This window comes from Gambusia affinis, linkage group LG14, assembly GCF_019740435.1.
Source record: "Gambusia affinis linkage group LG14, SWU_Gaff_1.0, whole genome shotgun sequence".
NCBI classification, from domain to species: Eukaryota; Metazoa; Chordata; class Actinopteri; order Cyprinodontiformes; family Poeciliidae; genus Gambusia; species Gambusia affinis.
Genome location: NC_057881.1, coordinates 5,334,090 through 5,577,882, shown reverse-complemented (window position 1 = coordinate 5,577,882; position 243,793 = coordinate 5,334,090). Strand labels below are relative to the sequence as shown.

The following is a 243,793-nucleotide window of genomic DNA, read 5'->3' as shown; positions in this document are numbered from 1 at the left end:
ACTAAACTCATGATAAAAAAAAATATTGTGAATTGTTTTAATTATAAATTTAAATTCAACATGTGGACAGATTTAGGTGGAAGAATTATTTTTTCAAAATACCCCCAGTAACATCAAAGGATGTCATTTTTAAGGCTGGTGTTGAATTTAAATTATTGATTAATTTCTTTCAGCAGATTTTCTTCTTTTCTACCTTCAGGCTTTCTAGTAAAGACAGGTTCTGATTCTAACAAAGAAAGTGCCTTGTGATGACACGTGTTGTGAATTGGAGCTAAATAGGTTGTATTGAACTCTTCTTAAAATCCTAAAAGTCAATTTTAGGCGATTTGTAGATGCTTTTCATCCCTTTTTTGAAGTAAATTTCTAAATATACCCTGGGGCGTTTGTTGTTGATGTTGTTTCATGGTTTTGATTTTTAACTTCCATTTGCAGAATACAGAGTGCAGATTTCCCTTTCTGATCTTCTTGCCTGAGCAGAATTTGTAACATCACAGCCAGTTTGGACCGGCTCTACTTGCTCTGAAATAAACAGATTTAAAGGTTTTTAACTCCATGTGTTGGTGTTTTTTTGTTTCCTGTACTGTTCCTATACCTTGCCTTTTGTTGCTATCAACCCTTTTCTCTTTCTGTATATACTTCCCAAAGGCTGTGGATTGCTTTTATATTTTGGATATAAGCCCGGTTTGTGTTTGTTGACACCAAAATCCATCTGAGAGGAAAATAAAGTTTGAATAACTGCCAGAACATCCTTAGAACGATCTGATTTTAAATTAAGTGGTTAAATCTAAAAACATAAAAAAATTCCACTTTGCATTAAGCCTTCATATTTGATAAACCCAGAATTCATTATAGGTAATTGTTTTATACTTTCTGGTATGTTTTTACATTATGGCACTAGGTTTTCATGTTTACCAAAAAAAAAAAAAAAAAAAGGGTGCAGCTGCACAGAATATGCATGATATAAACTAGGAGCACACTGCACGACAATCCAGACACAGAGGTCAAACAAACCCACAATCTGTGAAATCATAGTTTGTGTGAAATGCCAGTTTGTGGATCTTTTCTATTTTAACTAATTTACATTGACTGCTATGAAAAAGGCTTTGTATCATTCGGTGCAGAAGACGAACAAACTGAGTACACAACTGCTGCATCCATAGACTTTGAGTAAAGTAGCAGCCAGGTGCTGCCAGCTTGTATATGCGTCTCAGTAAATTAGAATATTATTGGCAAGATTATTTGTTTTAGTAACTCAATTCACTAAGTGAAGCACATTATATAGATTAATTACACACAAAGTGGTGTTTTAAGCCTTTCTTTATGATGCATTTCCTCTTTCAGCAAATAAAAGCATTTAATTTATTGAAAACAATTTTTAGCCAGACTAATAAAATATAAACTTCTTTAAAGGTTGTTAATCCTAAAAGGCACTTTCAACCTGCAAAAGAAGCCTTATTGAAACAGCATAGTCAATTTTACTGTCATGTTCATGTAAATCTTAGTCTTTTAGGGTTTGGTTGGTGAAAAACATCATTATTGATTAAAAAGTTTGATAAAAAGTGTTGTCATACCAGATAATTTATTTAGGCTTTCTTTCTTATTTCTTTATTGTGTTCTTTCTGTTTCTGTGTTTATCCATTTAGGTTCCCCAATTTGTAGCTGGATTTTATCTATTTCTTTCCCCCTCTATATTAAATATTGTAATTTCCTGTGCCCCTGTTTTTGTTCTCTTCCACAGCTGCTCCAAATGCCACTGATTAGCTCACCTGTATCCAAATTACGTTCTGTCAGTTTTCTGTCATCATCCTCCTTCACTGTGCTCTCTGAGTTCATGTCTGCATTTTTGTTCTTCTAAAACCTAAGAATATAGCAGCAAAATGAAAATGCACAGAAATAACTGATTAGCAGCAGGTCTAACCACTTTTATGAAAGCAAAAATAATTCGCGGTTTACATACCTGTTCAAAACAGATGAAAAATAAATGTTCAGCTTTTTTTTTTTTTGCTCTCTTGAAACATAGAAAATGAATTATGAAACTTCTAGAACATGGCTGAGATGTTCGTCTAGTTCTGCACAGCTTTGTAGTGCCACAGCAAATCAAAACATCCAAGCTAGCTGCCAAGCTAGAAAGGTCAACTTTAGTTGTATAACAATCTAAAATCCGATGTCAAGATATTTGACTGACAGCTAATCCCTTGGTGAAAATGTTTAATTAACGAGACAATAGTCCCAAACAGCTAATCCTGAGCAGAATGGTTGAAAAAGAAAAGAACCAAGGTTTTGGTCTAGCCAAAGTCAAAAAACATGTAGCAGAACCTTAAAAGAACTGCGTAGTAACAAAAGTTTACAAACCTTTAAAGAGCTGGTTAAATTATTCCACAGTGATGTAAGAGATCAATAAAGTGAAACAGTAAACAACTACTAACTAAAAAAATAAAAACAACACAGTCAAACGCATTTTCAATACAATGATTTTTTTAAAGTTTTTTTTTTTTTTTTATTCCAAATATGTTTCTATATATTGAACATCAGAGGGAGGAACCCCTCCTAGAGTCACCCCACACATCAATATTGATAATAATCATGATAACATCAGAATCATCAGAAGAGTATCCTTCTATCATCCCTGTTCTGGTGTGAACAGCTGAAATCTGCTGGTACAAATCTGAGGGAGGAAAACAAAAACAAAAACCCGAACATAGTCAAATGTGCAGCAGAACAATGTTCACACTTGCATAGCTGAGTTTGTGAGGACATGCGTTATCCCAATGACTTGAGCCCCATTCAGACCTGGATCTGAAACTTTCAACGCCTGAACTCACCTTGTTCTCACAAAGATAGCCAAGCACACAGTCTTACACACGCAAGCATGAACATACCTTAATGTTAGGTTTTCACCAACATTATCCACTTTTGCTGCTGCCTCGACATTACAGTTTATATGAAAAAGTAAAATAAAATCACAAAATGAATAAAAATGTACAGGCACTGCTCTTCAATACAATGTTTCATTTTTCTCTAATCACAGTTACACAACTGTAAGCCTTTACATGTGGAACTGCTATTCATAACCAACATGTTTATGATGATCCAGGGTCGGGGGAATATGATTATAAATGAATCTTCAAGAAAAATTTCCATTATATAAAAAAATAGAATAAAATTGCAAGTAACACTCCAATTGGACACAATGAAAATACAATCACAAATTTAGTGTGTTGTTTTGCTTCAGTTTGCCCACCAAGTTTACAGTCAAATGTGTTTCTGCATGTGTTTGTATGTAGGCATGTCCTTAGGTGTGTGTACAGTACAAAGTTTCCAAGCTCCTTTGAGCCAGAAAAACAGCCTAAAAACAGCATAAATGGAATAAACTGACCTAAAACAGATGGAACTGCACTGAGGTAGTTCTTCACTATCTGTATGTTCAGTAAATTTCTTTTTCAAGCATCTTTATCAGAGGTAAAAGGGTCCATATAGTCTTAATTAACACAACTATGGATTTTTCATTAGGTTTGCAAAATTTTCAGCAACATTAACAAATAAAATTCCCCAAAAATTACAGTGCATCCTCGGTGTTTGCTGGGATTTGGGACCAAACCTGCTTGGCAAAAGCTGAAGTTTGCAAGTACTTGAGATCCCTGCTAATAATGCTTATAATAATGCTTATAAATGCCTAATTTAATAGTTTAAACAACAAATACCTTACTACTATCATGATACTGGACAACTTAACATCCACGGTCTTCCTTATGGGAACAGCTGGAAAGGAAGATGACAGTCCTAGATTGTTGCTTTGCAAACACCAGCCAATGGCATGTCAAGTGTCAAGTATCATTGCAGCCGAGCTTTTCTTCTTCCCAAGCTGCCATTTCTTTTGAATTTCTTAGATATGCTCTACAAAAACTAAAACAATTCACATATCCTGCACCGTGAATAGACAGCATTCCAAGTACTGAAAGCACACAACAATTCAGTGTTTTTTTATAATTGAACATCATTTGAAAGATCACAGTTTTCAGTGTTTTAATTTTCTTCATCCATAAAACAAACAAAAAAATATGGCATTAGAAATTTAAATTGTAACAAAGCTGCATTGGCTTGGTCACATCTACACCTTAAAACATTTACTAAGCTGACCAATATGAATTGGTAAGTTTAGTAACACGAACATTTCATGTGCAGTCAAACAAAAAGCACTCAATAAGACCAGAGGATCAAATTGCGGTCCTTGAGGGCATCCGAGTCATTGCTGTAAGTTTAGTGGTTTTATCTTGATTGATATGTGCAAAAACACACCTTGACAAACCTGTACAGGCATGCATTGCAAAACTGCATTGCATGCCAAGTACATAATTAAACTGTTTCTTCCTTAACAGTGATACTCAGTGAAAGATAAACTACAAGCAGTTCCCATTTCTGTCATGTGACCCGTTCCACACTTTGTGTTCAGATGCATCTCCATTTAGCTGTTAGATCTGACAACGTTCAAAGAACAAGTCCAAGTTTAAGAAGCAGAAGGACTTGCTCTGTAAGGTTTGTCTGCACAAGAATTACTGAAATTACACAAAAATGTTTTATGAGCTGAGTTACCAAGTCATAACCAGAGAGAGGAAACATACAAGAGTTATCCTACAGTAAAAGAAAGACAAATAGAAAATATTATAGCATCTAAATTCTCATTGGTGAGACACAGTTACACCATGAATCTAATGCATTTCATTGGACTTTTAAGCTGTCGGGTGATATACCGATAACTATCGGTTTTTGCCAATATACCAATCTTAAATGACTTGGATCAGTATTAGGGGATAAAAATCTCAATTGGTACAACTTTCATTATTCTATCTTCTGATTATCATCTGGAATAATATTCCAATTTTAATGCACTTGAATAATATATTTTGTATTCCAATTGTGGCCACTTAATCATCCTTATTAAAAAAATTGATAAGTCGAAGTTGATGGTTGAAGGTTTTGTATTTAAGAGGAACAGTCGAGTTAGCTTTAAGCTATGGCTAACGTCGTGGAAATAACCCTGCTATTAACCTAATTAAGCAGCTTGGTGTCACATAAAATTATATAAAACAGATATTTTTCAGCTGGATGAAAGATAATTTTCTAAGATAAGATCTGGAGATGTTTCCCCGTTTGGCTGCTTACTGGAACATCTTGAAATTAGTTTTCCATTCCTGTTAGCCTCACTTAGCCTAGCATGCTAAGAGAGAGTTTCAAACTGCTAACTTGACTCAGTATAAATTTTATACATCTGAATTTTACATTAACCTAATGTGTACAAAAATATATGTTAAAGTGACATCTTGAGGTGTATTTTAAATTCACCTGCTCATCCATTTTGTGACATCAATGTCATTTGATAATAGAAATAGCCTTATATGCTAAATTAAAAACTACAAACTAAAAGGCCTTTGCACAAGTCTACACATATTATATTATCTTAATCCACCATCTAACAAATTTGAAAGTGCCAAAAGTTAGCAAACGTTGTCCCAAGGGTTTAATTAACCAAACCTTTGTGGAAATTTTACAATACAAGGCAGAATAGAAATGCTATGTTGTCAAGGCGGTTTTGTTGTCGTTTACAGTAGAAAAATAAGTAAAAAGCTGGTCCATCCAACCAAGCATAAAGAAGGCTTCAGCTGAAAAAACGTTTGTGACCACTTCACGATTGATTCATGCATGCTGCTGATAATACTGGATCAGCACATCTAAAAGAAGACCACACACTTCTGGAAACAGTTACATGTTCTTTATATCTGAATGGTTGATGCACATCAATTTTTTTGATTTAATTTTAGACAATAACATTCATGTGCATGATTACTCTGCTGACATAAACTGAAGAACTGAGACGTGGAGTGCAAAGGCCTTAAGTGATGTTCTTCTCCCCAAACAATGCTAAAAATAATACTTTTTTAAACCTAAAAACGTTGCTATGCAACTGGTTGTCACATCTTGAAGTTATGTAACATGACATCTCAAAGATTTCAAACTTTTTTTCTTTGTTTTTTGTTGTTTTCTTTAGAAAAATAATGAACTCTTGTTGCTTCTCAGCCCTTTACCTTCAGATGCCTCACAGTGCATTTTTCTGACTTGATACATTTTCTATGTAACAGAAGAACTACCTCAGCACAGTTTTGAACACTTTAGGCAAGTAATTACTTTTTTGTTTATTTGCTCTGTGGATCACAGCACCAGCCAGCAGGAATCTTTACAAACAGCAAAACAGTGTGGGGAAAAAAAAGCTACATCCTCCTTCCATAAACGTCCAAAAGAGTGACAGAAGACCATGTTTACTGTACAACTGCTCTGCTACCACTTGTCTGCGGGAAGGTCTCTTCTTACACAAACACCTACTTCAGTATTCAAATGGAAAAAAAAGAAAAAAAAAGAAAACAAAAACAACCGTGACCTCTACCTGTCTGTGTCTCAAAGTCATCTATTCTTGCAGTGGGAGGATTTGCCGAGGTAAGAGATGGTGGACTGAATCTGAAGTTGTTCGCTGATTCTCTGTTTGCCTATTCGTGCAACTGCTTTAAGTTGCAAATTCCAGAGTTCAATTTATTTAATCCTCTCCGCTGCCTGGTTAGAGGGCTTAGAATCAATCATCACTCAGTAAAGGTCTGTAGTACGAACTAAGCCAAAGGCTCCACTTTGAGGGATCCACCCTACAAATGGGTCCAAATAGTTTCTTCTCTCCTCTTCCTCAGGAGTTTGGACAGGTACAGCTGTGTTGCTAGGGCCAAAGGAAAAGTTTCAATGTTTTAAAATGTATCTTTTGAGTCTTTACTCAATGTTTTTAAGCACAATTGTGTCCCCCAAGTAAGTCTGTTGGTGGGTATGTTGGTCCTTTGGCAGGCATCGGCCTGGGTGGAGGTGCGGGTCTGTTTTTCCCCCGTAGTGGGCTTGCTGTTCCCCCATCACTGTCGGCTCTGTCTGTTGAGATTGGGGGAGGAGGAGGAGGGAGGCGGGGTAATGACATAGATCCATGGTGGTAGTGGAGGTGGTGGTGGGGATTATGGCGATGGTGATGTCCTGACATCGCCAGCGAAGGAGGGATACGGGAGCAGGACGAGGCAGAGGAGGAGGACGAAGGTGGAGGAGGTGGGGGAGGGGTGAGTGTGGCTGGCCGCAGACTTTGGATCCGCCGGCACTCCTGGCAGATGCGGACATGACTGCAGCTCTGCATGAAGCTGCGTGGCGGGGCGGGCGGAGCCTCAAAGGCTGGCATAGGGGGAGGTGGAGGAGGGTTACTAGAGGCAGAGTTGGCGCCTAATGGATCGTCCAAGAGCCTCTGTGGCCCTGGGCCCAAATCAGGTCCTGTCGCCATACCTGCCCCCAGCCCAGCCAAACCCCCAGTCAGTGGCCCAGTGCCACTGTAGAGTTTCCCATTGCTGAGTCGCATCTCTCGGACAAGCCGAATTGGCCTAGGACCTGCTAGAGCTAGTCGGGAGGGATGACGCAGAACTCCACTCCCAGCACTGCTCAGGGGGCGGCGCCGACGGGCCCGGGAACTTTTCTTACAAGAAACTGCATTTCGAAACTCTGTCAACATCTCCTGACAAACAGAGACCTGAGAGACAAAAGGAAGATAAGAAAATATGAAAAAACGAGAAGAAACCCTAAGAAACAGCAGGATGAACATCTTTTTTCTGATTGCCACAGAACAATAAATAAATCTTAAACATTCTAGCTCCATCTGCACAGTATCTTCTTTTTTCTTGAATTGACTATGGCCTAAAAATTTACTTTTACATTCAAAACATCATGGAGACAGAACTCATATTATTGATACAATTAAGAAAGTCATAATTTTTATTTCTAAAATGTTATTACAAGAACAAAACATAAGTATTCAATTAGAAACTAATTTGTGATGTAGCAACATCCTCAGTCTGTGTTCTGGATATATACAAACTCAGAAGTTTTTTCTTTGTTTGTTTGTTGTTTTTTTAAAAAGAGCATATTTAAACGTAGAAAAAGCAAGAAAGCAACATTAACAGTATTTTTATCAGTGTATGTCTGTGTGCAGCTTCCTCTGAATCCACATCCAACCAGTGCTACCTCTGCACTCTACAGTAAAAACATCCAGAGGAGAGAGTCAAATCAATAACAGATAAATACAAGAGAATAGAAGCCAAAACAACAAACCCTGTCTGCAGAGGACAAACAAGCCACTGACAGCAGAATATAAATATGACTTTGTCTCAATTCATGTTTTGGATTTTTCTTGTTATATTTTTGGGTCCCTTTTCTTTATTCAAAACCTTAAAATATAACTGTACTCTGTTTCTATGGCTACTAAAGTACGCTAATGTTACCCTCCAAGTTGTGCAATTGTGAGTTGCATGGAGACATAAAAAAATACTGAATATCTTCTAGTGGTCAGATTTTGAAAATGAATTACAGGCATTTTTTGTAATTAAATTGCTTTAACTAAAATGATGGCTAGGAAAGTGAAGAGTTAAACATGTTAAACGATGTAACTAATCATCTTTCTCTTCTGGTCAGGCAGAGAGCTGACTGTGGAAGTGAATAAAAACATGGTTGTCCTGAGTGTCACGGCTCAGGTAGGCACAGCTTGGCTCTAACTTCCCAGTTAATTTTATTCTAAGGATTTGTTTGAGCATATGCAAATAGTAAAGGTACAACTTCAATTAAAAGGCAGCTTGTTGCGCTGCCATTTACATAGACTCTTACATTACCTACGTAATAAAATTCAGGTATTATGCAGCCCTTGCAATAGTACATTCATGAAATAATTTTAAAATTTTATTTGAAGAAAAGCAAAAGACAAATCTATGGAACACATTTCATTTGTTTGGAAATGCAGAGCTGCATGATATTAGCAGTGACTGTGATAATATTAATAAAGATTGCACTGATAATATCAGCTGTGATATGTATGCTTAGTTTTTCCCATCTTATCTGTGCCTCCATCACTCTTCTGTTACATGTGAAATTCATGTCTGTTACACTTGGAATATATTAGCCAACAATTATTGCACTCCAAACAGTCCTTTGTGATATTGATACCACAGATTTGCAATGAGGATATATTAACTGTATATTGTGAAGCCTTACTGTTGAACATACAACATCATTAATGTCTCTGAGTTTTCTTTTTTTTTAAAGGCAGCATGGTGAGATGTATGGTTGATTTGTGTTAAGGAACACCTCATTGTGATGTGGTTTGGTCCCAATCATTTTGACCATGTAATTAAGCTACATTTGAGTCCAACATGACACGACTTCTTGTCTGCCATTGCTCACCTGACCCCAGATCTAACTGATCTAACGGACTCTGTATTGGCAGAAGCTTGTTCTCATCAGACTAGGATAAGGATTGGTGACAAAAGGTCCTAATCCTGACAGTTACTCTTTATTCTTTAACGGAAACAATTACTTTATTTTCTCATACCTTCCTTGCTGCAAGAGTGTAGCTTGTATCTTTTTTTTTTTTTACCCATGTGCTTCTGTGTTTGTGACTGTGGAAATGGTCATAGAATATATTATTTAGAAGTGGAGTTTGAGTCTGTAGTAAAAGAATGGCTGTTTGTGAACAAAGGCTGCCATTTCCAGTTCGATGTTCTTTTTAAATACAATGCGGCCTGACTCAGAATGAGGGCAGACATGTTTATGCTTTTCTTTCAGTGCAAGAGAACAGAAGTTTATCAGTGCTCCCCAGCTTTGCTCTCTGTTGACCTGACTTGAATCTTCCTGTTCACTTCCAAAGCTGCAAACGTATGACGTTTTGACCATTTTCATTTGATTTAACATCCTTGTTTGCACAAAACAGCCCTAAATATTTACTAAACCTTAAATTCACTGAAAAGACCACAAATGAAATAAAGACTTCAGACCTCTTTGATGTTTTTATAACCCTTTTATTAGAAGCCAAATGACAAATTCACATCACAAATTTATAGATAGTTTTTCTTTGCAAAGTTATGAAGTGTTTATGTGGCTATGGTGCAGACACTGTGCTCAAAGCTCAGGAATGGTGCAGTAGGAGGAAAATGCAAGAGGAAGAGGAGGATGCAGTTTTACCTCGCCTGTCTCAGCAGTGCGGCGAGTTGACCACACAAACTCCATGATGGCCACAAACACAGCTACGATCAGGCCACAAATCAGAACTACAAAGATCCCGCCAATATTCTCCATGCCGAGACCTGAAAAACACAAAAACAAGGGGATCACTATGAATAATTTGTTTTATTTTGTTTTTTGATCAGATGAAGGTGACCCAAACTAAACCACATTAAAACAGAAGGTTTGGAAAGGTCAACTTCATGAGCCACACTCAGGTCTAATTATTACCTGATTTGTACAATCAAAAAATGAAATAAAATAAGTAAAAGAATAAATAAATAAAAAAAAATCTCAAAAACACAACTTTTGATCCATAGGAATCCAAGAACAGCTGAGAAACAAGGTGGTTGATTATTCAATGTTTTGTGACTTCATCAAAACACAGTAAGAGCCGTTATGCAAAATATAAGAAGCGATGGTAACAGTCCACAATAAGTACAGTGGTACATTGAGAACTCATTCATTAGGTCACAAAAAAATCAAAAACAACAACTACAAAACTTCAGGCGATTTTTCAATACCTTAAACTCAAGCACATTTAGGTGATATAATGACTGACAGCACACCAGTATAAATGAATGTCAAAAGAATTACAATGAAAGCTTTGGAGAGGCCTAGTTAAAGCCCAGACTTCTGTTTGATTGAGATGCTGTGTCATGCTCTTTAAACCGCCATATTTGCTGTAAAACGCTGCAGTGCTGCTGAATATGAACAACTCTGTAATACCGCTCTAACCATGTCAATCACACATTGGTGGTAGTTGTTGGCACCAAGAATTAAACAAACAGTTATAAGTTTAGTGGTCAATCGCTGTTCACAGAGGGCCCAGTAGTTCTGGGTAGCTTTTCTCTTCAGAATATGAACATCCTGTGGGATGTGTGACTCTCTCGTATGGATAACAAGCCAGTGTTTAAATGTTGTGAGGTCCTGTTTCTGAATGTAGTTCATGTCAAGAACTGAGTGGAAAACTCAGGAGAGAAGCTGCCAGAGGAGATTTTACAGTATGAAGGCTGCTTTATGTTCCTCTTTTTTCTCTGCTTTCTCCTCAGTGATTCAAGTTTGGCGTCTTTAATCCCTCTACAAAAAGAAGGGATTGTACTGCTCTTCTTTGCTGGAAGCAGTCTTTTTGGGAGTCTGGTTAGTCCTGCTAGAAATGTATTGTGGTATTTCTCCCTTTATGCCTTTGTTGTCCATGTTTTTCCCTTTGCACAGTTCTAGTTCGCCAAAAGCGTGTTAAAAAAAGGAAATAACTGAATATTTCTCATTAGACTTTATCTTCACTACTACTAACACACCTAAATATTCAGTGAATAACTAATCAGATTTTGAAGTCCTGCAGTATCTTATCTCGTGTGCTCAGATTTAATTAAGGTTTTCTTTTTATGTGCAGTAAGACTGGCTTTTGTGGAACTGTCAGCAGCATTTTTGGCTGCTCAACTTGACTATGGGGGTGGATTCTGTCCTTAGATGCCCTCCTTTGCCTACTGCAGGTGATGGATGTTAGAATCAGCACCTCTCAATTTATGAATGAATCTGTGACAGCAGTAAAAAGCATTTCAAAGACAGACTGTGGCATCCTAAATGGGTCAAGAAGTGAAATTGCAGTTCTTTCTTCCCAGCGACTAGAAGACTATAAACTAGCGCTGCTACCCAGAAAACAAAGTCCTGCAATTGCCCAGTATGATAACAGCAACTGCGGGCAATTCTTTACTGAAATTGTTCGGCTGACTTCAAAACCACAAACGAAAAGTGCATTAAAAAAAAAAAAAAAACCTTCAAAGAAACCACTTCTTAGAAACTCATTCTACTATTTTCCCAAGTTCACATCCTTGAGCCTCTCACTGAAGCTCTCCAGATTGTCAGAAAATATGATCTTTTTCTTGTTGCAGGATTTACCTGCCAGCTGTTTTCTTTCTTTGTGAGCACAGAAGGGGGGAAACACACACATTCAGCTTCCTGCGTGATCATCAACAAAGCGACTTCTGATCATTCATAATGGACTTTTAATGGATTAATTTTGTCAGACTTCACACATATATAAAAAAACAAGCTTCCATCTCTTCCAAGGTCAATGCTTAATTTAAACAGACCTCAGTTAAAACCAATTTCACTATAACATCAATTTCTTAATTAATTCAGAATGAATTGGCTAAATAATGCCACTGTGACTTGCCCTTTTTTCCATAAAAGGGAAACATTTGAGTCTACTTACAGTACAAACCAGAACTATTGTGTCCACACTGCACAGCAAATCTAGGTGAAAACACACACTTGGATTATTATCAGGATCTCATTGTTTTCCTGTTTTGGAAATAAAGAAAGCTGCACAAACAGATGACAAAGAGCTACTGATCGATTCAGCGGCTGGTCTCATGATTCCATTAAGATTGGCTGCTGAAGCCTTAATCAGAGGGAAAAAGTCAATGAAGACGAACAATGTTGTCTTGTTGCAGCGAGATGTGCCAGAAGTAAATATTAGTTTATTGAGATGCTGGGGGAATATTTGAGTCTGTAAAATCGATAAATGACAAACAACAAGCAAGATGTAAATGAATAAAATAGCAGGCAGTAATTCTTTTTAATACTGTGCTTCATCTCAGGAAAAATACAACAAAGACAGGGTGAAAAATTAAAGAAACAGATCCTATCACACCTTTTGTTCCAAAAACATGACTGTCAGGTTAATTGGTCTTTCTAAATTCTCCCTAGGTGTGGGTGTGTGTGTGAATGGTTGTTTGTCCTGTTTGTCTCTGTGTTGCCCTGCGACAGACTGGCGACCTGTCCAGGGTGAACCCGCCTCTCGCCTGAAACGTTAGCTGGAGAGGAACCAGCAACCTTCCCGACCCCATTAGGGACAAGGGTGTTAGAAAATGGATGGATGGATGGAAAAGACCTTAAAATAATCTTACAAATGCATTTTTCTTTTTAGCTTCTTAAAAAGTTCCTATCTTAATTTGAGTTCATTTATATAAGAGGGAAAATAGACCAAAAGGAACAAATTGTTTTTTTTTTCTTTTTTAACACATTTCTCACTGAAAATTTTTTTGACACACCTAACAATTACTATAAAAGAAACATGTGAATTTCCTATGAATGGCTATGAATAGAAATCCATCTCAGCTGAGGAGCTTACAAACCACAAACTGAGGGGAAAACACTGCTAGGGCAAATTAAAGGCTTTTAACCCAGTGAGCATGGCTTTTTTTTTTATTTTAAACAACATCTAAACCAAACAGACTTGCTCTCAAACCTTGCTATAAATGTTGTTGAATCCCCCTCTTTCATCTCCGCACCGTCTCCATCTGTTTGAGATGCATTTAACTGTCAAACATATCTGAAACTCCTAGAATTCCCCCAGAAAACCTCTGCACGAACACACAGTCACATTTCTTTCCAGAACATCTGGTGATATCCATCTTCCTGCAAAGTGTTGACTCCAGTGTAACTGGGTTACATTCTGACCACTTAAAACGCTAATTGTTCCACATTTTTAATGACTGCACCATCTGTCACGGCAGAGTGTCTCTGCTTTATTCGAGTTTGGGACTGCACCTTGAATCATGTTGCCTGGCTGGTTTCATCTTGCGTATAAAAGACTAATCCATTGATCTGTCAATCAATGACAGCTTTGATAACACAGCAAAGTACAAGTGTGACTGCAGTGGAATTAATCAATCAGTCAACAGACGACAAATGAACAGGAATTTTTGATTATCAGTGTCATTTAAAAAAATTGGAGTGGCATTTCAAGTAATTTAGAATGGCACGTTTGAAATGATTTCTTGTTTGGATGCAAAATGTGTAGGCCTTTTATTAAAGTTAAGATGACAGTGAATGAATTGCATTTCTATTCATATAGTCACATTAAGCTGACACTGAACTGTTTATCCATCCAAACTACAGCTGTTGTAATTTAGCACCGAGTTCAAATGGACAGTGGGTAATAATACTAGCATTGTGGATACAAAGGTAACGGTCTGCTGACCCAACCTTTGGCTCGGTGGTCCTCCTCTTTAGGACACTGGCCTCCCTCCCACCAGCGCCTCTTCAGAATCTCCAGCCTGTTGCTCTCCTGCAGCTGCAGAATCCCCAGCGTGATCTCATCTCGGTAAGGAGAGCCTGCAGGCGAAGGAAAGCAGAGGAATACATGATTACTTCGAAATTACTCCGAAGCAAATTCTGGGATATTTTAAGATAATTCAGGAGAAGTCCAGTGGCTCCTATAGTGAAACAAACTATTTCTATTTAGGAGTACTGCAGACCAAAAACTAACAGCAAGTATTTATTCTCTTTTCGTCACAGAATGCAGCCTTTTTCAGAACTCTTTGTTCTTTTGATGTGGTAGATATTTTGCTAAATGCAAGCTCAAAACTGGTAAAAACACAAATGAAACATTTTCGCTGATGTTTTAAAGTTTGTGTTTGCATACTTCATGTTCCAAATGACTGAACTAAATATTAACATCTAAAAAAAAAAAATTTGTTTTGAGCACAAGATATTATTTGAGGCACACTTCACATCAGCAGCAGCAGTCTTCACTCTGGCACAGTAAAAAGAAATGTTCCCTCTGCATTAAAATTGAAACCCAGTTGGGCTACAAACAGCAAAATTTATATCGTTCCGACATACCATTCCTACACTCTGGGTTCCTTATAATGAGATGTCAGTGAGATATCACCATTTTCTTCAGCTGTACGGGGCACAGAGTAGCACAGCATGACCCCACTCTTGAGTATTGCTGTGGACTGCTGGTCAGCTAGCTGAAAGTGGACTACAACACTTTTCCTTCATTCCCAAGAGAGCCAAATTGATAATACTTAAGTTGCTCGATAGACAGAATGGCAAAGAAATGCAATAAAAAAAGAAAAGAAAACTGCTATATTCAGATGACGATGTTGGATTTTGGCTAAAGTCTATTTAATTCCACTGATAATAATATTTTAAATGGGATAACCAAGGTTTTATTTTAACAAGTCTAAGGTTCAATTAAATGATTTGTAAACAAAAGCAATAAGAACATACTTTAAATTTTTGTTGAGAATTCATGTCAGTATATGAAGTTATTGTAATTTTAGTTATCATCCTGAAAAATGAACAGGAAAAAAATAAACAAGGAAAAAAAACTAATTTTAAATAAAATGTTTAATTAGTAATATCTCAATTTGTCATCAGAACTCTTCCAGTTTTAAAAATATTAATTTGTGTCTCTCTTTTTTTTTTTTTTCTTCTCCGCTTGCCCAAGGGAAATATTGTTAATGAGGACCAAATGGCACTTATTCACTAACCAGAACAATAAAACTAAAATTCATAATCAGTCACAGAGATAGGTCTTGGATGGTGAAGAAAAAAAACTGGCACTAAACTGACAGGAGGAAATGTAAATTAAACTCTTTTAACGTAAAGCATACGTTTTTATTTTAGAGTCACCTGTTGTTCAGCACAGACCGTCACAAACTAACAAACAGAATGTGTGATTTGAAAGAAGATATTAATGAATCCACTTTTTGACATTTTTTAGATAAACTTGTGTATTTACTTTCTTTAAAATATCATTTTTCTTTAGGATCTAATATCGAGTTAGGCAACGTTTTAGAAGAATGACTGACTTCAGAAAATTTCAACATTCACAAAATTATTAAAATCCTTTCATCACTGAAACTGTTAACTATTCAAATCATCTACCATATGAGGTACAAAAGAGATACAGATTTAGTACTTCTAAAGGTGCCAAAATATTTTTTTCTCTGATTAAAAAAGGAGAACAAGAAACAAAGGGATTACTCTGCAGGAGGACAAAATAATCCTATCTGGAGTAAACCTTTCCAAGATTTTATAAAACCTGTGTAACATTTCTGAATAATATATTCTTTAATAATTTCTTTGCAAAAATAATTTCCCCATGAAAGGTCTTAGTTTTCCAATCTCTCCTAACATTACAAATTAACCAACTTATCCAGGTGGGATAACGGTAAATAAAACATTTACTTGAATACAGACTCACAGGATGTTGTGCAAAGTTGGGATTGTACAAGACATTTGAAATGTATCTTTTGTCTTTCAGACCTGAACAAGGCAGTCTTATTGAGATTTTTGAATCTGAAATCCTCTTAATACGTTTTGGTGCACTATGCACTCATGTGCATGTAAATATCTAGTCATTTTATTCTACTTCTCCAGCTGCCTCTTATTACCAACTTCATGATAAAGTGTCTAGAAAGTCTTCACCGTAGTTACACTGATTCTGATAATAATGAGAAACATTTAAAGATGAAATATGGGAACCCAAATGACTTTTCCTTTTAATTCTTAAGCCGATGGTAATTGCTTGCTGTCAGAGCAGTGAGCACGAGAGACGACATCCGTTGGGGGCTCACCAAAGATCGTGCTGCTTATATTTTCATTGCTTAAAACGTAGGTTGACTGACAGAGCAGTCTCCTGAAAATATGTAATTTTTTTTCTTCCTTTGTTGCTTTTCCTGCTGTTCTCTCTTCTCTGGCTGCATCTGTTCATACAGCAGGTATTCTATAACTTATGCATGTCTGTAGAGCAACACTTCTCATCAGGAACAAGTGTATGCCAGATGATGAGGTCAGGCCAGACTCTGGCAGGACTGACCAAAGTCTAATTGGAATCAGTATGGATTTAATTTGCCAAGAAGAACAGATGCACAAATAATCTGGCCTGATTAATGGCCAAAGCAGACATGACACTCTATGCCTCTGTAACAAGGTCTCCTTGCAATAAAACACACAATGCGGTTATAGAAAGCTAAACATGCTGTAATGTTGCAGAAACATCATAGTTACCATATTCAGCTGAAAATAATTGTAGTCCAAAAAGAAATACATCAATACTGATCTACTGAGAGAGATAGCAGAAGCTTTACATAAGTCATAAGCTTTCATTTGCCCATAAAAGTTGGTGTAAACTGCTTCTTCAACATTTTTCTGTCAGTTAACTATCAACATGACAGGGAAGGACCCTAATCTGGATGTTCTCATACTTTGTATCTGAATAATACTTTGTATCTCACTAAAACCAGGAAGATAGAGCACATAACACCAGTTTTAAAGTCCCTACACTGACTCCCTGTACCTCAAAGAATAGACTTTAAAATACTGTTGCTAGTTTATAAATCACTGAATGGTTTAGCACCACAATACATTAAAGATCTGCTGCTGTTGTATCAACCTTCCAGACCTCTCAGGTTCTGATTCTGGTTCTGCTCTGCATCCCCAGAACCAGAACCAAACGAGGAGAAGCAGCATTTAGCTTCTATGCACCACAAATCTGGAACAAACTTCCAGAAAACTTTAAAACAGCTGAAACACTGACTTTCTTTAAATCTCAACTAAAAACCCACCTGTTTAGATTTGTATTTGAAACGTAATCAATTACAAATTTATTGACGGAACCTGACTTGGTGTTGTGTTTTTATTGTTGATTCTATGTTACATTGTGTTTTTGTGTTTGATTTGACGTAAAGCACTTTGAAATGCCTTGCTGCTGAAATGTGCTATACAAATACAATTTGATTGATTGAATAATATCTTACCAATCACAGTCCACTCACCCAGCGGCATGCCGATGCCGTATCCCTTTGTGTCCAGCAGTCCTCCTATCTGCGTGAGGTTGCAGTTCAGGCTGCGGTAATACTCGTTCATGGTGCTCTCCATCAGGAAGGCGTACTTGGAATTGAGGACACGGGCGATACCTTCTTCTGTGCTCTTCACAAACACACTGGGCTGCTTGGACTTCATGTAGTTCCACATTCGCTGGTACGTCTGGTACCGCGAGTTCTGAAAGAGAAATTGCAAAGTGTTTTGGTGGATTATTGAATTAGTCACACAAGTCTGAATACTTTTTTTCTATGAAATTTCTCTCTTTGTTTCACCATGAAGAAGGTCATGGTGGACCCTCCATGTATGGTGCCATATTGGATGTTGGTTTGGTCTGCCAGGTCGTCGGGAGACTCGATCGGCACCTCCATTCTCTGTACGGTGAGAAACGCCGCCAGGTTGGCCGTGTAGGAAGAGATTATGATGAGAGTGAACGCCCACCTGAAGAATGGGAAAACAGAAGTTTAAACTTTTATTTACCCTGGTGCCTGCACCACACTCACGGTAACATCTCCCTGGTTTTATTTCCTCTCCCTGGTTTTATTAAGAGCAGAAGGAGGAAGGCAGTCTGGGGAGACAGATGGAAGGCACTGCAGGAAATGTCAGGAGTTTTAGGTAAAAATCATCAACCTAAACATGAACTTGCACTGCAGCAGAGATGAGCAGGATGCCTCTGCTGCACAGAAAATGAAAGCAAAGTTATGAAGAAATATATTAAAGACGGAGGCAAATTTCTGAAAGAAAAATGGAGGGAGTCGGAGGAAATAGAAGCAAGGCAAGTTCCACATGCAAATATTCCCAGAAATATATGTAAAAAAATGCTACACACCAACAGAATTAGAATAATTATACACATAGCAACTCTCACAATAATGTTTGGAAGAATTAATTAGTTTTTGTTCAACATGCATCTATTAATTTCAAAATAATACTGAACTTAAAACTGGGCTAATTTGCAACTATGAATCTGCCATTTGTGAGAATAAACATTTAAACAGAGGCTGGATTTCTGAATTATTGGTGGCTGCAGCTCAGATGAACAGCTGCATGACAATTCTCAGCACATATTCACTTTATATATTATTATTTGTGGCAGCAATATAAATGGCAAGATATAAAATATTAATCGGTAACCTTTTGAGCTGTTTTTCTGTGTTTTCCAGCTGGGACTATTAGGCTGACAGGCAGACGTGAGCGCGATCTAAATGGTTTTATCTTTTATATCTCAGAAAGAAAAAGCTAATAAGTCTTGAATTATTTGTGCCACCAATATACTGTGGAGGGATTTCTGAGAAAAGATTGCACTGATCTGTTGATATGATGAATTAAAGCTGCTGTGTATTCAACTCATTATTATTCCCTAAGTTTGGGTTGTCATCACTGGTAAGCTTTAGTTTGGCCTTAAGGTTTTTCACAGAGAACAAAGTTTTTTTCTTTGTAAGCCTCCTAAAAAATGATTTAAAATTTTTTCTCTTTCCACATGACATATACATGTTTGCTATAAACACAAAATAGACACATTTTTTGACAAATCTTTGCCAACTGGCATTACATAATCAACTGACTTTACCATATTATAGCTTTACACTATCAAAACTGAATTAAAATTTGTACAACGGGATATACTGAACCAATTTATCCAATTGGGACTCAACAGTTATGCGTCTCAAATCTCATGACAATAGCCACTAGAATCAAGCAACCTTGATCAATTAAGCAATCATTCATAATGTTAGTGCAGTTACTTCATTGTTCTATGTAGTTATTGGGTGCAGTTGGTGGTTTTTGTCACTGTGGAGAACAGGTTACATGTATTCATCTGGTTTGTGTATGATGACACAATGTGGTTTCTCTGTTCAGATGTTAGGACTGAATATTAACTAAACTAAATGAGAATTAAATACTATTTAATCTGTCATTATTATAATTTTAAAAATCGACAAATGAAAATGTTATTATTGGATTTTTTTTGGGCCCCAGACGACAAAAAAATTTTGCGCAACCTCAGCTACAGACTCCACTGCAGGTCAACTTCCAATAAAATTAAACAGTTTTTTTTTTTATTGATTTCTGTTATTTATAAATCCAGCACAAACGAGTTCCATACCATCTTAAGGTAAATGGACAAACATTTTAGGCTGTGAGAAAAGCAGCTTAATTAGAGTCAGACAGAAGGACGAGTTCAACCAAAGTCAACATCTGCAGAATTTAACCCTTTGAAGCACAAGGTGAAAGTAAATGAATGAAAGAGACAATACACTGAACAGCTGGGGAGAAACTCACACAGCAGGTCCAAAAGTTATTTCCTGGAACTCACAAAGTAAGCCTTTCCTGGAAACGTCAAAACCAGCTTATGGCCCTTTCGTCAGAACTAAACTGGAAGACTCATCTACCAAATGGCCCTCTCCTAATTAACTGCTTTTATAAGACAGTTTTGAAGGGTTAGGAAATTTACAAGCATCAGTTTTGTTTTTCTTTCCCTTTACAGCATGGACATGACTGAATTTCTCCATTGTTCCATCTCTTGTAACTGTTATGCAACGTGGACACGCCAGCCAACAAGCCACTCAGACATACAGAGACAGACCTCGTGATGTTGCAACTTGTGCCACGGCTATCATTAGCTTTTATGAGACTAAGTGCCAGACTAGGCAGAGTGCTGTCAGGAAAAATCCGTCGATGGACCCTCCAGCCCCTCCAGTATCGCTTTACCATCTGTCTAGCTGCCGCTACTGGGACAGAGGGAGGAGAGATATGAAAGTCAATGATACTCAGTCCAAAATGCCAATTACAAACTGAAACCAAATTTTTTAATTGACTGAAAACTCTGAAAAACAATTCTGCAATGTCCCTTAAAAATAACATAAACCCCAAAAGGCTTCTAAAAACATAAAATCAGAAAACCCACATCTAACATACTTTTCAAACAATTTGGAGAAAATGAAACAATTGTGCAGAAAAGGCAATGAATATTTTTCAGATTAAAAGTTTTAAAAGTGGAGACCAAAAAGGTTTCAAACACAAAAAAGTAAAACTAGCATCTGCATTATATCATCTACTGAGAGACCATTAGTAATCTGTCAGCAAATATTTTTGCTAAGTTTGGAATAGAAACTAGCTTAAATTAGAGAGAGGACAGAGGAGAGGAAGTAAAAACCTGAGGTGAAACTGACATCATCATTTTCACATTAGAGTCGATACCATCTGTTCACCTTCAGCTAATGTTGCTGAAGAGGAAGGAATGGGCAGATGGGAGGAGGGAGAAGGAAGAGCATTACAGAGATCTGCTCTGGCGCTTCTTCTTATCAGTTATCCTTCTTTCCTTGCTTTCTGGGGCAACTTTGTGTCTTTAATTCCTCCTTGACTCATGTTATAATGGTAATGACCACTAGGAGATGCTATTTATTGTCACCACATTGTTCCAGCACATCGACAAATATTACTGCAAATGTTAGACATTACTTAATATTTTTCTGGACTTTTACTCCCCGAAACAGTTATTTTTGATTTATTATGAGCCATTTTAAAATGACATTTTAGTGAGATTACATGATGGCATAATTTTGCCAGTTCACTTGATTCAAGGTGTTAGGCAGTCAAAGTGGTTTTCAGCTCCAGAGGACACAAAACAAACATGACAAATGCGCTCTGTGAAATAATTGCAAGCTGTTGCGACATGTTTGTGCATCAACCTTTCATGCCTGGAGAAAATACACATCTCTCAATATAACTTCCAAGACACAAAGAATACTTAATTTCTGCTTCCTATCCCATGTGTTGTGAGCATTTTACAAAAAAGGGAGAGCGTTACATTTCTGAAGTTGTGTGTTTTTCATGGTCAGAAGCTGGTGAGTAAAATTAATATTCTTCTGTGCCAAATGGATACTTGGACTCTTCAAATACTGATCTAATGACACTTATTATCCTGTACACCTCTAGAAAAGATGTGCAAACACCTTAAAAGACAATCTTTTATTGAGATTCATTTTTTAATGTGGTGGCTTAATCTCAGAATTATAAGTATGGACATTTGAGTGTTGGATAAATTATATACCTTATAAAATTAACATTTCCAAACTCAATGTGAAGAGTGGGTTCAGTTTCCATGGCAACTGTTCCTGCTTTGGAGATAAAGTGGAAAAATATTATTTTGTTCCTACCAACACAAATGTAAAGATATTGTGTTTGCTATACATTACAGAAACTTTAACTTGAAACTCTCCAACAGTTTTTTAGTTGGAAGAGAATGAAGAAGAAGTTAGGGAGGTTATGGAAAGAGAATTGGTCAAAGACCCCTCTTTGTTTGATTCAGTCTAGAAAAATGTTGAATGAAATACAAAGACAAAAAAAGTTTGTCCAATGAACAGTTTTTTTTTCTTAAAGTTAAAGCAGAAATTTTGGCCAATTTATTGCTACTGTAATTACACATTAACATATGAGACTAGATGTCAAAAATGCTTGCGGTGCAAAAAAGTGGGTGTGACTAATTAAAGGTTTCATTTTTGAAAAGCATAATTGTAAATGTGTCAGTAAAGTTGCCGAAAATTTAAAAAGCATAAAAGTGACATCTACCCCTCTTTTTTACGTCACTAAAATAAACTTCTTATTTTCCTTTTTGTTTTCAGACCAGATAGTGTTTGTGCTATTAAATGATTTAATCAGCAACGTGGAGATGTTTTGACAAATCAAATAAGTCAAAATGCCAATGCAGGTTTACTTATGTGTTAAATCAGCCAAAAATATTCTTAAATTTGAGTAGAGCGGACGACCCGTACAGAGGCTATACAGCCTTAATGCGTCCATCTGTTTGAGCCTCAACCGAGACTTTTGCTGTAAGTCCTCTCCAATTTGCTCTCTGGCCATTTCTTGTCTGGTGCCTGTCGAGAAAAGCTAATACTGCTACAAAAATATAACTTGCTCTTTTAGGTCAATAAGTTGCTGAAATGAATGTCAACTATAAACAACGTCGACAACAAAAAATGTTACTGTCTTGGTACCAACCAGACTCCGCTGACGCAGCGGGTGGACAGGGCCCGCGGCATAATCTCTGAGCCTTGCTGCATGAAGCCTCCAACTGGGAACCACAGACTGTTTCCCAGTGTGTACTGGTTCTCCAGGATGTCCCGCCGCTCCCGTAAACATGGGTGAGGGTTGTACCACTCATAAGGACTGAGCCTTAAAGAAAAAAGAGCAAATATGCAAAACTATGTTAAAAGGTATGAAATACTTTGTAAAAGGGATACAATGGTGATCAGATTAGACATTTTCTTCCACAAAGTTTATTGTCGAATAATAGGGTGACTGAAAAACATTCAAACCATAGAAAACAGAAACAAGATGTTGCTCTTTTGTAACACATTTTGAAATTAGACAAAGATATCAGAAAAAAAGACTGTATTAAACTTTTAAGGGTAGTCATAGAAATAGTCAAATATTTAAAATTTCAACCACAGATTGCTAATGCTAATATAGCAAGAAGTATTTTCTTCAGTTAAATTTTTATAAAAGCTTTATTTCTATGGTAAAAATCAGGGGTAACAAAATAATCACATAAGATTAATTGTTTGGTTAGACAAAATAAAAATCAACCAAAAAACAAAGTATATATCAGAAAAGAAGTTTTCATAAAATGGAAAAGGTTTTCCAGAGATACTAGAGACTATAAGCTCATAAACTGACGGTCACTTCTGACCCAAAACCTTTAGCGTTTTGATCAGAATTAATTCTTCCACCAGTTATAGTAAATTTTTGAGGCAGTGAAGCAGCAAAGCAGTAACTATAAGCATACTAAAACTCAGATTTGAATTTTAGTATGATGTATTTTTCTCTCTGCAGCCTACAGATTAATTTTTTTTTAGGAAGTCTGAGATCATTTCTGTTCTTTTGCCTTTCATCTCTCAAACGGATTCCATTTTCTGTTTTTATTGTTTAATTATGAGCTATCAACTGAAGGAAGTGAAGCCTTCATTGCTCTAGATGTTGCTCTGGGTCCTCTAGTGACCTCTTAGATAAGTTATTCACATGCTGTACAGTGAGTTTTGTTCTGCTGCCACTGGGAAAGTTCACCTCTGTTCCTTTCTGGCGGCTTCCTTGTAGTTCGCTGGATTCCTAAAGCTTTAGAAAGGGCTTTCCAACCCCTTCCAGAGGAATAGATATTTATATTTAACTTTGTATCTCTCTTTGTATGTATTATTTATTTCTTTTTCTGATGGGGGAATTTTAGATTGCTTCATATTGTGGTAATTTCTTCATTCTATAGGTCTGGTGCTGATCAGATGTGGTTGGTGGCAGTGAAGCAAAAAATTTGGTTTTGCATAGTTTTTTTTTTTTTACAATTTAACATGGGAACAATCAATTACTCAGACCAAGATGTTTTAGATATCCATTTCCAAAATAAATGTCATCATTATTACACTTATTATATAAATGCGCCATTAAAATTTGTTGGATAATTTGGAACATTTCAGTACGTCAAAAAAGGAGAAGCAGAAGGACGAATGCTGTTTCACAAAAGAGTAAAAAAAATGAAAAACTTGAAACGTCATTAAAAAGCTACCAAGCTGTCATCATATTCTTTGGCTAAATGAGTGCAATTGTAACATTTTTAGGCACTAAAAAATGAAAGCAAAATCTAATACCACTTTCCTAATCATTTCTTTTTCAGAGTGGAATGTGGTTCGATTTTTGATATTCAAGGTTATTTTTCTTGTTTCAGACTTCTTTTTGTGATTGTGATTAGCCATAAACCCTGGAGAACCCAGTAAGACAAGCCCATTGAAAAGTTCTGTACAAACTAAGAAACAGGCAAAACTCAAAAAGTGCAAAGTATCATGTTTTCTGAGGTGAAACTATTAGAAAGGTGTCATACCTGGCGGCGAGGAAGAGAACACAGCTGACAGCAAGGTAGGCCAGCAGCATGAAAAGCCAAACAGCAGGAGAAAACGGGTCGAGAAAGGAAAAGTAACCCGGTTTTCGAGCCTGAAAGAGAAACACAAAGAAACGCTCTGAGGATTGACAGCATTATTTTCCCTCTTGCTGCACAGTGGCACAGTTGGTAGAGCTGTTGCCTTGCAGCAAGAAGGTCCTGGGTTCGATTCCCGGCCGGGGATCTTTCTGCATGGAGTTTGCATGTTCTCCCTGTGCATGCGTGGGTTCTCTCCGGGTTCTCCGGCTTCCTCCCACAGTCCAAAAACATGACTGTCAGGTTAATTGGTTTCTCTAAATTCTCCCTAAGTGTGAGTGTGTGTGTGCATGGTTGTTTGTCTTGTAAGTCTTTGTGTTGCCCTGCGACAGACTGGCGACCTGTCCAGGGTGAACCCCGCCTCTCGCCCGGAACGCAGCTGGAGATAGGCACCAGCAACCCTCCTGACCCCATTAGGGAAGAAGGGTGTAAGAAAATGGATGGATGGATGGATTTTCCCTCTTACTTTACCTTCATGTGCTTAGCCTGAAAGAAAGCAGTGCAGGGGCTAAGACTCATAAAGTCGCTTTGTCTGACTGAAGGCCACCTTGATTATGACCAACCATCATTTAGAACAAAAACCAGCATAATAAAATTTTATCCTACTGGATGGGAGGGAAAAATGTAAAGGAAGGTTAAACCTATAATGAGATGTTTACGATTTGTTTCTACCTTAGGAATTTCTAAACTTTATCTTACTTATTTGATTAGATCAAAATAACTTGGAGACAGTGTAAGACAATGTCGCCCCTCGGATTCTATGAATAGGAGAGCAACAACAAAATGAGTGTTGATGAATTGGAAGCAGCAGTAAAAATTAACTCAGGCTGTTCAGCACCAGGGGGCAAGGGTGCTGATAAACATGGAGATGTCTTCACTAATGTGTGTGGCAGTCAAGAGCTTAGCCAATTAAAAAGATTACAATCTTTTAATGTGCTCATAAGCTTTGTAGACATATGCAGCATGTCTTGTGTTCCTAATGTGTATAAAGCAGATAATCTGCTGCCAGACACAAATGTATTGTATTGATTACTTTGCAAATCAAAAAGCTAATCTAACATTAAATTACTTGCTTTTGTTTGTTTGTTCCTTTTAGCTCAGAAACTTGCTCAAGAAATTATAGTGAGTTAATTGAAATGTTGCACATAGAAAAAAAGAGCATTTTTCCCCCTTTTTAAACAGTACACAAAAACTACGTATCCAAAATTTATTGTGAACATGGAAGAGTGGATTAAAAATTGAGAGATGGCATTTAATTTCATTAAAACATGACTTATAACTTTTAATTATTAAAAGTTAAACTTTATTTATTGCTGTAAATTGAATTCAAATTCTAGTTTATGCTGCTTTAATTAAATTGCAGGGTTTGAAATATAAAACATTTCCAACTGAAAAGCCACTCTTGATACTTAATTATTGAATACATATACATATAAGCTCAACAAAAGAGATATTCAATGTTTCCAATGTTATTTAGGTTATTCATCCAGGAGGTTGGTGCAATGTGCTGCTGTATCTCTGCAGCTTCCAAGCATTTCAGGAACCACTGATCATTCATACAGCATAGAAAAAAAACTTTTTTAGAAATGTGAACTGTGGATTCTGAGATTAGTACTGGAAACGTCTGTGCTGCTGCAACATGGCAACATGTTTTGATTGAGAGGCTATTTTAGGCTCGAACAGTTCTGGTTACAGGACAATAGTCTTTTCTAGCACTCCATCAGCATTTTGAAGCATAAATGTACCTCTAGTGGACCAAGAGCAGAAACTTTGCTGTCCATTTCTGTCACTTGTGCATCAAATTTATGGGCATACCAGAAACATGCAAATACAAAGGTTCCAGTTTGAGACTTTTGGACGTAAAAAAAGGGGGATAAAAAAAAGATGTAATCTGTGTGTGTGCTTCAAGAGTTTTTAAAACCTCTTGAAATAAAACCCAGAGGTTAAAATTGTGGGGGTTTTTTTATATTTCATTATCGTCTAATATTGCATATCCTGGCAGCAAAACTACAATATTATGACTACCAACAGGAATCTTTCTCAAGGTAGGAAACCAGACCTTACAATTATGTGGAGATTCTTTTCCCTGCTAAAAAATTTAAATGAAATAAAATAGAAATCTGATCCCACATATCAGTGGCATTCTACAGTAGCAGCCACAACAAGCAGGACAGCTGTGGGGCCTCCACTTCAAGAGCTTAAAGACTCCCAGCTGCCTGGCAGCCATATGAAATATCAGAAATCTGTTTGCAGCTGACAGACGTTGGCGTCGCCATCAATAGAAAAATAAAATTCTGAAATCAGCCCAGCAGTAAACCGCTGTTATTCTCCACCTCAGGGTGTGCTTTTCAGGGGAAGATTCCTTCAGCTTATCTGTGAGATGTGATATAAAGCCTTTAATGTCTCTGTCGAGCTTTAACTGTGTGAAGTCTGCTAAACGCTATCAACGAGTGTCAGTAAAGTCAGCACCAGTCCTAAAAAGCTCCAGGCTAAATAGTCTACAACAAGATTCAAGGCTCCAATTTCTCCCATTGTGTGTTGGTTGAGTAATCTAGGGCTTAGATATTGGCAAAAGAGGCAATGCTATCAAGTATAAAATAAATAAATAAATAAAAAAACTGTTGTTCAATAAACCTGATTCTAGTCCAGTAAAATTCTTCACTTCAAGTGTTACATGCTGGAACAAACACTTTGCAAATAAGAATATAGTAGAGCACTCTTTGTTATTGAGTTTATTCAAGACAGATTTGGTTATTTTTAAGCTTTAGTACATTTATTTATAATTTTCTAGAAGAGAAATATTTTATGTGAAGCACTGAATCCACAAGCAGCTTTATAGGCTGTTCTGTTACTTAATCTTTTAATTTGAACTCATAAAACAAAAACACATGCCTGATGACTTTTGTGATGTTATGATTACATAAGTAAATCATCACTTTTACAACATGCTGCATTCTGTAGTCCTCAAGTTTAGAACCAAGAAAAAACTCTTAAAGTCGTTTCAGCAGAAATCTTTTGTTGTGAAAAAATTAGAAGAAAGTTTCTGGTTGTGAGGATAAATCAGAGGTCTGTGGTTATTCAGAGTGACAGACGCACCGATTGGCAATTTAGCACTCTTCAGAACAATGTTGAGCGATGAAAACATATTAAGCACTGACAAATATCAAGCGGTGTCAGATATTTTCTGCGGTTTCAGAAATCATGCAGCATGACTGATGTTTTTTGCCCAGCTATGAGATTTTCTGCACTGTCTCTTGTTCCTCATCCTTCTCTCTCTTCTTGTAGCACCTGTTTTTAAAAATAGGCACATTAATGTGTAACTAGCTGCATACGTACTGTTGGACTGAAACCTTGAACAGGTTTATCTGAGATGATACTGCTGCATTCTGGCATCTTCCCTTACACAATACAGTTAGATTTGGTTACAGTTAGGATTTTATCATTTTGAGCTCACAATGTGTAACATGTTACAGATTTTTAGGAATTTGAAAATCACACAATGTGTGCAAGTATTAAGGCAAATAAGCAACAGGATAAAAAACAAGGATGTAGGAAGCTAAAGGAAAAGTAGCATTTGTTCTCACAACAAAATTATATTTATTCTGCAAATATTTATTTCAACAACTTTAACATTAATTTGGATGAAGGTAATAGTTTGATACACAGTATTGGATTTGTGGTGGAAAAACATGATTTAAACAATATTTTTGAAAATAGCTGAATGGTCTCTGTTTGTTGTTCTTGTTAACAGGTTAAATATGTAAAACAAAATAACTGTATTAAAAAATCTGAATAATGTAAATCAATCCAGTTCAAGTCTGCTAGTCTCTATCTTCTAATTTCTTTTACTTGAATCTAAAGTTTTAATGCTAATACCTAACAAATAAACAAACCTAAGGAAAACAAGTCTACATAAAAATCAAGATTGTATTTTAAGCAATCTCTGTTTCATTCAGGTTTGAAAAATTAAACTAAGTTAGATTTTGAATTAAAAAGAATCAAATCCATTTCAGATTACTTAAAATAAACTGTTCACTGGCCTCGACACAAATCAAACGCTCTCAATCTCACGCTAACTTTAGCAGCAATAGGTACTCACAGGGCTGACAGACGCTTTGAGTCTGTCACTCAAAATGTTTTGTCCCTGTGCAACCAACCTAATGCACATCAAATATATAAGACAGCTTGGACATGGTTTCCTAAGCAACAGAGGTGCTTGTCATTTTTCACACCTTTTATAATTCTTTATCACAGAGGAAAACTGTGTATTGGTTCCACAGCGTGTATAAAAAAAACTCTGTGCCGATGATTTAAAATGAAGTATGATTAAGCCCTTTTAATAGCGAGGCTCATCTAGCCTTTAGTTTATCATCAGTCCAAACAGCTGGGAAAGAAAATTCAACTTCTCAACTTTAGTAGACACTGAAAAATTGAAAACACAAAAAATCTTAATGGAATAGAGAAGGTTCAATAGGAATCTTGAGGTTACTATTGCCTTGTGGTCCATTAGCAGACGACCCTGCCAATATATGTGCCAAGATCAACATGGCCTGTCACCTCATCTACTCAGGGTTGTGCAGGCAGAAGGAGCAGCTTGGTGTTTAACAAAGTGAATTTATGGTTCAAATCTTCCAGTCCAGACTCATCCTGGAGGCAGGAGTTCCCGCCACGGATTGAGACGATGGATCTCTCACAGCACATCAGTGTGAGAACATAAATTGCCGCTGCAGGCCGTAACTGTGAGTAAAAACGTGCTCTCGGTCAACTTAATCTCTAAATAAACACTTAAGAAAATGCAGCTGGGACACTTCTGTGTGAGCTGGGCGTCGCTGTACACACATTAAGCAGCTGACTGATCACTGAGTCAATAAACTGATGCTGTCACTGTGGACTGGATCAAACATGGAGGACAGATGGTGGAGGTGCATACTAATGAGCTGCAGATGTACATTATCTGCAGACAGGGACCATGCAGCCATTATAATTCTTCCCGCAAGGAGACACAAGTGAATCTTTTAATGATAAGAGCAACTAAAAGAATGACTATCATCATTAATTGTTGCTGGAAAAGACTTGTGTTCTGAGCTTTAGTTTCCATTTCCCAGGTTCAAAAAATGCAACATTTTGAAAGGTAGACAATGTGATTTTCCACAGTTCCAAATGATTAAGGTTCTCTTTTATACTTTACACTAAGAAGGTGAAAAAAGGAGTTATCCTTTCCTTGAATATGACAAAAACTATTCAACATAGTTTTCAGTGATGATAATCTGGATTTCCTGTTTTCATTCAAAACATTGTTTGAATAATTGTTTTTAAAGTTGCATGTTTTCCCTATGCATCACTGGGTTTCTCCAAAAACTATGGTCTCTAAATTGTCCTAAGGTCTAAGTGTGCATGTGCATGGTTGCCTGTCCTCTGTGTCCATGTGTTTTCCTGTAATAGACTGGTGTGTGCTTAAGGTATTTTTTCATCTAAAAAATCTGGGTTCTCTAAACATTTTTCACCTTTTTTGTGCAGAACTTCCATTTTGAGGAACTTCCATTTTGAGGAAGTTCTGCATAAAAAGACTTCACTTGCTACCACTCTGTGGTTTTGCTCACATCTCTCCATTACCACACTGTGGAAAAGGGAGCAACGCAGTTATTACATTCTATGACGTTCAAATCAAATTAAGTTCATGAAGCAGGAAAGTAACTTTTTCTGCAAGATTTGTCTTTACACATTTAAATGTAACCTTATGGAGATATGCTATGAGAACTATTAGCAACTTATATTAAGATAAATGTCTTTATTATCCCACGGGGATAATCTTTTTCACATGCCATTACAATCCGTGGAAACCAATAACTTAGGCATCTCAGAAAAAGTGGAACATTACATACATACACATCAACATTAACATTTCCCACATAGACTCAGTCGCAGACATCTAAAATATAACATTCATCCCTCCATCTGTTTTTCTACCTCCCCATCTGAATAATATCACAAGAAAGACAGGGAAATGAATGATTGCCACAGGATGATAGTTGATAAAGTCAATGTGATGATAGCTGAGGGGACAAAACTTTTCTTAAAATGGTTGTTTTTTTTTCCAGCTCAGAGTTCTGAATCTGTGTCCAGATGGGAGTAAAGTGAAGAACCGGTTAAGAAGACGGTCAGGACTGTTTGCAATGTATGGTGAACATATTGTGTGATTTGTGTGAGTCAGACTTGGAGTGGGAAGGTGTAGAATCCTGGATGCAATGTGTGAGACTTGGATTATTATTTGTTTTTCTTGGTGGTGACAGTATCCTGAAGGAACAGGGAGAGCAGTAGAGTAGAATGGGTTGAACAGAGTAACAGAGTGATTTCAGTTTATGTGTAACTACAATCTATATTGTTGTGCATGTTTTTGTGTGAAGGTGATAACTAAAATTTAATTTTTTTGCATATTGTGAAGCTAAATATGTGAAAGTATTGATCTCTTTAACCTCTTCAACATTATGCAACATGTGAAAAAAGACACAATATTTGGATGAAGACAGAAACTTCATGTTTGACTAGATACAACTGTGATGAAACAAATGACCCATTGCCTAAGGGTTGTCAGAACATTCTTAAGTGAGTTAAGACTTTTTTGGAAACTTTGGTTGTGATGGCAAAAAAAAGATGGATTAAGAAAGCCCAACAGAAGAAACTGAGTAAAGATTGAGGTGCAATTCTGATAAAATGTAGGGCTTACTGTACCTTAAGGACATTGAGTTTTAAAACTTATATATAACATTTATTTTATGATGTTTAGTGATCAGATTGGGACTGATAAATCAGGAATGATGAAGTGATATTTAGAGCAATAATCATGACATCACAACTCAATTCTGAAGGCAAATAAAGGAAACATAAATGTGTCTTTGTATACCAGCTCTGTTTAAATTAACATCTTTTAAGATGCTTACCAGTATGCACATATGTAGAAAGCTGTTTAAACAAAAATAGTAAATGTTTTTTTTTTCAATCAGATTAAATCTTTCATTGTTCTAAACTCAATCATACGGTTGACTTTAATTAAGGAAATAATTAAGTTTATGTGAGAAATAATCAAAGAAAGATGATGATTTATTTGTTTTGATTGTTGATTCTATGTTGTATTGTGTTTTTGTGTCTGATATGATGTGAAGCACTTTGAAATGCCTTGCTGCTGAAATGTGTTATACAAATAAAATTTGATTTGATTTTGATTTGATGAACAAAGTTACCATATGTTGCAGATATAAATAAGGTATTGCACGATAGTTGTATAAACTCTCTATCCAGCACACTTTTAATGTGATTAGCCATAAACCCTTTTTCTGCATCTGCTTTTCAGTCCAATCCTTCTTTTCAAGGAACTCGGCATCTTGACCAGGGAGTGATTAGAGGAATCTTACATGACTTTTGATTATGGTCGTCTCAGAAAATCCCCCCTTTCAACCTTTTATGTTAAAGTCTCTAAGAAATAAGAAGACAGGAGCCCATCTACAAAGCAGCTTGCAGCTTTATTGTTTTGTATTGCATCAGCCTCTTCGGTAGAGACGCTTCAAAAAGAACCTTTTTCATTTTAGCACCTGGTTTTTGCTTGCTTTAGGCCTAAATTGAGCCAAGTGGCTTTTATTTATTTTTGCTTTTTGTTGTTTCATACTAAAAAAAAAAACAAAAAGAAAGACTTAATTTTATTTTAAAATATACTATGGATATTTTTTTCAGAATGTGGAGTGTAGAAAATCTGAGCTGATTGAATTCACTTTAGCTTAAAAAGGCATGCGCTTGAAAATGTAAGAATTTGTAGCACTTATGAAGTTCAAAAGCTTTCTGTAAAACTCGACTGTGGCTAGAATCAGACGAAGAGCACAAAACCCATCTCTAATGATTTGAGTGTTCCTTGGGGCACTGTGACCTCAGTAAATGTTAGAAGTTTGTGTGTTTCTTCATAGAGTTTGTTGAGGTTTAAATCCACACAGCCATTCTCTGTCTATAGCTTCTCCTTTAAAGTTCACAGAGAACCTGAGGCCTATTTCTACCAGTTTTGGGCACAGAAATTTAAATGAGCAAAATACAAAAGATAACCATATTGTTAATTCCAAATAAATCAGATTTTAATAACCTAATTTAAAAAGCTACTTTTAATGTGGCAGCTATAGTAACTGCAGTCTATGTTGTTACTGTTTTGGATCTGAAACACTAAAATCACGGTGTCCCTTTGTTTTAGTGTGAGCCAAGGCATTTTAAACAACAATTGATTCTCTAATTTAAGGGTTCTAGGGCACAATAAGAGGCTTAGAGCTGGAAGGAAGTGGATGCAAAATAAAGAGGGGGGATGAGCTTGTAGTGATTTAAAAGTAATCAATAAAATGTTTAATCAAAGGGGGAGCAGGCATAATTTAAGCAGGACTGGTGTGATGTATTCCCTCAGTGGAGTTGTTGGAGAGCTGATGCTGCATTTTGCTTCACCTGTAAATGAGAAACTGCTGCATTGTTTAGGTAAACACACACTGAGCCGCATTACTCCAGTTCATAAAAAGTTAAATATGCAAAATGCACGGACTGGCATGAATTTCTGACAGAATCGTCAACTTGAATTAAAATACCATAGTTTGACAGTATCTTAAAAAACGTATAGTACAAAATGTATAGTTTTATTGTTTTTATACAAAAATCATTTAGTCTTAATGTAGCTGATAATAATTACTAAGAAATATAAATGTCAACACATTTTTTGTCATTTTCATTTTTAATATACTTACCAAATCAATATATAAAAATACAAAATACACATTGTCTATTATTGCTGCTTGTTGTTTGCCAGATGTAGTTTTAAGACATTATAACCTTAAAATTGTTTTTCTTTGTAGTTTTGACAATAATAGATTTTTATTACAGAAAAACATTTTTTGAGAACTTTGTGTTCCTCCCAAAGTGTTTTCTTTTAATGCAGAATAATTAAACATCAATTCAACTTAATGAATGTTCTTCTGCTAATTATATTCATTAAGAAGGCAAACAAAGAACACATTTCTGTAAAGATTATTTTAGTCAGATTTTGCTCTCTTTTTTCTCATTATTTACTCAAGCACCAAATGTTTAGTCTTTTAAAGGAACTGCTGTCAATAAATTTATGCCATAAATGTTGAGTATTTTGTCTCTTTTTTTTTTAGAAACTAGTGAAAAAAATAACATCTAACAAGAGGTGAAAGTAAAAAGCATGTAACCATGAATATAGAATAAATATGACAATTTCCAAAAGTTGAACGGAAACGTAATAATGTTGCTACTTCCTTTAGGGGGGCAGTTTTTGTTGTGTAAAACATAAGTTTATTATGTTCTTTATAACACTGGAGCCAAACCCGTGAAATCAACAGCACGAATAAAGATAAAAGATTTAGCATTCACTGCAATCGTTTTATATCTGTCTTTAGTAAACATAAGTGATGACTGAAAAACAGAATAAAAAGGAAAATCCCAGAAGAAATTTCAAAAGAACTTTTTTTGTACATAAAAAGCATGCAGCATTTGAAAACTTCAGAACTGTCACAAATCCCATGTCTTGAATCTGCAGGTCTGTCAGACTCAGGAAATGGGGAAGCAGAAAATCCAGATTTTAGATTCCAGTCAGGAAGCCCAAGTCAACCATCCCCCATCAGAGGCTTAAAACTCACAATCCAAAGCAGGAGCTCTTGCCTCTATACCTTCCCTGCATAAAAAATAAATAAAAACATGCCCTCTATCTGTGTTTTCAGCTTTGCTTTCATCTGATCTGCCCCCCAAAAGCACCCCGCCTCTGCTTCGTCAGTGTTTGTAGTAATACTTTCTGTTGCTTTGTTGGAAACTCAGTTTGACTGTGTGACCTGAGCGGTCGAGCGACTGTCAGCGCCTGCAGCAGCACAGCTCGTGCTGAGAAGGAAGCCCCTGATGCAACTGCAGCTCTTTTTTTTTTTTTTACCTCTGAATTCATCAAATCAAACACACGGAGAGGTTGCAGACATAAAATGATATCAGGTGCAGACGCTCCACGCTCCAGCCTGTAGAACTTTAGTTAATGTTATTCTATTTCTTTACCAATCAATATCAGAAATCATATTTATGTTTCTAAAAAGTTATTTTTTTATCTATTAGATAAGGGAATAAAGAATGGAATCTGGAAACTCTAATAATTTTCCACTTTGGTTGATCTTTATTTAATTCCTAATTAGATTTGGGAAGTGATGACAGACAATCCTATGATTTCCAGACTAGAAAGCCTCAGATCAGGCTGTATGCTCAGGACTGTTTTCTTGTTGGAAGGATCAACATGTGGCCCATTGCTAACTGTTTTGAAGACTCTGTTTTTTAAAAATTGATTTCCAAGATTGTCTCTATTTACTGTCAGTTCTTCCTTCCTCTCATCAACTCTGGCCGCTTTCCCTTTCCCTGAAGAAAAAGCACATGAATGGCACAATTTTTCATGGTTGGCATATTCTGTTCAGTATATCAGCTTTGGACCTTCCTTCACATGTTGGTTGGGTTCTTTAACCCAACTAGATGAAAAAGAAAAATACTTCTTATTCCTTGCTTCCAACAAATGCTTTTTTTGTCACGCTTCCACAAAGGCCATATAAAAAGGGAAAACAAATCCTGTCATCTCCTATTTAAATTGTAAATCTTTTTTTATTATTATTATGCCAAATCATGAAAAAGTTCAAGGAGTAATAGTTCCTTTGCAAGGCACTGTATATGTACAAATGACCTTATTCAACATTAAGCTCCTCTGCTTCCTTGAGGTCCTCTTCTGCAGAAACACAGAACTCCTAGTCAGAAACAACCAACCAGAGCCAGGTGGAAGGTCTCAGCGCTGTCAATCATTCTTATGAAAAGATCTGAGATTCTTTCATGTTATTTGCCTCATACTAAACTGTCACAACATAGTGATAGTTTAAACAAACATGTAAAAATCATTTTATTTATAAAAGTTACCTACGGCAGCTTTAATCGAAACTGAAAATGTAAAGGCAAGCTCACCAGATGCACTTGGTAGAGGATGCTGATTCCCAGAGTCATGAATGGCTTGGAGAAATCAATTACCTTCTCCCTCTCTGAGGTGATGGTGAAGCCGGCGACGGCCAGGTCAGCTTTCTAAGGCAAGACACAAAACATACCAGATATGATTGTTTAGCATTTGCAACTTCCAGGTACTGAAAGAAGAAAGAAGGTACAGGAGAACGAAAATGGAAATGGATTCTCTTTTTTTGACTTGTGGTGCAGGTGCAAAAAAAATTGAAAAGTAAAATAGATAAAGAATCTCAAACATAAGGTAGAGAAAAATAGGAGAAGGTAGAGAAAAACAGGGATAGCAGAGAGTGTCACTGGAGGTCTCATAGAAAATAAGAAACAAAAGCCACACAACATAAAAGAAAGGAAGAAGAGTCAAGTGGGACAAGTAACTTCAAGGAAAGCTGATATTTGGGTAAAAAAGCAGGAGACACAATAATTGAACTGAAGAAAACAAAAAAACTAATTTCTTTAAAGTGATATACCACCAGAAATATTTAGTCCTTAAGTAAATAATGAGAGCAAAGAGAGCAAAAGCTAACAAACATCATCTTTATGGAAATGTTTTCTTTGTTTTCCTAATGAACATAATTAGCAGAATAACTTCCAGTAAATTGCATTCATGTGTAACTATTCTGCATTTCCAGAAAACACTTTGGGAGGAACATAAAGTTGTCAGAAACAATGTTTTCTGTTACAGTGTTCTAATAGCCTTTGCCTTGAGATACCAACATTTTCTTCCACTGCAGGGTTGATTGTGTAAAATAGTTTCATCTTTGCATCTTCAAAGAAAAAATTTCCAACAATGAATTTAGTTCATCTCTTACGAACACAAGAGGTCGTTATAAGGATCATTTGGCCATTGACATGGCAATACTATACTAATGGTAATTAATACTTTACAGTCTTGGCTGTAGTGATAATATGTTTTATTTCAGGCAGTCTGTCAGGTCACAGAATCTGAATAACAGAACAGTAATCATGGATCCTTAACATACAATTAGATTAAACAAAGTTTTCTGAAAACTTTCTACTGCTTATGAAAGGAAGAACCCAAGATCAGATGAAATTTGTCAGGATTTTTGTTCATGCAGAGATGTGTATTGGAAATCCATGATGTATTAGGACAATAATAAACAGAAAGACAAAATGGACTGACAGGAAACAACAGATCTGTCAATGGAGAAACTGGTGAAATAAGGGATATTTATGGTGGAGAGCTACACAGGTGAGTTAAAAAACAGATGAGAAACAGCTTTGAGAGACACAAGAAAAAGTGTAAACAAAAATAAACTCAATTTTCAAAATGTTTTCACCTCTTTTCCCTCAGAAAAGGTGAAAGGTTTCCCAAATTACAAACTGTGTTTTAAGCCATCTCTAATCAGGGCAATATACTTCAATTAAAGTTTGACTCATGTTTATATTGAATTATTTTGCTGGTTCCGTTTTGCATTTTCACAAACTCAAATAATGGTTCATAATTCTCAAACTGTCCTTTAAAGTACCTCTGTTCATCCTGGAATGATCCATCTTGTCTTAATTTTAGATGTTGTTCTCCAGCTGCCTTAAAACTGTGACAAATAATTTTCAAATTTAGTATCCACTGGAAGCTCGAGGCAACAATTTATGATCGATAACAGTCAGACACTTGCAGTACTACCACAGTGTCTATACATCATACATAGTTTTGTCTGCCAACCTGTCATTGCTTTTCCCCCTTACAAAATGCTGCCAGTTAAATGACTTCAAGATAGCGGAGGCTTCTTCAGGGTTTATGTAACCGAGTGTCCTCAGTCAGTCTGACAGGCGATGTTGTTTATCTGACTCTGTCATGACAACTACAAAATAACTGAATTAATGCAAAATAAGAGTCTTAAATATACATATGGGGTTCATAACAATAGCTTAAGCTACAATAACCTCTAATTCATGCTTTGCAAAACATATTTCAGTTTGTCAAGAAATATTGTGGGATTTTAATATTGCAAGAACCTGTCCCAATGGATCTCCTAAACATCTGACATTAAATAGGAAATGTCATAAATCTTAAAATTATTGGCTAGATTTTAAATGAACTGTTAATAGTAAATATTAACCAATTATGTATTTTTGGTTTTGTAGTTTCACAACAGATTTTGCATTAATTGAAAGCTGATCAGTGGCTTTTAGGCTAAGGGAAATTAAAGGGAAATTAAATGTTGATGAAACTCCTATAATCTAATCTTCAGAGTCATCATGGATAATGATGCTGTGGGCAGGAAGGATATCTGATAGCAGTCAGTCATGCAACATATCTGAAGAGGCCTCTGACTGAAGATTGCTGGTGTATCACAGTCTCATGATGGTCATTACATGCTAGCAGCTTAATTTCTAGTTAGCAGAGAAGGAATGTCACAGAAATGTGTCCTGGATCCATCAGTTCTTGGACATCACTGCAGATTCACTTCTTTTGTTTTTATCATCTCCCCTTAAATCTCTTTCTGGCTGAACAGCCAGAACTCCTGGAAGAGAGATGTTGAAGTCAGGGATCTGTTTTTCTCCCTTGATGATTGAGACAGTTCCTCTTTTCTCTCTGCTGTTTGGTCCTGCTCTGCATCCATGAAGCCTCTCTATGAGGTCATAGTTAAGGCACCACTTGAGATTTTGAGATGCTAATTAGCTGCTTCCAATTATAAAATATACATTTTGACCCCAGTTACACAGCATCATAGCAATAATCATAAAGTTAAAAAAATAAGGGGAAAAATTCTTCATATGCCACAGCTTGTAAAACAAGGGGGGATAATTATCTAAACATGCAATAGATACTTGAACCCCCCAAAAATTAACAACAGTTAATTTTTTCAAATCATTATGCATGTAATAGATCTACCCCAACATGCTGCCACCATGAGTGGTGCAATTCTGAAAGTGTCTTAGAAAAAGATTAAGAAAAGGAAACAACAACCTGGATGATCACCTCCTGCTTATTATGCCAGAAGCTTAGATTTATTCTGTAAAGACACTGATTGTCCAAACACAACTCTCACATTCATCAGACATAAATGGCCATCCGAGTCTGTATGGCCAATATGTTGCCTAATTTGAGGAATCATGCTGAGAGACGCATTGATTAATAAAAATTCTGTTCAGTTGAAGGTACCGCTCAACCGTTGTGTCATGACTGAATGAATCCAAATGGAGGCCGCCAGTGTTTCTGAAATCACTGCTTTGCTGCCAAGTGATGAAGGCAATTTTTAAACCAGGAGTTAAAGTTACTGTTGCCAGTCTTGAAGAAAAGTAAATTAATGCTTAAAAACTAACTTCAGTTACTCCATCATACAGCTTCAGTCAGTAAATTCATTTGCAGTCGCATTTCATTTCTTCAAACCCAATTTAATCAATGCAGGGCTCAAATTAACTTCTATCCTACTGATATTCAGAGATGATACACTGACTGTTGAATGTCCTGAATGCATTATGGGATTCAAAATAACGGTCGGCACCTTACTCCCAAACATTTAAACCACCTCTGCACAGATTCTGGAGCTTTTAATGAAATATTGATTTTCTTACTGTAGAGAAGTCAGTGTTTAAGGTGCTGCTGTCTCTGAATGTATTAGGAGTTAACAATGAATTGCTATTGTGCCGGTGTCATGGGACAATGAGAACCTTGGTCCCTAACAAGTGCCTTTTGTCCCGATTGCGTAAATAGTGGAACAGTAGGACAGAAGGTTACACCAGACACAAATGTAGACAAACTGATAACAAACTTGATCAGCATTGAAATAAAACACAAATTTCTAACTGGAGGGTGGACTCCGCCTGTCTGATTGACCCAAAATCAGTTCTATGAAGTGCCAGACTTTATTTGTTCTTTTCAGTTTTTACCTAAAAAAGAAATCTGAATTATGTGAGAGTACTGTGTGTGCTTGTCTAACGTCCCTTCTGAGTTCTAAAGTAAATTATTCACATTTTGTACGTGTGCTTAGTGCTGAATATGGATAAAGTCGTCATACAGAAGAATGAATTCATGAAAATGTTAACTGTGAAATATTACCTGGAGTTCTAATTCAGACTCTCTATTCTTCCTTGTTAAATATACAGAAACTAGCTCTCTTCATCATATTCTTGATCTCATTCTAATACAAAGAGTGGACTATTATTAATAACTTTTGAAGTGTGTGACCACGGAGACTGTGAGAGGAAATTTGAGTCTCGTATGCATCTGATCATGCAGATACAAAATTAAAAGCAGCAATTGTACTTTTTCCTTAGTTTCCATGAGCAACTTTATAGAGAACAGCTATCCCAACTTGCCCATTTTGGTTTATCATAGTGTTGACAACATTATAGCCTGAACAATAAATGATAATCAACTAAAAAAAGTATCATCAAGAGGAGGCCGGCCATTTGGTTTGACTTACAGTTCTGTACTTTAGGGCATAATGCAACCCACTATTAAAAGGATCTTAGCTAGATTAGAAAAATGTGATAATTTAAGAGAAGTTGAAGCTAGAACAACTTGTTAAATTCAAATAGTGGAAAAAGAGAGAAGAAAACAATCCCCAGGCTGTAGGCAGGCAGAGATTTCAGCATTTTCCTTAAGCCTATGCAGACTTAATTTTCTGCTTTAATTGACATTGGTTTATATTCTATAAAACAATATGACAATCTTTTCTTCATGTGCCTTGAGACAACATGTGTTGTAAATTGGTGCTATATAAATAAACTTAATTAAATTGAATTTTCACTGAGCTCTTATTGGAGCAAACTGAGGGCATTAAATGCTAAGTGAGATAGTAAACTTTCTTTATTTCACTCTGTAATATTAATTTTCCCAATTCACTCAACAAATATTTCATACTTTTGAAGTTGCTCTGCTCCATCCCTAAAACCATTCCTGTTTAGAGAAACCCATTGCTGTTGAACTTTCTCTGCTCACGGATCTCTGCAGTGAATTGTAAGAACACAACAAGCATGCCCTAAAGAAGGCAGGAATGTAAACACGTTGTTATTCTGCTGGCCTTAACATTTATCTGACCACCATTTTGTTCCACAAGAAAGTGCAAAAAAAAAACAACAAAACAAACAAAAACATTCTGCAGGTTTCAACCTTGCAGAAAAGTCAACATCAATGTGCAATATCAAAATATTTTTACAGGAGACATTACATCTGGTCATAGAGACATACTGTTGAGGAGGAATCAAATATTTTAGCACAGAGGTGAAAAAAAATATTGAGAGCAGTGTTTTTGAGTGAGAGGAGTTTAAACTGAGACTAAAAACAAAGAATCATTCTCTGTATTTGTCCTTTTTTTGGAAGTAAAAATATCTCTAATATGGAATCAAGAAATATTAAATGCTTCAACAATAAGAGTGTAGTTTCGGATTGGCTTAAACTACCATGTTCAATTTACTTAGCAAACATTAACCTTCTAATTAATCTTATATTCGTAAATAATGTTACATTTTTACTCTGCTAGCAAATAGAAGGTGTATTTATGACAATATTTATCAGTCAAGTTAAGGGATTACTCAATTATGTATTACATATTTTTATTCTATTATTAAGTCTTGATCGTCAAAAAATGTTTTCAATTTTATTGTAAAAATATGTTTGCAGCAGGTTATTTTACAGAACTAACTATTTATATATATATTTGCTTTCATATTTGGCACAAAAAGAATCGAAACACTTTTTGTGTTTACAGCTTCGGTTCCACTCACACCCCGGCTGATGAGACTGCAGTGAAATCTGTTGGAAAATTGGCTGGTCCATCTATTCAACTTTACATAATGCAAAAGCATGGGCCCTTTCTTCTTTCTGCCCTCAGTGGAGCGAGCACCAAAAATAATGAAGCTACTGCTGTCATGAAGTGGTAGTAGGAGAGGGACCCAAATGTAGACTAACACATGAGGCCAGAGCCAAGAAAAACAATGTTTTATTAAACAAATAGAAGAGCAGACACACATCCCGAACTCCAAAGTGAATCCCAAAAAAAATCAAGGTCCAGCACAGAAATAAGAGTGAGCAAAAAACAAGAATGACACAAATGTAGACGGAAACACTGATGACCTGCAATGCAAGCCAAGAAAACCAATGTGCATACAAAAACTCAGAAATATACTCTGAAGGGTCGGAGATAAAAGGTGTCTGAATGAAGATGAGCAGACTGGAGGCAGAGAACAGGTGGTGGAATAGACACAAAGGAAAACTATCAATAGTGACTGGCAGAGAGAAGCTATACAAAAAAATTACAGTTTCTACAGAGCAAACAAGAAACTAAATGCAGAGATGTAGATGGTAAAATGTCTTTTGAAGGTATTCAAGCTAGTTTAACCCTTTTATGTGGGCATAGACAACAGATGAATGGATGGATTTTCAAAGTTATTAAAAATCTGTAAAAGTATGCTGTGAATTTATATTCAGGTCTAAACTCTTTTGAGCCGTCATTTGCATGAATCACAGTTGTAATCCAGTTGGGGTAAGTCTTTATCATTTTTGCACCTCTGAAATATTTGCCTCTCCTTTGCAAAAAAGCTCAAGATCAGCAACCCTTGACAGAGGAGAATCTGTGAACATAAATTCCCAAGTCTTGCTACTGATATTCACTTCTATACGCCCATTATAACATGTAACGGCGTCTTCACAGGTCTGTCCAACAAATCAATTAAACAGCTGCAGCTGATCCAGAATGCTGCTGCTCGTGTTCTCACTAAAACCAGGAAGATAGAGCACATAACACCAGTTTTAAAGTCTCTCCACTGGCTCCCTGTAGCTCAAAGAATAGACTTTAAAATACTGTTGTTAGTTTATAAATCACTGAATGGTTTAGCACCACAATACATTAAAGATTTGCTGCTGTTGTATCAACCTTCCAGAACTCTCAGGTCTTCTGGTTCTGGTTCTGCTCTGCATCCCCAGAACCAGAACCAAACGAGGAGAAGCGGCATTTAGCATCTATGCACCAAAAATCTGGAACAAACTTCCAGAAAACTGTAAAACAGCTGAAACACTGACTTCCTTTAAATCTCAACTAAAAACCCACTTGTTTAGAGTTGTATTCGAAACGTAATCAATTGCAAATTTATTGATGTTGTGTTTTTATTGTTGATTCTATGTTGCATTGTACTTTGTGTTTGATTTGATGTAAAGCACTTTGAAATGCCTTGCTGCTGAAATGTGCTATACAAATAAAGTTTGATTGATTGATTGATACCTGAACTACAATAGCATGCCTTCAATCAAAACCTATGATTTATAAAGCCCATTCTAATGTGAATTCACCTGATAGGATGGAAGTTGATGATTAATTTTCAACACTGATGATCCAAACTATGCCACTATAATCCAAACTTTTTGTTTTGGTTACGGTGTAACCTCTAGATGTATTTTCTGTGGGACTGACCTGTTTTGCTCTTCCTACACCAGCTAAAACCAGTTTTTATGTCCTCACTGAAAAAATATATGCCCACAGAGAACAGGTGGTGAAACAAACAATGGAAGACTATCTATAGAAACTAGCAGAGAGAAACTATAACTAATAATAATAATAATAATAATAATAATAATAATAATAATAATAATAATAATAATAATAATAATAATAATAATAATAATAATAATCACAATCATAATCATAATCATACTAATAATAATAATAATAATAATAATAATAATAATGATATAGCTTCTACAGAGCAAACAAGGAATAAACCAAATCCTTAAAATACTGAACTGCACATAGAAAATTATCGGTTTTCGATGGCTTTCCTCTTGCCTCTCTGATAGCTCAGAATGCAACTGTGGTTTTAAAAGAATATATTTTTCTTTCAATTCATAATTATGCACAACTTTGAGTTGGTCTGTGACGGAAAATCCCAATGAGGTTGTAACATAATAAAATGAAAAATGTCTGAAGGAGGATGAATGCTTTTGCAAAGCACTGTAAAAGTAGCTACCAAAACTCATCAACAAGTCTATTATATATTTAAAGCAGACAGAGAGCAAGAGCTGCATAAGGGGTGAAGAAGAAGGATCTTTAATATTGCAATATTTAAACCATGATAGCTGGATATTTCATAAGGTCCCTTCTGAAGGGAAAAAAGCCTAATAGATCTTAAAGGTCAGCATTCAATTGGATAATGCACATTTTCCACATCTTGGCAAAACATTCCTTTAAATTTTACTTTCTTTCCTACTGGAGGACACAAAGAAATTCAATTTACTGTATTCCACTTTTATCAATTGGTAATATTGACTGGACACTGAGTGGGAGCTGAAAGTCATCCATAACACAGCCAGGGCATGAAGCTTTCTTCTGGTGACATAAACAGTTTAAAGTGGGTTCCTGAAAAACCCTCTTTTAAAATGCCCTTTTCAGGTCTGTTTTTCCACACCAAAACCGCTGCAATACACCCCAGTTTGGATTTAACCTTGATGGATGAAGACAGAAAGGTGAAATTAAAATTGAAAGATAATCTCATTAAGGTTCAAGTCAACTGAGACCCAGAGTGGAGCTATAGTGGAGTGTTTATCTGGACCCCAGACACCTCTCTGCTCTTTAATTAACACCTAATTGATTAACAAGCACACACTTCTTAAATGAATTTCTCCCACTTTCATCAGACTCCTCAGTCTTACAAACAAAAAAGTTTATAGGAGTGTGTTTCTGTGTTTAGGTTGGACAGTTGTCATGTTTTGTGCAGAGAGAGGGAGAGAAGAGAGAAATCACTCTTTAAGATGCAGTTTTGTGGCCACAAATTTTAAATAAAGGGATACCTGCTTGTGTGTCTGTGTTTGTCTGTTGGTGTGTGGTGTGGTGGGCGTGTGTCCGTGTGTGTGTGGGGGTTCAAACTGAGGAATCCCACAGTGTAATTGAAACAGCTCTGTATAATTAGTAAGGAAAAAAGGCAGTTGATTAGCCTTTTAATAGCTCGCCTGTGTTCCCCAGTTTCTCTTTCTGACACACACACACTCACACACACTCACGCAACCATCAGCCACAATCACCATTACCATCACCATTATGTGTTTGTGTGTGGCCCTGCTTCCAAACACAAGAGAACAATTTTTGGGACCGCTAACCCAGAGACTATTTTTGAGGCTTTTTACTAGACCCCACTAATTAAAGAAAAGTTAAAGCATCTTTTCAGGGTTAGAGTTAAAAGTACCACAGTGTTTTAGGGTGGGTTACAAGGTTTGGGGACGTTTTATGGCTTCCTCGTCACACCCCTTTCACAGAGCACTACCAGACTAGGCCTTCTTCTTTTTCTGCCTCAGTTAAGATATACTATAGGAGGATGTCAAGTTTCCTGTTTCATAAAACAGCTTTATCATAAACACATAACAGGCCCTTCTTTAAGATGGTTGTGGCTGGTAATAAATCACTAATCACATGCAAGTTAATAACAAAATCAAGAGCGAAAGGAGGTTTGGAGAGGAAGAGGGTTGGCATAGAGTGGTCTTCAGACATGCAAACATGGATTGGGTAAAACCTTTCCGATCTGAACAACGACTTTTCAGTTTTGTAATAATTGTCACTGATACACTTTGCTTAGGTTCAATGATCTTTACTCTCTCAGCATACTTCAATGTAACAAATTCTGTGAATAAAACACAACACTATGAAGACCCTGGTGTGTTTTTGTGTAATCGCTACATCACATGCTTGAACCACCAAGCTGGGTAACTGTATCATAGAGACTATGACGAATTCCTCTGGCAGCTCTGAGGCAACAGTCTGGCCACTGCCTTCTTGTGCAATTCTGCTTGAAAAAGATTCTTGCTTATAGCAAAGTTTAGGCTTTCTACCCATGACTTGGATCGTCTCTGGTAGATCTTCTACTGGGCTAATCAGCGAACACAAGGAGAAGTTGTGAATAATGATTTGAATTTTCTGTGATGTCTAAGAAATGTAGTCTGCTGATAGTTTTAGCAATGGCAGCAAAGGAAGAGAACAAAGCCATTCAGTCCTTATTGGCCACTTTTACAGCATCTGAATTAACATTAACAGCCGTCCAGTTTGGATCGGCACGCATCTCCTCACAGTTGGTACAGCGCAGTCAATTTCCGACAAGCTTCTTAGCGTCGAACTGGCTCATTACATATGACACGGGTAAATGTTAGTAATTGGGTTAAGCAAGTAGCATAGAACCAAGGAATTTATTTTACTGTCTATTGCCGTGTAAATTTGTATAAAACACTTTTGTTTTTAAATTTGTATAAAACGAAAACATTTTTTTTTACACAAAACATTTACACAAATTTTTTGTGTAAAATGTTCACACTCATGAACATTGTGTTTAGCGTTACTCAGCTTTACAAATATATGATTTTTTTTGTAATGTAAACACTGAGTGGAATGGTTCCCCTCTGCTCTGACTATGGGCGACGACGTATGGCAGAACAGGAAGTGAGATGGGTCACGCCACCACTCACTGCTTGCTCAGGATAGAGCAGGTCCCACACTCTCAAAGTAAACAAAGATAGACCCAATAAAAGTTGATTTTAGGGTTAGTTCAATTTTAAATATCAGTGAGAGGGTTTACTATTAAGTCATAAGAGAAACATAACTTTCTTTTATGGTTTTTAAATATATATTTGTATAAATATTGTATAAAAAGAAAACTGCAGGAATGTTGGCTGTTCATTTTGGCCGCTAACAGATGAGTGGTCTAATAGGTTCTGGTTCATTTGTTCCTTTACCTTTTTGAACTTTTGTACATTTTGTTATTTTGTGTTCAACATTTTAGGGTTCTGCTAGGACAAGGGGGTCAAACTCCAGTCCCCAAGGGCCACAACTTTTAGATGTGCCTCTGCTGCACCACAATTGAACAGAATAAATAAGGTCATTAAAAAGGCTCTGGAGAACTGATCTACACAAGGAGGAGGTAATAAAGCCATTTCATTCAAGCGTTTTATACCTGTGGCACATCTAAAAACTGCAGGACAGTGGCCCTTGAGGACTGGAGTTTGACACCTGTGTGCTTAAAGACATCAGTTTGTTCCCACCTTAAGGACATTTTGTCAGTTCGGCATATTGCAGCAAAGTTGTTCTGTTTTATTCATTTGAGCTTTGAGCTTCTGTCTGTGGTGAAGTGGAAATGTCAGCAGTTAAATCTAAGTTAGGAAACAGTCTATATTCTCAAACTGCTGTTTGCAGTTGCAAACTTTAATATTGCTAATAGATAACATGAGACACTAAAACTGTGTAACCATTTTGTCTTTGTTTCAAACTATTAACACTAATTTTCTACTGACTGTGCGCTCAAAGTGGCGTGACTCACATCTAACATAAATAATAAGTGACCAATTACATCAGAAAGGCTTGAAAAGAAAATATTTGCATCATGTTAATTCATAAAATAAAATTTTAACAGGTTACAACTAGTAACTGCAAGTGAAAAAAAAAAACAAAATCAAAAAAATTTATAAAAGGCTTTTATAAATATAAAATATTTAAAGCCTCTTCCAATATTTACTATTCAGAAAGCGATTTCCACATTTCAAAGCAAAATTTTGGCTCTTCTACTAAGTAATTCCTAATTTCCCATTGCTAAAATAAAATTCTAACTTTAAAGGGTTTTTCTAAACACACAGAAATACAAAACACTCTCACTGTCTTTTCTCCTTATCATTTTTACCTCCTCTTGCAGTTTTCATTGCAGACAATTCTCTAATCAGTGTTAATTAGACTTGACTTAAAGTGAACCACTTTCACTGAGAAAACAACTAACTTGGGAAATTGAGCTTCAGCTGAGCCACTTAATACGTCCTGAGCTTCCCTGTGACTGCTGATCAGAGCTGAGAGGCTTTCCAACACTCCACCGCTTGTATAATTGGCTGACGCTTGTGTTGCAGTTAAGAGTGCCATCACTGTCAGTAACTCAAAGCCCACGTCTTGCACCCTCACCCCTGCCTGTTGCCATAACAACTAATGCAGAGGCAACGTTAGAAAAATCAATTGGGGATGCTCGTGTTTTTGTGTACGTGGTGGCTTCGCCTGATTCAATTTGTTGCTTTTGAATGTGAAATGTTTTCGGCTTGGTCACACTTGAACTTGACGATGCTGTAAAGCAGTGGAGAATTTTCACTTTATGTTTTGCCAACTTCAAATCCAACATGTTGCAGATATGGGCTTTTCTCACAATATACGGAGGCACTTGTAACCAGCTTAAAACCATGGCTAACCTTTGTGCCTGCTTTTGGAAAGTATATATTATCGTGGTGTTATTTTCATTCATTATCATTCAAGGTGACCCTAAAGTATCCGCCAACAGAAATCCCAGGTGACAGTTTGTACTAGAAGAAGAGGAGTGAAGCATAGAAGGATTTAATAAAGGAAGTGAAAAAAGCAGCTGTCTAGGAGAATGTAGCAAACACAGAGGGGACAGGAGTGCCAAAGAGAATGAAGAGCCGATAGGGGATCCATCCAAAAGAATGACAGAGTCTGCATTAAAGAGAAGGTGGCTGAGGACAGAGAGAGCAGCGGCATGAATCCAAAAAGAATCAGCCTGTGAGTTTAGCAGCACCACAGATGACATTGGCAGGTCAAATAACTGATATTAAAGTGGAAGAGCTGGAGGCAACTTGCAAAGGACTCATAGATGCAGAAAATAAGGGGCTGGTTTTGTTGTTAATTTATTGGATTTTCATTTAAAAATTATAGAGCTGTTTTTCTGTTTCCACCATTTTCTTATTTTCCCTTTCAGAATTGCTTTTCAGCTCAGAGTTTAGAGTTCTATCATATTAAATTCTTTTTTGTGAACAAAATGTTTGTTGAAAACAAAAATATGCACCACTTTCAAAGAGGCCAAAGGCTCCAAATGAAGAAAATTTCTCACAAAATCAAAAGTGGCATTTTTAGTAAGTCTATTTATTCTCTACCATTTCATACTCACCCTGTTGATCAACTCCCCCACCATGCCGGTCCAGCTGCCATTAGGTTCAGGTGCTCCATATAACCCATCATCCACTAGTTTAATCTTGAAGGAGAACTTCAGGATGTCTGCCAGCTCCCTCAGCATGTCCACACAAAAACCTTCGTACTGATCATTTCCTTGGAAAACCTGATAATTGGACTTGCGCATTACATATGGGTTTTCCTATCAGAGCAAGAACAAAAACATTGGGCTGTTGGCTGAAACATATTAAAAGGAAGAGAAACAGCTGATGCACATTGTGTATGTTTAATAACACATTACCAGGATAGTGGTGACAATTAAGGACTTGTTAGCTAGTGTTTCTGAGGCATTGAGGTCCAAGGAAGTTGAGTTCATTGCCAATGTGTTGTTGGAATACCAAGTGCCAATCTGTGAGGAAGAAAGACAAATTAAGCAAAATCTATTCAAATGGCTGAATTCCCTCTCTCTGCAGAGGGATGGTAACAAGTCATTCATTAGATTCAGGATTGCAAGTAAGGATACACCTAAAACTGACCCCATTAAACTAAAATCTAATAAATAGAATATCAGAAAAATTAAAAGTGACAGGTTAATAAAAACAAAATACAATTGCAAGATCATATAAGTAAAATTATAAAAACATGAAGAATGTGGTGTGTATGCAAAACGCAGTAAATTATGATATGCCATAATAAGCATGATTCTTTAGAACCATATAATCTGACAACCTTTCTAAAAAATCAGACTTGCCTTGGTTAGGTTAAAGAGGTAAACGCTCAATAATTTGGGCTGGAAGTTTCTGCATTGCACAATTTGTTAGATAGAATGAGGAATCATTGTTTTAGAGTTGCATTTCGAAGGGCAATAATAAGTTGACCTCAACTCAAAAGCCTTCATTTTATTACTTGATTTACTTTCTAGTGGTCAAGTAGATTTGATCATAGTTGATTGCATCTGATTAGTCTAAAGATCTTGAGTGTAATTTCCACTCAGGGTTAATCAGGTCAGCTCAATACATTGTAAAAATTAAGATTGCAAAATAAGTCAGGCGCTCATTATTTCAAAGAGACATTTAACAGAAACTCACAGCAATCAGCCACTTAGCTTTCAGATTGTTTTAATATTATATTTCCAGTAAAGGGTGTTAGGAAAAATGGTCAAAAGGTCAAAACAAAATCAGTAAAACTAACAAACCGTCTTTTCCAGATATGTAATCTGTCTATGCGTTGAAAATATTGACAACCACGACCTCTAAACCTTTCAATGCAACAAGTTAAAGATCATGGACCACAGATAAGACCCACATTCACCAACAGATTTTTCATCTTTAAATAATTATTTCAGGATAGTAAGTAAGTTCGCACAAACTATATGGAAAGCTGAATGAATTAATGTATGAAAGAGCTGCTTATTAAACTCCTTGTTCTTTCGACATCTATTCTGGGATTCTTGTATAAGTGATGATCTTAGAAATGTTTACATTTCAAATTTAGTTTTAATAGGGAGATTTATTATTTATTACTCCTTTAAAATGAGTAAAGATAATATCAGGTTTATGTATTTAATGACTAAGCTCTCCACATTGTTCATATGTTATTGAATGAAAAGTAAGTGTTCTCTTACTTCTTTATGGCCTGCAGGGTGTTTCTCCAAGATCTTCAGAGTGTAGTTGGTCCTCTGTCCTTTACTGTTGAACTCAATGTGGCCTGTCAGACCGTCATATTCTACCTGATAAAATGAGAGAACACACAAAAACAAAGATAAATTACTGTTCAACAGCCTAATTTGTGAGTCTCTACTTTGTGAGCTGGAGAAATTTTATCTTAACTCAACAACCCCACTACACAAAATCTGTACCTGCTGTTACCATCTCTTTAAATACTTATTTATTTATTTATTTTTAACTTAAAAGGCAACAGTTAGGTCTGAAATGGTGAAAGTTGCAACACACTTTATTTCACATCGTCTGTGAGATTACTATGAACAATAAAGAAAATATCAGAGTAAGCTTCCTACTCTTTGTCCTTGTGTCTTGGTACGGTTTTGATATTGATTTTTAATGGACCTTTGAAATATTTATGTAGAAATAAACAGATTGAAATAGACTGTAAATTGAATTGAACCAGTTGTTCCGGTACCACACCATTTCAGCAGTTGTCATGATCTAACGCCATAATAGGAATTGAAATGTGGAAAAACAACAAATAATTCATGAAACTGGATCAATTGATTTGAATTTGTGTCAATTTCATCTGACACAAAATGTGTTGATTCATATGTTATTGAATGAAAAAAAAACACACAAACGTAATCACAAACTCCAAAACAAAAGCATATTGGAAACGGAAACTGAGAAACCTGACAGTACATCAGATCAGTGACAGAGCTGCTGGAATACATGCTCGCAGTAATGTGCAAATAAGTGTGAGACTTGTGTGATACACATGCAGCCAAGCATGCATTTTGTTCCTGAGTTTATGTGTGTTATGTGTTATGGAGTACACATTCAATGTGAATGGGTGTGTGTGTGTGCATGACTCAAGATGAATTACATCCCAAAAAAAGTGGAGCGAGAAAGACAGAGAGAGGGAGAGAGGTCCCCGGTTGCTGCCAAACACAGGGCAGAGATGATGAAGTGATGCACTGTGAGCTACAAAAACAATATGGAGGGAGAAGCATCATCAGTGGATGGAAAAAACAAGAACTGGCAGACAGATACAAACAAGGAAACAGGAAGATGAGAGTAAATCAAATGAATATTAAAAAGAACATTTATTTTGCTCTTAGTCATGTTGAAAACAAGCACATAATGCAGACTATTTTACAATACTAAGATTTATAAACATAATTTATGAGCCTCCTGAAGAAAAAGTCAAACTGAAATGCAACTTAATAGTTCCTGTTAGAAAAGAAGACGACTACAAAGACAGTGGAAAATGCAAAAATGAGTAACAGACATCAAAGCACACAGAAAATTCACAAAGCATCATTAAACTAATACAGGCATATGTAAAATAATCAAATCATGTTGTTGCATCTATCAGACATCTTTAACATTACGCCTATGAATGTAGGGAAAATGGCAGCTAATGGGTAGCTAATCAAAGTCTAAAGTAAATTATGAGTAGGATAAAATATTATGTGAATGATGTAGACTGATTTAAATACAGTTTCAAAGTGTTTCTTGATAATAACTCCAACTAATACCATAGTCTGGTTTTGCACAGCAGGATTCTCAACATGTAATTTCAATGTGCAAAACCATGTCCCAAAAGAATGAAGTGTCTCTACAAAGGCAACACTTTGCTACTTCAGTTTTTTTTTAATCAGCTCTAAACATTAATCTACCATGCTAAAATCTATTTTAAGACATTCTGGCAAAAGAAATTTGACTTTTTTGCATTCCAGCAAATATGGGAAAGTTCCACATTAAATTAGAAAGCGATGCTACATCACTGCTGATATACTATCTCAATTAAATATGAGTCCAATCAAAACTGTTCAACCAACTCAACTAACATATGAAAATGCTTTGATTTTACTATACCAGCTCTGGATGTAAATGTAGTGTTTTGGTCCTACTTGATGTTGTACTATCCCTTAAAATCCTAATAATGTGAGCTGAAAAGTGTAGCTCTAATTGGACAAAATGTGAAAAGTTCAAGGCATGTGAATCCATTTGCAAGGCATTGCATCTACTCATAAAATCATTGAAATAAAAACAAAAATACCCTAGAAATGATTCTTTTTGTTCTGCGTTCAGCTAAAGAGTTTATTAACATTTCCAGATTTATTTTACAGTTTTTGTTTACAGTATTTTATTTTAGTTTATCTTAGTACTTTTCCTGACAAATGCATGTGGTTGCTGAAGTCCTATGTTTCCTTGGTTCAAGCATATGAAATATGATTATATGAAGTAAATGTGTGTGTATGTGTTTACCATGCGTAGGTAGTTCATGAGGCTGGTCCCATGTTGCCAGATGAGGGGGGAGGTGCAGCTCAGTGGCTTCACGCCAATCTCCTGACTGCGGTTCAGCTCCCGCACGGCGCCCACCACCACGTGAACAGCATCAAACATCAGGGCGGATGACAGCTAGGCATGAAATAAATGAATACATAAGCATTTTTCCTTCCATCTATTTTGCTCCAAAAGGTGCTAGTTGCAGTCACAACAAATCTTTCTTGCTATCATTTTAATAACTGAATTCTGCAGAAAGTATTCAAAGAAGTCCATGCTCAAGGTTACAAAAACATAATGGATTTTACAAACAGTTAAATTGAAATCTAAGGGTTTGTTAATTTTTCGAAAAGTGTATGAAAAGCACATCGGCTGATGATGTTCTTACTAATAAATTAAAATAAATTATCATTGCATATCTGTTGACTGGGCATGAATGCATTTGAAGACGAAAAGAAAGTTATGCTGTCTACAATATCCCAGTTATACTGTCAGCAGAGCTTTGATGAGACAAATAAATACAAATATATACAAGTTATGAGTAAGAAGTTCATACAGAATGTTGTAAAGTTGCTGCAGCACACAATATACATATATACAGTTTCACAGAATCCTTCAAAAGACAATAAAATTGTTTGACATCAACAACATTTTATTTAACTGCACAAGTAAAGGTTTTAAAGTCTTCAAAGTAAGAAGGGAAGAAATGGACCAGAGACTTTAGCCCAATATTCCGTGGCATTTACTGTGATGATGATAAAAGCATTGAGAAAAATATATATTGCAAAATTCCTTGCTGTCTTATTTACCTATAAATCTTTTCACTATATTTGGAGATAAATAAACAAACCAGTTTCCAATAAGCTACTTTACTGCACTGTGTGCATTAAATAAGTCAGCAGTGCTCCAAAAAATACAAGTAAATGTAGCATTTCCTATGCTTTCATGAAAGTAGTAATGGAGAGAAAGACTTTGAAGTGTAAAAATAATCCCAACCACACTCAATAGAAGTTCAGTGGTACTATCACATTATGACACTTTTTTTTTTCTCCCAAAAGATGGTAAATGATGCCACATCACTTGCATGAAGAAAAACTTGTGACACTGAAAATTCTTTATTGGATAAACTCAAAAAAACAAACAACATATCATGAAGCAGAAAGCAATTACCTTAAAATCACTTTATGGCGCATTCATACTTGATTACATTATGTTTAATCATCCACTCAACCGGATAACCTGTGTAGTGACAATCCGTCATCTATCCTGGTTCAGTGGGGTCTGCCAGGACTTCCTGTGGAATTCTGTGCTGGAAGCCCACATGTTTTGTGGCTGTACTGATTTACAGGGCAAAGTCACCACTGTCTGTGTGCATTTTTGTCATGCAGATGACAGCGTTGCACATCAACGTCCCTCCACTGAGGTTGTAGAAAAAGATGCATTTTTCTTAATGGAATGCTGTATTTTGTATTTTTAATTTAGGCATCACTGGAAAAATGCAGATGTCTGCAGGCAGGCTGCATTCATGGAAAAAGCAAAAGTATGTTGAAACCATCTGAGGGTCAGATAAGATGGAGAGACAGAAAAACCAGTCCATAAATTAGGTGATATATAATGAAGTGGAATGACACAAGTAAAAAAGTAAATAGAAAAAGAGGCTTGAAATTACAACAAAAGCCCAAAAAACCCCAGCTGGAATCTATAAGTATTTGGAATATCCTTCCCCCTATTAGTACAAATTCATATTAGCAGGCCTAGTACTCACTTAAACCTATAATAATGTTTATTATCATCAAGGTGAAGCCCTGCATGACAGGAAGTCTCGTGAGACCTTTGCAACATTGTTGTTGCAAAACCTTCTGATGACGATGGATACATATATTTCTAAACTCAACACACAGCATTTCCAGAAAAACAGTAAACTGAACTCAACTGTAATGGCCTAAATGCATAATAACTGCGAAGACTCCTCTATTGAAAAAATAGAACATTGAAGCACATCTAAAATTATTTGCAAAGCATTTAGTCAAGCCAATTAAACATATTAATACATTATTATGTCTGATGAAGCTAAAATCAATGACATTCTACACACTGTGTTTTGAGCAGGGATGAACCTGAAAAACACCAACCCACATATGGAGGTGAAAACATCATTGGGTGAGGCTGTTTTCCAACACATGGTACTGACACACGTCATATAAATGAGACATTCCTTGGATCTGGATTGGTGGATTTTTTCAGCAAGACCTTGATTCCAACTACTCCAGCAAGGGAACTCTAAACTAGCTTTGGAGAAAGAAAAAAGATGTTTGAATGACTCAGTCAATCACCCAAGGTAACGCCAACTAATAACCAATATAAAGAGTTGAAGATCAAAGTTTATAGATGCGGCTCCCAAAACCTTTGAGGTTCTGAGGCAGTCTGAATAGATCAAAATTACTCCTGGGTGATGCAAGCAACTAGTCGGGATATTGTTGAGGAAGAAAAATACTGACTTGATCAATATTTAGTTTCTCTTCTTTTGCAGCAAACAGCAAAGATGGGCAGGCACTAGAAGCCTGAAGTGTGTGAAAAAAATCAGACCGTCAGTCAGAAAGCAATACTGAAGTCAACAAGCATTTTACCATAGAACAGCATAAAGAAGTGGCAACAAAGAAAAGAGTATTCACAAAATAGCTCAGAAGTTGTTCAAGGTGGGCTTCAAAACAAAACAAAGAAAATCCATGTATTGGCAGCTACAAAAATCACCGACAAAATAGCAGAGATATTTTAGCACAGAGACAAGAAAAACTTCAAACACAAAAGGGAAGCAGAAGAGTGAGGCAGAAAAGAAGATAAAAAGGATGGGAATAAGATCATCTGAGTAAAATGTTTGCAACTTTGTTGTGTCTTTCTTTTTTCGTATTTGGTTTAAGGTATAGCAATAACATATATATATATTGATTCATTCTAGTTATAAAGCTGTTTACGCAGTAATTTTAGAGCACAAATAACTACTTCAGTTTAAAACAAGAAGACACTGCTGGCTGTAGTGTTCTAGATCTCTGTTTCTCATTTGTTGAATTTTATCTATAGAGCCAAATGATTAGTGGCAATGTCACAGTTGTGAAGCTTTGGCTGAATTTGTGCAGAAAATAAGGAAAAGTTAAGCACACCTGCTTTCAGTTGCATTCAACTCATGGGACTGAATGATTCTATCGGAGTCTATTTGGTCAGTTGTCTTTCAGATTGACACTCTTAGAGAATCAGATAAATTGCAGAGAGGCAGGTATAATTTGTGAAAGCTTGATAAAAAAGACAGATGCTTGGAGATAGGGGTTTTGGCAAGGTAATAGATTCAGAGCTTAATGACATTAGCTAAGAATGGTTTGAAGTGAGAGACAGATAGATAAGGGAAAAAGAGAATGTGTGAAAAAATAATTGGCAGCTCTCACCGGTTTTTGTCTGGAACCACAGCTGTTTCTACAAGCTCAGATGTGCCACTTTGCAGTGAGATTACTCATCATATATCAGTCTCAAACTTTTAGAAGATGCCCTTTCTGCTCGTCAACATTCCTAATTAGCATTCAAATAGACTTAGTGCATTGCTTATTTCAACATAAGCATTATGTGTGAGATTTGTAGGACAAGATAGACTGGACGATGAAACAGAAGACCCAATTTATGAAATCAAATTAGTATATGAGACATCCAGAAGTACAGCACAGTTATAATGGAAGAGTTTCTATGTAAATGAGACATATTTTAATTTAAAGCCTTATAACTTTCTACCTTATGTTGTTGTTTCTTTATGGCTATTAATGTTAAAGAAAAAAGGAAATAGAGCACAAACATGGTTTGTTATGAACGTTTGGATCAGAATCAGGTTGCTGCAACAAGAAGAATAAAAAAAAGCTTGTATTTAGAAATTATCTATGTTGAATAACTGCAAAGTGAAATTCTCAAATATATAATTGTACTTGCACTGAAATAAAGATTAATATAATAACTGTTATTAATTTCAGGAGGACAGATATAACAACAGCCCATTAGGGACTATTTAAATAGTTTCAGGTTGATCAGTCTTTGATCATATTAAGTGCTACCATGTTCATCGTTGGTCTGGATGCAGCTGGAGGGTGAAGAATTTTCTGTGAATGTCTCTCACCGCAGGTCCTGGGTATGGGTTGATGTTGCACCCTTCTTTCCACGACAAGTTCAGGCTCCTGATGAAATCCAGGTAGAAAGGATGGGAAATGTTCAACATGGAGAAACCAACGATGTTGGACTGGTCACCCACCACATCATCTAGCTGGAGCAGAGGGAAATCCTTAAGGCCAGATGAAAAAGAAAGGGAGGAAGAAAAACAGTTTGTCAGCAATCTCTTAAAAATATATACAGCATGACATGCCAAAGCATTGAGCAATCTAGATAGCAGAACAGATTAAATTTAAAATACTTTTCAGATTATACATAAGAAAATAAAAACATGGAAATCAATGAAAGACCAGGATTGGATTTTCTTCAGGCTACACTACTTTGGATTCTGTTTTGAAACTCTGAGTTGGCTCCTAATGTAAAAGTGAAAGAGAGATGGACATCAAAAGCTGGGAAATTTCAAAGAAATTCAAATAGTCCTTGAAGGCAAGTTGATGTCACGCTGGGCTCTGCTGCTGAAACAAACCAGAATCAAAATGTTTGTTTTGCCCTCAAAGGGTTTATGTTACGTAACACATGCTGACACTGAAATATTTAGCCAGAGTTGTAGGGAGCAAAGAATGCAGGCGAGTGAACCAAACACATCTCCTGCTGATTTGTCACCTGATGACACACATCAGGTGACACAAGCTGTCAACACCATTGTATTACACTAAAATAAACTAACCCTGCTGTTTGATTTTTCTTTTTTTTAAAGTCAGACCAAATAGGGGGAAAATAACTCAAATAAGTCATTTCATTTCTTGCCCAGAAAACAATAACCAACAGTGGTTCTCTTACATCAAACTTAGCAGTTAGAAACATAATTACAACATAGGCATTTTTAAACTACTCTAATTAAATTACTTTGGCATTGCTAAGTCTCAAATCGTGCCAAATCTAAAAGCAGCAGATGGCATGTCAGCATATGCCACGTCTGGTTTGGTGGCATATGCTGATTCTACAGCAATGTGTGCCTGCCATTAGATGGTATGCTGCTGATTTGGATCACGTTAAATCAGCGGGTGATGCTGCATCTTGCTGTTGGTTAGCACATTTATTGATAATTCTGCCATGCTTTTATAGTTCTTTCAAATAAATTATACAACTAGACGTACACAAATAGATGATCTAAAACTCAATGTGATTCTATTAGGGCACTTTTCCCAAATGTTTCTTTATATGAAGAGTTTAATCATACTTTTGCATTTGTAGTTTTTTATAAAGCGAGTATAAATCTTCATACAAATGCTTAAGATAGCAGTTTCACTCTGGATAAGCAACTATACTGATTAATACCGAGAGATTTGTGCAACTTTAACTTTTGATAATGATTATTTCACAATTTGGCTTGATTCATATCATACATTGAGTAGAATTAACAACAACAGACACAATCTCAAAAGCCAGCCAACTAACTGTGTCACTTATGTGAATATAAGATTTGAACTATGTCACCACTGTTCAGGCATTTGATTTTTGGGTGTGTGCAAATCACCCTTATTAAACTCACAGCTCACTTTTTTGGCTAAATTTAGCTAAATGTACAAATATCTGGTCGGCAGTTGTTAGTATGAGCTAATGTTCAACAGCTAGACTGCTACTATCAGTTTTTGGCTGTGTCCGCTCTCTGGATTGTTTTGGCATTAAATGTCTAATTAGAAAAAAACAGAAGTCTATATATAAGTCTATATAAAAAACATAAAATACTTCAATTCATGAATTAATTTATTATGGAGATGCAGAGATTTTGAAGCTTTCTTTGCTGATCAGTACAAATATATCTATATATTACATTTATTGACTAAAATATTTGTCTTTTTCTTATCTGTTGTATTTTCATTGTTTCTTGTGGCTGAGAAACTGTTGCTGTCATTGTTGCCGTTGCTCTTGCCGGATGCCAAATCAATTTCAGCAGCAGCCAGGCCGGCTGTCAGACTGTCGCCCTGCCAGCTCTGACAAAGAGCAGTTGGCTGGCCGGGTTGCAGGGACCAGGCCAACACTGCTGAGGGAGAAAGCACTGCGACAGCATTCCAGAAGGACACCAGTGATGCATTGACTGCAGCATGCTTCATGCTAGATGTTCATTTAGAAAGAAGCTGGTCTTTAGGCTAGTCCATGCTGGTAACTAATGAGTTCAACTGTTTAAACATGTGAGCTCCCTATGGTGTTCAAGAGGCAATGACCTTCAGAAATCCTAAGGAATTTGATGGGTAAATTAATAATGGTAATAACTTTCTGATTATTTTACTTTGATATGCACACTTCTATGTTTTAAGTTCACCTCTATGCATTTATGTTATTAATGCACTTAAGAAGTAAGTTTTTTCTATGATGATGAGTCACTAGCTGCTGTGTGAGAAGTTCATCTGTAATCATGCTAGTGGTTAATGGATTCAGATTGTCTCCGACCTTCTTTTACAATTACATTTTCACGTATTGGAAGCATTTTCAGACACTGCACTGCAACAATAATAACTAATACCAACTGAGTTCCCCGGATGGTCTGCCCTTTACTAACAGGTTTGAATCTCATACATGCTAAAAACATCATTTCACAATTATTTTCAGTCAATATAAGCACTTAAATCTTTTGAGGAAATAAACATGAGAGTGTGAACATCTTCACATGTTTTGTCTACAGTAAATTGAGACTGGCAGACTCTAGTCAAACAGAATAGAAGTAGAAAGACACAATACTCAGCTGATGTTGCTCAACAATAGCTTCTAAGCTTGATGGTACCTATGTGAATTTTAGAAACTATTTCTTGGAATAATAATAAAACCAAACCTGGCCCATGTTCTATGAGATAATAAATTAATAATAACACAAAATTTGGCCAGTATCCTGACCAATCTGAAAAAGCGTATCTCACTCAGTTTTTTTCTTTTTTTGATAGTTTATAACATGTAGCTGGGGAGTTTCCCAAATACCTGCTGACTTCTCAACCCATAAACACTAACTGAAGAATCAACAGGTGACACTTGAACGAGAAGGGTAACACGTTGATAATATCTTAAAAGACTGTCGGTAAAATGAATATTGAACATATAACTGTTTTCTGTAGATATTGTCAGTGTTGCCATTGGCAACAATCCACCTCATACAGACATAGAAAGCAAAGTACACTGGTTCATAAACAAAGTCAAGGATAAACAACTGGAATTACAGGGAGTCAAACATTGAACAGACTTACAGAAACTTAGTACTATGTGTGAAAGGTACTTCAAGAAATCCACTGTATTAAGAAACTGATCACAAGAATTACTTAGATGTGATTTTTACAAATGTCTTAAAACAAATTAACCTTAAAGCCTTAAATCTTCTAAAGATCCAATCTTTGGGTTATTGATTCGTCTATGAACGTTTGGCTCGATGAGGACTCTGAAAGTCAACTCCTATTCAGTCCTAAGTTTGGAAAAAAACTGTAACCATCACTCTTAGTGCTTTGCAACAGGAAGACTTTGTAAAGCTCTCATTGTTTGGTTGATGTTATTATCAAACCAGCTAATATTGATTTACACATTATTCCAGGAATGACTTAGATTTTACCTGGATTCTCTGCTTTCTGTGGCTTTTACAGATAGTTCTTTTTTTTTTTTTTTTAGTTTTTGCATACCTTCATGTGGGGAGTAATTTGTTTTTTATGTGCGGAGTACTGGGGTTGTTGTCGGCAGCTGGTGTAAATTTTATGTCTAAATCCTTTAGCTGAGTAAACCCCTAGCAGGTTGTTAGTCCTCCACAGGGTAAACCACACACCCATGCATGCACACATCAACACCTAAGGACAATTTAAATGGCGAATTAAACTAACACATGTTTTTTCAACAGTGAGAAGTAACTAGAGAGGGCCTGGGCATACATGGGAAGGACATACAAGATTCACACAGAAAGGCTCTGCAGTTCTAAAAACTGCATGAACCCACAAACAGACAAATAATAATAAAAAAAAGAATCTCAAACCAAATTATTAACTGTACTGAGTCTGTTAACTTCAGGCAGTTTAAAATGAACCAGTATGTAGTTGACAATAAAAAAGACAGATTAAGCAATAATGATTCCTACAGACTAGAAAGCTGAGCAGAATCATCATGCCTAATTATTGAATCCCTTTTGTGTTGCATATGCTCCAAGAACATTAGGACTAATACTGAAATCGTGCTTTTCTTCACCAGTATTTTTACAGTCTGCAGAGCATGTTCAGTGCAAAGTTAAAGCTAGGTCACTGACACCGCTGCAGGTGAATGAAAATGCAAGAAAGAGGGGGCAGCGCTGAGATTGGGGGGTGGAATGACAAATTTGCCCTTGGTTTGTTAGAGCTGTGTGAAGGGCCCCGTTAAAGTCTCATGTCATGCAGTGTTTAGAGTCAAGGCAGAGATCGAGAAACATTATTATCCACGCAGGTTCTTTGTACAAGGGCACGACACCAAACAGGGGAATTATAATGATGACAAACAGTGGAAGGAGCAGCATGCATCTCTGATGAGAAGGGAGAGATGGAAAGAGGGAGGTTAGGGGGAAAGGGAGGAAACAGGAAAGCTTTGCTTAAGGATGTAACAAAAAAAAAATCTTGTGGAGGCTGCTTACACAGGAAAACACCAGATATTTTGCTAATGGTAGTATCTGGGAAAAAATGCTGTAGGGATATTGAGATAAAAAGAAATTTGCTGGAATAAATTAACAGGAAAGTATGAAGCCAAGAGGGAAAAGTACAGAGCAAATGATAGTAAAAGTAAAGAGTCCAATCAAATGTAGGGTGATTCATAAGAAGCCAAAAAATAAAAATACAAGAATGGAACACAATTTTTCAAGGTTTGAAGACGTATAGAAAAAGAGTGAGAAGAAGTGAAGGTGTGAAAAGAAAATGACATAAAATAAAACTATTAAATCAACAAAAAAATATTTATGGAGCACTTTTTACATCCAGCAGATCAGATGTACGAAAAAGTTCTTCACAGAGGTTAAAACAGAAGTACAGATGTTGAATGTCTAAAGACTTCAGGGTGGCAGTGGTTTAGGAGGGAGGAGTTCACAGATTTCTCTATTCATAATGTAGAGTGTATAAAATAGATAATAGGTTAAAAACTTTTTAAACGTTTCTCCCTCCTATGTGAACCACAAGGAAATTTGAAGCTGATTATTAAATAGCTGACTGGGTGAGTATATGAGTTGATAGAAAATGAATCAATTAATAAAACATGTAAACATATGCAACTCGGCCTCTGTGAAGTCTTTTTCTGTCCTGAGGCCAGTTTAAAAAAGGAGGATCTGAACGATACTAACATAAACAAAAGTGGCTGAAAGTGAATCAATATATGTGTTCCATTAACCTCTTACAGTGAAACTTTGATCTGATCACTGCATCCACCTCAACCAAACCTTTTTCTATTCCACGATCAAAAACAAATCAGTGTAACCACTAACCACGATAACCCTGCAGGGATAAATTGATACGGCCAGTCGACTGATGGATGTATAATCAGGTCAGGGATTACCTAAATATGTCTTTCCCATTTCCAAATTCCAAGTTTTGTCCATTGTTTTTCCAACAAGAATGATTAAAAAATTTTTAAAAAACAAAGAGATACAGGGAAGAACACTGAGAAAAAAAGTTTCTAAATATTGGGCAAGCAAAAAAAAAATCAAGAAGGTAATTACAAGGCAAAAGAAACAAGTATAAGGAAAAAAAAATACTACTGATATATGGCCAGAATGTGTAAGGAGCAGCAGGATGTAGATATGTTAGATGAAGATAAATAACCAATTGGAAATTCCTCTTGAATGATTTCGGATCAATAACTCTACATGGCAAAAGGCTCTTACCATGGTGGTGAGAATGTACTTGTAGAAGGCTGACATCATCCCCAGCTCATTAGCCTGCAACGCACAACGAGGAAAGAAGAAAGGTGAAGACGGATACCTCAATCCTAAATAAAAAAAACAGCTCAAACCACAACTGTTAAACAGTTTTATCATCAGGAAATCTCATTTATACATTATTTAAAGTCTCTAATGACTCGTTTCCAGATTTTTAAAAAAGTACAACGACCAGCAGGATGTTACATTAGAAGAAAAAGTTTAAAAGAAGGAAGCTAAACGAGTTCAGTGTGAGATTTTAGATTGAATTAAATGACACCAAGAAGACACTTTGATTTAACCTTTTCCAAATCTGGCAATAGACTGAGGACACAATTGATAATGCAGTCCAATCTTCTGTTTATTTTGCTACAGTTTTACACCTGTTATTTGACTGATGTCAGCACAAACTTCACAACGCAGATTTCACTACTTATTTCTAGACAAATCCACCAGTTGCCATATGACTGGTTTGATATGAGCCACAATTCATCTGCTTTGCTTAGATATTCTGATTATTAATTATGTTTGACATTTAAAGTGAAAAAGTGTGTTTTAGTACATGGTTGAAGAAAGATTTTTAATGATGTATAAGTTGTCACAATATACTCAAATCATGTTGCGCAGATGCTGTCAGAATTCAGTACTTTAAAAATAAATATTTACATAGTTTGCTGATGTACATGACATGCAGGGCACATCCTCACCTTCCTGAGAATATGATAAGATATAGAGGCATTAGCATCGATGATGATGGTAGCCACTTTGTCATCACGGATCTCCTTCAGTAAAGGGGTGGGATCCAGACTTTCATCCAGCATTCGCACCGACAGTGTCTCTCTGGAGATAAGAAAGTGGCGAACAAGCTCCTCTAATCGGAGCAGGCCTGCAGAACGAGAAAGAAAAGAGAGAAGCAAAAGTCTTTAAGAACAAAGTACAAATATGATAACTGCTCCTAAACATGGCTTTTAAAAGAATCTCTGTTTTTTTTTTTTTTGTAGAGTAACTCAGCAATAAGTTGACTCAACAAACAGGGCTATAAGTGTCAGACATTGTGAAGCTGAAAAAGTATGAGCCAGAAGAAACATTACATACATAAACAGTGTTCGATTGAACTCGTTTGCTTGTTAAATTATTACTCTGATTTGAGGAAGAGAAAAAAAAAACTGAAATTGATGGGATTCAGAATCATTAGAGTGACAAATAACTGTTGCTGCTTCATTGCCCTAAAAGAGGCAATAAACAGACTGGGATAAAGGTGATTAAGTAGAGAGGCCATTAATTTATTTCCTCAGAGAATGCATGTTGTCCCAGGTGCCCTAAAAGCTTTTGCTTCTTAGACACCTTTACATTTCAAACAATGTTAAACAGAAATAATATTTTTACAACAACTGGATTAAATGTACTTTTCTAATCTCCATAATTTGTTTATTATACATTAAAACTTATTCTCAAATGAAGCTTTATTAAGAAATACAGAAAACGCTAAAAAAATAAAAAAAAATCTTAGTTGATTAAAGAGCAATGGAAATTATGTATGCTTTTTTATCCTGTTCATGTTCACACTTAAATGGTCTGCTTAGCTCAACTGAAGATAGAACTTTTTTGATTTCTGTTTACTTAAATGTGTGAGTTCTTCAAAAAATTTAGACCGTTGGAAGTATTGACTGCTACCTACAAACATATTGAAAGATAAAGAAATCCTCCTGACATTCTCCAGAAAGTTTCTCTTTTTAACTTCAAATAACTTTCACCAAGCTTGTGAACTTAAAAACGGCACCCCAACAATCTCGAGAGAGGCGTAAATAAAAGATTAACACTCAATTATCTGCAGGAATACACAGGAAATTCTCTAATAAGCAAGTCAATTCCGCCCCTCACATATTTGGACACCAATTTTGTACCAACACATTTCTATCTTCACTCCAACATTTCTTTATTTTACACCTTATTACCAATAACTGTGATTCTAATGAAAATGATTATAATAATATAGTATCTCCTGCAGGTGTTATTTATCTGAGACACATAAGAAAACTGTATATTGCAGGAGATGATATAATATTTATGTTTTTTAAATCTAGCACAAAGTGTCCCCAAGGCAGCGGTGAATTGATGCATGGTAGGTAAAAACTGTCCCATGACAGATGTTGCCTATGGTAACTGAAGAGGCTCTATAAGCACATGGTGTGAAATGACAAATAGGCGTGATGACCATCACAATTTTTAGCAAAATGGATGAGGTGCCTTTATGGACGGTTTGTGCCCTAGAAATAAAAAGGGCAAAATGTTGTAAATTCGGGAACAGATAGTGACTGAATTCCAAGAGCGCAGAGAGAACGACAAATTACAAAATTAAAAGCTTATTACACTGAGATATCAAACAATAACGACATAAAGAAGACAGAAAGCATATATATATATAAATAAATATATATATATATATATATATATATATATATATATATATATATATGTATATATATATATATATATATATATATATGTATGTATATTCATGATCAGTATAAACAAGTGAATTCTGAACTCAAAGAATTGGATTCTAACTGTGATTGCAAAAAGAATAACAAATCCAGGAATCTAATGCATTTTGACTCTGGGAATCATAGTTTGGCTATTTAGTGACAGATGTTTGCATCAGTTCTTTGACATGCTTTTTTTCCTTTATACTACTCTGAAGCATTAAAACAGCTGGCCTTCTAAACTGGCAGTCAATTATGAAAACGTTAGGAAGCTTCCCGTTATTATAACATATGGCAGCCATTGTCATTAGACTCCCAAATCAGACATGGAATAGCTTTCAAAACATTTTTTTTTTTTTTTCTTTTTCATGTCTTTGAGTATTTGCTGTTTTACTAGTAAATAATTAACATGATTGTTTTTTGTTATTTTAAAGTTGTTTAAAGATATTTGAAGAAACTCTGGTAGGAACACATTTACAGGGAAAAGTAGATACACAGAACTAATAGGAAGCAGGAAAGAAGAAAGTATAAAAAATATACCAAATGTATGTCACATATTGGTAAACAATTTTTAAGTCCAAATTTTTATTCCAGAACCTTGCATTATGTTAACAAATTAACAAAAAGCCCTTAAGGTTTGTGGGGTGCTCTGAGTCAGAAGACAACATTGGTCCAAGCTGAGCCAAATCATGAAGTGGCTACATTATGTTGAAGGATGTGCTGCAACAAATCAAGTTCATATCTGCTCTGACTTTAAGGATTTGTGGACATATTCCAGCTGCCAGACAGGACAGGAAATCTCCAAAGGTCTTTCAGATTCACCGCCTCAGCAGGTAGGATCGGATTTGGCAAACCCTAAGCTCACAATGAACGTATCGTCTGGACACATCAGTGAACTCTACAGAGTTTGAAATAGCTACTGCTTTGAAAACCAAAAACCTTGATGGATGCAATGCACTTGCTCAGCACAAGCACCTAAATCCAGCACAGTGTCAATAAACAGACAGAAAGAAAATCAGAAAGGAATAAGAGTAACTAACCAGAAACTCAAATTCAACTTACAGTGTTACCAGTAAATCCACAACTGCATTAAATGATTTGTTTTGGCCATAAATTAAATGAGACTGAATTATAAGAAACAAATGAACTCACACTCTGCTTTAGCACAAATGAGGCTAGCTGTTGGGTAGCCAAAGGACTGCAGGATGGATCCGATGGCCAGGCTGAGGTCTTCGTTACTCGGGTAGAGAGTCACCGAGGCAAAGCGCAGGTATGGCAGTTTTGGGGTTTCTTCAGGGCCGATCTTCACATGAGGAATCTGAATCCAGACAGATGAAGACAAAGAAAGACAGTAGTACAGAGAAGCTGTGCAACTTTTGATCAAGCTGAAGACCTGAACACTGTGCAAGAGGAAGAAAAGACATAGAAGGGAGGAAAGCAAAAGCGGAAAAAACTAAAATTAAGGTCACAACAGGCAAAATCATATGTCATCACTTACAGGCAAGTCCGTCTTTATCCATTGTCAGAAAGGAAATCTGAACACCAAAGCCTAGGCTTTTTTAGAAAAAATAAACATTTGAAAAGTACTGCAGAACACATTTATTTTTTCTGCTATTTTGGTTTTGAAAAAAAGAAAATAAAAACAGAAACTTATTTTCACTTCTTTTTAAAGAAGCAACTCAAATGGCTTTAAACTTTATATTGCAAAACATCATTAATGTTTTCTTGTCTGTGTTTATCTGTAGGTGTGTGTATGTATTCTTGTTTTTAATTACTTCATAAACATTGGTACCAAATAAAGAACATCCATCTCAGAAGGAAATTTGCAAGTAGTTTGAGTGTCCTTCAAAAGCTAGAACCAAGAAAAAGAAAACTCAAAGACTACTGGTAAGATCATTTCTTCATAGACTACAATTTTAAATGACTTCTCTTATAGTATAAACACCAGAGCATGGCTGCTGTGACCTGAAGGTTTGTATAAAACTGAGAAATTAATGAGAGATTTAAAAGTGATTCACTTCAGTAATGAATGATGAATGTAGTGACAGGAGAAATGTCTGAACTTTAGCCTTGACTAACACCCACAGCAATTTAAAAGCTAAGCTGTAATTAACTCAACTGGGCTTTGCTCGGATCGGCAAAACATAATGTACAGAAGAAACTTAGAATCCGGTATTATGAGACATGTCAGGTACAGGGTTCAGGATAAGACGATGGCTAGAGGCTGAAAATAAAGAGTGAGATTGTAGCGATGTGGATTCACTGAAAGTGTGAACATGAGTTCAGTACTCAGTCAGAATGCTTTAGCATCTGCATGAGAGTGGATCTGGCAACATTTGCATTGAGACTGATAAGATTTCTTTCTCATAAGTCATTAAGCATTTAATCATTTTTAATTTTTTTACTGAACATTATTGGCAGTGACTTAAAACATACATACTATTTCAAAATTTTGAGTTGGCTATTTTGTTTTTAAATCAAATGTAATCTCTTTTATTCTAGTATGAGTGCAAAGTTTATTATTGTTATTAATAACACAGTAGATGAGAATAATGATAGTTTGCTGAAAATCAAATCTTGGTTTTTATAAAGGAGCCAAATGGGCTGCTAGAAATTAGGACAAAATGTCCACTTAACCACTTACCATGTGACCAAAGTAATTAAAACTCCTGATCATTTTATTTTTATTTTGCTATAAACCAAAAACTTTTGATCTGATTGAGATTGCAGTGATCAAGCTTTTGCAGCACTTGCATGTTTCCGTATTTTTATCGTTTATCTTTCGTGATGATATTCAAGATTGAAGGGCCTCCTTGCCATTACCCTAATATTTGAGTTTTCCTCACATTTACCCTGTCAGATACTAGTTAGAACTTTGAGAGGAATGTTAATATTATTTATAGTCAGAAGAAACATGCAAGCAGAAAATGCCTAGCTTTGAACTCTTCTATAACAATCATGCAATAAATTAACCAAAAGAAACACAGAGATGTATTTCATTTATGTGACTGAAGATTTCATCAGCTAGTTTGTTTAAAAATAATCAATTTTCTATTGGGGAAGAATGCCATAGTTGATTAACTCTTATACCACCAAGATCACATGCAGATGACCTGAGTGTATTCTGATTTCAGAGCTGTAGAATTATCAACACGTATGCAAGAAAAAAATGCTTTTGTCCAAGTAATTTTGAATTTAACTATGTTATTTGGTATTACTGTGGGTGTTGGATTGTAAAATAATAGTTTTATGGACAACAAAACAAAACCAATACCAAATCTTATCAGTGCTGACTTAATGAGGGTCAAAGGTGACCACAGAAACGTTGTTAGCCCAGTAAAGCATGGAGCGCTTTTCAGTCACAATTTAATTGCTTTTGATGAAACTATTAAAATATGTGAATGATAGCAGCCATTTTATCATAAAACACATTTTATGTGAGCAAAGACAACAGGAGGTAATCAAATGGAAAACAGGCAGTATCATAAACCTTGTGCTAATTTAGAAATTATGTCAGGACCAATATATTGCTGTGTTAATTTATACAAAACGTGATTAATGAACAAGAACTTGTTCATGTTGGAGTTCAGGCGGTGAACTACGAACATAAATTAATTCATTTTAACCTGTCTTAAGTGAGTTTGAAACTACCAAACACATAACTTTCCATGTAATGGATCAGGAGACATGCAGGTCTCTTTGTTATGGATGGTTTCCAAACACTTTCTGAAGAAATTAGAACCGACTTACTGACATTGAGAAACAATCTGTTTGGACTGATTGAGTTTCGGCTCTAAGTTGATAGGCCTGTGAAGTTTCATGCACTGACATAATCAGATGGCTTGAGGCTAGAGATGGCTCACCTCTTTCTCCCCACAGATGTGACTGATTGTCGACCCAGAGGCGGGACTGGAGGCAGGGCCGATCACTGAGACCACGCCCTTAGGCAGGATCTGGCACACTAATGGGGACAAAGGATGCAGAGACAGAGGTCAGTGTTAAATTAAAGTTAACTTGAATATCTTGAATAACTTGAATGTCATTTTTTGGCCATTCTAATTATAATTTTAAAAGGAATACAGACAAAAATATAAACTGTGGGTAAAATTTTACCATCTCCATTCTTATTATTGACACAATAAACCTACAAAAATAATGTATGTCTATTATCCCACTCTATTATGCCTACATTACTGCAATGTAGGTATTCGATACATTAATATAAACCTACATTAATGGTCACCTTTAATGTATGTATTCTTGTTTTTATGTATTTATTTATTTTATTGCAGTTTTGCCCCTGCTTCCAACATAAATTTCTCCTATGGGAGACAAATAAAATTATATTTGATCTTACCTACATTAATATACGTCTACATTAATGTAGACCCAGAAATGATTGACTTTGAATTCAAATGATTCAAAGTCAATCATTTGAATTTCTCTCTTAGACCACAACCTACTTCCTCTATTATTATTATTATTATTATTATTATTATTATTATTATTATTACTAGACACAGTTCTGATTACAGATGCTCTCAGTGAGTAATGTTATTTGGTGAATGGTGTGCTTTCTTAGAATAAAAATGGTATATTAATGTAAAGCTGTTCCTAAGCCAGACAAATAAATAATGTTGACATTTAATCTGAAAAGGGTTCAGTTATTTGCCACATGAGGTATCATAGGTATGTGATGTTTGTCTTACTCTACAGAGATAACATTTTACTTCTATATTTTTAAATCAATGTACCAACTTTACTATAGGTATGAAGTAAAGTTCCAAGGTAACATGGACAGCTGGAGAATTTTCAATATTCTGGTTTAATTAGCCAGGTTTCCCCTGCACTTGTTGTGTCGTTTTGGACTAGTCAGTGTGTGTTTATGTGCTCCACTCTGAAAGAAAACCTAACTGCCTGTCCTCTGGGAAGTCTCCTCTCATACCGCTGGCAGTTCATAATCAATAAACGTCATCAGCAGCTGCTCATTCAGAATGCTGCAAGCTTTGAGGTCGGCATGACCTCGCTTCACACCAACGTTCTACACCTTGAAACGGTGAAACATCGCCACGAGCCAGCCGTCCTTGTGTTCCTATGACTTGTTCTTTAATGTCCTGATTACCACCTGGAAAGAAAATTACTGCTCATCTGACGCAGTCAACATGGACAGTAAACTAGATTTAAACTAAAAATGTACTTTGTAAATCTAATTTAGTTCAAAGGAAGGTAAATTTCTCCAAGACAGATTTTTTTAATAATAATTTTATGTAGCATTCATAAATTTATATGGAAGCCTTAACAAAAATACTCTGCAAAAACACATTAGGATTTTTTAGCAATTTCTATGAATAAATCAGGCTAAGCTTCTCCTGTTTGTTAAGAAAGGATTATAAATTTTTGCTAAATGGTAAGCTATGGAGAGAAATATTTGGATGGTCTAACTTTTTTCAAATTCAGAAGTTTGTCCATTCAATAATTAGTATGTCTTTAAAAATATTTCTAAACATTTTTAATATTATGACTTTTTTATGTGTATGTTCAAAACATTAAAGTTAAATGAAGGACTTCTATGGACGGGCTTAAAGGCAACATTTTAAACATTGGTGTTATATCAAGGGAAAATCAAAAGAAATCAACGAAGAACTGTGGACCTAAACAATACTTGTAAACAATTACCAAACGTGCCAAGTTAACCCGGTTAAGAAATATACTGTAAGTATAAATGGCTTAGAAATGTCCCGCTATCATACTGTTCTGTGTCTTGTGTCGTGATGCAAAATGTGGAGGAAAATCCTTTTTGGAGACACGTCCTATAGTCTGGAGAATCCAAAATGTAAGTTTTTGTCTAAACGAACATTGTTACAGTAAAAAAGGGAGAAGTTGTAAGCCTCAGAGCAAAGTCTAAAGAAAACCTCTGTTCGTATAATATCTGTGTCAGGGCCCAGAACATCTATTTAGCCTTATATAACATTTCCCAACATCACTGGAGGCTTTCTTTCCCTTTCCCTGCACCTCCAGCCAAATTACTCTGTCAGTGTCTAATATTACAGCAGTCAGTTAATTAAATTCACTTCAGTTTATTTATGCAGCACCAGTTCACAATAAATAGCTTCAACCTGACATAACAACTGCTGTTAGTAGAGTATGTTTTATATCACGTTTGCCATTTCTCAATAAAAACAAAAGGATGATTACTTTCATTTAACTAATCTTTCTCAGTAAAATCAGTTGCATTAAACTTAGTCACATAAAATGGCCTTGAGTAAAACTTAAACAGGTTTAACATTAAGTATTCAGCTGTACTGAAGCATAGCTATTCTGCGATTTACAGCACCGGATAAATAATTTTTTCTATCAAACTAACTTTGATTTGTTAGATAAAAAAACAAACAAACAAAAAAAACAAATGGTTTTACATATTTGTACTCAATTGCCTTATGTAGCTTTCATGATATATTTACCTACAGTAACAAAATAACTCTGGCCTTTTTATCCACCATAATTCAGCCTTATTATAGAAAAGAACAATTTCAAGAAACAAGGATTAATGTGCAAGTCAAACTTCTGAAAGGAATCCAATTTTTTCATGACTCTTGAGAAATGGCTTTACATGTACGAATATGTCACCTGCAGTCAGAGGGAATGACGGGGCTTACTGGTGTCGGTGGTGTCGTACTGGGAATCCTTCTGTAGCTCGTAGACATCCACCTCTACCCTGGCCTGGGCAGAACCCTCCATCTGATTGTTAATGTTCTCCCTGGCCAGAGCCAGAGCCAGACGCTCACCACGACCACACACAGACTGGTCATCCAAAATGGCCGCTGAAGGAAGAAGACCAGAAGAAGCAGTGTTCATTAGCTGGGTGTCTGAGTTTGGGCACACAGTTAAAAAGGGCGGACTCAAAAGTGTGGGCTGAAAAGAGCTGGTGGGTGTGACAGAACCAATCTAATCAAAATTAATTTTTCAATATAGTTTCATATTCTGATTATTAATTGGACTTAACACCTTCAAGAAGATGTGGGGTATTTGATCTGTGTTAAAATATCTCATTACCTTTGAAAAGTACTTTTGTATAGACATTTGATGTGATTAAAGTGTGTAATTACACAGTTCTGTACTACCTTGTGTATCTTGGGCTTTAATAAAATCACATAAAATAATATTTCTTTCAAACAGAATCTACCTGAACTTAGCTGCTGAAATGCTCAACCACTCATCAGACCTCAAATATTATATTCAAAATATAATAAATCCTCCATATCTCAAACTTGTACATGTGAGGATTAAAGTGAAAAAAGAAAAAAAATGCTAGTTTTTATTGCCTGAAGCAGCAGAACTCAAGCCTTGAAACAAACAGGGATTTCAGTGATTAACTGGAGCTGGTGGTAGAGTCAGGTCTTAAGTCACATCCCATTTGTTTTTTTACAGTGCTATGTCAACCTGCCATCATAACTGTTTGTGTGGAGGATCGTAGAGCATGGAGACAGTTTAACTGCACACAGAATATTATAAAGCTGATTTTTCTGAAAACAGGTGTCTTATAAACACCAGTTTTTCTTTGTAATCAATTTAAAAAAAAAAACATTAAGGAGTGGGTTCTAAATCTCTTAAAATCCCAGTCAGCTGATTTGATCGCCACCAGGAGTGTTAAAATAAGTGGAACACATTTATACATTAAAAGAACACCAGTGTTTACTGGGAAGATGCTGCCTGTCACCACAACTCTCAACCCGTTCTCACTCCCAACTCGTCATATATTGACGCGTGGGACGTCCTTTCGCGTCAATATGTGACGCGAGGGGTTTTACCTTATGCCTTACCGTAATTTTTTCCCTAAACCTAACCAATTTGCGGGGTTTTGAAGTTTCGGCAGTGTTTGCGAGGACCCTTCGCATGAATAATCCATGTAAAACATAAAACAACCTTCCAAAATCGTCAAATTCACCAACATTTTACGGTGAAGGAACTCGTTTGTCGTTGACATATTGACGCGAAGGGGCTACCCTTCGCGTCAATATGTGACGCATGGTCAGACGGCGTCCCAACTCGTCAATATATGACGAGTCGGGTGTGAGAATGTGTTGCAACTCTTTAGGGTGAACTGATTTGAGCTCTGCTCATACCATTGTTAAGCTAACTTTGTATTAATGTTTGTATTTCTGTGTTTTTGCAGGTTTTATCTTAAACTAAACAGAAACAGCTACATCTTAAACGTGGAACTCTAAAGATTTAAATTGATTGTTCGTATCTATAAGCCCACTAGTAGCCCCTACTGAGAATGCTTCTTTCCTCTGGCCTAAGACAGAGTTAATGCAAAAAACAAAATGAAAAACAATAAAACAACAGCTTTTTATGATCAAAGTAAAAACTTTCAGGATAGAAATAAAAAGAGTTGGAGTATAGCAACCACTGACACAAGTTTATTACTAAGAAAAACCTAAGATCCCTGAGGTCTTCTCCTTTTTCTGAGGTTGATTCCAAGTGAAAGCTGGAATTTAGATGGACAGGTTAATCAAGAGGGTTTCATGTCAACCCTGCTATTAGTGAAATGACCATTACAAATACGAGTATTAATATCCCTGACATCACCAACATATTATTTTTGTTGGTACTCTTATTTCTTCTTAAGCAGTGTATATCTTATACTGTACAGGTCTTTGTAACAGATGAAATTATTTAGAGTCCTCCAAAAGCCAATATTCTCAATGAAGTGCCAACTTGGCTGTTACTATAGAAAACTGGCTAGTAGTGAATGAAATCAGAATTTGATTTAAAATGTATAATCGGTTGCATCCTCTTGATCTAAATATAGTACAGATTCAGTGGTGCAATATTGCAAGGAGCAATCAATTTGGATACTTCTGAAAAACAAGCTGTCTTTTCACAGGGTATAAATATTTATAATATTAAAACACTCCTGGATCCTATCAGAAAAGACAGCATCAGATTAAGCATGATGCCAAATCAAAAATAGAAGTAATACTGCTCTGTGAATCTGAACAAATAGCAGAGTAGAGTAAGAAACTATGTAAAGCTGCAGCGTGTAAAACCCACTCATCATCGTCAAGCTTCCTACTACTAGAAACAGTGAAGTAAGAAATACCCGCTGGCAGTGTACAGTAACACCTGCCATGTTTATTTTGGTTACACCCTCCCCACTGACTTGTCTGCTTTGCATGTTGAACTCGTGAGTGTGTGTTTCAGGAGTGGGCAGATGCAAAGGATGAGAGCACTCACAGATAGCAGATGGAAATGCTAAAAATGTGACCCGTTTTTTGACAACAAACCCGAAATGCAAAGAATTTTTTTTATTTATTTAAGCATGTAAAGTTGTGCAAATGACTTGGTTGTATCAGTTAAACAGAAAAACAAATTTCAAACAAAAGACTTTTAGAAATGTATTTATTTTTTCACAGGTCCAGCGGACATTAAGCTCCAACACCATGGAAGAGAGACCCACCAGAAAAACAACTAAAAGTCAAGCAGCTATGCTGCTGTATCTCAATAACAAGCAGGAAGTCTGCAGCTCAGGCATTTGTTCTGGATTTGATTTGTGTTTCTTGAATAATTAACGACTCTTGGAGTGAAACGGCAGGCAATTTATCTTGTCCTTCCTCTAAAGGACTGTTGTGGGTTTTTACCAGTTCAGGGAAATTCAAAGAAAGCCAGATGGTTCATGCTGAGTTTTCTCGTGCCTGGGAAAATTCCTTGAGTACAGAAAATAGACTTGGTATGAACTCCTTACTAATAATTTGTTTTTTGAGAACCTAATGAAACCTACATCCATAAGGAACAAAAGGACCCACAACCGTCAGCCAAAGTCAGCTTTAATTTTCAAATAATATAAATATCAGCAAAAGACACCACCAGTGAGCGCTTGAATGACAAAAATATACTGCCTTAACTCTTACAGTCTTAGAAAACAAACTCTGGCAGAATATGAGTCATCATCAAAAAACCTTTATTCTGGTCATGATAAATCATGAGCCAAAGCCTCGGCAATGGCAGTTCTGAAAACCACTTGACAAGACTCGGTGCCATAATTAGCTGCCTACTTGACTACCATGTGTAAAAATGTAATAAGTGACTCAAAACTTTCCTCTTCACCATCTACACTGCAAACTTCTCCATCGACTACCGAGGCTGTCATCTTCAGAAGTTCTTTGATAAATCAGTAATAAGTGATAAGTAAATTTCAGTTATACAGTAACTGAAATTTACTGTATAACTGTGGTTCTAGCAGGTCATTAATACACCGGGGCCCTAAAAGTGAATATTAAAATCTTAAAATGAATTCTAAAATTTACTGTCCAATCCAGGATGAGAAGCTAAGCCTGGAGTGACGTGTGATCTTCTGCCATGGTGGAAAGGGAAGCTGCCTCAGAGTACAGGCAATGGACTTTTCAGACGAGTGGCAGCAGAACTACCTCTTGATCAAAATGAGGAAAACAAAGAAACTGGTTCCACAGATCCAGACCCTTGCACACTAACACCAGTGAAGATCCAGGGTACTGACATTGAGATAGTGGACTCTTATTGCTACCTTGTTATTCAGCTGAACTATCAACGGGACTGAAGCAATATCACTGATTCTTTACAGGGCAGATCAGAGCAGACTACCTATTAGGAGGTTGAGCTCTCTTACAACCACAGTATATCATTTTGGCCTCCGCAGTCACTAAGAGACTAAGACAGCATATCTGCAATGTAGTGGGAAGAAAAATTTACATTATTTTTGTGCAGCTTGTAAATCTGCCATATCAATATGGACATAAATCTATGAAAAATGCTTCCTAACACCTCAGTGAATTATTGCTGCGGAAAATTATGGCAGTACTAAAATTCAAATCAATCAATAAATCAATCAAGTTTATTTCTATAGCACATTTCAGTAACAAAGCAGTTCAAAGTGCTTTATATCAGTGGTCCCCAACCTTTTTATTACAGCGGACCGGCCAAAGCCTTTCAGAATTTCCATGCGGACCGGGGGTAATGCCAGAGGATCGTCGAACGGTGCGCGCGTAGAGGATCGTCAACAGGGGGTGCATGCTGTGAGGATCGTCAACGGGGGGCGCAAGACTCAACCTCGCATCCACGATTTTCAAAATAAAAGCCTCCAGACTCAATACATAGAACGGACATATTTTATTAGTTCTTGCGCGTCCGGTACCAATTGGTCCACGGGACCGCACCGTCCATGCCCGTGGTTGGGGACCACTGCTTTATATCATAAAAACAGACGCACAGAGAAAATACAAAGATATAGAACACAGTCAGTAATTGTCAAGTGCAATCATTACACAGCAAATTGTTGATGTTTCATTTATAATGTTTCAAAAGCAACTCTAAACAGGCGGGATTTTAGACTTGATTTAAAAGGAACTCAGTGTTTTGGCTGTTTTATAATTTTCTAGAAGTTTAATCCAGATTTGTGGTGCATAGGGGAGATCCGACCTTATATTGGCGAGATGGACATATTAACATGCCTGGTGAGTGTTTGTTAAAGATTCTGCTTGATTTAAATGTTTAAAATGAAGCATAAATAAATACCACTAACCTGCCATCTCAAGCATAACTTTTTCCTGATATAATGGTATTCTTACAGAAATCTCAAACTGAGTTTTAAGACTTACTTTCCGACCGCAAGATATTCTTGAGGACATTTGTTAAAAACCAACAAGGAGCTCAACAGAAAAGTTCAGTACTTTTCTCAGAAAATCGCACACTTAGCAAAGGAAGAGAGAGTTTAAAAAAAGAAGAGCGTGAAGATGAATCGACAGATAAAAAATTCTCTTTAAGAAGTACAACAGTGTTGAGACACTATCTCTGTTTACACAGTACCCAATTCTTTCTTTGGTCACTGAGACCACATCCACATCAGCACTCAAACAACTGAAGAGATAACCTCAAAGTCTTTAAAATTCAATGAGTTATTAAAAAGGACTTTTTTTGTTTTTTAACTTTTCTGGCAAGTCATCACTATGTGACTGGAAATGGATTTATGTTCCTACAACATAAATACAAACACTGCAGCCAGTTAGAACTACTGGAGAGACAGACAAAGCAGAAAACAAGCAATCAGAGAAAGGTCAAGCACTTGAACTCTTTCCTTAAGGTTTTGGAGTGCAGTCAGTCTCCTGCCTCATTGTTTTTCAGTAATGTGAGAAGCACAGCCAGACCATCTTTATTTCTAGCTCAATGGTGCTCGTTAACAGGCTACCAGTGGGAGACGGAAGAAGCGCGAATAAAAAGTGTGGGAGAAGAGCAGTGCTGGACCATTATCATCCATTATAATGAAAGGTGTGCAGGGACTTCTCAATTCTTATGAATATGCTTTTCAGAAGATACATGTTTCTACCTAAGGTATTGTAATTGTGCAAGTATGGGAAGAAAGTAAAACAAAATAAGGCACAAAGTTTAGTTTGCCTTTAGAATTTAGGACATTTTGTGGAAAAAATGCTCTGACTTGTCTTTTCAGTGCATATTTCTATTGAAAAAGGTGCAAGAAACTGAAAGATTTAAACCTTCTGATAATCAGAATTTCTGTTGAATATGTAGTTTAAGTTACAGAGTTTAGTCATTCTAAATTTGCTGTCTGAACAAAACACTTCAACCTCAGGTTGTTAAAGAGTTGAAGATTTGCTTTAGGTTCTAGTGCTGTATATATGTTGTGATAAGTCCACACTAAGATGACCGAGCTGCACAAAATGTAGCAGATCATGAAAAAGAAGATGTCATCATACAAGCCAACTCTATGTTTTGGGCATTTGTGTCTATTTCAGCTGAATTTAAAATTCCCAGTTTCTTCTTAAGGTGCTTTCCCACAAGGATAGACTGGGGAACTCACAGTACTTCAGTTGGGCAAGTAGTGCCAAACAAATTCATGTAGAGTTTCTCTTTCTTTTTGGTTTGCAGCTAGATTGTTTGCTTCCTCACTTTTTAACTCAACTACATCAAGGTTTATTGGCAAGTGGACTGATATCCATTTTCAGAGGATCTAGATTTTGCTTATTTGGTATGTGCCAGAGTTCTGCTAAACTATCATACCTGTCCAATTGAAGCACACTCTTTTGGTAAATGATAAATAGTCCATTTAAGGGAGAGCAAACAGCTGAGGTGAAACACATAGTCTGAATAGTTTGGTCTGATTTTAACAATTTTGAACTTAAATTTTAAATAATCCATCTTAGCACTTAAGAAACAGGTCAAGTTTCCCTGTATAAAACATTTCAGCAACATGGCAGTTCAAAGTGCTTTAAACCATAAAAACCTAATTATGAAATAGCAATAAACATTACATTTTGTCAAATGACATAATCAAAATAATCATGCAAATATACATCAAATGTATTATTAACTTTTCAAGTTATGGATCAGAGACCACTCTAAGCAGGTTCGTTTTTAACCTTGATTTAAAAACTCAGTGTTTTGGCTATTTTGCATTTTTCTGGAAGTTTGTTCCAGATTAGCGGAGCATAGAAAGTGAATGTTGCTTGTCTAAGTTTGGTTCTGTTTCTGGGAATGAACCAAAAAACTTGAATAGTAGGGTTGGACATCGGTCCTTGAATCCTGGGACTGTTCTTCAGATGACATATGATATACAATATATACATACATATAAACATATATACACATCCAAGACAGCAGACAGCAGAACAAAACAATAAAAATGGGGACACGCAACTAAAACCTAGCATGAAAAACTAAGTGCAACATCAACCAGCAGTAAAAATGACAATGTTGCCAAGACGATGAACATATCATTTTGTTAGATGAATATGACCAAACGATGACTGGCAGATTTGTGTCCAAAAGCTACAAAATCTGATTAAATCCCCTTTGTTCATATATGGCACACACAGTATCAGTCTTGGAAAAATATCTTTTATTTGCCAAAGGATGAGAGTTATTGAAGCGGTCAGACTAAATGATAAATTCGGTATTTCCATCTCCCCAAAAACACTTTACTCTGACATGGGCAATTTCCCGTGTGATAAATCGCAGTCATTTTGTGGATACAGCACCAGCTCTACCAACATCAATGCATTTCCCCCTCCTATTCAGACCTCAAAAGATGAAAAACATAACTGTGTAAAAATATCAAACTTTTTTTTTTTTTTTTATGTTCTTGGAATTGGATGTATTTTTTTGCACTGTGCCAGTATTTCTTCAGTTACTAGGATTCCCCTATTGCTTCCATATCCCCATTTGTTGCACCTAGTGGTGAAAACGCTTACCCAACTTAGCAGGTCTTTTTGTATTTTCCATATATTTCCTTCTGAAAGCAATGCTTACACTCATCGAGGAGCAAAACAAGATTCCTCCAAATTCAATATGAACTAATGTTGTTTGAACTTCACTTCTTATCCTGTTGACAAAACATCTTCACTCCCTTCTTCCTCCCTGGTGGTACAGAAGCCTCATGTTGTTTTTATAAAACAAGACTGTTTAGATCAAGTCAAAGTGACAGACCCACAATTTACCCCGAGACATGATAAAATAACTCCTTTTATCAAGGCGAAAAGAGTGTTGCAGACTGATTTTATTTAACCCCTGGAGGCAGTGTACCTTCTCTAAAAATTGACTAGCAGGTTTTATTGTCACATCCTTCTACTGAGATTCATATTGTTGACAATACCTGTTATGAGAGTAGAAGTACGGACTCTGGAGGCTACAGTTAGCACGACAGATTCAACAAGGCAGGACAAAAAGATGAATTAAAACAACAGATTGCACCACTGGTCTGCAGTTAGGATTACAACGTTGCTGCAGTCCTCTGGCGGCCCGTGCCCTCTTGGAGGCAGACGGGATGGCTTTTCACTCATGTTTCTAAGAGTGTATCACCACAAGTTCATGTTTCTACAGATATATTGATTTTTTTTCCAGAAATGTGACACTGTAGTAGTTATTTTCCTTTAGGGAGTAAGCAAATAAGTTCTGTCTGTCCATTTCCCTTTATTCAAAATAAATTCTTATTCTGAATTTTATCTAGCTATGTGTAAGCCCTGCCATGCAGTCCTGGGACTTTGAGTAAAATCATTTCTTGTTCTCAGCAATGATTAATGTCTTTGGGGGCTTTGGAAAGAGTAACTAACTTATCTTACTCTGTTTATTTCTTCACTTACTATTGATTCCCTGTAGAGCTTACTATCGTGATCTTATTTTAATTCAGTATGTAATATACAGAGTAGAAAAAATACCAGATCTCTACCCACCAGTGCTGCTTTGGCTGTATTTACCCACAATGCACTGCATGTTAATTCCCTTCCTGCTTTTGAGGTGGTCTTCCATCCGCTTGGCATTCACATATACATTCAAATTGCACCAGAGTTCACTTTAATGACCTAGACTTTGATCACACATTCATATCTCCCTAAACAAACCGAACTTTCAGTCAGTCTGATTTAACTTAAGCGCATTTTCAAGAGTATCTAGGTTCCCAGAGCTGGTCAACACACATCCGAAAGGACTTGTAGCCGGTAATTGTGTGAAAATCCATTATTGAACATTATTAAAAACAATGTATGCCTTTATTTCTGCTTCAAAATCAATGTGCTACCTTGTGTTTCTGTGGCACATGAAATAGTGCTGAAATATATTTAAGTTTTGCAGTCGAGTTGCGTGAACTCTTTTGCAGGTCACTGTGGATATCCTGTCAGTAGGTTTATCTTTGTATATGGTGAATGCACTGTCTAAATCAACAGCTCAGTGACAACTGCAACTGTGATAATGGAGACTCCTGTTTCTCTGAATGCTAATTGGTACAGACACCTATTGATCTGTTAGCTGGTGCAGCAGCACGGTCGGAGACCTGCAACGTAAACACACAGTTCCACTAATTATAGGAACCGTCTCTGATTTAATCTGGGTCATTTCTCTACATGACAATGAAACTGTGCATCAGTGATTAATTAGTAGAAGGTGTTGTTGTTCATAGTGTGAGTCGGTTAATGTCTTTTAGTGGTTTGTTGGCACAAATTAGCTATAACATGGGGATTTGATGAAAACCCACAGGCTATTAAAAAATGTCAGAGTGGAGGAATTCAATCAGTGTGATCTTTGTATGGCATGGATGGTATTTTCAGTGTTTAGAGATACCTAAATATTAGAAATTTGTGGACTGTCATTTGTCATTTTGGAGTTTCTCAAAAAATTGGCTTTAACAATCATACTCAACTAACATGTACATTCATCAAAGGTTTATGTAAAGATGAAATTTCTAAAGATCAAATTACTAGATGTGTTCTGTAAATTGTTTTTCAATATCTTGCTGAAGTCTTTGTTTATTATCCTGAATCAAAGAAAAAGACTATACATGACCTAATTTAGTGGTCAACACCAGTGTTGGAGACAAGAACAATTCTTTTGAATCTAAGGCCGAGACCAAATGTTTGAATTAAAAAAATATTTTAGTTAATTGTCTTTTGTACAGCACAAAATGCAAAAAGTAATTGAAACACAACTACTGAATTACTGATTGCTAAGATTACTGGCAAGTATTTTTTCCCTAAAAGTAAGATGACTTTACTTCATTTGAACTTACTGTGTTGAAAGTCGGGCTCGTAGTTTGAAAACTATAAATACAGAAGACTTCATGGCAGCTGTAAAAAAGGAAAATAGTATAACCCAATTTTATACTACTAAGAATAAAATGTAAGGGTGATTTTAAACCAAATGACTATTTATTCACCTCTGTTCTGTCAGTTTTTACATGTCAGTAAGAATCAAAATATCAATTCCTAAATGTACCGTAAACAAATTTGATAATCACTTTTTTGCAAATGTTATTTTGGATATTTTTTTAATGAATTTGTCTAAAAGGGAAAGTGCAATGCTAAAAGCCCAGTTTAGAAAATTGTTTTATAGTGAAGCTGTGTGCTGACAACAATAGTCTGTCTTTTCTGTTGCAGTTCGATGAATCCTTTTGTGCTTGAGTGATTCATAGATTAGTGCTAAGAATCTTTACACACAAAACATCCTCTTCCAATAGCCAAATACTGGACTGAACAGTACTAAGGCCTCCAAATATACCCTCTAAAACTCTGTCAGACACCAAAGGGAACAATTGATCTAGACCACTTTAAATAATTACAGAAAGAGATTACAGAAAAGTCTGGATTTTTATCAGCAAAACAATATAATGGCAGACTCAAGATTTATGCATGATACTGCACATGAAAATATAAAAGCACCTAAAAGATATATAAAATCTGAAAATAATAAACATGTGCCTACTGCTATTTTTGTTAACGAAACCATTACCTAGCAACCAAGAAGGTCTTGGGAATATAAGTATGTCTCCTTGTTACTGCTTGATATTTGGTTACCTGCCACAACATCAGCTAAATCTGGCTTCCAGCATAAACCACAACAGGAGAGCTTCAATTACTGAAACACTTTGACACAGCCTTTTTTGATTTTCCACCCACTGAGTAATTAACCTTGAAATTTTGCTCAAAGCTCAGAGTATTGGAGTGCAACCAAAGTAATTTTTCTACACCTGATGAGAGAAATGCATTGTAAACAAAGGAGCAATACATAAACTCTGACAAAATTATTTTTTTTTAGTTTTGAGAGTGAAAAACGCAAATATCTTGTTTTATTAATGTATAGCTAAAAGCAATTTGCTACGTTTGTATCTGTTCTGAGATCAGATTCCTCTCACTGCCCACTGAAATAAACTCTACATCACATCCTGCATATCTGAGGCTCTTACTCTTATTTTAAGTCTAGTCACAGTTGTTCTTGCATCAGAATATAAATATGGTCTTCTGAAAGTAAAATTGCAGATAAATACAAAGACAAGAATAGAGAGAGACAGTGAACTGAGCTACATTAAACTCTATTAGATTACAGAATTATGACAAAGCCTACACAGATGTAATGCTGTGAAAAGCATTTGTTCCTTTGCAGATTTATTCAACTTTATAATTTTTGGTGGCATTTAACCTTCTTTAAACTAAAAAAAATGTTTTAACATTCTCATCTGTCCTTGAGATTGCTCAGATCAGAGCGACATTTTGTTTAACCAATTACTTGATTATACAGAGCTGCTGGTGATCATGTCTGGGAGTTGTCCAAAAAAAAAAAAAAGAAAAAAAAAAGTGGTCATTCATATTTGGTGCTTGATTAAACAAGGGCACATTTTCACCTGGGCTACGTTGATTGACACTGAAATCCAACTTCTCTGTGATATTATCTGTGAATGTTAGCTTTTGGTTTCCACTTCATTTTCTGAAGCTCATCTGAAGATGCCTGAAATTCCAGGAAAGAGAGCCATACCACACATATAACGTGTCAACTGAAGCAGAGCGAGTGTACAGCACTCAGCTTGTATTAAAGGAAGAGTGAAAGGTGAGCCGTGACAAACCACCGCGTGACCCGATTGCCATGGCAGCATGTATGTAAGTTCCCGACAGTCTTTGTAAAGCTCCTCCAGTTAAAAGCAAAAGGGATTTGAACATGAGGTCATCAAGGTTGGGATTAGAAGAGGTGAAAGATCTTATCAGAGAGCAGGAGTGCTGAATGTTTAAGTTCAATATTAAGGCTCTGCTTTTATGAAAGTTAATCTTCTACCATTGGATGATGTGAGGATGAGAAATAAAAGGTCATGACCCCAGAGATCGACTCTGGTCCTGGAATGGAGAAGGGAAGCATCATATTTGGTTCTGCTGGAATTTATTTCTTTTTGCAAATGATCCAACATGGACTGAAAACAAAATGTGAAGGGAGCAAGAAAAAGAAGCACTAATCTAGTGAGTGAAGAAGCCAAAGGGAGGCCATGAGGAATTTTTAAATACAGAAACAAAGCCGTGTTTGTGTGAGAGGAATCAAAATGGGAGGGATACACCAGTGGCAAAACAGAAAAACTGTGATGAGTAAAAGAGGGTAGAATAATCAGAGGTAATCCAGAGGACATGCATATTTTTAGCAGCAAAATGTATTTAAAAAGATGAGAGAAAAGCAAGACCGCAGCTATCAAATATTTTGATAATCAAATAATCCTAATGAATAGTCCCTTGATGAATTGAGTAATCTGACATACATATGCTCTGCCAGGCAATCTGAAATCTGTTCTCCCCCAATTTAGATCTGCAATAACTGCAGAGTGTCCCTTTTCCCCGATCAGTACATGCTGTCATTTCCCACCATTCAGCCAATTCTGTGCTTCTTTTAATAGAAAGTCGACCTGGAATTAAAACTAATGCAAATGTCTAAAAATGATGACTTGATACTGAGAATGCATCCAGAATTTGAATCTGGCTGTGTGATTTCACTTTATATCAGATTCTGTCCATCCATTTTCGAACACCCTTGTCCCTAGTGGGGTCCGGACAGGTGCTGGTGCCTATCTTCAGCGAATGTTTCAGGCGAGAGGCGGGGTCACCCTGGACAGGTCGGCAGTCTGTTGCAGGGCAACACAGAGACAGACAACCATTCACACACACACACACACTCACGCACGCACACTCACACCTAGGGAGAATTTAGAGAGACCAACTAACCTGACAGTCATGTTTTTGGACTGTTGGAGGAAGCCGGAGAATCCAGAGAGAACCCACCAAGCACAGGGAGAACATGTGTGTGTTCTCCCTCCTGGGTTCGATTCCCCCTGGGCCAGGAATCGAACCCAGGAGACTTCTTGCTGCAAGTGCTACCTACTGCACCACCTGCATCTGAAATCCCCTATTAACTGCTAGTACAACTTAGTATTCAATCCCACCTTTTAATTTGACAGAAAAACAACTTATCAAAATATAAACCCTAATTTCTTTCTTCAAACAGAAAGTAAGAATTTCTGTGTATAAATCTCGATACAGAATGATCAGTAAAGTTATGATATTTATGTAAAATTGTGATTGAATAATTGGCAGTGAGGAGAGTTTTGTTGAAAAGTTCCTCTTGCACAAAGACATTATTGAAACCAAACATTTGTTGCTGTACTCACCCATCCGGACAGCAGAGAGGGTGTTGGCCTGGCTGAAGAAGAGGGGTGCCATAGTCAGCAGCAGGACGACAACATAAATCGACAGCAGCAGTGCTGGCAGAGCCGGCATCTTCCACTGCTCCTCATGGAGAATGGTCTGCTGGCTGCCTGTACCGCCACCTTCAAGACAAATGGAAGCGCCATTACTACTGATTACTCATATATATCACATATGCTAGCACTGTGGCATGTCACGTATTATTTAAGCAGTGATGTCACCCACTTCATTTAGCAGAGTTGGTTATTAACAAGGATGTTTGCTGCTAGGAATCCGGTCAAAAACTTCACAAATAAATAAGTTAAATGTCAGATAATAATTATAAAATGGTAAAAAGGTGTAAAAAATTGTCAAAATGGAAAACACATAGTTGATAGTTGCTTTTTTGCACATAATAATACATAACAGTTTTTTTTCTCTATCTCACATTAAGTCAGATGAAGGTTTTTAGTTTTATCATTTCTCTTTGCTAAGTGCCAGGACAAAAAGTTGTTTGATAATTTTCTTCAAAAATAGGAGTTTAAATATATCTGTTTGACTTCTGGTAATATTTGATTTAAAAAATAATAACTTGGGTCAAATGTTTGGGTATCCTTCTATGGGATCCTCCATGTGATTTTCTGAAGTAATTGCCCATTTCTAATAGAATCTAAAAGAATCAGATTCGCACCAAATTTTTGTGGAGACTGAGATCCGAACTTTGCGATGGTCACTCCAAAATATTGACTTTATTTTTCTTAGGCCACTTTGTAACTAAGCTGACATTATGGTTAGTGTCATTTGGAGGACCTAGTTGTGCCTAAACATTAATTTCCCTGCTGATGTATTAAGATTTTGCTTCAACATTTCCAGGTAACGTTCCTCACGGTGCAATTTGTCAAAGCATAGCTGTTCTCTCTGCAGCAAAAGACAGTTACTTCATAATGCAGCCAATTCCCTTTTGAATTGAATTGGTGTTGTTATTAATAACACTTCTCATCTTTTTCTCTGTCAAGGTTTAATTTTCTCCATTGTGTAGCCATAATGATGCCACAAAAACAACTTTCAAATTCTGGGCCAAAGTATTATTATTTTGTTAGAAAGAAGCCTTTATTGACTGAATTGATCAAAGAGCAAGTCAAAGATTGCTGCCTCTTTTCTGCAGCAAAACATTTACAAAATTATACAAACAGAAAATCTCTAAACTTTCCACTTAATCTAATGTAAAAATGCTGAAAGATGCAAAATCACAAGAGCAAAACTACAACACTAGGCAACTAGATATTTATCCCAAGTGTTCAGTTTAAACCAACTGCAGCAAGACAGAGGAAATGCAGAAAATATCTTGAAAGATTTTCCATCTGAGTCCATTGAATGTATCAATGGTGCTGAAGAGAAATCCCACTGTTCTTCTTCCGTGGGAGCCACCAGGCACTGATTTTGTTGAAGTTCCAAACAGCTTTGCCTCCAAAATAAACCTAATGTTTTCCAACATCCACTGCAAGAATTTTCATAATTTCAAAGGAGGAATAAAAGAGATGAGTAGCTGAGGAAAATACAAATTTGAAGAGGAGCTAGGGAAGTTTTACAATCATGCAGAGACAGCTAGAAATTGAAAACAAAACTGGATGGTGGTCTAAGAGATGAAAATAGAGCAGACAGAGATGTGATGTGAGTGGTGACAGGAAATGAGAACTGACTGCAGGTAGGATAAAAAACACATAATGACAACAATTAATTAGGGTATTTCCTGTAGGAAACGCTATCATGTCAGCAGGCAAACAGAGCCAGTGGGACCCTGCTGATACAAAACTAGCACCACAGCTCGCTGCAGCAGCTCCGAGGCTAATCACAGGCACAGCTCTATTAGCTGTTTTCAATCCAATCTCATTTTACATTGGAGGCATTTAGCTGACACACATTCACAGCAATTTACATAGAGCGCACCAAGGCATTAGGCTTTAAAGCCTCACTTCATCAATTTCACAAGTGAAGATGGTGTGGGTCACAGCCGCCGCAATAAAGACCAAACTTATATTCTCAAAGACATAAGAGGTAATATTGTGGAAGAGAAAGTTAATGAACATAGCAAGTTTGATTTATGTTTAATATATGCAATAACACAGTGACGAAACACTTCACTGCACCTGAGCTTTCTGGAATATATCATACAGCAAACGTTCCTGCAGACATACTCTCAGGGAACCGCATATGACCTGCATGTACAGTGGTTTTAGTCTCTCATGCAAACTCCAAGACATGCCTACATTCCTGAATGCAACAAGAGTATTACATATTTGTTTTGCCAAAACATACTTATCTGTAACACAGTTGCTATAGCACAATCCTTTCTGTTTTCTAAATAAACCTCCCAAAGCTGCTATCACACTGTTTTTTATCTTTTTGTGTATGTTGGTGAATCTAAAAAAACACTTTTTAGGTGGTCTACAACAACTACTACCGGTAAGTGTTAAAAAAGTAAATGGCTGAATTGGGAAAATAGACCAAACTAAACTTGCCAATTTGTCATTCTTGGTCTGCACCACATAAGGCAAAGCGCTCAACAGACAAGAGTTTAATAAATATGGAAACATCCCGCACATTATCAAATGATTAGACCGAAAATGTTACTATCTATGCTGTGCAGATCCACATTAATTTAACACATGCTGAGACTCCAGCTATCTTCTTAGACACATTTCCGTCCTCTTTCTGTGTAAAAACACAAATTCTTAGCCCTTAAATTAAACAATTGAGTTGTGATTGAAGAGTAGTAACAAAACTACCCTTCTGTCCATTGCAGGCTCTTCATAATGGTTGATAAAAACAAGATTATTAGATGATAGTATTGAATCACATCAATTACAAAGAATACATGGGTCCTGTTTTGGCCCCCACGACTCACATTTTTCCTTCATTCAAGACAAAAAATGCTTTAGAAATCAAATGTTGCAGAGCAGTATATTTATCTCTATGCTAAACAGAACATATGACATATATATAAGGGAAACCAAAAAAATAAATAAAACAAGGTTCTAAATATTCCAGAAACCTAAATTATTATCACCGAAGTAGCATAAATGTTAAATCGTAAATTTAAATTTTCTGCTGCAGTAGTGAGTCACTCTTACTTCACTGTTCAATTATAATGCACTAGACTTTACAGCTCTTTTATAGAAGATAAATATGTATTCTGCTAAGTTGTAAAACTCTATTTTAAAGAACGACCAAAAATAATGTTTCTATGACAGAGATTTCAGCTGCAAGCTGCAGATTTATCCGATGTTTATACAACTGGATCTGGCTAAATATGGTAAATAATCTCCCTAATGTGTCTTCCCTAATCTTCATGTTTTTGTCTTTTTTCAAACCCAATTTGTTGTTGGGCATTTGTGATAGTTACAACAACATTTATGTGACAGGTTTGGTCATAATGCTTCCATGATCTGATCAAAAGCAGTTAGTGTAAAAGAAGAAAAAAAAAGGGAAAAAAGGGCTTTCACCCAACAAAAGAAGAGTTCTTCGAATTAAGCACCCCATCTGTTGGGTAATGGGCCTTAATGCTCACCTAAATATAGGATATTAGCTTTCTTTTCCTTCAGGGGATAAGAAGATTTTGTTTTGCAGCAATGGCATCATGAAGCGCAGTGTTGCTGACTCAAACCAGTATAATGACATGGTAATCCTCTCATTTAGCTGTTGACATGCAACACATTTCTTCCTCTGAAAACAGCAGAGAGGGAAGAGGGACGTTTGATCTTTGCACATGACATCAATCATTCTTAAAAAATAAACATCTGGAAATAAATATCTATCCATCCACCCAACCAGTGTTTATTGTTTCTTTTTTTTTTTTTTAAGAAAAATGACAGCTTTGTGATGCTCATAATAAAAGAAATTGAATGGAAAGAGAAACCAACATATAATGTACATATTTAAAAAATTTATGTTCCAGACACACAGCTAAAGCTTTTATCTTTGCATTTTTTTTCCCTTTTGCTTCTTTGAAGTATATCACCAATTCTTCACAATAATAGAAACAGTCACACACAGTACATTGATTATTTCACTGACATTTCTGTCTAGAACATACTGACTCACTGATCTTTTCTTACAGTCAAAGAGGTTAAAGTTATGACTACATAAATATTACGGAGTAAAGAGATGCAATTATATCGTAAAGTGGACTGAACCTCTGTTTGGATATATTCTGCACTGTCTTCACAGTGTAATTCCTGATTTTCTTGAAATGTGGAGTATCACTCTCAATGTGTTCAGCTATCTAAATTTAACTGTAGTTACGTTGCCACCATAACTTAAAATGTATAAAACACATATGCTCTGTATATATACTACAAATGTTATAGTATTGACTTAATAATACTATTACTCGATCTCATGCAGACGCTCTGTCAGCAATAACTATGATCCAGTCACCTCGGCATGCCAAATGCTTGAAGAGTCTCCACCTGACATCAGAGCGACTCACTTTCTGAACAACTGGAATAAATATTATTTGACTATCGGGGCTCTCATTGAAAGCTAATAAAGCACTGAATGGTTTTAGTCAGAATATGTTTAAGTAAGTAATCTTATTTTGAACATACCCTTTCTAGACTCAGTAAAATATTTCTCATTTTACATCCTTCATCCTAACTCAGACACATTATACAAAGCTGGGACACTAACTGGACGCTATGTGTGAATGGTAGTTTTCCAGAAATGTATTTTACTTATGAGACCCCAAAAGCTCAAATTAAATAAAAAAGTACTACCTTCCCACAAGTGTACTTTTCTGGCTATGATACAGTAAATACACTGGAACCTGAAAGGTTAATTTAAGTAAAAGCCCAAGGAAACTACACTGGTTCTTAGTGAAAGTTCCTGTTGTTGAAACATGCCTAAAGAAAGCCCAACCAGGAATCAACATACCAGAATCATCTTCTTCAACTATGGCAGTATTCAGTCAGAACTTGTTTGCATTGATTTGCAGTGACCCATCCCTCTAAAATGACAAGCGGGTACAAAACATGCCAGCAAAATGTCTCACACCACATAACAGCTGTCAGATTCCCTTATTAAGGGATTTGATGTTTCAGGCTTCCTCTTAATTTGTCACTCATCCTACTGTTGACATTTTGGCTTTCAAAAGAGAAAGGTTAAATTTGGACTGACAATGAAGTAAAATCCACAAAGTTGAATGATCTGAATCATAACTGGCTAAGTTTCAGACAGTTTGTTGCATCTCTGGATTAGATCAAGATCTGGAGACGATCACTTCAAGGTTAAAAAATATCTATTCCCTATTCTGTCACTCATCATACAGAACCTTATTTGCAAGTTTTAAGTGTGTTATACCTCCAGTTTGGTTACTAGTTGGAACAGCTTCTTGAAAAAGGTCTTATTCAGACCTAATGTAGGATTTGTAGTGATGAATCCAAGGTAATATTTGTTAGTGGCTAACAGATATTACTGAGGTTAGCCTCAGTAAGTTCTGTGTCTGCAAGACCAAACCAATAGGCTGTAAAATAATCTACCTTTAACATTTATGGATCGTGATCCAGAGCAGTAAGAACATTTTATCATATTTAATATTGTTATGTAACTTGGTTTATTCCCTTGTAACACTGTAAATATAAACAAATAAATAAGACAAGCAAACCCCATGAACTTTCTGACATTCTATACCTTACCTTCTATTCCTTTTTTACTTTGTTATTTGTACTTCTTTGCTAATTAACAAGAAATTACCCCTGGGTGGCACTACATAAATCCAAGTATATCATACCATACAGGCATTCATACTAATGAGTCAGAGGAATATGGTATGTAAAACAGATCTGGGTTTGAACTACAAATCCTGAGGAGTAATGACTCCTCTCCCTTCAGAAATACAGCTGGCTTTTGAGACTGTTTCTTAACTGTTGGTTGTGATTGAACTGCAGTATTTGATGCCCGATAGATAAGAATTAGTTTCAGCATCAGATGCACACGAGATAATCAAATTTATACCCATTCTGAATCAAACAAAAAGGTCAGTAACTCAAAATTAAATTACATTTGTGCAATCGGATAGCTGATTAGTGATCCAGGTGCAATTTGTGTTGACATTAAGTCTGTTCAGCCAAGATATTTTCAGGTTGTTTGTGTTATTAAAAAACAATCTAGTGCCATTTTCAAAGAGCGTGGTGGATGCAGTGAAGAAGCCACCTGATATTATACTGATTAGACACCCTAATCTTTTAGAGATTTATAGATCCCGCTTTCATTTAGAGTTTTATTGTGTTTTTCAAATCCACTCTTGCTGTTAATTTTAGTCTTAACAATACTAATTAACAGTTAGGTGTTTTGTTTTTTTTTTTACTTTTTATTCTTTTTTTAGAAGAATGTATTCTTCATAATGTAGTACTTCAGACATTAGTAAATTAGATCATATTAGATCATTTAGTATTTGCTATGTAATAACTACCAAGCCAGAAAAAGAGAATGCAATGTATCAAGGGACTATGGGTGTTTTTACACCTAATAGTCTAGTAAACTCGGTTGAAGACCAAAATTGCAATAGCAGCTGGAATGTTTTTGTGTTCACACTACAGTGTCAAATGAACCAAACCCTATGACCAACTTGTTTTCCCATTTGTCTGCGGTTGTACTGAACCAAGAATCATAAAAGAAAAGAACAAGAAAACCTCCAAACAAGACACTGACTGAACTTTCGTCCGCATGAAATATGAACGTCATATATAAAAGCAACATTCAACAATGACATCAGCGTAAGCTTTTCTCCTACAAATGCTAGACCAATTTTATTTAGGTTTTATTTACCCAGAATTCCCTATGCTTTAGTCCACTTCCTGCTTTTGGAGCAGTCTACAGTCTGCTTGGTATTATGTACTGGGACTACGCCAGAGTTCACGTTAATCACGAGGACCAGAAATCAAGCTCTGAATCTTTTTAGTTCTGATTCAGAGCTTGATTTCCCTAAATAGAGCTGGTGTGAATACACCGTATGCCACCTTTAGTTTTAGTACCATTTAGTACCATTTATATTTAGTGCCATTTAGTAGTGGTACTAAATGTTGTATATATCAAAAATAATGGTAAAAAACATTTTAACATCTCATAATAGCCATATATGATGCCTTGAAATTGTTCTCTGTCTCTTCAAGAAGCTGAAACACTTGCCGTTTAGCAAACTATCACAACAATGTTACTCCATGATGCTGTTTACAATCCTTCTGAGCATCATACTGAGAAATAGTTTGGTTGTGAGTCAGGAGCTCGGCTTGGGACTGAAGGCTTTGGGTAAATAGATGGCACATTGTATGAGCAGGCATTAAGGAACTCCTCAATGGCTGCCACAGAAGATTCAAGAATTTATAATACATGCATGAAAGATTCAAAGCAGCACATCATGTGTGTTTTGGATGTGGAGTGGCAATGTAAAAAGCTCAAAAAAGTATATTTTGCATAATATCCCCCTTTAAATACAACTGTCAAGACTGTCAGGTGAAGTAGGAGATTTCATATACATAATTCCATACATATGTGAAAAGAACTGTCTCCTTTACAGGAAAAATTTCTGGGTATAACTGTTATTGTCAAGATTTTTTGCTCTTTGCTGTAGGGGTTGTATGAATGAAAATGTTTTGATCTTTAAATTATCAGAATTTGCCAATATCAAAATTTTCTAAATTTGTTTAGATATTCACTATTTTTGCAAATATTAAATATATCTTGGAGACCAAAGAATAGCATTCGCTTATTTTAAATGTCTTTGCTAATGTTTATTTTTCAAAGCACAGAAAATCTCTGAATGTGATGGAGAAACAATGACAAACTGATGACTAGACAAAGACACACGTAAGCAGATGAGTGGAAGGGCCTGTGCAGCGGTGTGAAGGTGATGGATTGACCTCTGGATCTCCTTTGTCCCTGGGAGACTTGGACCGACCGGGTGAAATCTCCGGAGGCAAGCCAGCAGGGAAAACTACCAACTCCACTGTCAGCAAATATAGAGGAGTTGCAAAATGGAAGGATGTACGTGGGGAGAAATGGAGAGTAGAAATTAGAGTCGATTAGAGTGGGTGAGGCAAGGCTTATGTGAAGGTGTGCAGGAACTTAGCTGAGTGAGAAAGGAGGGAGAGGTGAAGACAAAATAGGAGCGGTGAGGGGAAGAAGCAGGAACAAAAATATATTTATCCATTTGTCTGACTCCTTTTGCCCCAATGGTGTCTTCTCATGGCATAAAGAAACTATATATAAAAAAAGGGATGAGCTCAACTATATTTTTAGAGCACACAGGCATAATTTATTTTACTAGAATCTGTTTTACACAAGTAAAAAACAAACTGTCCAACACTGTCTACTGGGTAATGTTTGATCAGCTTCTACCTGTCAGAAAATGAGTGCAGGTATTTATGTCTTCCAGCACTAATCATCATTAATGGGAATGCCACACCTAGAGGAAATGCAAATTTTCTCCCAAGGCACTCCAAATGTTTTGCATAGAATCTCTGAAACTGACAGCAACAAATCACAGGAAAAAAGAAACAACATTAATCAATTTCACCTGTACAGAAGACAGCTGGCAGCTCACTCTTACTCATGATGTGTGACGTTAACATCTGGGGCCCAGTCAAAAATAATGAATTACCCTATTCATCTTGAAAGTCCTACTTATCAGAAACTTTTTTCCCCCATCAGAGCCTGTAAGATAAAGTGATATGTCATCCCTGCATGCTGTTTTGGCGTACAACCTTTTACCTGGAAGGTAGTGGTACCAAGTGTATTTTCCCTTCTATACATTTGTTGGCTAAAATACTACCAAAGAAACCTCTTTAAATTTGAATTCAGACTGCACTACAATGTCAATAAGTAGCCAGGCATTGTGCATAATACGATGGCAGAGAGCTCCTGCTTGCGCGTCATAGAGTAAGAGTTACCCAGTTGTCGAGAGATATGATCTGGGCCACCACGCAGTACGGATTTCAGCTAGAGAGAAACACAACAACCCCAAATTGTCCCCAGGCTTAGATGTGCAGATTGCTGGGAGACTAAAGTATTTTTTAACATCTTAATTTGCTGTTTAAATTCTATACTCGTTAGATTAAAATCCCAAATTGTATTTCGTCTTGTGCAGCGATATGTGCGACTTTTAAAACTCTTGAAAGTCATGGCTGGTTGGCTTATGAATTTCAGTTTTCTTCCAATAAAACTCATTATGTCTATATGCAACAAAGTCTTAGAGTTTATTTTACTAGACGCGTAGTTTACTTTGTCTTTTCAGACGTACCTCACATGTTTCAATTATACTTCTGTCTTCGTCATAAGTGTCAGCTGTTGTACTCAGAGACAGTGTCGTCAGTCAAAATAATGACAAGTCGTTATTATTCTGGCTACTGCTAGCTGATCATTGGAGAATGTTGCTCCAGGTGGAGGATTTTGTAGTTTTTGTGCATGACGTCTTATTACTTAATTATTGAAAACAATGCTACAGAGAGCTGTTCTAGGTGCAAATCATGGTGTAAGATGTCATGCTGGATGGGATTTAGTGGTTTGCACACAAATTCCTTCAACTAGATTCTTTTTATGCTCTGCTATCACACTGAAACCAAGTTTTCCGAATTTGCTGTGATCCAGCCACGTGTTTGTAGAGAACAGGGATTGTATGCTCAAAAGTTCATACATAATCTAACACTCACAGTGTAATTAATCAGCTATCATAATGTCACAGTTCAAGATTATAACCAGGTTCATGCAAAAGAGCTGTGGCAGGATATTCAGGAAATGGTCCAAACCTGATTTGGGCTTCAGTCTCTCATGTTTTTGCAGAGAACAGAGGCTTACTCTGCTTTACTAAGGGATTAAATTCTTACTCAATTCTCTCTTCTGAGAGAGAAAAATGACTCAGACAACCAAATCTCAACTCTGCTGTGCTTTTGTGGAGAGCACATGCTTCAATGTCAAATGCTGACCTTCACCAAACAATGTATCGAGATTGAGAGAAAAAGATATTCGGGACGAATGACAGCAGAGACACAAAAAAAAGCCAAAATGAAAAGAGAAGTAGATTGATAGACAAAAGATAACAGGAGAGAAAATGCATCTCGAGCTGAAACAGTTATGTAGAAGAAGCCCATGATGTGGAGAAGATAAGACTTCTTCTCCTCATAAAAACAATGTAAAAATGGAAATTGGAGAACTTTGAACAGAATCTGTATCACTGCAACAACCGGTGTGTATGTGGCATAGTTTCTGCAGACTGTACAAGAGAGAAGAAAAGTAGGTTGAAGTGCATTGAATGTGTTGTCAGAAATCCTCTTCGAGAACTTCAGATTCAGGACACAAAACAAAAAGAATAAGAAGGATTTTGGTTATGAAAACTCATCTGCACACCTGGAGCAAGAATGTAAAGTAGCATGTAAATCTCTGCTAATCGTGTCTGTCTCAGGAGACACGATGCTCTCAGTGACACAGTTTTTTTTTAGATCAACAAAAACAGAAGGTGTTTGGTTTGCATTAATAATTGCTTTGACCTTCTGATATTTCTGTTCATTACAAATGATAGTTTTCTTTGATCTAAAAGTGTTTGTATTTTATTTTAAAAATTACACCTCTTTCTCATCCAGCATAAAAATCAGACATACGACTTGTCAGATTATTAAAAACATTTATGTAGAACGGGAGTTTGACTTTTTTCAAATTATTGACGACTGCTGGACTGCTCAGAAAAAAGAGAAAGACATTAAGGATTCTACTCAGTGTTATCTGATCATGTTAAGGATCACTGGAGCTTTTACTGACCAGGTTCTTTAGAAGCACAAAAAGCATTTTTCAATTGTGCCCAAACTATTATCTAGCAACTTTTGAATAAATACGTCCACATCTAACACATCTAAATCCTCTCATTAGCAGGACATTCAGTTATGTTGGAGGGGGAATTTTTCAAAAAGTTCCAAGAATGTAGTTGTCAAGGACAGGACAAGGGCAACCACAGACAACAGCAATATTTTGCCATCAGTTTTTGAAATTAGTAGCAGGTTGTGGTTTTGCCTTTCTAGTCATGAAAACCTGGTCAGTTCAATCAACCTGGGTGGAACAGCTGCAGACATACTGGTGATCTGGACACTCTCTCAAGGTCGGGGAGGTCAGTGATAAAGAGCTGATGGATGACTGAACAGGATAGTTAGAGTGGTATCAACCGACTCGACGGGACAAATCTACCTCCAGCTCCTTGTTGCAGACATGATTAATGACTTGAAGGTCGTTCTGACAGCCCTTGTTATAGACAGGAATGACAAACAGGAAAGGGTGAACCTGGTTCCCTAATTTGGGTAAAGGAACAGGAAGTTGAGGAGACCAATCATTGAGTGTCTCCATATCTGAAAGAGGAACTTGTGCTCCTTGACCACCTTGTCACTACAAGTACTAGAGGAGAAATATTTTTGACGCCCTTATTAGGAGCAAGAAACTGAGAAGGATCCTTAAGGAACAAATTTGTGCTTAACAGATAACCAAGATGAGAAGCAGGACATGAGGGAGACTTACCCTCCAGGGACACTCCATAAGTTTGGCAGGACAAGAGCTCATATAATAAGGCTGAGGCTTTGGAGATGTGGGATGAAGCTGAAAAGATCCTTAAATGAAGCAGGGGTTATGGAGGCAGTGGCTGAGTAAAGATGTCACTGATTGGACCCAAGAAGACAGGTGTGATATTTCCTGTCTGACAAGCAGAGAGATTGGTCGGACCTTCCTAGACAAAGCTGAGGTCAAACCCTCCGAGGCAAAGTCTAAGTTACATTCAATATCAAACAATTTGAGGAATTTCATTAAGGGCTCTTGACATGAAAAAGTGGATTTTCTTTTTCGCTTTTGGTGTTACTGTTGCTATGGCTTTAAAAAAATGACCTTGTTAAAAGAGTTTAACGGACGAGATAGCCACAGCTTTTCAATTCAAGAACGAAAAGAAATGAGAAATTAAATTCAGCAGAAAAAAACACAAACATTACTATGAGTCAAAGAGAATAATATATCAGCCTCTCGTTAATAAAAAAACATTGTTGAATTATTGGAAGCTTTCCAGCACTGCAGCAGAGGCAGAAGCAAAGAACAGACATGATGGGGGGAAAAAAGAGCGAGGTGGAGAAAATGAAATAAAGCTTGAGTGTGGAAAGGAAGAGCAGAGTGATGAACAGAAGGTTTGTCTCCTGTGGGATCGTTCACACCTACAAGGTTCAGTATCCTCTGTGACTTCAGCTCCTCTGCAGGCTAACACCAACAGAGAGGAGAAATCAACCTCTGGAGGAGTGTCTGCGGAGATGAAACACAGGAAATGCCAACAGGTCCCACACTGTGGAGGCGGAAGTCTGCCACCAAAATGAATTCAACCGTGGGTTCAAGTTTCTTTCTAGCTGTTAATTCGCCTAAAATTTGTTCATTCATGTTTAATAGCCATTTTCTTAACTTTAATATCCATAATTTTGTATCTCACAGTGCACAGATCAAATACAAATCCACAACTATTTGGTATTTGCCCTTTAGGAAATTTTAACCAAGTGGTATGTAATGAGTCAACTATATGAAATTATGTATGTTTGTGATCAGTCAAGACTGATGTTCTGCTTCTGGTCTTTATATTATTATATTGCTTCTTGACTGGTTCTAAAGACATTGGACCAATTCCAGGCCAACCCCATTCACCCTCCTCTAGCCCACTCTCAGTCCATTCACTTTGAGGGTCTGCCACATTAAGCTGCACTCTAAACCAATTAGCCCTAAGTGGGAGGGGGCTGGAAGGCCCTCCAAAGCCAAGTCTGCTTCTGTGCAGGCTCACCAAAAACACTCTTCAAAAGTGCACCAATTGTTTTGTGTCTGAAAAGGACCTTACTGCACACATTTCTGAATATAAATTCCACTCTGGTCATGGGACAGATCTGGCTCTTCTGCAGCTTATGTACAAAACGGGGATGTGAGAGGACAGGTAAAGACGGTAAAGGTTTTCAATTGTGTGGTGGGTTGACCTGCAGAGATCATCAACATTCAACAATGGCATATAGAATCATACAAAAATGCTCAACAAGATAGATGTTTTTTTTAGTTTCACACAAGTGAAAAATATATTCAAGTACAGCAGGAAAAACATTTAAACTCAATTTACTGAAAAGCCAACCAGAGTCTTATTTTTTTTACTGCCTACTGTGGATTTTTACTGTTTCATTTACTTGAAACTACAACAGAGTCCTGAGCTTAATGAACCAATCTTGCTACATAAGATTTTTTTCCTTATGTGAAGAAGAAGACAATAACTGTTTTTTATTTTTTTGTTGTTTGTACCTCTTTCGGCACACAAGCACGATGATTTCTCTCAATATTGACTACTGTTGTAGAGTAGACTGCAAAAATATGTCTGCAGTAACCCACGTAATACACATATAACAAATGTAAAGAAAATTAGTACATATAAAAGTTATGTGTGATAAAATTATATTAGACAGGAACTAAGTATCTGAGAAAACAAGAAATCATGAAATTGAGAAATCGTGAGAAATCCAGTGGAGGAGAAGGAGTAAAAAGTAAAAAGATATGTGCCACATACATTTCTGCTTATTTTTTAAGATGAATTTACTAAATACTTATTTCCTGTGCCACTATTTTTATTTTGGTACTATCTGATCAGTATTACATATTTTTCCTAGTGAACTGAATTATTTCCAGTGACATTTTAATTTATTGAATGATAAGACAGGCAATTAAGATGTGGGACATCCCAGTAAGACAAACTCACTAAACAATTAAGGATGTGCTTATGATCCTTTTGTAAGTCTCTTTTTATCATTTCTTCCATCATAAGATTAGATTAAGTCTGATTTTTGCAGAAGTGTAACTTGGAATACAGTGCATGTCATTACATTAAATAATGTTATAGTAAGATTGTCAATAAAAAAGGCAGTGATTCTGACTTAGGACAGAGACCATATTGCAAATCTTTGGATTTTAAACCAAGGATAATACTGTGAAAGAAAAAGTTCTCAAAAATCCTACCAATAAACTGTGAAGAACTTCTGCAAGTCTGTGCTCATAAGTCTGATGGCCACACCCTCTTGCCAATTAAGGTCGATAAAACACTGTTGCCTTGGCAGTGCCTGAAGTCTAGCACTTCCCTGCAGTCAGTGGAGATATACAACTCTTAAGATTAATTGGAGATCTGCAGATGACGCAATGAAAAAATACTAACCGGATAAAAAGCCAAGCTGAACAAGTGAACTAAAGAGAACTTCCTTTCACTATCTGAAGAAAAAGCAAAACTGGTAATTTTAAATTTTAAAACTCAGTTTTTGATATATTTTAAACATTCCAAGACTTTCTGTTTTGGAAAACACCAGAGGGTTTGTGAAAAGAAACCCTCCCTTGTGATTGGAGAGCCTGAGAATTCTGCTACAAAAACTCAAAGAAGAAGAGCTGTTATATTTTTATTAACAAAATATATAAAATATTTTCCGTAGTTTCTCAGATTTATCATTGATTCATTACACTGTGCCAGCTTTTATTCAAAGCTCGCTATGGCATTAGAATGCCAATTGTGTCCAGGCCGATTCACCAGCTTTCTCATAAATATTGATTTAACGTCATTTGAGCAATCCTACATTTCATAATAAATATTAAATTAATGTAAGGTTAAACAACAGACCCCATCAACATTCATCATCTTCTCTTTATCTGTCTCAATCTTGCCTCTGTCCCCATCTTTCGTTTTTACACAAGAAATAAAACAATGATTGACAGCAGGCTTTGTTTTGCCCTCCAATTTGTCTGACCCATGGCAACCTGTCGCCAGCAAGGGGCTAAGAGTCATGAAAAAAGGCCAGCAACTTGGGTAAAACGTTAATCAGGCTGTTGCTAAAATTAAAACATGGCTCTCTCCGTTGTCAGTGACAGGATCATTCCTGTCTCTTGGGGAGGTGTTAAATGCTGGTGGGCACCCGAATGGCCAAAACCTTCCCTTCTCTTCTGTCACTGTCACTCTACATCACAGTCTGAGCTTTTGTCTGTCTGCCTGTGAGGTCTGTTTTTGTTTTTTTGTTTTTTAATCTTCTGTATGCTGTTTTTATTAATGCGACCAGCTCTGTTTCACCACCTTACTTATTCCTTCCTTTTTTGTTTTATGAAATAGCAGCTGGAGGACAATGTTTCAGAGTACTGGAGGTGAATATAGTACAGGATGTACGTACTATGCATACATTGTAACGTTGGCTTGACGATGCATATGCACTTCCACTCTGCATATAGTTCCCTGTATTGTCTGCGCCTCCTTTATCCCTCTCCTCTAGCACAGTTTTGTTTCCTTGGCAACACATCTCCAACACTCTGTGGATGTGACTTGTGATCGACCCGTAGGGATGCAAAGCTTCCCAGTTAGGCAGTAAATGTAGATTTTTAGCTTGATCTCAGGGGCCTTCCAAGGCAAAGGTAAAGCATTTACCATAAAGACATTCTGCTAAACAATACAGATGATCAGGCATAAAATTATGACCTCTGAAAGGTGAAATGAGTTGTGGGGATTGTCTTTTCATTCTGGCACCTGTTAGTAGGTGGTAGGGAGTATATTTGAATGTAATTAACATTTTGCTTTTAAAGTTGATGTTGGAAGCATGAAAAATGTTGCAAAATAGTGTAAGAATTTCAGTAGGTTTGTAAGGGCATAACTGTGATGGCAAGAAAGTGGGTCAGAGCATCTCCAAAGCTGCTGCCCTTGTGGGATGTTTCTGGTCTGCAGTGGTCTGTATCTACAAAACGTAGCCCAAGGATGGAAAGGCAGTGAACTCATGAATGTATGTATCATGAATGTGGTTAATTTGGTCCACTTTAACAGATAAAGACGTAATCCCGGGTTCTAATAAATTGTCAGAATACAGCGCATTGCAGTTGGTTACTATAGACACAAACTCACCCCCACTATAATAAATTTAGAGACTTTTTTTTTTTGGAGGGGTGTTCATGAATCTAAAGAGCACAATCTGCTGACACCAGCTCTGAACAAATTTTACATGTTTTAACCATAATACCACACCCTTTAAATTTTCATCTTGAGTTACTGTGGAGTTGGTTCAGGCTTTCTTGGAACAAAAACACCACAGAAATCTGTTCTGCAAGCAAAATCTCTGATATCCAGAAGTCAGTGGGGAAACAAATAACCAGTCCAATGTATGGCAAAGCAATTTCTATTGACAGGTAACCTAACATGCATGTTTTATTATCCAGGCATCCAGAAATTTTAGGTATGTCTTTACCCAGGCGGCTGCATGTCTGTATGTCTTTACACATCTGCAGCTCCTAAACATTCTGTACTCTGTGCACTCACTCCTTGTCTGTAATCAGTCTGTAAGGCACTGAATGTCCCAAGCCTTAAATCTATTTCAGTTACTTGTCTAATATGAACTATATAATCCCATCAGGTCATCTGAGCCTTGTTCACTCAGTTCCCAGAACTGTAACTAAACAAGAGAGATGGCATTCAGGTTGTCCTTAGCTCTCGAACAAAACTCATAAAACCTGAGATGTGCCGAAACTGTTGGCTCCTTTAAACAGGACTGAAAACTTGGCTGTTTGCTGCAACATTTCCATAACAGTAAAACATTACTTCATCAGTTCATGTTTATTACATCAGATTATTATGTTTTTTGTAAAGTTGAAATTTCACTACTACTCTTAATGAACATTTCTTCACCTCCCTTGCTTTATATAGTCTCACGTAGCATGACTAGCTCCAGCCATGTTTCATGCATGTGTTTTATTTATATGCCTTTTTCCCGAGTTATTATCTTTATTTTCTTCTATTTACTCTTCCTTACAGCACCTTGGTCCTCTGGGGTTGTTTAATGTGCTTCATAATTTAAGCAGAATTTGTATAACAAAGACACAATATGAATACAAATACTGAAATTGAATATAGACCATGTGCTGTTCTCTGTCTGTTTTCATTTAAAAGATTTGATACTTCATCAAACAGTCAAGGATTGATTTACACATTTGTGTTTGGTACTGTTTGATGCATAATATTCCATTCCTTCCCCTATAAAGAACTCCTATGAAAACAAACAGACTCTTGTGTGTCAAATGAAAACATGCAGAGATTTGCTGAGCAAAGTGAGCTATATGACACTCTGACAACCTTGCATTTTCAAGTTGCTGTAGCATTAAATATTTACAGCCAGGGCTAATTAGAGGAGGTACATAGAGGAAAGCACACACACATATGCATTCACACATTCTCACAGCAAAAGAAAATCCTGCACTGATGCTTGCCCCGGCACTCACACAACAAGCCTTCCACTGAACCTCTGCTTTTTCTTAAAGCACACATATTCACTCCTTTTGAGTAGATGGAGATGGGAAACCCTCTTAATTAATGACACACACTTCTTCACTTCCCACTCAGACTGTGACTTATTCCTGTTTAATGAGACCTGCAGACAACTTCTGAACTTAACCTCTGTTGCTAAAATGGTTGATGAAAGGAGATAATAATGCATTATAATAAGCGCACACCTCAGTATGCAAAGGACTTGGGTTGGCCTTATTTCTGCTGGGGGGAAAATATAAAAGGTTTGCAGAACACACATTTATTCAGACTTGATTTGTCCTGGGGATATTTAAATCACTCAATATTTGACTTGAGTGCATTGGGATTCAGTTGAAAGGCAGCTGGATCATCCCAAGATTTAAGTGGTTTGGAAGGCCACAGCCACACGAGAGTCAGTCTTACCAGGTTTCAAGTTATTTCTGTTTAAGCCACTTGAGAACTTTCTTTTGAATAAATCAGCCTGTAAACGCACAGCTACAGGTGAGACAGCTTCTTTCATGCTCTCTAGCATTCTTTGGACAATAAAATGTAAAAAACAAAAGGTGATCTAAAGTGGGTATGTATATTTTCTTACTTGCACCTTACCTACCCCTATGTACACATGTGAACATGCCTGAATACATGTACATACATTACACATGCATTTATTTGGATAGCAATATCTGCTAATGCTGCATTTATATTGATTTCCTTATAGTATACACTAGAACAGCTGAAAATATTTATAAACTTTTTAACCCAATAAAATAAATTATACATTAATTTGTCAATTTGGGTTTGTGCAAATTTCTGTACATGTCGTGTACCATAAGAATGAGGCATCTCCTAAATGACAAAACAAAACAAGAAACAATACTTCAAATGTATCTTTTCATCTCACCGCAATGCATCTGAAATTTATTGTTTGTTTTTTTTCTTAACTATCTTATCCATTTATGTCTTACTTCATGTCGTGTTTCAGTGAGTAAATGTGAGTTTCCATATTTGTCTCTTTAAGCATATTTTTCAAACTCTGTCGCAGGCTAACTTCTTGAGTGAAGGTAATGTCACAACATAAGGTACCATTGATTTAAAGGAGATTTTGTTGGACCTGTTGCCTCTAAACATAAGACGTAATATTTTTAAAATACTTAGAATAAAAATGACTGTATAACAAAAAATAGCTTGTGATTCAGTGATGTAGAGCGGTTGCAAAAAATGTATCTGCGGAAGATATTTGTTGCCGACAGTAAGACATATAATCCAGTTACAGTTCTTTAGAAGTATATGTCCTGTTGGATATCTATTTGTTTGCCAGTAATTGTATTTGTAACTCAAACAGAGGTTGATTCTTATCCAAAACCTTAGAATGCATCAAACAGAACAAAAGTTATAATCCAGTAAAAAGCCAGCACATTTTCAGGGAAAAGAAAATGAGAAGTTTGAGAGAAGGTGTTAGTCCAAAATAGTGGTGCTAACATTAATGCTGGTAGACAGGGAAGGAGACTGAAAAAAATAGGCATGTCAATGGCGAGACGCTCTTCATTAATCACATATGTCAGTGAGGAGAAGGGCTGCAATTTTACTTGCCGGCATGGCAGTGGGTAAATCGTCACCAGAATCTCCAGCTCTGATGGAGATGTGCTGATTACTGCTCTCTGTTTGATTGTCACTTCTAAGTCCCAAGTATGCTGGTAATAAAGAGTCGAGGTTTTGTCAGCTAACAAATCTTTACTAACCCGTATTACATAAACCCCAACAGTCATAAACTGTAGAATTTTTAAATCCATGTGTAACGATTGATCAACGGCAATATATTTACCAAGGCAACTTGAATATCACATCAATTTGGTCAGAGGTTTCCTCCATAGGCTGTATGAGCGACATCTGGACATACAGCCTGAGATCATACACCTTTCACTGCCATATTGAGATAACCAGTTGCTCCAGCATGTCCTGGGACTCCTCCCAGTGAGATATGCCCTGAGCTTCTCGCCAGGGCAGCACAGGAGGCGTTCCAGCCAGATGCCTGAACCACCTCAACTGGGTTCTCCCGGAGTAGAGAAAAGGGGAATCCACTTTGAGCCCCTTTTGGATGACTGAACTTCTCACTATCTCTAAACAAGAGCCCTGCAGAGGAAGATCATTTTGGCCACTTATATCTGCAATCTCATTCTTTAGCTCCCCTAGAATCTTCCTGTAGTTCTTCACTAGATTGGCACATCCTCTTAAGTATGCAACTCCACTCACAGTGTAGTCTCCACTCTCATAAAAAGAGTCAACTATCCTCTTTTTGAGGTTCAGACAGACTTTTTTTTTTTTTGCACAACAAATTAGCTTCTTACCAAAGGCCTCAAAGTAGTCCAAGTGTTCAAGTGGCCCTGGAAATGCTAAACAGAGTTCTCCATTCAAGATTCAATGCTGACTGTTAACTTAAGTGTCACATAAAAGTGAATTGAATCTTCAGGTGTGGTTTTCAAGCTAACTGAATGGTAAAATCTAATATGGAAGCACACACAACAAAGGAAGGAATGTTTTTGGTCTCGTCATTTTTCTGTTTTTTATTACAATTCAACATATCAATACAATATAGTGATCAAATATTGTGGATATTTTGTTTTTGTTCTACCGGAACCAATACAAATGTGAACAGTTTTTATGATGATCATCTGAATGGAAATCTTAAGTTTTGTGTGTTTTCATTGGGGCGGGAATAATTCTGACCTTAGCTTTATGTACTCATTCCACATTAAGATGGCAGTGCTTCGGAGGTGATGGATGTGAATGACAAAATTTAGCTTCATTGATAAATTGTCTATATGAACTAAACACCAAGCAAAGAAAACTTGCAATCCTTGTAATGATTCATATTATCATTGATCCCAGGCACTTCAGGAAAGCAGGCAATACTCGGAACACTTATAAGACAGATGGTATTGGTAAAGGCTCTCAGCACCAACCAGCTGGTTAAATGCTTGTAGTATCTGTAAGAACAACAAACCATCCTTCATAGATATCGCTCCAGCCATGCTTTAAACTAACACTAGGAGTCTGATCCAAAGACGTTACAATGAGTACACGTATGCTGAAGTCAAATTAACAGGGCAAATCAAGCACTATTTTTTTCCTATGTGTACTTTTAATTATAGATGATTTTTTGATGTTACAACTACTGCCTGTTCCTTTCAATCAGCAATCATTTGAATGACATTGAGTTATTTCTTTTAATCATCGATTGCATTTAAATAACAAAATATATTTTGTACATTAGACTTGCATATCTCTGTTGAGCTACATCGGTAAACTTGAAAAGAAAAACAAGATGTGCATTTTCAATATAATCCATGTTTATGCTAAAAATAAATAGTTCTGTTTGCCAGTAGAAAATGTAGGTTAAATATTTGAGAAGGTAGAAAAAACAAAGTAGCACAGAAATGTACAGAAGTAGAAGATATCTGAAATAGAGCTATGCTATTTTAATATGATTGGAAATGAGGAAATAAAATAAATAAATAAATAAAAACTTTGCAAGATTTTTTTCACCAGATTCTCACTCGCTGTAATGAATTATCAAGTGTTCATGTCTTTGTAATCTCAGACTAAGTCAAAAAAGGAATATAAATAGATTTAAAATGTGTCAAATGTAAAATAAGTCAACCTAAATTTCAGCTAGAGTTGCAGGATAACTCTAGCTGAAGCTATCCTCTTACCACTGCGATCATAAGAGACTAAACAGAAAGTACCACAAGCTAGATCCTGAAAAACATGTTGGGCAAACTCTAAATAAAACTACTAATGTGGTTAAGGAAGAAGTATTAACCAGAAGAAGAAGCAAAAGTAATGCACACTGCATAGTGCTTGTATTAAACGCAACTGTTTTCTTCTTTAAGCATAAAGCTGTGAGCTAAAACCAGTCAGGAAAAAAAGTTGCCGTATTGAAGGAAAACTTCCATGTTAAAAAGAAACTTGCACTGCAGGCTCAGTGGAAAACACAATGGAGGAGAAAAAGGGCTGACTGGATATTATGGAGATTCGCTAAAAGTATGAAAGTGCACCACAGCCAGCGTAAAAAAACACATCTTTGAATCAGTTCTGCTCAGGTTGAATGTTTTCAGGCTGCGGCTCCATTTGCTCTTATTCAATGAGCACAATGTACCAATTGTTTGATTTCTAATAAAAAAACTACCTTTGTAATTACAATCTGTAACACTTATTTTTTTTAACTAAGTGACATTTTGGGTTCATGTTTGCTCTTTTACAGTTTTCTGTTTTGTCATGTTTTAATTTAGTTTTTTCTCCCCGTGTTCCCTGTGTATTTGGTAAGTCTTTAATTTTTGGACTTTACTTCTAATAGGTTAGTTTACAATTGTTAAGTTATTGCTTCATCTTTTCTTGAATTCTGAGTCTTTCTCATGTGTATTTATTTCTTTTTTATGTACGCCACCTCTCCCCCAATGCTTTATTTCACACTCCCACTCAGTTGTCCCAAAGTCAGCTAACCAGACTTTTACAAGACGTATTCGGACTGCTTAGTCCTTTGTATTTGACAAATTAACCTGCCCCTCATTTCATGGCCAACCTTTGTTTTCGCTTTATGCATCCAATTGTAAGTATGTTCGTCTTTTCTTATTAAAGTATTTCTATCATGTCCTGGCCTGCCTCGTGAGTGTAGTTAGATATTTTTTTTTGACCACGTCTTAAAATGTATTGTCTAAATTTACCATCCTTTTTCTTTTGACATTGTAGAATACTGTCCTCCAAGTTGCATTCTCATAAAAAAAGACACCAGTTATTTACTTCATCTAAATTTACGTTAAGAAACTCATTAGAAGGCTTAAACATTCCCGAAATTGCATACACCAGTGACATCAGGTCAGAGGAGGCAGGTGAGGCACGGCCTATGGGAGCATGTTCCTCCTGTATGTCGGCAATAAAATGGCTAAAAAACATTTAATATATGCACTGATTTTCCATAATTTAGCTTATGTATATAATGTACAGTGGTTTTGGTCATCAACTGTGAGTGTAACGTGTTTCGTGTGCTGGGGAGCGATCAGAAACGGCAGAGAACAGATTTGAGGTGAGGCAGGCAGTTCTCTTGCCTCATGGCAGGGGGCGCTCATGATCCCAGACATTGTGACTCCACAACTGCAGAGTAAGTGACAGTAACAGCGAGCTAGCCACACAGTAAAGTGCAGCGATATGTTTATATTTTCTCCTCTTACCACAGCAATCACTTATCAATAATCGCAGAATAAACATTAAGCCTAAAACCATACTACTGCAATAGACTGAATGTTCTGCTCTTTGTGTGTTTTCTCTTCTTATTTCGTTGTTGTCAGTTGCTATGGCAACGAGCCTGCTTGTAGCTGTGCTGATACAGAGAGCGAGAAAGAAGTGGTTTTGAGTTGTACTTCAACGGCTTCTCCCTTTGCTGTGGAGCACAGCACGAAATTAATAATATCTACATGTCCAAGTTTGATTGAGTTAACGGAATTATTGTACGGCGGCAGCGTGGCTATACATGGCATGTAGAAGAATTGTCTCCAGCGTTGTCCACACGCACAAAATGCAGGGGGTCTATATATTTGTAAATATGATTATGATTAAGTCAGTGCCTCACCAACTATGAACCGCGCCGCATGTCACTCACTTATGTAACAATATTGCTTAATGAACATGTTGAAAGTGAAACTGAAAAAAACTTTGATAATCTATTTTTAGCAGATTTTCTGTTATACTTAACTTTGTTATATCTTTTATTCACCAACGTTCTTTCCCGTGCTTTTCAAGCTTCTCTCTCGTGAATCATCTTGTAATAATACACCTGTATTACTCAGTGTCTCATATCTTTACATTCATCTTCCTTTGCTGAAGCTCCAGCATTAATAACTTTGGGATAAAATATTACTGCAGGTGAACTGGCAAATGTTAATGTAGACGCTGGGGGTGGGAGGATTAAAAAGCCCCAAATGCACACTCTCCTACTTATGCTTTTGAGATCCTAGCTTATGTTTTCTCCTGGTGTAATTATCCAAACCAGTCAGACATTATGCCATTAACTGCCAGCCCCTGTATCTACTACACATGCACATTCATCACTGAGATGTCAACCACCCACACACACTCGCACACACACCCACACTGACACATTTTTTGCATCACAATCAAAACAGCTGCAGGAGCCCAGTTTGGTTATAGAGTGTAAAAGTACATTTTATGTTCATCATCTATTTATAAACTCTTTATTTTGATCCTTCTGCTCCACATCTATTCCTCATCTAAATGCCACTGCACTGTGGTTTGTTGTTATAAAACAAACAATAAAGAGCCTCATACAAAAAAGTTAGGTTGAACTATTCCCGTACGCACGCACACAGAGCGAGGAGATGGTTGTGTGCCTCGTCATGCCATTCAAACATGGCTCATGAACAAATACCCAGAAGGATCATCATTAATGAAATTATGGGTACAACATGGGGCCAAAAGGTAATTTTGAAAAAGACATATTGACAAAGCATTTCTATCCCGAGGGCCTTATGACTTCAATGCCATGCCTAATGATGCAATGTGATGAAGGATTTTTAGAACATGAAACCATAATACGGGGATATGTCTTTGCCACATTCACATACAGTAACCACTCATTGGAAATGGATGGACGGTTTTGTCTGAAACCTCGAATGACCTAACCTTGAAGTGCACTATAAAACCATTGCTGTTCAAAATAGAAATGTGTGCTTGTAATAAAACTATAGAATGCAGAATATCATGCAACAAATGTGAGAAGCATTACAAAAAAAGAAGGCTGAGTCTCACCCACTGAATCCATTTGTGCAAATGATTTATTTTTCAGAGTGAAATGATTCTACTGCAATAAAGGATGCATTTTTATTTACATCCTTTATTTTTGGTTTGATTTGTGTAAATAATTATGTAAGTGTTATCTACCTGTTGAACAGAGCTCTTAATAATAGCTTTTTTTAACTTACAACTAAAAGTAGTAGAATGAGGTGAAGATGTCTGCTTGAGTCCGTTCCAATGAAAAAACAAAAACGTGAGAATGACTGTAAAAAGAAAAGGCTTCACTTGATCTTAATTAATCACTATATCAATAGGATTTTTTGTAGAGAAACAAATATTCCTGCTGAAGGAGGTTTAATAACTTCTGTAAGAACTAGTAAAATATTTACTCTTCAAACTTTGCTTTTCTTGCATTTGCTGATCTTACTGTCATTTTCGCTGTGCTATATAAAATATAGGTTTGTTAAAACATCCTCCCTCCTTTCTCTTTCTTCTTTCGTTGACCCAACAAAAAGACAGGAACTCCTTGAAAGAGCTATGCATAAATTATGTGTTTGCCTCCATGCTGCCTTCCTCTTGCAACCTGCTTAAGCTTACACTGTATGTGATCCTTTTTCGGTTAGCTCTACACGCTAGAGAATAACGAACCAGGTCCTTGATATGCTGCAGAAGCGATAGGGATCGTGGCAGGTGATCAAAGACTGATTCATCAAAAATAAAAGGGTTGATAGTTCAAAAAAGAGAAAAACAGATGGAGACAGATATCCTCTGGGAGACAATGAAGGATGTGAAGGAAAAAACTTCTATTACACTAAGCGGTTGAAAAAATGAGAAAGACGATATAGGGGCAAGTGAGAAAGATAGACTTCAAAATGTGTATACTGAGTGTGACTGAATTTTAATGTTCCTAAAAGTTTGCTTTCCTCTGGTGGCATGTTTAACCTGTCTAGAGTACAAAAGGACATTCTAAATTAAGCAAAACAAAGTTAGATTTTTAAGTGTGAGTGAGTTTGTTTTTTAACATTAAACTATTAAATATGAAAATCTTTGTGATATCTACTGCACACATTTAAACCTATGCTCAATACTTAGCATTTCCACTGAAAAAGCCTGCATGGCTTGAGTCTGTGGCACCCTACTCCCAAATTCTGACAATATATATTTGTTTGTCAATGTGAGACTTTCGGAACCAATTTATGGTGACATACACTGTGGAATAACTTCCTTGTTCCTTTATTTCCATTGTATTCCTACAGTAGCCAGTAATCAGCAAAGTGAACACACTGAATATCTGAAGTGCATTGCATGCGTCAGGTTAGGGTTCTGACAAGTGCATTTGTAGCAGTTGTTGGTTTACTGTGTTATTATGACAGCTCAACAACAAGTATGTGTTTTGGACAGACTTTTATTTTAAAGTAGCCTACTTTTGCATATATGTAACTGAATTTAAGTATGTTAAATCTGAGACTCTTTGACATTTCAGTGACATTCACTGTGAAGAGAGACGGTGCATCTCATACTCTGTGTGTCATGTGAGCTGCTCTGCCCGCTGTGCCCACATGCAGACATCCATCTATACTGGAAAGAGCTGTGCAGGGTTCAGCAGAAAGAGTCGTAATTGAATTTCACAATGTTTAAGAATAGTATTACGCTTTTAAAGTAAGACGCTTGGAGCGCAAGAGAACTACTTTTTCTTTCTGGTTTGTCCAGACATTATTAACTGGAACAGCTCTGAAGTATGCTACAAACCAAATGGTCAAAAAGTCTGATAAAACCGAGAAGAAATGCAATTATGTTAGAAGAAATAGAAATTGTTCCACAGAGGGAAATTTCAAGTATACCAGCAGTAAGGTTTAGGGCAGATGGAAGCATATCTATTTACACAGAGGTGACAGAGGTCTGTATAGCTGACAAAAAAATTCTGAAAGGGGAATCCCAGATAATCCTGATCTCTAGAGTATGACTTTTTTACAGCTACCAAAATGTTGCAGTCGCTATTTATTTACTTCTGGTGAAATCCATAGTTACAAATGAGTTCAGGAAATTAGTCAGACTTCAAACATCCATTCATTTCCAAATTAAAATAGCAGATCAATATCTGTATATTATTACAATTATTACTCATATAGAATATGTTTGTTTTAAATCAGTTCCTTTTTGTCTTATGACAAAGTAAAGTCGCTTAATTTATAACACATGGAGAATGATAGATGTATGTTTGTTCTGAAACTCAAAGCAGTGCCAAAAAGCTGCCACTTCATAATCTGGTTTACAATGATTACAATATAGTTAACTTTATTTATGAGAGTTATGTTATGTTGTAAAGTTATTTTGTCAAACTGCCTCCATCTAGGTTCAAAGGCACCATTAACATTTTTCGGGAGCCCTGTTGACATATGACATACAAAAAACACTTTTATGACAAAATGGGTTTAAATGAATAAATTCCTCGATAAATAAAAGTTGAGGAAGACACTAGCGTTGAGTTTTGAGTAAAGCCAGTATTGCAGTGGTAAATTGTCCTTCAGTGTGAAACTGAAGATAAGCATAGTTCAAACGAGATTACAGGAGCACAGGAAGCAGATTACAGGTGCAGGGGCAGTGAGGCAGACACAAAGCTGGATTACAGGAAGGTCTGAAACCTGAGCATAGACACAGATGCATGCACAGCAGGGAGAGCACAGAAAACAGCTCCTTATACTCCTGTACCATTTCACTTTCTGCTTTCTTTTGACTCATCTGATGCTTTTGCCGTCTCATTTATGTTTCTGTATGCTTTTTCTCCCCAAATTACACATTTTTTCTATGTTTTCTAGACTATCCTGATAAAAAACGGAACATATTCTTTTACAAGCATTTTTGTATGTTATCTCTGACCAGAGAAGCACAGCTGCAATTTTAAAATGCTCTTTTAAAATTCACTATTTCACAAAGTTCAAAGCGATAAACCAGGATTAGGCTTACAAGTCAGACTGGCCTTATAATAAATTCTGGCTGGCCTTATAAAAGATCTTTTATTTGTGCTTGGTACTGTTGTGCTTTGGAAACCAGCTGGGTTTGTGGATTTAACATGACAAGAAGTTGTCTTCTGATAATACTATTACAGGTATGGCAGGCATTATGTTGCTGCAGGACTGGATTGTTACTTGTCAAATGATTTCAGTCTCTAACTACACGTATGTCAATGATTTCAGATTAAAGTGGCATGAATTGTTCACTTTCTGAAATAACTGGTCTTTTGATTTGTAGTGGTGAATTCATTTTCATCAGTACAGACAGAGAGTCTGCACTGTACAATATGAGATTAATTCATGTTATTAATGCTCCAAATATTTGAGCAGCAGTGACATAGCTTTGTTTGTACCATGCAGTTTTTTTCCCTTGTCACAAATGTTTGTGGCAGTCTGGCTCATCTTGTCATCAAATTATGTATGTTATAGTGACAGACGCACAGACAAACAGTACTGGAATGTCGTTTACTTAAAGCTGTTCATCTTCTTAAGTTACAGTATAAAACGGTTCCAAAGCTAATGATGATAAAATGTAGCTGCAACATGAAGTGGTCACCTAAAAGGAATATAACACATGTTATTTTTTTCTTTTGTAATACTTTCACTGTGATTAAAAAAATAAATAAATAAATAAACATTCTAAATCTGTATATTAGCTGATTTTTTGACTGGATATCCTAAAATCCAACTACACCATCATAGAGCTACACAATCTGACATTAGAAATCCAGTGAGTTTTCTTTAAGCAGCATAGGTGGAGATGAAGGAAACTGTGTTTTCCCCTGAAGGATTAGACAGAAAACATATGTGCTCAGTGCAAAGAACACTTAATGAGGCAAACTGCTATGCTTGACACCGCTTGTACAGGCTTGTTGCCCTCCATGCTTCTAAAGGGTGCAGCACTTGACAAGTACTTGAGATCTTATTAAGATAAATTATATTTGTTCATATATATACACACACACACACACACGCACACACACGTGGTGTTGAATATATATAAAAACACCATAAAAACCTTCATAACACATATCACTACTTGCATAATATCACCTAAATAGCATTTAAAAGACAAAATCTAACTCAAAACACTGCAATTCACAAGACAAAGTCATTTCAGGACATGCCACATGAAAGGAACCCGATCCAGTGTCCCTTGAGCAAGCCCTTGGAATTGAACAAAAATCACAGACTAGGCTTCAGTCTACATACAATCCATCTAATTTCAGTCTACTGATGCACACATAGAATTGAATTCCCTGAAATTAAATACTATGTGCAGTTCTACAAATTCGACACTGGTTCTGTAGAGATGCAATCTTCACCTCACCTTTTGCCAAAGCAACAGATGTTAGCATTTGAGACACACTGGTATGTGAATATGATGGTAATATATGACTTCCTGAGGGAAAGTTGTGTTTGTGTTAGAGGCCGGCAAGACTTTTCTGTGGCGGGAAGGATCAGCAAATAGATGAGGGCTCAGCTGGTCTGACCGCTGGCACAGATCGGAGGGAGAATGAAAACACAAAGAGCAGATGGAAGGATTACAGAGGACGTGAAGGAGAGAGGAAGAAAAAGGTAGGGGAAGAAAATGGGCAGAAAAATGGTGATAAGGTAAACAATGAGAAGATTAAAAGATCACTGAATTGGAGACTTAAAAACATGAAATGCACCAAGACAGAAAGAAAGATGGGTAGATTCATCTTACATCGCTGCTTTAAGAATGTTGGCTGGTCTATGCTATTTCAGAAAAACAGCAAGCATTGTAAATACAGCACCAGGTCAAAAGTTTTATCCACCCTTTTGTCTGGTGGAGTATCAAGAAATGCTGTAGCGACTGGCGATCAATAGCATTACTCAGCTTTAAAAATGTGATTTATTTGGAATGTGGACACGGAGTGGATTAGGTATCCTCTTCTCTGAATCCTGGTAGAAGTATGGTGTTGAATGGATGACTGTGTGAGACTGGCTGCAGTGCTGAAGAAGCGGGAGAAGCTAATGGCGGCTAATGGCCGCTCTCACTCAGGGCAGACAGGCTGCCTACAGCCGAGCTGCAGAGTGATGTTGCCATGAAAGTCTCCAACAACACAATAAAACAGAAAAAAAATCACTGGGTTTATCACTAGTTGTTTTGAAAAAAAAAGTCACAAGAAGAACCTGAAAAATTCATAAATAGTGACAAAGTGGAAAAGTTGACAACAGTGTTTCTTTCGTCCTGCCCACACTTGGCTGTGTCTCTTGGCTCCGCCCACGTTTCTGCAATTTTTCCAAATTCTTCAGAGGCAGGTTTAGCTTTAAGAAAGTAAGTTGCACTGTAATTTTTTTATTTTATTTTTTTAATCATGATAAAATGACCAACAGTTTCCAGAGCCAGCCTGATGTTGAATGATGACATAAACTGAAGTTAACTTTGGAGCCCACTAGGTTTAACATCGCCAATTACCTCATTACTATGTTGCCTAAATTTTGCCTTCTATCTATAACACATTTCGAGCATAGAGAAGTAATAATAAATTAGATTAAACTCCACTCCTTCTTTCTGCAATGCATAAATGCTAATCACAGTGTCCTATACAGTACTCACCTCTGTTTTAAGACACTTAAATACATTCAAATGCAGAAATGTGCACTTTCATCTGCGGTAATGTCGGGCAATTTTTAACATGGAAACAAATAATGACAAGTCTCAGACCAGATGGCTTTTTTCTTTGCTGCAACCTTTTTCGAGGTATGAAGGTTTTCAGCTGCCTAAAAGTGTCTGTGTGGGTGTTTGTGTTTTAAGATGAGGACTTTAACCTTTCAGCAAGTCAGTTTGCCTTTGAAGTGAACCCGCTAGGTAGAAATGTGTTTTATATCAAAGTGTGAAGGCGAAAGGTTTTGTCTTTTACCAGGAAGAGTGTTCTGAAACCCTTAATGTCACAATTTCCCTCAATCTCCTTGTATTCCCTGCCTAGCTTGCTCCCCATCACTGAGGTCTCCTCAGTTTATTATTATTATTATTTTGTCCAGCATTTTTTATCATTTCAAAATGTTATGTTCTGAATACCCTGTTAGCCTGACTGTTTTTCCTTGGTCCCTCCACATTTTTTCTTATTTCTATCTTTTTTGTCACCCCTCTTCTACAACTTTCTCCTTGCCCTCTTCATTCACTATCTCTCCTCCCTGCGTGGTCAATTGACCCTGAGTAACGGAGAAGATGACAAAGTGTGAAAGGTTTCCTCAGGGCTTTAAGTGACAGCAGCAAGCAGAACAGTCCTCCAGATGGTGACTGCTCTTTGCTTTGCCTGAAGGTGGCAAACTGCTCAGACTGGACTGAGCAGAAAAGGATAAACAGAATAGAAGTGCTACACGTTTTGCAGTCAATATTTGGAGAATTCCCTAAAAATACAAAAACTTGAAACAAAGACAGGTTTTAAATTGTTTCATTCAGTAAAAAGTAAGCATGCCTGTTTCCATTAGACACCACTGGTTAAGTGAAGTTACTTTCCCTAAAACTGTTAAGCAGGAAATATCCAATGCCATATTTTTTTTCCCCACTACTAACAATTTGAAGATTTGTAAGATATATTTGTCTCCAAAATATTTGTTTCATGGAATATTATTTTGTCACAGGCAATAAGGTTGTGGTCTTAACTACGGAAGATTACAGGCAGACTGACAACACGGCACTTCTAATTTTCTGGGTAATGTGCCAGTCTGCTAGGTCTTCAAGTTCTAATAATATGAGTTGTTCCTCCCCTCAGGAGAATCTCTGTATCCTTTACATAGACTGCTCAATCTGCAGACTTTATCATCACTACTTTCTTCTGGAGTGATTATTGTGATTTATTAGAGTGATGTAATATTCTAATCTTCAAAGAAATTCACTTTTGTGTGTCTTTTAGCTTTCAGCAGAAAATTGTCAAGAATTTACAGATTTTTTTTTTTTTTGAAATATTAAGTTGTGTGTAATTAATCTGTACAATGTTTTTTTTTTTTTACTTTGTAAGATGAACTAGTGGAATAAATGAATGATTTTATACCCTAGTTTATTGAGATGTACATGTACATTGATGTTTGAGGTCAGTGTTCTAACCTCATTACTCTAGGGCACAGGTGTCAAACTCCAGTTCTCAGTGGCCTGTTTCCTGCAGTGTCCTATGTAATGGCATCTGAGTTAGGTTCAGTATTAGACATTGTTTTATTGGAAATTAAAACATTGCAGCTTTCTATCGCAACACTAGTTCTCCACAAGTAAAAAAGTAAAAACTAAATTGAAAAACTACAAAACACTAGAGAATAATTTAAATGCCTCCTTTTCTTCTAATGTAGCAATTAACACGTTTGATAAAATTCATGAATCAAGACTCACTTGAAGAGGCTAAAGACCAACAGAACACATTGGAAATCTTTAAGTTATTTACTACTAAACAGCTTGATCTTGTATACTGCAAATATAGCTGTATTTAGTGTCAGCTTTTCTCACTACAGTGGGACTGTGGACCTTAGGTGTTTTTATTCTTTTTTGTTTTTGTGTGTCTGATCTTTTTAAAGCTGCTGCTAAAAATGATGAATCCATCATCTGAAACATGCAGCTCTGCCTCTCAGAAAACAGCCACTGACAGAGTTGTGATTCATGGAGGAACGTTATTCAAGCCATTAGCCTGAGCACGCTCTCTCTCCCTTTCTCGCTCTCAGACATGCAGATACAGACTGAAATATAAATATACACACATACAAGCGCAGCATTGATTAACATACACAAGTTCAGAGGCATAAAAGAAGGTCATTGTTTAATACAAAAGAGAGGGATTCCTTGTTTAGCAAAATTATAAAGCAAAATTTGTAAAACTTGGAGAATAACTTAATAACAAAATCCAAACAATCAGGGCAAAATATAGGGAGATACTCAGAAAAAATGTGTACTTGGTAAATTTAAGTCACTGCAGGTTCCAAAACTCTAAAAAAATAAATAAAGGAAGAAAAAAGATAAGTAAATGTTTCACATTGTGAGGTTTTGAGGGGGAGAGTCTATCACAATCCCAAAAAGGCTTAAAAGAAATCTGACTTCCTACTATGTTTTTGGAAAATTCAAATGAAAAACAACTTGCGGTAACAATGCGGACATTGATCAAAGAAATCTGACTTCCTACTATGTTTTTGGAAAATTCAAATAGCTTCCATATTTCAACATTTACATTGATATACTGCAGTCAATATAAATGGAACCAACCATAACTGGTTTGTCATTTAAAGTCTCTTTTGTATTTGTAAAAATTATTTGCTAATCTATTCCTTACAACATTGGAGTATACGTTTAGGAGTGGCCAAAACATTTCGATTGAGGTCTGAAGGCAATTTAATAACTACTTTTGCACTGCAGCCTGAAGTGATCCAATTCAGATTTTTTGTCAAATTGGATTTTCTTGAATGTTTTTTCTTCTTTACATTGTGCTAACACCCACCTGTTAGTCATGAAAGTAGTGACTGTTATAATGTTCAAAGGATTTTTATTTCCCCCTGAAAATTGTTTATTTCTGAATAGTACTAATTCAATACTAATTGGATTGCTCATCATTTCCATCCTGCATTTTTACCACCAATTCATCAATATAAAACTGGGGATATGTTGATGTAAACCAAAAATCAAAATTCACCTATAAAAGCATTCTGAAAAAACCAAAAATTTAGATGTTTGTGTCATATTTTATAATTTGATTGTGAATATGTTTGTGTCAATCATATTGACACAAGATGATTGTGTTAAAATTCTTTTAAAGAATTTAAAAATTCTGTCCACTATTGCTGAGCAGTTAATATCATATCAAAAATGTTTTTTTGTGAAAATGCTGTTGGGCTGCCAAACAACAGGGTATAGAGATTTAGGCTCAAATAAGCAATACCATAAAATAAAAAAGAATTTTCTTCTAAATATTAAGAAGTAAAGGTATCTGATGATGTAGTGGGTATCTGGAAGCTCAGTGAAGTGAAGATAGACCAAATGAACCACATAGACCTGCCTTAAATCTTTTCCAATGAAGTCTTCAGGCATAAACCAGTGATGAAATTAATAATTTGAGTAATCACATTCAGGCTCTCCGCTTCACTGATCTTTTTGAAATTATTCCCAAGCCAATTATGTTATAGTCAAGAAATGCCTCTATGCGTAATTAACCAGTGATAAACAATCCAGTTAAGAAAAGGTTGTCAAAAAATCTCTATGAACTCATATTTTGTGAAAATTTATTACACTCCCAAAATGCAAGGGATGCAAAGACGCTGTCTTGTTTAATATTTCATCCAAGTCCTTTTTGTTTGCCTTTCGCCATAAATACAAATTTTCCAGTCATGTTATTTTCAAAGCACACAACAATGTTGCTTTCAATATTTTAGCCCATCTAGGTGCAAACAGGAATCATCACAGCAGGAGACCCACAAATAGGAAAGAAAGTCTCAAGATAGGAGATTTCAGTTTCCAGGACACCAGCAGATTACATTTTCAAGTAAGTCTCACAGAAGCTCCTACGATTATAAACACATCCATAGTTCTCCCTTGTATTTCTTATTTTTCTTTCTCTATCCTTATAAATTATTTTTTAACAGGAATTTCTGTTTGGTTTTATGAGAAATCAGATCAAGCCAACAGAACACCAACTGCCTGCATCCTTATATTTATCATTAATTTATTATCATGGCTGATCATCTTCAGTTAAAGCAGATTGAGTCTGATTGTCCTTTAGGGTCTATTGGATTCAATCTTTTGCCAACCTGGGTATTGTTATAATTGACTCATGACTCCCAGATTAAATGTCAGCAACAATACAAAGTCCTGATTCCAACATCACCCTCATTGTTTTGCCATTCCTTAGGCATCTATCCTGAAGACCCCCGAGTGCATCTTCCACCATCCGCCAGACTCTGATAAGTAGCGACAACCTTTTTTCACTCCACCCACACAAGAAACGCGAAACCAGAGGAGCAGAAAAGAGGCAGGAGATACTTAACGTCAATTCCTTCAAAGAACCCTACTGCCTTATCTTCCTCAGTTCAGTTATTGTCAAGTCCTCTTTTTCTTTGCACTTTTCCCTTTAGAAATATGCATTCTAGCTCAATACCAAAAGTTTAGGAAGACAGCAGTATAACAATTACCCAAAAGTACTACCACAAAGTTTTTGGTTCTTTATGCCACAGAGCCTAAAACTTCTTCTCTGCATTATCTCCAAATGCAATCCAGCCATCAGTTAATTTACAGTGAAATGTAACAGAAAAACAAATCAGCTGTATAGAGAATGGATCAATCAAAATCTAATGCTGTAAAAAAAAAACTCAGCAAGACAATGCCCTAAGAACTCTAAGCAACACACTTCCCCTTTACTCGCCTTCATTTGCAAACCTTCATGAAAGAAATGAGATTTCCCCCACAATGAGATTAAGTAAAGTCCATACACAGACTTCAGCTCTCAATCTGTTTATTTCATGCCTGAATAATACTTTTAATGAACTGAGGAATGTGAAATTGTTATGTTGCAAAGTTTGGAGTCAAGGAAAGGTCTAGGCATAAATAAATAAATTTTTCATAAAGTGTGACAGGTCATATGTAGCGCAGTGGGTGTAGGAGAAATTGGTCAGCAGACATGCAACTAATCTAAATGTCACACTACTGGAGTGTAAACCTGTTGGAACACCTGTTTTTGTCTGTGGGGATTCAAAAGAGTATTGACTATCATGAAAAGGTCACTATAACTAAAAATGAACTATTTTCACACATACAGAGCAATGATTTCATCACTGTGGAGATGTAGGGCATAATGCAAACACTATGCTGCTGTAATCATATGGTTTTGCTTAGACCTTATGAAATAAGTCCAAGTAAACCTGGCAAAGGTGAACTACACTTTCCAATTACCCCTCTTGAAAACAGATGTGCTAATTTTAACAAAAGCCACGCCTAGTAAATTGTTTTATCTTTTCTACGACCAACAGTCTCAACCAACAGTCTCAATCAGATATCAATTTGCTCAAATATCAATTGATCAAATTGATATTTGATCAATATCTTCATCAAATATCAAGAATATTTGATCTTGTACTTGAAACAAACCTCTTTGAACATCCACTGAAGAGCCAAGCAAAGAATTTGGCTTGATAAACCAGGAAAGCACTGAACAAAACTATGATAACTCCTTAAAGGTAGCAAGTGATGATGTACTGAGTTGTGCCAATATCTTTAAAATGGTCATTTACACTTGATGGCAATATAAAAGCAGAGTAAGAGAAAGAAATAACACCATTAATAAGATTTTTGAGAGGCATCACAAAAAGTACAAAAGAGTAATAACAGAATGTTCTGCTCAAATAATAAAATGCAGTCACTGACCATGACATTACAGCTTAAGCCAGATAGGTGATATGTCTCTCTTCAGTGTGCCAAGACCAGTGGATTACACAATTAAATACCTGTTTCCTATGTGTTTTTTTTTGTTTGTTTGTTTTTGGGGGTTTTTAAATCGGTCTAGATTGTGTTTGGGCATCTATAGTCAAATCTAAATTACACATTTCTTCTAAAATGAGACATTCTTCTGAATTCTGAAAATACAGTATGAAATTAATAAAACCTAAATTTGGAGTATTTTTTCAGTGATAGGACAAATGTAAATCGGACATGTAAGAAAAGCACAAAATGTGGAAATGTGAAACCTAGTCTTCTAAAGTTACACATACTTTAAGATGTGATGTGTGAAACCTTTATATGTGAAAAAATACAAAGAGTAACATAGCTTGATTGCATAACGTATTTGTAATGGCAATGTAATCCATCTATATCAAATAATAACACTTGATTAATATTAGTGATTTTCCAACAAGAACACACTACTGCTTTGTAGCCTCTGTGCCAGATCAACATTTAAAGAACTAATAACACAAATTTAACTTCCCTTCAAGGTCAATAAAGCACATTTGAATTAGAAATAAGAAAATGAAGTGGGGAAGGTTTGTCCCTTCCTTTTTTGTTTTGCTGCCTTGAAAACACACACATAGACATATATATGTATACCACCGTACATATGTATATGTGTAAATATAAGTATAGCACTGTATAATAGCACAAATAACTTAATACATAAGGTTAAAATTTTGTGGAGCAAATCCAAATATATAATAAATTTTTAAACTAATAGTGTCAACATATTTCCTGAAAACTGAAAAAAACAAAGCAACAAACATACAAGCATCCAACTGTAAACACACCGTCTCACCCACACACCCACACATACAGAGAGGAGATAATGACTAGCCACAGAGTAGCTACAGACTAGAGGCAATGACTACAGGCAAAGGCAATGTGAGAAATGACAAAAAATAAAAATAAAAAAACATAAAAAAAAAAGACACCATAAAATAAAAGAAAAATGTGTAGTGGTGTCACAGAACCAACATTAAGCAGGAACATTACTAAAATCAAGATTAATTCAACAAAAACATTCATTCAAGAAGGAAATGAACAAAATCAGATATGCATATCTGATTTAGATGTTCACTGACTTCACTGTACCCGTTTTAATTGACCTGCCAGTAGGAGGTTTACATATAAACAGACACACACACACACACACACACACACACACACACGCACGCATACATGCAGACAGACACACATGTGTAGGCATATTATTTCTATGAACATACTCAAACTATTTCTATGTATGGTGATGGGTAGCTCAAGTCGTTTTGGTTTTGATCTGCTCTCTTTTCTTTAACATGACCTTCACGCTAATTAGCTTTGGCGACAATATTTCCCAGAAGAAAACGCAGAATGTGTCTAAGCTCTCTGTGAATGGAGCGTGCAGAGGAGATCTGCAGCATAGCTCCAAAGTAGGGGCTCAAATGAGGGAAACAGCCTGGAACATCTTGGGAATCCACTTATGTATGATTTAAACCATGTGACCTCAGCCCTCTTATCTCAACAAGATTCCTCTCTGTTCTGCACAGGTCTGCCTTATTTTTTTCATTTTGCCTTAAACCGCCTATTTCCTCCTGGTGCTGGTAAGGCAAACCTATGAGTTAAGTAAATGATAAAAATAAAATCAATAAGATCTACTGATTGTGAAGCAACCTGGACTAAGAATTGCACTGTGACACATGATTGTTTGCAATCACAGGCCAGTATGATAGAAAATGCTTTTAGAAACATGCTGCTTCATGAATGTGAAGAGGAATTCCTTTGTTCGCTAAGGTAGTAGAACAGAGAAAACAAGTCAATATACTGAGGTAAAAGATTGGTGGCCCTGAAAAGCACAACAATGCATCATTCACTTTAATGGATTGCCTGCACATGTTCAAAATAAAGGTTTCAATCAATCAAATTCTACCAAAGGATTCTGGTCTGATTCCCACCTGGGCCCACAGTGCTGTGCCCTTATATTTAAAGGGTTATTTTTAGTTTTTCAATTTCAGCTCTTGCTTGGTTAACTTTATACAGCTCAAACAGCTGAAGTTTGGTTCATGCCAAAACCATATTTTTTGGGGATTCATAAACAGTGGATGTCAAGTCTCTAAATTAAAGTGGTGGTACTGCTGGGCTTGGGCTCCTGACCAAGGAAACAAAATTTTAATGCAATAATTGACTGTGTTGTGTTTTAATATAAATTTGAGTTATTACTTAAAGAACACACTACAGTAAGCAGCATAAAGTTTAAAAATCAGAAAATAAAAGGGAAGATTACAAACAGAAAATCATATAAAGAGTAGCATTTTGTCACAAACATGACAGTCATGATGTATTCTAAGTAAACTCTCACTGACATGCTTTTCTAGTACATTTTTAATCAGTTTATCTCTATTTTGGACAAATAAAATTTCTTCAACAAGGAAGAAAATTGCAAGCAGTTCAATTATTTAGCCATCAATTAATTAAAAATTATACAGTATGTTGAATGATGTCTTTTTCAAACATCACTAGAATGTTATGTGTCCCTATAAACCATTTTCTTTGAGAAGTGCAATCCACTGTTGTCCCATAAACAGTGTTCCCTACCCTGTTCATCATGGTACTGTTGAGGTTATTGTGTTGTGTGTACAGCGTTGGAGCAGACAGACATATAAAACTGTGATCGCCACTTTAGCTGTGCAATCTCTACAATTAGTCTCAGTTAGCTCACAGTATGACGTCTCTAAATATAAGACACATATTGTACTTGCTAAAACAAAATTCTTTTCAATAATGCACGTTGTGCACATGAACGTTTTGGCCATGAACCTTTCTTTTAACAACAACACCTTAAGTCAGTATTATACATTGCTAGTAAACACATAAAGTTGAATATAACATTTGCAAACATAATTTTAAAGCACAAGCAAAGTCAGCACCCAATTGTTTGTCTACACAAGCAAGTGAAATACGATGTAGGATTTGTTTGGAATAATGAATAACAAGAGGAAATTTTCAGGCTTGTGAATCAGTGGTATGTCTGAAGCATAATTCTGAAAATAACACCCTTCCTGTACCAAAGCATGCTGGTGGCTCTGCGAAGCTCTTTTATTGCTTTGCTTTCCGTAGCAGTGAACACAGGCATTTAGTGGAGGACACAATGTGTTAATAAAATTTAAAGAAATTCCTGGAGAAAATCTTTAACAAAAGTGAAGTTTGGTTGAATGTCATTTTTCAACTGTTTCAGAAGCCCCAGAAGATAGTTTCCATCTTAGTCACTTGACTTGAACTTTTTCAAACATCACTAGAGAGATTTGAAACAGGAAGTAGCAGATAATCTTTTGCCTATGAGGCTAAGATTCCTCAGATGCTGCCGGCAGCTGGTTTCTGGATAGGAAGAACATTTACACAAGGAAATCAAAGCAAAAGAGTCCTTCACAAAGTTACTGAAGATGGAGAAGTGGAATACTTATGGGATTGCACCCATTAAAAGTATCATTTTGTGTTATTTGAAGAAATCACTTTAAATAACAGTTGTGTTAGACTTTTAAATTGTTTTGGTGTGATTTATTGCCAACAGTTGTCATAAATCTAACTTGCAGTGGCGTTTATTAACTTTGGTAACTGATTACATCATGCATGCACGTGCATAACAAAAACAAAATGAAGTATCTAGGATGTAGAATTGTTTTTTACCTAGAATGGGAAATGGCTACAAATTGTTGCTTACAGCCCAATTTTAGTGTAAGTGTGCTATGTGAGTGCTTCAGTTTGTTTGTTTGAATTGAAAAGAAGAGTTTATTGAAAGTTTAGTGGTTATGCAATGACATTACAAAAGAAGATGTACATGTTAACTAAAGGTCGATCAGGTTTTAGCTTCATTCAGTGACTTGAGTGGAATTATGCAGCTGAGCACAAAGACAAACAAACAGACTCAGACCCACAACAGTCAATCTGCAGCCTGTTCTGTTTCTCACTGCCTCTGGTCCCAGACTCAGATTTCATCTTCACCAATCTTCTCTTTCTCTATTTCTGTCTCTTTCCCTCTCCTCTCTCTGTCACTGTCTCTTTCCTTTTTTCCCCTCCTCTCTCCCTCCTTTCTGCTCCCATGCTCCCCATTCTCTGTTGCCACGGCAGCAGTGCGAAGAAGAAGGAGGAGGGGGCAGTGCAGGAGCATTAGGTGGTGGTGGAGGGCAGAAAATGTCATTTCAGTCATGTTGATGAGAAACAGAGAGAATAAAAATGTGACACCCAGGTTGTTTGGGTTCTCATGTAGCTAATACACATTCTTGATTTGAAACTAAAAAAGAAAATCTAAACTGAAGCATCCAGATATCATGTGATTGGGATATAGCTGAAAATCAAAATATTGATATAACCTGTTGTATGCTCACAAATATGTGCTTTTTAGTTTTCAGCCTTTACCTAATCTAAACTTGTCAAGATTTTCTTACAGATTTTTTACCTTTATTCTGTTACTGGTCTTACTGAACACCTTAGATGTAAAAATGTTCTGTCTTTCCTGATATTTTAATGAGGGTGTTTATTGTTTTCTGGGTCCTAGTAACTTTAACGGTCATTAATAGTGTAAGAAACTACATCTAGACATACAGAGTTTACTGTTACAAACATTTGTGAAAGAATTCATTGAGCTTCTCTGAGACGCTGTACTGGGTTAAGATGCCAGCTGTGAAACAAATCCAGTTTGAAAATTTTCTCACTATTGAATATTCCATAATCAATTGCTACTGGTTTTATGAACGCTTCAGCGCTGTTAAAACTTATAAAATGGTGCAGAGGGTACCAAGTTTGTGCAGTCTGCAGCTACAGGCCTCCAAGCATCACGAGAACTTCAGGCTAGCTCAGCATTATAGAGATCTTCGTGAAAGTATTTTCCCTCGCTGAGCAGCTACAGTCAAACCTTAAATCACCAGATGCAAAGTGTCAACCGTTAATGATACAGCCACTGGACTTTAATCACTCCAGAAAACACATTTTCAATGCTATAATCCTAAATTAAAGGAAGTTACCACATTATGAATAAAAATGCAAGTCAGCTATTATGTTAAACAATAAAAAAAAAAAACATTTTGTAATCTGCTATTTCTCAATTTATTGTACAAAACTCAGTCATCTTTCAAATCAGACTGCGATAGATATTGTGTCTGGCAGTGTTGCAGTACTCGAGACCGGTCTTGGTCTTGAGACCATTTTTTGATGGTCTCTGTCTCGTCTCAGACTCGACCAGATTTGGTCTCGGTCTTGTTCACTGTATGCAAAACGCACTGATTAAAATAACGTGACTTACCAATTACGTGTTTCTGTTACTGTTAACCAAACAATAATGAACTGTGAAACATGCCAAATCATCAGTTTCTTGTATCATTACACTAATGTGGATTTAACATCAAACAAGAGCTGCAACTGACATGTTCAGAAAACAAAGAAGGTAATGGATGGTTGAAATCTACTAGAAATTCTAGAGAAAAATGATGAATCCTCCAAAAATAGATTTGTAGATTTACTCATTAAAGACTGTCAGTATGACGGCATATCTAGGATTCTCCAGAAACATCTGCAGGCTACAAACTGATAATAAGTTCAAACGGAGGGCAAAAAGAGCCGGAGGAACTCAACACAAGATCAGTGGTGTCAGTCAAATGGCTGCTTCATATTTTACAGACCTCTCATTTGAACATATAATGTTCCTTCATCTCAGCATTCAGGCAATATTGCTATCATTTTGCATTTATGCTGATCATCCTCCATGTGCTGAATATAATGTTTTCAACTTTAAAATGAGTGTTTTGTTAAAGTACTATTCTGTGAGAGTTGGGTATTAGAGAACCCAACAAGAATTACACACATAAAGAAAAGACACAGAAGAATATCAAGGAGAGACAGAAAGTCCTTAAGATACATGGTGAGGGATTCACATAAAGTAGATTTAAGGCAGATTAAGCTACAATTAACAGAGCTTGCAGAAACTCCCGGAATATAGCTTTGAGGTAGGAGATAATTTCTCATATGCAGAATGTTCTTTCAATGTGACCAACTGAAGATGACACTTAATAGTTTGGAAATGAAAAATGTTTGAATTCTTAGATCACTTTCTTTCATAGTGCTGTTAACCAGACTACACAGAGCACTGCTTAGGTTGATTAAAATTACCCCTTAGAGGTTTAATAAAAGAAGCAAATAAATATAAGCAGCTTAAAAGGTAGCTGTAATCCATCTTGTCTGAACTATAAAGGTAAAAACAAGATTGATGGTGATCCAAAAAATGCATCCAGCGCAGAGGCTGTACATTCTGCTAAAGAAAACCCCAACCTTTCTTTATGATGGTATATGGACACTTTAAACAACTCACTAAAGAGCTTATCTCCATAACTGCTTTGACCCGTAAAGGTTTAAATGAGACGTGTGATATTCAAACTTTTATTTAGACTCCTTATGTCACATTTAGTGTTCTACTCAGGGAGTCCTTTACATGCTATTCATACCTCAAACCTTTTTTTTAAAATAAATTAAACTTAACTCTGCACACAAACTGTATGTGATGTGACATAACAGAGTAGCACTTATTTTGTGTAAATTTGTATTTTTATGTATCGATGTATTTATTTTTAAATATCTGTCAGAATGCCATTTTAGAGAATGTAAACAAAAACAAATACATAATTAGATTTTAAATAGATGCTCTAATTAAGTTGAGTTATCTTTTCCAATGTTCTTGTGTCACTTCAGAAACAAACTTCTGGTTTGAATAAAAGATTTAAATCTAAATCTGCCAGAGGTATGATTAATATTTAGGACTTAACTTTATAATATAAGAGCACATCTTTCCTTATAGGATTTTGTCATTTGATATGCTCTGTACCTCCATAGCTGTTGATGTTGTGACTTAATGTACCCTGGGCATTTGAAGATCGCAGTTCTGTGTGTTTGTCTGTATTTTACTTAGTGAAGTTTTGATGTGGGAGGATTATTTGTTGTGCAAATACCACCATATTTTGAAAAAGAAATCTAAGTGCTAAATCTGACTTCTGTGCCTTGCCATTGATTTTGGTATTCTGTTGTTTCACAAAGTGAGAAAAATGAGCTGAAGAGTGAAACTTCTCAACTCAGAACTGCAAAGCTCCATAACTCCCTTGGTCCCATGAGGAAGCTCAAGCAGCTGATTCTTTTGATTTGTTATATAAAACTCACAGCACTTTTCTTAGCTGGCCCTTTGCTTTGTTTGCTAAAAAGATGTTTTTATTACTAAATATTTTTTTTCTGCAAATGTTTCTACAAAACATTCATAGGTATGTTTGGTTTTTGAGTCTATCTTCCGGCTTAAAGTGCTTATATTTGAAACTCTTTTTGTATTCCTTTGCATATCTCAAGTTATCAGTCCCTTTATATTATATAATTTTATTTTTTCTCACACATTACTCATGTCTTTAGGTGTAATTTCCATCAAAGCCAAAGTGAGTTCAATATGTTTATACCTTGAAGCTTTTCTGTTTGACTAGAATATCAGGGAAGGTTTTGAAGTCTCAAAACTTTTCCCTTCACCGTTTTACCACAGCATTACTCGGTAAAAGGCTTTTCCACTGGTATATTCAAAAGTAATGATGACACTAAAAGGGCACCAATACATTGTTGTCCTTCCCTTTGGGTCAAAGTTCCCTATGTTGCTTAAATCTGACCTTGTTTGCAGTTCTTGATGCCTTTGTAACACGTTTAGGAAGATTGTTTTCAAATTGTTGGCTGTGGAGTAAATTTGTTTTAAGACCCCGTGAGATTTTCTCATTTTTTCATTCATTTTTTTAACCAGCAGTGGTCTATTGAGACAAATTAGGCAGAATCCACTTGCGGCACAATTTATTGGTAAGTCTTCTTTTCACACTGTGACTGGTATTCAACCAGTTAGATCCTGCTTAGTGTAATGTTCTGTTCATGAAAATACTAGCTCCATAAGGGTTAATGAAAAATATAAACATGTGATTTGCATGACCATTCCAAATTATTAAATAAATACTGAAAATATTTATTCTCAGTATAAATATTGTGTTGAGGAGACACTTATCTGTTGAGCAGATAAGTGTGGTGACGGCTCAAATTTCAGTCTTGAAACACAGTGTGCATGTTTGCACTGATCAACCCTATGTTGACAAATCTCCACTCTTAAATCGATAATACCTGTAATAATGTTTTTATTATCATAAACTTTTGATTTTACAAGTTTAAATAACTTTTCACTATCTTTTTAACTCCATGGTTATTTCCAGCATCTAATTATACGGATCCTCGTGCCGGAAGCCTGTTGAAAGGCTGTTTACATCGTTTTAAACTGTGTGATTGTGAGCATGAGTGGGAATAAAAATAGCAATAGGTATTTTGTTCCATATAACACAGTAAGAGGGTAACCGGAAAACCTTTTATGGATGCAAACTTGACTAAAAACCAACCTGTTTAGGCTGAATTTGAAGCATTATCAATTACAAATTTATAGATGGAACCTGACCTGATGTTGTGTTTTGATTGTTGGTTCTATGTTGGATTGTGTTTCTGTGTTTGATTTGATGTAAAGCACTTTGAAATGCCTTGCTGCTGAAATGTGCTATACAAATAAAATTTGATTGATTGATTGATTATTCATCTCAGCTCTGCTCAGTCCACTGGATATTCAGATGTGCGTGTTCTTGGCTGTGTGCTTCAGCTCTAAGCAGAGGTGCATGACATTTAAAAAGTTGTTTCAAACTTGTGGATTCTGTAATATCAAAGGTCTTTTCTATCTTTTTGTGCGCACTCCTTATGACTGATTTCAGTTCAGTATTTCAATGCTTTTTCAATTACCGTGTTCCATATTGTATCTATACCTTGAGAACAAGTGCGGTGTGAAGTGTTGCTGTGCTCAGCTTATCTAGTTTTGGAACTGGTCCAATAATGTCTAAAATAATAATACTTTTCTACTCCCCATCCCAAAACAACCCCCCAAAATGACCTGGGACTGGCTGTCCTCCAGGTTTTCCTTTCCGCTGTCGTTTATAGCTGGCTGGACTCTGGCTGAACACCGCACACTGTCGTTCCAAGAACCACTTCATTCCAAGACTAACCTTGGTCCAAGGCTCACATTTAATTATGGCTCAGATTCATGGCCTCTTTGTTATTACTGTCAGTTTCACTTTCCACCCTCAGCCCAAACAAATGTTCATTTCCTCTACAGAGTACTTCTTTCTTCTTAACCCTACCATCTTATCCCTTCTACATTGTTGTTTATTGTTATTTTCATGACGTCTCACCTATGCATTCAAAGCTCATTTTAGACTTTGAATGCCAAGGTGTCTTTCAGACGTATTCAAAGATGACTTATACCTTACTGTCTCAGTAATGGAGTCATCGGACACAATACAGCCTGAACTGATGCTAAAAATAGCCTCACCTGAGAAATTTGCATAAATGTTTTACACTAAGATCCACAAAGAAAAAATGTAACACAAAAATTAAACCAAAAGAGTTTGAAATTTTCCATATAGGTGAGAAGTTGCACACATGACAGAAATACTACAAATAAGCGAATGATACAAACACCCAAAGAAATACCAATTACATTTTAATCAAATTATTCTCAGATAGTTGCAACATTTTGCAGTTATTTCAAACTGTAAGTCATTCATTTTAATTCACAGTACTGATATTGTAATTTCAATACCTACATATACAGTATGTTCTTCCTTACCAAAGTACAACCAGCTTCTTTTTTTTATTTAAATTAAGCAGAATTTCAGAAGAGTAGCTCATAAAGCATTCACATTCTGAGTTAAGTTTGTGGTACAAAATTCATCAAGCCACTTTTAATGCAATTCTTTTCTCTGTTTTTCTTTTGGTTCATTTAACTTGTTGGTTATCTCAAGAGGATGGCAAGTGTGCCAAACCTTCATGTGGGCATTTGAGAGAAGAACTCCATCTCTTATTGATTTTTTCCTTGATTTGTTTTTTTATTTTATTACGTGTACTGCCTGAATATTTTATGACAGTTTTTAGTTTTCCCAGGATTATTTAAACCAGATATTTATGCTGTTCTGTGCTCTCTTGAAAGTAGCTACTTGTTTTGTTCTGCTGACATTTATTCTTCCATAAGAAACAGCACTGTTGATATCAACATTATTTATTTATGGTGCTATAGGTCACATGTAAACATTGCGATGGAGTGTTGTACCACTGTACACTGTTATGTCTTTGCAGCTTGCTTTGTTCAGGTAAACCTATTTATAAAAGCTACATTTTAAACACTTCTCTTAATCTCACATGAGTTGCTGTTTGTCAATGTTAATATTAATGATGTCAAGATTTAAAAATATATATATCTGAACTGAAGGTGCCCACCGACTGGGCTACCATGGTCATTTGTTACTGAGCTGTAAGTCAAAACATATTTATGGTTTATATTTTCTGTTGTGTTGACTACCAGACCATGATAAAAAAAAGTACATTTATTTCTGTTTCAGAGACAGCAGAAACATTTTGCACTTTACAAAAAGTAAAAAAAAAAAAGAAAGTATAATTCCATCCTAACTTATTTTTAAGGAAGCTGAACATCAAAGAAAGCCTTACAACAGAGAAGAAAACAGGAAAGGTTACACAGCTCAGTAAAGGCATGTGTGGTGTGTGTATTCATGCTTTTCATCAGATGAAAGCTTGTCTTAGAGTTGTTAACATGCATAGCATCATACTTATGGATACTGAGGTTTCTCCCAGGCTCTCTCCTTCCCCAGTGTTTCACAATGTTTACTGGTAACAAACCACAGGCCAATGTTTCCCTATTGTCTCTTACAACAGCCTGTCAACATACGAAGGCTATTAACAGAACAATTAATCCCTTGAGCTGCTATGTATTCAGTAAATGCTTTTAACATTATTGTTAGCTATTTCATTTTTATCAGTGCATCTTGACTTTCAACATCTATCCATTGTCAAGAGTTGCAAGCTTACGCACCAGGGATAGGTACTTGTGAGCACCTATCCCCGGTACTCACCAAGACACTACTGGGGATAGGTAGTAGTCTGTCCACGGCAAACTGCTATGGACAGTTTGCTAGTTCATCACAGTTGCTTTAAGGAGAATTAACCATTTTGTCTTTGGACTGTGGAAGGAAGCTGGACCACCAGGAGAAAACCAACGCATGCTTGGGAAGAATATGCAGTCTGTATTCAGAAAGACCCCAAAACAGAATTTGATCCCATAACTTTATTACTACTTAACAGTGCCATTCTGCAGCTGTCAAAAGTATATATATCTCAACAATAATTACATGTCAGGTGTAGAATAAAGATCTGTGTAACTTAACAATTAAGATGAAACTGAGAAAGCAAGTGACTTCTAGCCAACATGCTGCAGAGCCGTTTTTCAAAGCAACCAGTGTCAGCACTTTTATCGGTTATTTTTCACTCAATGCTAGCATACACTCTATAATGTATCTCACTGCTGTATCTAATAAGAGGGTCACTAAATCATTTTACTTTCTGCTACAAAGTTGATTTTATTGTAAAATATGTGCAAAGCCACTGTTTTTGAAGCAGTCAGTGTTGTTCTTTTCTTTCCTATCATTTGCAGTGGATTGTTGAATGACTTCATTCATTAAAGCATCAAACATCATAAAAATATTATGAAAGCATTAGTGGAGATGTCTACTGCATTATGAATAAGATCTAGAAGATAACAGTGTCATTTAAGCAGCCCCAGTGCATGTTCGTCAAAACATTTGCTTTATAAAGCAATTAGTGGTTGGAAATCCTGCAAGGTATTAAAAATAATTAATTTGTAATCTATTAAAGCCATGTATATCTAATTAAAAGACAGACAGAGTTAGATAAAAATCACTTCAAAGGATCAAGTATGTAATTAATACCTGAAATAATACACTGTATACTGTCAGATCTAGTTTAACCACTGAAAAAATTTAATCTAATTTTAGGAGTATATTTGCAAGGTTTTGACTTCAGTTATGTCAATGATGCCTCTACACTTGTTTTAAAGCCATCAAATTACACAGACATGGTAGATGTCAGCTGAGACACACATTCTCATACATTTGATCCATGGACCGTTTGAATGTTCTGACTGATGTTATCCTCACTGGTGGTCTCAGAACTCTTTGAAAACTCAACCTGTCTGGGTATGTAAAATAAAATAACTCAAAGTTTAAACACATGATGAATTACATGTAGATATCATTTTACATACAAGTAGCGATCATTTGAGAGCCCAGTTCTATTGGCATGGCTTCTCCAGGAGCTCCTTTGGGGCCCAAGCTTCCCTTGTTCTATTATCATCTGTAGCTTTGTATTTTAACTTGTCTTGCCAAATATGAGTGTTTTGTATGTTAATAAATCCTTCTTGCACTTAGTGTTTTATAAGAAGCCTTATGCTTGTCTGATTTCATTTATTTGTTCGGTTATGAAAGCAGACTGAGATATGAGTTGTGAAAGGAAAAAAGTGGCACTAGATGGAAGTCGGCTCTTCTGATTCACAACAAAAGGGATGTTTAAGACACATTGCTATCCTAAACTGCTTCTTTTCTTTTTTTTTCTTTGAGCAAATTCAAAATATTTATATTTATTAAACTGCTTCTTGAAGGATTTATGGACAATGCCCTGATGTAGCTCTCAGAGGAAAGGAACACTCTGCCTCCAGCGATAAATACCACAGATGTGTTTAGGAAGGCTGACAAAAGTAAGACAAGGCCACAGAGACGCTATAAATTCCAACACAATGCAGCACCTCTAACAACTAGCAAAGCACTTAGAAATTGTCTGGTGTCCACAATCTGGCAATTTTTAGGTTGACTGAGTTCGATCTGTGAACAGTCGACTAGAAACTAAAAATTCTGATGCTTTCCCAAGAAGTGAAGTCACCATCAGTACTTGACAAGATTTATCTGACCACATCACTTTTCAGTGTGGAAGTTGGTAATGAAAGAAAGTTAGAGATTTTCAATATCAGTGAAGTGTGTAAAAATACCAGTGGAAGCATGGAAAGTATAAGAAGCTGCTTAAAAAAGTAACTATTTTCTTTAAAAAAAAATTATTATTTCTGCTCAAACGGTAGACTGGATCTGGGATCCCAACCAAAATAAGGACTTTTCACTAAAATGGCTGAATCTCACCTTGATGTAAGGTAGTTTACAAGTACACAGTATCTAGTGTTGAACCCCAATAAAGGATTTTATTTGTGTTTGAAAAATCTACATACTTTCTTGGTAGCAGGTGCATAACTTCCTAGATGATAGTTTACAGAACTTCTCAATTGGTTCTAATTAAGAACATTATGGGGAAACATACCTAAAGGAAGTGGAAAATGAAATTACTTAACAACGTTAAGAATATTATTCACCGAGTGCTCCATCATCCCCATATATATATATTTTTTTGAGCTCTAATGCTTTTGTCTAATTTCAGCAAGTCTCTCACCTGACAGCTAGTAAAACTGGGTTCAATTGCTTGTATTACGAAAAAGATACGTTTTTCATCAGTGTAAACAGCTCCACTCAAGTACACTTCAGCTTTAACACAGATGGCAAAATTACTCACGTTGACTGTTCTCTTGTGTGCAAGTGAAGACAACAGCCCTCAAAAAGCAACTTAAAATATTTAGATTAATCCTCAATAATTTGGACAAATGGGAAAACCAGCAGAAAAAACAGAATTGTTTCGGTAAAGTTCCTTCCTGTGTCGTATCACACTGCTGAGGAGAATTGGTTAGCTACGCAAATGGCTCGTTGAAAAATCATCAGCATTGTTTCCTGGACTTCAACCATTATATTATGTTCTGCTTTTGCATTGAAATCAGTTTCATGATTGTATTTTAAATAAGTAAAGTTATCTACAAGAAAACACCTGATCCTGTGTTATTTTTACAGTCAACATGGCCACCATGGAAAAAACAGGTGGCTTAATAAGAAGATTGTAATTGTATGTAATTTTTTTTAAGGTTTAAGAAAATGTAAGATTTTTAACAGAATCCCACTAAGTCACTGATACTGTGATTCTTTTACATAGCACATACATCGACTTTACAAGCTGTTGATTTAGTAAATAAATAGCCAAAACCAAAGGTTTAATCTTATTCTAAATATTAAAATACTAAAGAGCTAAAAAATAAATCCTTAACTATGAAGGCAACAATGATTTTTCAACAAACTTTGTAGCTGCCAAATATTATTGCTGTAAGAATTTATTTTCCTTTAACTATCTTCAACATAAAATATGGTTCTGCAAAATCTATTGAATTTCAATGGTCAGGGTTTGATTTATTTATTTTTTTTGTAAGAAAAGACTGAGGCAGGTGTAAAAAGAAAACGGGGAAACAACTTCAATGGTCCTGCATGAAAAGCAGTACTGGCTAAATGAAAGTGAGACTCCAAAGAGTGTCTGAATGTCTACTTCTCTGCAACATAAACAGAATATTTAGAAATTTCCACTGACTGGTTTTAGAAATGTCAGTTTTTCATTCCAAAACTTAGTTTAGATATAAGCGGGTGCTGCAAATACAACAGCAAATCTCTGTTTAGCAAAATATTTGGGTTAGAGTTGACAGGTTCTCAGACTGTGTCAGAAAGCAGCAAAGCGATTGAAAATAAACTCACATATTCCTGATACATAGTCAGGGTGTGCAGCAAGGCCCACTTCTGCTACCATGCTCCACTATGCTTCATTCATGGCCCCAGTACATTGCCACACCAAGGCAAACATTTTATGGAGGTTTCCTTAAAACCTTCAGCAAATTTGTCAGATAATTCTGACAAATTTCTGTCAAATAATAAGTCCTACTTCGTTTTTAATTTGCTCCAGTGGTAAGCCACCCTATTTACTGGGATACTTTTTGAACTTTGAATACATTAATACTTAAAGAATGACTTCTGAATTCTTTCACTTTCTCATAATATTTTCATCCATCAAGCTCAATATCTGTACTTTTTCCTCCTGCTCCTAGATTTCCTTATTTTGTCTTCATTTTCAGCACTTGTAATCAAGCAGGGCGTTTTAATGCTTCTTCACTTGATAAAAACAGTTCCCAAGGCGGCCATATTAATGCCAGTGCCAGAGCTGCCAGATAACACACACGCTCTTAAAGATGGTAATTACAGTGTAAAACTCAGACCAACTTATGAGCACAAATAAAGGTGAATTTGAATACAGAGCCACGTTTACATATTTTCTTGTATACTAAATCATTCCATCATTTTGTTGACTGCAAACTTGTCTCTCAGCCATTTTTAGTTATTGTATTTAAGACAAAAGAGTAAACTTTTGTCAGTTCAACACGTCAGTCCTATTTGTATTCTTTTATTTTAGTCTATTTGTATATTTCAAAAGGAAAAGGCTGAGCAGAAGTAATAGAAGGGATAAAAGCTTTTTTCCTTTTCACCATTCCCTCTCCTTTTCTGCATTAACTTTTTTTTAGTCACCTTTTCCTCTTTGCCTTTGATTTTTTCTCCTCTTGCTATCTATTCGAAGTAACACTTGTCTTCCATTAGCCTCTGCTCACTACAGCAATGAAAATCAAAAGAGTACAGCATCAGTGGTCCCAATGTCCAGCTTCATCAAACCATGTAGACTGTTGCTAGGAGACGTAAAACCCTTTGGACAAGTCTTGTTGCAGCAGTGCATTATCAACTAAACAGCTCAAAAAAGACACCAACTGTCTTAAAGTTTCACTTTTTGTTCACAAACACTTGCAAGCTGAATTTAGAAAAAAGATTACTCCAAAAAAGTATGTTATAAAAACAATGGTAAAGAATCAAAGCAACACTTAAGGTATGTTTTTGATGAAGGAATCACCTTATAACATGATGTAAAGCTCCATAAAGTTGATCTATCATAATACCTCCGCTTTAAAGATGCTGACCGTGTTAGTTAGAATCCAAACTACTTCTAGTTCAATATTATAAAAATCTAAATCTGGTGCAGCTCTTTACCTACAGTGAAAATTTGTAGATAAAACTGCATTTCAGTATAAGATCATTTTGAAATCTCACTATTGCATATCTGCTTTTCAGTGTCAAAGTAAGATATTTTATTAAGATTGCAATAAGGTATTAAGTAAATAACACAGGAGACTACGAGTTGCCAAATGCACACCTCACATATTTGCCACTAATAAATACATGTTGATTTGACTGGTCCCAGTAATACCATTACTATGCAGTGCAGACACTCCATATGCACTGCAGAAAACACACTTAACTCTACATGCTTGGAGGGGCTCACACTAACTGCAACTCACATTTTAATTAATTGAGCTAATAATTATTTTACCCACTCTTAGACTATTTTAGTTTCATTTTGAGATCTTCAGTTCATCTATAAAAAAAAAACTCAATTCATGAACATTTAAACACTATGCTTCACAGAAACCTGGAAATGGATGCTTAAGTTTTGATGATTTAATCAATGTCCAGTATAAATGCGTAGTTCATAATGACCTCCCAGTGACACTTCAGAAATGAAGTGCTGCATGCCAATGTTCAGAAGAATTAAATGATGCATGACATAAAATTGTTATTTTTGGATAATAAGCATGTAAGCCATTTTAACAAAGACATATGAATACATAAATAGTTTAATGTATTTACAGGAAGAACAAACAGAAAATAAGCTTGTTTATAAAAAATGTTTATTAAATTTTCAGGCCAAATTCATTTATCTGTCTAGAACCATTCATCTGCACATTTGTTCAGTTAAAACTGAAAGCATTAAAGAGGCCAACATACACATCACATCTGAATAGACCTACATAGCCTATAGAAATTAAAATTATTCTATGGAGAAATGCATGTATGCTAGAGATCTGGCCTAGAGGGCCAGTGTCAGCAGCGCCAACATGCCTCTGCTTCAGCACTGCTGAATCAAATAATGAGGTCATTAGATGGCTATGACAGATCTAAAAGTTGCATGACACCAGGCCTCGAGGCCAGGATTCGAAGACCTATGGTCTACACAAAGGTTAAGAGAAAGAAAGAAGGCAAAAGCTTTTCTTTGGCTATAAAACACATGCTACTCTTGCCCTAAACACAATGGTGAGGGGAACTGAGAAAGCTTCCCTTACCCTCTTGCCCAAATATACTTGCATATTATATTTTTTAACAGATACGACTCTCTACTTAAGGTAACTGGAAATTATAAAGATAAGCAAACTTAGAGTCTGCAATTAATTATTTTTGTTAATATCTTGACAGTTGTGTTTTGATTAGTTTTTTGATGCCACACAAATATTTGAAGGGTTTCCTTATTTAGCTCCAGTATTTTGAACTAAAACATCTAATCTATAAGTTCAATGTGAATAAGCTTGAATGTACCTTTTCTGCAATTTAAAGATAGCAAACGTACCGTATGTTGGGTTATGTGCAGGTTTGTAGACCTTTCCATTTCCCACTTTACCTCTTGATATTACACTGAAGGTTGTTTCTGGTAATTTAAGTCAGGTAATACCTTCTGATTTCATTTAGCTGTTAGAGAATATAGATTTCTATTAGAATAATTACTTTACCTGTTTGCAACCATTGAATGTTATGTAAAAAAATTATATATGACATTGTAATACAAAGCCAACCTGCTGTGGTGGTACAAAGAATTTAGTTAAGTTTGATTATAAATTTTGAATAGCTATGAAATTATTCTTCAATTCTCCAAAACTCTTTTTTTTTTTCTCTTTACCACCCCAGGCAGTAAGAGAGAACACTTAAAGTATGTGGGTCAGTGAAGACAAGCCTTTGAATAAAAGCACACTGTATGTGACATTTGAAGATGTACTGCTTCAGAGTGTATTTATAATCCTGTATCACTCTGTTAGACTTTATTGCGTGAAACTGAGGTCATTTCACAATGTTAGTTACCTGAGGGAACCTGACATTTAAATAGGGCTCCTCGTTATCGCTCGCTCGTGCCCTTGCCCGCTTTTCGGTCTCTGCCTTGCTCTCTTGTCCTTGTCTGTGCACACTTGATATTCAATCACTTTTCCCCGTCATGTCCTCCATTCATTTTCTGTCCGCTCTGCTTTTTGCTCTCCAGACTGGACTGTTATTAACTACTCTTGCATTTTAGGCTTTTTTTTCCTCCACCTTTTCCTCTGTTCTAAAGCCCGTCTAATGTCTTTCATTCTGCTCCTCATTTCTCTAAGCTAAGCTTGATGACAATCACATTGTATCAATCCAGTAGACCAAACATCAATCACCTACCATAAGCAAATTAGAAAATGCCACAAAAAATGAGAAAATTGCTAAACATGACCTACTGGTGTTTCAGACATTAATGGCTCTTTTTTTAAAAATAAAATAAAATAATGAAGTGCTTCAATCAGTTCCACACTAGATATGAAATCATATTTAATTGGATTCAGCAGCAAGCGATGAAATACAAAATAAGCTTTTGGAACAAACAACAGCTTCATGATTAATTGTAATCCATAAAACTGATATCAAATATTGCACTGTTGACGTCTTGGATCTAAACCTGGTTTCTTACTTCTGGGTATTTCATCAGCAGTTCTTAATGTATTCTGGCTGTAAAGTGCTGAGTGAGCTCAGAGGGGTTGAATTTGTTGACATGGATTTTATTTTTTACAACATCCACAACAAACAGATCACGAACAGATGGTCACCATGATAACACATTGCCCTACAGACAACTGACGGGCAAAAATGCAACAAATCCCTAGAGACGATCAGCAGGAATGTAACAGTCACACTCAGATTTGTTCTATATGTGCCTCATGCTGGATGACGAAATGAAAGCAATCTCCTGGATGCCCTTAAATAACCTGCAATCTTTAACAACACTTCTGCATCCTCCTTCAAAATTTGCCATTCAGATTCTGGTTTAACCCCTCTTGTGAATTCTAAAAAGGCAATAAGTTACCAAACTTTACAAAATATATGAGCAAAAATCCAACCAAAATGTTTGAATAAACAAAGCACATGTTTGTTGACACTGATGTGTTCTTCATATTTCAATTTTTATGGATTAATGAGACTTTTGTTAAAAATTGGTCAAAAAATTATTAAGCAATGAGCCATCCTGGTTGTTTCTCTTCAGATGGGACTTTAAAAGTGCAGTTCTAAAACAAGCAGGGAAGATATTTCTGTTGAATTTGCACTATCAGAAACATGATATTGAAAATAGTGGAATACATTTTTAAAAACAGACATGTGGTCTCCTGTTTAGATTAAGCTGTGAATTAATTTAAATAACAGCACCAGCCAGGACAAAACTCTCGGATGTTTTCTCATGAATAAACAACATAATCTTAAAGCACAATATCTATTAAAATGAAGCCGAGACGCTAATTCAAACTGGAAGACTCTTTTAGCCCCACCTGCATCATCCAACCGGAGCTTCCGGCTCATCACCGTTGATTGATCAACGCCGGTCCAAGACTCGTCACGTCCAATCACCATCCAAACCCCAGCTGATAAGGACCGCCATCCAAGGCGTCTTGCGCTTTCCAGCAGAGCTCAACCCTCCTCCACCCCTTCACCTCCGCTCGCTCGGCTATCCGGCTGCATCCTTCATCGCCTCCACCACAAGTGCCGGGTCCCGGGGGATGACGTTCCTTTCAGCATACATAACACCCATCCGAGCCCATCGCAAAGTTTGTGATAATCGATGTCCTCAGCCGGGGCCCGAGCGCCAAAAATTTAATTCATGCTGTTAAACTGTTCTAATTGCTTCCCTTTTCTCCATCTGAGTCTCTCCAGATTGAAATGTAGAGTTGTTTCATAGGGTGTAGAAATTTACAGATGTTAATTACTTGTAGCATCAGACTAATGTTATCAGTTTGTATCTACTTTGTGATGAATAAGGATACTAAAATTAAGGTTGTGGTTTTAAGAATGATTTCTGTGTGAGATAATGCTGTTGCACAAAAATGTTTTACATGTTTCCATAGGAGCAATAAATGTGGATGGCACTGTAACATGGCTATCAACTGCAGCATTATACTTGAAGGAAACTGACCTTTTAGTCACTACAGCAATGAATCTATCCTGAAGTCACTACTTCTTCAATGTCATGAGAAGCAACACCTACGCCGGAGAATATATAGAGCTTATGTCTCGATAAAAGTGCTATATAAAATGTTGAACTTTTGTTAACTGGTGTTAAATTTGGGTGCAGATCACCTCACTGCTGTGGAGCCCTCATAACAGTGTAGACTGAGCTATTCAGAATATAGGTTGAGATGTGGCTTCATCCTATTTTTATTATTTTTATGAGGAAATAAAAGTCTAAATCATAAACATGGATTTAGACTGAAACTGGAGGGTAAATATAGTCATTTTAAAATTGTATTCCTGTTTTATATATATTTTCTGATAAAACATTTTTTACCTGATTTTAAATCTTGAAAAAGAAAATTCATGCAAAGTTACTTTTGTTTACAACATAGGACTATAAAGGATAAACTGGTAAATATGACCTCAACACAAACAAGGTAAAATAATAATAGTGGACCAGCTGATTGCAGGATTATGGTTAAAACAAAAGATCTTACAAATTTTGTTTATTGAATGTTGTTTGACAGAATATCTGGGTTAAAGGGCCTAAAAGCTCATTTTGGTTGTCTGACCAAGAACAAGCAAAATACAAGTAGAGGAAAGCATCATTTTAATCTGTTATATTTAGTCTCAAATGGATGTAGTTTCTCTAAGCTTTGGATGTGAGTGAAGACTTTTTCCACAGTGACAAATGTGATTTGACAGAGAATCACATGTGGGAGAGGAATTAACCATCTCACATCACCTGGCTGTCAATCCAGTAGATAAAAAACTATTACTATTGCAATTTGAGCCATTATAACAAGCAAATCAAAGACTTTTAAAAGCCCTTTTCGCACAAAGAGAAAAGAATGGCAGGTTTTTTGGGGGGGTGTTTTCCCGAAGTGTTTCTGCCTATAACCTGCAGTGTCTAAAGAAGGATGTGAAAAATGGATTGTTCTTCAGTGAACACCAGGATCTGATGGTGTAGCTGCTTGCTGGGGTCTCAAATATATCATCAAATATTATTGTGAGTTATCAAAGTCGCTTCACTGTTAGTTTTTGGTAAGAGAAGTGATCAAAGACTAGCTTTCTTTTTAAGACCAACTTATCTAACAATCCCACCTGTATAAAAAAAAAAAACTATGCACTTGTAATTAAAAATGCCCCGAGGCTTAGTAGACCAAAATGTGCTCTGTGAAAAAGTAGGGATAGTTTGAAGAACTGATTAGGCAAGGACAGAAGAATTACAAACATGGTATCAAAAATTTACTAAAATCCTCAAGTTTACTTGAGGATCAATGCTGAATTGTAAAAGTGGGACTTTTTTCCTTAATTCTGATGTTTTGTCAAGCTTAGAGGTAAAATTTGATTTGTAGTATTTAAATTTAAGATCTTTAAATGATTCAATTTTCAATGGAATTTGAAGACATTGTATGGCTCGAGAATCTTCAAATTGGAAGCATGGATACAAATTAAGACAAAAACTGAACTCTTGACCTTATGAGCCTCTGCTGAACAAACATGTCCGGCTGTTCAGTTGAGCTGCTTCAGCTGTGGTCACAGTAAGCATGTTTATCCACTGATTTTAATGTAATCATAACATACTTATTTTGTGCTTTTACTATTCAAATACAATTTTTTTTTAGGGCAGAATGGATATAGAACACATATCAAAACAACAATTTAGTGCACAGGTTTGATGTGGATTGGCTAAAAGTCCAGATATATCTAAACCACAAGTTAACTGTAACCTTTAGCAACCTTCTGACATGATTCTAATAGAGCATAATCTGACCAAGCACAGGCTTAAGAGTTACCGGTACATGAAGTTTAATATGAACTTGTTTTATCCATTATAAAACTAGTTCTGATCGTGGTTGGGGGTCACTGTCTTGTTGGAACATCCAATCTATCAGTTGATCTGAGCTAAAGTTGAAGAATTAAGAATCAGGCACTCTCTACTTATATTTCATTTACTTTTTTCATTCAAATGTCCAACTGAGAGCAAAAGGCTGCAATATGCAGCCATCACCATGCTTGACAGCTGATACACTATACTTATATTTGAAAGGCTCTAGCTACTTCAACCAAGCATACTTATTGTCATATTATTATTATTATTATTTTTTTTTTTTGGAAATGGCAGTTTTTGATAAGACCCTCAGACCAAGACATCATGGAAATAAATGGCTCAAGTACTAAAGTAAGATCCCCAAATCAAAACAAAACCTCTCCAGACTCTGTTTACGCAATAAACATCTAATCACAACTTGAGTCAGGATCATTGGATGACATGGATCATGTTGTCATTCACAAGTGTCCAGTTCATCCAGAGAGAACATGGGCTATATGTGCTTTCAGACAATAACAATAAGAATTGAGCAACCAAAGGTATGTGGTTTACAATTCTCAGGACTCACTAGAACAATAAGCATAGGATATGTGTGTGTGATTTCTCCTATGACCAACTGGGCTCTGTGTCAAACTCTTCAATACGACTGTCTGATATAATTTACTACAATTGATACAACAAAAACCAGTCATGTGCCATCTTCAACATGTCATTATCTTTAGGTTTAATTCCAGAGGTGGAGCATAATATTGGTGGGTTGACTTTAACCCACCACTACAGTTGTTTCTTGTGCTCACAAGGTACAAGAAAGAACTGTATTCAGAATAACAGATGATCTTAAAAGGTGCTTAGCTGTCATGACAATGACATGAGTGTTCAGAAAAATGCCAATACCACTGTTCGTGGCAGTGGCACTTCTGTCCGTTTCTGTCATTTGGATAAATACCTGTCTGGACATGCCAGCTCAGTTCCTCCTCTCTCCCCACAGTAGAGACATCCTATTTCAGCTTTTCACTCCTCACCATATTAGTTCAAACTATGCCTAACTTTGTAATAACTCCAAAAGTATTGTTCAGTGTATTATCCCTCCTGCCACTTACATTCTAAGCATCTCTCCTTCCCAATTTGTGCTCCAGGTCCTTGGTCTCCCAATGTCTTGTCACCTGTCAGCCATACTCAGCTGCACTTTGCCAACCACTTTCCAATAATGCTGGGCCCGGTCCCACACCGTCTCATAACAACTAGCTGTCTTCTCTCTTGTCCTGGATTTGGTTTTTAGAATTCTCCCTAGACATCCTTGGCAACTCCTTACATGTCTAATCAATGTTGTTCTTCAAAAACGTTCAGGCTAGTGTCACAGCTCACTCCACAATATGAGGCTTAGCCCAAAACGACTGACACACACTGCATAATTAGACATAATTAATCATGCCTTCACAATTTGATATTAAAATTGTAAAATTAAGGAAAACATTTTTTATAATACTGTGAGTGCTCACACTGACATTTTTAGTACTATTGCTTAACATTTTGTTAGTGTTTCTTGGGTGCGTGTTATGTGCTTTATTATGTCCAACCAATGATTATTTAAAGGCACCTACTTTTATATGCTACACGTATGACTAACTGAGCATCAACACAATATTTAATAGCTGAATGATGATGTAGTTCTCAAGATGTACGTACTTAAACGCAGTCATCTTCTAATCTACTTTTAGTCCCACAATTATTAAAACAGCTCCTTCTCGAAGTCATCCTCAATAATAACCATTTTCAGGTTAGCAGCCAGAAGCCACTTTGACAATCACATCTTTTGTAATGGCCGGAGAAAGGTACAAATTAAACTGTCAAGAGCAAGGGCACATAAAGCTGATAAATCCTCCAAATCCCCAGTTACTGACCAAGGCGAAGACCTTGAACACAACTCAGTCCCTAGTGATAGATATGACTTCAGCTTTCATGCTCATAATGCGCTCCTTATGTGCCACCATTAGACGGTGCCATTTAAATGACATTATTTGACTTAATAGTGCGTAAAGAACATCAAATTCCTTCCATGTTCCATCAATACAAAATTGAAATTAAATTACATTGTGTTAACTAAAGTAAAAGATAAACTACCAATGTAAAATGAGAACAAACAATATACTGTTGACGTGAAAAAATTGGCAATCTTACAAAAAACAGGTCAGGAATCTCAGGGATCCCTGACACTTTGTACTGATGAAATGGCCTAGATCTCAACCTGATTAAAAAATGTCCGTAACATAATGCAAAAATATTATCTTAGAAAAAAAAAAACAAGAATTTATTCAGAGTAAAAATTAAGTAAATGTTAACCTGCTGTATGTCTGAAGTATGCATATATATGGACTGAGAGGTTATCACACAGGCTGCGTACTGTTATGAGCTTAAATTATTCACAATAATCATACTCATTAATTTACATTAACAATGACAAGTCAGGAGAAAATAAGAGTTCCGGTTGAAAGCTTAGGAAAAAGCTGTTCATTGGACTGTGAGTGAAGATTATTTCCCATAGCTCATGCATGCAAATTAAAATAAAATAAAGTGAAAATAAAAGAAAAAAAAATGACAGTTTTTCAATCCATTGCCTTTTCAGGAGAAAATCAGACATTAATGAAATGGCAAAGGGCCTGCACTGGTACTGCGCTTTATCAAGTGCAGAGTACCCCAAAGCGCTACACTCTACATTCAGTCGTTCGCCCTCACATTCACACGCTGATGGTGGCAAGCAACCGGTGGCAGATAAGCCGGGTGTCTTGCCCCAGGACACAACGACAGAAAGAGTGGGGGATTGAACTTGCAACCAATCGATTAAGGGACAAACCCCTACCACCGTCGCCCAAAAAGATCAAACTCCCTCTTGTTCAATGGCTGCTCCTGATGTAAACTGTATTTATCTCCATAGCAACCCCAGCTGGTTGGACAGAAAACACCAGCAAGTGTGTCAAAACTGTTAAGTGGAAATAAATTTTGACAAGTCCACTTCCTTAATCAAGGTCTTATGAGTAGGAAAGAAAAAAACATTTTCAATTGGGATCCGTAATTCAATCCGTCATACAAAGACATGACTTCTGATTTTACTGTTCCACTGAAACTGAAATAAACTCTTTGCGCAGCTTTTGGACATGTGTCCTACCATTCAAACTTAAATTTTGTACTTTAGTTTGTATCTAGAAGGGAAGTTATAATGCAGTGATTAACTGGTTTTAAATCCCTTAAAATGTTCAGCATTATTCTCAAGAACACCTCAACAGATGCTGAAAAAGAAATTAGTATTACCCCCAAGATTAGCTCATTGTATTTGCGCGTAACCATTGTAGCTTTCAGAACAATTGACTGGGGCTAGGGTTTTCTGGAAAAGCAGTTATGCACTTTTGGTGAAATTCTCCTTTAAAGTTTCCCTAAGGTATGCCCGTATAAGTTCTGTGTGTCTCTGTGTGGCCTTGTGGTTGACTGACAACCTGTCCAGAGTGGTCCCCACCCCTGAAACAATCAGCTGGAGTCAGACAGCAGCCTCCCCCAGTGACCCTGCATAGATTGAGTGCCAATAGAAAATGGATGGATGAGTGCTGCAAACAAAAATACCAATTACTGCAGTTGTGTATGAACTTTTAGGCGGATTCAGAGTGAAAGATTACTTAAGCAGAAGGCTGATAATTATTCAACCACTTAGTAATGTTAGGCAATTTCATTATGCTGAACCATGTGTTTCCTGCATTGAAAACACATTTTATCCCTTTTACCCAATGGTAGCTACCATGATGACCATTTTGTTTGGCAACCATTAAGTTTTGTTCAATAATTTCTTACAACTTGTAGATTCAACCCAAGATAAAAATGGATTATGTGGTTGTATTATTTATTTTTTGCTGTGGAAATCATTTCTCTACTTTCTAGACACTGTGTCTAGCTAAAGAAAAATGTTATGAGGAAAATTATGTACAGAAACTGTTGATCTTCATATTCGATGTCTTAACAATGCAGATTTACACTTTCACTGAAAAAGAGAATACAAAACAATCCCTCACAGTTCTGCTGTACTGTTTCAGTACAAATGCTAAGAGAAAAAACAAACCACTAAGCGTCATTAAATCCTTTTCATCTCCTTTCTCGTTCCCTCTTGGAGTGCTTTGACCTTGAGTTCCACTGAAGAACAAAAATGACACCTGCTCAGAGGTCTTTTGTCATGTTGTTACCACAGCAGTAAACCCATCAACACACTGCAGGGAGCCTTCGATTCCAATGGCCTGAATGATTTCATCTTGAAACTGATCTGTAACATATCGACAGTGGGATTATAGCAAGTGAAGTGGAAGCCCAATATTATTACCTCCATCACTGCCTGTAGGACAAAAAGCGTTTTAAACCACTTATTCCATTTCATTAGGATGTTTACAGAAAAAAACAGCACTAATGCAGCATAGGTGAAGTGTCTCAACCCCCATTTGGAAGGCTCACATAATTTGTAATCATGTAATTAGTCAAACAACCTCTATTACCTGCATCTGATAAAACATGCTCAATAACATCACAAACCTTCTGCCTTATTACAGTGCTGAAGAAAAGTTAAAAGTCTCATTTTGTATAAATACAACTTTGCTTTTCTTAACTAAAGGACACAAAGTCATTCTACTTACAGCTGAGATTACTTTGTTCCACTTGCATGAGATCAGGGCTGTCAAGAGAGCACTGTCTTTCAAAAATAAAAACCCTTCATCAGAATTACCATGCACAGCTCGCTTTATTGTAATCTCTGTGGAAAATTACACCCACATGCTCAGTAAATCTGTTGTGCAAATATTGTGTCATTGAAAAGCCCTTTAAAATGAGAGATTGTAGGATTTGGCTAAAGCATTTAACTGGTCTCATTGCCTGGGTGAACTTGACTTTGACAGAAAAAGCCTGGCCAAATGCTGTTTGGTGATTACATTAACAACTACTGCAAACATTAAGGGAGGAACATTTCTGAAACCTTTATGGTATGGAGAAGTTTATTGTGGTGTTATATCCATCTCATTAGCTGATGTGCAAATGAGTCGAGCTTGTTGCACTATGAATAAAGCATAAAATCATGAAATTGTTAAATTTTAAAACCTGTAGTATATTTTAATGGAACTGTGAATGTTTACATCCAAAAATACAGTAATTCAAATCTTATATATTTATTTATTTTCTTTATTATTATTTCTACCTGTTTTATATCACAAGTCTCAAAATGAAAGTAGTTATAGTAAGAATATTTACTAATAATTATATATATATATATATATATATATATATATATATATATATATATATATATATATATTTTTTTTTTTTTTTTTTTTTTTTTTTTATTTACCTTTTTATATGGATAAACTGTTTTCACTATACTAAAAATAATTGCTTCAAGCCATAGATTGCAAGCGCTTCGCCCTCTCAGTGTACAACGTTACACTCCAACAGGTCATGGCACCTAGACACCAATTATTTTGCAACGCATGCATTTATTAATGTACTGTGGAAACGGTGAATGCATAAGCTAATGAGTTAAAATGATCAGTTATTCTTTTTTTTAAATGCATTTGCTGATAGGGTGCACTTTCATTCCAGAGTTTTATTTTTCCTTTTTCAGCCATTCTGGACTTTAGATAGAAGAACCAAAACTGTTTTTCCATGCTGAGCTTTGAGGAAATGCAATGTTTACACTCTGTGAAATCTTCAAACATAGAATGTGTCCTTTTTGTGGAGTGGGATCCCTCTGCCAAACAGAATAACTTTTGCTATCTGTGATATCCTTTCCCTAAAGTGCAGCTTGGCAGTATCCTGACATGACATCTTTGGATTTCCACTGGAATTTCAAAATATATTCAAATTATTTCGGAGAAACTTGTCAAACAGCCTGTGGTGGTAAAGAAAGCTTTTTGTCAGCCATGTAGAGGAACAAAAAATTAAAAACAAAAGCTCATTCACATAAATTTCTCTTTGTACTGCTAAGAATGAGTTTAAATAACAGTTTTCTTTGCAGTGTTTAAGTCGGCTGCTGCCATTTAATTTATTTAGATTAAATGGCAGGACCTACATTTGAAGGACCTACATTTTTTTACCTGATAAAATTAAAGGACAAATGTTTTCCATATACCCATCTACCAACACATCTTGCTGTGTGTTTTAAACAGCAAATGGCTTGATTGCCAAAAAGAGCCAGATTTAAGATGCAATGACAACAAATAGCAAAGACTACCCAGTTAACGACGACCCAATGGCCTAAGATCTTATTTTATGCAAATTGTCAACACCACCAGGAGGGCTGGCAATGTGTAGTCAAAATCTGGCCTTATCAGTATATTCTACAAGTAAATCTCCTGATTGATTTTCAGTTTTTGAATGAATGGGCTGTTTTCAAGTGAGGAAGCTCAAGGCTGAAAGACATAGTGTTGTTGTAGTACAGTATGTGATCACAACTACGCTCAAATTTTCGAGGGTGATTGCCACAACATGACATGCCTATTAAACAGGGATCACAAGAATTTCTTAGGTGACTAATAAAGAGTTATCTGAACTGAAATGCATAAATTGCCAAAATCTTTGTTTCTTGCTGCTCTAGTTTGGGTAAATAAAGCATTTGCTAACTGAGATTTTAAATGTACCCCAATGAGTTCTCCTCCATCACATGGCTAAAAATAGAACACAATTGTTCCTACATAGGTTGTTTCTGTGTTATATTTAGTAACAATACTATCGTTTTTGTTCTACAATGCATATAATACAGAAAGCTTTAGTTTCACTTCATTAAAGATATGATTGCCTATGTGTGCCATTCTTCTCAAGTCACAAGCTATTCTTGCTGTTCATTAGTCATACTTTCCCACGCTGTTACACTCATTTTATTCTCAATCCGACTGTCACAAGTGTCCAGTAATCTTCCTGCACACATTCATGCAAGCAGCCAGTGCTATAAATATATTGGTGCTGCTAATTCGGCCTTTCAACTCCCCATTTGGGACACTGCTTTCCCATGACACCCAATCAGATTCGAATCACCAGACTTCTTTTTCCTCACTAAATGTTCATAAAGAATTTTACTTCTTTTAAATTGTGTCTTTTTATGGAGATATTTGTCACCATTGTAAATCTAGGCATTTGTCATACATTAACGATGCATTGATGCATCATCAATGCACTAAGAAGCATTCTAAATAAAGTGTACTGCATTTTGCTTTTACTAGACTACTAACAACATAATGTTGACTTGAAGTGTTTGTTTTTTCTCACATAAGTTTTGCATTGAACATTCTTATATTTCAGTTCTGTTATTGTACATCCCACAGAACCAGACAAATGAAGCTTATTCCAGATGTTTCTATTTAACATTATTTTGTTTGATGTTCAGTTGTCTGTCAAGAATGGAATTATGCATTTTGTAATCTGCAGACGAACAAAGCTTGAATACATTAGTCATATGTTACTTTTCATACTCATTTTGATCATTTCTGAGCCATTTTATTGTTTAGGGCTTTTCATGTTAGTTTATTTTTGTGTCCATTTACTATATTACTGTTAGTCTTATAATTCCTTTATATTCTGGTTTATCTCCCTCTGATTACTTTTAGCCTCCTTTCCTCACTTCCTCTGCTCAGTACTGTTCTCTTGTTCAACCTGATTACCCTCACCTGTTTGCAATGTTATTGTTCAATCTTTTCTCTGTATATAAGCTTACTGGCTTCCATTGTTCTTTGCTGGTTTCCTTTTGTTACACTGCTACTCCATGTCCTCTTTTCCTTGTGCTCAATAAGCATGTTTTTTCTGTTTTTACACCATTAACCATCAATCATGTCTATCAAATGACCAAGTTGTTGTTTGCAATTCGGTTCACATTTGAACTTACAAAACATGACATTTTGATGCTAGATTATATATACATAAAAACTTAAATTTGAAATAAAAATTATGCTGCAACTACATTTCGTGTGTTCTCCTGACTTTGTTCACTGGTCTTTCTCATCAGTATGCAGGAAACATGGATGCATTTCAAGTCATTATAGGAGTCATTACAGCCTCTATTTGTATAACTCTATGAGCAGTATACCTGGTCCTGAAATCAGTATAGTTCTGATGGTTAGATTAATTTCAAGGTTTGCTAGTGCTTAATTTTTGAGTAGATGCCTTGATGGAGTATATTTTCATGTAGAAGTGAACTCTACCTTTGATAATAATTAACTGTTTGTAATGTATGAGGACCTGCATGACTAACTTCCATGGAGGCAGCCAACTGACCAAACTGGCTGAATATGCACTGAATACATTGTGCTTGGTGATGGAGGCTGCAGCCAGGAACAGCTTTAAGTTAATCTTCAGAAAAACAAGTATGGCACTGCCTTTTCCCGTAGTTACTCCGTAGGACAACAGGATCAATTATTTTAAGCTGCACATACACACACATAATGAGCACCTACAAGTAAGAAACACTGTTTTGATAGTTTTTCTGGGGGGTTTTCTCGCTGTCCCTACAGCAACATCCCTAGATCCATTTTGGACATACCCGATAGCTAACATCTTTTGATGGAGATGACAAAGTTATGTCTTACATGCATTATTATGTCATTTCCATTAAATCAGTATAAAAAGGTCTTCAAACAATATTATTGTTAATCGCAATAATTTTTGAGACAATTAATTAATTTGTTATTGTGCCAGGCCTAGAAACAGTCTTATTTCATTTTGTGCTTGACAATGTATGAAAAGCCAAATAAATCACTTGCTACCACGGAAAAACATTTATCTGTTGTTTTTTTTGTTGTTTTGTCTTTTTCAAAGGAGCCCTTTTCTTTATCAAAAGTTTCCTGATTTTCCAGTGACTTTGTCCAATTAAATGCTAGCCAGCATCCATATCAATTCATCTATCTCCACTAACTTTAAGTATTTCCAATCTTTCTTAACAAATGCAGAATGCAGTCCCTAAAACCTTTAACATAAAAAAGACTTGCTGATTTTAAGGGCTTTCTCAACTCATTCTTTGTCCTTAACTCAGGTTGGCATGGAGGTTGATGAAGCTGACTGAAGTCATAACAGGGCAAAGAAAGAGTGCAAGGGGTCAAAACTGATTCAGATTATTTTGGACATCAATGGAGGGCACACTCTTGTGCAGAGTATAAAGCATGTCAACCTGTATGAGGCACATTGCAAGTCATGGAGAACTTTAATTTAAATATTGTTAGTTATAGCTGCTTCCCTGCCAAGTCTAATTCGGTTCTTCTTTTGTCAACTTCTCTGTGTCATTTCTTCGGTTACCTTCTCACTTTTTGCTTCAATGGTAGTTGTCTTTGCCAGAGAGGCAATATACAATTAGTTCTGGGATAAAGAGATGCCCTGAGCTTACCATGAGACTCGACTATATCTAATCAATTTGGTGCTGTTTTTAATTGAATTAAATAAATTGAGATCAAAGAGTTGAGATAGTGCACGCTCTTTTTAAATGAAGATGAAACATTCCCTGTCACACATACTGTTTGATATACATACTTATAAACTCATCATATTCCCTAGCATGCTCTCACTCACATACACACACACACAGAGAAGTCTTTCTGCTCTTCAAACATGCAGCCTTATGTTTATTTATGATATGCCAATATGGAGCACTTCAAAGAATTGACCACCCCTGCAAAAAAAAAGAAAAAGAAAAACTACAACCCATCCCTGAGGTTGTCTGTAAAGTATAGCCACGGTTCTTCCGAAGAAACAAGCACTCGAGTTAAAGTTGCTCAAACCAAACTGGACACAGAAATTCAATGACAAGACCATCTTTTTATTACTAATGCAGCAACTGATGCAACTGTGACGAAGGCTGTGTGTAAAGCTTTGATTTTGAAAGCACCCAGAAGGAAAGAAAATATAGAGACATTCAGAACCACATAAAAGAAAAATAGAAAGAAATTCTGCATGTTTTTTTAATAAGCTCTTGCAACCTGTTTGGAAATTCTCAGTGATGATGAAGCAGAAACAAAGTAACTGTTGTTTTATTTTTACGATTCTTCCACGTGAGATGCATAAACAACAGAATTACATTAAGATGTCTTTGATAAATAGCTAGCAATAGTATTTTATCTTAAATGATGAGCTTGGCATTTCAGAATAGATACAGAAAAAGAATATAACGTTAACAGGTTTTAGTTGCTAATGTTGCACTTATATTCTTAGCATGTAATATTACTCGTAGGCTGAAAATTAGTGAATTTCTCAAAAACAAAACTGAAAATCAATCAATCAAGTTTATTTATATAGCACATTTCAGCAACAAGGCAGTACAAAGTGCTTTACATCATGGAAAATATGTAAATACTGTCCAGATGAAAAGTTGCAGTGCCAGTCAAGGTTTATATATATACCAATATATGCCAAGAAGTCAATCTTAAGCCAGTGTTTTCTGTTTTGATTTCCTTTTCAATTAGAGAAATGACCAATAAAAGTTAGGTTTGCAAGATACTTTTTGGCCTAAAAACTACAAAATGTGTTTAGAGCTAAAGCTTGCTACTTACAACACTCAGTTCTTCTATAATATTTCTTTATAAACAGACACGCACAAAAAAACATTGGAAATATGGCACAAATGAGGGTATTGCATTTCCATCTTTGTCAGGGTTTGTTGCTGCACAAAACAACAGTGTGCAGAAGCAACAGCATGTTTGTGCTGTTTACTAGAGGCTTTCACCCAGAGCAGGAGAGACATTTAGAGCTTGCTCCATCCTACATGACTCCAGAAGCCACATTAGCTCCCTATCAGCATGTACACCTTCCATATGAGCACAACATACAGTATCATCACTGCGGCGGAGCTTCCGCTTCAAATGATAAACTAACACTTTCTGAGTCTGCTTCATTGGTTTCTGGGAAAAAGGGAGGGGGTGAGTTGGACTTCTGTGTTTTTCTGAACAAACAATACTGGATGCTTTGCCCGGCAGACACCTGCATTTGCATTTATTTGCATTTGCTCAGCACACGATGCTATCAGCATGAATCAAATCCTCTCCAACTGAGGGAAGCTGGTGAGAATAAGCTGAGGTATAAAGTTTAATCCAGAGCAGTGAAACACAGATTCTTGATGTGATTCACACTGGCACACAGAAATAATTTACATGTACCTATTTTTGCCGCAGCGTAGGTGACTACACTTCATATGTGGTGTTGCAGCTTTAATGATTTCACTAAAAATAAGTGATACGATCTCATTATTTGAATTCTCAAAGAAAAAAAAGAATGGATTTGGTGCCTGCTGGCCTTCTGGTTCAAAATATCTGTAATCTTATTTAATATTATAGACCAGAAGAAGATCTATTGCTAAGATCTTTTTCTAAGTAATAGTAATCCTATTCTATAGCCATGTGTGGCTATAGGATTATATATATAATGATATAATCCTATAGCCACACATGGTAAAGTTGTCACAGTATCTTGATGTAGTTAACATTACATGGTGCCCTTTGTTAAAAATACCAAAAGTATTTTTATGCCACATAATTTTAGTACACAACTGAACTTCTACCTTGTTTCTGGACACAAAGAAAAACCTCAAGTCCTTGTCTGTATAAGTTGGTGCATTGAGAACAAAAACTCTGGTGAAACACTAGAGACCAGTGATGTCTTGGTCAAACTGACAGATTTGGAGCTTTTGCACTGCATTTTAAAATGTGCATTTTTAAAAAAATAAAAGAAATAAGAATGAACTCCCTTAAAAGCCTGTTTAACAGTCACAAAATGTCCTCACTGCAAAGTGTCCTAATTTAAATAGTTAAGAATTGTTCTCAAAAATAGAAGTGAGGGTATAAATCCACATAAATAAAAATGATCTCCTTCTTTAGGCCAATTTTCTCGCTGGTGAGCATCCTTCATAAGTCTGGTCATCATGACAACAAGTCTGCAGCACCAGCTGCCAATGGGTCACCAGCCAATCACACAACATTGATTATATGTCAACATCTTGCCTCTCATCGCCCACGCACACACACACACACACACACACACACACGATTCATTCCAGTTACTTCTGTATGTGTGTCGATATATGTGGCAGAGTTAAAGGTTCAGTCATATAATTAAGGTCAGTCTTTTACTCAGATACTTATTATTGGAAGACAGATTTAAAGTGTTCGGGTTTGCAATGGCCAAATTCTGATATTAATTCAAGAGGAATCATATTTGAGATTGTTTGTTAGTAGGAGTATTGGAATGCAATATGTATTAAAATGACTCATTTACACAGATATGTTTCAATTTTGTCATGGTCTGGTGAATTAATAGCAGTATAGGTTTACCTTCAGTAGTCAGCATGGGTATAAAATATTTTTATACAGATCAACTTGGACATAGTTTTCATAGTGCATATTTTTGTAAAACAAACCCTAACCCAAACAAAACACTACTTAATACAGAAATCAACTCAGGGTGGTTTTAAGGTAAAATTTATTTGCTTCTCTTATTGAAAAACTCCAATTTAAGGATTCAAACACTGTTTAGAATAGGTCAATTTTAATGCACTTGTTCATAATAAAGATATTCTTTAATTCGATTATTCTATCAAAAACTATCTATAAAATCTATAAAATCATTACATCAATGTTCAATGATGGCACAAAGTGGTTGCAAGCCCTTGAAGAAAGGGTTTTCTGCTGTAGAAAGCCTTTATTTTAACTCATGAAATGTAAAGGTCAAGAGGAAACACAGAACTAGTCTGCATTAACACATGTTCTGTCCCAACCATTCCATTTTTAATGCCTGGTGTGCCCCTTTACCAAACATTTACTGGGTTTTCTGAAACCCAGTAAACTGCTATGTAACTCCATATTGCCCGTTATCCTTTAACCACAGAAAGTGACTCACCAGTTGTGCAAATCGGAACTGTTGCCTGAAGCATTATATGACAATGCTTACTTTTAAACACAAAAAAATCAGTGTGTCAAAAGTTGAAAGGAGTGGAGAGAGGGATGTGTGTCTGAAGAGTACAACGTTTGAGCTAAGAGTGGAAATACTGCTGCTATTGATTCACTTTCTTTTTTCCTTCAATTTATTTTACTCCCAGACTTCCTCCATTTTATTACTACTTTCTACTTCTTTCCTCCTGCAACGTATTTCATCATTTTCAAGAACTACATGGATACATTACAGAGCATTCAAAGCATAGTCTGACAGCAATTTTTTGGATTGATTTTTATTTAGGGAAATCAAGTTAAAGGGGACTAAATGCCAAACCTTCCCTTCTTTCTCCCTGCCACTAAAACATACACTGAAGTTTATGGTTGTAACTACTGAAGAGTTTTTGAGCAGCCGGGACATTTTTCCAAATTGGTCTATATGAATATCTTCAGCTAAAGTAGTAGTAAAAATCAAAAGGAGCAGAGGCCAGAATTTTACCAAATATTAATGAATAATTAGCCATAAAAAAAATAAATAAATATTAAAGCGACACAATTGTGGTTTTATTGAAACGCACTTTACAGACTGTGGGTTGATGATCTGCCTCAGGAAGTTCTGAAACCTGGAACATTAAAGTAATTTAATTCAAACCATCTAACTAGTCACTGAATGCCAAAAATATATACAACGATAGGCTGCTCTGCATTTACGGGATGTTTTCAGCCCGTTTTAAAATGTTACCAGTATAAACTTGTGTCTTTTACCTAAAAATTAGATTTCCATCTACTTTTCTGGATGTAAATTGAGATGTGAATGAAAAGAAATGCCAAAGCCCCACAAATCTCCTCCAAAAATGTAATCATGTTTGAAAGCAAAGACAAATACAGAATCATCAATCTGTGTCAACTGAAACTTTTAGCATTGAATAGGCACAAAACTTCAAGATATCCAACATTAAGCATAAGGCCTGGATTTAAAAGTTAAGCATATATACTATGTTTTCTCCCTATGCGTTCATGCTTCTTCAACTTTCAAGCAGATACATTTAAGCGATTTGACTAGATCTACCTCTCTTTTTTGCCCTGTGTGTGAATGATCTCATTCTTAGGCAGTTAATCAGCTTTGATTCTTATTTAACTTTAAAAGGTTTTGGGAGATGACATTTTCGGCTAATATTAAGATTATTTAACACAAACAAGAAGATTTTTGAAACTCAAAAAGCCATTAAAAAGCTCCTGCAGCTTTGTCTTTAGCCAACACTGCAGCTCTTTGGGGATGCTGTGAGTTGGACAAGCTGATTAAGTTGCGTTTTTCTTGGCCAATGGAGTGCAGCGGCAGACAATTAGGACGAGGATGTGCCGCTTGCTGTGGTTGTTATTTCCCAGGCCCAGAATGACCTCCGGGAAAGACTTGTAGAGGAAGGAGGGGATGTATGAAGATATAGCTTTCCCAGCATTGCTGTTCATCACAGCACGTTTGATCTATTCCCTGCCACCGCTCTTTTTTTCCCCCACCCTTGCTCCGTCATACCTCGGCTGGTTGAGTGCCACCAGCCACCCATATATTAACCAGCAACACCCAATCTGTGATTCACAGAGGTAAAAATAACCATGCTCCTCCACTTCCTTCAACCTTTCTCCATCCTTCCATCTGTGTCTCCACACGTCCCCCTTTCCTCTCAGTCACCCCGCCACCTGCTTCTGGGCAAATCGCTCGTTGTATCCGTACACCTGCACTTTGAGGCTTACTGCAGCTAAATGAATGCCAAAAGGCACATGATGTTTCCTGGTGCACAGCTGTGGGGAAATGTAATGTTCATTAATGTAAAAATAATATATATATATAAATATATATATATATATATATATACAATTTTACCAGACTTTGAAAGTTTTCCCTGCTTGAAATTGAGCATGCAGCTGCTAAATCTCATTAGAAATTATGAAATGCCAGGGCCTATTCTCCAATATGTCACAGAGCAGGAGAATATGCCAATCCTAATTAGCAATTTCTTTATTCCTTCACAAAATGCCGTCAACTAACATAAAATGATTAAACTTTCTATTAAATATTGTTAAAATGCTAATTATTTTTATTATGTCACTGTTTAGCTTAAATATGGGTTCTTATTCATTTGACACAATTTGCAAAAAGACTATAACAAGGAGGCTTGTTTATATAAACTCTGACTTTCACTTGTAAAATGTAATTTAGTTAATAGGACAGAAAATACTTAGGTATTGATGTTTGTGGTGCTTTTCTTATCATATGGTTTCATAAATTTGTAAGTAGGCTCTTCAAAAACTTTACTCTGTAAATCACAGAAAAATAAAAATTTGATTGGCATATCTGGACTAAACTCGGGTTTTTGCCACATCTTTGTATTTGTTTTTGCAGGAATAAAAACTTTTTCTAGCTATGTTCCTAAGGCAGAAAGTAGTATAAACAATAAATAAGTAAACAGAAAAATGGTGCAACCCCACTCAGAACTCTAAGTTGTCAGTCAAGACATCATTTTTGACCTTATTGTGCCTGATGAATCAAAAGGTATGTCTCTGCAGCTGGAGACTGTAATATCAAAAAGAGATTGCTACTGAAAAAAATGACAGTTAGCTACACATTTAGTGTCCCATGGTGCTCCCAAACTGCCTGAAAAGCCTCATTTATAGTGCAGGTGTTTCTTCCAAGACTCAAACACAGGACTATGAAATATATTTGCATAATGCCTGCCTGGTGGCTAGTTTGGCACACCCTCCATAGAACAAGCGACTGCATCAAACTCTGACCAATCAGAGAGGATAAGTCAAGGTGTGGAGTGCTTCTTAACCAAACAAAGGCTGACTGTTTTAAACTGTAATAGGCAAAAATGGGCAGACAAAACAAAAAAATAAAATGCATTTTTATTTTTCTCTGCCAAATGACTACAATACAGTGGTATGAACACATTAATTTCTATTTAATGCACAGCATTAAAAAGTGATCAGTTTAAAAATGAATGCTATATTTATCTTACACTAATGGGGAAAATAAGTATTTCATTGTCATTCCACCTGTAGCCCGTATATCTTGTGTATGAATATGTGTGAAAACAGCAAGATTGCCTGTTTAAGAATTAATTTTGCAGAGAAACTTTTACAAGAACTAGCAGTTTAACTGTACATGATAAATAATTTTACAGCTTTTTCCACATAATGTAATCCTCTTCAATTCAACACAAACGTTTCATAAGTAGAAAAACCCTTAAACTAATACTTTGTTGAAGTATTTTTTGTAGCCTTTAAGAACAGCGTTTAAGATTTTCCTGTCAGATTTCTAACTAAAAAATTCTGACAATTACAAGAAATAAACGATTTAAGACACCAGTCTTTGTGTAATAATCAATACATAGTCTGCTTTATTTATTAAATCAAATTACTGAAATAAATACATTTTTCAAGTTTATTTAACTTTACTGATTAGCTCCATACTTTCCCGGACATGGCTTATAACAACAAGCAAAGACAGCATGTGTGTAACTTCCATTGTAAAAGGCAATCCAACGTTTCAGATTAAAAAAAAAAAAAAAGAAAAAGTGTTTTTGTTAGTCGAGAGACAATTTTTTTTCCCCTCCATCTCCAGACTTTCATTACAGACACCAAATTAGAAATTAGAAGGTTGAAAAATTATGACCTCAAGAAACGGATATGTTAAATGCAAAGCTACTCGTGAAACAGATTCAAATGATCGTTTAAGAATTAACGTTTATCATGAAACCTGCTATTAATAAAACAATTTATCGAATGTCATGTCAACAGTCTCTCTGACAGAACAGAAGTCCACAGGAGTCGTCCTATTTTAAATTACATTTCTGAAACAGACAATCTGTATTTTTCTACAACCTGAAAAGGTTCTGGGAAAATGCAGCAAAGTTAGCCAGAAATGATGTGGCAGTCTGCTCACTACCGGCAGCAAACAACAAAATGAACACAGCTCTGAGGTGTCTGAAAAGCAGCAGCCTGCCTGTTCAGGCTCGTAGCTATTTCCACTGATACGCTACCTGGAATTCTGCGAGGGAATTTACTAAAATAAATAAACTCTTGCCCCTCTTCGACCTCACAGCCGTGTCCTGGGTGAGGAAGAGGAGTCATGGTAAACATTCAGCTCTGTGGGGACACAGCCATTGATTTCTGAGTGCCTCCGCAGCCTCTTCCCTCATTGAGATGAACGCCTCCACCAAGGCCACCAGTGATAACAAGGGAAGGAGGAGGAGAGAGGACAGTATGGCCAGAGCTCTGGGAAATCAGGCCATAATTAAAAGGGCAGCGAAGCCCTGAGCAGATGGCAACAAGGAGATGAGGAAGGAGGTAGGAAAGGGAGGAAGAACACAGAAAATTAAACCATAAAAATGATGGAGATAAAAATGAATGCTATAAAGGTGGACTGAGATTGAAGCCAAAAAGAGTAGAGAGAAAAGGAGATAAGATGAAAGTAAAAAATAAAAAGAACAATTTTTTACAGGTGGTCAAAAAGTGGGAAGAGGATATGTGAAATAAAGAAGAAAAGTGAAAAGAAAAAAAAAGAGAGGAGAAAATCAAAAACCACGAAAAACTGAAAGAACAAATGTATAATGGGTAAAAATTGTGGTGGGTAGATAAGGAAGCAGCAGAAATAACAGAACAAAACAACTGAGGAGAGAGAAGACAGACAGAGAGAAATTAGAGGGAAATGGAGACCAAGAATAGAGATGAGATAAGGAAAGGCAATAGAACAGGGGAGAGAAAATGAGGGTCGGTGGAAAGCACAGAGAAGTTGGCATTTCAGCTTTTGACATGTAAAACTCAACAGGAATCAAGGCTGATGACTCTTAATTTGATCTAATAATGAAGAAATGGAAATGTGCCTCTGCTTTTTTCTACCAAATAAGAAAAAAAGAGAAGAAAAAAAACTGAATTTAGATGCACAGAGTCTCCATGGAGATACTGGGCTTTGTATGTTCACCTCCAACCAGTAGTAATATCTACAGGGAATCTTGTTGACTGTTCTTGTTAAAAATCATGAAAAACATCATTTTAAACAATTTAAGATAATTTTAGTAAAATAAAATGGTATTTTTTATTTAACTGATTTGGACTTTTAGGTCCATTGTAATTGTAAAGTACTAACACATTGGTAGACGTTTGGAAAAAGTAATGCAAAATGACACACTTTTTGCTATAAGAAAAAAAAGAATCTCTGAAAATCTCAAATATGTTTTTAAATAGATTCAAAGTTTTCCTTATGTAGTAATTTTTTTTACATTCCTAAATCCAATATGCCTACCTTGAATCTAAAACCTACCTGAAAAAATGAAAAAAGCAAACAACTATTTACAACTACAATTTCTAGCTCATCAAATCCAGCCTGTCCATGCAATTGCTGAGTTAAGCTTTGTCCAGCCAAAGCAAATTAGCTAAGTTTACATTAAACTTTAAGTGCATTATTATTGAAACAGACTAAAAGAAGAAAGATATGAGAGTACCATCAGTGGTACTTTAATCAATTTCAGAAGTATGGTTTAATTTTAAGATTCTTTCAAAGGTATTACTATGACTTAACAATAAAATTAAGTTACAATTTTAAAATCATACATTTAATGAATTAATTGATTATGGCAATTACCTCCTTTCTGGAATAAAATTGTATTTGATAACAGTTCAAGAGCGTCATTATCCTTCCATGATGTTATTTTAAAATGACAAGCATGTACTGTCAGGGCTTATCTTATAGTCAGTCCAAGATGTCTCCATTCTGACAAGAGGAACAGATGCTGACAGAAGAAAAAAATCCTGAAAAACATATTCTTTCACATTCTACAATATGCCCAAGTCCAGCTCTCCTGGTAAATCTGTGACCCACCCACTGACGTGGCTCTGATCTTTTCCGTATGCCTGACACCTCCACACTATGTCACCTCTAATTGGTCATTACAGCAACTGGTTCCCAAGGTCCAAATGCAGTTTAGGCTGAACTTTTAGCCTTACTGATTAGTTAACATTAACCTTGTCACAAGAGTTTGGACATGGACCTTGTTCTTTTTCTGGGTTTCTGTGTAATATTGACTTAACATGGGAAGCATGTGATAGAGCGTAGACCTTTCTGTTTGAGCACTGCTGAAAAACCTCTGCAGAATTAGAAAAGGTGAGACAAATGTGGTGAATCCAAATTAGATTTATGGTGGGCATTTTGTTCACAAGTAGTATCATTATATTGACTTCTAGTTACAATAATAGATAAATTTAAATTTCACTCCCACAGTAGAGTAGGAACAGTTTCCAATATAAATCACAGTGATCCAGTCAAAGGTCAGCAGCTTCATGTAAAGGTGTAAATGTATAAGCACATGCATTTAGATGCAGTTCCTTATCATTGTCATCTTCCTAATAAGATCTTTGGCAAATTTCTGCTAGTTTTCAGAGTCTGACAGTTAACAACATTTATTTATTTTGCATTATACTGTCAGTTGTGTTCCTCAAAGTAAAGCATCAGTGGCATCAGTGACTGGACTTGTGGACTTACATTTATTTTAATAAAGGTTATGACTTGTGTAGTGTGCAAGTCAAAAGACTAAATTACTCAAGATGTATGTCAATGTTAGGTTCAAACAGGGCAAGAGCTTCCATCCATCCATCCATCCATCCATCCATCCATCCATCCATCCATCCATCCATCCATCCATCCATCCATCCATCCATCCATCCATCGGCTGTGGAATATGAAATTAGGCATCAATTTTTTTTTTAAGTTTTAAAAAGTAAGAATACATAAATTCAAAATAAATATCCTAAATTACAAATACATGAACACATTTTTACACAATAAAAGAATTATGCAAGCAAAAATTTGAGGCTTCAAAATAAATGTCTACAAATAATTGCTTTTGTTAAAGGCAGTTCATTGGGTTTATGTTAAAATAATAAATAATAAATAATAATAATAAAATAATGATTATTTTCAGTTTCTTTTTTTTAAAAACTGTTCAAGTGAATGTGTTCAGATGTGAAGAGGCTACAGCTTTAATTAAATTGCTTCTTGTGTTTGCTCGGTACCCAAACTGCTGTTTGCTGCCTGTTTATTTTCATGTCAATAACACTGAGGGGACTGAACACAAACAGCAACAACCTGTCTCTGAATACACTCTATTAACTTGGAGCAGAGCTGTGACTCAGAGCGGCTGATTTGCAATTTACCAGTTGCTGGGGGCCAACGGTGGCTACATTCATTAACACCAACACTAACACATGCTGCAGCAAACACACAAAATAGGCTTCTCTGGCAGCCTAGCAACAATGCACCTGATTGGGATAATTATACACCATTATATTTTTGTGTTAAGAGTACAAGTTTTGAATTAATGAACTGAAGTGTTTTCTTTGCCTTTGAAAATCATCCTGAAAGACTTTGGAGAAACAGACAAAACGTCTTAGCAACCTCTTCTGGCAGGATCTTAGACATGCCAGGGGATTTTACAAAAAGACACCTTTGACCACCAGGGAAAGAAAGGATTAGTTCAATTATGGAATAAAGGTGCAAACCATGTTATTGATTTTCTTGCAGTCCTCTTAAAACTTTGTTTCCTTCCACTTCCTACTCTGACGTCAGACTGAAAGCCTCGCTCTTGTTTTGCAGCAAGTATATCCATCAAACATCCAGTTTGAACAACAAGATACAAAAGAAGCAAAGCAATTTTACAAACTTTAATTCAGTATGTGTGTTACTTGTATTGACGGCACAGCGAGCTATTCAAGTCCTGAAAAGGTTATTTGAAAAGGCCTGCTAATGTACAACTTGATGTGAGAGTTGAAAATTGTTTTTTAAATATTCCGTATCTGAGAGTTAATTTATTGGAACCTTTTTAAATCAAGTGTCATCACAGCACCTGCACCCTCTCAACCAAAAAAGCCTCCTTGTGAGTTTAGGTGAATTTGAAGCCTGCCAGAGCTTAATGAGGCGTACTGGAAACTTGGCTAAAAAGCAAATCCAGCTGTGCTGAAACTACAGATATCTAAAGCAAAGCAGCTTAGATGTGTTGATTAAAATAAAGAACAAAAAATTTACTTGTCTTTTACAGTACAGGGTATTCTAGTCCTATTAGATTTCTAAAGTTCACCTCATAATCATAACATATTTTGCTATGAATCTTGTTGGCCTTTGCCTGATGGCTTGGTATTAACCAGGCTTGGACAGTAAGTTTTTTTACCAGAACAAGCTCTCTCTAGAACAAAGTAGATTTCATGTAGTTTAAATATTTGTAATTTAAAATATTTAAAACAATTGGTGCACTCAAGATAAAAAATTTAAAATTAATTCTGTATAATGCTGGATCTCAGTATTTGAATTTGATGTGTAAATGTAGACTTCCAGAGGAAGTTGAAATGGTTTGCCTACTATGCTGAAAGGACTTTCATGATAATTTTCACATATTGCTGTTAAAAAATTACTGGAACCCATGCATTGCAGTAGCATAACCTAAACATTTCAGTTTGAATAAATTTATGCAGCATTGCAAAATCCCACATATGCACTTTATATTTTAAATAACCATTGGTACATCACTCTTTTCTATTTTTGTTGCATTTATTGAATGTTAAGGTAAATGTAGATTTTTAAACCGTTCCGTAAAGTAAGAATGTGATTTGATACAGACACGTCTCTTAGCCACTCATCAAAGTGGAGTTGGCAAAAGAATATTCACTATATCAGGTCTCTGCAGAAAAGTGTCCGCGACCCAGATTTTTGTGACCACGTTGCCTGAGCGTGGGGACCGGGTCAGTAATAGTCCCACTCAGAGTGGGAACACCAAATACAAAGCAGATAAAGAAAATTAGGGGCCAGAAAATTAGAAAAGGGGAAAACAACAACAAGCAAATCTAGTTTTGAAGAAACACAGACATGAGAAATTTATTGATTCACCATTCTGGACACTTCATCTCTCAGGGACAATAACAACACAACATTAATATTTGGCTAATTTAGCATTAATATTTGGCTACAAACATACAGTGTTAGTGTTTTCTTTTTTATTTGGTTCTCTTCTCCTCCTCTGTTGGTCAGAGTATAAAACAGAGCATTTGTTCCCCCTGAAAGTCTGTAGTCAGAACTGCATATCTCTGAGTGGAGAGGGGTTGTTCTCCTGAGCTGAAAATAGTACAAATATGAGTGTGTACTTATCCGCAAGGTCCAAGAGGCTTACATATATGGACCAGAGAAGTATGTAAGCCCTTAAAGTAGATATGTACTGATTTCCACAAGTCTGGAAAAGACTAGAAAAAAGGTACGAGCCTAAATCTGCCCATATCTTGAGTCAAGAGCTTTCTAAACCAAAATGTTAAAAAAATGAAAGAAAATCAAGGCTGTGGGAGAATTCAAGTTTATCAGACCATGATAAGAAGGAAAAAGGTAAAAGAAACGGCCATAGATGACCGTGGTAGAACAAAACAATGTGCTACTGCAGTAAACAACATATATTAAAAGTTTATTTTTTTCACACTAAAATGTCAAAGGTGCAGTATATCTTTTATTATAATAACCTAACGTCAAAAGCTATCTGCTGGATAAATAAATATCTTTTTGTTTTTTCATCTGTTCATTGTGATGCTTTTGGAGGTGAGAATAATGTGATGGAGGACACAGTCTACACACAAAGCCATCTACTTTTTAAACAATGTTTACCAAGTGGGCCAGATTGCTTAAAAATAATAACGTAATTAATATAGTTTCTTTTCACTTTAGCTGGAGAATGAAATCAAATAGCATGTAAGACAATAAACTTTTAAATACAATCAAGACAGACAAGATCTGAGTCATTTTAAAGTGAACATCTGCAATTAAATGAGTACATGTTGCCAGTAAGTTGTCAACATGCTCAAAAAAAAGCAGGCTCTATAAAAACTAGAGTTTCTTTACTTCTACTAAAGGGTTTTGTTTTTATTTATTTTTTTGCATACTTTGTTTCATCTCATGCAGAAGCAAAGGCAGAGATCATGAACGTGTCAAACGAAACCGCCCACCTACATGCTCCTGCTGAGCAACCTTAGGGATGTCCTTGCTACACGATTGACAAATTACAAAGAGACTTGGATCTTTAATAATGTCTTCCGGTGAGGAGCAGCAGTTTTCAGCTTCCAACTGCTCTCAGATAGGTTAACATTAAGAAAAACAGAAAGAAGTGTGCTGAACATTGAATGTCTGTTTCTTGTCGTTCTCCTGGAAACCACTGATAGTACTAATGTAGTAATGGAGCCTAATGTCATCAGCAATCAATATGTATTAAAATGTCTATGAATGTGAGGGAAATGTAATACAAGTCTAATGTGCTGAAACAAATTGGCACATCATTTTCATTTCCTAATGATGTTATTACATTAAGAAGCAATTCATTAGTCTAAATAATCTTTTTATATTTTTTTTTAACCCATCTGTGTGGACAGGTTTTTTTTAAATTAAATTATTCATGGCAAGACCAAGTGTAAGACATTTTGTTAACATTACGTTTGTGCAATGTAATGTACAATTATATTAAAAAATCCTTCTTTAATTTAAAAAAAAACTTCTCATGGGATTATGAAGAAATTGTCCAGACTAAATACAGAAAATATGAAAATGGGCTAGTATGTCTAAGGAACAAATAGCACATTAAATCCTCCTACTTATTGAGAGAGTCAGAAGCTGAATTATTTTAACACAAATCATTGAAAACAATGGTACAGAAATAAAAGATAAATTAATTGTTTGTTTCAAAGCTTTTCAAATAATCCCACATTGCGCCAATGTTATTTGAGGTTTAGAAATTAGCCCAATGGTTTTTCTTACTGTGAATAGCTGACATATTACTCTGAGGTATTGCAGTAGTTCTGTGTCAATAAAATTCACAGCTAGAAAGTATGCTGTGTTAGTGCTACACTTAAGACCAAAGAACAAAATGTATGACTCTTCATTTCACGTCAACAATGTACACTTCCAGAAAAATTGTAAAGAGGCCCTGAGGAGCAAAATAAAGAATGTATCTGTGTACATGTGCTCTACTAAAGCTCCGTGCCCTGCTCATTAGCAAACCGTGCCCCAGAAAATACCCCAAATCCCAGAGGAAAGTGAAAACACCACCTGGTGTTACTTTTTGTGATGCAACGCTGGAGAGATAGCTGACCCTGTCCAAGTGATTCCTCTTTGTTTCGCTGCTGTTTTGCTAAAACTGTGGGTTGCATATTTTAACCCCAAGCGGAGCTAAGTAATTGTCATACAGTTGCAAGGGGAGACATAATGGTTCCCAACATCTGATCTGTAGCCTCAACATCTATAGATATTCAGCTATGTTCAAATAATCTCAAATAATTTTTCCAGTTAGAACTGACTGTTCCACAAGAAACAGTATCTGTAGCATTAAAAAAAAACATAGCTCTGATATTCCTCGCGCTGAAATAACCGTTATAGGATTATATTGTCCTGTTCTAAATAAAATAACTGTGAGAAGGAAGAGAAAAAAGATTTGTCTTTAAAAATTTTACGTATAAGAATCTGAAAAAATGTTTTTGGCCTTCATACCCTTAAAAGAAAAAAGAACAACCAACAGCCTTCAGAATTTGCCTAATTTATGAACAGATTCAAACTGTGTGCAAAGTCATAAACACAGCGGTTATCTGAAGGACTCAGGTGGGTTTTGGAGAACATTAATGAGCAAAGAGCTTCATGAAGAACTTGGCACAGAGGTCAGGAATAAAGTTAGGGGTTTGTGTGAAGCAGATTTAGGTGATAAAATTATAATTTACACAGAGTAGTTTTTATTCCATCAACTAAATGTAAAGAACATAATTCAATTTCGATCAGGTTGCATTTGATCCTCCTTGATGAAACACATTTTTAATTCATTGACATAAAAGTTTATTGGCTATTGTCATTCCAAATTGGGTTTTATTTAAATGCACTTACAAAGTATTTGTAAGATCATTTTAGTCAACAATATTAATACTCATTAGCTGTGCACTCCACTAACCTGAAAGTATAATGGCGTAAATAAAACAATTGTTGACAGAAAGCCAAAAGTTCTATTTGCAGTTTGCTAAAAGCCATTTAGGAGACACATAAGACATGGCTGACCCAATCTGGTCTTTTTGTCTTAAATCAAAATGCTGTGCATGGTTGAAAACTAACAGTAAACATTATTCTTGGTGGTGGCAGCACAACAGTTTTCTTTGGTGGTCACAGACAAGGTGGTGACATTGTGGGAGCTCAATACTGGGCAATCCTGGTAAGAAACCTGTAGAGGCTGGAAAATAGTTGAGACATAATAAAACTACTTTGCAAAGGGCAAAAAATAAAATAGTGTAGGTGCAAAGCTAAAAGGTTGTGCAGTTGTTTGTTTTTTTATGTGACAGTATAATTTTCTGTTTGTCTGCAAAATGAAATCATCATAAAATATTCTTATATTTGGGTCTGTAATTTGAAAAAAAAAATAAATAAATAAGAAGTTGTTTTAGCAACACACTGAAACTTACTGTCCAATCATACAGAAGAACTGGTTTTCTGTGTATCAAACTTAGATTGCCTGAAATGTTAACAAAAACATGGGTTAGTTTTACTTTTGCACCACATTACAAGCATATACAGTAACAAGATGAAAATATTGATGTTTTACTGCAAGCATGAGGACTGACTTTCCAAACACGTTTTTGGTGGTCCTCCAAGCGCAACTCGTAACGCTTTTCAATCGTTTGAAGTCAGAAGCTTGCTCATTAAATTCTGTAATGTTCATACTTGAGTTGAGTAAGGTCAGATAAAGATTTCTTTCTACCTGATCAACACTGTAATCTGGGAAACTTTCCATATATTGAGCTGTCGTTCTTTCAGCTTACATTTTGAAATCTCCTCTCCATCTTCCTTCACACCTGAGGCAAACTTAAGACGCAGGATCAATAAGATCAGGGCCACTGGGAGATACCAGAACGTTCATGGTAAGGTTGCGGCAGGCATATTTTGTGAAGGAATGCCTCTCCAATACACATAGCATGCACAGGCTGGTGCATCCATCTATAGGTTGATAATGCTGAAGCACTAATGTTCATAGCAGGCACTGGCAGAGTTTGATAGATACTGCTATCATAGAATGGTGATGGTGTACCTGTAGAAATGGATATGACATACAGAGAAAATGCCGCAGAACAGATAAATCAAACAGGCAAACATCTTCCACCAGTCAGTGAGTTGTTCATTAATGTTTCTGCCAGTCGAAGTGAAAAATGTATTGAGTTGAGTTATTATTCATTTCAGAAAGATCACTTCAGACATCCATTGTTTTGAGTAAATGCTTCATTGCACATCCTGCACTACGGTTTCTCAATGAGCCAATCCAACACAAAATTGTAGTGTCCAAGAGCTGATGCTATTTTACTGGAATATATGTGCAGACAAGGGAAAATACAAAAGTGGGATTAAAAGAACTATGGTCCTGTAGGACTTTCAGAGCCACGCTCACAAAGAGACGAGCGCTAACAAGCAGAACAACATGGAACTCAACAAACTACAGTAAAAGCCAGTAAGGATGAAGTGGAAAGTTGAAGTGACAGAAATCTGTTATTTTCTTTAAAAAGAAAATAACTGAAAAAGCTAGAAGTAGAGAAAAAGTGAAACAAACATTTTCTGAAATGTTCTTTATGCGAGTTATTTGATGACAGCCATCACGTTACTGCTAGCATCTTCACACTGATGGAGAACAGATTTTTTTTTTTTTATAGATAGTAACAGAGTGAAGAAAAAGACAGAGATAAAAATCTTCAGTCACAAATGTCATAGGTGTTCACTAAAAACTATTCTTTTAAGTTTTGTGTTACATTTTTATATATTCTTTGTATTTATGTCTCACATTAAATCCAAATTAAGTTAAAACTAAAAACAAAATTACGAACCTGCATGAGACCCAAAACAGAAAGTAGCTTCTGCAGATTACAGAAACAACTTTCAAGATCTCTAATCAAAGTAGTGAACCACTATTCACACCATCCATGGTGATTTATTTTACCTTTATTCCAGACAATAATACCATTTTACCACAGTTTTATTTGATCTTTGTTAAAAAAAAAAAAAGACCATGGCATTTATAAGCTAAGATCTTCACTTTTTTTTGTATTTACTGCATTCTATATTTAGAATATCTCTAAATATATTTTCTGACACAGAACCTTCAGGCAGACGCATGGCTCATAAAATGCCCCCCATTCATCAACAAGCACAGAGGGATTTACAGCACCCTCCTGCAGTTCTACTTCTTCAGCCTGACTGAACCGATCACTCAACGTACATCTTCCTCCAACACTTGTCAACAAATGGTGTGTGATTAAGATTGCACAGTCCATTGGATGTATAAACTTCAGGTCTCTACAGGACATCTGCCGTAAGCAACTGGAAATAAAAAATAAACTCTACACACTCTAAGATGGCCTATTTACACTTCAATCATCTGGTAGAGACGAGAGACAAGACAAAAAAAAATCATAACTTAAAAAATGCCATCCGATTTGTGAATCTTCATTAAACCTATTTAATGATTTGAATATATACCTGCAAGGTAACCAATACCTATTGTTTGCAAGTGAAAGAAAACGAGGTCAAAAAGTTAGAGAGTGGAGAGGTATGTATCGACAGTAATAGTATGTTTATTGATTGGCCTGAGGATATTACGTTTTTGGATATTCATAGTGATATGGATGGCATTTGGTGACATGATGGTGGATGGCTTGCTTTGTAGGGAAGTTAGGAGACTTGAGTGGTGGATGTGTTGTTGACTTTTCAAGGCAAATTCTATTGTTGTTTGGGTGACAAGGTTCTGTTTTTGACATATTAGAAATTACAATAAATCATTTGTTAGCTGTGATTTTACTTCTCTCACAGTAATCCACAACCATCTGCTCACATTCTCTGTATTTAGCATCTGCACTGTGGAAACTGTTGCCTTACGTTTTATGCCTAATGCTATATATTACATATTTATTTCATTTAAAATACTGTGTCTGTGGAGCAAAGTAGGAAAGTTTCAATGCATTTATGACAACAAAAGACTCTGACCTCTTGATTAGAGTCAAATCAGATTTTCAGGAGTCCTAATGAATAATTCATCCATGCTTCTACTACAGACACAATTCCTTGTAAGTAAAAAATGACCTTTTTCAAGGTTTACTATAAATCAACATCTGCTCTGAATTGGATCTTTTTTTCTGTGTTTTGGCACAGAAGCTGACGTTTTTTAATTATCACCGCAGGAGCGATAAATGTAAGGTAATAACCAATTTCAGAACAGTCTGAAAGTGCGACCAACGCAGCTGAGAGAAATTAGTTCATCATATTAGAGTTTAAGGTGTATTTCCAGGTTGACCTCCATCACTCAGTACAGCAAAAAATATGCTTTTTTAAAATCGTATTATTTACATTTCAAGAATTGAGCATATTAAAATTACTCAGTAAACTAACGATACTCAGTTAGGACACAGGAGCAGCACCACTATCCATGGATGAGCCACAAATGTAACCCTGAGATGGGTAATAGAAATCAATATGTTGCATATTTTTTATGCAATTTTAATGAATAGTTGTAAAATGGGATGAGTATATGCAATATACACAGGCAATAGTGGGCAGGAGAATATAGACAAGGTATTAATGAGGAAGAGGTGGATGGACAACAGTACATGAGCTATTGTTGAGGTCTTCTCGATATCACGTTGATCTTTAGTCTGGGTCTGCAGATTCTCCATCAGATCAAAAGTCAGGACTCTGGCCACTTCAAATCAGAAATATTACTTCCAGTCAGAAAAAGCATCTAGGTGAAATTAAGATTATTTTCAGTCTGCCTGTTTTAGCCAATACTACCAAGAGCTTCAGTAAATATTTGTTTATGCACCCAATGATGGACTGCACACCTCTCAATGATTCTCAATGTCTAATTAGTAGAATGATGCTACAGAAAATAGTTTATAGTATTCAAAATCACCTTTCCTTGGGTCAGATGTAGCTCCAAAGACAGAATTTAAAAAAAGCAGACATTTTCAGTCATCAGGTTCACAAGTATTCCTTTGCAAGAATTTTTTTTTCCCCAACTACAAAGATTAATGCAATTCAAGTATTTTCAAACAGAATATAAAGTAATTTTAGGTCACCATGGCAACAGAACTTCTTTGCTGAATAGTAACATAGATAAACAGTAGTAAGGATGTAATGGGAGCTTCCTAATGTTTAACACCCTTTAAGTAGCAGTTTGGTCCTTCTTGTCTTGTTTGTCTCAGCTGTTGTTACAGCAGCTCAGCTTCTGCAATGAATATTATTAGGAGAACATGAGAGCAATTCCTTAACAAGAGCACTTTGTGGTTGACTTTTTCAGAATCTGTAATCCAACACAGCAGAAGTTAATCCTTCCTTACGTCCTTTGACTTAAATCTGTTGTTTCTTCTCTAATTTCACAGCGAGAATTCTCATCGAAACTACAATTCTGTCTGCTAAAGCCATCCACTTCCATTCTCCATTCTCAGACATTAACAGCAAATTGGGGTGATTTTCCTTCATTGCAGCAGGGCAGGATATCAATAGGGCTCCCTCAATTATCAATGCAATGCAGCACACAGCCCAGACAGAGTGGGTGGGGTGGGGCTTGACTCCCTTCAGACCTCCATCCACCAAGTTCTCTCCACCTGCGGTATGAGCAGGAAGACGAAAGAAGAAAATATGATGGAGGATCCATAATCGTTATCTTTCTCCACCATTCCTTACTGCAGGTAATAGCGTCCCCAGACAGAGGCTCTTTAGGAGCCGCAACTGATTGCAGAGTCTAATCGAGTCAAGATGGATGTGGCCAACTTTGAAATCAGAGATATTCCAAGTCAAAGTGTCTCCATGATTGTGAGTTTAATAGCTTATGGGTAACATTCAGCCGCGACAACATGAACGTCCACATTTCAAGCAGATTGGGTTTAAATATTTTACTTGTGGAGTTTTGACTGTTTAACAAAGTTTTACAAAGTGCAAAGGTGTCAGCAGGGGTTAGCGAAATACCTTCAGGAGAACATGTGAAAATATCTGAGAATTCAAGAAAACACTAAATCAAGAAGTTTTAATTTTTATCTAAACTAAGCTAAACATTTAAGGTAATTTATACTGAAATATGTTAAGTGTAACAATGTTTTTATCAAAAAGGTATGCCACTGGAAATACTGTCCCTTTTCAAATTGTGACTAATTAGTAAGGAAAATAAATTTGTGGGTGGAGGAGCACAGTTACAAATGAGGATTGTCATCATTGATAACCTGGTAATCATCTGATTCCACAAAATGAAGCCATCATACGTTGGGCATGTGGTCAAAGGACATCCATTTTTATGCTTTTTTGTGGCTGTTTCAGTTTCGCTTTGTCTCAGACACCTGCTGATGACACTAAGCTCAGTGGCCACTTCCATCTTACAGTGGTCTCATGACGTTAGAATGTGAACAATATGAGGAATGTTCGACAACCAATTCTGATTGAACCAGGAAATTTATTGGCCAAATAATGGATCAAACACCTGTAGTGAATTTTTTCGCTAAGTTTCTTGTTACAAAAAAGCAAGTTGTGCAAAAAGTACTGAAACACTGAACAACTAGACATTTGCATTTAAAGGTTTAGAGAAGATCACATTAAGCTCACATATAAATCTTGCGCATTTTAGGTGAAATCCAGAATCTGAATGTCCCTAACTTTTTGTGAATACTGCATATAGGCAAGGCTGCAGAAGTTTTGCATTCACTTATCTACACATCAGCTTTTACTGGAACTCACATTATCATTTAGCTTCTTACGACTACTTCAAATCAGAATTCTCAAACAAAAGTAAACACTCACACTCCCTAAAGCACTTCAGATACTCTCAGAAATATTTGCTCATAGTGCATGCACAGAAAAAATAGGCACCTGCAGACTTCCAATGGCTGAAGAAAACCTTATTGATTCCATCTACCCACGCAAGAACATTACTTCCGATGCCTTTAGTGTTATCACACAAAGAAATGAAAGACTGAATGCAGTGAGTAGAGTGCCTGACCAAACACCCACAATAATACACCTCAACACACGCCTACAGAAGGGAGCAGAGGCAGATTTAAGAGGAGAAGATCCATTTGGATGAAAGAAGTATAATAAAGAACATATTAAAGTTGGACAGGAGGAGAAACAGAGAAGGGAAATCAAATATTGTGCTAACGGAGGACAAATGGATGAATTATCTATTTTTTTTTACTCAGAGTCAAGTGGTTTAAGATTATATCTCCACATTTGACAAGTCTCCTCACTTTTAATTAAAACTGGTTTTCTCTTTAACTGAGAATTGTTCCTGCAATTTAAATTAAATATAAAGCCACATTGTTGGGTTAAAAAGGAAAGTTTAGGTTTTTGTCTGAAAGTGTGGAAAACTGAAAACTTTTTGGTCACACTAATGGCATTTAAATGAGCACCAGGTACAAATTAATTGGAGAAGTTGAAGTTATGACAGCACTGTATTAGTAAAGTAACTTTCACAAAGACAGCTGGTAAAAACCACCGATACTTTTATACCATTTAATCATAAAGTATATCTGTAAAAAGAACACACATTAGTGGAACTGAATAAAGTGTAGACTAAAGAAAAAAGCTTAGTTTTCAACATGGTAAAAAGGGCACACTTTAGAAATTTAATGTGTATATGTTAGAGTAATCTGTACGTATCCTACTTCTATTATAAAAGCATACATGTAAAACTATTGTGAGACATTTTTCTAATGAGTTTCCAGAAGACATTGGTTCTACTTTAGAAATCTACTTTTAAAAATTTAACTTTATTTTACTGAAGAAACCATTAATTTGTTTTAAGCATTAGTATGCTGACAAAATCAAAGCTTTACACTGAATAAAACTCTATGGCTGTGGTTTGGATGCATTATGATTTGAGCTCAAAAACCTGCTTTGAATGAAAGCGTTTTTAGCTCATTACTGTTTTCATCTAGCAGAAGATAATTATTATTTGATATTCAAGAGCAAAGAAGAAACAAGACTTGTTACTTTATTTATCTGCACTATTAATTGATTTGAAGAAATGTAACTACTTCATTAAACCGTGTGCCCATTCATGCACTGGTGTGATACCAAAGAAAACTTTAAGACACTTTTCTTTCTCTAACAGCTAAATGCATTTATGACGATTGTCAGACAAGGTGATGGTCTTCTAAATTTACCTTGCTTTAAAACAAGCATCGTAATAGTGTTCCAAATTGAGAAATTCAAAATTACCCTTACAATCACCAGTAGCCACATTCTGAAAAATGTTCAACTAAAAACACAAATATTTGAATATAAACATTTTAAATCAATCTTATGTTTCATTTGTTTTATGGTTAATTGAGTTCCCTGATTCAAGGCAGAATTGCAGCCCTGAATCTTTGTGGTATTTCAAAAACACTTAAAGTAGCAGTTCAAAAAAGACATCTATAAATAAAGAATACAAAAAAAAAATCATGCAATGGCTTCCATGAAATTTTAACACAGAAAGGAAACAACTGGTTGCGATGGCAAAGACAAATCGTTGAGAAAATATTAATTAAAACAGAAGATATAAAGTGAACTGCCACCATGTTATGGAGGACACAAAAATCTGTATTCACTGAAACGGACTATCACCAACAATTGAAATTTCACAGAAATGAACACAAACCAGGAGCTCCCCGAGTTGCTGAAAATCAGACCGGAGCACAGGGCCCTTGACTTTGATTCTGATCTCATACATAATTCTTAACACGGTCAGATTATGACAGTCAAGATGAGCAAAATCAAAGCGATGAAAGAGTGCTCTAAAGAAATGTTTTCATCATTTGGCACACAGCAGCAGTCTCCCCATTCACCTCAGGAAGGAACACTTTCCAACAGGTAGCGATCCTGACCAACACTATGAGAGTGACATGTCATTCAGAAAAAACACCACCCATCTTTGTGGTGTCTGGTGATGATAATGGTTAATACTGCTGTTCCTGGCACCGTATTATTTTCACTCCCACTATGCCTCTCAGCACAAATGAAAGAGACGGACTAGATTTTGTCAGCATGGCCTGAACAATGTTTGGTATTTTAAGCTTTCTCAAAGCAACTTTAGCAAAGTAAAAAATAAAGCTGCTACCCAGTTCTTTAAGAAGCATTCCAGGAAAAATCCTCCTCACATCAGTAAGATCAGGAGAACGTGGAGTTTGCTAATTCTACTAAGTATTTAATGGGATACTCAAAATCTTCCACTTGTTGCCTCTGATAAGACTGTTCTGTCTCTAAATCAATTTTGTTGCATCTTTCTTCAAAGTGGCACATTTATTGTTTTCTATACACATCAGAACTTATTTTGTTGATGGTATTATTTGGTATATCATCATTAAAGATTGAAGTGTCCTGTCCAAAAAGAAAAAGCATGTTTTTTTTGTTTTTTTTCTAAGTTGGAAATCCAGATGGAAATACCATAACAATAAAAGCTGGAATGTCAACCTTGTCACATATTCCTCTAACAATGTCAAACTAAAAAATACACAGAGTATCACAAAAACATGGTAATTTGGCCTTGCTGTTTTAATACTTTGGTATTAACCTCTTATCCTCTTACCTAAGGATAATAGTGTGGCCAAATCTACACAGAAATGAGATGACTCACTAAGCACAAAATCAACCTGCTCCCACAATCATTTCAGTCCATAGAGCTAAATGCAATAGAAAACTGGTGGGGTAAGCTGAAGACATGAATACACCTGAGGACCCACGACCCTGGAGGGTTGAGAAAGACAGAGAAAAATGAGAATGAGCAAAGATCCCTGTATCTCTGTGAAATTGCACAACTAAGAAAGCAATTTAATTTATTTCAAGTTGTTTATACACCATGTTAATTACATCACTGTAATCAAATTTCTACTCCTGTGACATGCAGTTTCTTAAACCAATGTTACCATCTGTTTGTAGTTTGTAAAACATTAATCAGCCACTTCTGTGATCTCAGCTGATTATAAAGGGGGATTTTCTGGGTGTCCCCTCAACTTGTGAAATTATACCCCTTCTTCTGATTATCTTCTGATAATCCCTTTAAAATAAAGAGATGTCATTTTTTTTTTGTTTAAAAAATAAGAATAAAAAAAGAAAGATCAGAGAAATTCTCATGCTAAGCAACTGTTTTATTAATGTTAAACATCAGTGCTTTAAATGTTCTTCATTTTAAATTAGATTATAAACTGAATGAAGCGTTTTAGACATTCCATTAATAACATTTTGATTGGTTGTTGGTCATGAGCCTGTCCATAGGTCCTGACAAAAGACATTCTTCCATTAGGCCAGGTATGGAAGAACCTGGCCTAATGGATCAGTACCTAACGTACTGATCTCCTTGGGTACTGAACCAGGTGATCAGTACCCAAACTGGAACTTGCGGTGGTGAAGACACAAAAAACTACTACTAAACAAGAACCAGGTTAGCACTGGAGTTGGTTTGGTGAAAAAGCCCCTATTGTGTTAGGCGAGCTCTCACTTTGGAGCTAAGGCAAAAACAGACTTCTGCTCTTGCAGTGCTAAACCAATTACAAGAAAAAACAAGCATAGAAATAAACTAAAAGAACAGAGTATTTATGTCCTCTTTGATTGCAACTGCCTTTCCAAAGTCTATTCATATTGAAACATATAAACTCTCAATCTGCTTGCTTTTTTTCTCCCAACATTGTAAAACTAAGCAATCAAAATACCTTTTTGTTGCTTGTGTGTTTGCATGATTTCCAATTGGCCAAATTTGTTTATGCAGACTTCCAAACACAAAATGGGGCAGCATTTTTGTAACCTTATTTGTTTTTATGGATGATGCTAAACAAGATGAATAGCTATCTAAATCTCTGCATTTGTCTCTCTGGTCATTTACCAGGACTAACTGTTTGTGCTTTTGCTGAAACCGTACAATCATGTTGTCTACAGTTTATGGACTGAGGTTTTTATATAAAGGGAAATGAAATTTGGTATGTACTTTGAGATAGACAGGCCAAAAACAACTACGTTAGAAAAGTAGTTAAAGGAAAAGTAGAAATCAAAGATGAACAATATCTACAGTACCAAATAACATTAAGTCTCAGTAGAAAAACTGCAATGCTGTATGACAGTGTAAAGTCTTCGGATTTCTACAAACAGTTAGAGAAAAAAATGAGACAACCACTGGTAGACAGTTATGGTGAAGTAGAAGAAGTCATCGAATGAAGCAGGAGAAAAATAATAGAAAGACCATCTTTAGTACTCACAGAATTATGATGACAACACTGGGAGCCGATATCAAAGGATTTCCTCGGATAACTGGGGCCACTTTAATCTTGGTGAGGTCCAGGATGGAGCGTATGATCCACAAGGAGGGGAGCAGGGAAACGGGCTCCGAGGGAGACGAGGAAATTTAAAAAAGAGGAAGTGCAGCTTTGGGGACACTTGGCAGGAGCCTCGGGGTGTCTGAGATTGAGGAAGGAAATAAAGTCTGCTCTGTCCTCCACGGATTCAGTACCTTGCTGCTTCTTTTCCCTTCTATGCCTATGTCTTGCTTTTATCTCAGGCTCAATATGGAGATAGAGGAAGCTGCAGGGAAACTTCCAGAAAGGACAAGTCCATGATGGGATGATAAATCTTGAGGGACGGATGGAAAATAGGTTTAAAGAGATGAGGGAGATAGAAAACAGTCCTTGTACATCTCTGAAGGAAAACACAAAGTGTTTTTTTCTCCCTCTTTTCCTGTTTTCTCTTGAGGAACCTCCACCACTTAAAACTCTTGTTTGGAGATGAGACACTCACAGGGGCAGAAACAAACTCAATTAGAGATGGACGAAGATAATGGTGTGTATCGGTGGCACCTGCTCAGCCTCCTCTTTCTCTGTCTGACTGCTTTTCCACCTGACTGCCAAGATTAAGGCATATAATCAAATTCTCCTAATTGGCCCTGATTGTGGCAGCCAGCCAGGAGTTTCTCCTCTCCCTCTCTGTGATGCTTTGCTTCACACAGCACAAAGAATGGCAATGAGTCCTTTGCCTGTCAGTCAAGACTCTGGGCTCCTGCAGTCAATCTTCCCCACTGACTCACAACTAGTTATTATCTTAGCGTGTTGGCACCTTAATCTGGCCATATCATCCACTGGCTTCTGATCCTCCCTTTTATCAAATACCCGGTTGACCGGCGGGTTCTCTTTCACCCTCTCCGTTCTCTTGGTCTTGATTTGTTGTTGGTCGCCTTTTACTCTCTTTGTATTTACATCTAATCACTTCAGCTCTTCTCGTGTTTAATACAACTAGATCAGTTGTAGTTAATTGGTTTCAGGTGTCTCTAGCAGCGGTGAAAAGGGAAAGAGCTGAAAAAGGTGGCAGGGAGAAATTCACGCCTCTGTCTCCATTAATTAAAAAGATAATTACTCAGAAAACAAAGATTAAAGATGTAAATAGGACGTGCACAGGCTGATAATAACCCAGTCTCCTCTCAGCTGATTGACTCAGTGTTGTGTATCAGCTTGTTAAAAATAGCTGAGTGTTTGGAAGAAAAGTTTCTGGGAGGCTTCCTCTAGTTGTTGTGGCTACATGGTAGGATGAGACGCATGTCACCTTCTGTGACTCAGCACCGCGGGGAGGCTCGTTGGAAGAAGTGTCCAATATTTTTGTTTTTTTCAATTACATTTCACCCGCTGTGTCAAGGCTTAGGGTTGGTGTCAGTTCAGGTTTTTTCACTTCACAGAATCAGAATCCGGGAAAAAAAAAGGAAATTCATCAGAGGAGCAAGATTTTCAAACCCCAGCAATTTTTTTTTTTCCACTTTTCCTTTCTCGTTTTGATGTCCTCAAAGAAGCAGCTGGAGATTACTGAGTCTTTGAACAGATAGAGTCAACATGGATCTGCCAAAGATGATGTGTGGGTTGGCTGAATGGCAGCAGGCATCAACTGTGGTTGGAAGCCTAAGCAGTGGAGTCCTCCTAAGGATTCAGGCTTCTGGCATATTGGGTAACGATGTATAAGACGCAGTGGCATCTGCAATGACAGCAACAAAGAAGCAAAACCTCAAGGTTAACATTATGGTTCATTTAAAATTAAAATTCCATCTTTTTTTGTTACCATTCTGCTTCAAGTAAAACAAAAAAAAAATATATTCTGAAGTGAAAAATTGTGTAAGAGATTCTTTCCCCCCCAATGTGTAGGAAGAAATTGTTGGCAACCAGGATAGAAATATATTCCTTCATTCAAATGAGTTCAGTTCTTTTTTTCCCCAGGGGAAAGCACCCTGTATTCAGAAATAGGTTTTTTACAAGATCAATTCTTAGACAATGGGAAATTGAGGTGTTAAGAACAAAACACAGCCATCATCTATGACATTTTAAAAAATTGAAGATTACAGAAAGGTTGACCATTCCTATTTGCACGAGCTCATTAGATTTACCAGAACCACACCATTTTTTCTAATGCTTTCTTCTTTTCAGCAGAAGCCACAGATTTCTTTTTGGTCTTGGGAGCGGTTTAATTTTATGTTAAGTAAACCATTTCAGCATTGCTGTGGTCTTGTGTTTTAGATCTTTATCTTGCTAAAATTAGTTTAACAAAAAATATTTCCATTTTCAGTTTTCTGGCAGAGGTCACCAGATATTTATTAAAAACGTTCTACTACTTCTGAAAACTTAGTACGCCATTCTCTTCTAAAAGTTATCTGAGCGTTTTGGAAGAGAGCAGGCAGAAACACAGCTTCCCTGCCATATTGTAAAAGGAATATCCCCAGTCTTTTTTTCACTGCAGTGAAATCTTAATCAAGTAATCAGATATGGGATTGGTCCTAAAGCAAACTATGTAATGCTGGTCACATTCAAAGCCGACCCAAGGCATAATTGGACTAAATAGTTGCTTATCATCCTCTCTCATCCCCATAAAAGCTTAAATTATAACACAGGCCATAGATCTATAATTCTAACATTTGTTTCCTGAGAATTACACTGCTATTAGATGATTTAATGATTAAATCAAAAATTATTTTAAATTGAACATCTAAATTTAGGATTTAGAAAACCTGGCAAGTTTACTTTGTAAAAGTGCAAAAAAAATACACTTCAATGTTTGACTGATGTGTTACCATATCTACAATCTGATGCTATGAGTTAAATCTTTGTTTGGTTTGTTAACAAATACACATCATCAAACTTTATTCTTTGCTCATAGAGAAATGACTGCTCCCATCAGTCTGCAAGCTGAATGTAAACCTCTAAAAAAAATATATAGGATGAGTATAGCCGTGGTTTGTAGCTTTCATACTTGAACAAACAGGAAAATTAATCTAACTGTAACAAAGAATTACTAAACACAAGGAATAAATAATAAAAGTAGACTAAAATGATTTTAGTCTGCTATCTAAGAGCAGACAGAACTTAGTAAAAAACATGGCTGATCATATTAAAATAAGAATAACAAAAGAAAACACAGAAAACAGATTAAAAAAAAGAAAGCCCCAAAACAAAACATAAGATCCAGACAAATATTTGATAGTAGTGGAGTAAACATTGAAATGGGATAATGCTGCTAATTTGTTGCAATCTTTCCACTTTCTAGTTTCTAGAAGCTCCTGGCCTAAAAGGGATCCACAATTACTTCAACAATTTGAACTACAGATGTTGTAATGATCCTATTAGCTAAAAATTAAAAAAATATATACTGTATGTGATACGAAAAACTTAGAATTACTTAAAATGTGTATCGTGTAATTTTCACCCATGGAGGTCGCTATTTTTCACCTGCGCAATGCATGCTGGGTTGATGATAAAGTTGTTTCCGTTCTGAACTGGAATTTACAGAGTAGCCTACTACATCAGAAGGCTAACTTTACCTAAGTTGTTGTTTATCACGTTGTATTTGGCTAATGTAAATTTAGACAATGGCACACTGTGTCGCTGTTAGCTGTAATTAAGGAAGAAATAGTGAGACGAGTCTGGAACATTTCCCACATGAAAAAAAACCCGCATTGTGATAGGGCCAAACGCAGCTCCTTCCTTCAACACATCTCTCCAGAAGTCTTAATGCCTTCATCAGTTTCTCTCATACACATGACTCAAACAGGTGGTCGTTACCTTCAGGCAAAAAACCAAATGCCATGCCGAAAGTTTTTATCCACAAGCGCCTCTGTGTTGTCTGATCACCAAACGCTGTCAGAGTAGCATACATGCAGCGAGTACACATGCCCGTTAAGAGGTCCGCTTAGAGGGGCTGTCGGTTCAGCATACTGACACGATACGACAAAAATAAGTCAATAAATTGTTTTCAGTGATAACTTGATGGATACACATGCGCTGTCCTGATTTCAAAGTGTATTTAAAGCACGGTCTAGCTTAGCTGCGGCCAACTACAAAACACAAGCGTATAAAACGCCTCCCTGTTCCTTGATGATGCGAAGTCAAGATGTCCTACAGCTCTTAATAAAGTGTATGACGATCTAAATTCTCTGATGTTATATTGCTGATTAAATAAAGCATGTGGTAATGACAGGATATACTGGTCTGACAGTTATAGTTGTCAGATCTGACATGTACGCTGATCTGAGTTGTGTTCTGTGTTCAACACCGGACACAGAGCTACATTAGCCATTACCGTGACACACAGTGCGACCAAGGGTAAGTGTCATTTATTGTTTCATTTATGAAGGTGAAGGTAGCAGCAACACAAACATCAGCTGCTTCCGCTAACTCTTTCATCTTCCTCTGTTTGGTCCGCCTCAACTTCGTTACTGCTTGTGATTTCTATATTCTCATCAATTTCATCGCGCTCCGGTTCTAATGAAAAGGCTTAATGACGCTCCTCATGCTGTTTGGAGCTAACGGAATACCCAGAATGCAGTGCAGCGTAAACAACATGGCGACAAATCTTTATAAAAGCTTAACAGCCTGTAGAATTATTACTGTTTTGTCTTTAAATCTAAAATAAATATTTCTCAAATAAAGTCTATTGTTGTAACTAATCCTAGATCCCTTTAACTCTGTAGTCAAAATTAAAACTCCTCAAATCCATCCTGATATGTAAGCAAGGGATTCGTAGGCAACAAACAGTTTGTGCCAAATTTTATTTGGACATGCACATTTGTAAATTCCCACAGGATTGGAATATTTGAAATATCAGAATATAGAATATCAGAAAATTAATTCAGAATTTGTAAGTTTCTTGAATTTGTAAATTGGAATAAAGGTGATTAGCAGTTTAGCAAAATATGATTGGAAATATTTCAGTATTAAATATGGCTTGTATAAAGCAGGCAAAAAAAATATTTGAATGTTGGTTACAACTGACTCAAAGCCCTAAAGACCAAAATATGACCAAAAAAAAAATATTGAATCATTCAAAACTGTCTGAATTTCTTTAGTTACGTATTTGCAACATCAACCTGACAACAAACAACATAATTACTTTTATTTTGTTTTGTTGTCTTTGGAGAGTTATTTGTAAGAAATTGATCATTTGAAGGCCTTCTTGCTTTCTAAAGTGTTTTATAAATCAAAATTTATTATCTTTTTTGCTTTCGAGATTAAGCATTTTAAACTTCTTCCATTTGTCCGTTCAGCCTTCAGAAGCAAGAGAGATTCGTAGAGGACCAGAAACCCTTTGAAAAAGATTCTAAAATAGGTAGTGTACTTAGCTTTTGTCAATATAATTTAGCACAGATGAGAAAAAAAAACCAAGCTTTATCCAAATCTTAATTATTAGCATATTTAAGACCAGCAGAAAAACATTGTTCTTTGATAGTTTGTTCAGATTTATTATAAATTCAAAATGCTCTGTGTTTTATTTGTACATTATGTGATAGGCAGTGCACAATAGTGAAGTGGAAATCAAAGCATGGAGGGTATTTCAGATTTTTGCTTTGGAAAACAAGTCTAAAGCGGTTTGACAATTTGATAGGAAAATCTTCCCCATTATAAAACATGGCAAGACAGCTGATCAGAGTTGATATGAAGTTGGATGGAGCTACCGGGTAAATCCTAGAAAAAGAATATACAGAGAGACTGAAGTCTTGTCCCTGGACTGGAGCAAAAGTTCCTTTCCAATAAGAATGACATTAGCTGTGAAACCAGAGCTACAGCACAAAGTTAGATTTGCTCAATCGAACTCTGCACCTATCTGTGGAAAGACGTTTTTGCACTTCACTTTTGCTCGCCACCCAGACTTCCAAAGTAAGCACAAAACAGACAATAGGAACTGACAAAAGTCTTTGATGTACTAAGCAAAATGTATACTATTGACTTGCAGGTGCTTAATGCAACTACATGCAACTAACACACTTTTCAGATGATATGCAAGTTTGATAATGTTGGGTAATTTTTCTTCAACTTCATGAGTATGAGTTACTTTTCATCGGTCTATGAAAATACAGTTTGTGGTTTCAAAATAATTTGTCAAACAGATCTAATCACGTTTGAGTTGTACTCATTGCATTGTACGGTGATGAAAATAATCTCAATCAAACACAAGAGGGAGGTTCCTTTGTTTCATTGCTGGTTATGAGAGAAACAAATGGCACCATTGAAACACATTATCTAACAATGCAAATAGCAAAATGTATTCCAGCTGAAGACATTGGCCAAGAAAAGGGGCTTTTAAAGTGGATTACCTAAGAAGCTGACCAAAGCACTAAGTGATAGTGGAGGGTTGAATGTGTAGCCTGCATTTCAGCCAATATAAAGGTTCCCAAGATGTCTCTGATAATAAGTTTGGTCTGATTCACATCAACTAAATACTGACCTCCTGTTGTGCTCTATTTCAATTTTATTGCTTTGTCCCACCGCTTGGCTCTAACCACCTGAGACATGAACCATCTGTGACAGAAAACCTTTACTATCCTGACCATTTAATATCCCCACAGTGTCAATTTGTTACACTTTGTGAACTACAGACAAATTTTCTTCTCCTCTCATTCTTGTTTTTTTTTTTTTTTTTTTTTTTTTTTTTACAAAGCACATATGCATAGATGGAAATGTGACCTCTTCAATGGTAGTCTCAATACAACTGACAAGGAATAATGTTTGTAAAAATCTAGAACTGATTTGAATAGTTTTTAGAAATTTTACAATTATTATTATTATTATTATTATTATTATTATTATTATTATTATTATTATTATTTGTAATGTATATAATCATCAGGTTTTTTTGTCTTATTAAATCAAGCATATGCCCGCTGTGTTTTTGTAGTTTTCTCAAAAGTGCAGTTCCATTACATCCATCCAGTCACAACAAGGGAAGATAGGCTCCAATTAAAGGCTAGCCATTTTATCTCCCTGTATCCACAACCCATCATCTCTTCTACATTCACTGTGTAAAAAGGGCTGCCCACACATGCTTTAATTACAACATAAAAGTGCAGGGCTTGACATCTTCCCCTTCGCTGGACATAAACTGTGACGGCTTGTTCTCAGCTGCAGATAGCAGCCCGCTCCTTCGTGTGAATGGCCTTTCAAATGGCGACTATAGAGTTTCTAACTGATGTTGTCTGCTGTGTAAGACATGATGAATGTCCCTGCCTGCACAAAATGACTGCAGCACAGATTGAGGGGTGATGTATGGATGTTGGCATCAAGTAGGTTAATAATGTGCAAGACAAACAAAGGTGCAGTGAATGTTTCCAACTCAGACCTGGTGTTATTATCAGATCACATATCTTGAAACATCAAAATATTGTCAGCTTATAGGATGTTGGTAAATGTCTTCATTTGTTTGTTTTAACCAATTCTTTTCCTGTTCAACTACTTCCAAATGAAGATCACTTTAAACTCAGACAGACAATGAGACATTAGTTTCTCGTTAGACTAGTACATTAAAAGAGAAGTGAAAAGCTATAACTTTAAGGAAGAAGTAACTATGTGCACCTATGTAATTTATGACAAAGCTAACATTGTTGGCTTGTTGTCTCTTTTAGGTTTGCGCTCGTCCATATATTTGATAAACTATTCTTTACACAATGCTAAAAAAACTCCAACAGGTTTTGTCATTTTTGTTGTAATTTAAATCTGTCAAATTATCAAATAAATTTTATTATATGGCAAAAATCACCTAAATGAGTATTCAGGAATTGTCTAGAAAGTCTGGGCTTAAACCCAACTGGGCATGACGCTAAATAGGCCACTCATACACAAAAACTCTCTCACGTGGTTTAATGAAAAACTCAATAAATCTGCAAAGATTCATCAAAAATTCCACCAGAGCTATGTACAAGACTAATTGCCAGTTTGCATAAATACTTGATAAATTAGTTACTAGTGCAAAGGGTTGCAAAGAGCTTTAATTTTTCACGTAGATCAAGACTAGTTTAGCAAACTTCTTGTTCAGTGAAGAAAATAATTAGCAAACTGCTTTTTGTCTTTACTCAGGTTAGCTTTGTCTGACAGCAAATCATACTGTTGATGATCTCAAACAGAAAATGTCTGCTTTAAGGCAAACAGTACTGAATAAAAGCCCATTCATTAAATTGAAATATTTTCTGAAGAGTCCATTAATTTAAGGAAATTTATCACTAAGTACAACAAATTAGGTAGTTTAATTCCACAATGGTAGATGTTTGAAAGCCTTTATTTCTATTAAATATGATGATTTTCCACTTACAGATAATGAAAAAATGTCATTTAAAACTATAACATTACATTAGGCCATGAAAAAAAAAAATTAAAACAGAAATGTGGGTGAAAGAATGTTTAATACCTGCTTAAAGTTTATTTTCAAAAAGTGTTTTTTTTTTCTGACAAACAGCCATCATATGAACAAAGATTCTAATATACTGAAAAGGACTGTATAACTCAGCTGCAGCTGAAGATTCTGTCATGCATCACTGGCTGGGAATCATCAGTAGTTCTGTATGAGCAGGAACAACATTTACAGCTGTAATCAGTCAGCATGCTTTTTTGTCTTTTCTCATATTTCTTACATTCTTTCAATACAGAGTGGCAAGGTTAGTGTGCCGGTTCCCCCCAGCATACCTTGCTTGATGAAACTCATAAAAACTTGAGTTGCCGAAACACATTAAACTCATGATTGTACCTGCAAATATATTGTTTTCTTGTGTGTATATATCTTATGTAAATGTTTCAGATGGTGAAACTTTGCAACAGGGGTGGTACCACTGCTACGGACAAGCCAGCTGCTGGAATACATTGCCCTCTCTGCTGGGAAGATGATTGGCTGCAATCTGCACTCCTTGCAGGACCTGCATGTCTCCTGCGCACTGAGGTGGGCAGTAAAGATTGTAGATGATTCTTTTAACCCCAGATGTGGCCTCTTTAAACCCCACTGGCAGGAGGCTATGGTTCATCAAGTTTCTTACTATCTGTAGCTGGCCTCATCAACAATGTGCACTGTACTTATTTTATCTACAGCATTGTGATGCCTCCACCAGAAGGTAAAATCTATGTAGAAACATATATAATTGTAAATCCCCCTTTATTTCTCTTTCTTTTCTAGATACACAAAGGAGTATTATTAAAGTTCTTTACTCCCCGCAGCTATTCCAAAATAAAATAGGCATAGATAGCCACAAATTTGACAAGTTGTTAACATCCTTTCTGTTATTTGCAGAGTTTTTAAAACAAAGTCCTCTTAGCAGTGGAGATAGGTTCCAGCACTGGTGAAATCCTGCAAGTACAAGGAGGTGCAAATCAATGCTGTCACAAAAATCTGGGCTGCATATTGATACCTGTGGTGAGTAATAGCAAATCCGAGTCTGCAGGTAAATATTGTCTGAATCCCCATCCTTTATTTGACCTCCTAACCCTACCATACAATTTGGGTTTTCACTCTGTGTATCATACATCTATTTATGTAATGTTAAAAAGGTGGGGCTGGATATGTTTTAACTTCTACACATTCTGAGTATAAATCAAGACACTATAGATTAAAGGGCAAAAAAAAATTCCACCTTAATCTTTGGTATAACAAATGTTTCCTACTTTTTGTTATGTTCAGTATTTTTAAGTGGAGAGAGGTAGAAGCAGCAGGTGATTTTGAATATTTTATTAAAAAAATATGAGAAAAGCAAACTTATAAAAAATATGGTAAGCCAGAGTTGAACACAAATCAACCATGAATAAAAAAAATAAAGAAAAGAAAAGAAAAACCAGCCAGGAGACACCAGGGGAATGCAGGAAAACCAGGGAAGTAACAGAAGGAACCAGCAAGGAATGACTGAGAAAGAGGTGCTAAAGTACTGTAAGGTTGAATGCTGAGACAATAGACCTGGCATTATTAGCTAGCTGGTTGCAAGTGTGAGGGAAGAGAGCAAAAGGCAGACCGAGGAGAGAGAGAGAGAAAAAAGAAAGAGGACGCAGCACAGGAGTGAGGGAATGTACACAGGGGATTAGGAAATAAATCTAACAGAAAAGAAAACTAGACATAATTAAACCAGAGTAACTAAAAATAACCAGACACAAGAAATAAAAATATAAAACAAGAATCACTAATAACAGACTGAACTAAAGAAAGACAGGATCAAGATCATCTAACCAAAATAAGAAGCTAACATAATCTAATAAAGAAACTAGAATCAAGTTAAACTACAAAGCAATCTAAAACCGTAACACATTTTAGATGTAATATTTTTGTGCAAATATTTCCATTTGCACAAAAATAATAACTGATCAAATCAATTTATTTTTATATTAGGAAAATCCTGATTAAACTTTGGAGGCTGCTTCATTTATAGTGACTAAACACTTCAGTCCACCATCATAGCTAGGAAAACAACATATGAGCAGACATCCTGTAAATGTAATGGAACAACATAGAAAAGCAAATCATATAAAACATATAAAAAACATTTTACAAGTTGTGTATGAACATAATAAAACGTGACCCTGAACCAAAAATGATGAAATGAAAAGGTTAAAAGTAATAAACTATCACCTCTAAACAGCCTGTGTAACATTTTAACACAGTGATGCTTGAATCTAGGCCATGGAAGAGACTTTGCTGAAGAAAAGAGTCGCCATGACACTTTAGCGACGTCTCCTTAGGGGTGATGTGATGCAAAATGGCCAGCTCATTTCCATGCAGCTCTTTAACATTATTACATTTGAACGAAGGCTTCACTAAGTCAATATCATCTGGACAAACAACTGCAGAATAAAAATGATGATTTCCACAAAATCATAATTTCTGAACTATAGTGAAATGCATAGCGAATCATTTCACTACTCTGAACTAATTTAAAATTAGCAGGTTTCTGAAATGTCAAATATAGAATCGAAATATTCAAGTACTACTGTAGAAGCCAATATATGATCCATCTTAGTATATGCAAGCCAACTGAATAAAGACTTTTTTTATGGATCTTGAGGAATTACAATTTGTCAGTGACCTATTCTCAGACCATATATTTACAAGGTCAATTATTTGTGTGAATGTCTTATTGTTTGAAAGCTGTCTTTATTATACTCCTAAAAAGACCTCAAGAGTATAGATTTGAACTCATGGTTCCAGCTGTATGCAATCGGTTGGAAAAAGAATGAACTAAAAAGGACAAGTTCCTAAGTCAATGTAAGTTAGAACTGAAAGCTGGTTGACCATTTTAATCATTATAGTTTCTGTCTAAAAGGGTGTAGTGATTCAAAAGAGAATCAATCCTTCAAAATCGCTCGTCTTGATCCAAGTGTTGGTAACAGCAAAAGATCGATCTCTTAAAGTCACGCCTTGATTGTAATACTGAGAAAGCACAGTTGCTGCTTCTGTGTTACAAATTCCACGTTCGTTGAGCCACAGGGCATTTGACTGTGGAAAAAAAGTGCTGCAGACGTGTGTGTCTGTGTAGGTTGTGGCAAATTCCCACAGGAGCAGTATGAAATGAACTGAATATTTTCCTCTTTACATTGCCTGAAGTCTAGCACTAAATATATATGCATAAATGCATACAATAACAAATACATACAGCTCATGGCGTGTATCTATACACACAGAAAAAAATCCCCCACACAGTTTCAAGAGTGGAACTGAACACACACCTGCTGCCTCTTGTCACCACTGATGCTCATACAGAACAAAAGTCGACTCCATCAACTGTCACCCGCGGTGACAACAGCTCGGTAACTCACTCTGGAGTAAAGCATGCATGCATTAAACCTCAGAAAACTAACCCGAGCCACAATATGATTGTCTTTCTATCTGCTGTGATAGCGTCTTACTACTTTGACTGTCATAACAGTACACCGCTTCTTATCACTCAAATACAAAGACGGAACAGAAATTATTATAATTTTGATCCTGGCTGAAATATATTCTTTTATTATAAAGGACTTCAATACACTGTTCCATTACCCAACCATGCCTAAAGGCTAATTGAGAACAGTTAATGAGTTTGTTTTCTAGAATAGGCCATTTAAGTACATTCAAGTGGATTTATTGGTTTTACTCCAAGAAACTTCCTGCAAATGCCTACTTTTGGAGAAATTGAAGAGTGAATTATTCTACTATATACAATGTGATTGGGTTGTGAAGCATCTTTGGCAAGGCCTTTTTCTTAAAGGATGCCCTTGGCAGCGGTTAACAACACAAAATACACATAATCAAAGCTAAGAATGTCCTCGAAGGGAGGCCTGTGCCAATTTCATACTTCTCTCACAGACACCAGTGTAGTACTATGTACAAATCTAAATCATCAGTTATTTATACAGAGAAGGAAGAAATGAACAACCATGGTGATAAACAGATGTAATTTACTCCAGAAGATAACGCTAAAAGTCTCAACCACTTTAAAGCTGTTAGAAAAATAAAATTGCTTCACTTTTGCTATTATGTATCTTGCCACTTTTCTGGGATGTTGGCTGTTCTTAAATAATCAATCTATGAGTAAAAGAAACCGCTACCTAGGTTCATAAATAAAAGCAAGTCAGCTGAAATTACAAACTATGGAAATTTGTGAGACATGGGACTTAAGTGGCTGTCACACTGTATCTAAAAATCTGTTTTTAGATACATACATTATGTGGTTTAAATGGGAGGAAATAAATCAAATGTTATGAAACATCAAGTCCCACAAGATCTGTTAAAGCTGCAGTATATAAAAAATTAGTTTTTTACATAATTGTTAAAACTGTCACTATGTTGTGGAAGTGATATATGTGACAGGTAATCTGTGAAAAAAAATCAAACTTCTCCTCCTCCTCCCAGTGCTTCTTTTGCAATCTGCAGAAATGCACTGCTTATGGTCAAAAACAACCAATCAGAGCCAGCAGGACGGTTTCATTGCTGTCAATTATTACCATGTATGCGATGCTCAATGTGCTAATGGTAGAGAAAGAACTTACTGTTGCTGGAAAACTGTTTATCCACAGACATCGGTGGCCATGCTAACTAGCCTGAGCACGTGGCAAGCTGTACTATCGGCAAGAAGCTGTAGCATAGCAGAGAGCAGGGGGGAGAGTGCGAGCAGCATAAGCACAAGAATGATTCACGGCACTAAGACCGTCCTTCGGGGTCTGATTGGTTGTTTCTGACCGAGCAGTTTATTCTGCATTCAGCACTGGGAAAGGCTTGATTTTCTTTTTCAGATTATTTGTCTCACACCACTTATATAATTGCTCATGCTTCAATGACCTAGTAACATGTTTCTAAAGTATGTTAAAAAAACTTATATATATATATATATATGTATATATATATATATATATATAAAAATTAAAATTTTATTTAAACTACGACTTTAAGGTGTGCCCTGCGACGGACTGGCGACCTGTCCAGGGTGACCCTGCCTCTCGCCCGGAACGTAGCTGGAGATAAGCACCTGCACCTCCCGACCCCATTAGGGACAAGGGTGACCAGAAAATGGATGGATGGATGGGGTTTAAGGTGTGGCATCATTTTTTAAAGTAGCGTCCACTGAGAATTTTGTCATTACCATGCTGTCCATCTAATTTTTTATTGCTGTAATTTTATGTGTACATATCACATGACCACCTTGGGGTAAAAGTGAAGAGTTCAGAGACAGTTTATATGTGTGACCCCATATTAAATTAAATTTTAGATGAAAATTGATTAGCGACCATCAGTTGGATGCACTTCATGCACTTAGCATGCTGACATGGGTATATGCTTGGCAGCATATGCTGTGTATGCACAATGTAACATTGAATTCAATAACAGCACACGCAATTTCTGCAACATTTAGGTAGCAGTTGTATAATTGTGTAGTATTTAATTACTCTACATCATATCTGTATCCTTCATTAGGTTTTTATTTTGTACACTAAAGTTCTATTTTGGAAAGAAATTACTGACAACATAGTGAGCTTTAGGGCAGACCAGTCTTCTAACTAACATTTGTTGGGAGTAATTATAATGAAAGTAAAAGGCACACAAAATACTCAGTCTTAATGCAAACAAACTGAAGTTCTCAACGTTTATATCAAGGAGTTTACAGCTCCTAGAAAAGATTTGAATTTAATTTGATCATATGTAGAGACTTAGTTAGTATTTCGAATATATATTTAAAACTATGATCTATATTCACTGAATTGTTTAAAATACCTCCAGGTGCAAACATTCCTTTCCACAGTGACACTCTTCCACTCATTTTGGGGAATACCCAAACATTTACTAACCAGAAGGTTTATTGTCACTCCAGTTAGTTGTGGATCAATTTAGGACTCCCAGTCAATCAGACATGTCCATAAAACCCCCAAAGGGAGGTATCCAGATTAGTTGTCCAAATCCCCTCTGTTGACATCCTTTGATGTGAAGTGGCTCTATTCCAAACTCCCTCAGGATGGCGGAGATCCTCACCTTATCATTAAGGCTGAATCAGGGATCTTTTTCTCCTCGTCTTGAGTCTCATGTTCCAATCATCGGTGAGGCTTGAAACGTAGACACCACATATAGGTAGTTACTTGTAGTGTAAGGGTGAGCTTTTTTTTTTTTTTTTTTTTACTAAAATAGAAGGGAAATCTAGCTCAAAACCACTACATTGTATAAATTCCAACATTAAATTAAAGACAGATCTATGTGGAACTATTCTCTCTGTCTTGCAGACTTATTTAAACTATGGAGATGAGTTTGAGTAGAAGGAAGGCAGAGATTTTGCTTACCCATTAAAAGAAAGTTCTTGAAAACAGTACCAAATAGTATAAAATGATTTTGAGAGCAGTAATTGCTAGTCAAATAAATAAAAGGGCAATATAAAAACATCTATGCACTGCTTTGTCTTTGTTTCACAAGGTTTTATGTGAGAAAGACTATAATGCATTCAGCTGTGCAGAAATTTTCGGTTGTTTGATGTCCCTATATTTTCTTTATTTTGAAATCTTTTTGTAAAATTGACAATAGTGGTTCATTATAAAATGGAACAACATCCAGTTTTTGTGCAGATTTTGACAATGTTGCAGTTTTTTTTTCTGAAGCTACATTTGCAATGCTACCACCAGTTCTGCACAACACCTGTTTTATGTCACTGCATTTTACTATCAAATATTAAAATGATATTTAAAGAAAGCTTATTTGGCTATCTTTAGACTCATCTACAGAAGCTGCCAAATACAGGTAATTCACTTTAACTCAACAGTTGACCACCCAGAAATGATGGAAACTATTTTGGCTCAAAACAGAATCATTAGCAGTCACTGCATCTGTTTCCTGCTCATCCAAACAATAAACAGTTTGGCAGCAAATTGGACCACATGGGATGTTTTTAAGGATATGAGCTCTGTTCATGCGTTGAATAATTTATCACGTGAATGAGTCAACTTCCACCCTTGTTTCTGCAGCTGAGCAGGGGGCAATAGGATTGACAGTTAATTTTCAGCTCTCTTCATGAAGCTAACTTGTTGCTGTGTGAGTACTGTTTTTTTCATAACACACTTAAGTATTTCAACTTTAACATTAAAATGTCTTTATCATCATATCAGGAAAAAAAGTCTGAACTTTGAGAGCAATGACATTAGTTTTTAGTCTTGAATATTACAAGATTTTTCAGTTTGCAAGTGGGAACCCTGAGAATACAGCAAACAGCAAGCAGTGATCAGGCTGAGATCTGCTGTCTTTTTTATACCAGATTATTGCTTTTTCTTTCTTCTATTTTTACATTGTGACTTTGCCAGAAAGTGCTGCTTTATTTGGCATGAAGCAGTGCAAGGCTGGCTGGCTGATGACAAAGAAATATTTTTTTAATAGTAGGACAAAAAAAATACTTCAATAGAAACATGGATTATTAAAACAATTGTTGTCTACTCCATCTCTCAGGAGTTTTATGTTTTTTCTTATTCCACACATATTAATATCCATGTTTGTCAAAACATTTTTTTGAGAGGTGAAGGGGATAATGATGGGTCAGAAGCCTCTGTCCAAAGTTGCGGAGGTGTTGGCGTGTTTCTGAGTGTGTGATTCGAGAAGGTAAGGAGGCTGGGCAATGATGGATGGGTAAGGATAATCTGGGATAAACCTCTGACTGTTGATTTTATGTCGAGCCCTTTGCCTCTTAGCTACAGGCACCAGAGTATGGAGGACTTTCTGGTTGTGGTGCACAAAAAGCAAGAAAATATGTATGTGTATGTTTAACCTGATGGTTCAGCTGACTGACAGTTGTGGGGAAGGAAAAAGATGAAGATGAGAAATTTGCAAAGCGGTGAAAGAAACAAAGCGAAAAAGGTGACAGACTGGTAATGAGGGGCACAACATGCCTAATAGATAGTTTGTCTGAAAATGAAGGTTGGGTATTGTCTGGGGTAGAAGAAATGTGGTGGACTGATAAATAAGAATGGGCAAATTACAAGCTCAGCCACAGAGAGAGAGGTAATCAAAATGTGGTGTAAAGAGAAAAAAATGAGTAAAATCAGAAGAACACAGCAGGAGAAGAGCAAACCCCCAACACACCCCCACCACCCATCCAATTAGCACACACGTTAACACACTCACCCATATGCTTTTTCTGTCTGTGGGGGAGCCACCGAACCAGACCGCCAATTGTAGTCCCAGAACAGTTACTAAAAAGCCGGTAGAGTGTTGAAGAACAGCAAGGTAGGAAAGGGGGAAACAGAGCGCAGCAGCAGTTCCTGATCAAACAGGCAAAGCTTCTCGTACTGACGAATGCACCAAAGGAAAAAAGGGAAGAGGGAATGTTCAACTGACACCTGAACGAAACTCTTCCAGCTCACAAATCCTAGATTTACTCCACATCCACCTGATAGATGAACTCTCAGCTGTTGATATTTAAACAGACACACCAGCGCGCTCACACAGCTCCCTCACTGAGCGCTGTCGCAGTGACACCATCAGCAGCAAAGCTCCTCAGGCGGACGGTGCGAGAGGAGAAATAAGCATGGACGGACCTCTGGCACCTCCTCCCCTTCCTGCTTTAATTCCTGTTGTACCTCCTTGTCAGCTTTATCCAACTATTCAGTCAAACAGATGACAGGGTGAGGCTTTTCTCCAGCTTCTTTGCCATTTTAATTCAGTTAATTATTCCTGCGCTGCACTGCTGCACAATCTCTCCTCTTTCTGTGTCCTTCACTGTCGGACGGTAGTGCGAGAGGCAGAAATAAGCATGGACGGACCTCTGGCACCTCCTCCCCTTCCTGCTTTAATTCCTGTTGTACCTCCTTGTCAACTGTCTGTTTCATCAGATGAGAGTAACTATTTCAGCTCCACACAGTCAAATGCTTGATGTTGAGGCTTTTCTCCAGCTTCTTTGCCATTTTAATTCAGTTAATTATTCCTGCGCTGCACTGCTGCACAATCTCTCCTCTTTCTGTGTCCTTCACTGTCGGAGTGACTAGTGCTCCACAGCGCAGAGAAGCTGGACTGCGCTTAGATCCCTCCCTCTCCTCTCTCTGCTGCTGAATGTCTTTCCATGCTTCCTCAGCCCCCTCCTACAGTTCAGTTTCACATCTCCTGTGACTTCTCTTTCACAGTCAACGCTGCATTAACAAGTGGAAAATGGTTTTGGACCATCAGATTTCCTTCAGTAAGTTAAAAATTCAAAATCAGGATATAGAGTATAAATAACCATTACAATAACAATATCCAATTCCTTTTGCTCCACACAGTCAAATGCTTGATGTTGTAGAGTTTAAATTGTACAAATAACAGCTTACTGCATGCTGTAACTCAAAACATTTTGAAAATGAAAGAAGTGCTGAGCTTTGTACTTGTTAAGTTAGCTTTTTATAATGGTAACATCAACAAGTCTCAAGTTAGCTTTAATCCAGAGCAATCGAGTGAAACATGAGAATCCACAAGCCACAGTTTAGATTCACCTGAAGGCCACAGCTTCAGATTAAACTGATGTAACACTTGGGGTACCCAGAGACTCTGTTTTGGTATTCAATAAACTAGACCTCTATTGAAAATTTATTTATTTGAGTAACTCAGTTCACTACACACTTCTCTACTTTGACAGATTTTGAAAAGATTAATTGTTCACACCAGACTTAACACCTGTGGCAACTGCTGAATCACACACTACAGGATTTTTCAGACAACCTAAAGCCAAATGAGCGAATCAAATTCTCTCTTGGAGGTAACAATACGAAGAAACAAACAGACCACTGGGTGGCAGTAATGGAAGACACTGTATTTTCAGAATGCAAACCATTATATTTATTTTACACGTCCCCATAAAATGAAGGAGATGCAGTTTAACCTATGTGACTCTTAAAGGACAAGTGAATATAATATGGAAAGTGTCAAAAGTAACTTTGCTATACTTATGTTAAGAGTGTGGAACATGTTACGGACCGAGGCCTTGTGTGGTCGGTAATGTGTGTTGGGGTCTGTCTGCTCTTTTTGCATCTTTTCTGTGGAGGGTATGGTGCTGTGGAACCAGAACAGAGTATAGCGTTGTCTCTTTCCCCAGGCCTCCTGACTCTAGTGGTGTGCTGCCCGGCTGCTGGGCCTTGTCTCATCTTCATCAGGCACATTTGAGTTTGTCTTTATTATTGCATCTCAACACACAAATAGTCAAGTTTATTTGCATAGCACATTTCATCAGCAAAGCAATGCTTCACATGATAGAAACACCATACTGTAACCATTTATGAAAGAAGCTATAAATGTTACATTTTGTCAAATGTTTTAATAAAAATCATCATCAAATGTACATAAAAAATATTAATCATTGTTCCAATTCTAAACACGTGGGATTTTAGCTTTGATTAAAAAGAAACCTCAATGTTTTCACTGTTTTGCAGTTTTCTTGAAGTTTGTTGGTGAAGACAACAGGTCTTCACAACACCTGTTGTGAAGACCTGTTGTCTTCACAACAGGTCTGTACTGTATTTTTGTCATTTGGGGATTTATATTATAATATATACATATATATATTATAAATAATTCTGAATATATACTTATATATTCAGAATTATTTCAAAGTCTATTCTCTGAGCTATTAGAAGTGCAAGAAACTTAGTACTGGGGGGATGTGCTCTATCTTCCTGGTTTTAGTCAGAATACAAACAGCAGCAGTTTGGATTAACTCCTGGTGTCTGATTAGACTTCGTTGGTAGGCTTGTGATGACACTGTTGCAAAAATCCATTCTGCTAAAAATAAACACATGGATGTGTTTCTCTGGATGTTTCTGCCACATTAGAACCTCTTATCCTGGAAATGTTCTCCATGTGATCGAAGTATGACTTTGTAATTGTTTTTATGTATCTTTAAAGTTTCAGGTCTGTGTCCCTCACTACACCCAAACAAAACATATGCATTTAGAGTGACTTTAAATGTTGGCTGTAATCTAAAAATGTAGTGAATTCTATTTAAGCAAACAACAATGTCATGTTTCAGTTGTGGAACTCTTTGTTTCATTGACAAGCTATATTTGTTTAGGCTTATTACAGAAAAGGAACACAGGCCATTTTTTAGTTGATTTCCCTTGGTTGAAACACTGGGTAAGCCAAAGAAGCTATGAAACAGATGTATGTCTACGTTCAGTAATCAAAGGTAAAACAATTATGCCTTTAAGTAGTGGATGAGTTGAAAATCAGGAAGCATTGTCTTTGAGGAAGAAATGTGGTCAGAAAAAAGGTGATGAGATGTGTCCAGATTTACTCTGTTCCAGATTGATGGGAATATTTAGCTAATAAAGTAGGCAGAGCTCTTGTAGAAGGTTGAGGAGGCAGTGCTGTGATATGGACTTAAGGTTCAGCAACATTATGTGCCCAAAGAAGGAGTCGGCTGACAACTGGAATATACTGAATGACAAAGTTATTCCATAAGTTATGTTTTCTTCCCTGATGCCAGGGGCATTTTCAAGGATGACAATGCCAGGAGTCATCAGGTTCAGATTGTGAAAGACTGGTTCCTAGAGCCTGAGACAACATTTTCACACCTCTACTGGACCTTAACCCCTCCGAGGACCTTTGGGTTATCCTGGGGAAGGTTGGATGCTCCCATCATCAATACCAAATCTTGGTGAAAAATTAATGCACCACTGAATGAAAATAAATATTTTTGACACTGTAGAAGCTTGTAAAAACAATGTCCCAGTGAATTCATGCTGTAAAGGTGATCCAACAAAATATTAGAGTGTGTGACCTTTATTTTTGTTGCAGACTTTTTTTGGCCAGCAGAACATTAGATATAAAAAGGAGCCATTTTACAACAGATTTAGCCATATTTGTCTGTGTTGCTTAGAGATCATCTAAAATAAATCGTTTAATAGTCCTTTTTAGGAAGCTTCAGGGATCCTTTTCTGCTTCATCTTGATGATAATGGTGAGGAGTGTAAACTTGGAGTGACCCCATAAACTCAACAAATTTGAGGAAAACATGCCAAGTGAAAGGCTCTTCATTTTGTATAACAGATGTGTGGCTCTTAAACAGAGTTTTCCTCTGTTTGTTAGCTGTATATTGTTCCAGCCAGAGTCCTTTCCAACTGCTTTTGCTCTCATTGTTTTCTTCTCGCCTTACCCCTCCTTCTGTGCTTACACTGCATCTGTCTCACTGCATTATCTCGCTCTGTCCTCATCTATCTCTGCTGTGTTCTGCACCTTTTTTTTTCTAAACAAAGGGCTCCCTTGGGTCAACAGTGTACTGAACACACCATCCCTACACAGCACTACCTACACAACCCTTTATGAGCAAAACATCTGAAGAAAATGTTTCGGTTTGACATTCCCATGTTTGCTGATTCATTGTTGTTCAGCATTGAGTATACATGTAAACTAATTTCCAAAGAGGCTAATCATTAGGAGTTTAAGCATTTAAAGAAACTAAAAAGAGAAAGTTTTTCAAGGAGAAGCAAACAAATAAACACCTGTATATCTTTGTCAATTACTAAATGTTTGGAGTGAATAGAGACAGGTGGAAACTTTTCTTGCAGAGATCTGCAAAGTTTAATATGGATTATTAAACAAAATTATGACCTACTGTTTATTTAAAGAAGATGCCTGCCTGGTGAGGTGTGGTATTATACAACAGATGAAGAGCAGAAGCCACATAAGCACTTTCAAGCAGAAAGCAATAATAAAGACTGAATAAACACAAGCAATTTCTCTCCTTAATTATTTATTCACAAAGTGCTTTACAAGAAACTCTTTATCTGAGTTAACATTTGACTAAACTATCAAGTTAATATGAAAAGAAGAAGGAAAACAGGGAAAAGAAGACTGCAAAATGAATAAATAAGAGTAAACTTAACCAATGCAGTGATATCACATTTCACTGTGAATATGAATGTTTAAGAAGTAAAGTTTGATTTGAAGAATTGGTTATGGATATTGACTCTCATTTTGACCGACAGAACATGCCAAATTTGGTGGCTCAGTATAACAAGGAAAGTGGTGGCTGCAGAATTAATTAGCACCAATTAATGCAAATCAATTAGTGCTAGTTAATTAATTAACATTAATTAATTAGTCCTAGACAATAGCACTAGGCCAACCGCAGTGTGAATAAATACTATCTACATACCTGGCTACCTATTTATTTACCTTTCCTGTCAAAAATGAAAATCTGTCAGAGGCCTAAGAATTTTGTGCTGAACTGCATGTACTCTTTAATCAAAAAACATTATGTGTTTTTTTTTAGCTGTCTTCTCAAATCCTAGTCATGGGACTAAATTGTGTCCTCCTGGAGGTTGAAAGAGAATTGTTTCCTCCCACTGTTACTCCATGCTTGAGACTAACTTGATAGAAACAATTTTTTGATCCAACTGGATACCCAAACATTATAATTAGGATAAGTTATGATGTATGTAATTTAATTTTTATTTGTCTATATAAATTAACTGGTTTGTGCATTTCTGCTCATAAATTTGTCCTGTTAAGTAACCTAAATTTACATCTGTTCTAAATCAGTGCCATAAAAACAACTAATGCACTGAAGTGTTTAATTAGTGGAATTATGAATTCAGAATGTAGATATTTTTGTTCTAACAAGCCTGTTCAAACCAACATGCCACTTTTGGACTTTCCTATGACCTCAACATACAAATCTAAAATTCCACATAATTATTTCAGTAAAAATCTCTGCTGTGAAATCACAGCCTTGACATATTGGTGGAGAGCATAGAGCCAACACTTTTTACAGGCTTGGTCCCTGGCACTGCAGCTATGATGAGTCTAGAAGGCTAACTTAAAAAATTATATATATCTAACAGGTTCCAAAGGGGAAGGCTTGGATCGTGGAAGAGCATACTGATTTATTTTAGATGCCAAAAGATTTAATCTGTAAAAATACAGCCATGAACCAAAGTGTAATTTGTAAATTCTGGCTACCCACACCACCCCCTGGAGTCAACACTGCAGGTCAAAGCTGCGGAGGCTTCTGCTCTCTTCCATCCTTCGGATGTGTGCTATAACATTTCTATTTCCAAATTTCTTTGACACAGTGGTTCTCAAAGGTGTATGCAAAACTATGGTTATTATACAAGAGGTTTTGTGTTGAATAAAAGCTGATCATAATACCGGTAAGTCTTTCAAAAATTTGTTCCCCCCAAATTTCATGTGCCATTTCACCTGCATAGTTTAACTGAAGAACAAAGGGTGCAATAATATGATTTGAAAAGTGTGCAAACCCTGTTTGTGATTCAGTTTCTGCATAGTATACTAGGACTTGTGTGCAGACAGGTAGACAGGAATCCTACATAAAAGTCATGATTTGTTAAATTATAAACTTAGAAAACAAAGAACAGGCAAAAGAGGAACACAAAAGAATCTGAAAGAACCAGGGAAGAATTTTAAGTGGAGACAATAAAACACATTGGACTTTAGCTGCTGGAAAGGTAATTGAGTGACATTAGAACCAGTGGAGGGAATGCAGAGCAGCTGGGTGATAAATTAAACTCAGGAACTGAGGAAAAGTAACTAATTAACACAGAAATGAACTCAGAGGAATCCAAGAGGATGCAGAATGATCTAACAAAACCAAATACAGAATAAATAGTAAAATAAAAAACGGAGTGGGTGGAAATGAAAAGAAATAAAAGGAGCAAGTGATTATAAAATACAGAATAAACAAATGTTTAGAAGATTGGTAATGACAAAAATAACATCCCAATAAAACCACATATTACAACCAAAGCAGAAAGCATTACGTGTTATTTCCATTGACTGTATTGGAATCCTCCATCAGCTATATTTGTCCACTTTTCTTTCCAAAGATTCTCAACATTGATCATACTGTGATGAAATATCTTGAGAATAACATCTAATATCTCTGTCATGTTTGAATTCTAATCTTCACACTTTTGCAACCAGGTTATTGTGCCTTTCTGTCTTCTAAACTTCTCATCAGTCGGCTTGAACGGCTGATATTTCAAAAATAACAATAGAATATTGTTGAAATTATTAATGTGGTCTCATTTTGCACAATGTGAAAACCTATTTTTCATCATGGGTACTTGCACACACAAAATCTCAGTAAAAGCCATACTCCTCAGGCCCACAAAGGATTTAATAAAGACACACCCTACTTTTATTCTTATAGGTATTATGAGTTTTCCCTTTCATTTACACTATTTATTTAGGAGAATAAATGGAGAGTATTTTCTTTGTTTCATTTTTGTTTTTGTAAGTAAGTGTACTACATTTGTATGGCTCACACCTCTTGCAAATAGAGGACTGAATTAGAGTTGTAGGTTGAACAGATCATGTAAGATGGATGGTTCTTCATTAATGGACACACTCCTTGAGGCATTAATCAAGGTTCTTTAATGCAATCATGCAGTGTGCTAGGCTACTACAAAGAAAAATCTTGCTTAATATCAAGGTTGCAAAACACATTAGTGTTAATTAACAATAAACAAAAGCAGTGCTAGTTATATAGATTGAAGCGCCATGTGTTTATTAAAATGTATTCACCTTCAGTTTATCTTTGATTCTGTAGACAGTGGCCTGCTATTTATTAAAAGAAAGTAAATCTTTGCTTTTGTTGTACAACAGTTCCTATGTGATGCAGACAAAGGTGGTAACACAGAAAAATGCATTCAACATAAAAAATGTGCATTATTTTGTATTGTTTTTACTATATTCCAAACCTTGAACACAAGTAATTGCTTAAATAAGAGGAAAATCAGTAAGCAAAATTATTTAAAAAAAAAATTCTTCAAGTGGTAAAGAATCTTATTTATTCTACATACATTGATTTTACATGTTCTTTCATCTCATAATGAGTGTTGCTGAATATAAAAAAGGACACCATATCCATCCCTTCATTTTTCAAACCAGTGTTGTCCTGTTAAGTGTCACAAGTGAGGCTGGAGCCCTTCCTAGTTGCCAGAGGGAGAGATGCAGGGCAAAACCTTGATGGTTCACCAATCCATCACAGAGCCAGGACAGAGACGCACAAGACAAACAACAGTACGCGCTACAGTTCAGTTTTGTTACAATTTATACTTGAACAACTAAAAAGAAAACTTCTGAACAGCTTTATCGCTCCAAGTTTAATTAGGGTGACAAAAATAATTGTTGTAATTGTTGACATTTGATTAAAAACTCATCAAGATACAGTGTTGTAGATTTTTTGTCATTTAATTTCCTACAATATCACATACATGATGCAGGATGTTATATTTATAAATATGCACCTTATATGCAATAATACCGTAGTTCAAGACTGTAATACTGTGATGAATTATCAATGAAATTTGACATGATCCAATTATGTTGTCAGGCAAACAAGGTGCATTTGCCACCAGAAGCTTTTACTTCAACTTGGATCAACACTAAATCAATAAAGCAAAGCTATTAACAACTTATGAAAAGTTATCAAAATTGTTATTACATAACTGCACACATTGCAAATAATGAAGACATTGAAAATTGTAATAGACTAACTTGTTTGAATCATAGATTTTACATTAGATAATCTACATTTAAGAGAACGACCAAGAATCTAAACACACTTTAAACCAGAGGAGACTGAGCTGAAATACGCCCTACTCAGGTATTTCTCTGTGCTGCGCAGAACAAAAATGACCCTTCAACGATTACTAAACTCGACTCCGAACCAGTGGACGTCACACTCACTGACGCTGCATTATCTGTGCCATTTTGTTATCTCAGTGGCACTCTAGTGTAGTTTTCATCATCCCTTGCTGTCATCCTGTTGCCACATGATCCTGCTACTCACACAGGAGAGAGAAGCAGAGAGAGAGAGGGAGGTGAATTGACACTCCACCCTGACTCCAGCTGCTCGCTGGCAGAATAATGATCAGCCGCTCGGCATGCTGGTCACATCGCCTACACTATCAATGAGTGAGTGTGCCAACCAGTGAGGGAGCGGGAGGGAGAAGCAGAAGAGAGGAAAGAGGAGGGAGAGAGAGAAAGGCAACAAGGTGAAAAAAAAGACAGGAAAGAGTGGAGGATGGGAGAAAGGGAGGGAAAAGTGGAAAATGAGGAATAAGAAGTGGAAAAGAGGACAAGAGGCGGAGAATAAATGAAGGATGAAAGATGAGTGAGCGAAACAGAGGGCGTGAAAAGGATAGAAGCAACAAGGTGAATAATGGACAAACTATGGAGAAGGATATGAGAGAAGAGTGGAAAATGAATGGGAGGTGGGAAAAGATGGAGGGGGGGATTGAAGGGAAAACAAGATGAGGGTCTGAAGGAATGAAGATTAATGTGATTCTACACATACATGTGATAAGTACACAAAAGAACCTGCTATAAGATCAAACTTTTACTTACATTTGTTTTATTGTTTTTATTCTTTCCCCACAAGATGAAAAAACATGTCACAAACACAAAAAAATGGATGCTAAGAAAACATATCTATTTCTCACAATATGTATATTGAAAATGAGCCGTAAGACCTGAACACACAATTTTAACGTGTGTGAAATAGAAAGTGCGACTTTGCCCTCGGCCGAAAGCAAGGCAGCTCTTGCTAATTCAAGCTCATCAATAGACAGGCTAATCAGATTTACTTAAAGCTGATGCCTCCCAAATCCTTAAATAGATGTTTAGACTGTTGCTGCATGGAACTTGTTCATAACAAATCATAATCAATCACTGCAGTAAAAGTCATCTCTGTAGCAGCCAAGAAAAATCAAAGAGAAGCTTCTTGTACAAGGAGAAAATATTGCAACCCAAAGCCAGATATGTTGCTTTTCTTCCAAAAACAACATATTTGGTTTATTGTGCAAACAAATAAATAAAACACAAATAAAAAAAATGTGGCTGAATTACAATAATGTCAGTCATGTTGAAAATGTTTAAGAAAGCAAAAAAGGCTTTTGTTTTTAAAATGCTATTGTGAGAAAAAGAAACCGCAAACGCTGGCTGAAGCCTCAGTGTCCTTGCCTTAATGTTCTGGGCTGTGGCTCATTTACTGGTGACTGGTATAATTAGCTTCTTTCACATTTTGACATGTCACAGCAGGAAGACAATGCCTGCAAATTATGAACTTAATTACCTGGACCCATGAAAAGAACAGGGGTCAGGTTGTCATGAACAAATATTGAATTTCAATAAATAACATGTTTGTGCTTTTTTTCAGTCTGGTTTTGTGTGAGTTAAACTGACTCTTCATTCAGTCAGAAAAAAATAGAGCTAAAAATAGGTGTCTCTCCTGACAGGATTGGGAGCAACTTTTGGAGGTCAATGCAATGTATTTGTGTGAATCTGAGGCAATGTCTGAAAGTGAATGCTCTATCTTTTAGTTACTTCACAAGCAAAAATGTGTAAAACATTCTTTAAATGAGCAGAACGGGCAGACACATACTCTAAAACAATTGTAGTAGTAATTGCAGTTCTATTAGATATTGACTTCAATGGGTGGGTACAGATCCACACTACATGTTTTGTGTGTTTTTCTTCTTTTTTGAGACAAAAAGATGAAAGTTGTGTTTCAGTCACTGTCCCACTTCCAATTTTGCTTTACTTTGTGCTGGTCTGAAAAAAGAAAAAGAAAAAGAAAAATATGAAAGAGAAAATTCCTACAAAAGAGGTAAATGTTTTTGATTGTAACGTGACAAAACTGCTGCAACTTGGTTTTGCAAGGAGCAAGATGTATTTCTCATATTTTATACTGTTACGTTTAATAATAACAGACTTCATGTTACAGTTTTGTAGCTGCAATAGTCCAAATAATTGTTAATCATTTGTATACTATTAAGGGTACAATTAATGCTATTATTAAGATAGTAACGTCATCTGTAGCTCCTATGCTACTGTCACGTTATAATGGAGAGTAGGACCCAGATAGAGAGGTAAAAAAGAAACAACTTCACTTATTAAAGGAAATTCAAAAACAAAAGTTTTTTTTCCCCCAAAAGCATACATCACAAGAGGAACGATAGAAAACATGCGACTAACCTGGATAAGTAATTCTTGAATAACGACTGAGTGGTTCATTAGAAACTGGTTGCAAGTAACTTCCAATTGAAGTTGAACTACAGTAATTGGATAAATGACTGGTAGGATAGACAGGGAACATCTCATTGGCTAAAGGTTTATTTCGACAGGATTTCTTCTCTGGTTTTAAATAACTCACCTTGAGCTCCTCAAAAAGATTTTGCCTGACTCATCACACTTCTTTCTTCTGTACTGTGGAGAGAAAAGGTCATCAATGACAAAGACATACATCACAGTGGGTTGTCATTGCAGCTAAAACCACCTACCTGTGGTGCTTTGGCTTTTGGTCCAGGGATCAATAATCTTCAGCTATGAGCACATTTCATGAGAAGAGTTTTGCTTATCTTTTAGTTTTTAAACAGTAACACAAAAACAGATTGTGTTACTGCAGAAATCAACACATGTATAGAACAGGTATTGAAGGTATTGTCTGGCGTCAATGCATGAAAACCAGATAGGTTTGTCTAAACAGCAGGCTTCGGGGTGATAAAACTTTGGGATGCATGCTCAGGTGTCTGCTCAGGGGTCACTTTGTACTGAGCAGAATCAGCTACTTGCTGTGCTGAGCAGTGCGCCAACTGACAGATAAATGAAAATGTATGTGCACCTGAATATCCAGGATACCTTACTTAAAAATAGTTTAATGGAGCAGGCAAAATAGAGATACGAGTCTGGTGACATATGCTGATGAAGCCAAACATATTTTTCTGGAAAATGTGCACCAAGTGATCTTTGGCTGACAGCTATCACCTTGTGGCAAGGGCATTACAGTCAAGCACAAGCAGGAATTCAACAGTGATTAAGCTTACTATGATTAAGCTTTTAATGTCATTATGCATATATGAGGCTAATAGATTTGGATCATTAAAGCATGTCATGTCCGTTGACCAAACAGATGATTAAGATTTACCAGAAGATGGCAGATATTTCATCTTTTTTTTAAGAATACAAAGTCTTTTAAAGCTAGCAATGAAGTCAATCCCCCCAAAAATATATAATAACATGTTTTAGATTTCCCTCAGATATTGTGCAACTCCAAGGTATAGTAATAACCACAACATAACTATGGTTTAAAAGCTGTGTGTCTCCATGAGAGGGGAGTGCTTCTGCACCCAAAAGCTCTCTGTACTCGTTTATGAAAGGCTTTGAGAAAGCATGAAATATTTATTTGATATGTCCCTGCAGTTTTATTTTACGGTTGAAAACATAAATCACAAATTGTTAGAGTGTCTGAGATAACACAGTGTCCCTTGATAATAGCATCAGTTTACCTGCGACAGTGTAATGCAGATGTGATGAAATGAATGAACAGTTACATTTTGGCCCTCAAAATTCAATTTAGATAAAAGAGTGAGGAGAGCCTCTAATGTCAGTCATTTGGCAGCGCTTACCATCATGGCCATTATATGCTGCTTTTGGCTCACACTGAGCTGATAACGCCATGTTATGAGTGAGCAGGGACAAGAAACATCAGGATGCACCAGGTTCTTTATAATAAAGTTGTTCAATGACGAATGAGTGAAAAAAAAGTGCAGTTTGTTATTGCATGAACTTGGAGAAATTTTGAAACAGAAACACTGCTTATTCTCTTTCACAAGCAATCAAATGTTGACAGAGTGAGCAAGGAGCAAATTCTGCTCAACAGATGCCTCAGAACAGAAGGTCAGAGGTCACACCTTATGCAGAGCCTACAGTCCTTGATGCGTCCTTGCTGGGTTCAATTCCCAACCTTCATGTCTTTGCTGAATGTCTTTCTCTCTTCTCTCTCTGCCCCTTTCCTGTCTGATAACTGTGAATAAAGGCCACTAGTGCCAAAAAAAAAAAAAAAAACGAACAGAAGGTTAATATTCTGCATCAAGAGGCAAGTTCTGCAAGACCAAGGTCCTGTCTAGACAAACATTCTGCTAACAAAAAACACTTTTTTCAGGAAGCAGTTTTTCACCTTTTTTTTCACATGCAAGCAGATTTTTTTAAAAACACTTTAAACTATAATATTGTTTTTCACAAGTGTTTTTTTTTTTTTTTTGGTGTTTCCAGTTGGTTTTCTATTTAACAACCATAGGCTACTGTAGTATTTGAAGAAATGTGGAATAAAATTGTATTAAAGCCTGCAGATTTGGAACAAACTGATTAAAGAGGGGAACGAGGTAGTTTGAAGCCACATTACAGCTTCCTCCAGATCCACACTGTCATGCTGAAAACTCCTGTAGTAAAACCAGGAACACATGTTTTAAAAGTCCCACGCTGTTAGAACAGGTACTCAAACAGACAGAGTGAAAATTTAAATAATACCTCATAAAAAATTAATAAAACTGTTAACTTCTTATTCTTATATCTTGTTATTGTTATTTTTCAGTTACATAGTTTTACCTTGACTGAATATGCATGTTTGATTTACATTTAGCTTACAACTGCTACATGCAGTAGCAAAGAACAACCAACTAAATTAAATAATGACCAACACTTACCAGTTCTATGTTAACATTCAGGTTCACCGACTATTTTGCACTATTGTTTCTTGTTGCATTATCTGGTCACAGTAATTGTCCAAATGAATTACTTTCTCCTGCAGATTTTGGATTCACAAAAAAACTCCCCTTTGTTCAGTACACACACACACACACACACAATGAGACCGAACACATTAACCCCTCCTATCTTTTTGCTTTGAATTCCTGCATTCATCACTGTTTTTCCCTCACTGTATTTCCGGCATGATAATAATATGTTTCACTGACTCTTTTTCATGGCACCAATTACAACAGCCAGTCGACTGTTTCCTCATGCTATAGCATATCTAATTTTAATTTGTGAGTCCTATTCTCAGTCTGCAAATAATGACTTCTTCTCCCCGTTTTACTGGAGCCGCTGCTTCTCTCCTCCTTTGTATTGTATGGAAATGTGTACCGTTTCCTTCATCATCCTGTATCTTTGACTATGGCTTCACTTTCTTTCAAAATCTCATTTTAATATACATGTTTTATCCACTGACAGGTGTCAAACTATCAGCTTTCTCATTGCCTGGAATCCAGACACAATATAAGCAGGTTTTATTGATTTATTTTGAGGAAGACTGCCTGATTTCCAGGACAGCACAAAGTTGTCCCATGCTACTTGGCCTGCCTTAGAAAAATATTGAAATCCAGTAGGAATAATCAACTTTTGGGTAGATTCATTCAGCAGAAATCATATAAAGTATTAGTTTTAACATCTATGCTACCATGCAAAACAAATTAAAGTCCAAATAAATAGTGAAATACATATCGATTGTGCTTTGAATTGTGCTGTTTTATACCTCGAAATGTTTTCCACTTCTTTAGACTGCTTAGATCCTCATCTCATTAGAGGAAATTGCACACAGAATTTCAGGCCTGCTTTGTTTTGAAGTTTGAGGTTTGTGGAGGAATTACACATCTGCACCTGGAAGAGGAAAATAAAAACCAAAGATATTAAATGGAAAAAAAAGAAATCTCTGCTCCCAACAAACTTGTTTTTAATTTCGTATTGTAAAAATGAATAATTCATATATGACTCAAAATCATTTTATTTCACAGCAGAGAAGCTCCATAAAACAGCCTACAGTGAGTCAACACTTCAGTTCTAAAACAGAAGACACACACAATATATACAAAAAACAAATGACAATAGCCAATTAAGTCACTTTCACCTTCTAATAGTCCTTGTTTAATGGCCTAGAAGCAACATACTATATGACTTTTGTAATGTAATTGTAGCAAAACATAAGCAAGTACAGAAGGATCAGTAATGAAAACTGAAATGGCACGCTGAAAGTTTTTGTTGATTTTTTTTCATTTTTATTTTTTTATTCTTAATTAACCTTGAAAAAAAGTAGGAAGAAATACATTTTTAGTCAGAGTACCCACCCATGACCTAATTTGTCTGTGTAGTGTAATAGAAACATGTTGGGAAATCTGAGACAGTTTCTTAATGGGAATGTGTCTGTCAAAATGAGATGATCATTTATTCATTCAGTTGTTTGATTCAACATTTTTTTCTCCAACCTTTGTTGCTAATGCCAAGCTGTTCTGCCTGTAATGCATGACTCAGACTGCGATAAATGTGTATGCAGAGGTGTGTACTTTTCTGTGGGTGTCTGCCTTTGTTTTTTTTCAGACTGGACTCTGATTCTGGTACCACAAACAGTCTGATACACAGGAAGATTCATTTTTTCTTTTTATTGATTCAAGCATCAGAGTGAAAGAAAGAGTCAGAGACTGATGCTACCAAAGAAAAAAAACAACAACAACATGTGGATAGACAGTAAAAGCAGACACACACACACACCCACACACATGTGGATAGACAGTAAAAGCAGACACACACACACACCCACACACACACACGCACACATATATATACTCTCAGCTTGTTTATGTGAGCTGCATTTTTATGAGAGGTTTTTAGGATTCAGTCAGAACCACTTAGTGTAAGTATTGAACCATTTATGTTGTAGAGATAAAACCACGCTTTACATACAACACTACCACTGGGAATTATCTATTATCTGTTGGCAAACTGTTACAGTTGTCAGAATCAATGCATTTTATAGGACTGACTTAATGCCCACAATAAGTTACATAGATCTTATGTAACTTATCTTTTTATGTTTGCCACCAAAGGAGATGGAGGCCAAATGTTTTTTTTTCTGTTACCTCCTGATTTTGAGGGGTTTTGGGTAGAAAAACGGGAATATTTCCTTTGACGTTTTCTAAATTTTCTGAAGTTTGTGTGTACAAGACAGGAGTGAGACAAAACAAACCTGTCCCAACAGTTTTTTGAACAATGACCCAGAATGAAGGCCTAAACGGTTTGAGGTGGTTTAAAGTGAAAGCTGGTTGGTCAAGCTGTTGCTCCTTTATTTCTTGTCTTTTAAACTTGCCTGTACTGTGTTTGCAAATGTAAGTGTTTGATAAAGTGACACAACATGTGCTTGTTCAGACTCTTTTCAGCAATTCAGCTCTTCTGGCTTTGCTCTGTTAGAAGAGCATGCAGGCTTGTCCAGCTCCTAAGTAGCTCTTAATCTCATACTCCTCAGAGGCTTCTATTTTAGCCTTATTCAGCTCATAAATGGTCTAATCAAATCTTTAAACAGCCAACTAAATGGAAACAAACAGTAAATAAATAAAAACTGGCTAAAGTCCTGATAGTATGCACATAAATGTCTTTATTGAGGGTTAGCACCTCAAGTTATTTCTTCTTTTTTTGTACTACACTTGCTGTCCTTCAAGCCCTCTGTCATCCTTCACATAATGGATTCATCCAAGTCTCTGTAAGACTGCATGTGATTGGTTTCATGTTGGGCTCATCAGAGCGATATCTTGTCCCCACCTGCAGACATTCTTAGCAGAAACTGAGCAAAGGTGTCTGAAGATTTGACTTTCTTCAGTGGGAGTCCATCCTTCCCATTTACCACAAAGACCCAGCTTGTTCACTACTCACTATTTCACAAAAAATCAAGACCAGCTTTCTGTAGATCTCGTCTTTGATTGGAGTTTAGACGTTGTCTTTTTTATTTAATCATATTCACATTAAGGATTTCACATTAGCCTTGTCACATTAATCTTCCAAAAATGTTTTCAATCAACAACCACCAGAGACGGGAAATGATTTTTAAGCCGGTCATTATGCAAAACCTTAATCCTTAACCAATGTAAAGCTGGAGAAAGAGCAGAATATTTTACACATAGGTGGATTCAAAAACATGTCTCCACAGAACCCCACAGTTCAGGCTTTAAATCTGTTTTTGTATGTTTCGGTCACTGACTTCATTCTGAAATGTCTGTGTTCACCGGCGACCTAGATACACAATCAAGCTGAAAATGTGAATAGTGCACTAATTTCAAACTTTACAGAAAATAAGAATTTTTATTGCTATTGAATTTTCTGTAACTTGACATAATAAAAGCAGTAGTGGACAAATGTATGTTATCAACCTGAAATACATGGACATTTATGGAACACCACCAAAAGAAGTTTCAACACTCATCTTGTTAACTTTTGATTTAGTGGTTGGTTCCATAAAACATGAGGGATTTATACACACAATTAACTCAAAAACAATTTGAAATGTGAAAATCACAACAAAAGCTTAACTGAGTAAAATTAGCAATTTTAGTATTTGTTAGACAAAGGTGTGCTGTGCTTTCTAAGTGTTTGGAGAAGGCACCATAAAACTCTACAAATGTCTCTATAAGGGAGGAAAATGGTCCTGCAGATTAAGATTTGACACTGAAAATTAACAATGATTTATGTTTTGTGCAAAGGATGCCATGTAACATTTATGCGAAACAGAAAGAAGCACCGAATCTTAAAAATAAAGTCACCTCAGAGCAAAAAAGAGAACTTAACACAGAAATAAAAATAAAAGAAAGGAATGAAGGAAGGAAGAAAGAAATGAAATTAGATAATTTCAGAAAGCATTTCATGAACAACATTTGGAAATCCCAAATATATATAAAATAAAACAAAGCACCTTTCTTCTATAAAGGAGAAATTTTCCTTATAGATTTTCTCCCTATTTATTCAATAATCACCCTCCTGCTAAGACTATTGCTCATGTTTAACTCACTGTTTCAAAAAGCTGTGTGAAAAGCATGTGTATTCTTTTGTCTGATATAAATATTACAGAAATCCTCTGTTTGACTTCAGCTGTCAGGTGGAGTGTCATATCTGCAGATATGGAGGTTTATGAGTTTCTCTGAAATGGGTGATAATCCATCAATGTGTGCCTCAAATTCTCCACATGAAAATGACAAAGTGACTCAACAAAGGTGCTTTTCACATTTGCTGAAATTTTGACATCTGTCAGATAAAATCTGAAATGTGACATTTTGTAAAGCTCTTCACAGACTTTGTGTACAATTCAAAACTACAAAGTAACCTATCCCCCCCCCCAAAAAAAAACTGACAAACAAACCATTGCAGTAGAGCTACAATTGAAGAGGGAAAAGTGTGTTATGTGGAAGAAAACATATTTTGTTTTTATGTGTTACTGTGAAATTTTGAAAAGAAAATCAGATGTAGGAAAACAGAGATGACTTGAAGTGGCAAGGCCCAAAGCTACACATATTTTCTGCATATAGATAGAAGATAATAAGCTGACAGTTTTAACAAAACAAATGTGAAACAAAATATCTCCTATGCGAGGTTACATAGTGTAAGGAAGTAAAGCTAAGAATACATAATGTGATTCTTGGCCCATTTTGTGACAATTTTTAGGATCAAGCCAAGTTTTGCTTTAATTAGTGCGTCTTCTCATTCCAGGTTTTTCTTTTGCTTCTTTGCAGTTCCAGATTCAAGAGCGCGACATGTCTCATATGCAGCCATGTCTCATCCAAGCATCATGACATTCAGTAAGAGGACATGAATCATGAGCTGTTAGTTCTTGAACCCTTCAACTTTATCATACTGTTGAAGCTGGAGGAGAATACAACAAATCAAAATATAGTGCAGTACATGTCCAGCTAAACTTCAACGCAGAAATAAGTCAGCACACTGACTAATAACATGTTCATACCTTTTTAGAGACATTCTTGATTGATTTTATTTCGCCGCATGTGTTTGATAAAATTACATTTTCAGATCGAATCAATTCAATTACCTTTTTCTCTGTGAAAAGCTAAAAAACATCTGGCAGTGTGTTAATCTGTACCAGTTTGAAACCTGATACATGCTGAGTTGCCTGATTGTGTCTCCCTTGGTTGAGAGAAGGCTCACCACTCTTCTAACTGCTGTTAATTAAAGGAACATTTCATTATGCTAAAAATATATTTTACATTCAGATGTAGCAGTTATCCTCTTTCACTGGGATAATCTGAAATGTACTTCTACTTTAGTAAAACTCTGCTTCACATGGACAGACTTGCAAAGTGGCAGCTGTTTGTCAACCATGTTTTCATAAAACATCATTATTTTTTCACATGGATGCACTAAGATGACTCATGCCTTGAATCATCACACACAAAAAAAACAAACACACAAAAAATATATTTTAGAAACAATGGAAAGTATAACAAAGGTACAAAAATATCCAGGCTCGTCTGTAGTTTACTCATCAGTCAGCATCCTTGATGGAATATCATTTAGGATCCTTGGCCCTTTTACCTTAATTAAATCAAATGCTGTGTTTTGTAGTCACACAGGTTATCACTGATGTGAAAGTAATTTAAGATCACATGTTTAAATGTTACACCACCTAATATTCACAGTTTTTATCGTTCTTCTGTCTTTTATTTCAGTGATATATTAACCAATTTGTTGTGTCAAATAACAACCAAACATTTTTTCTTTGGGTCAGTATTTTAGAAATCTGAATCAGTAACTTTGAAGTTGTTACTTACTCACACAGAAAGCAGCTATTTGTTTTCCTGAACTGGAGAGTCAGCAGGACAAAAATTACAAGGCCAATTTACTGTAAAAGCTTGTTTTTATTTTGCAAATCATCCAAATTGCAGTCAAAGTGTGAGGGTGATAGAGTATTTATTGACTCCACTTGTCAGAAAAGCCCTGTAAATCTTGACCGACTTTCATACAAAAACTTTATAGAGGTTTAACCAATTTTGTCAAAAATGAACATATGTGGGCTCTAATGAGCAGCTGCCAAGAAGGATTGTATATTTTTATAACAGAGCTGCTTATGGGAATTTAAGACTCCCTGTGATGAATCAGATCTATCTTGATGCTCAAAGCAGCAGAAAATGACATTAAGAGTTGCTGTTGTGTTCTGAACTAGAGAAACTATGGTTATATGTAACCATGTAAACAAGCTGAAATCAGTTTCCTACCTTGGAGATATACTGATTCATCTATGTCTCAGTCAAAGTTATCTGAAAGCCTTTCTTCATTCTCAGCTCCCTTGGTGCTTCAAAACACCGTCACTAACTGTTCAACAAAACAGTTAGCATATAAAGATGAAGCAGCTGTTGATTTTTTGTGTACTTCTCCTTCATATTTATCCTTCAAAGTCTTTTGTATATTAAAAAACAGTTTTTCTTAAAGACAAATGAACTTTTTATCTTTACGTTGCTTAGTATTAACATTCACTCATAACAATAGCACAACTGACTTTTCAAATGGGGAGTTAAATGGAAACAAACAGAAAGTAACCACAAGATTAGCCAGGGATGTATAAATTGTTTGGTGAACTTTGAACAATGACTATGTGGTAACAATGACAGGTCAGGCAAGTCAAACTTATAAAAAACTGTCAGGATTCAGTTAGCATGTTTTATTTATGTAATAATCTCACTTAAAATATCAGACTCCTTCCCTATCAGACTATTTAAAGATGATCATTTTTTAAAGGAGGTGCTACTTTTTAAAAATTATGAGAAAGAACATGCTGCACTTTTCAATTATTACAGGGACTGTTTACTGTGTGAGAAATTCCCACCTGGGTTATTGCTGCCGGGGCGTCTCTTGAAAAGAACTAAGATTGTTAATGACATCTTTATTGCACTAATGTTTTCTAGAATTGGATACATTTTCTTTTTACAGTAAAAAAAAGTCAATATTAACTAACAAGGATTCCAATGACCTTTATGCAGAATGTCACTGTCAATTTAATTTAATGGAGTGTAATTTAACTTTTACAATATCAACAACTACCTGTTAAAAATACCAACCCTTCCAAGTATGCAAATTTGATCATCTTTTCACAATTTAACTCTGCTTTTCAGAAGTAATAATGTGTACTTCTGCTGATTCTTATTTTTTATTTTTTAACCAGTCTTACTGTAGCATCTGTGGCTCAGTGAGGATGAGCACTGACAGGAATCTGCTGGGGGTTAAATAGTTTCTCTTCCAAGTGTCGCCTCCTCTCAGCCTCAGCTTTTTGCAGCACAGCGACCAGCGGCGGCCTTGTCTGCCTTCCTGCCTCCGCTGTCACAGGAACGGCTGCGTGCTCAGTGCGTGTTTTAACCACCAGCCTCATCTCCCCAACCGCTCATCCTGCCCTGAGTCTCTCACTTCATTTGACACAGGAATTATAAAAGTAGTTTCATTACTGATATACAAAGATATGAACAGAATTAGACTGTAATTTTTGGGTAATCTGAACATCATAAAATCAAACAATAGGTCACTGCTGGGTGAGGAGCTGGATGTCTGACCTCCTGTTTGACTCTTTGATTCTTTGATTAAACTAATTATTAACTATCAAAAAGGTTGATTGGGTTTGCCTTGTTCTGGTTCAAGGCCCTCAGAGGTTTTGCATAGTTCATGTTTAGAAGGGAAATTTTCAGTCACTTTGATTGAATTCACTTTAATTGTCTCATATTCAGAGTATGTAATGACATTTCTAATCACAGGAGTCCATCAGACAGAGGAACTCTGAAAGCATTTCTTGGATTTGTGTGCGTGGTGAGAGGCAGGTTGGTTGCATGCTTACTGAGACTGGTTTCATGGGCCATTTTTAATTTCTAGTTTTAAAATAATGTGGCACTGTGATACATTTATAAGGAAAAACCACTTATCTTTTGCCCTCAAATATGTTATATACAAATAAACTATGTTCTTTTAAAGCAGATTAAAGAACATCTGAGCAATTTTCTTAAATTAGATTCAGTTTTTTCTTCTTCGGCATTTTATGCACTCAGCAAATAACTGCTAATAGGAAATAAATGGAGTAATGCTGCTTTTAGTAGCTCCAAATCGCTTGCCCCTGGGTTGCTATGTGGTTTGCATTGTTAGTGATCAAACTTCATTTGTGAATTAACTTTGTGGCTGTTGAATGTTGGCTAAATTAAAGAAAGTGTTGTATATCGTGTTTTTTGTTCGGTTTAAGCACATGGAAGTTTAACTGTAAAGATGCACAATCATTTCTTCTCTTTGGTAAAAATAATATATTTTCCTTTGCCTTGTGTATAGATTTCTCTGAAGTAGATTGTATATTTATTCATTTATTTTGTCTAAAATAATTTGTCTACTTTCTCTGTTCCTTCAAGAGGATTTTGTCACTCAGCTTTACAGACAGTATTCCCTCTGGGTTGTCTAAGAGCATCTCAACCATATCATCCATCCGATGATTCTGCTCTACCCCCGGCAATGTAAACATTCTGTGGGAGATTCTTCCTCTCTCTCCTTTCATCTGGAACTGCATTATTCTTACAACATGATGTCAGTTTGCATCCAACTTGCCAAAGTTGTGATATTTTCTGACTTTTTTTAAAGCCACTTTTCATGTCACATATTTGTTTTGCATTTCAATGGCATGTAGTGAGATTCAAAACCCTGGCGTTTCCTTTTTAGAATCTGAAACTGTATTGTACATAATTTGATACATAAGCCTGCATTGCACATGCTTAGCATAACGCAGGCTAGCACAATTCCATGGCTTGAACATTACAACCTGGAAATAAGATACACAATAAACATACTGCTGCAACAGTATTTATGTAAGTGATGGTCAGACCAACACTCAGATGGTAACATTACTCCATCTGAAACTACACTACACTATTCACTCATGCTGCACAGATGAAAATGGACTCACCTCAGCTTCCTAAATACTTGAAATTACTTTAAAAAAACAAATATTTATTTACTCATTTGAGGGAATTCATAGGCTGTGTTTAGAACATAGAAGTTTCAGTTCTAGATGTTTGGGCAGTCAGTAAATGTGGAAAAGAAAGGTAGTGATGTCACAGCAAAACAATTTTACAGTTGTTATGCAACTTCAACATATTTTACCTCCTCCATCCAGGACACACGCTGTATGAACCTTGTGGTTAATCATAGGGAACACATACATGACAGGATTTGAATGTACAAAATGCTTACTATTTTTTTCTGCCTTAGAATAATATAAAACCAACATGCAGGGGAAGATACGCAACACCGTAGCAGCAGCTTAGTAATCTTCTCCTGTCAGACTAAATTTATTTTTGTCCCTGTTTCTTCAATGTGACCCCAATGTTTACGCTTCTCATTTCTTTTGTCTTTCCTTAAATAAATTACAGAAAAACTTTGGATGCTGACATAATTCATGGACAAGGTCCAGCATCGCTCCATCTTTCATGTTAGCTTAAACATGAAAGATGGAGGCTATCCCAGTAGTAACACCAAGTTGAAGAACTATGCACACACTCACCTAAAGACATTGTGGCATTTAATTAGCTGAACATTCATTGTTTTTGAACTATGAAAATACGTTTGAATACCAAAGGAAAGCCAGCATTTTCATGGGGAGAATAAATAGGAACGCCCAAGATTTGAATCTGAAATGCCCTTGTGCTCCTGGGATGGTACAAAGCCTAACGACAAGATATATTTGATAATTGTTTCCACATGTGTACAAGAATGATAAAGTCATGAGAAGAAGCCTAGGTTAAATTTTAATTGTAGCAAACACTGATGCTGAATATTTTTTTAAACTGACTTTGTATACAACACAGATGTGTGTGGAGGCAAAGAGGTTCCAGCTGAGGGAATAAGGTAGGAGGGCTGCAGGCTGTCGTGACATCCCAGGAGGAGGGTGAACGGGGGGGATCGGATGAGAGCTTGTATCCAGAAAAACCACATAAAGGAGAGGACACAGGAACAGACAGAGTCCAGTGTACATTGAAAATGGAGGGTACAAAGAGCAAACAGTGAGTCAAAGTCTTTCTTAAAGCAGATCTGTAACCAGGCTTATAGGCTTCATGTTGATCTACCAAACGGTAACCAGCACTGAGGTCTGGCTCAACCTTATATACCCCAAGTGGCAATCAGGTGGAATAGAAGCCACCTGGGGACAATAAGACCCCGGTCTTTCCCTCAGGAATCCTCACTGATGCAGCGTCTTGAGTCAGGGAATGTGCGCCAGTTGGAGTAGAGATAGAGAAAAGTCCTATGGGAAGCAAAAAGAAAGATTTAAAAACTACATTTGCAAAATACTTTAGAAGGAAATAATCTTTTTTTTTTTTTTTTTTTTTTTTACTCAATGTGTTCTCATAATACTGCCAAACACATAACCAGTGTAGCACTTTTACTTTCAAGGACATACAAAACCAAGGCTGTGATGAACTTGCTGCGATGAAATCTGATTCAGAGTGATCAAAGAAGGATCTGATGTGCTCGGACTGACAAAACACAGAGAGTTAATGTTATTCTCCCCTTCAACAGATACATATTAATGGATGTGAGACAAAGCAATCGTTCTAGAATCATGCTGATGTCAGACCAGATCTAATCAAACAAAATAATTGCAATTTAGACTAACATTATATGGAATGTTATTAATATCATGTTGTCACGACCCGTGGCCTCTTGAGGCTGGGCAGGCTTGTTTTTGTTATGCAGGTTCAACTGCGAGGGAACACCTTCCTGATTGGCTACCTGAAGGCTGCAGAGGAGCCGCGACCTCATTGGACGAGCAGAGGATTGTCAAGCCAATCAGACGTTGATGAGCCTCACTTGCACCATATAAAAGGCTCCTGCAATCATTCCTCCAGTGGAGCAGCTAGCAGGAAAAGGTCTTATAAAGCTGACCCCCACCTTTGGTGTTTGACAACTGCTTTGGGCAGTTTGAACTATTTCGTTCTGGCTTATTCTGTTAAGTAGTTTGAATCTGCTTTAGATTGACTTTGCACAAGCTACAAGCTTGTGTTTGGGAGGTTTGGTGCTCCCTTTCATCCTTTTTATTGGGTTGTTTTGAGTCACTTTAGACTGACTTGTTTGAACATTTTGCTATTTAATTTGAACTTAACATTCTTCAATTTGTTAACCCTTTTCTTTTGCCTTAAGTGGGTTAAGTTGTATTGTGTTTTGGTTTGTGAAACCATCTTTTTTGTAAAAAATTATTTTACGTTCCACCTTTTCTCTGGACACATTTTTATGTTACCACCCCTGCACCCCCAGACCATCGGGATGTAACACATGTTCTGTGATTTAAATTTATGTTTAGTATGTCAATAATTTATTTAAATACGATCCCTGATGGTAAAACAGATGCATGAAGTGAATGAAATATATAATATATATTGATATCCAAAACAAAAAATGGTATTGGTATTAGATTGGTATTAGGAAGTTATTCTGTTGATGTGCATAAACTCAAATTTGAACAGTGGGGGTTTCTTTTAGTGGGAACGACTGTTTTTTTTTTTTAAATACATACTTAAAACAGTACAATAGAAAGACCACAATAGCTGATATATGTGCTTTAATATTAAAATTCTTCTTAAGGTGAATGTGAGGCTTGGTTCATCACTGTTACATATTAATTGACTGTCTGAAAATTGACCACAAAAACATATCCAGCTGTACTGTAGAATACTTTTACTTATTATCATTCTTATTGCAGCACAAATATAAGAGCAGAAAGCTCAAGAGGCTCTCTGTCACTGCCTTTCAAGTGTTTTACAATAGTCGACTGGCACAATGGGATCAGTGCAACACCATTTGGCCTTGGCAGCATGTCTCCCACGATAAAACCCAATGCCTACACACATTGAAAGAAGACACTGAGTCAACACTTTAGATGACAGTGTTATATTACAAATCTTCCTGGGTGTTGGACAGAAATCAAAAGTACTCTGTCGCTGATTTCAATTGATAAACTGTCTATAGTGTAAATTGCACCAAGAATAGTTTTCACATAATGTTTTCCTTCACTTGTCTCTTTTCAGGATATTTTTCATAGGGAGAATTTAATTCTCTTGAGACAATCACTTTTTCACACAAGACCATGCAAGTTTGGATTTTTCTCTCTCGTAATAATAAACACTTTCTTTGAAAACCTGCCTTTTGTGCTTACTCATGTTGTCTTTGACTCACATTTAAATTGGTTTCATGTTCTGAAATTCTCAAGTGTAGCATGTAAAAAAAATAGGAACTCAGGAAGCAGGCAAACACCTTTTTCACATGACTCTGGGAGCTGTGGAGAAAAATCTTTAGATTTATATTTTGAAAATGTTACCTGACTGAAGCATCGGCCCAACTATGGATTCCTGCTTTCCTGATTCATATTATTTTGTAGATCATTCCCTGGGGAAAACAGAATGATAGAGTAGCTCATTATTGGTGGTTAATGTGCAGCATAAAATAGATGGGTTTAATGACAACAGAGACTTCACAAACAACTGGCCTTGAGTTTTCTTGGCAGTACAATAAACAAAGATCAGTTGTTTGTGATCAAATTGCCAGAAAGATGAGTTAACTGGTTTCTCTTTTTGGTTTAAAAAAGCTAAAAATAAAAGAACTTTGACAGTTTAAGTTTTACTTTAACATAAAACTACTTTTTTAAGATCATAACTCACTGAATTGCCTAGTTTTCAGATCTAGGAGTTATCATTTCCAGTGACATTTTATTGCACTTACACACGTACAGACACAAACATATGCACTCACAATGTTTTCAACAGGGTGAATGGGATAAATATGTTATCATCTCAGCTGAATGTAGCCATAAAATTGGATGAATCTTTACTGCTGTGTTATTCCATCAAAAAGTCCTCTTGTTCTGTTTTCATCCTCTGATCAGCACTGCAGCTATTACAGTTTTGGCAGTTCAGTCATTCAATGCCCCTCTACAAGTTGTTTCACGGATGGAAGCCAGTGACGAAGCACCTCTGAACTCTTATGTGAACCCTTTATAGGTTTCTTTTTTTTGCTGCAATTGAGACCAAGGGATGCATGTGACAGTAATCTTTAAAAGTAGATAGTGAACATTTTTTTCTCAGTAACTTGAATAATTTCACAGGATTTTGCAAGGCTCAGACCTAATGTTGTTAATGTCCTAAATTACAGAGTTTTTATTAGACAATGTGGAACCACACATTTGTCAAAAGGTGCACAATAGAGCATGCTCTCTCATGAAAAAAGGTCCCCAGGTAAAAGAACCATTGTTTATCATGAATTCAGAAACAACAAACAACACAAAGCAATGTGTACATGAATGCTGTATCCTAAGCAGAGGGCTTTGATGGGTCTGCAGAACAGCTTTTAAACACATGCTATTCCTGCTCAGTCTGCTAACTCAGCATTTATGAAGGAGAGGACAGCATTTTATGTATTCACAGGAAGGTTTTATCGTTGTTCATCAATGTAGAATTATGCCACTTAATTTCTGAGGTTGAAATTAGGCTCTTTTTAAAATGTAAAATCTTTTGGTTTTAGATTGAATATGCTATCTCCATACTCTATAATTATTTCTGTAAAGATTGAGTAGGCTACTATTTTCCATGACAGCAGGTTAAAATTCAGGGAAAAAGACTGATTTACAATTGAAAAAACAGATAATAATGTTGACACTTGGATGTAAAATTTAGGAAGTATTGTAATAGTACAGTACTTAGATGTAGAAATAATGTGTGCAAAAATAATTACTAAGTAGTTTACTGTAACTTTTGACTATACAATTGGATACAATCATGTGAGATACCAACAAATGAGGTTACTCAATCCAAGCATGTAGTCAGTGATATCACAACAGATAGAGTTTGTGTTCTGCATGTCACTGTACACTGTGCAGGCTGTTGTTCGACTGATTCAGCTGCCCTGATGACCAGCCGCCTGCTGAGAGTTTCTCCAAGAAGATGCTACAAGCTGGGCTCTGGCTTGACTGTCGTCTGCCTTCTCCATTAATTTTGTTTTTTTAATTCTCCATCTTCTGGCACTGGGTGCGTCTGTGATTTAATCTGAGCCATTTTGTCTGGGTGGTTGTTCAAATTAAATAACCTGGCTTGCTATTTGCTGCTTAATAGCTTTAAGATGTAGCAGAGTCCATTTTCCTCTAACGTTTTGTGGTAACTAAATGTCAGTCATGTCTTGTAAAAGTATTGGCAATGTTTATTTTATAGCTAATGGACTCTGACCATATATGAATGAATGAATGAATGAATGAATGAATGAATGAATGAATGAATGAATGAATGAATGAATGAATGAATTAGAGCTGGTGAAGCTCTGGTCTTACCACTTGCAAACTTTATTACATTATTATTGCTAATAATAATGTAACAATAATGTCATAAGACTTGACATTGTTGTCAAGTTTAAATATAAACTTAGACAATGTCACCCCAATAAGCTTCATTGTGTATATTGTCCACAACTCAGTGTTGAAGTAACAAGAAAAAGTCAAATGTATTTTAATAAATATGTTTCATTAAAATGAACCATTTCACTTCAACATAGACCTGCATGTATGGAGCTGGTACTATATTTTGTAAAGTATTCAGGAGAGCATTTCCACTGCAAGTTGAACTTTCAATGGGCAGATGAAGTTAACATAAACAATACCACAGCAGGACATATCCTCATCTCTTGGGGATGTGTCTGATCTATTGTGTCCTCATGTCCCCTGGGTTTCTCACTGAATGGGACAGCATGGCGCCCTCTATCCATCCTTTGGTCCTGAGTTCTGGTTGCTGCGGGGAGCCGATGCCTTTGGGGTGTTTCTCCTACACAAAGCAGGGATATTTTGCTGCTGGGGACTTGCCTGTCTGCCTAAGGCTTCTGCAACATTCAGGGTGTTGCAAGGTTTCTACCCTTCTTACCATCCTGAAAACTTTGAACCTCCAGGTAACGAATTCACACACACACACACACGCACACACACACATAATAAATACACATACACTATGTCTTTCTATCTTCTCAGAGACTTTGCATTGACTTCAATCCATTTTTTATTTATTTCTATAGCTTAACCCTAACTATTAGGAGTACATGCCTAACCCTAACCCTAACCTAAACACAATTCATACAATTCACAATTCTTAGACCTAACCCTTTACCCAAAAACATCACCTCGTCTTATGGAGACCAGGCTTTAGACAAAACTTCCCTCACAGATTTGTGCAGCCACTGAAGATTTGTTGACATGTCATGTACATTTTGCCAAGAAATGGAGTAATCAGTTTACTGTGTAAAGTCCTTTTTAAAAAAAAAAATTGTAGCAGCATCATTTGACACTGAAAATGTTACTAATTTTCAACCTTTAACTTGGATATATTTATTAGGCATGGGTCCAAAAAGTGTTATGTTAAGAAATAATTATCTTTAAGAACTTCACAAGTGTCACATCTATTGGCACCTTTAACAACTGAAGCATTAAAGTATTAAAAACAACAAAAAGCTAAATGATGAACCAGCATCAAGAATGAATTGAGATCAGTTCAATTCAGATAAATATGTTTTTCAATTAAATTTCCCCCTTTTGCTTCAATTTTTCAATGAAGATTGTCATTGAGGATTTCATGCAATCATAAAATCAGTTACTCTCTTCACTTAGTGAGACATCACATTGAGAGCAATCTGCCAGGCTTTCTGGTCTCAAGTCAGCTGCCCTCCATTGCCATCCGTGTTTCCGCCACTGGAAGACAGTCAGTCCTGGCTCATTTAGAAAACCTCAACCTAACAAGACAGAGTAATAATCCACCATTACAAGGGTGTGAGGGTATTTCATATTCAGATACTTTGAATTTCTGCGCAGCATTGAGCATTGACAAAGGCCCAACATTAACAGAGATTAATAGAATGATAATTTGCCATTAACAGCTTGAACCCGTGCACCAGCTGGCCTGGAGGAGCACCAAATAGCCGCCTCCGGCTGGGCAATGCACAACAAACTGTTGCGGACTGAAAAGAAAGCAGCCAACCGATGCTTGATCATTTGGCATGGGGCTTAATTTATTCCACCACAAACACAAACACTTGGTATGTTGTCATTCAGAACAGCTTTCATTTTCAGCCCACCTCCCACCTCGTCTGAATTACAGGCAGAATTACAGCTCATTATTAACATGCTGCCAACTTTGCATGTTAATGTTAAGTGAAGTGCCAGTGTTCAACAGTTTGAAATGCTTATGCTTTTACCTCACCCTATGTTTTGCTTCAACTTCTTAAAAATTGGTCAGATTACAGCTATATGTCTACTGCCTAATTACATATATTTCACCTCTGTTAAAAGTAAAGATAATTACGTAAACCCAGCTGACTGAAATCAGATTTGCAGATATAGTTGTGATAATCTGAATTATTGACAATAGCAAAACCAATGTTTCTCCTTGAAATGGAGAAAATATAATTGACAGATAAGTGTTAAATCCAGTGAAGCTTCATCCATGGCGTTGTATAATTCAATCTGACACAGTGACTGTTATTCAGTGATCATTCCGACAATAATACTGCATGTCTGGAATGTGGATTTTGACAAAAAAAAGGGAACAAAATCTCAAAGAGTATTACAACTTGAGCCCTTTCAAATCTTTTATTTGTGCATTTTGAGATTAATTACATGGGGATCACTGCATACTAAAGGGATTATTTCTTCTTGTTCTCATGTATGGAAGTATGCAGGATGCATGGATTACTGGGAGACATCCAGTTACGTGCTGGTTAGACACAAACATGGTAGAGAGCTGGTGGTGAGTAGAAGCAAAGAGTTTGCAATAGTAACACCTGGAGTGCAAAACGTGGAATTCGAAAGGAATCAATGTTTCAGAGGGAGAAGTAGGAGGGCAAAGAGAAAAGAAAGGCAGCAATTATTAGCACTTGACGAGGGGGAAGTTTGGCGACCTTAGAAAATCAGAGCTCTTGACAAAAACTGAACAGAATACCTGAGCAGAGAAGAGGTGGCTTTTAAAGCCAAACCTGTTGTAACCTGACCACTACCTGACAATATGTTGCATTAAGGGAGACCCATGAGCATTTATTCTATGTTTGAATCATTGTGTTGGAATGTGTCTGATTTTAGCCACTTTCCTATTTAGTGGATTGGCGCTAATATGGCCTGTGAAGCCTGAGGAGCTTGTTGCAGCTCAATAAACAGATATTATGAAGCAGCATTAGTGGTTTATATTTTTAGGCTAGGTTTAGGATTTTGAATATTGTGATGCAGGTTAAGTTTGGGATTTGCAGCAATAAGAAGCAGGTTCAGGTCTTACCCAGGACTCTATATGTCAACTTATGTTAAAAACACAAACATCCCCTGAGCAGATGAGATTTCATCACTGAGCCAAAACCCAAACAGAAGGGGTGAGGACTGCCACAACCCTTTGACCTACACAGAAGTTGGTTAAAATGGAGACTCTCGAAGCAGGCTGGTGGGGAAACTCTGCTTCAGGCAAAGAGTTGTACTCATTTGATTTTTAGTCCTCGTACTGAAGCTGATCATCTGACAGCAGAATGGAGGTACTGCTTTACAGCAAAATTATAGGTGTGAGAATTTTGCATTTTTTATTAAATTTGATATAATTTGGAAAACAATTTGCTTGTTACTTTAATTCTTTGATTGCTATGTTTTATAAAAACTTCATTAAACTAAATTAACAACAGAATAGCAAATTTTAACTTCACTGGGCATATGACATCTAAATCATATCACACAGAGGCTTGCATACTTGAGATTTTTGTGCAACACGTACCTAAGACTTTTTTAAGGAGCTTACTCCTCTATCCCACTCAAACAGCTCCTTTACTTGTATTACTTGGGTTTATCCATCCATCACTCTGTAAGTTTTCCCTTAAAATAAAATTTTTATGCCTTCTACTTTGCAGATAAAGGAAATACAAAAATCAATGGACTGAAAAGGCGACAGCCAGGTGGATCTAAGAGAAGCCTGAGTGAGCCTTTCAGCTGCTTTGTGCAACAACAAAAGCCACAACGAACCCTCTTTACTGGTCCTTGGCCAGCTGTGATCAAATAACTGGAAGTCGGGAGCTCCCATCAATCCCCAACTAATGGTCTGTGGAATGGCCTACAACCACTCTTATCACACGGGAGATGGAACTTGAGGATCTTTGGACTCGTGCCCAGGCAGGAAAAGGTTATTTGGCTCCTATTTGCATCGCAGTGCTCCCACAATCATGTGATGGTTATTGAGGGCATAATTTTTCTCCACAATGGGCTCAGGGAGGGAAAAGGAAGCTAAGATTGACAGTGCCAAAGGACTGAATTTATTTTGACTCTGTCTATTTGATGAAACTTTCAACTTTTTCAAACTTTGAAAGAGCTGAGCTGTTGGCCCAGAGGTAACATTTACTCTAATGCATTTTAGGTCTGAATTCAACCACAGAAAGTCACCTTAGTGTTGAGACAAATTACATTTTATAAATGAACCTGGAGCAAAATGATACTGAGTGACAAAGCTTAAATAAAGGTAAAGAGAGATCTTGTGAGCTGAAAAACACAAAGAAGAAATTATTTAGATATTAGCATTATTACATGCTATGACTTGTAATAAACAGGAATTATGAAAAAACTTACAACATATTCAAACTATAGTTTATAATTTATTACCATTTAAATCTTTTCACACTTCAAAAACACAAAATCCTACCAGGTAATTGTGGTGTAGTTTCTAGTGCAAATATCTTATTACACGTAAGTAAATTGGCTGGCAATTTAACTTATAACGTGGGAAAAATGTCTTGTTATAAGTTAAATAATCTGCCAATGGAACTATATTTTCTCATCAATAAAGAAATTATTTACTTTAAACATGTTTACATAGCTTGCTAAAATTTACTTGTAAGTTAGTCGTTTTCAGATTTGCTAAGATATTTACACTAGAAGCTATAGATTTTTGCAGTGTATTTACATTTTCTAAACTTCCAGTGTTGCTGCGTTGATACCTGTTGCTAAACAAAAGGGCAGGCAGACAGAATCTTCAGTTATATCTCATGAATTCTTGTTGGATTTGATAGTATCACCAGTATTTGACCTAAAAACATTAAAAACTTAATCAGACTGACTGAACGAACTACTAACTAAAAGAATGACCACATCCCAGTCCTTCAGTCCCTCTCTACTTCTGTTCTGGCTCTCCTTCCTCCCCGTGGAAAGTTGAACAGCTTGATTGCATGGAAGACAAATGAGTCTGAAAGTCTTTTGTTTCTGCAATTTGCAGGGATCAGCCTGCTGCTGAACAGGCTTCTCCGACTGCTGATGACAACATCCAGAGGGTGCCTGTCATTGTTCAGATCAGCCTGGAGTTTACGCTTTGCTCTCCTCTCTTTCACTCTCACGAGAGTCCAGCTTCATGCTGATCAGTGAGCCTGATCAGATACTCTGTCCTGGAGAGGTCTGGCTTAGACAGAAAGCAGGACACCTCAGACTGATAAAACATCCTCAGTAGCTTCCCCAGATTGTTTAATGATATTAGCATCCTCAGGAAGTGTATCTTGCCCTGGGCCTTCTTGTACAGCTGCTTGTTGTTGCTTGTTTTGTTCAGTCACAACCCAAGAAATGTATAGATCACCTCCTCCTTCCCTAGAAAGGTCTAGAAATTCAAGTAATTAAGCAGGGATCCACTTTTATCTGGATGAGATTTTAAAGAGGTCCAAGGGTCAGGATCGTGTTAAAGGCATTTGAAAAGTCCAGAAAGAAAATCTTGACAGTTACAGGTTTGTCAGTGTAGCTTTTTCGCCCTTAAAACTGTTACTTAAACCAGCAGCTTGTGTTTGCTAAATTAATCTTCTTTCTATATGAAAAGTTGTTTGATGATCTAAAACATACAAGAGGAAAACCAGCAAATCTGTTATGGGAGTAAATGTTTTTGTTGTCATTTCTTTCCTTCTGTGGTTTCACCATTGTTTTCTATTGTTTTCTGATATTTATTGGTTGCATGACCACTTCAGCCTAATAGAAGTGCTTTACAAACAATGCATGAGCACCCCACAGTGGTTAAATAAATATTAGCCTAATTGGAAAAAAAAAAAAAAGGTTTATTATCCTGTCATTGCAGCCTCTCCAAGGTGAGTGAATCTTCATCAGTGGAGAAAGAGAGTCTGCATAGTGTGGCATAACATTAATTGATTTCATGTGAGTCTTGTAACATTTTGGCATATTTTGATCAAATTATGTCAAAGAATGATATCATGTCTTGCAAAGCTTGTTCCCCTACAGTTGATTTTATTTAAGAAAAATCTTTGTAGCAACTACACTTATATGACACGTATGTTTCATTTATAGTATCATATGCCTAAAAGGTGATCATGGACTGATATTTTCCTCAGGAATTTTCTTTGTACGTCATGGAAAAAACAGTAGGTGGGTCACGGTGTAACACTGGTGTCACATTTTGAGGAAACCACATGCATTTGTTAGTATTGTAACCTAGTTTTACATTACTTATATGCTTTGTTCAGTAATCTGTTTAGCAGAAGTAAAGAAAAGTTGCATGTCCATTCCTCTGACTAAATGGAGAAAAGCAAAGGCAGCCATTCTGCAGAGCTGTAACTTCATCAAGTTATAGCTGTTTTCTTCTTAACTATTATTTTTTTCTTTGACATTTTACTTGTTCGAAACACACAAAGATTTCATTTCAAATGTAAAAACTTTTTTCATTTTTTATTGATACTTTGCAAATGCAAATGCACAGTAATATATGGTGTGTTTCATTATGTTGTCCCTGTCTGTATATTGTTTATGGTAATAACCAAAATATAAAGTCTATTATTAATTTCTTATCCATCTAAAAAGAAAGTTAAATCGATTGAAATACAAACTTTGTAGCATTCACCCTCTCAAAGCTGTTTATGTTTGGAGTTTCTGATGTGTTTTTATTTGTGTAAGACAAAAACTTCTCTGCATGTAAACAATGCGAGGATCAAACTGAGTGACAAAGAATAAGCAGTGTGCAGCTAATGTGTTTAAATTGTTTTTAAAAATAAAAAATGGAGACCTTTTCTTAACATTTTCAGAATTAGTCTTCCAGAATATTACACTTTATAATTAAAGTAAATAAGAAGCTTCAGACATATGAAGGTTTCTTTATACTAGCCCAAGTGTTTGTATCACACATTTTATGTTGGGATTAGGGATGTGCATCAGGCTTAAAATTTATGTCTAGATAAGTATTATGAGGGGTGGTAGTAGCAATATATAGCAAGCTATATTTTTGGTGTAAAACTTACAGTAGAAATGAAAAAATAAAATATTAATTTACTGCAACAGTCATGTGTTTGGACCACAGTCCAAAACACATGTCCATACCCGGAGAACACCCACGCAGAAAGCTATTTTTAGGTAGTCCTTTTTTGTCATGTTTGTAATTGGTTTGTTACTACCTATCACTGCCATTGTTAAAATGAGATTCTTAATCTCAGTTAAGATACCTGGTCAAATCAAGGTTAAATCAATAAAAAATATTTCTCTATGTGGAAGCATGATAACTTTAATGTAAAGGATGTCTGCGTCAAATCCTGCTTTTTCTCCCCTTGTTGTGACTGGAACTTGCAGTCGTCAAAAATGATTGCTATTCAAGCACATGCTTTGTTTTAAGGTGGTAGAACAAATTACTTGTATATATCCTCTCTGCACAAGAACTGTCACCCCACACACTTTGCAGATTACATTTTCTGCTCCTGGTCTGACTGTTTAACCCTCCCGCGGTCTTAGGAGATGGGGCCCATTGGACCCCGAAAGCTTTAACCTTGTATGCTTTCCAGCGGGGTCTCATTGACTTTTACAAGTGTTTTTTTCTGTGTGGTTTTGGGAACTGACAGGCTGATGGGACATCCCTCTGGTTCCTCACCACTCCTCCGCTGTCTGACTCATATCTGCTCCTCCTGCGTGTCGCGCTAAGACTACGGCAGGGTACTTTATACCCGAACTAGGTCCAGATAATTGCCGTTTTTGCACATGCCTTTTTAACAAGCTCTTCTCTTGCTCTCTCTGCTGCTTCCTGCTTGCTTTATATTTTGATGCCAACTGATTATGTCATCAACAAGCATTACTGCGGTTTGCCGGTAGAATACAGATCTCTATCACAGACCAAATGTCTACCGCTTCTAACTACCTATCAGGGAAATGCTTTTTGTGTAAACTAATCTTAAATCAGGAAAAAAAATCCCCTCAAAGTCACAGTTAATATGCAGTGCAGTACCAGCAACCGTCACAGCAGTAAAGGTCAACAGGACCATAAGGCTCTCAGTGATAAAACATGAATTCTGCTCTTTTGTCTGGGTCCTTACCTATTTCTCTACCTTTTATCTACTAATAAATGCTTGGAATAGGTTTGCAAATTGAACAGTTTATTTACACAATTATGCTTAGTTAAGCAGCAGCGTGCAGGGTGTAGATGTGGTTGGGCAGAGGTTGAGCAGGGGACATTACTAGGCACTGTGCAAGAACATTATTTTAACTTCAGCATGTGTGTCAAAACAAATGCAGAGACAAAGGCTTGCTGCCAACAGTCATAATAAGGACCTGAGCAGAAAACAGCAAGCTGTATAGCTGATCCAAGACACTGTCAGCTCAGGAAAGTAAACATTTAAACCTAATGGATACATGTTGTGCACTATGCAATTTTTCAAGAATATCAAAAAGAGATGCATATCAGAATGGTTAACTGATTAGAAACTGAAAATGTTGCAATTTTTATTCGTAGTGGTACCAGGTTGCACAATGGTGAAAAAGATTTAACACTACCTATTTTCATATTTAATAGGGGCTTTTACCTTACAGAGAAGCCTTCTCCCAGAACTCCCTCACTCAGCTCCTTCAGACTAGCCAGCAACAATTAGCAATCACCCAGAGGAACTGTGCAACTGCTGAACTCATACAAGATACTTCTTAGTGCTATGCTGATTGGAATGCAGTTAAAGAGTTAATAGAGGAGAGATGTTGATGACTTTCTGAAGGAAAAGTTTCCGAATGAGCAGGAATTTTAAAAGAGACAAAGGCCCAATTTCAAGCTGTTAAATTATTTAGTTAAAATTACTTAAGTCATATTTGACTTAAAATATTTAGCATTTTTATGACAACTTTAGATAACATAGCTACTTGACTGTGCTAAAAAATTATACTCTGTGGTTGGAAAACACATAATACCGCCCCTTCAAAAATCAAAGACCAAGCAAATTGTTGGGATCTGCTGTTCCTGCAACACTGCTAGTCCGCCACCAGATGGCGTCTGGACGGTGTCGCATACTCCGCAAGTGTTTTTTACGCACCTGCAAATCACCAGCTTCAACAGGGGAGCATAAGAGGAGTCGGCAGACAGCACTTCGACCCCACAGTATCTGATACTTCTAACCTTCTGAGATCACTGTTTGCTCGTGTCCTTGTCCCTGTTCTATACTCTCTTGCTTAAGGTTACCTAGATTAGAGTTTGAACTCTCACCTGAACAGGTGAGAGTACCTTCAAGAGTTCTCTGGATAATCTCATCCAGTTGACTGAACGGGATTATCTCCTCATCCGTACGGCGTTCAAACCTGCTCCGCCCTCCACTGCGCTCCGTGCAAATATTGAAGTGCTCCACATTATTTATCTATTTTTTTAAAGAAAGGTATGGTCGCCTTTTCCAAAACCAAATAAAAATCATATATCTGTTTCATTCATGCCATTTTATCAAGTTAAGTTCTTGTGTTCAAACATTGCAGTTTTCTGCAATGTTTCTGAAATTTCTTCATATGATCTGACAGTCTCCATCAGTTATTTATTGCAGGCTGCTTTTTCCTTCAACATGTCAGGAAAGTAAACATAACAATCCAGTTACCCTGATGAAAATTAAAACTTTTCATGAGAGCTATTCATGAGATGAAATAAAATCTAAATTTGAACTAATGGACAAGGTTAAAAGATGGAAATTGTGAGCTTCATAATTTATCTGTGTATTGCTGCTCTGAGTCACCCATTTGACCTCCCTTTGTTTCTACAAAGTGAGATTTTAATAGAAATTAGAGGGATGCTGTGGATTTATAAAGCACAGTGTGAATGGCGTTTACACTAAAGCTGTTGGTGAGGGCATGCAATAAATAACTGCTGCTGCTAAGCAGAGGAGAGGTACATCGCCATGTAAAAAACACACACAGCAGTAACACTTTTAATCCATCATTGGCATGACAAATAACACAAATTCACTGAATCTATAAAACTGTAAATTTCTAAGCCTGAAGGACAAACAAAAACTCTTACTAAGCATCCAAGCACTTGACAAAAAGAAATCTGCATAAATTAGAGAAAAACTACAGCAAAAATTTATATTTTGTCAAACTAAACCCTATAAAAAGTATAGCTGAAATCCACATCAAGGATTTTTGTATTTTTTATGACCATTTCTCCAACTCTCTTCTTTTGCTCCAACTGACAGTCTCTCAATTCTGCTCTCAGCTCCTCAAAGAGCCACTCCAAGTAGAAGAGTATTTTATGATCATTTCAAGCATGCCAGATGAAATCAGTAAGTCTGTGGCTGTTCTTGGAGTGGGTGACCATATGCTTTAAGTGGCCATGAATTTTAGGACACAATGAGTGTCTGAGTCTGGGGGAAGCATTTGGGAAAAAAAATCTAATTTTCCTTTTTGCAAAGACAAAAAGACAGATAAGACAGATGTTAAAACATTTCCTCTATAAACAATCACAGAATATTTTTCAGTTGTGTTACCATGTAATGTGTGACCATCTGTTAATTTATGTGTTGGAAGAAGTCTTGAAATGTTTAAGTCAGAGGTCTTGGTTTTAGACAAGGTTGGTTTGTGTCAAAACCGACAAGTCCGTTCAAGGGATAAACAGTAAACTGAGATAAATGAATAAACAAAAACGTCTAAATACCATGGACATGTTTGCATATTGAATAATGCGTCCCTGAATGCAATTTACAAAAGCAAATGTAATGTTTGATTTAAAGAAACAAGACACATAACTGCAGTTTGTAGACTGCAGATAAATAACAAAACAGTTGATATACTTCTCTAAAGACAAACAGATGGGCGCCCACTGCAGGTCGTATCATGCTTTTTAACTGATCTAATTGCTTGTTTGTGTAGATTTTCAGTCATTCAGATTATGCTAATGCTTGACACTTAAACAGATATGAGTCAGACTTCTTTTCTTGCTTCTTGAAAACAATTTTACTTTTATCTGATGTAACTTATCTCAGTTTTAACGCCTAACGCCTCGTATGCATAGCAGTCCCTGCTAGTTTCAAGTATAATAAAGATGTTGCGTCCCTGAAAAGGACTGTGCATTGAACTTAAAAGCAGATAATACATAAAACATTTGTTAAAAAAGGTAAAGTGAGTGAACTCCTTTATTAAAGTGCAGCTTTTTAAACCTAACTTTTTCTTTTGAAATGATCTCTTTGTAGTGGTAGCATGTTATCAGTGTTCCTCCTGAGGTTTGTCTAATTTGCAGGTTTGTATTAGTGAGTGTGTTAATGTGACTGTGTGTCCCTGTCTGGGAGGAAGAGGCTAATAACAATGATTCGACTCATTACCTTTCATTGAGGAATCTCCGATTGTATTACCCTCCACAGAATATACACACAGCTGTTAATAGTGCTCAGGCTGCTTGATGGACAGCCAGGCGTTATCAGACTTTAAAGAGGAGTTCATCATCACCACCATGCTAATGGATGAGCCAGGAGGGAAATTTGTTACTCATGCACAATAATGCATGAGTAACAAAGACCAAACGTGAGACATAAATAAAAAAAAACAACAAAAAAACCCCACAGATATCTGATAATAGTCCAGCTCTGCAACTGCATTCACATACATAGCATATATTTTAAGGCTCCTAAAAGAAGATGCTTTGGACAGAAAACTGTATCCATAGCAACCTTATTTTTTCAGTTTTTTATGAAGTCCATTTTCACTGAAGTGTAAGTAAAACTATCAAATAGAAAAATAACGGTTATAAAAATATTCATACTCACCCTCCTTTAGACTTTTTTAGTTTTGTCATGATGGAATCACAACTCTTAATGTATTTTATTGAGGCAATGGACCACCAAGAAGTAATCCATATTTGGGCTGTGGAAGGAAAAGGAAATGTGGTTCCCAAATTAGTTCTACTTTAATCATTACAAATGAATTAAAGAAGAAAACTACAATGAGTCAAACTTGTTTGGATTGGTTGGGAATCATCTACAAACAGAAATGCACAAGTCTTGCAGCTGATCTTTGACTGTATTTAGGCTTAAACTTTGACTGGACCATTCTAACATATGTTTGGCTTTAGATTTTTCCTATTGTCTTGTTGGAAGATGAAACTCCACTCAACCTCAACTCTATTGCAGTCTCTAACATATTTATTTATATGATTATGCCTCAATCATCTTTCACTTTGAGCGTGATGTATTGTGATTGTTAGCTTTACTATTACTTTTTATGAATTTATTTTAACAGTTGCTTTCTTTCTAACATTCTTCAGTGTACTCAGAAGTTGCATCTGTAAATTCATGATTTAAAATTGTCCTGTCAACAGATTCTCCCACCAGAGCTGCAGCAGCTTTGAGTGAGCTAGCAAGGGTTTCATGGTTTCTCTTATTTAGGGGTGTCTGGATAAAATTGGTCTGAATTCATATGCACCACACTTCTTGGATTTTTGTTTGTGGAAGTGATTTCCCATTTTGTGTTGGGACACCAAATAAAGTCATAATAAAATATGTTGACATTTGTTAAATATTTTTTTTAAAATATGAAAAAGATTAAGTAGAACTGCAGCGTAGCTCTCGGTGTTATCTTGATTATCTATTTTGCGATAAATATGAAGTTGTTTTCTTTTTTATTTATCAAAATTAAATCCTAATTTTTCTCCAAATGCTTGTATTATACAAGTCAAAGCTGTAGTTGATATTTAAAGATACTCTGCTCTAATTATTTTGATGCACATTACTCATTGCATATTTTTGTCTCAAAATGCTGGAGCTTTTTAATCCTTAAAAATATTAGTGTGTTTCTAAAAATGGCACCTTTAGTACCATGTGGAACAAATGCAGCATGATTAAACTCCTTGCACATCTTTTATCAGCGCTGTGTAATGATTGTCACCCTTGCACCTCCTTAGTGTAATGAAAGCCTGATCTTCAAAGGAAACATTGACACGCTGTGCAGGTTGTGAGAAATCTGCAGCTGGTCGACATGATTTGCCCCCCGTCTATTTTGCAAGTTAAAAAAAAAGACGGATGAGAGCTGATTTTTTTCCCTAACATCAAAGAAGCTAATTTAACTGGAAGGTTAACACTGAAGACAGAGTTAAAGCCAAGCAGCTGTTCAAGGTCAACAGCTGGAGATCAGTCTGTCTTTCATGTAGAAGTTCAAGCTCATTTTAGAATATAAAGATTGGGACATAATTGTAGGTAGATTTTACTTCGAATGCTGCACATTTGTTGTCATGCATCCTTGTATGTTGCCTTGGATAGACTGATTCCCCTGCTTTATCCTGGAGATAAGTTTTTACAGATCCCTGATTATAGCTAGTAATAGTGCCACATTAACATTTCATGCTATGAAAAGTCTGAGGGAAAATACAGTATTATGATGGCATCATTTGTACTAAAAATGTACTTTATCTTACTGTAATTAGATAAACCAGGAAAGCAACTATTTATACAGAAAAAAAATTAAATAATTAATGGTGCTAAAATAATGCAACATTGATGTATTGTTTTCTTTTTTACATAGACCTTTGTCAAAAGAGCACAATTAATACCTTTGCTGCTGTTCCATTCTCTTCAGAGGAACAAGAGTACAAACTAGTACAACCTGTTTAATAAGCTTGCCTGCTGCAATACCTAGCCTGCAGCAGGGTAATTTAGATATGCAAGTCTGAGCATGTCATGTGGTTTGTGAACAGCTTTAACGTTAGTGCGACTGATGAGTGGATGAATGGATGAATTTAACCACCAAGGTTTATTTTTAATGATTGTGAACATTTCTGGATACATTTTATCATGACTCTTAATCTCTCGTCACATTTTCTTTTCCAAACTGCCACCAAATATGATTTAAGTTAAATTTTAGTTTAAAAAATGCTAATAAGTAGGTCTGGCTGGACCCACATATGTACAGAGATCGAATTGTGGCTTAAATGTGCCATTGTCTCATCAAGCTTTCATCAAGCTTTCCTCAAGCGAAGACACACAACATGCAGACAATAATAAGTTAAGCAACTCTCCTCCCATTTAGAGAGCCTAACAAGTAATTGCAATGCTGTTCTTAAAATTAGCATTTAAAATAAATAAATAAAGATTGAGACAAGATGCAATTTTTATAAAGTCCCCCATTAATCGCTTGACTAAGTGCTACAGGCCTCCATGGTGGAGCCAATAAATAAAGTTCAATCAACCCTTTAAATACTTTGCCTAAAGCTCTGAATGGAGTGGCTTTAAATAATACTACGATGTTGAAGATGATTGATGGCACTGTTGGGCTAAAGGAATTCTTAATGGAATTGATGTTGTGTCTATAATGAGCTTTTTCTGCTTAAAAAACCCCCCCTAAACTTACAGAGCAGAGAAGAGGATGAGGAAACCTCAGCTTGCCTTCTTTCTCTTTCTCTATTTGACTTTCCTCAGTTGCCTCGTTTCCTCTGCTCTAATCTTTCTATTTAACCTTTATTTGCTGCAGATCTGTGAAGTTTGTGTTTTATAGCATTTTACGCAGCACACATGCTGCTCAGAATGACAATCTGCTCCACTGAGTGAAGCTTTCTATTCATACATTTTCTCTGTTCAAACAGAGAAGAGCAACTGTTTTAGAGTTTTAACAGGAGCGCCTATGCAATATATTTTGGAAGCATAAATCATTTCTTTACCAAGGACTGAAAACAAGGTGTCAGTAGGTGGCGCTATTGTACAAAAAATGTGCCAAAAGACCCTGCTGGAGCAAAATAATAGTTGAGTGACTCTGTAGAAGCCTACTGAATTTAACTGCCAAAAAAGTAGAAGTCTAATTTAGAATATGTTTGTTCATGCACTTACTGAAAACAAATAGACTAAATTAAGAGGCTCATAAATGTCATAAATGTCATAAATACTTAGAGTAAAAGTTAATAAAAGGAGAGACATGAGTCTGTTTTTATTACACCTTTTAGTTAAATCTAATAATGCATCATTTAAGAACTTTGTAAATAAACCTAATTAATTTTTATGTTCAAATTATCTTCCCAAATGAAAATAACCCTTTAAACTGTATTAATCTTGTACATTAAGACAAAGGCAAGGGAAAATAGAACAACATGGAGGCGTAGCAAAACAGACATCTCTAACAGAGTAGATTCAATAGTTTCATAAAAGAAGCTACTGAATGCAATGTTGCTTCCTGAATTTTCATAGTGGGATTGATTGATAATCCCTTATTTCCTTTTCTATCTCCATCCCAGTCTGTAGTCAATGTTTTTATCCAATTTGGTTTCACTTTTGCTATTATCCCCTTCCTGAATTTTGTTTTGCCTTTCGAGGATGCAGTTTTAATCAACGAGGTGAAATCCTCCTTTTTTCATACACATGCTTTTATCACATCAAAGGACATTACACAGACATCCATTCATCATCTCCAGACTTCCATTAACCTTAATTCAAGTCGTGATAGAAATTAATGATTTACATTAAGGAACTAGCTGCTTGCTCACACTGAGAACCAGGTAGTCTTTGCACAGTTGACTTTGTTTAGAGATTTATGTGTCCAAAGCATAAGTACACACCACATTGAACTATGTGCAGTGTCCATGCGTGCACATTAATACACACCATCTGATGGATCACTCATTTAGTTACTGAATCATTTGTACTTTCAAATTCTTATCTACATGCTCAAAGAGTGCACGCAGGCTCTCTGGGCAACTTTTGACTCTGTCAGCGGATCATATCCTGCAGCATTCACTCACCTTCACATGACCACATTTGTCCTGCAGCTATTCTGCGGCATTAAGCAGGACATGGACATGGACCATATTAGCAGCAGCATTACAACCCAGAATGTGAGAACTATGTAAGAATCTTGCTTTTGAAGAAAGGAACATGGCACAATCAAACCGGATAGCCAGAAAGATTTAAAGATTTACATTCAAAGTATAAATTTGTCATGTTTAAATACATAAAAGAAAAAGGTGGAGAATAATTAGCAAACATGAGTAGATTTTATTCTTAATCAAGTACAAGTTTCTATGCTATCAAACATGTTGGTCAGTGATGCTTCAGATGACAACGTCACTTTTTAAATCATAAACGCAGTCACTGTGCAAAAATCGGAAAGTGTGAATGACAGTCTCTTTTGAAAATCCAATATCTTGGAAGATTTGAATAAAATCTTGCCTCTAAAATGCTTCCTGTCTTCTTCTGAGCTTTTCTTTAAAACAGAAGCCTGTCTACCAGAAACATCAAAGCACTCAGTTTGATGGTTCTTCTCTTTACTCCTACTAGCGACAGAGGCAAAAGCAAAGGACCTCAAAGGAACATAGGCCCAAAGCTGTTGGCAGAGTAACCAATGGGTGAAACAAACAGAAAGGAAAGCAGAGGCAAAGATATTATACAGGGAAAGACAGTTTGAAAGCTGCAGGTTTAGCTGATCTTCTCATACAGAATCTAAATACAAAGGAAGAAGGGAAAAGAAATCAAGGTTTTCACAGAGATAAGGTGAAAAAAAGATAAAACTTGCTGATGCACATAAAAACATATAGTGTCACGTTTAAGGCCCCTTAGCAGGAAACAGCTCTTGTGTTTAAAGAAAACAAAACAAATTGAAAAAAAAAACAACAAAAACAATCTGGTGGGTGAATTTGAATAAGGATGCCAGAGTCAAACTTTCTAGCATAAGCATCATAAATGTTAAAGAAAAAACATATTTAAAATGTATCATTTGAATTGTTTTAGTGACTGGTGCATTCATAAGAACAGCCAAATAGCAAACAAAAAGTTGTTGCAGATTTAAAATGTATATATTCTCTTGTTCTCACTGAAGACTCTTGGTTTCTTAATTAGGAAACTACTGCAGAGTTCTGACATCCTGGAAGCTTGCTGCCCTCTACTGACAGTGCTAGGGTATCTACAAATGTGATGTACTAAAGGAAATTCCTAAATGTTACTCATCTGTGCTGATATTACTGATCATTAAAAGTAACTTCAATCTTACAGCTTCAAATAATAACCATAAAACACCCTGTACAGGTTAGATAGCCGGTTACACATGTCTGATAAGTGAAAAATCTGAAGAATGTGAACTGACGGCTGAAAAGAACAGGTGTTACCGTCAACATACTTTTCAGGTTACAGATGGTGTCACCTTCGTAAATATCTTTTATTCGTCCTTTATCATTTCGCAACACAGCTACCTCATAAAAACAGAAACTAATCATGCTAATACAGAGTGATGCAGATGTTTGTTGTCATAGTGCAAAAAATAAAAACAATCCTTTTACAACATTTTCTGCTTAAGATGTCTTAGATAAAAAGAAAAAAAAAATTTAAAAATGAAACCACACCTAACCAACCATCTCAAACCACTGTGCTTTAGGCTATTAAAAATATATTGTTTATTTTAATTTAAAAAATGTAAACATGAGAGTATCTTTAAACATTTTAGTGGTCACAAGAGAGGTTCAGAAGGACCTCTGTGTGCTAACTTTTATTTGGTCTGGTTCCTCATTTATTTATTTTTCCAGTCGTCTCACTGATAAATAAGTTGCTGTTGCACCACTGAACAGTGACTGAATCATGATTATAAAGACAGAAATTTTATTTCTGTCTTTATATAAACTGCTATTTTTTAATGTCAAGGCTTATACTAAATTAGAAACATATTTTATTTAGTCAGGTAAAGAAAAACATAGATATCACATCATTTATGTCTGTACCAACTTTGTCTTATTCTAAATCTATAAAGAGCAATTTCTCTCTTCTCTCACAGCTGTTCTACCAATATAAAATATTGTTTAGAAACAATCAACCGTCAATTTGTTTCAAGCATGAATCATTTAAATCATATAAGACGTACCCTGATGCCATGATTCAAATCTAATCTGAGGGCATTTTCCTTCAACTGTTTTTGTGTTTCTATTTGTTGACACTGAGTGTCCTCTCTGTCTATGCCATGTAAGCTTTAGCACAATAACACACTCAAAACTGTCACCATATGTGAAAAAGTCAGTTATCAGATAACAAAAAGCATTAACAAGATCTAGATCAGGGGTCTCAAACTCCAGTCCTCGAGGGCCGCAGTCCTGCAGTTTTTAGATGTGCCAAAAGTACAAAACACTAGAATGAAATGGCTTAATTACCTCCACCTTGTGTAGACCAGTTCTCCAGAGCCTTAATTATTCTATTCAGGTGTGCTGCAGCAGAGGCACATCTAAAAGTTACAGGACTGCAGCCTTCGAGGCCTGGAGTTTGAGACCCCTGATCTAGGGCAATAAGTTGACAGGCACTACACCTACTCTCTGCTAGAGTTTAGGATCCTTATAAAAAAATGTACACGACTAAATACAGCAGTGACTCTTATGGAAAATGGCCTATTTATTTCATCCAGATATTGTTTTAGAGAAAAGAAAGAAGTTAAAACTTTAGGACAGAGGTGCTCAAGTTCAGTCCTCGAGAGCCAACATCCTGCAACTTTTAGAAATGTCCTTACTCCAACAAACCAGGATCAGCTCTGAACAGGCCTGGTAACGAGCCGTTCATTTGATTCAAGAGTGTTGGATGCCTCTGAAAGTTGTAGGACGGTGGCTCTCGAGGACTGGACTTGACCACCTCTGCTTTAGGATATCAATCCATAAGGACCAGATATGAGGATTTTGGTGCAAAATGATTTTTTTTTAAGTTTGTTTTTTGTAGACAGTGATCAATGCGTTACCACATGTATGGCATCTTATTGCTTTACAAGTCATGCTGTGCATTATAAAACCATCTTTCTCATGACAACATTCATCATCGGTCACAATATCCAGCGGCTAGTGGGCTGGTGGCAGAGTACAGAGGCACCCCTATTTACCTCCTTCTGCACCAGTAAATTTCATCCACTAACCAATTCACACATATTTCTCCACTCAAGAACCTCATCACCCGAGGCCCAGTCTAAACAAATCTGGAAATTTGACTTTACTTATTTTTGTGGAACTTGTGCCCGTCCTTCTAATGCTGTTCTGGGAAACATAAAACTCATTTTAGAAGTTGTCACTAGTGGAGTACTTAAAAAAAATAAAAAACAAAACAATCTATTGCTGGTCAATACAAGAATTGCAAGATTCTTGTGTTGAATATCTTAGGTGATTGTTCACCAATCACCACCAAGAGAAATTCAGAGGACAGTTAATTTAACATGCATGTTTTTGGTAAGAAGAAGATGTATAGATAAAACCAAGGAAGAGAGATAACTAAATTCCTCAAACAAAAGGCCAAGCTAAAGTATAAACTCAGGATCATGTTATCTCTGTGGCAGAAATCCAAAAATGTGACACAGTAAACATTTAAACCATGTCAGAGCTTTGCTGCTGTTACTACTGAGTGCAGCCTTGCACTGTCTCTCCCATGCTGCAGTGGTTGCCGCAGCTGTGGTAGGCAAACACTAGCGATTGGGTAAAATTTAAAACCTCAACACAGTGCAAGTCTCCAGAAAGCAACATTTCTCAGCAGCAGAGAACCCAGACCCTTTGTATGAAGTAAGGTGTAGAACAAGGGATTGATTTGTATTAGGCCACTGTAGAGATAAAATGACACAAGTACTCTTGAGATATCTTTTTACTTATTAAAAATATGTTTTTTTTTCTGATTTGCTTTTCTAATTGAGGTGCCTTTTAAAATGTTGGTCAGTGTGTCTCACTTGTACATGCTTAGAATTTCTGGAACTTGGATGGATGGATGGATACCATCTACACTGTCATTTTGTCTGAGGTTTTTTGTCAGGTAACTGTGATCAATGTCAATACTTTCCCATAGAAGATAAAACTGTGACTAAGTTTGTCCTTGACATCAGTGTTCTTTTAATTTTAGCTTTATATTTTTAGATAGACAAGGTGTGTTACTACCAGACTGACGAGAATGATGTCAGTTACATGGGTGTGTCCGCTGGAACACTGTCACCATTATGCAAGACTTTCTTTTATTTAGATTTCAACACTGATAAGAGATTTAGGCTTTGCACTGGGAAACATTTACAACAGTATGCCTTTATATGTGACAACATGAATTTCAAACCTTAAAAAAAAATCCCTCAACAAAATTATTATATTGTGTATTTAATATTACGAAAGTCCCAAAAGGGTAAAAAGCAAAAAAGTGTAGCCAGCTACTATTTCTGACAAACATTTTAACAAAGTTAAAGGGATGTAATTACAGCCAAATTGAAGCGTGTCCCCAATTTATGATATAATTACTGAAGCGAATTAGAATCATTACAGAACTCGACGCCTTCTTATAATTGCTGACTACACTTTGTTTCCTCTGGCACTTGGACAGTTTATTGTTGGCGATGAGCTCTAACTCATTGATGGAATGCTTTATTCCTACAACTCTAATATTTACTCAAACTGAGTCTGCTGTGTTTGTGTGTTGTTTGTGTACAATACAGGACTAATTCACCATTTGTTAGAAAAGCATCAGGTGTATATTCTTCACAATACACCCTTGAAATATTTAATATACCCTCATTTCCTCTTTATGACAATTTGGTCTACAGACTACAGCAAAGTCATTTTCTACTGAAATGCATCTTGATGGAATGTATTTGCATTTAACTTCGGTGTCTGTGGCTTGAATAAATGGGCTGTGTTGAGGCAGGAAATGTGTGTATTTTAACATCTGAGGACAGACAGTTTTCCTGGTCTTAATAAAAGGATATTAACTCCTTTTATGCTTTTAAATGTCTAATTTTCTGACTTGCACAGGAGTTTTTATAAAGTGTTATAAAATAATCTTTTGGGGGAACTGAACTGAGATAAACATAGTAGTAAAGCAATGTTGAAAATGTTTTTAAGAAAAACAAAATTCAATATTATTTGGTTGTCTTCCAGGAGAACAATCATGAAATGATTGGAGAATAATTTGGATGATATACTTTTAAAATGACACTTGAACCTTTTGCACAAGCGACAAGATAACTGTGACTTCATTCTGTTTTCCAAAGAACGTCACTATATCATGTGTCCAACGTAAAATAATCACTCATATAGCTAAAACAATTTTTTTAAATCTAACCAGAATGCAACAATGCTGACCAAAGCTGGACTGTTCTTCAGTCATTAACAGAGGAATGATTGTGACTCCAAAAGTTGATGCATGTGTGCTCGTGGTGTTGCTTGCAATAAAGCTCATAATTATGCTTCTCCACACTGAGCTAAAACCGGACAATATGTCCTCTGGTCCAATGTAAAATTATATGAAATACAATGCAATCAGTTGTCAATCAAATCAGTTCTGTGCAATACACGGCTCAGCTCGGCTTGTATTACCGCCAAAGTGGGTACAAAAAAACAGAACAGCTGTTAGAGATCTCCTAATGGAGATGAATCTGGCTGGGGCGGGGTTAATTGAAGGCGCTCTAGTGGAGAAGCAGCTTAAGACTCCTGAGACTCTAGAGTTATATTTACAAAATGTTGTGTCAATAGGTAAAACCTTGAGCTGTGTGCCCGGTCTGTTAAGATCTCAACTCCAAACCATGAATGGTAAATTTACTTTGAAGCTGTTGTCTACAACCGCAAGCATAAATATGTGGCACCTATGCCTAAGCCTGTTTTTTTATTTCTAAATAAATAAATAAATTATGAAGTCAAAAAACTTCATAATTTGAAGTTTTTTGTCTTCAAATTCAAATATTTAAAACAATGATCTTGTTCTGAATTACTTCAGTAGTTTTTGTCTTGTTGCACAGAGTTTCATCGGAAAACACATAATCATTGTACAGCTGAAGGATTTCAT

The 243,793-nt window shown here is 36.2% G+C and overlaps 1 protein-coding gene across 2 annotated transcripts; it reads right to left on the bottom strand.

The window, feature by feature from the left end:
- Positions 1 to 2,553: 2,553 nt before the first annotated feature.
- On the bottom strand, positions 2,554 to 194,938 carry LOC122844157 (glutamate receptor ionotropic, kainate 5-like). 2 transcript variants are annotated; one of them, XM_044139370.1, is made up of 21 exons: positions 194,337 to 194,938; positions 177,710 to 179,462; positions 85,048 to 85,206; positions 71,756 to 71,920; positions 68,963 to 69,060; positions 66,252 to 66,417; positions 63,324 to 63,502; positions 62,584 to 62,637; positions 56,731 to 56,892; positions 52,563 to 52,715; positions 50,246 to 50,350; positions 48,923 to 49,030; positions 48,620 to 48,823; positions 35,705 to 35,818; positions 24,599 to 24,708; positions 22,732 to 22,905; positions 18,006 to 18,171; positions 17,685 to 17,910; positions 14,101 to 14,229; positions 10,069 to 10,190; positions 2,554 to 7,591 (listed from the first exon to the last, which is right to left on the bottom strand). In XM_044139370.1, exons 3-21 carry the CDS (start codon positions 85,154 to 85,156, stop codon positions 6,818 to 6,820), a joined length of 3,318 nt encoding a protein of 1,105 aa, XP_043995305.1. In that variant the 5' UTR covers positions 85,157 to 85,206; positions 177,710 to 179,462; positions 194,337 to 194,938; the 3' UTR covers positions 2,554 to 6,817. The 2 variants fall into 2 exon arrangements, with proteins under 2 accessions (XP_043995305.1, XP_043995304.1); XM_044139369.1 differs by lacking the exon at positions 194,337 to 194,938 and adding an exon at positions 181,538 to 181,720.
- Between the last annotated feature and the right edge of the window lie 48,855 nt (positions 194,939 to 243,793).

Excerpts from the sequence above, each read along its gene's own strand:
- LOC122844157 (XM_044139370.1), bottom strand. The coding sequence starts at position 85,156 with ATGCCGGCTCTGCCAGCACTGCTGCTGTCGATTTATGTTGTCGTCCTG. Across the intron at positions 62,638-63,323 it reads CTTATCATATTCTCAGGAAG|GCTAATGAGCTGGGGATGAT; the intron begins GTGAGGATGTGC and ends TGTGCGTTGCAG. Across the intron at positions 35,819-48,619 it reads TGGGGGAGTTGATCAACAGG|AAAGCTGACCTGGCCGTCGC; the intron begins GTGAGTATGAAA and ends GTCTTGCCTTAG.